This window comes from Oreochromis aureus, linkage group 14 (genome assembly GCF_013358895.1).
Source record: "Oreochromis aureus strain Israel breed Guangdong linkage group 14, ZZ_aureus, whole genome shotgun sequence".
NCBI lineage: Eukaryota > Metazoa > Chordata > Actinopteri > Cichliformes > Cichlidae > Oreochromis > Oreochromis aureus.
The window spans coordinates 13,524,894-13,813,251 of record NC_052955.1 but is presented as its reverse complement, the minus strand read 5'-3'; the positions used below and the strand labels follow the sequence as shown (position 1 = coordinate 13,813,251).

General features: G+C 39.3%; 7 protein-coding genes and 2 long non-coding RNA genes across 19 annotated transcripts in view; 5 read left to right on the top strand and 4 right to left on the bottom strand.

Annotated features, from left to right (window-relative positions):
• Positions 1 to 66,088, top strand: part of ncam1b (neural cell adhesion molecule 1b) — a 70,671-nt gene extending 4,583 nt beyond the window's left edge. Inside the window, exons 2-17 of one of the 4 annotated variants that reach the window (XM_039598074.1) lie at positions 26,467 to 26,541; positions 27,172 to 27,381; positions 28,439 to 28,582; positions 29,609 to 29,746; positions 30,108 to 30,225; positions 32,882 to 33,042; positions 37,069 to 37,211; positions 45,177 to 45,206; positions 48,773 to 48,923; positions 49,093 to 49,292; positions 49,636 to 49,720; positions 51,154 to 51,324; positions 52,843 to 52,971; positions 56,699 to 56,823; positions 57,391 to 57,571; positions 58,555 to 59,804. In XM_039598074.1, coding sequence (XP_039454008.1) covers positions 26,467 to 26,541; positions 27,172 to 27,381; positions 28,439 to 28,582; positions 29,609 to 29,746; positions 30,108 to 30,225; positions 32,882 to 33,042; positions 37,069 to 37,211; positions 45,177 to 45,206; positions 48,773 to 48,923; positions 49,093 to 49,292; positions 49,636 to 49,720; positions 51,154 to 51,324; positions 52,843 to 52,971; positions 56,699 to 56,823; positions 57,391 to 57,571; positions 58,555 to 58,634 — 2,141 coding nt within the window. In that variant the 3' untranslated portion in view covers positions 58,635 to 59,804. Of the gene's footprint in view, positions 1 to 26,466; positions 26,542 to 27,171; positions 27,382 to 28,438; positions 28,583 to 29,608; positions 29,747 to 30,107; positions 30,226 to 32,881; positions 33,043 to 37,068; positions 37,212 to 45,176; positions 45,207 to 48,772; positions 48,924 to 49,092; positions 49,293 to 49,624; positions 49,721 to 51,153; positions 51,325 to 52,842; positions 52,972 to 56,698; positions 56,824 to 57,390; positions 57,572 to 58,554; positions 59,805 to 59,835; positions 60,035 to 61,857; positions 61,975 to 62,736; positions 63,884 to 65,952 lie in introns of those variants that run through there. The other 3 variants (XR_005608115.1, XR_005608114.1, XR_005608116.1) reach the window with 3 other exon arrangements.
• On the bottom strand, positions 52,135 to 54,935 carry LOC120432836. The gene is made up of 4 exons (XR_005608118.1): positions 53,056 to 54,935; positions 52,788 to 52,965; positions 52,267 to 52,391; positions 52,135 to 52,193 (listed from the first exon to the last, which is right to left on the bottom strand). It is a non-coding gene; the product is annotated as an uncharacterized LOC120432836 (long non-coding RNA).
• Positions 66,089 to 70,365: 4,277 nt separating the features above from the next.
• zbtb16b (zinc finger and BTB domain containing 16b) lies at positions 70,366 to 90,699 on the top strand. Its single transcript, XM_031759900.2, has 7 exons — positions 70,366 to 70,490; positions 71,620 to 72,885; positions 76,117 to 76,214; positions 78,550 to 78,636; positions 85,046 to 85,216; positions 86,325 to 86,492; positions 87,524 to 90,699. Exons 2-7 carry the CDS (start codon positions 71,711 to 71,713, stop codon positions 87,751 to 87,753), a joined length of 1,929 nt encoding a protein of 642 aa, XP_031615760.1. The 5' UTR covers positions 70,366 to 70,490; positions 71,620 to 71,710; the 3' UTR covers positions 87,754 to 90,699.
• Positions 90,700 to 101,080: 10,381 nt separating this feature from the next.
• On the bottom strand, positions 101,081 to 111,091 carry LOC120432835. Its single transcript, XR_005608117.1, has 3 exons — positions 110,977 to 111,091; positions 109,773 to 109,917; positions 101,081 to 101,309 (listed from the first exon to the last, which is right to left on the bottom strand). It is a non-coding gene; the product is annotated as an uncharacterized LOC120432835 (long non-coding RNA).
• Positions 103,101 to 110,573, top strand: tmprss5 (transmembrane serine protease 5). Its single transcript, XM_039598078.1, has 13 exons — positions 103,101 to 103,170; positions 104,248 to 104,386; positions 104,721 to 104,801; positions 106,660 to 106,773; positions 107,147 to 107,282; positions 107,503 to 107,616; positions 107,724 to 107,767; positions 107,932 to 108,094; positions 108,229 to 108,413; positions 109,324 to 109,422; positions 109,555 to 109,697; positions 109,781 to 109,933; positions 110,445 to 110,573. Exons 1-13 carry the CDS (start codon positions 103,168 to 103,170, stop codon positions 110,451 to 110,453), a joined length of 1,383 nt encoding a protein of 460 aa, XP_039454012.1. The 5' UTR covers positions 103,101 to 103,167; the 3' UTR covers positions 110,454 to 110,573.
• Positions 110,724 to 114,131, top strand: pih1d2 (PIH1 domain containing 2). Its single transcript, XM_031759702.2, has 5 exons — positions 110,724 to 111,165; positions 112,782 to 112,908; positions 112,983 to 113,222; positions 113,358 to 113,629; positions 113,775 to 114,131. The coding sequence occupies exons 1-5, from the start codon at positions 110,983 to 110,985 to the stop codon at positions 113,907 to 113,909; spliced, it is 957 nt and encodes a 318-aa protein (XP_031615562.1). The 5' UTR covers positions 110,724 to 110,982; the 3' UTR covers positions 113,910 to 114,131.
• Positions 114,132 to 114,367: 236 nt separating this feature from the next.
• On the bottom strand, positions 114,368 to 132,215 carry dixdc1a (DIX domain containing 1a). 3 transcript variants are annotated; one of them, XM_039598076.1, is made up of 16 exons: positions 132,168 to 132,215; positions 125,935 to 126,113; positions 122,174 to 122,331; positions 121,931 to 122,076; positions 118,195 to 118,284; positions 117,889 to 117,942; positions 117,738 to 117,788; positions 117,369 to 117,473; positions 117,194 to 117,247; positions 117,008 to 117,100; positions 116,275 to 116,352; positions 116,000 to 116,161; positions 115,801 to 115,867; positions 115,503 to 115,611; positions 115,213 to 115,321; positions 114,368 to 114,949 (listed from the first exon to the last, which is right to left on the bottom strand). In XM_039598076.1, the coding sequence occupies exons 2-16, from the start codon at positions 125,955 to 125,957 to the stop codon at positions 114,866 to 114,868; spliced, it is 1,383 nt and encodes a 460-aa protein (XP_039454010.1). In that variant the 5' UTR covers positions 125,958 to 126,113; positions 132,168 to 132,215; the 3' UTR covers positions 114,368 to 114,865. The 3 variants fall into 3 exon arrangements, with proteins under 3 accessions (XP_039454010.1, XP_039454011.1, XP_039454009.1); XM_039598077.1 differs by lacking the exon at positions 132,168 to 132,215 and adding an exon at positions 126,227 to 126,600 and having other exon boundaries at positions 121,931 to 122,073; XM_039598075.1 differs by lacking the exon at positions 132,168 to 132,215 and adding an exon at positions 126,227 to 126,594.
• Positions 132,216 to 132,286: 71 nt separating this feature from the next.
• On the top strand, positions 132,287 to 136,958 carry nkapd1 (NKAP domain containing 1). 2 transcript variants are annotated; one of them, XM_031759879.2, is made up of 6 exons: positions 132,287 to 132,374; positions 132,636 to 132,712; positions 133,260 to 133,348; positions 133,479 to 133,619; positions 133,742 to 133,795; positions 135,399 to 136,957. In XM_031759879.2, the coding sequence occupies exons 2-6, from the start codon at positions 132,644 to 132,646 to the stop codon at positions 135,850 to 135,852; spliced, it is 807 nt and encodes a 268-aa protein (XP_031615739.2). In that variant the 5' UTR covers positions 132,287 to 132,374; positions 132,636 to 132,643; the 3' UTR covers positions 135,853 to 136,957. The 2 variants fall into 2 exon arrangements, with proteins under 2 accessions (XP_031615739.2, XP_039454317.1); XM_039598383.1 differs by lacking the exon at positions 132,287 to 132,374 and adding an exon at positions 132,383 to 132,552 and having other exon boundaries at positions 135,399 to 136,958.
• A 3,645-nt stretch (positions 136,959 to 140,603) lies between these two features.
• lrfn1 (leucine rich repeat and fibronectin type III domain containing 1) lies at positions 140,604 to 266,336 on the bottom strand. 5 transcript variants are annotated; one of them, XM_039622454.1, is made up of 7 exons: positions 266,034 to 266,336; positions 265,286 to 265,858; positions 238,490 to 238,523; positions 205,098 to 205,149; positions 170,399 to 170,504; positions 145,709 to 147,092; positions 140,604 to 142,327 (listed from the first exon to the last, which is right to left on the bottom strand). In XM_039622454.1, the coding sequence occupies exons 6-7, from the start codon at positions 147,070 to 147,072 to the stop codon at positions 141,427 to 141,429; spliced, it is 2,265 nt and encodes a 754-aa protein (XP_039478388.1). In that variant the 5' UTR covers positions 147,073 to 147,092; positions 170,399 to 170,504; positions 205,098 to 205,149; positions 238,490 to 238,523; positions 265,286 to 265,858; positions 266,034 to 266,336; the 3' UTR covers positions 140,604 to 141,426. The 5 variants fall into 5 exon arrangements, with proteins under 5 accessions (XP_039478388.1, XP_039478389.1, XP_039478387.1 ...); XM_039622455.1 differs by lacking the exon at positions 238,490 to 238,523 and having other exon boundaries at positions 265,286 to 265,464; positions 265,566 to 265,858; XM_039622453.1 differs by lacking the exon at positions 238,490 to 238,523 and having other exon boundaries at positions 266,006 to 266,336.
• Positions 266,337 to 288,358: the final 22,022 nt, after the last annotated feature.

Genomic DNA, 288,358 nt, shown 5'->3' with positions numbered 1-288,358 from the left:
CCTGTGTGATCTTGTGAATCCTGTAAGAATTTAATTATCATGCAATGTAAGGTTTATATTAACAGTGATGGGTTGATAGGCCCTAAAACGTGTTGTATGTGTGTATTATTAAAGTAAATAATTGTGATTCTGCTGCCTGAAATTTGATTTTATTTGGGAAATAAACTTGTCAGATTTGGACAAACTATGTAATATTGATATTGTTTCTAAAAACCTTCCCCTCAGACATCTTTGGCATTTTTCATGGCGTAAATATTTTGGCCTCATTTTAAGGTAATTTATGTCAGCCAAGCCAATTAATTGGTTAGATGGACAGTTTGGGGTTTGGTTTTGGTTCTGGTTCAGATCCTCATGCTAAGCTGGTAATTCACATCTCAACAGAGTTATGCACAACAGTGGATAATGTAGAGTTATTACAGCTACGTTAAATATGGATATAACAGTTACAGGGTGCATGCTTTTCACTTCTTATTTTCCACTTCATTGCACTGATAATCATGGTCTATATTCAGTGTATCTGAGTGTAAACTGTCATAATTTCATGATTTATGACTCATAAACTAGTCACATTCTCACATAACTCATATGGCATCACAGAAGCAAAAAATATTTTTTAAATTTCTTTCATTAAATGATAAAAAACGGAACTTTAAAATGGCACTTTTGAACTTCGAGCAGTTACATGTAAGTCAAAGAAAATCTTAATCTTTTTACAGATGATTATATGGTGTAGTTGCAGTATTAGTGACTGAACTGAGATTGGGGAAGGATTAACCCTCTTCTCTATCTCTTTCCCACTCCTGATGGCTGCATGCTCAATGGGCCCGTTGAGCTGCCTGACATGATTATTAATTGATCCTCTTTGAACTGATAACTGGGATATGGAATCATTTCAGAAAATGAAACATAGCCTCGGAACTTAAAGTGAGAGAATTTACGGAGAATTGGGCAAGATAAGAGATGACTTCCCAGTGTCCTCAATGTGTGAAACTGATGAATGAACTCCAAATCTGCAGTTTGACCCAGCAGTTTGGATCCTTTGACTATGCAAACATGCCCCTCTGGTTTACAGTAGGATTGTTTCACTTAGCTTGTGTTACATCATCAGTCAGATCATGTGGAAATTATGACGTCGCTCCATGCTGCACCATACAAAGCAAGATGGAACGATAGACGTCTCCAGGCTGATTACAAAAGCTCCAGACTTCTGACTTCGCTTCATGAGGGAAAAAGTCCAATAGTTCCATCTTAATAAAGCCAGTAGATTGTGGCACATTGTGTACTGGCAGCACTGTTTGCCATATTGAGATGTTATTTGGGACGTCCACTAAAATAGATTTCCCTCCCCCAAAACACACACTACAGTCACCTACATGACTACAACCAATCATTTTACCAAAATTATATAACCCCACTGAGAACAGAGGCCTTAACAGTTTGTCTCTGGCCTAATACAACCTTTTGTATCTTGGTTCAGCATAGGTATACCTTGCACAAAGACGATAGTTGCATACACTCAGGACTCCAGCTCTTTTTGTTATTGTGAAAGTTTCTTTTTTGATCTTGTCTGATATAATATTTAGAATTTCAAAATAATTGTCTTCAAATTGTTTGTGTTGCCAGCTAGCGTCAGTCATTTGCTGATGTTAAAAGACAGAAAAGGATGTTATTCAAGCTCAAATGAAAAAATATTTGACTTTTTTTTTTGGATAACTAAATTTAACAATTATCTAAATGTCTATTTTGATAAATTCATCTTTTTTGGGGACATTATATAGGGCTGCTTGACTGCCCTATGTAATGTCCCCAACATATTAAACCAAATGTCTTTGATTGGCTGTGACCAGACAAGATTAGAAATTAGTATTTCAGAGGGACAGCATGGGTTGAGCAGTTTGTAAACAAAGTTAAAGAGGCAAGTTTGAGATGGTTTGGACATGTGCAGAGGAGGGATAGTGGATATATTGGAGGAAGGATGTTGACTATGGAGCTGCCAGGGAAGAGAAGGAAGTGAAGGAGGACATGCAAGGCATTGGTGTGACAGAAGAAGATGCTAGGGATAGAGTGAGATGCAGGCATATGTCTGCTGTGGACCAGCCAAAAGACAAAGAAGATCAAAGCAAATGTATTTGTGTCCAGGGTTATCATTTATTAATTAAAACTGCAATAGGAATGCTAGTGTAATGTGTATCTGCAGACTTTACTAAACCTACTAAACTTTTGACTTCGAGTGTCAAGGCAATCTCTGCAAAATTGTGTTAAGTGTTGGATTTGAAGGAAATCTATCTGAGAAATCCAGCCAGCCACAGTGGATAAAAGGCTAAGCCCATATCTTATCACCTCTAGTTTCGGTTATTTTTGTTTTGTCTTATCAAATAACTTAACCTGCCATCATATGAGTGTCCACTGACAGTCTACTGCTAAGCTTTAGAGGATGTTTATTGAACCCGAATTTGTTTCGCTATGTAACAGATTATGGAGACAAACAGCTATTGCAGTGGGAACAGTTTCTGGGAGACAGTTGTCAGGTATTCATTTTTCAAGTGTTTTATTTGTTGAGACGTTCAATTTCGAAAATTTATTATATTATTTTAACTGTTAAACAGTCCATGATGCCCATTCCCTTACTCAGTAGCTCTGATACCTCTCACACATCATTTTTAACATTCTCATGGAATCTAAGGTTTTCATCCAGAATTAGGATGAAGCAGCAAGGGAGGGGGGGTGACTGTGTTTTTATTCAAGCCAGGACTGCTTGACTCTTTGGTGATGGGGACTGGATTAGACAGATCCGGGTCTGAGAGAGTTGAGGAGATTCAGTGCCTAAGGACGTTAAAAAAGATAGCATTACACGTGCATGTTACCCTGTGAGATACTGTAGGAGGAACATAAACATCCTTTCCTAAGGGTGTGCTCACAGAAGACTCACAGGCTGTGGGCTTAGTTTTTATTTATTTATTTTTCTTTTTGAGTGATTAGCTTCTGCTGGGGTACAGATCTTGTGGCATTCCTGGGAGGTTTGACTTAATATATCTGGGATTAATATTAATCAAATTTAATTTAAAAGTATGAAACAGGTTAAAGTAAACTGAACAGAGTGGCCTGGGAGGCAAGCTGGGTTTGCCTTCTTTTTAATGTATATGAGCAGTAAAAATCTGCTTCAGACACTGCTAAACATTAGAGTAACTTCAGACTGTTCCAGCTTCTCTCAGATATAGACATGCTAATATCTCAGCACTTGCATGAAATTAGGGCAATGTGTCCTTGTCATTCATTGAATTAACAGAACACAGTATCCCGGTGGACATGTAACCCTAAACTCGCAAACCTTTAGGCATTATTCTCTCTTCTTTGAAGTTTTCCCTTTGTGGAATTTTCAAAATTTGGAGTATCAGTTATCTACTTGGAGTAGGCAAGTCAATTTAATGCTCTAATTCCATCCAGTGTTTTAAGGAAGATATGTTATAATTAAATGTTTGCAAACAGTTAAGGTTGTCAGTGGGTATAATGGAACTGATGAAAACCGCTAGTACTGTTTTACCAAAGTTGACCAGTTCCCCTTATCTATTTAAATACTTGATGCACTTTCAAAATGTGTCACCTTTTCTCTCCAGGCTATTCACCCTTAAATAAAGACTTATTTCGCTTTGCTTAGGATGATATGAAGTGAGTACCTGCTGGCTCTGTTTGGCCTTTCTGTGCCCTATTTGGCAGTTAGAGAAGCCAGGAGAGACAGCACTCCTGTGACCCAAACTAAATCATCACAGCCTCGTCTGTGGCCCATGTGGCCCCCTGAAATAAGAGATGGGCTTACAATCATGTCATGTCTGTGCTGGGAGGAACTGTGTCCCACTTTACATGAGATGCAGATGAGCCTCCTCAGCTTGAGCTTACGGAGTCTTATCAAGCTTACAGTATGTCTGATTTAAGAAAATGGGTGTCTCATCTTTCCATAATAAAGTAACATGCTGTTGGCTAGGATTTGGCTCTCAACTTCTTTTGTGTAGCGTGAAGGGAAGCAGTGTGTGCGTCTTCTCGTGCATCCATGCACATCGTGGTGCATTCATTACCGAAACACTGTAGGATGCATCACCATGCATAAAGCCGGGAAAATTTGGATTGCTATGCCCTAGGCTTTCTTTTGATTCAGTCACTAAAGTGTGTCACCCTCTCTAACATTATACTCCTCTACAGGGTTAGTCATTGCCTGGCAACTTAAAGATACCTCTGTTTCTCCCAGTCTTGACATGTGGTAATATAATTATGGAAAAAATCCATCATAGTGGTACCACTAGAGGTTTCTACTAGTGCAGAAAGATGAAAAATGTAGTCTTAACATTTAAAATCTTTTAAATACTGTAAAATTGTGCATTTCGTGTTTTTGATGTTTGACCATTTATATATATTAAAAAATGTCAAAGAATCTGCTAGCTTAATCAGTGAAAGTTAGAGGGCTAATGGTCACCTCCTGCTTGAAGGACTTCTGGAAAATTGTAAAGTAAGTTATCCAAGCTAGAGCTGCCCTGCTCAAGACAGAAAATCAACTTGCAATTGCTTTTCTGGATGGCTGCTACACACAGTTAGCTGGAGACAATGCAAAATCGTAAATGAAAAAAGACAAATTCGAGAGTAGATACAAAGAAATCACCATATTATTAGAGAACCAGAAGGCTAACACTTTATTCTCCAACCTACCCTGTGTTTTAAAACTTTAATAGTAATAAAAAAAGCTAGTGAGCCATTACAACTAGATTTTGAATGTCAACCAAAAGAACAAGACGAGATTGACATTTATGTGAAACTAGGTTACATGGAATTCGATTCTACTCTGAACAGGGCACACGCCTACTTCATCAATGTAAGACACTTTTCTCCATTTTAAAGTTTTTCATCGACTTTTCTGTGCTAAAGATGAATCATGACCTGAAATGAGCCCCCTGTGTACCATGCAAAATAGAACCCAAATTTAGACTTTTTCAAAAACTTTTGACTCAAGGCCACTTTCCAGTTATTTACACTAATAGCAGTACTTCAAATAGCAGTTGAAGAACTAATCTTAGAACATATAGCTTAAGTTATGTATGTATAATAGCTAGATCACTAATTCTTCTAAAGTGGAAGGATGCAACACCACCCACCCATATTCAGCTGGATCAGAGATCAGTTGCAGAGTAACTCTAAAGGGGCTCCATTGACTCAAAAATCTGTTGCTATGAATATAGATTAAATGTGCTGTAATACAATTTACCTGTTATACCCAGTCATTTGTAGTAAAATATTGTATGTGGTGTTTTGTAATGAAATAATAAAGCAGATTTTCTTATCCCTCTGCATTTCATTATCAATAATAGTATACCTTCTGTATACCCTATTTTCAATCTTTATCTATATTTTTGTGCTTGTCTTAGTGTAGAAGCAAAATGCCTTAAAAAAATCTATCACTGAACTAGTGCAGTGACACTCATTCAGGAGAAAAAAAAAAGCTAATTAGATCACAGTAAGAAGGCTCTATCTCCAGGGGGGCATTAGCAGCTATAGCTATATCTGATCCATTCAACATGCAGGATCCACTTTGAAATAATGACAGTGAGTTCACAGACAAGCATTACTCCGTAAACCTACAGAAAATAAACAGTCACAAAACTATACAGTGTTAAAACCCCGTGTAATGGTTTTACATGTGGGAGGGGTTATGTGATGTAATCCATACATGTGGAAAACCGGGCATGTTGAGAATTTTTAATATAATGATAAACAAATGACCTTTAGAATTTGCATAAAAATCAATAACCTTGTATTTAAAATTACTTTATGCATTTTCATAATAATCACCTTTTTGTAGATTTATTAGCCTGTAGCCACAGGGATGAGTTAAATGTCATATTATTGTCAAGTTAATTATATTTTATGGGTAAATGTTTCAGTATTAGGATTTTAAGAGCATTAGAAGAGAGGAAAATTTAGAAAGTGATATCACTGGGGCTGGTAATTAACCTCATTTGATTCTCATTCATGCAGAGCAATCTTAAAATTATGTAATGGATATGCCCAAAGATAGAGAGAAACCTACATGGCAACATGGACCCTATTTTTAATTTTTAGCAGAACTTTTTTAGCTCCTAGAACTGTACTGACATGGTAAAAAAAAGTGTTCATTTTGATTCTAATATGTAATATTTACAGATAATTTCTGATCAGTTTACTTGATTACTTGATTCTGATTGTATTGTTGTGTGATAATTGGCTTTCTGCTTTATTTCTAGCTGTGGGAAAACCACTGTGGACTGTTTTGGCAATTCCTCCTATTGAAATTTGAGCGGGATGAAGATTTTACACTATACAGTCTGAGATCTTAACGTCCACTTCGACCTTTTGTTATTTTGACACTGGATGCAGGCCCGTGGTCGTTGATCTCAATGAATAACTGATGCTAAGAAAACTATACCATGTCTCTGTATTTGCTTTCTTACTGCTTGTGCTCTACTGCCATGCATTTTCATATTTTTCACCATTTGACAGACACTTCACTTCAAATTGAGGTGTTTAACTTCTAACTGAAATGCTTTCCGCTATGTTTCCTCTAACAGGGAGTCGCAACAACCCTTTTTCCCCAACAGAGTAGCTTCACTAGGAGTGTGTAGCACATGAAGAGGTTCACCCTATTTACCACAGACCCCAACCGTTTTCACTCACACTGTAACTAATCAAATGTAACCACAGAAGTTTGGGTGTGGAAGCAATTTTCTGAAGCTGTTAAAGGCCATTTTATTTTGTTTTTATTGGGAGCACTGGATTCCTGACATTAACTGGCAGTGTTATGGTCAGCTTAACAGAACGCTTTGTGGAATTCCTAAACCTGGCACCCACACCCATTGGTTAGGAGTTGCAGCTGGAAAACTCAGTTGTCCATCTGAGTCAGAGACCACTGGAGTGCTACAGTGACAGGGTGCAGGTGATGGATGGGAGGTGATCTGAAATGCTGAAGGCTGTTTAGATATTGTTGGGCTCTCTAGGACCAGTACACCATCACATCTCCATTTCTGGGTTGTTGTTAGTCCACCACGTTACTGGAGTTGAGTCTTTCCAAAACTGTGTTTTACCGTGCTGGAGATTGACATCACTTGCATTAAGAGGAACAACTCCTAATTAAGAACTCGCTGTTGAAGGCTGTAGTTATACTGATAGTCTGTTCCTGCAAAAAATAATAGTGTTTGTTTTTTTCCAGAAAGGTAGAGAGCTACATATAGTCATAGATTTTTTTTTTTTCCATTCATTGATCTTGCGTGCTGTGTTAAAACACTTACAATATAATGGTAGGGTAAACTCTGCCCACATAATGTTCTGCCAGTAATTCCACATCAGTCTTCTGGTTGTGGACATTGATATGGATGCTTCTGGATAGTGAGTCTGACATTTATTGACAAACCTAGGAGAAAACTAAGAACCTCTACATAGCTCTGGAAATTCCATCTTTATATTTTTTGCAATAAAATTATCAACCTAAAAGTTGAATCACACATTAATAGATAGACATGCAGCTCTTGTAAATATTTGGTGCCCTAAAATAGACAAGTGCTGATGACTCATAACTCATGAAATTTCACTTTAAATCTTGACAAATAGTTTTTTATGTTTTGAACATTACTGATCAAGCAGTGACATTAAACTGTCTGAGTACTAACCCATCAAGAAACACTTGGTAGTATTTGTTTAGTGCTGGTTCACTGATATCATATTAAAGTACCATTGCTCAAAAACTAAATGAAAAAAAAAGCCATTACACTTCATCATTTTCTTCATTTAATATAAATTAATCATAAAAAATGAGCTGCAGATAAAGAGTAGTTGACAAATTAGAAAACAGTTCTTCACCCAAGAGACAATTGATATGATAGATCCTATATAGAATTATTAAATAATTAAAATATGTCCTCTTTATTACTTTATTGATAGGCAATATTTTTATTGTTATTAGCAGTGCTTCTAAATATCCAAAATCCAAAAAATGATACCTAGTTACAGCAGAAAAGAGTAGTTAAAAAAATCAACCAGTAATCAATAAAGCTTACCACTTGATTTACCCAAGTAATGTTTGCTACTAAAATGCAGTATCCAAACAAAATTTGTATAATACAGAGCTTTCTTTGAACCTAACTTTTTTCTCTTTTTAATGCCGTGCTGTGAGCTTGGCATCTTGTCTTGCTTGTCTGTCTTGCTCTGTTTTACCCTGTCTCTCACACTGCTCCCTAAAGGATCCCCACTCAGTATGACTCATTGACTTCCACTGGCTGAAAGCTGTCTTGCTCTCTTTGCCAGCAGAAGCCGGATGTGTCATGAACCCCATCGTGCATCTTTTCCATAGATGCCACAGCAGATGAAAATTGCTCTGAAGCAAATAATCTCACAACACCAGTCACGGTGACCAAGCCAGAGTGGGGGCGGGTCATCTATGCATCCTTAATATGTTTGAAACTGGGAGTAAAACATGAAAACCGCCAATAAGAACCATTCCCATCTTCCCAAGTTTATCTTTATAGTTTTAGTATTGTATTAAATGCTACTGTGCTTTTGGTTGTGATTATAAAGCTGCAGTATAGACCAGCTCAAAACAACTGCTATTCAGGGTTGTGCTCAAATGTTAACAGTCCCTTAAAATGGTGTTTATTTATGCAACCCAAACCCTGTTAGATTTTTATGGTGGTGTATTCCTCAGAGCGTATTTTTGATATTTCGTCTTTGTCAAGCTAAATACATTTTGAAGCAATGGGAGACTGGCACAACAAACAAATCAGAACATGTTTTATTTTTCACATTTGCATTTCTTATTAATGACCATTATTGCAGTGAATAATAATCTAAAAAAAAGAAAAAAGAAAGCACATGTGTGATGAGGCTGCATGTATGCTGTTAGCAAACAGTAATCATCCCCTGTATCCTCAGTGGCATACTAGTGACTTGAGTGCATATTCCCAGTGGAGATTCCTTCACAACACCCACCATTAGTGGAAAGAGGAATATGCCCGTGAAGGACTGTTCTCTACCTTATGACAGCACATGGCTGCTTTCTCTGCATGAGTGGCTGCAATAACGGTTAAAACACATTTTGACTGAACAGGGTCAGGGCTCTGTTTCACTAGTAGTGCTGCCACCATGCTGAAACATTAAGTATTATTGACATCAGCTGCTGTGGCATTCTGAACACTGGTGTGAGTGAACCATATTGGTAAAGATGTGTATACAGTTGTTTGTGTGCATTAGGTTTATTGATGTGAAGAGGCTGAGTCAAATAAACAAGTACCCCTGTCATTTTTTTGTATTATGACCTTGAGTATTATGTTGCAATACTTAAACTATTCAGTCTTTCATTTCCATTTACTGGACCTTTAGGCACTGTGTTTGTTGGCATTCAGTATAAAAGTACTTTAAAAGGTTTATGCTGATCCACTGATCCAGCTGTCTAGCTATTCATATGAACAAAAAAGTGGTTTTAGTCATATATTCTGAGGATCTTTCTTAAACAATGATGTAACAGTTACATCAGTTAATGCCTATCACAGAACATAGCAATGGCTATGTACAGCATACAGTCAGTGTTTTTTTCCATACTTTCTCTTACAAATCAACAATTAATTAAAGAAATAACAGTTATTCTTTTAGTATTGCCTTGTGTGCAGCATTGAAATTCTTTTGCAACATGAGGCATCGTGATTGCAGGGCTCTATCACAGAGCTGTTGTGTTGCTTTAGGTTTTTTGGTGGTTTTTCAGTGATAGGTTGACAGATTTTCCCACAATTCCAGGATGCTGTGGGCTGAGGCAACTGTGGTTACTCTGCTAGTGTCTCGTTTGAATAGCCAGCGGACAGTGGCCACCATAAACAAGCTGGAGCTACACAGGGGTAAAAATGTATGCTGTTGTCACTTACATAATTATTGGTCTCAGGCTGATCTGTGTGTTGTGCAAATTATGAGAGCATACAGAAATAATCAGGAGGCTCAGAAGAGCAGTAAAAACCATGAATACATTTATTATTGACAATACGTGATAAGGTAAGTCATCATACTTCTAAAGGGTCCACCAAAACAGACTTATTTTTAGCCTTTCCAAACACTAAAATCTCACCATATGGATGAGTCAACAGAAAAATCCATTAAAATGTGCACTTTTAATGGGGTGTGACAGCATTACTGTGCCTTCAGTACACTAATACCTGCAGATTACACCCACAGAGTACTACAATAAACTTAAAAAAAAATGTGTCACCACTGCATTACACATGGAATCAGGGGTGATTTAGTTGTGTTCTTGCAGAATCTCACAGAGGTTGTGGGATTTTGCATCCTCTGTGTTGCAAATAAATGGTTTTGAAGCAATTACATGCAAACAGTTGCAGCTTTCATGCCTCTATTTAACTTGTTGAATAATATCTCACAGTGCTAGAGGAGGAGTAAAAGTAAGAGAGGTCTTAAATTAAGTAACTTGTAGAACCTCCTCCTTGATTTAAAAAAAAACCCCTATATTATTGTGTCTTTGGTACTATATTGTGAATATGTGGGGTCTCCTTACATGATTGTAATAAATTATTTCAGTCGGATTTTTTTTCTTTTGGAACATTTGTGTCTGAGACATTTTCAACATGACTTACATGAAAACTTTTATTTAATATATCCCCTCACTTGGGAATGACCTGAGTTTCTCAAAGGAAAAAAAAGAAGACTTAAACTGACTTCCTCAGATGACTTACATTTCCGACTTCTGAATTTCCCAGGCTTTTTACTGCTGACAAATGTATTCTGTTAGCGCAGCTCACAGGCTTTGTAACAGAACATTGAATGAACTACAGCTCGAACGTGCAGCGTATACTGCCTTCGTTCTACCTCGGGCTGAATTTAATGAATTGTAAGCTGGGAAACTGAATCTGTACCAATCAGGTAGCTTGACTGGTTTTTATAATTTGAAGGTCAACCAAATGAAATGCACCGGTAACTATCCATAACAAATCATGGCAAATATAGTGATTTTTCTTTTTTTATACATGTCATCAGCATAACTACCTTGAAATACATTTCCACTGATAATGAAATAAAAAGCATGATAATGAAAACACTCACGTATCAAGTGCCCTAGTACATGTATAATAACAAGGTATTAAAGGATATAAAAGGCATTGTGTTGCTAATAGTTGTAAAAAATTCTAGCGCCTAGATTAATGGCAGTGAAAGTGTTCCCTCTTTGTGGACGTCTCTGGAGATCCTAGCTCTTAGAAACAGGGAAGTTAACTCTCTGGAGGCTAGCCCTGTCCCAGTGTCTATTTTTATAGTCCAGTCTCTGATTGGCCAAGAAGGTGTGTATGTGTGGAAGCTAATGTTGTGTCATAAGGTGCCTCTGTGCCATCTGTCGCCCTCAGTGGAACCATCGTGTAGCCCGACCACGCCTTGTCAGTCTGTCTCAAAGAATGCAGAACACAACCTTGGGCTTTCCTTGCTCTCTTTTACTGACAGCTATACCGCAAAAATGATGGAGATGCTTCTAAAGAAGAAAACTCAGAGAAATAAAAACCTTTTTGAAGTGAAAAATAACCTTTTTTTTTGTTGTTCATTTGAGAAGATATATGTAGTGCGATGAAGTGAATTGAATGTTAATACAAATGTTTTTTTCAAATGTGTGTTAGCTCTTTGGATTTGTACAGAAAGGAATGCCTGATGTTAAATGCCAACAGTAACCATGGACAGATTTCTTAGCAGGTGTAGTAACAGGTTGTTCATGAGTCACTGCTTGTCTAGTCTATGTGTAGAATATGAACTTGTCTGACTATAAGTGTTAAATAACTGAATCACAACATTTGTGTTACAGACTTGGCGGACCGAAAGATAACACAAAACAGATGACTTTATCACGCTGCGTGATCGTCACTTGTCATAACTGTCTTTTCTGCCTAAACCTGAACCTTTCCATCAACTTGTTCAGCTTTTGCATGAACAAGCACACCTGTGTCTAAAAACTCTTAACTGGTGTTGCCTATCCTCATGCTGCATGACAACATCGCTAATTAGTCAGCCACTGGAAATATTTTGGAAGAGGATGGCAGTGTTGCTTAAGAATGCTAATGGCCTGCTGTTATGGCTTAGCACAATTAGATGTGGCATGGATTAATGAGGGACATCGGGAATGGCCTTGAATAACACATAGCATTCTACTGGAGTACAACCGTGTCCTTGTCACAAAGCACTTTACAACTTCAGAGAAGTCAGAATCTGCGATAAGAATTCTAACCATGACCCTGGGCAGGACTGGACAATTAAAATAATTTTATTTTCAATTACCATTCTGGCTTCCAACGATTATGAAAAGATAATTGAGATAAAGCGATTATTGTGCAGCATTCCTCTGGCAATGATGCTCTTGTATTGAATTATAAATATAGCTTTCCAGTTTTCTTTATAGTGGTGGATTTTGCCCAAACTAATAGGGTTCAGGTGCTATTGTTATTTTTATTTATTTCATTTTGGATTTTTGCTATACTCAAACAACCTCAAGAGCCCAAAATATAAAAGGTATGCTGATAAATGTCTTTTGTTGTTATATAAATATGTATTACTTTTAAGGTCAAGAATCTGTTTTGACTCTTCCTGTCACTGTATTTCCTGTGGCTGCTGTGTTTTTTAACCATATGAACATACATATTAGTTAACAGAAGAGCCCTGTTATTGTCCCTAACCAAGGTACCCACTTCAGCAATTGGTCCCAAGTGTCTTAGATCGGAGGACAAATTTTTTCAACAAAAACTATAAAGTCTATTGTTTTTAATTTGTTAAAAAAATGAGGGTCTTTGTCATCATTCTTGTGTTGTAATATACAGGGTTTTATTCAGATACTGCAACCAGGAGGCCATTTTTTCAGTTTTTTTATACACATCGGCCATGTGAACTGAACTGAAGACTGTGGAGGCTGATTAGTAAGATGGCGAGAGATCCTATGCATATGGATTGTATAAGAGGAGGAAACATGCTGCAAAAATCTGGTGTTGCAGGAAGCTGTTGACAGCTTGGTTTAGTATTTTGAGATAACACATTAAATGAAATCAAAATAGGGTTATTACACAGGGTTTCTAACTGCAGTAAATAAGTTGAAATTTAACATACAAAACAAGTATTTTAAACCCCATTTGACAGTATAAAATAAGCTTCTACTGTATGTAATATTTCTCTTTTCTTAAAATATTATTTCATCAGTTTAATTATGTTCGACTGATTATGGAACATTACTTTCTACTTTACTTTTCACTCTGCCGTGCTGCTGTTTCTTCTTTCCTTACAATCTTCACGCTTGGTGTGAGTGAGCCGTAACACAAACCCACTCATTTTGAGTGCTGCTTCATGTTCTGGAACAATTGAAGAACATGGTGAAAAAGTCAGTAATCTGTTGAACAGGTAAACGCTTTGATTTCAAGCTTGGTCACTTAGTTATGTATTCATCATGCAGTCTGTTTGGTCATCTTTAAAGTGGTGTTTGGCTGGTTAATCATATTGTCAAGTGGGAAATAACAGCTTAGCATTTTTTTTGTAGAGCCAGCATTTAAAACAGCTCATCAGAAACCTGTTTGATACACAGCCACTGTTTTGCTTTGGTTTGATTGGCTTAGAGTGGAGAAAGTGTTCACTGGTCAGCAGGGACATAATCTGAGGACAGGAGAAGGCAGCTGAGGCATCATCGTCTTGGCCACTGTGGTGGTTGACCCTTGTTTATTTACTGGCAAAGACAAATTTTACTGGCATTTGATACTTGGCAGGTGTTTGAGACTCTGTATAGAAGGCGGGACATTGCTATGTGATTGACTGCTGGTGGGTGATGTCCAAATGCTCAGCTGCAGCCAACTGTTTCCATGCCAGCAAGCGAAGCGAAAGAGGCGGCCACGATGAACATTGTCCAGTATTTGTCTGGTCGTGCGATAGGTTTGGACTCCTGGCGAGAGGTTTTTTCCACCTGCTATCAGCTAGCTCATGTGATTGTCCTCCTCAGCTCTGTAACCTTGATGGAGACATGCTCATGCCAGTTTTTATTTTCATTAGTGCTTTAATCCAATTACTGTGTGGTCTGCCCTAATCTCTGAGGGGTTTGCAACACCTCCCTCCGTTCATAGATAACTCCAGAAGTGGCTGCACACACTGTGTCATCCTACACAACATAATGAGCACTCAAGTGCTGCTCTGCCTCTCTGCCCTGCCCCTGGCTCTGTCTGGCTGTATCCGAAATGGTGCATTCCCTCCTATTGATCCTCTTCCTGGTGGAGTCACAGGCAGGCTTATCCGGCTCGTCCCAGCTTGTCTGCTTTCTCAATGGACACACAGAGGGAGCTGTGTGCATGTGCCAGGCTTCGGGGTTCTGTGTAGTCACAGGCATCTTGTGGCTGAGTGGTCATTTTGGCTCCCTCCGTCCAGTCCTCCTACCCTCCCAGTTAGCCCTTTTTTCCCCTCTTTGTTGTTACATTAATTATTAGAGATGTATGAAAATCTGCCCATTTAGCACAGCCTTAGAGTTTTTTATTCTGCTAAACCTTAATGGCTTTGACTCAAGTAGCAAGCAGAGTGGTTGCTTTGTGGGCTGTTTCAGGGGAGTATGTCGTGACTAGCACCATCAGGGAAGTCACAGGAGAAACACTGTAATGATTAATCTGTAAGGACGAGTGTTTCTTTTTTTCTTTTTTTTCAGTGACAGACAGTGATGGTTAACATTTCAGTCATTGTTCATGTTACACAGGCTCCCTATTCTTGCCACGGAGGATTCAAACTGTAAATAAAAATTCCTTGCAGAGTCTCCAGTATTCAGCCTCCAAGAATCTTTCCATTTCACTGATTATGCATGTCTGTTTTAGACATAGTGACAGACTGCTCTCTCTCAGTCCTTGCACAGGTTGTACAGCTCTGCTGGAGCTCTAAGCTGGATGAAAATCAAACTCGGATTTTGGGCATAATTATGTTTTTTTCACAGGATCATGTATCTGTTTGTTTGAGATGACAAAACATGTTTATTATGGATTGTTTTGGTTTGCTTTTCTAGAATTGTCTTTTTTTTTTTTTTGATAGGCCACAATTAATCTGTTTTTTTTAAAGCTTTTTCTCACCTAATTTTTAAGTGTCCCTGACAGCACAATGTCTACATTGTCTCCGTGGCCTTGTATCCAACCTTCTAAATACTGATTCATTACAGGAGCACGCAGTATGGCATGATGGGTCACAGGCGCTCAGCTCTCCGCCTCCCTGGGCTTTTGTTGTGTGGTGCACAGCTGAGGCAGATGCTGAGGGGCACTCACACTAAATTGCCTGAATGAGGGCAAATTTCTCTTGGCCACTGAAGTGGACTGCACCGTAGCTCACTGAGTCACAGCTTATCTTCAGCACAGAGAGGAAACGGGATGCAGCTCAGAGAGGCATATGGCCAGTACAGAAAGAGAGAGATCATTTAAACTCATATGTTGGCTTCCATTCGATGTTAAAGATCTCACAGCACCATGGCAATGTTTACCACAGCACAAATTATTATATGAGTTTTGTCCTTAATTTTTTTTCCGCAGACTGTAAAATGAATTTGAAAGTGTCATGTCTGGGAGCGTGTTACACTCAAGTGTAAACCTGGAAAAATAACTTCCCAAATTGAATTTTGCTCATGAATACAGTCGATGAAAATTGAAAAACTGAACCAGCGCACTGAAGCATCACATTATTCCACATTTGCCTAGATCTGTACTTGACACATTTTAATTTTGCAGAGATCAACACGAAAAAGGTCCGTGTTTTAGTTTTAAAAACTAAAAAAAATTGAATTGTCATATTTATATAGTTGACTTTAAAGCTGTATTTAAGGTAAATCCTTTTTCATAGTGAGGGACATATGCTACAGTACACAGATATTTTCAGCCTATGACAATATGATAAAGATGATATGAGATAAAATATGCATTATATTAGAATACTTCAATATCACAGCCAAAAACCTTTCAAGCAGCCACTCTTTAACAAGAGATAAAAATCTGAATCATCTCCTCTGTGGCAGCTCAGCTTCTGCTGCCTCAGCCTCTTATTTTAATGTGTTCTGCCCTATTATATAACACATAAATATGATGATTACGTCAGTATTCCAAGTGATATTTTCCACTTTCATTTTTTAACACCTAAGATTCACATAATATAAATCCTGTTTTCTGCAGGCTGTGATTGGAGAATATTTAAATTTTCTGATATAATTTATTATTTATAAATTATGAAAAAGAAATTAAGATGATTTGAAAGATAAGCCTTATTCTGTGTTATAGATGCTACAGAAAGATCTTGCATTAAAAGTTGAAAGCTTTGAAATGGATCCACATAATTAGGAACCAGTCATATTTCTGTGCTAGGGGTTCCTTTTGGGTTGACTCATAAACATTTCTTTTAGAGCTAATGAACAGTGACTGTAAGCTGCTAGCCATCTGTTATTCAGTCTTATAGTTGAAAAGTAATGCACAAATGAGAGGCCCCAACTGTCTAAAGCCTTGCAGATATCGATGCCTGAGACTGGAGATATAATAAGGCAAGCACCAGCTGAGCCTTTGCTCTTTAGACATCCAGTAGTTTTATTGAATGGTACTGTATAGAGTGTTGAATTTATAGCTCTGTACAGTATGTAGTTAGCTGGTAGAGACATTCAAGCCTACTACCACCAACAGCTCAACCACTGAAGGCAGCCACGGTGATCAGCTGAAATTGTGTGTTCGTTGTTTTGACAGCCTCTTCAATGTAAATAGTCACTCCTCTGAGGCTGCACTGCTGCCTCCAATCAGAGAAGGAGAGAGAGAGGGAGAGAGCGGCGGGCAAGCAGTGATGTCAAAGTAAGGGGAGAAGGGAGCGGGGAAACACGTTTCCATAGCAACTGGTAGAAATGAGTATAACTGTGGTTGAGAGGCATGAGCGGCAAGCAAATACTCACTATTTCCTTAAAACTAGTAAGTTCTGAAACTGAGCACTTAAAAAGCAACTCACAGATTGGTGACCTCAGTGAATAAATGTAGAGAAATATGAGGCAATAAGATTAACATAGCATTAAGCATTAGCAATAAGATTTAACAGAAAAAAATGTGTTTCTATGCATGAAAATGACAGTTATAGTTGTTTTTTTAACAATTGAATTAGCATCTTTTGACACAGTGTGAGATGGGGAGAGTATTACCTGAGTTTCTTTGTAGTTACTTATATGGTAAAGCTATTAGCAAACCAAAAGAACATTTATGTTTTACGAGATACTAATTTGTTTTCAAAGCACTATGTTACTGCTAGTTCACGTTAGGGTTGCTTCTTATTATTTAAATTGTGATATCAACTGATTGGAAAGTTATCAGGCATTAAAATGCAGACTTAAACCACAGTTTGTGTTTCTGTTAAGTCGAATCTCTGACCATTGCTCCCACCTGCACCTGTACAATAAGCTTCTCCTGAAAGTTAAAGTGAAGCAGCTGCTTGCACTCAAGGAACCATACCAAGCTATCAGCATCCCACAGTCCTGACTACAAAATCCCATCCAGAACTCCATCTTATCTGGAGGAATGTAAGCCTTCTCTCTAAAATGAGTGCTGCACTCAATTTTTTTTTTCCTGTGACAGACACAGCACAGGAGTCCTGCTGCTTGACCTGCACAAAACAACCATGTATGAAAAAAGCTCCATCCCGCTTCCTGTCAGGAAAGCTGTGGGCATGATATTCTGTACAAACAATAACTCATCATGATAAAATTTGCAAAAACAAATCAGTTAAAATAAAATGTCTTGCAAAATGTACAAAATGATGTATTGGCTATTTGAAGATGCCTTTCCGATAAATATTTTTTTTAATTAAAAGTTAAATTATTTTGGTGTTTAAGGCTTAGACTGTTCATTTAAAACTGGAATCCCAGTGCTACATTTTCTAAGATTAAATGTTTCCCATCCCTTTTTTTTGTAATTAGACGGTTTTCTTGATACCAGTATGAATTAGGAATCAAAATGTGTTTGGAAGTTTTGAGTCTGTGTCTGCTGCACTGTGAAACCGACCAATTCTCAAGTCAAATGTTGAAATGCATATATTATTGTCATTTCACAATGGCTTGCTAGCTGTAATTTGTGCATTGTAATAAATAAATCTGGTTATGGTTTGCTTAAGTGACAAATGCATTAGTTGAGTTTTGTACTTGTAATAACAAATCAACACCATAAATTGGCCTAAGTTTGTAAATCATTGGCAGCTTTTTTAGCTTGTTGGCATGGGACAAATCATCACTAAACATGGATGAGTCAGCCTCTTTCAATATATTATAAACACACTGGCACCATTACTGAGCAAGAGGCTCTTGATTTCTGGAGACAGCTGAATTATAGAATCATTTGCTTTCCGGTTATTTAGAAGCTGCCAATTAAATGCTCTTTGACAGTGAGGCAGTGGCGCACGCATTCTTATTTGTGTGTCCCTGCTGAAAAGCCAAATATGAATAATATAAATTTTAGTAATGTATTATGAGCTTCCTTGCCCTCATGGCAAGTACACCATTTATTTGAAGGGCACGTTCAATCTTTTGTTTGGTTTAGACCACAGATAGTAAGCTGATGTTTATTACTGTGACTGTCGGTTTGGCAGGCTTAAAGTTTAAGTGTTGGAATGTGTGTGCATTTTTTACGCTGGCAGAATAGATGATGAGCATAATCCCATATGGCAAGTGAGGCGAGTCACGGCTTGGGTCGAGGCTTACTACAACATCCGACAGCCTAGGCTTCAGCACCCGGAGTGTTCTAAGATAACTACAGAGGCCAGAAGAAAAAGGCCAGACTCTGCATAATTTTTTTTTTTTTTATCCATATGTTGTACTTGCCCTTCACATCTTACCAGCTACTTCCAAAATAACAGTGTATTCCTGTGGGAAATTTAGATTTAAGATACAAGCTATGCTAGAAAAGATAGGTTTAAGCTACATGAGGCTATTAAAGGTCCTCCAGCTGCAGCCACTGATTGCTGTAACCCCGGGACATCAATGTACATAATTTTCATTCATGAAATCCTACCCTTCCATTACCGTTGTTACATACAAACGCTTGTACACACGTGCGAGCACATGTGCATGAAAATGTGCATGTGCTTTAGTATAATACCCTATGGCTATTCTGAATAAATGGCAAACATGATCCTTAAATAGAAACTCATACACAGAAATGATAGCAGAGTGTCAAGAAGGATTTTTACTGCCATTTCTGGTCCCCAAACTACAGCTATACTCAGATAGATGGCAAAACATGTTTTGCATTTTCCAGCATCATGCTGTGATCTGCATTGAGAAGCAGCAAATAAATAAACTATGTAACTGATGATATATTACCAATAATAATTTCGTTTTTATACATGTTAGTATGAATTTAATGAGATTCCTCCAAGACTAAAACACTACTGTGTGGTTGATGACCTACAGAGTCATGAATTATTGACACTGCAAGCTGTCTCCTATAGTCATAATCAGCCTGCATCCAAATATGACATTGCCCAGAGCTACAGAAAATGTTACATCACAAATGAACTGCTAATGTCAGGAGCATTGTTATTGTTTGGATGCAGAAGAAACAGACAAACATTGCTAGTGTAATGTAATTTTGACTGTTTTTCACTCCTCATAATTTGTTTGTCGTTATTTCATTTAAGTAAGACTTTAATTTGCAGGTTAGATTTTGGGTGAGACAAGCAATCTTAAACCATTTGTTGGCAGCTGATTTTTAAATTCCAACCAGATTCTGTTTTAGTCACCAACAGCTATTATTTACAGTAATTATCCTTTTTTTTTAACAGTTTGTCTGTTTCTTGAGTCAGATTATAAATTGAATTTTCTTTGAATACTTCCTGACAACCTTGCATTGTAACTTAGTGTTCCTGGGTTGTTCATTGCATCATAGGCGGACACGTTCAGGTTGATTTGGATGAGGCCCTCCCCAGTGGGACTTTTTGTGTTCATTTTATGTAAAAGCAATTGAATGCCAAGTTGAACTGCAGGGAAATTACATGTTTCTTCAGAACTAGGTCATTCTTTTCTACTTGAATTGTTTATTTCTCTGTAGGTCTCTCATCCAGTCTATTGCTGGGTGCCTTAACGGCTAGGAAACATAGCACAGGTTTGTGTATGGTACTGCTATATGAATGCAAGTTTTATGAGCCTAAGGTAAGGTTTGGCAATTAGTAGTAAATAGCACCTTCTGATACTCTTCAGGCTATCTTCTGCTATCCTCATTTTTAGGTCATTGTTCCAGCATCAGTATTCAAGAGCCATACTCCCATACATTCCCTGTAGATTGTTAAAGTTTAATTCTTATTGTTTGTGTTTTATGATTAGCTGTTTACAGTTAAAACAGTGCAACTATATCTAATATGATAAGGAATAATAAGGAGGCAATGGATCTAAAAAGTTACTGTGCATTTACATTCTTTGATTTCGTGCATTAAATTTTGTTTTGAAACTGTACAAACATTTGTTGTCCCTTGGGCAAAGATGTTTGGGGGTAAACCAATTTAGTTTTGTTTTTGGATGCTTTATTATGGCTTAGTTTGAACAGAGGCTGTGCAGAGGGAATGAAGATTTTGGAAGATATCGGGGCCTTAACACACAAAAAAATAGGACGTCATTTATATGTCTCTGTTGAATCTATATGTAGAGCCTTCAATATAGTTATGTATTGGCTGCATTTATTCTTGGGCATGGTGTGCCTGTGTTGGTCTCCAATTTTGCTGCAAAACACGTGAGGGTTTCTCTCTTTGAATTGGTCTGTTCTCTTCCAGTCAGTTTGACAAGTGGCTGCAGGACAGTAGCAAATGGGTCAGTAACAGTCATTAGAGGCTTTGTTGAGACGATGTGTAGTCAAATTTATTGGCAGATGCATATGAGGTTATGTCTTAGGTTTCAGAAGGATTTGTGGATGTGATGCACCTGCAACTAAGAGTTACTGCAGAAGTATATGTATTGTTTTTGGCCTCATAGTTCACTCTCTTTGTACTGTGAATATGCTAAACTAATGAAGCTGGGTTTTTTTTTAAATACTGTGCTTGTGGTGTAACAGATGAAAGTATTTTCCCCACAGTTTTCTGTTTTCTTCTTTTTGTTTGATCTTGTCTTTACTAAAGCCCAAAAAATGTCCAAAGAACCCATACAGCATTTTTCTTGGAGACTCTAAAGTTGGGTAATCAGCTCAGTGTTTGGCTTTTCCTCCATCATGCTTCCTTGTTGCAGAGGGGTGTGGTGGAGTCACATGACAACACATGTGGCGGTATGTTTTAAAAGGTATATATACTCCCATATATACATGGGAGGCGTATTAACAGAATTTAGAACAATAAAACGAAATAACCAACATTGGCAAGATCACATTGATTAGAGGTGAATACCGTTTTGCTTTATTTTCAATTAATTGCCCAGATGTACTGGCAGTTACCTGATAGCAACATTAGCCATCTGTTATCATTAGCCATTAGTTATCATTAAGGTATCTGCTAGCATCTGTGGCAGATAATAAAATGACAGTAATGTGTGAGCTTGGAAGCAAACTTGGCAGCTCTGATAGTCTGTAACATTGAAAGACAGTGTTGATTTAACAGGACAACACACAATTATGTCTAAAAAGTGTTATGTTTCCCTTGAAGCTGAGAAAAATCTACTAGCAAGTAGACAACACCAGTGGCACTCTATCTTACCAAAGTCACAAGAAACACAGCCTCACATAACCTAAAAATTACCTATCTAAAAAAAATCTAAAAAAAAAAAGAAATCTGTGCTATGAAGTATTTTTCTGGTAATTGGTATTGAGTTTGAATTTCTAGTATGAAAACAACCTGTAATACAGTACATACAGAGAAGTTTCATCATCTGAAGGCTGTGACTGTTCAAAAAATTGTCTATCCAGCAGTTGAGTCATTTCAGTCTGGACCGTTTAGATTAGGTAGATTAACCAACTGGCAGACCATAACTGCCACTCCTGGAAATATGCTACAAGTAATGCTGTAAATACTCTTAAGGTAGGGAATTAAGAAATATCACAGTTATTGGTAAACCATGCTTGAAATGTATGCTACAGGCAAAAATAATTTTCCTGCTTACTCTTATCTACAGTTCTACTCCTTTAAGTTCTTTGATATGGCGATCCAGTCTAAGCTTACTTCAGTTGTTTACCAGGGATTCAGACAGTGTTTCGTATTAATTACCTATAGTGTGGCCGCTCGCTAATCTAATTTGCGCCACCATAGTTTCATAATGAAACAGAAAATATTTACACTCTTTTCATATTAATATGAAAAGCATATTTCACTCCCTGTAAGCTATTTACTGCAGCCAAGAGCCTGCATTCAAAATGTTTGCAATATTTGTTTTCCCATACAATCTGATAGTGTGGGAAATGCATGCATATTAAATTTCTAGACCACAAATTTGCTTCTCTTCAATTTTGCCACCCTCTGCTTTGAAAGAGTTTTTGCCCTTTAACAAGACGAACTACAGTAGCTTGTTAGCCTCACTAATATATGAAAAGTGAGCTGCTCGTTGGAGAGCAATTACCCTGTCTTCATAACTCTCAGCGAAGAAGAGCAACGGTTCTGCCTTCAATCTGAGAGAACCAATTAGTGCTTGGCCTACAGAACAATTCCATTTGGAAAACTCTCAGACGGTGCAGGTGTGTTGCTACTGTAGTTTAATACCCTACAGAACAAGGAAAAACAACGTTTGTTGAGTGGAAGGGAAGAGGATATGGGATCATGTGATAAAATTTCCCTTTGGGACTTGAATGTCAGCCTGCTCGGAGGATATGAAAGTGGTTTTGCATTGTTGATTTTAATAGGAAAAGCAGCATTGTGAAGTATACTAACAGGCTTTAGAGCCGGGCTCACTGCTTTGTGACTTCGTGACAATAATTCAGCCCATACAGTTGGGAGAGTTAGATGAAAAGTATACGTCATTTCTGTCACTACTCACCAAGTTTCTTTCTATTAGCAGTTTAACAGTTATCATTACTTAGCATGTTTTCAGTGATCCTGCAGCCTTTACATATCTATTTTATAATAGAGTACACTGTATATTCTGAGTTTGTTTTTTACTGTGCCACTTTTAACTCTCTCCTGAGCGAATTCTCAAAGTGGTCTTACTGTTAGATTTCAGGGGCAAGTAAATGCACAGAGAACATTGCCATTTTACTCAGTGTGCTTAGTGCTAGATGCTAATGATGTTAGTTACTGTGACATTCCTGCTTTGTAATGTAAAATCACCAGCTGCCCCACATCCTACCCCTCTGCATAATGGCCACTTCACCTCCCTAATCCTAATAGTAGATCTTCTCTCCTCTTATCTAAAGGAGCTTAGTCCACTCAACCTTTGCTGGACCATTTTCTGTATTAAGCGTCCTATAATGGACTTATCACATTAGTCCTTTAAAAACATTTTCCGCAGCCAAATTATGGTATAATTATTATATTTTGCTTTTCCTTATCCCCTCGTTTCATTATAGCTTCAGCCATTTTTATGTCATGGATGCATGCATGGATGTTTTTGCCTATGTTGTTTTGTCTGGGTTGAAAACTATTGTTTACGCAAAAAACGTTTCAGACACTGAATGTGATAATGGGCTGTACAAATAAACTTCTCTTGACTTGAATAATTATCACTGGCGTGCCTCCTCTGCAAATTAGTTGCCTGTTTGTTTGACTAAATAAATAAATAGAAACTGTTCTCATTCCTCAGTCCAATTAAAACTAAATTCATAAACCTTTTCCATAAAATTAGCATAACATTATTTTTATTAGACACTTGTATTTAAAAAGAATGACAAGAGTGTTGATGTCAGGATTTTATGTTCCATCACTTTGAATATCAAATCCTTCTGATAAAAGTGAAATAACAGGCACATTTAAAAATACAACTGTAAGACAACTGAATAATTGTATTTTCATTAATACGACATAGTACCAGTCACTGGAAAAAATAGCAAACATTTTCTTTCCTCATATCAGTAATTACATTGATTTTAAGTTTGGGTAAAGAGCTGAAGGGATTTATAGATCGACAGTTGATCTATTAAGCAAATATATCCAGAATTTCTGGCATCCTCCTCTCAAATAAAGCAAAAATATAAACACACATGTGTTAGCTTAGCATTGGAGTAGTTGCTTATATTTCACATATTTATTTACAGTTTATTGGGTAAGTTTAAAGGAAGGAATTGTGCAGATTTACTTAAAAAATTAGAATCTGATTTAAAGTCTTGTTAAATTAAAAACAAAAAACAAAATCTGCACTGTGCTTCTTTTTGTTGCTTTTTTAGAAACAAAACCTAACATGTATACCTTGCTGGTATGGCCAATGACAAGCACCAAAAAATGTACAACTTTAGAAGACATTTAAGGAAAATACTACATGTATTGATTTCTTTGGTCAATAATTTAGGTTCCCAATTGTAATACACATTGTAACCCCCTGGACTGAAGTCTTGGCTGCTGTTCTCAATTTACCTGAACAATGATTATTTAATTTCAAACTGCAGCCTTCTTAGAAATTTATATATTTAAATATCTATCTATCTTTCTGTGACTATATGAAGTTAAATATATATATGTATATGTAGGTGCATCTGATAAGCCAAATTTCTGTAATACTTAAGGACTTCTTCCTTCTGTATTTTATGGTGACTCAAACAGAATTCTGTTGCAGATGCAACGGCCGTTTGGTGACCGTCAAGTTACATAAATGAACATAATACAACAATGTTGTTGGGTTTTGTTTAATCCCTTTAACCCTGAACTCTTTCACCTTGAACTGTACTTCACATTTGAGGGGATGTGTCACTTTTGTGGAAAGACCTGAAACAAATAGACTAAAATAAAATCAATTATTACCTGTTTGCTCCACAAGTTGACAATATAGAAATAATTCTACCAGTTTGCTCCAGACATCTTTTTTTTTAACTGACTGTGCTATTTTCCCGTGTCAATCGATGCCCCTATGGAGACCTTCTTGCCTTGACCTTTAGTTTGGTACACAGCCACACAGTCTTGCTCATGCATGATATAGAGTGGGATTTCAGGTCAATCTCGACACCGTTCTTAATCATCCACTGGAACCCTGAGTGCCCCCTTGGGAGGTTCTGCAGGAAACAAGTCACACTTTGTTCTAATTAAGTACAAAATGTTTCAGGGCATCATTCTCTCTGTCAGATAATACAAATCTCTTTTTCATCCAATCTTTGATGAAGTGCAGGCTATCACTGAGAGACATTACATTCATCTTGCCAGACGACGTCATTTCTAAAAATTAAATAGTCTTTTAAAAATAATTCATCTCAAGGTACACTGGGAGCACAGCACTGGTTCCAGCTGCTGAATTTTAGCTGAATATTTGCATTGCCGTGTTGATGTTATTTCTCTTGATAGGACAGGAGGACTGGAGGCAACAGAGGAAAAGGAAATGTCCATATTTTTGGTGACATGGCTGCTAGGGCCAAAACTGGTGTTGTTGTTGTTTTCTGAATGTGCATGTTAATTGATTTTATTGTTTGTACTCCATTTTCAGTTTCGGTAAAAAATATGGATGAATGTACAAGGGTAATATCAGGTTTATGTGGCAGAAAACTGAAGCATATTCCTTAAAGTGCAGTAAAATGTAGATGGATGCTGGCTCCAGCAAGTCTTTGGATCCTTTCCAGCACAACCCCACCCTTGGGGTTAGCAGTATTTTCATTGTGGGCCTTTTTAAAAAAACAACAACATTCCTTTATTAATAACTTTATATTTAGTTATTGGGCTTTAAATAGAGGTACTGTATCCTTCTCCAATCAGGTTTGAAGTGCCCTCCACCACCCTAAGATGGCTGCAGACAAAATTTGAGGCTTAAAAACAGTGACAGTAAAAGCACAGTAAACAAACTGTTGAGTGACGTCATGATCGCTATATCCAATTTTCATGTGCAATTTTCTGATTTTTCTTCAATTTCTCTTGCTTCTTAGAGGCAAGAGACAACAAGAGACTGCTCCAGAAATGCATGCAAGGAACAAATACGAGCTTAAGGAATCTTAATGTTTTCTATTATTTTAAATCTTTAAATTTAAAGTTGTACCAGCTGTTAATCAACTAGAGTAAAACCATATAGAAAAAAAGTCCAGTTTAGCAGGAAATAAGATATACACTCAATTGTTGCTCTTAACATGAGCAAATCAAAGACCTTAAAATATATTTTTAAAGAACCCCACAGTCGTATTTCTGATTACCTGCAGGTGATTGCTTCTGCCTTTGCATATAGATGGAACACATTGATATGCAGACATTTGCGCGTCTAATTAGCCTGTTTCCTGTTTTAATAATTGTTCCATCTCAGTGTTGAAACATTGTTAAGCATTCTTAATCAGTGCTTCACTTAGTGAGTTGATTCTAATTTTGTATTGTATGTTTGTTTTATTGTTGCAGTTTCATTGGAAGTACAGATCACACCAACCCACGGTGAGATTAGTCTTGGAGAGTCCAAATTCTTTGTGTGTGAAGGTAAGTTTATCAAAATGTTCCAAGTTTTATATATATATATTTTAAACTTTTTTTTTAAAAAAACTGCACCTTAACAGTTCACCCACTTTTTAGACTGTTTTGCAAAAAATTGTATAAAGTGGTTAAACTAGACAAAACATAGCAGAGGTCTGTGTTTCTGTTGGAATCAGTTCTTAACAAAAAGTCTTCCCCATGTGTTAGGTGTATGGATAGATATGCATGGATATTTGTGGTATAAATACACAGTATCGCTTGATCAGCCACACTTCCTCTTCTGCAGGATTAAAGTGGACAACTACACCCCCCTTCATTTTGTATGTTAAGTGGTTTTCCGGTTACTTGAATGTGTATCATACATTCATCAATCAGTCATCAAGGAATGATGAGATTAAGTGTCCTTTTGTTTTTGGTTTGTTTGTTTAGCATCAAACCTTGAAAATATAAAATTTTCTGATGTCTTAGTTACTAGACACAGCTACAATGCATAAACCACACGCTTCATTCCTTGCAGGAGCATGAACCACCTACAATATACAGTCTGTGGGCAGTGGCTGACTGCTCTGATTTGAAATGTGTTACCCTATAGATAACTGTTTCTTATGTACTGCTCTGTTCTGTCTGTTGTCTTAGTTGTAGGCGTTGCCAAGCACATAGACTGGTTTGGACCAAGCGGGGACAGGATAGAGCCGAACAGACAAGACACAACAGTAACCCGTAACGATGAGTCATCTTCCACCCTCACGCTGTATAAAGCCGGGACGGAAAGTGCTGGGACATACAAGTGTGTCGCTACCAATGGAGACCAGCAAGCAGAGTCAACAGTCAAAGTGAAGATATTCCGTAAGTACCCCCCCCCCCCCCCGCCCCACCCCACGGTATACGGTACACACTCCAAATTACTGAGTGGTGTGAACACAGAAGAAAAAGAATCCTGCTCATTGAACTCATAGTATTTTATTGACTGCTCAAGGGCAACACATTATTCTTTCTTTTCAAGTGAGGATGGATTTTTCATCAGTTCAATAAACGGTCGGAAGACCATTAGAAGGCTGCTTAATGATCCTGTCTGTTGTGCAGTTCTTGTGAGTAATGGATTTTATTTTCCATGAATGCCAAGCATCAGCAATTGTCCGTCAGAGATGAAATTATTTTCCAAACAGAACTTTTCTGTTATTTCAGGGCCTGTTTCAGATTGTTATTAGAAGTGGTCACCCATATTAACAGCGATGCACAATGTTGTGCACAGAAGTATACAAAACAATCGCAACTTCCTGTGAATGAACATTTCTACAGTACAAGCAGCAGTTTGCATAGTTAGTTCAGTGCTACAGCTTGCAAACCATATAAGTGATAACTTATAACTGCTTTTGCCCCATGCAGATGGCCAGTTTCACAGGAGCAGACTTTACATTTAAACTTTTACCGACCATTTCAAGAAATGAGCTGCGCATTACAGCTAAATGGCTTCATATGTTAAGCCTTGATGAGACTTCTCTATAGCTTTCCAGTTCGGAATCCAATTCTGTCACGTGTGTCCTGCTGAAGTCTGTAAGGTAGCAGTTCTGCTTCTTTCTAAAAGGCTCCCAGCAAATTCCATTAGCCAGTCAGTTTTAGAAATGGCTTGGCTAGATATTGCTTCAGTTCTGGTAACTTGAGCCAGGGGAGCTTGTTTAAGGTGATAATAAAGTGAATTAGATTTTTGGTAAAAATGTTAAGCATTTCTTCATTTTATGATCATTTTCAGTTGTGATTTATTAACATAGCGAGCACTACTATTAAAGATAGTGTTTCACTAAAAACATAGTGCCATAACAGGGCAATCATAGAGAGTGAAAGAGCTTTAATGAACCTCGTTATATCACTGAGTGAAAAATGTGCTTGTTTTTTTTTATTCCAGAAAAAATCACCTTTCAAAACGCGCCCTCACCCCAAGAGTTTACTGAAGGAGACAATGCCAACATTGTTTGTGATGTTGTTAGTTCACCTCCACCCACTGTCCTCTGGAAATATAAAGGAGCAAAAATACAAATGGAAAAAGATGGTAAGTTTACGAACAATGCAGAATTTACATTTCAGTTTGCTTTCAGTTGATTATAACACAGAACATTTCTAGGTGAACAAGTTTCATAATTAATGAGGAGGGAATAAGATGATTTCAGCCATACTGACCATTAGATCTCAGCATGTTATAGCTTGCTTTTTTGTTTTTGTTTGTTTTGTTTGTTAGCCATGAGAGAATTTCGATGGCTGCAGTTTGGTGAATCAAAATGTGAGATGACCCCAACATTATCAAGATGTAGCTCAGAGTGATATTGTAGTGTTGCACTTGTGTTAACAGCCAAAATAAAACAAAAACAGATTATAAGGCAAAATGGAAACTGTAGTGAAAATGCACTACATAATCAAAACACACAACCAACGAAATACGAGCTACTTAATAATATATATATGCATATACAGATCCTGGTGTCGGAGTCATAAAATGACTCATCCACTGCTTTTGTTGCCATTCTTCTCCGGGATTTACCCTGTGCTTTGAAAGGGAAAAATTAATTTGATTTTGAATTTGAAAATACAATTGACTCTCTGTTGTTCACCCTTGACACTGAGCAGTATAATAATGTGTACGGCAGTGTTATTGCTCACTGAAAAATAATAACATGCGCTTATGTGTGGGTTGCAATAGTATTTTTGATTATTATGTGACTACATTTATACGGTTCACATTTTATCCCAGACTGAAGGAGTTCATGTGGGCTTTGCTTAGATTCTCTTCTCTTTTTCTGGAGCTCGTAAAATGATTGTTGGATATATGGCCTCAAATTTGATATTAAGGTAATATCAAATGAAGTTTTTGTCACCAAACATTTCAGTGACTAAGATGTTTGTGTTAAGATGTTTAAGTTAAACAAAGTCTTTATAGTGTAGTTGATTCAGATAGGAGTTTTCTTTTTTGATGCCTTACTCACTTCTTTGCCAACAGCTGTTTATCATCCAGCATTTACTGCTGTTATTAACTTGCCAAATATGCACACCTGAAGATGTATTAACTTTTGCTTCCTTCCAGTTCGGTTTAAAGTACTGAACAACAATCACCTTCAAATCCGTGGCATAAAGAAGACTGATGAGGGCTTGTATACCTGCGAGGGTCGCCTGATGGCGCGCGGCGAGATTGATCTGCGTGTCATCAAGGTCGTTGTGAATGGTTAGCGACCCTCTCTTCCCCGCACGCTTTTTCCTCTTCCTTTTTGTTCTTGTCTGAATATTTTGTGTGTGGCAGGTGTCCCGTGATGCTTAAATAAGCTGTAGATCCTTAGAGGCGACCAGGCTCAACATCAATGTGGAAACAGTTGCCCAGAGCAACCGTGTATCAAAGATGTTTCATGCTAATGAAGTCTGTTTCCTGTAACTTCTGAGCCTAGCAAATGAGTGTGCCTAAAATAAGTATTTTGAATTTGTCACTGCTTCTGTTTCTGGTTTTCCTCTCACTTGCTGTCTTTATATCTAGAGCTATACTATATTCTGCATATGTGTCTACCTATTTTATTTTTCCCTTTGTACCTTAGTGCTCCCGACAATCAGGATATGGCAGTCAGAGGTAAATGCTACAGCAGACGTTTTGCAGCCTGCCATCCTAAATTGTGCTGTTGATGGTTATCCTGAACCCATGGTGACCTGGACAAGGTAAACCTAATAATGTTGCATGTGCTCTAAGTACAGTAAATACCTTTTTGTTATTGTTATTGTTGTTTTCTGGCATTTGCATCTTTGTACATTGATGTGATTTATACTCGTAGATCACTTTTTGCCTTCAGAGCTGTCTTAATCCTTTGTGGAATAGTTTCAATAAACATTCCTCAGTTTTGGTCCATACTGACATGATGGGGGCACACAGTTGCTGCAGATTTGTCAGCTATACATTTATGATGTGACTCTCTCGTTCCATCACATCCTGAAGGTGTGAACTCATTGTCATTTTCAAAAAAAATTCAGGTAGTTTGTGGTTTTTAAATAATACTCATTTGGTACTAAGGAGCCAAGCGTGTGCAAAGTAAATATTCCCACATCTATTAGATCATCACCATCAGCCTAAACCGTTTATACATTTCAGGAAGGATACTTGTTTTTGTGTTGTTTACATCAATTTGTGGCTCTACAATCTAAATGCTGAAGCAATAAATGAGGCTCATCAGACCAATCGACATTTTGGCAATCTCCTATTCTAGTTTCCTGTTCTTAGCTGGCTGGAGTGACACCGGTGCGGCCTTCTGCTGCTGTGGCTCATCTACTTGAAGTTTTGATGTGTTCTGCATTTAATGCATGTGTCTTTTTATTTGGATTACTTACTTTTGTGTCAGCTTGAAGCAGTCTGACCATTCTCCTCTGGCGTCAACAAGGCATTTCACCCAACAAACTCCCACTCACTGGATATTTTCTCTTTTTTGGAGCATTGTTTGTAAACCCTAGAGTTGGTTGTGTGGGAAAATCCCAGATCAGCAGTTTCTGAAATAGTCACACCAGCCTGCTTAATACCAACAACCATGCCACATTTGGAGTCACTTAAATGACCTTTCTTCACCATTCTGAGCTCAGTTTGAGCTGCAGCAGGTCATCTTGTTGATGTCTGTATGCTTAAATGTAGTCGCTGGTGCCATGTGATTGACTATTTGGATATTTGTGCTAATGAAAAGTTGAACAGAAGTACCTAACAAAGTGGCAGGTGAGTGTAGGATGACTTGTAAAGATTAATTATTTTCTTATGTTAGTTAGTAATTTAAACCCTGTTAAAGTTTAATTAACTGATTTGTTTCATTTTATATAACTTACCTAATAGCATAAGCAGCTACATCAGATAAATGCGGACAAATGTCCACATCGGCAACCTTGGATGCTGTGCTAACATTAGCTAATAAACATTAAACAAAAAGCAAAGTTGATAATTATGGAAGTGTCATCGGTTTTACATGTAGCACGTTATGGGGTTACATACTTGCATGTAAAAAATTTTATGGTAATTCTTTTAATAATTATTGACACATTTCATTCTGAACAAAAGTACATTTTTATCTGCAATCAAATAGATATTTCTGTCTGAACTGCACTGAATGGGGGAATAACCAACTGCCAGACCAACATTTCAATTCATAGAACCATTTCGTTAAAATCATGGGTGTCGGCTCTGTAAAGGCAATTGTTGTAAACACCACAAATGACTTACACGTGGCGTCAGGAGAGATAAAAGCTGGCAGCAACAGACTAATGAGGCAGGGCTAATCAAAAATAATGAGTTGCATAGTTTGTATGTGTACTGACCAAATATCAGCTTGTATCATCTTGAAAATAAGTGAATATAATTTCTTCTTTTTGAGTTTTTTTTTCCATTGATCTTTTTTAACTAAAACGACTCATTTCCAATTAAATTTTTTCCTGCGTTAGAAGAGGCAATCGCACACTTTTCAACCCTTCCCCTATCACTAACCTGTAGTTCGAATAGCCCACTAAATATAGGCTGCTGGGTGCCTTGCTTTCAGAGAAAAGCTATATGATAATCCTTTATTGTATTGAATTTCCCATCCAGTACTTGTCTAAATAAAGACTTTAGCATGCAGTTTTCCCAACAGTCAAATTAAAACCCTGTCTCCATGAAAATATCCATACAGTAATGTGACAGGAATGCTACTGGCTCTACGCACTATCTCAGTCCAGCCTAGAGGTCCAAGTAACTATTATGTGCATGCAGGGCACTCTAGGTTATTTGGGATGCTCTACTAACTGATTTATTCATTGCAGTAGGATACTTAATCACAGGATATCAAAGGAGCATGTAAACAGTGAAACATGAAGACTAGCATGAGAACAATAGCCACATTATTCTGTGCCTATCAATGGCTCCATTCAGAGCCATTGATAGGCTTCTGCTTTGTTAAACTGTTCCTGTTCATCTGTTAACTCGGCACAAACTTAGATCCAGGGTCACAAAGAGCAGACAGTTCAGGAGCCAAAAGTTGGCCTTTTTATAATTTATACTCTACTAGGACAGAATAAAAATACATGAGACGTTTTTGTTGAATTGAATGTAGACAACAAATGTCAAAAGGACTGCCAAAGAAAAATATCATTATGCTTTTTTAACATTGTAATTTCACTTTGTAATTTGGTGATCATAAAACTACTATTGGTCTGTCTTTAGATGTACATAACTAGATTTTTTTTAGATGGAAGGATGATGAAATTTGAAATCCTGGTAAAAGTAAATCTCGGAACATGTTGCAGCTGAAGAAGAGTGCTTAAATTTGTGTGGATAAATGGATACAGGCTTTAACAGTCACCTTTTCTACAGGAACGAAGTGAACCTTGAGGCAGGAGAGAAGTACAGCTTTAATGAAGATGGCTCAGAAATGACGATAATGGATGTTACCAAACTGGATGAAGGAGAGTACACCTGCATTGCCAAGAACAAGGCTGGAGAAACTGAAAAGGAACTCAGTCTGAAAGTGTTTGGTAAGACAGATTGTTTTGTATATTTACATGAACGAAAGTGGAATTATAAAATGCTCCAAGTGTGTGGGAATGAGGTATATGTGTATGTAGGTGGGAGAAGAACAATAGTACGGTTTTGTGTCTGTTTTCTTAGGCATTCAAAATACGGTGTGTCGGTGTGGGTTGTGATTGTTTCATGTTGGGATGGAGCCTAAGGATTTAGAGAGCAAGCCAAGTGGGATGAGCTCAGCTGAAATCTCTAAAGTCCTTTTTTTCCCCTTTGTTTTTGCCCACTAGGTTTTCTTGTCACTTCAAAGTGACCATAATTTAAAGCCCAATTATAGTATCAGTGCCAGTCTTTTGGTACCATATCAGTGAAATAGCTGAGGGAGTTTATTTTTCAAATCAAGAGAAGTGGCAATTGCTCGAATCTTTAGAGTTGGTAAATGACTGTCGTATGTTGCCATCATTTAAGACATTATTTTGTGAAATATTTCCACAAAGCTCTGGTTTCTTTACTTCTGTGTAGCAAAAGCTACAATCCTGTGTTTTCTGGCACAGGATCTTTCTTAGAGCAAGTTGTATGTAGTAACCCCAAAAAGTTGATTTGTTTATCTGGACGTAGCATTTTCGGTGGGAGAAGGTCCAGGTAAACAGATTTCCTCACCTGGATGATCCATCGAAACATTGAATTTAGTAAAGTGTCTGGAACTGAAAACTCAGTTCAATCAGTTCTGAGTATATTCTAGAAAGCCATCGTCAGTGATGCTCCAATACCAAGATTTACCATTTACAGTGGGTCAATAAAGAGCAGAGCCTCCATGTTAATCCACTGGACCAAGAATTATGAATGTGTTTCAATGTAGACCATGCCATTCATCAAAAAACAAAAACAAAAACACATGTGGGGGAAAAAAAGAGTCATTTTAATTAGCTTGAACTTGAATAACTTGAATTTTTATTAGATGAAGCTGGAATCCAACCCAGTTTTTACATCAGAATTAATTATCTAGTAAATCTAATTATTCAGCCGTAACCTGACGGGGACAAAAGCAGGTGGCAGAAATTGAAGACAAACATATGAATCAAACAGATAAGAATTTGTTTACTTGCGGATCTGATATTAGTTAGACACACTAAGTATGCTTTTACTGATAAATTTGTCAGTTATGTTCAGACTTTGTACCCTTCAGTATGTTTCTTGATAGAATTTAATGACTGCATTTCAACATGTCAACATATTTCAACGTAAATTGTAATCAGAATACAATCAGTATGTCAGTAGCCTTTAAAATGTTCCTTTAAACTGCATTTAGTTCAGTGTTAAAGTCATTTCAGGCTCATTTTCACTCAAATATTCACATCAGCTCTATGACAGACATCTTTTCATCAGTGAGATAGATTACACTATGACAAATGATTGATGAATGATCAGTATATTATGTGTCTAAAGCTTTATACAAATATGGTTTATTTAAAGCATGATTGCTCCAGTAACATACCGTAAATGTTTTAGTGCAGGGGAATTGACTGACAACCTCACAGCTGCCTTAATGTCCACAGAGTCACAGAGTTAGAAAGATGTAACCATAGATTTTATTCTAAGCTGATAATAAATCACTGATCATAAATCTGGTCATTTTAAGCACAGAAAATAATGAACTGATGAACTGGGATTTAAATATTTGTAAAAACATAAATGCTCTAAATACTAAGGACAGACTACAGACCTGCAGTCTGCTCTGGTATGCTCTTTAAAAGTGACTTTAAGAATGAGGAAATGAGATTAAGTGTCAGTCAGCTGGTTCAGATGTAGTGGGAGGGAGAAATCAGAGAGAATCTCAAAGTTTGTTGAAGAAAACTTTTCAGTGAGCAGGTTAGATTCATGGTGTCCGTTACTGAGTCACATTTGAATTTGTTTTTTTTCTAGAACAGAAAACCCAGCGTTTCCCTCATCTCTTGGTTAACAGACTCAGTTTTTTCCAAACCTGGCTTCTGGAGTAGATCCCTGGAAATATGTGTATGTGTTAGCCAGAAGGAGGTCTAGTCAGGTTCTCTGAATACTAAGGACAGATGCTTCAGTGCTTAGCTGAAGATACAGTAGACCATCCTAAGTGAAAAGAAATGAGATCATGTTGAAACACTGAATGTTCACAAAAAACAACTTGCTTGATAAATGGCACAGATCATCAGACTGCGATTTCCATTTCATTCATGTCGTGCTAACATGTATAAAGATTTCTTTCGGTTCTTCAAAAAACGTGTGCACAGGCAAATTTACAACCTCCTTTTGGGCATTGCTGTATTCCCAGCTCTTAGGATTCTCATTTGTCAATTTCATTTAAAGTATGCAGCAATGATAATAAAGGTAAAAATTAAACGTGGCCCATCTCTTCACTAAGCGTAGAAAATAAGGGCTGAAAGCAGGTTATACAACATTTCTTGATACAACAATACATCTTTTTTATCTTTTATGTTGTTTTAGTGTAACACTAAGAGGCGTGGGAGCACTGCAGTTTCAAAGTCCTGTGTATGATCTGTACATATGGTTTTTGACAATAAGGCTAACTTTGGCTTTGGCTTGACATTTTTTGGTTCATTTCTTAGAGATAGTGTAATTTCATCCTAAATTCTCTATCGTATCTTTTCTCAACCTTGTGACATTTTCCATCTAGGTCAAGAAAAAGCAATTGCATAGAAATTAATTATTTTAACTATTCAACCACTGCGCTAGCCTACTGGGAGGTTGGGCTAGGTCATCAGCTAATACAGCTAATCTGGGTCTTACAGCCTATAAAAGTTGGCCTCTGTCTCTCTTTCATCCACCTGGATTCAGTCGTCCTTTTAAAATGCTAGACATGTTATTTGTAAAGCTGTAAATCCACAGATGAACACTAATACGTGTGCCAGAACAGGTGCAAGGGTGAAATACAAGCAATAGAGGGCAAGCTACCCAATCCAATTTACTAACTACTCTCAACATTAGTCTTCAGGCAGATACTGGTCATGGCTACTTATGCACTGATTCCACCAGAGCCCCAAGCCTTTCCTTTCACCCATGTTCTCCATCAAATTCACCCGAAAACAACACCCTTCTTGGTCTCCTTTTTATATCAGCTGTTTAACATAAAACTGAAGTGTACTTATACCAAGTTACCAAAACCAGTCTAACTTTATGGTATGCTTTTATGCAACATACAACCTTAATCTAAGAATATTAGAAAATCAGTTTTGTAAGCCTTTGGAAATTGGAATACATAGAATGATTTTAGCCAAGCAAATAGCATGACTCCTTAAAATTTCTGAACGTAAATGTTTTTATGATAAAATATTGGGATGGATCAGGCTTTAAATAGCTCATGCAGTCTGTTTAAAAAGCTATGATCTGAATCATGCTGACTGCCTTTTGACAGTCGTGGCTGTAAGTACAAGTTCTTAAATGCTGCTTCTTTGTTCATTTAATAATTATCAGTTGAGATCATAGCAGTTAAAACCAAGTCGCAGTTGTTTTCTTAGGCGGCAGGTTACAAATTATATTCACGATCCTGTCTGGGGCTGTGCTTTTTCAGCATATTGCATAATCCATGCATTCATCCTTTTTGGAGTGGAATAGAAAAGATGGGAGCACGAGGTAATGCTCAACTGATTCAGAAACAGCACTTCCGTTTGCTCTGCTCATGTCACCGTTGCGGCACCCTGCTGTGCTTTCAGGTTAACTCGAGTGTAGTGTAACTTGACAGTTGTCTCCAATGTAAACAAAAATGAAAGCCGGTTCCTTTGAGATAGGCTAAATAAGTTATTACACAAATTACGTTTGGAAGCACACATGGTTATCTCAGCGTAACTGCTGCTGGGACTGGGAAAGCTTAAATACAGTTTTACTGCCATAAAAATCCCCCTTACCTGTCAACTACTGATCCTCATCCCCTCTTTGAACTCATTTCAAATCTAGAGTTTCTCTTGTGCTTATAATACTCGTGCTGCTGTACCACCTGGCTGCCTTGTTTTATGGAGCAGGTGTGATGACGTTGGGTTTTTGTTTTACAGTCAAACCTAACATCACATACATCATAAACCAGACTGCTACCGAGATGGAAGAACAGGTAACCCTGACTTGCGAGGCATCAGGGGACCCAACTCCCACCATTACCTGGAGCTACGGAGGTCATGTCTTCACAGAAGGAGAGCAGGTAAAATGATAACAGGGAGGCGAGGGAACAGTAGTAGCAAAATACTTATGTATCCTAGGCACTCAATCCTGGTCCTTGAGTGCCAGTGTCCTGTATGCATTTTTCCTTCTGGAGTTAATGAACTGCACCTGGTGCAAAGTAGTCTGATATAGTCTGTGTCCCAGTTGCATACTATAAATATATTCTAACCCCTATGTTTTTAATTTTTTTCTATGTTATTAAGAGAAAATGACATAACAAAAAATTAGCAATGAATAAAACTAATAAGAAAAACGATAATGCCCAAAGACACCTATTTCCTTTACAGTTTGCAGTTTTATTCTATTTCTTTGTGCCTGAAGTTTGACTGATCTTTTTAATGCATCTGTTCCTCTGTGTACAAAATGGAAAAAGTACATTGTTTTTTACTATACCTTATTGTGGGTGATGTGAAATTGGGACACACTGGAGTTGTACCCACAAGGGAGAAACACAAACCTGCAGGACACCGGTGTCTCGAGGAGAAGAATTGAATATCTTTAACCTAAACTGAAGTGGTATATTGATTACTTGCATGTGGGGGAATCAGCTTGCAGTTTCATTGCAGAATGCCCCCAACAAGGTTTACGCACTGCTAATTATTTACCCTAAATTAGCAGTTCCTTTGAGATGGCCCAGTGGATCTCCTGTAATTAGCTCAATTATAGTCAGTCAGTAATATGGAGTACACTCAGATTTGACTTGAGATTTTTCAAATGTCACGAAAATCAGCAACAGAAACCTAATTATAACATTCCCAGAAAAGGCATGTTAATTAAGACAATAATTAAACTTTGCCCGCTTTCTATTGTATTTGCTTGAACGAGCACTTGAACGATCAAGTGTTTGTTTAGTACTTTCAATCACTATTTCCATTATTCTTCTCATGCCAGTGATTGAAAAGTTTTTTGATTTATATGAAATTGTTATTTGTCTATACTCTGCTGCCATCTTTTAAATTTGTTTTGGCTCTGCACTGGTCAAGAGCCAGCTTCTTACCCTCCATTACATCCTGATACTCCAGTTTGTTCTCTTGGATATATCTTCTGCATTACTCCATGTGCAAACCATCAAAAGCAGTGAATACTTGATTGGTATTCTCATACATCTATGTCCCACCTGGCCTGACTCTCCAAGGCCTTGGTGTGTTGCTACAGTTGGGAGGTAATGAGGAGGAAAATGCTTGAGCCTAATGCTTCTAGCTCATAGAGAAATTCTTGAGCCAGTCCATTACATGCGCTACATTTTTTTCCTACAGGCACATCTAAACAGGATCTATCAGGTAGGAAAAATCCGCGTGGCACAGAAATGTAGTGGAGTAGTGTTGTAAAATTTGCCTCCAGATATGACAAAAACTCCCACTGAAATCAAATCATCCCTTTTTATTGAAAATTTCCCAGCTGCTTCTTGAAAAACCCCAAGGAATGATCTCATCAGAGTTCATGAAATTGATTTGACTGCCGCATGCTTTCCAAATATTGCCTGGAAACCTCAACTGTTCTCGGGATAGCAAGTGCGCAGAGCTTATCTCACGAGATCAGTTGAAAATTTGGTTAATAAGATAATAAAAGGGAAATGCCATTTCTGTGTCGCTTTTTCCTGATCATTTCACACTTTCAATCACAGCATGAGGTCGCTTGGATTCAAGCCCGGTTCAGTCTGTCTGTCATCTCCATCAGATTGTAGATTGTCTAACACTTATGTCAGTGTCACTTCAAAGTTTGAGGGTAAAAGTGCTCCACCTAAAGTCTATCTTTTGGGTATCAAACATTTACACCCTGCAGGCAAAGGTAAAATATGACTGAAACTAGAGCTGGGCGATATAAGATTTTTTCATATCACAATATGTTTTTTTCATTTCAGGCGATAACGATATATATCACGATATAAGCCAAATAACTATATTTGAAATAATCAGCAGCTTGTTTGGATTTAAATATTTATTTCCCATAATAAGTTCAACAGGGCAGATGTACTTAAGGAACATGAGACTTTTTCAGATAAATAAAGGCAAATATTGCTAACTACACAAAGGGCAGCGGCTAAAGCGTTTAAGTTTCAAAATAGAACAAACAAAACAGACCACTAAATTGTCAATTCCACTTAGAAACAAAATATTAATTCTAAAAAAATAAATCTTAGGTCGTTTTACAGAAGAACAGACAAAATTGACTAACTTTTGTCAATATCAAATAAACTGAGAACTAAAAGGAAATTCTCAATCTCTCCTTGTTGTATAGCTTAGCTTTTCAAACAGTTTTAACAGTTACTTTAGACAAAAGCCGAATGACGAATTAGCGCTTTCAGTCAGAGATTGAGCATGCACCGCTTTATTGTATTTCCAGACTTGCTTTCGGCACAAGTCTTTTGTCAGACTTGAAATAGCCGAAATACCTTCACACTACGAAACTTGTATGGCCTTTCCGTTCGACAATCTCTCCGGCATTGGAACCATCATCTGTTTTCTCTTCGATAACCTTCGCTCACGCTCTCGGTTGATTTTTCTCTAGTCAGCAAACTCATTTCCTCCATTACCCGGGCGGCACGGCAGCTGGCTGCTTCCCAAACAAATACACATGTGCGGCTTGGCACTTGTGCTGTACATAACAAGTCACGTGACGTGACGCTGCGGCTGTGATTGGTTTGGTTCTGCGCTACTCAATTTGGATTGGCTGTTCTTTTTTTTTTTTTTTAAGAGAGCAAGAGAGATGAGGCCTATCGCAATAGTTTAATTTTTCTATCGAGAAAAAGTTATTTCGCAATACATATCGTTATCGTTCTATCGCCCAGCTCTAACTGAAACATAATAATCATAGAACTGCAGGAAGAGATTTAATGGGCATGTTTTCAACAGTGAAAACGGGTCACTTTTGGAGTCCCTTGCAACTGAGCAGACTGCAGCAGCTGCTCACTTTGAAAGTAGAAGATTTTACAGCCACCTGTCAAACCACCAGATTGTTTGATATTTAAAAATATACTTTCAGTGGAGCCTCACTCACAAGTGCAAAACACACTGTCACCATATGACGCACATCATGACCCCCTTTTTTTTTTTTGTACCTACACAGATTGACGTACATGAATGCACCATCAAGTAACGATTCTTACTTCTGTCCTATTACCCAATGTTGAGCAACATTTTGTTTTGTAGAACAAATTTCCACCCTGCTTTACATCAGCTTCCACTTTTGTCAGTGACAGGACAGCTTGTATTGTGGTCTTGAGGCTTACATCCCACAGTTTGACCACAGTCATGCTATACTGTAGCAGTGTAGATTGACTCTACAGGTGCAGGGCAGAATAAATAAATAACACACATAGGAAACAATGGGCTATAATAGGCATTACCCACAAATTTTGCACTGTGTAGACATGACACATGTCGTGATGGCCAGCTGCACAATGGTGGCAGTGTGTTTTGGGGTGCCGCCTATGGTATGCTTTTATATGTGGTGTCTGTTCACAGCCGTCTTCAAAGAAATGATTAGCAGCCTTACCGAATCACGTAGATGCATACTGGTTAGATTTTCCCTCGTAGTTGTGATTCTGAGCAGGGGAAATCATTTCTATGGTGGGCTTTCAATGAATGGGAAACGGCTGCTAATTGTTTAATTGTCTTGTTTTATTTGTTCATCTGATGTCCGTCCGCCATGCTATCTGTAATCATCACAACAGCTGCATTTCATCTAGGATGAGTGTGACAAATGACACGACATTCATTTGGGGTGAACATGGTGAATTGAAAAAGGACGTAAAGGGAAGCATTTTTCTGTTAATAATGTGAGATTTTTGTATTTGTCAGAAAACCGGTACAGATGTAGATTTGTGGTGGTGATGAAAGGACAGAATTAATTAGCAGTTTATTCTAATGTGTTTTCAGCTTCTCAGCTCCCTAGTTTATCTGCTGCTTTCATTTCTTTCTTTCTTTTTTAAAATCATTGCTCATATCAGATTTTTATGCAAAAGGAATGCAGTTTAGTTTATACAAATAAGGCTTCTGATCACCTTTGATTCACAGTATGACAATGACAATACACAACACAGCTAAACAATTAAGTGAGTAATCGGCTTTAGATAGTGCTTCAGTTTACTATTTTTCATCTGAGTGGAGCTATAACTGTTCATAGTTCAATGCTCAGATTGATTGTAATAAAAAAGCTACTTATTTTGAAGAAATAAAAACAGCCTCAGAAGCCAATTATGGGAAGACATTTCTAAATGTTTTCTTTAAAGTTTGAGTACATTGAAAACCCTTTAAAAGCATGTCTTACAGGGTTATTAAAGATGCAGATTAAACAGATGAGGTTTGTGTTTATATTGAATGGCACCTTCCAAATAATGTCTTACCCTGAGGTAACAGATATGTTAGAGAATCTTTGCAAAGCTCACATTCTTGAAAACATAAAAAACCATGTCCATGTTTATTCGTGTGGCATTTTTGCCTGCTAACTGCCACATCTGGATCACTGTGATAACATGGATCTTATTAAAACGATGTATGTATTACATGACCTGCATGCCCTACGAAACCAAGGTGGTCTATGTGAAGGCTGAAGTATTCTGAGCTAGATCAGTTATTCATTGTGTTCTCACAATCTTTGTCTGGCTTTGTTTGAATTTGTTCCCAGTCTACTCTGGTCTTGGGTTTTAAAGGTTAACCTTAAAGAGAGACTAATTCATTCTGAATAACCCCTTACTCAAAGTCTAAAGTGTTGGCACACAAAAGCATTGTTCGTTAACTGCGCGCGAGTAAGGGGGAACACAATGTGAGGATTGAGGAAGATTACTGTATCGCACAATAGAGAACTGTAGTATTGTACATGAAAAAGAGAGAATAAAAGGAGTATGTTCAAAAAGTCTTGTGGGTGTATTCCCGCTTAGTTGTGCTTCAAATTTAAATTGGAGCTCATCAGGGGATAGTTTTGTTTTTGTTTATACAGCTATTAAAGTTAAGTGTTTATATATTTATTTGAAAACTTTCATCAATTTTACATGTGGTATTTGTTTCCTTCAGCCCTTTGAATGCATTCGCTCAAGTCGCTGTAGATAAGTGTGTCGGTTTAATAACTGAAAATGTAAATGGACTATTTATCCATGCTTTGTACATTATCTACATAATGAATATTTTGCTTATTTGAATACATATTAAATGTTGTGCTCCATGCAGACTTTCAAGCAGAATTTATTGGAAAATATTCTGGACTATACAGAAGGAAGTTGCAGGGAAATATGAGTAATTATAAAACCTAAAAGCACATTAAAGTTTGTAGTTGATTGGGTATCAGCATTTTATAGTGTTTGAAGTGTTTCTCTTTTTTGTAAGGAGATAAATCTGTATTAAAAGACCTTCTCTGTCTAAAATTCGTAGTCTCAAATAGAGGTTTAAAACATTAAAAGCTAAAAAAAGGGTGTTAAATTAAAAACCAAAACAATGAGATGCTTTGTTATTTAATGTTTTGTGGCAGCAGTGCAGGCAGAGCATCTGAAACAGGCGTACTTCAAGTGTTGCATGCTAATGCAAAGAGAGCACTGTTTTCTCCAAACACAAAAGGCTACTCATTTACAGCATGCTGGCTGGCTCAGTAGTGATGTGATGCAAGAATGTCTTCACTAACTAAAATGCTTGTCAGTTTTCTGTGATGTACTGCAAAGGTTCTGAGGCTCAGCATTTAATGACAAGGAAGGAAACTAAACTGAGAATATGCATAATCATGACTTTTCATCCGGGGTTCAGTCAGTGAATGAAGCAGTTCTTTATATTTATGTGTTTGTGTTAGTATGTCTGCTTTTTTATCCTCTTCACACTGACATCCAATTCATGTCAGAACAAAGAGCGGGGATAATTCTCTATGGAAGGGAGGAACAATGGGCTGGAAAAATGATAAGTCCCAAGGGAGCCATCACCATATTGTTCTTCGCGTTTGCTCGGAGAAGTGATTCTGTTACGGCGTCTTCTGTTTTGCACGCATGCATCCGCCGCTGTTCATTGTCCTTTTGTCTTAAACAAACACCTGTCACAGATATGACAGCAATACTTGTCAGCTCACTTACTGCAGAGGCAGCGCCGCAGACGAGGATGTGAATGAGGTGGTTATGTTCCACACTGTTAGGTTGCTTGTTTTAATTGGGCTACTGCTCTTTCCCAGTACTGATGATATGCAGCCAACTGCTGCTTGTAATGATGTAGGGTGCACAGTGTATGTTATTGTGCCAGTAGGGGAGTTAAACTGCTCTTAAGAAAGGGCTGAATTTATATTCATGCAGTAAGCTTCGGACATGACTCTTCTAATAAGAATTTTATTGCCTCCTCTTTCTACCTTCGGTATTGGCTTTATTTTTCACCGCTAAGGAGGATTAACGTTCATCAGTGATATTACTACTTAACCATTATAAAACAAGATGAATTCAACCACACCATATGTCCTTTTGCAGTGATTGTGAGGGGACAATATAGGGGTGATTTTTAGATGTGAACATTGATGGTTTGAGTCACTTTTTTTGCCCTACAGTGATACCACCATTTGCTTTCATTTACTTGACTTTTCTTGCAATTGCGCCTGATGAAATGGCTGTTTCTCATTTTCCTTGTTAAGCTTCAAAATTGTTTCACTGCGTAGGCCATCACATCTCATTGTCATGCTTAACATTTTCCTCAGCATCATAAAATCCACACAGCATGCTGTCCAAAAAAGCTTTCTGTTTTGTAAAGTCGGGCTTTGCAGTCTCTTGTGATTTAATGTGGCATGATGTCAGCCATGTTACTTAGGTGTGACTTTTTATGTGCTTTGGTGTAAAATTAATTCTTTATTTCATTCGATGTGTTACTGACCAACATGTCGATGATAATCATTTGTTTATCTAGATGAAGATGATTTTTTTCTTCTTCCTTTATTAGACTATAAAGCGGTCGTTTTCTAAAATGTATGTGCATATATTTGGTATTATGCTGGGATAGCTAAAAAACAGTACTCTGAATATTTAAATGGTATTGTTTTGGTCAGTTCGTAAAGCTTCAGTGCATTTATTCTTATAACACAAAAAACTGAATATTTTAAAAGTCCACATCTAACAAGGAGAAAGCCATTATAGTTTTTATAGCTTAGAAAATTCAGTATTCATCATGCAAATCACATTTCCTGGCTGTTTTAAGGCTATTTTTGAGTAGAATCAAAGCATATCAGTGACAAAGGAGAAAAACAAGAACTTCATTTGAAAGCATAGTGTAAGTAACAATGAGCAGAACATTGGACTTTCAAAATTACTTAAAAAGGCCACCTGTAGGCCGAGATTTATTTCCAGGTCTCACATGGTGTGGAGGACGAGCTCGAGCAAATTGCTTATTTGAACCTCCTTCATTGCTTATTGAGATATCAAGCAAGTGTTGTTAGAGGGCTTGATTGACTAGCGTACTAACTTGCTTCTCGATGTTGGGAGGGCTTTTTTATATTCATAGATATAGATAAAATTCCATTCTTTTGCGCTCCCATTATTGCTTCAGCCTTCAGAAATGGATTGTGAGGCGATAATTGCTGTATTACCCAAGGAGACATTACTCTGTTGTTACAGCGTACCAGACTCACCTCTTCCTGATGAACCAATAACCTTATTATCACGAAGCATTTGTGCTATCACGATGCCAAAAGACTTACTTCACGTACAGGCAGGCACAGACTGTAAACATCCCCACAAAATTTCCCTTTCAAAAGAAACTCCTGTCCTCATAAAATAGGCTTCCCTTGAGAGAACATCTAAAGCATACATCTCATTATGTCTGCAGACTCTTAATTTAGTAAATTCAGACATTCAGCTCAGGTACTTTAGATGCATAAAAAATAAACTAGTCATTTAACTGGCATGCAGTGTGCAACATCCCAGCTTTGACAGGATGAGGATTGCTTTCTAAGAATTGCTCTGCCTTTTTGTTTGTTGTCTCTCTGTCTTCTACAGGCATCATGGACTCGGCCTGAGCAACACAAGGTATTCTAAATGCATGACTTTTTCCTACACCCATCCATCTTTCATGTCAGGGGAATCTAGTTCAATTCTGGATGGATGCAGATCAACATTCTTGATCAAATAAGGTTGGGGGAGAGCATAAGCTCTGAGAAGCAGTAGGAAAACAGGACAGTGCAAGTCTGTGTTTCTTTGCTCTCCGTGTTCCTTAAATTTCTTAACACATTGCAGCCTATTTCAGTCTTTTTTTCTTGTCTTTCTTCTGACCTTTTACCTGTCATGCCTGGACATCAGCAAAAGCGTTTTATTACGCGCATGACAGCTACAGTTATACCATGTGCTCAACTTGTCTTCTGCAGAAATAGATTTTGTTCCTCAGATCTCTCTGTCCCCCCACCCACACATCCTGTCCACCGCTAAATCTTAATTATAACTTCAAAGTATACTTTTGACATTAGTGTATACAGTAGTTTAATTTGAACATGGCTAAATATGTATGTAGGAGGAAATAAAAGCTGCCTTTGTGCAGCAACAGAGTATGAGAACAAGCGACTGTTTTTGAAAGAAAGCGAAAATTGGCAGTAAGTGAAAGAGCTGCCCACATAAGCTTTTCTCCAATATACAGCACTTCCCTATAGAATGTGTTTTACACACGAGAAAACTGGTGACAAAAAGAATGGATTCAGAATCTTGAAGAGAAGTGATCGCTCACACAAAGCAGTGCCTTGTTGATCAGCCCATCTCTGTTTTAGGAGCAAGATCAGATATTAGGGTTGCCATTTCTATTTTTACTTCAGTGCCATTTGACAAGATATGAATGTGTATTCTTAGACCATTCGGTTCCCTAAATAGCCATGCTGTTTTATTTTTACATTGCAGGAAGCACTGGACATCAAGAGAATTGGTCTTTTCCTTTTACTCCTTCTGCTAATAGGTTTAAGAAGGGGTGTTTCTAACAGTCGGCATTAATTATTCGGTCGTGACAGCTGTTGATATTTGATTACGATTGTCAGCTGATATGCATTCATTAATAGCACCTGCAGAAAGTGTGGAATAAAAAATCTCACCCACCTCACCACAGGAGGGGAGGAAGAGCCTTTCTCATCAGGCACATGCTGACAGTAATTGCTCAGTTTGTGTATAACTATGATTTACACATGGATGCACTTGGATTTTTGTGCATCTGCAATAATAAGCTGTTGAATTTGTGAATTGGAACACTTTTACCTTGAAAATCTGAGCAAAATGAATCATCTGAACATTTATATTAATGATCTGCTGATTATATTTAAATTAGGCAACCCAAAAAGCTCAAACAGCGTATCCTAGTTGCTCGAGTTTTCCATTTTTTTAAAAGACTGATGATCTCAGCAAGTTCCACTGCTGAACACATGCATTACTTAAAAGACAGAGTTACGCCTCCCTTTTTTAATATATATAAGAGGAGTATTTTAGTTAAATGTGGGCACTCATATCTGAGCAGCATATTTGTGGTTTCAGGTCACAAATGGAATGGTTTACATTAATGGAAAAGGCAATCACTTTGAATTACTCACTTCACATTTTCACTCACTTCACATAATTATATTGTTTTAAAAGTTCACCTGTGCTCTGAATTGATAAGTGCGCATCTCTCTCAAAGACATCCCTTTATAAATTGTACAGTGTGGGGGGGTGGGGTGAGGGTGAGGAGCCATGTTTGTTGCAAAGGCGTAGGAAGCTTAGTGTTCATTTGACAAGCCTCAGAAGGGAAGGTGATTTTGTACTGTGGGCTGTTTAATATTTGGTGAGACATGAGTTTAACATGTCTTCAATGCAATCTCAATTTTATGCCCTGATGCTCCCTCTGTGTCTCTTCTGTTGGTACAGCAGAGCAGAAGAATCTGTGGGAGAGCTCTGCTGTCAGTTTGGTTTTATTACAGGAGCGCACATGCGAAAGTCTTCATTTTCTCATAGACGTGCGAAATGGTTTTATGCCTTTTTATGCAAGGAGCACAAAATTCAGCACGGATGTTTCCAGTAGACAGCTACTCTGGTGCACTATGAATTTATACTGAAAATATATTGTCATAAAAAATGCATGAATCACAATATTAAGTTGCATGAAGGCATACATTTTCTTTGCTAAATAACAATATTCATGATGGGTTTCATATAGGAAAAAAGAGGCTGTAGCTCTGGAGAAACTGCTCATACTTTATCATAAAATAATGACACAAAAAAGGATTCCATATTGGAGTCACCTCACTTACTATGACACATAGCTGTGCATAGTGTGGCATGTTGCACAGACGCAGGAGTCAGAAACAGAACCACAGGGGTCGAGTGAGAATGCTTCCTGCACAGGGGTCACAATACAAGGGTAGCGTGTTATGTAAGTGTCTCCCTGGTCCTGCTACCCGCTATGCATAATGAATGCCCCAGACATGCTTTGTCTATTGAAATTGAATACAAACTAACAAGGGTTTCTCTTACATGGCTGCCCAGGCTGGGCCCTAATTCAATATGTGTAAAAGCATTCGGCTATTGTTTTGCCTGTAGCTTGGATCAAAGCCATGAAAGCAACCAAAAGGGAGGCTCAAATATTCAGCCCTGCAGCACCTTGTTAAAGGAATAATTCACAAAAATGCTGCAACATACTGTGTAAGAGCTTTGTACTAAAACATGTATAAGTACCAAATCCATAGAGTTTGTGAATAATCTTTAATTATGCTAGATATTATAGATAGGTTCAGTAAAAACATCTGTCAAAAGACAATAATGTCCAGAGTTTGTTCGAAATATTATAATAATAACAACATAACAGGGAAAATGGATCATTGAAAGGGGAAATTCAGCCTGTCTGAAACTTTACACTCTAGCAGTTAAGTGTCACATGGCAACAACAACCACAACAACACAAAGTTGTTGACCCTGTTTGGAAGCTACTCATGTTTGGATGCTGTAACACCGCATATCAAGTTAATGAAACCAGGTTTACAGAGGGAAGTGCATTTACACATCTCATTAGCCAGCTGTCTGTTATTATTTGAGTGGTTTCAGATGCTTTGTGACTTGGCGTGTGCTTCCTCTTCCTCACTGACACTGGAGCTGGATATAGGTTCAGAGAGTTCTGCAACCTAATACAGTCCACAACACCACAACATTTTATTTTTAAGTAATCAACTTAAAGAAATAAAATGTTGTGGAGTGACACTAAATCCAGTGTCTTTAGTGTAAAAGTGCAAGCACTGCACGTAAGGTAATGCTCTGTCTACCAGTATGCATCAGCATATTTCACAAGTTGGTAAGCCCTGTGTGTGAAAAGCCCTAGATGGTTTCTAATGCCTTCTGACATCAATTATTGAAAAGCTCCCCTGCACTGTCAACTGGGTCCTTATGTCTCCGCAGCTTTACAGAGCAGTCTGTGCCTGTTTCATTCTTTCAGTTGCTGTTCTTTTCTGTAAAAGTGGACTTTAAATACTTTTTTTCAAGGTCACATGTTTCTGCATAATTGTATTCTTTATGTAAATGTGCATTATATCTATTTATAAGAACTGATCTAACTAGTTTCTTTTTCCTAAACAAATCCATTTTTTACTTCCATTTAGAGCCCGGATGGAAATGTAGTGGTGAGGAGTCACGCTCGTGTGTCCTCCCTCACTCTGAAGTATGTCAAGTATACAGATGCTGGTCAGTACCTGTGCACAGCACACAGCGCCATCGGAGAGGATTATCAAACAGCATATATGGAGGTCCGCTGTAAGTGTTTCCCTCTGTCTCTATACAAGTGTTTAGCCCTACAAAATGAGTACACTCATGCTCTAGTCATTAAAAAAATAGCACTGCAAGTCACTATCACTATTTATAACTGGACTGTTAAATAACACCTGAAATGGATTGACAGGTTGAATCCGTTTTTATTTCCTAGATACTCCTAAGATAAATGGTACAGTGGCAGTGTATACCTGGGAGGGGAATCCTGCCAATATCAGCTGTGAGGTCAAGGCTCATCCCAGTGATGTCTCTATTGTGTGGCTGAGAGACGGGTTGCAGCTCCCCAACTCAAATACCACCAACATTAAGATCTTCAGAACTCCCTCAGCCAGCTACCTGCAGGTACGAACACCCGTGTCACACCATGACTTAATCCCTCTTTCTATCTCTCTAATGAATGTACATATACACACAGCGTGCACAAACACACACTCTGAACCCCATGTGTCATCAAGATTTCATGAGCACAGACTTGAAGTGTAGGGTTTTCTTTCAGCTTCATTGTTGGAAAAAAAAATCTCATGAATAATTCAGCAGCAGGAGAGCTCACAGCAACAAATAAAAATAGGCTACTCTAATGGACAAACAAAAAGGTCACCTTCAGTGTTTGACACACAAGTTAGTTCAGTTTTGGTACACTGCCCTTCATATATTTACTGCTTTATTTTTTTTTTTTCCCCCTCCAGATAACCCCGAGTCTGAAAATGACTTTGGAAGCTATAACTGCACTGCTTCAAATGAGATGGGCACAGAGTCCAAGGAGTTCCTGCTCATTCAGGCTGGTCAGTGGCAATGTCGTGATTCAAAATCCATTCTTACTTTGCATTTATAGTGTTTGTGCCAATATTTTCAGCATAATTAAAATTTGAAAATAAAAAACAAGCAGCCTTATGCGTGATCGTGATTCAGTAACAGCTTAAAAATGATCAGTAGGTAAATTTCATTAGATCACATAGTTCAGGTTTTTTAAGGCTTCGGGAACACATTTTTTTGTTATCCATGATCAAATCGCATTAGACCAAAACATCCACCACGACGTGAGATTACACAGATCAGTGTTTGTATCGATGGATGATAAATTGATTAAGATGAAAAGGATGTGTAACCTACATGATAATGTAATGTTCCCTCTGGTTATTCTACAACTAAACTTTACCTCTACCTCTTACCACTAACATTGCACTGTTTGCAATATAAAGTAAAAGACTTTTTTTATATTAAGGTATAGCATTTTATTGTAACATGGACCTATACCATAGACTTCCCAGACAAATGTACCATTAGGCAAATGGAACAGAGAGCAGAGAGATAATGCCACTCTTAAGCCACAATCAGAAGTGAATTAATTGAAAACACTACATTGTTCACTCAGAGCCGAACATGGGCAACCACAGTAATTACAGTGTGCCTTTTAATTTAGAAGATCAAAGTGATGCAATACAAAACTACTCACACGAGTTTGAGTTCAGAACAGCCACCATTATTCAGATGTGGACAATCACAGTAGGTTAAATACTTTTAAATAATGTAATTTTCTCTTAAATAAGCCTTTTATTGGTGGCTGAAGCAAAGTAAACCTTTTTTTAACAAAGGCGGACTGTAAATGAAGAACTAATTGTCTAATCATTGTGTACATCACAGGATGGATCCTTTTTTATTTTCTAAACTTTAATCAAAGTACAATTACAAAAGTCTTTGAACTAGTTTTTGCATATTCTTCAGTTTTAATATTTACTTTAAATTTAAAGATTAAGCTTTGCTTAACTCACTGCAAGGTCTTTGAATCCATGAAATCTCCTTTTTCAATTTAAAGTTTTATCAAACTCAACAGTCTCTCAAAACTTTTGGTCTTTTCAAACATCCAACCAGGCACTTACTGTTTTTTTAGTGGCTTTCTTTGTGGAGTTATCATCTTTAGGGCTGACTTGGGAACGGCTCGTTCTTGAATCTGTTGATCATAAAGAGCGTTTAAATGTTTTTTCCTGCCTTTTATTTTCTGAAACGATGTCAATAGTGTACAGAATTCAGTAGAAGAGAACCAGACTTACTGTCACGAAGATGTTGCGAAGATGAAGCGGTTTTTAGATGCATTGTGGGGCCATTAGGAGTCGTGGGCTCATTCTGTTACTCTAATGGAACAATGGAGTCTGACAATGCTGGTGTGTTGCAATCTTAGTTTTTATTGTAACTGCACTGATTTTTTTCCCCCTCACAGAGGTTCCGTCAGCTCCATCCATCGTGGAGGTGAGGCCATTCTCCACCACAGCACTGATCCAGTTTCAGGAGCCTGAATCCACTGGAGGCGTTCCTGTCCTCAAATATAGAGCTCAGTGGAGGATGCGTGGCAGAGGCAGCTGGGTGCAGAAAGTCTACGAAGTCCAAGATGGTAATAACACAGAAACATGATTGTGATGTTTGTTTGTTCTTTAATGTCTAACTACATTTTTTTAAATACTCAAGTACAATTCAAAATAGATAGATAGAAATGCATATTAATGTTAAAAATGTTAATTAGATTTTTCACATTTTGTTAAATCATATCAGAAAAGATGACCTGTATTAAAGGAAGGAAGGTTTGCATTCAGCAGCTTTTTGTTTTATAACCAAAGTGATTAAAAGGCTGTGTGAACGTAATTTCTTTTCTTTTTTGACAAATATCTCCATATATGCACTAAAATGTAATTTAGTTGAGTTGTTGATACCCTCGACACAGAAACACGGCTTGGTCATGATGTCACTAAAGGGAGAGCAGCCAAACTAGGTCATGTATGACAAAATAAATTTGGATCCCTACAGTTGTTTGGACACATACTGTAAGACGTTGAAAATATTTATTTAAATAAAAATGACAGCCTTATACGGCCTCATTATTATTTTGATATCACAGATCAGGATAAAACAGTCCAGCTCCGACTGGCATATTAGTGCCATAACAGAAACTGATGCACAAGAATCAACTGCTATCAGCCAAATCTATTAAATTTACAGCACATTTTAAGTGAAACAGTGGGAGAGAGGTAGGAGACAGTCTTGTAGTTCACACTTTGTCTGGCTTTGTGCTGACCACTGCCAGTAGAACCGAAGAAACTGCACCAGCTGTCAGTCTCACGCAGTCCTGGTTTAGACGTCTCATGTGAAACTCAATTATATCGTCTGGAACACCCTCATGTCTGCACTTACAGCCTTGTTTTTTGTTACAGATACAGCAGTGGGTCTTCACCTGCACGGTGAAGGCAGGAAAGTCTTTTGTGTTTCCTGTAGAAACATGATAATTCAAAATGATGAAATCATGAAATTAAGGTCAGACTAGGAAAACCGACCAACTCACCGTACAGACATAGCAAAGACTACACAGTGCACATCTCTGCCCTGTACAATGTGGTAGGACAGAGTTTTAAGAGCAGTGGTAATAATGGCTCCTTTCCTCTGGTTTTTGTTTCCCCTAAATGTCTCCTAGAAAGTAAAATACAAAGTTTAATGATTATTTATAAGAAATAAGGATGAATTTTGTTTATTGTTTTTTTAAAAAGTAACTTACAAGTCGCCCCTTATGAAATGAATTAACACGGAAGTGTACATAAAAGCAATATAATTTATATAAAAAGCATGATCAAAAGTAATCATCATCCCAAAAGGGATCATTACATTTAAGCTGACAGTGCAAGATATAAAACAGCTGTCACTTCCATTTCTGTGTTTGTCTGGTTTTAGACCAACTCTAAATATATTCATCAGTTTTTCAAACATTGTTGGAATGAAATGCGAATTGAGCTAATCGGTGTTTGCTTGGGCAGGAATTAATTATGCATATATTGTTGGAACAGGAGATGCGTTTGTTTTAGTGCTCACCAAAATGATCAAGGTGTTTTCAACTGGGATTGCACTGCATCTGCTGTTGTAACAGGCTCCATCGGTGAGGTAACGATCACAGGCCTGAAGCCAGACACGAGCTACGAAGTGAAGTTGTCAGCCGTCAACGGCAAGGGTGAAGGTGAAAGCTGCAACGCTGCGTTCTTGAAGACGGAGCCTGTTCGTAAGTGGCACATGTTACAGTTTACAGCACGCTGTAAAGCTTTTAGTATACCTCTCTGACCTCTTGTCTTCACAAACATATTACCTTCAGTCTCTCTATAAAAACTCGCTGAAGAGTCGGTCCTAAGACTGTTTGGAAGATGTCACAAAAGCTTTCACCTGTCTCCTTTCATTCCATGTTTGTCTTTTTAAAACAGCTTTTCCGTCTCTACGAAGCAGCTCTCTGACCTTCTTGGTTTTATTTGATTTTTCTAGTTTATGAAATACTTATGCCATAACCAAATCTTTAAAGCCAGATTGCTTGTTTTTACATATAGAATTAAATACTGATTTCATCACATAGGTATCATATAGAGCCATCTGCACAGTTGCTTCAGATATCCTGTTTTAAAGCCATGTTTCAAGCCCATCATGTCATTATATTGACTTGCAAACCCTGAAGTGTGATTTCATCCTTCTGTAGAAGCCAGCGATGCAGTGAAACCTCAACACATTATTTAGTTTTTAGCGCCCTCTGTTGTTTGGCAATGGATGTTTTTTGAGGGAGTGCTGGTATGATTAATAGATTGTCTGTGTACTGATCATCTCTCATCCTATTTTATCATTTTTAATCATTGATTTTTTTTCATCCATTTGCTCTTCTGTCTGTTGTATTCATCAGGCCACACTTACAAAAGTAAGTGATTCATTTAAAATGCATTAATAAAAACATTAAAAAGATAGCTTTATAGTTGTGTATATATATTGCTATTAAATTATGTTGTTATTGAATGGCAAAGGCAAAAGTTGGCCTTAAACCCCTCCTCTTTTTTTTTAGAACTAAGATCATAATTAAAGGCCAGATCATTAAAATTTTGTCCTATTTTGTCGTAGTAATTGATAAAACTGAACAAATGTCATATAAGTTTGCTGAAATATCAAATGTGATAGAGGTTTGCTGAAATATTTACATAAAATACCGTCAAAAAACATCACTTCAAGCTACCTTTTTAGACAGTAAAGTGGCCTTTCATTTTCATGGAGGCTGGCTCTGTCTCCCTACTTTAAATGTGGCAATCATTTCCTAAAATGATTTGTTTTTCTTCCTTTCTGGAGCCATCTGACAGAAATGTGTCTTCCTGAATTCTTCAGTGAAGTGTTATTAGAGATTCAGGTGGTCATTTGTGCAGACAAGTGATTCTGATTGCCTTTCTTCTCTTTTATGTCCCTAGACGGCATTTTTCATTTTTTCACTGAAGACACAGGTTTGTTCTGTAGTGGGGATAATAGAAGATTAGTTTTTACTGCTGTAGCCGTTTCTTACCCAACAGGATAACCCATCACCCCTACTGATTAGCAGTGTTTGTAATCCCGCTTAAGTATTTCAAAAGGTGTATCGTTTTAGAGAAACTGTGACCTATTATGTCATGGCCATCAATGCAAACTCCTCCGTCTGTTACATAGACCGATTAGGTTTTTAATTTTACTTGCATCCCATGAGTTTACAGCTGATTTATCCCATTAGTATTAATATAATTTTGATGTGCAGCATGTGAATTAATTGGCTTAATGCAAGTATGAGGAATCCGAGCCAAATCTCTGCATTTCAAAAGCTGCACATTTTCTCTCTGGCTTCAGCTGTTTGGTGTAGTTTGGGAATGTTTACACTCGGATTAGGCCCATCAGCAGTGATTAATCAGTTAGCTGCAAATTGTCGAGAGCATAAAGCCGCTAGATGTCTTCTGCACTTTTCTCATTTAGAACCCAAACAGAGGAATCCCTGTGCAGTTTGTCAGCATGTGTAGCTGTGATTTATTATCTTTCAGTATTGGTTTGTCTCTGGGTCACTTCAGTTTTCTATCCTCGACCTGTACCTGTGTTTTGTTGTCTGTTATGCCTTTCATGCTCTTCCTCCTCTTTCAACCACTCACATGTGTCATTTTATGTCTCTGCGACTGTTATTTGGCTTGCATGTTGCTGACGATTCCCTCCACTCTGCAGAAGGTAACTTTCTGTTGCAGATTCCTGACAGATTCCTGATTCCTAACTTGAACTAAAGAATTCAGCAAATAAAACAGCACATAGTTTGCTTCTGCTGTCGTGTAACACATTAATCAGTCATCTAGACATTTGCCTGAGCAAGATAAATGTAAACGTAGAGAATGAGAATGTATTTATTGTTTAAATAACAGTCAGCAGTGTTTACTGTTAGCTTCACTTACATAGTATTGATAGCCTGTCACCTGAGGGATGTTACCTCCTTACTTATAGGATGTGTTGCTATAAATCAAGTGTAATAAACATAGTCAGTATCTTCCAGCCATCCCACAAAATACTCCTCCTTGCAGCAGGCTTGCTGGTATATATTTTCTATATTTTTTTAAATCATATTTAACCTGAGGCTTGAACAGCTTAACATTAACTGACTTTATCTAATCCTGAATGCTAACCACTGTGCACATCTTTCTCGTTACCTGTTTGTAAGTGCATTAAACTTTAGAGCTTCAATAGTTTGTTGATTAATCAAATATCTGAGACAAAACAAATCAGCAGCCACGTTCAGTGTTCCAGCTCATCACATTTGAATGTCTTTTGAGATTTCTGTGACAGTAAACTGAAATTCAGAGTTTTGGACTGTTGTTTAGGCAAGATATTTGACTTTACCTTATACTTTGGGAACTTGTGAGAGACACTTTTCCTGAAATTTAGACTGCTTGTTGCCAGAAATACAGGATTAATTGTTTACTTCTCTCGTAGCTCATAGCTGATGATTTGGCTCCACTTAGTAACCCTGGATCAAACACTAGAATATTTTTAGGTCACTGAAATCAGTCTGTAGTTCTATTTTGAGAAATTGGAAAAATGATATATGGGTACTGTGGCAGAACTCAATAGTTTAAGTTGTAAAATAAACAAATGACGTCTAGTTTTCATTACATATCAGGTAGCCTATATGTGATGCTAATGCATAAAGTCAGTGGTCTCATTTGATGCAGAATATTTTATTTTTGTCATCTATCTGGAAAAATTTGGACCTTTTTGCACACAAAAAAGTCAGAGTTCAGCTGCCCCCCAGGACCTCCACCCTGTCAGCAATGGAGACAAAAAGATGTCAGAAAAATACATTTGAATAAATTAAAATTATATTGACTACATTTTTATTAGACTTAATTGGTGTTTGTTATGTAATCAATGTTTAATAGATAAATGATTACAGGTTTAAGACAGACAAGACATATGTTAGTATAATTCTGTGCAAGTTGCATGCCAGTAGGTACAACTATACAACAATTAAAGACAAACCCTGTTATTGTGCTGGAACTTGGCAATCTTGTATACGTATTCTTAGTTAATGATAAATAACTCTTTAGCCTGAAGCCTGGTGTGACACTGGTGCGATGTCCATCAGTAATTCTTTATGCCAATTGAATGTCACTCAGCAACAGCAGCAACGCACAGCAACTCTGATGAATCAGATAAGCATGTGGCTGTGTGTCATTCACGAATTAGTAACACAAACCACCCTGAGGCGAGCGTTTAAGGGCAGTTAAGTGACCTAAAAGGTCAACAGCAAGGAGAGCATCCAATATCAAATTTTGGACTCTAATGAAAGTTTTCTTTTTTCTTTATTTCAAAATGTAAAAGTGGACTGATAGAGCTGCCTCTTTCAAAGAAATAACCCTCTAGCTCGCTGCACCTCTTGAAATGAGCCATTAAATGACCTCCATCTTGCTCCTGTGTCCCTGTAGGGAATCCTAATCCTCCTAAACTTGAAGGAGCACTTCAACGTAAAGGCAACTCCCTCAGAGTCAGCTGGATCAAGCAGGATGATGGTGGCTCTCCCATCTTACATTATCTTATCCGTTATAAACCAGTGAGTATGGGGATTAAAGAGCAATTGCTCCTTCTCAGCTAAGGCACCTGCTTTGATAATTGATTTAATCATTTAAGTAAAACGATGAAATATTCTCTGAACATTTGCTGCTTTACATAGTCTTAAGATTGATTTTTTTTGTGGGTTTTAGAATGTCATGTGCGTTTTACGCCATTTTATATGCTAAAAATTTTATCAGTAACTCTTGATCAAGTACTTAATCATCAGTGAAAGCAATAATTTAGTTGCAGCGCTAATAATGATTCTACCAAATCCTTGTAGTTTCAAAAGCACTGCAAAAAAGTTTAATTCTGTGATTTTCAAGCTGTTTTTAGGGCTGAAATTGTTATTTAATACCTGATTTGTTGACAGAAAATGGAAAAACAGTAGCTATTCTCATAATGAATAAATTATTTTTTGGCCAAACAGACACAAATTTTGATTGCGCAGAGCTCTTACAGGTGTTTTTGGAGCAATTTGAAAACATGCTTAAAAATTTCACCTTCACAAGACCAAATAAAGTTCCAACCCTGAATGCATGCACTGTATTTATCTGTGTCTCCTTAGGTGCAGTCACCAGAGTGGAAACCAGAAATCCGGCTGCCCAGTGTCAGTGATCACATCGTTCTCAGTGGGTTAGACTGGGACACAGAGTACAACATCTATGTGGTGGCAGAGAATCAGAAGGGCAAGTCTCAGCCAGCAACCATTTCCTTCAGGACTTCTTCAGAGCCAGAGGCCATCCCAGGTACGGTACCTCCCCCCGGTCACTCACACTAAAGTGGAACTAAACAGCCAGAAAACTGAGGAGCCAAACTCAAACCTGAAAACCAGAGCAACTTGTTCTATTTTTAAATCTGGAGCGCTGACGGGTGAATGACAACTAAATAAATCTATAGAAAAAATAAATAGATTTCGTGGACGGCGGTGAGCCAAAAATGATTTTCCGGCTGAATTTTCTCACTTTAAAGTTTTGACAGCCCTCACTAAATGAGCTTGAGTTTGTGCTTGCAGATCTGGCACACACACAGAGGATAAAATGATCTCCTCTCAATGTCTGTAGTTTTGTTTACCATTAATGTGGATAGTTTGTCTCTGTCTGGTTGGAGCTTTTCAAATGACCCTCAGTAACCGCTGATTAACATGTATGTTGAAGTCTTAACTGCAGCTGAAGGTTCTTTACTAACCGTGCCGAAACCTACACAGCCTGTCAAATTCTCTTTAGGTGATAGACACACTTGAGTACCTCACTGAAACATCACAGCAGGCCATTATGTTTCCTCTCACTTTTTTCCTAATTCATTCTCCAAACTAAAGCATTTTCCACTCACCCACCACTGAGTCACCATCTAGTCGATGTGGTGTAGTTTTCCTCTTTTGTGCTGTGCTTTTGCTTTGATGTGTTGCTGTTTTTTCCCCTTTTTCAATACAAAAAATCAGTTTCTTCTTCTTTTTTTTTCCACTTTTGGTTTTCAGACCTGACACATTTTCACTTTCTCTCTTCCTCTGTTTTCCCCGCCCTTCTCTTTTTCTCCCCCTCTTTGTTATGTTTCATTTCTCCCCTTCTTCCTTTATTATCTTTCCCCCTTCTCTCTTTATCCCCTCTTTCTCTCTCAATGTTCCTGCTCTCTTGCCTGGTCCTGGACATTGGTGTGGTGGACCACGTGAACATTTTCGTCCCGACCTGTGTGCATTTTGGTGTGGTCTGGGTTGTGCTGTCCCCACCCACAGCCACTCAGGGCTGCTCATCTGTGACATACACTTTGGTATCACTCATCATGTCCCTCATCACTGTTCTCCTGCTCTCATAGTTTTCGTGGGGAAATTCACACCATTACTGTAGAGGAGAGCTTGCCTTCTCTCTGGCCTGGCTGTCTTTCTGGACACTTTCACTCACTTACAACAGACTTTGTCCATGACAGATGTGTCTCTGTTATGGGTGAGGAAAAGAGTGCTGTGTTGTTTCAGAACAGACCAGACAGACGTGTTGAACCAAAGGCAGTGGAAATCCTCCACCTCCCACAGTTTCATACTGCTCAGCATTAGCACTGCTAGTCATCAGCACTAGACAAGAGAGACAGAGAAGAGTGCCAGTTTACAGTGATGAACAATAGTAGATTTTTTCCAAGTAGCATTAGAACAGAGTGAAGGCTGACTGCTGGACCTGTGTGTTTACCTAAGCACTGTATTATATTGTTTAATAGCTCACAAAATTCTGCATAATGTAAAGGTTTGTAATATTAACGTTTACACAATTAAGGACATAAAATGGGGAAACAATTGTTTATATTGGCACAGACTGACAAGCCACCTAAAGAATGATCAAACAACAACTTATTTTTATGCAGACTACTAAGATAAATGTCCAGATATTCCTCCAGCATGTAATGTTTCGCAAGTGTCATCAGCAATAGTCATTTTTATACGTACGTAATTGGGATGATTTACTCAGATGTATAGATCTTGTTTACATGTTAATTACCTGTAGAGTTAAATGTATATTTTAGAGAAATTTCTGCTAAATCAAAGTGGATATTACCCAAACAATGAAAATACATCACTGCTTTTAAATCTGGGAAAAGCCTGACATTCATTTTCTGTGCACAGATTATTCCACATGTCTGGGTAACTAGCAGCACACTATATGCTTTGGTTTGCTCTTCTTTCTACTACCAAATAAATGGGTTGAATATATATTTATACTTTTCGTTTTTTTCGAGCACAGCTTCATGCATATAAAATCTTCAGTAAGCCTCATATTTAACAATGAAGTCATATAAATAATTAAAGTCTGACAGCACAGTCGATACAAACAACACACAGCATCTAAAGTCGTGCTGAGCCATCTAGAACCTATCAGTGCTCGTAGCAGGTGAGTTGTTTCTGTTTTATGGAAGTATTTGTGGTTACAGTAGCACGTCAGCACTATATTTAGTTGTTCGTAGTTTCTGTAAAAGTGTATCCTGCTACGTTAGTTCAGCGCCCTCCCTTTTCTCATCTCTTGTGTGGCAGATTTAAGTGAAGAGTCTCCGCTCTCCATGGGCATCATGCTCTGGGCAGGAATCCTCGTTGTAGTATTTGTACTCCTGCTCCTGGCTGTGGATGTCACCTGTTACTTTGTTAACAAATGTGGCCTCATCATGTGTCTCTGCGGCAAGTCAGCCACGGGGACCAAAGGACACAACTTAGAGGAAGGCAAGGCAGCCTTCATGTGAGTATCAGACTGTATATTTACATATATTTACATACATGTTGTCTGGCTCTTTTAAACTGATGTATTTTATGGCACACATATGATGTCTAATTTATGTTCAAAGTTAGAAATGTGGAACCAGAGAGATTGTTTCAACTCCGCTTATGAATATCTTCATTTTAAGACTGGATCAGATGATTGGATCTCTCACATGGGTAATGTGAGATGGTTATATACAGCTTACTCTGCACCAAACAACAACCGGACTGAGCAACTAGCTAGTGGAAAAGGTAGACTGTATATAAAAGACCGATGTAGCTTTTGGTTCTTAAAAGCAAAGCCAACATTGATTCAAGTGCTTTAAATCTGTGTTATTTTCAGTAGCCAGCAGGATAAGTGATCTGTTACTAAAAGAAGTCTTTGTAGAGGTAAATGGGAAAACTTTTGGCTCTTATTCTTTGTGACCTCAGTCAACAGTTCCTACTTTGAAGTTTTGTTACTTCATTTACAAAAGGGTGGTTTCAGGGTGACTGTGTCCACATTTTCTGTAATGTCTATGGGTGAGCATAGAGGAGCTAAAGACACATCAGGAGTTGGTGGAGAATAAAACGGCTAAACGCAGAGTTAATATCGGATATAACAGTCAGACAACCTGACACAAGCACTCTCACCATATCAGCTTTATAAAGTGATTATTAGGGCTGTGTCAGATCATATCATAATGCCATTGCTATAGCAACGCATGCTTATGTTCCCTAGTATGCTCAACAAAAAGACAAACCAAGTCATGTCAGACAGCCACAGCCACCTCTGCCTCCAATAAACATTTAGTTCAAAAGGAGCTACTTCAACATCCTCCAGCAAAGCACTTTGCAAAATGGTTAAGGTACACATAGCAACCTTGTTGTTTCATTACTTGAGGTAAAAATGCAGGAAATCATGCTAGGAGAAGATACAAGCAGCTGGTGATGTATGGCACAGTCACTATTTAAAGTCTGTATAACAGGAAGAGCAAATGGTGGATAAAAATGTCTGATGTGGTTACATGTTTGGCCAATTCAAACACTGGAAAAAGGAGGCTTTAAGCAACTGGTAAAAACCTCAACCTAACTTATAAAATCCCAGATAGAAAATAATTTTCAGTTTTGTTGTAAGCAGGTCTGTGTGTAATAAGAAAGACAAAATTAAGAAGATTCTTTGTAGAAATGTGATGTGTTTGAGGGTTTTATTTATCTTCCAATTAACCTTTTGTTTGCATTTTAAATAAGCCGACCTCAGCTTAGAATAACTGGCCTTCCCACATTTCCCATAAGGCCTTTCAGGAATGAACTCTGAAGATTATTAAGAATTTTAGCTGAAGGTTTTATTTTATTTTTGTGCTGCTATATCTAGATATATCAAGGGAAGCTTGTGTAATTAAACAATAACTGAGATTGCCTCTTGAGCAAAATAAACATGTATTACAATGTCTAACCAGTCAGTATCTGAAGTACAGCAAGAATACATGAATCAATAAAATGGCCCCATAGGTAAGATGAAATTTTCCTTCAATGAAACAGATGAGGATGTTCGATTTAAGCGCAGCACTGAATGGATGCTTTCATGTGTACAAAACGGCAGTCGTTTTGAATCATTCTGAGTAGGATGTTGCATTACGTATTGGATTGTTACATTTCATGAGTGCGATTCCACGAAAGCACAGCCAGATGGATGACTTGACATTACTTTGTAAGCTTGAAAATAGATGATCACTGTGGGCCGTCTGCTGCTTTTGAATCATCCTTTCTTACTGCCCGCTTGGCCAAAAACAACAGCTTAGCAAGATTGTCTGTGTCTTACAGGAAAGATGAGTCCAAAGAGCCAATAGTGGAAGTCAGAACAGAGGATGAGTGCTCAGCCAATCATAACGCAGCAGGACCCATAGAGCCGAATGAAACCACACCTCTCACAGAGCCAGAGTAAGTAAACGCTGACAGGCGGCACACAGCCTTTTTACCGCTCTGAGCTGTTGTACACTGCACTCCACTTTAAAGAATAATGAATTTATTCAACAGGATATAATTTGACGCTTTACATTATTTAAAAAGTTGAGGTCATTCTTGAGTGGAGTCCATTGGACTGTGTTGCTTTTCTGTTTTTATTCCCTAACCAGAGGGATTGCTGTATTTTGTGTTTCTTCTCCAGCCTTTGGAGATTTTCTGTCTCATTGTATGAAGGTTGAAGCAATACCAGTCAAATAAACACAAAGGCTTTAGTCCTCTCGAGTGTGGTCAACTCATGAAGCCATTTGACAATTTCAGCAAGCCATCTCATATCAGCAGTCTGGAAAAAAGTAGATTATGCAGTATGAGATTGCCACTGGTACTGTTTAACCCTAATAGGTGGTTCTTTGTGGTGCTGTAGTTTCCTGCAGGAAGGCTGGTGCCTTTTTTTACTACAGTAGTTTTCCTAGTCAGTGTACTCCATGTTGGTGTGTGTATGGGATGTATCCTTTGATGTCCACTCACAGCATGATGCCCTCTTTTTCTTCTTCTTTCTTTTTCTCACTAGGCTTAAAAGTTGCTGTATTTTGTGTTCCTTTTAGTTGCTTTGTCTATGTTTGTGTGAATTTCTAAAGCCAACTAATCCCTCTGCATGCTCTCGTCCGGGCCACCCCTCCTCTTGTCACAGTCACCCTGGTGTCTAGTCTGTGTGTCTCTGTTCTCTCCCTGCTCTCTCAGGAAGGCGGCTTACACTGCTGCTCTGGCACTGGACACCCTCTCCTCCGTAGCCACCAACTCTGACACAGCCACTGCAACAATTGATCCCGCTCAGGACAGCCCCTCTAGTGAGACCACTACCCTCACTTGTAGCCTGTCCACCCCGGCCAACGAACCCTCACCCACCCCAGTCCTGGCTCCGGCCCCGACTCCAGAATCGAACACGGCCCCGCCACCCCCCCTCGTCTCCACAGCTGCTGTTGAAGCTAAAATGGCCCCGCTAATAGAACAGAGAGGAAGAGACGCCCCAGAAGAACAGGAGAAATTAAACACTCCTCCTTGCACTCCTGAACAGATCAAACCTCAAAAATCTGGGACGCCAATACCACCGAAGCGTAGACACTCTCCTAAACTTGCTGCTCTGAATGCTAAAAGTAGTCCCCCTGTTTCTCCTCTGGCTGTCTCTCCTGTATCTTCCTCTCCCACTTTAGACAACAGGAAACCTGCTCCAAGCCCACCAGTCACTAAACCTCCCACACAGCCAAACACTGTAGCCTTAAATCCAGAGCCACCAGTACAAACTGCCTCATGTCTAGCAACTACTGCCCCTGCACCAGACCCAGATTCAAAACCTACAGCCCCAGATTCCAGTGGGCGTAGCCTTACTGCCTTCAACAAAGACAAAACTGTTGATCAAACTGCTGACAGTACCACGCCCACTGCCAGAGTTGCTACTACTAGTTCTCCTGCAGTGATCCACGGTGTTTTTGAAGACCTGGATGCTGTAAACCCTGGTTCTCTAGTTTCAGGCATTCCCTCACCTTTACCTGTTACTCCTATTCCTTCCAATCCTGTCCCTGTGAATCTTGAGGCGTTGCCATCGAACAACCTTCTTACATCAGCGTCAGACACATATGACTTACTGACCCCTGACATGGGGCCCAAAAATGCAGATTTAGACTTAGAGATGATAAACGGGACAGAAAGACCCTCCATGCCCCCGCAGACCTCATTAGCTTAGACAGCCCGCCAGCTGCCCCCTCTCTACCCAATGGAGACGAAGCAGACCCCCCCTCAGGCCCAGTTCTACAGCCATCAGAGACTCTGGCCAAGACTGCTCCTCCTGTCAACGATGAGTACGGCTCCCTCTAGAGGTTTATCTGTGTGTGTGAGTGTGTGCGTGTGTGTGTGTGTGTGTGTGTGTGTGTAACTTGTATACCCATTCATTCACCACCGCATCTTGCCATTGACCACACAATATATAAAATATTGTAATGGTAAATTGTGGTAATGATAATAAGATAGTTATTAGTACAATGTTGTGGATAGAGAAGTGATATGATGCTTTTGTTTTGTTTGTGACCGTTCTCCATTGTGGGGTCTCTATCTTTGCAACATTCACCACAAACGTAGTTAAACCATTTTCAAGACAAGAAGCTCGTTACATAAGTATGGAAATTTTACATGCCATTCATAAGTCTAGGTGTGTTCCTGGTGAGTGACTTAAACTGAGACAATAAGATCATTCTCACGTACAGGTCAGAAAACTAATAAATGAGGTTAAACACTCTGTACACGAAATACTGCGTATGTTTAAGTCATTTCAAACCATTATTCAAATTCTTCAGTGATTAGATTTGATCTTAAATGTCACTGAAAAGCCATTGTGTTACATCTTTGATTGCACACGTCATGCTAGTTTTCTCAGGTTAGTAGAGCTAGCACCGGCAGTTTTCTCACATTGCAGGTGAATGTCTACACACCACTTGTGGTGATCAAGTGGGTTTTACCCAGTTTACTCTAACACGGCTTACATACAGTCATTCACTGTCTAGATCACTGGGCTGAAGGGTGTCTTATGCCCAACTACATACCATTCTGGACACAACAGTTAACTGGCATTGTAAATTATTGAAATATAAATTATTAGTTCAGTGAGTTAGTATTGCTGGAGCCAACTAGCGAGGGCCACAGCTCTTAAACATCTGTTGAACTAGTTTTGCACACTGTTAGTTACCATGACAACATGACGTCCCTAACTCAAGCCTCATATGATTCCTGTAAAAAGAACCCAACTGGTTAGGCCAGTGTTGAGCTGTTGAGGTGAGTCTTCATGTATCAACATAATAGTTAAAATGAAATTTATAGTAAACTGAATATTTTTTAGGTTTTGAAGAATTTAGGAAGCGATGAAATAACCTTGAGTGTTAGGGAACTTTGACCTTTTACAGGAGGAATAAATAATCAAGAAAATAAATACAAGTGAATGGAGTGATGCAGCCTTTAAAATCCCGTAAACAGATCTGGTGTCTTCCTCAGTGTGCTTTCATTCGTGCCGTCTTATTGACGTCTCCGTGGTTTTTAAAACTTCTTCTGGCATGCTTCCCTTCAGAAGTGAAGAAAGCTCATGCCTCACATCCCACAATTTTTAGCAATCGCTGAAAATAAAATCAGCTTTAATTTGCAAAATAACGGCCAGTAAGTCATTATTGTTCTACAGCAATCGTATTAAGTTGCAGACAAAAGAAACACTTAAATCCAACTTATACGTTGTAAAATCAGTCACTGATTATGTCTGTCAGGAGAACAAAAAACATGACTTTCCATCTCTACGGCTCCACTACTCGAGTACCTGAGCGTTGCTCTCATGTCTGAATAAAGTCACAATAAGCAGTTAAGTAAAAGCCGTCAATTTAACAGCAGTGTTACATGTCTGCAATGGACCTTTGTTAATCACCACAATGTTTAGTCTCAGGCTGTTATTATATGCCTCTGAGTGTTACATAAGTTCTCACTAACTCTACAGCTTCTAACTGTGGTGTTTCTGTGCTCTGAGCAACTAGAAACTGTGCTAATTGCTTTAAAGATGAAAATGGACATCACATACCACAAGCCCAGGGCTAATTTCTCGTCCTACCATTGTCTCTCTGTAGTAGAACTAAAGCGATTAATAGCTGATATTTGCCGTTTCAGTTTAGGCATGCTAGTCGTTACAGGACGAGGTGTATGGGTATGCCATTATCTGTTTATTTTATCTGACTGTTGTCAAGGTGGTGAAGAGATATGTAAGAAGATATCTAAATATGGTGTCTTCTTACATATTGGGTGAAGATGTCATTGAGAATAAATGGTTTAAACTGTGTTCAAACAAAGTGTTTGTTTGCTCAGATATTTTCTGTTCTCTTGCCTGAGATGTCCCGATTTCTAATTTTGAACTTTGTCTCTTTCCCGCTGCAGGAAGATTTTTTCTGATGAGAAGGGCAAACTTGAGGAGGGAGGCTTACCAAACACCCTGATCTCTGCAGAACACAACAGTGTCATACAGACAAATACAGCCGAGAGCAAAGCATGATGGGCCGGGGACATCCCAGCCCTATCCAAAACATTTTGCAGCAGCAGCATCGAGCAAGAAACACTGCAGGAGTTTTGATTTCCAGTGCCCTTATCTCCACATTCAAAACAACACGCGTGTCGATTGGTTAGAACGCACTTTGACTGTGCTTTCATTTCTGCTCTCATTCATGAAATGTTTACTACACCCAAGGAGTTTATCTGTAGGTCATAAGAGATTTATTTTATTTTTTTATTATTATTTTATTTAACCAGTCAGGAAGATTAAGAACAATCTCTAATTATACAGATCACTTATACATATATATATATATATATATAAATATAAAAAATTAGACTCTACTTTCTATTGTGCTTATAGTTTGGACTGCAATTGCGCAAAAGTATTGGATTCTTATGAGAAATGTAAATGTAAAAGAACAACTGACTATAGAAATTATTTTTCTTATTTTTATGTTCTAATGTTCAAATGTAAAAGTTTTTTTTCAGCATTTTTTTAAGTTTGACTTCTTTTGTGGGCTAGTCTCATTAAATAGCTTGTTCTGCATGTCTGACCTGCAATCGGTTGTGAAGTTTTGTTTACAAGGTTTACTGTTTCACTTCGTCTGCTACGGGGATGTTTAATCACTCGCAGATATGCTGGCATTGATTAAACATACACTGGAGTTCGGCCTTTGGATTATAGCCATTTTTTATGGTTATATGAAATCCAGGATTAACCCACAGCCAGCTGCAGGGGGAAAAGAGGCTGAGAGAATCCCACAAGTACACGATGTGCATGATTTGATCTGATTTAGACTGTTTCTGGATCAAATTTATTCAGTCTGTCACTGCCTTACCAGATTGGTAGTTTAAAAATTCATTAATAAATGTATTTGATTTAGAGAAAAAAAAGGCGACTCCTTGAACACTAACAGTCACAGACCAAAAAAAAAAAAAAGGCAGCACAGCTGCTGATTCTCAGCCGCTGGTTGAAGAACTGTGGATCAAGCGAATGTCTTGTGATCTCGAGCTAAATTTATTTGTTTGGGGGACGACTATGAGAGCTGTAGTTCTTCCTCCCATTTACGCAGATCAAAGGTCTGGCTTCATAGTTTTGAGTTGTGCATTTGAAGCAAAAAAATAAAAAATTTAAAAAAGGAAATTTAAAAAAGCGTTTTTTGTACTATTTAAAAACTACAAAGATTTATTTTCTGTTCCTGCCTGCAAGCTTGTGCACTGTGCCTGTGTGTCAATAGATTGTCTTGTCATCAGTTTCTATGATAATCTGCATAGCTTCGTTGTGAGAGATTTAGCCTATTCTTTTTATTTGATGTATTATTAGAAGAAAAAGTACGATAAATGGACTAATGTGGTCATTATAACACGTGTAGTGTATGAAACTGTCCGTCTCTGGTCACAGCACCATATTATTGCCAGCTGTAGTGAAGGAAGGCATTTCGAGCCTCGGCATGAATTCAGTCAGTACATCATAACGTATAACTACAAGGCAGATAGACATGCCCGTGTTTGTATGGGGGCAAATAGTGCTCATATTGATTTAATGAGTGTTACCTTTGGGGCTTGTTCTGGCATAATTATACACATTGCTTTTATTTTTTTCCCCCCAGTTGTTATTCAAGTGTTCTGTAATGTGATCTCTGAAATTCTTTTTTTTAGTTTTTGTCTTTTTGTACAAAAATCACTCACCAAGAGCGACTGCTTGACGATACCATTGGCAGGAAGCAAGGTGGTCCACCTAAGACAGACGATCATACTTTTTTTCGTACCATCACAAAAATCAGATACAGTTTTAAAGTTGGACTAAAAGAAAAGCTTTACTCTCCTTGTACTCCAGTGCTGTCACCAGACCACCTTGCTCTCTCGCCTCTGGATGCTCCTTTTGGTTTTATTGGGTCAAACTCAGAAAATATCTGTTGTGTACAGTCTGAGTGCTAACCCATTTACAAAATAAAATGGTTTCCAAATCTAATTTAGTCCTGTCCCATTTTGTCATTGCTTTTATTCACTTTTCCGTTCTTATTTTTTCCAGCACAACTTGAATCCGGAGCGTGCAGTGACAGATTTCTAACAGTAGATGGCACAAAGCACCCACTTTTCGGAACCCCTCTTGGTTTCGCCATGTCATAGAAACACAGGACGATTTAGAAAGGTTACAGTGCAAACAGGTTATGTTAGCGCTGGAAGTCCCTCGGGCTAATGCTTCGGATGGATGGGGGAACAAGTAAACACGTGTTACGTAACGCACGCTTGTGCAGGAATAAAGTTAGTACTTCCAGTCTGGAGTGTTGGACAAAACTATGTACCAGTGAGGGCTTGATATTTTCGGCTCCCCTCAGTACCTCTGATGTGACATGAACCAGTGTTGTGTCAACAGAGTGTCAACAACCACAGCGACCCGGTATGGCATCCAGTTTCAGGAGCCATACCGACCCACTGTCCCCTCTTAGGCAGTTTCATCCCCCCTCCGCCTCCCCCGAGTGCCCTGTGCGCACGAATCAGGCTGATGCGTAAACGCACTGAATTAATCAGAGTGTGCTTCTTATTTCAGGACAACAAACTAGTCCTCCGCCTGTAGCCTGTCACTAGTTCCGAAACGCTGTAGATGTCTCTGACCGCAGCCTTGACGGAGAGCCGAGGAGCAGAGGGCGATCACACCGAGCCGTGACGTCGGCCCGGCGATGATTTGCAGCCGGTAAAGTCAGCAACGAGCAGCGTTGTGGAGACAGGAAGTTAGACGGTGGGATCTTCAAAGTTAAACTGCAAGAAAACAGGCGCGTACTCAGTGTGAAAGTGATTTTTATTTATTTTGTATAGAAAGATTTAATTATATTCATGCAGGGTTATGGAAATCACGTTGAGCGCCCTTTAGAGAGACCAAACCTCAACCTGCTGTCAAACAGATATTTTAATCAAGCTGTGCATACGGCAAAGACACACCGTTTACTTCTCACCGTGTATGAAGTAACCCATTTCTTTATTCATGCCACAAGCTGACATACTTTCAAACTTACATTATTTCCAGTGCCGCTGGCCAATAAAGATTCCGTTCATTTAACCTGTAATCTACGTCATCTGCATTTGTGTAAGCCACCAGCAGGACCATTTAAAAGTTGCAGCTGGTCCAGGTGAATAAAATCATATGTTAATATATGTAAATTAGGAGGTATATATATGCAGGGCCGTAAATAGAATGGCTTTTCCAACTCAAATGTATAGAAGTCCAGATATTTCTGAGACTTCCAAGGTAAAATCATTGATTAATTGGCTAATGGGATACACAGTTACTCTGGGATACTCTGTTCAGTACAGGGAATAAAAGAATCGGGTTTAATAATAGGCATTGGATGGATTTTTTACCCCCATCTATCGTTGTCTCATATTTTACCTTTAAAAGAGAGAGATGCACAGGAAAAGCACAAAAGGAGGGTAAAGGATGACTTAATCAAAACTCCTCAGTCAGATGCAAACTAGGAGCGCTGGGGAAACACGTTGCATATCTTAAAGCACTAAATCACCAGGATGCAACAGATTCAGTGGCCTAAACACAAGAGCATATTTGCAGGCCAGTTTTTCCATTTCATTTACTGAAATACTAAAAACTAAAGTACACCGGTTTACAAGTTGGGTAAAGTAACCTTGTGGCTGGCAAAAAAACGAAGAAGAAGCAAAGCCTCCATATAAGAATCGCATTCTTTCTTTGTCTTCAAATATAAAATTATATTCTCTAAGTTTGTTACAAAATATTTGGATTATCTGCATAAAGCGCTGATATACATAAGTGTAACCATTACTCAGTGTCTACCTTTGTTTCCACGTGAAGGCTTAGAGTTAAACCCAGGAATTTGAGTAAAATAGGCTAAATCATCTAATACTGATCAAAATATGTTGATGTATGTGTCAGTATTTAGGAATAAATGCACAGAATATTTGTGATATAATCAAATGAAACTAACCTTTATAATTTCCTTCATTTAGTGCCGTTTTTCCAGGAGTGTCATTCTGCAACGATCTACAAAGACATGAATACTAACGATTTTAACTCACACTAAGTGCTTTCTACACGCATTCAGATAACTTTGTCCCGCTTACTGCGATCATAGTGTTGGTTCTTAAAACAATTTATTTCTTAAGTTAGTTACAGCATGTTGGAAACAATGTATAAACGTCACACAGTCACTACTGTTGTAATTATAACCTGATAATAACAATAGTCAGATCAACAGTTATTAATCACATCGCTCTGGCCGTCGTTTTATTTTGAAAATTCTTCTCGGCAGTCTCGCTTTCCCCCTGCTGGTTTGACTGTCGTGGCTGGGTGATGATTTGCTTACTTAGAGCAGGACTGAGTTTGGAGCGGGTACTGTGAAATGTGTAAGCATGATACTGCCTGGATAATCAGCGGAGGACATTAGGAGACGGAGGTAAGAACAGCTCTGACAGCCGCCACTCTTTATTCTTTCCACTGTTGATTTCTGTCAGGTGATTCAGCTCCGATGAACTACTTTTGAGACCTCCTCATCTTAATTATTAACACTGAACAATAATGCCAGCTTTGTGGCTCCTTGATATAATTTCGATTCGCCGCAACCATGTGGAAATCCACTTAAGTTTAGTCCGCGCACTGCTTTAGGATTTTCCAAACTTGAATGAGCTCAGACTGTATCGCACGCTGTTCACTCCACTGTGATGCACTCTGGACTATTTTAGACTAATTGGGTCTTTTATTTTCGAACCCGTCGCGTCCCCTGAAATGAAAAGCGCGCAGGGAGGGTTAATTTCTCGCAATGTGTTTGGATAATCAGGTGGATTTGTGCGTCTGCACCTGATGCGCTCTGATGTTGCGGTTAGTTGAGGATGCAGCCCGTCAGCATCACTCGAGGTGCCGTTGAGTGGTCCGACTACACAAAACATCAAACAGGGATTATACAGACACTCATTCAGCCGTTTGGATGTATAGAAAAAAAATCCATGCATGCGCGGATTGCGCTTTATTTTCGTGCTTTGCCAGTTTGGTAACTTACTCAGGTTTTTGTTTTTCTTTTCTTTCTTTCTTTCTTTTTTTTAAGCAGAGCGCTTAATTGTAACACATCTAATCATGAACGTGCGCCGCCTAAATGAACTAATCAACCCTTGAAGGGCTTTGTTAATAGCAGGCCTACCTGTTGAAGGAATGGATGAATGTGTGAGGAGCTTGATAAATTGAACCGTCACCTCTCAGTATGCAGACGTTATTACAGCGACGTGACCGCTCTCAGTGAGACCTCAGACTAATCACCTGCAGTGGAAACTGTTGCTTTGCGCTCATCGACCTGTTGTCTCCCTTTGGTATTTTTTAAATGCATGTAGGGTGCATCAAATAAAATATTTAAAGAAATCACATAGGGGGGTCGAGGGTTTGCTTTTCACTTTATATAATATTCATTAATATCATTTTAAGTTGCTTTTAACTGGTGTGTTTCCTGGAGTATAATCATCTGCCTTTTGCATCACACTGTACATGAAATGGGCTCTAATAGTCTTCCATCTTCATTCTTCCACCCCAAAACGCAGACCTACAGCGAACTGAAAGCAAAGCAGGCAGGACAGCCACACCTCATGCGTGGGCTCAGCAAAGGTCCGAGTGGATAGGGGTCTGACAAACATGGGTGTTCTTCAACTCCACAATCCCACTCACTCCAGCACGCTCCTGCAGCGGGCTAATCAGATGCGTCTGACCGGCACCCTGTGTGATGTCATTATCACAGTGGATGGCCAAGAGTTTCCAGCGCACCGCACCGTCCTGGCCTGCACTAGCAAAATGTTCGAGATCTTGTTCCACCGCAGCAGCCTGCGCTACGCCCTGGACTTCCTGTCCCCCAAGACTTTTCAGCAGATCCTAGAGTACGCCTACACCGCCTCGCTCCAGGCCACAGCTGAGGACTTGGACGACTTGCTGTATGCTGCAGAGATTCTGGAGATCGAGTACCTGGAGGAGCAGTGCCTGAAGGTGCTGGAGACCATCCAGGCAGAGGAGAGTGAGGAAGTGGCCGTCAGGAATCACAGCTCCGGAGATCACAGTGACCATGGCCGGGCCAGGCACTGGAGGCAAATGCTGATGTCCAAGAAGCATTCCATACAGGATGGACCCAACCACACCAGTCCCACAGCTCTACACCACCTGGCACTGTACCACATGACTGAGAGGAGCTCTCCTGGCCCAGAGCCTGAAGCAGCTCCTGAATCGAGCCCCAAGCAGGACACAGTGGTAGACATGGAGAACTCCCAGAAGGCTCAGCACAGCGGTGTAGAGTTAGCCCAGGATTCATCTCACGAACCTCCCAGAAGTATAAAATCAGAGCGCATGCAGGTGGACGATGCCAACAGCTACGAGGGCAGATCCTCCAGTGCAGGGGAGGGAAGCTGCATGTCAGACCAGCCTAGAGACGAAGGCCCGGGGACGCCCCTGAGAGGTAGCGTCATCACCAGTGCTCGAGAGCTGCACACAGGCCCCGAGGATGGAGGACAAATGGCAGGAAACACTCTTGACTGTTTTCCCGGGATCTCTGAGAAACACCTGGCCTCCATATACTCTGTGCCATCCAACCACACAGGGGAGGGCATGCCAGTGTCTGTTTCTGTGGCCCCAACCCTGGGTGTGCCACTAGACCCGAGAACCTACAGCGGCCTGCTGCACCAAGGTTTGCTGCACAGGGAGCTCCTGAGCAGGCTTGGCCAGTTTGCAGCAGGGATGAGGCACGAGGCCCCAGCTCAAGGCCAGCAGTGTTGTGGCGAATGTGGGCTCCAGCTGCATAGCCGGCAGGCCGCGGAGCAGCACAGGTAACACGCACAAAACAACCATTAACACCAATTTGTGCTGTTTATTTTTAATCTGGCTTGTTTTAACTAATGTAAAATGAAATAATATATTTTAAAAACGCCAGGCTCAATAGCTAATAGTCACAAAATATTTTGTTGTATTATGTGCTGAAGAAACACTGCTACACTCTCCTGCGGCTCAACATTTTCACTGACAGTCGTGCGTTACCTTTAATAAAAGATGGAGGAGACGGGCGTGCAGGTGGATCTGTGCTTATTGTGATAATGAATGATTATGCTAGACACGTGTCTCTTAAATTTAACCTTTCTACGTCTTCGAGATTTTTTCCCCCTCTCTCAGTGAATATAATGTGAGTCAAAAGCTTGAAACAGCATCGGAGAATTTGTTCATTTATTCTCAGGGACACCTGCGCTCGTGTCTTAACAGTGAGACGTGTCGGCAACTTTTGAATCGGGTCTCTGTGAGGGGTTTGATATAAAGAGGCCTTGGTGTCGCAAAATGCTGTCATTTACAAAGCCTCATTTTCTAAATTCTGTTTGATTATCTGTGCAGAAGTGCGCTTCACACAACAGTCTGTCTCCCAGGCTATTTGATATGCATTCCTTTGCATCAGCAGACAGGATCCTCTCAGCAGGGACCGGGCTGGACGCTTCAGCAACATGATGGATAACTCCTGCTTCACGACTCGGCTCTGTTGTTTTGTTGTTGTTTTTTTTATTGTTCTTGTTTATTTTTACCCCAGTTATTAGCTTGTCCTTTTGTCATTGTACACAAAAAATTAACCAGATCGATGACAGCTCTCATTAACTTGATTGCAGATGCTTCCAATTGTGCATGCTCGTCAGCGTTTGATTCATCATCAGTCGGTAGAAACAAGACAGTTTGCAGTCCTAATGTGCAGCTAACCCATGATTAGGATCGCAGTGTTTCCCTGTTCATGCCCGTGGCTGACATTTCAGCCTCACTCCAGAACTCTGTTGAAACGATGCATCCTGTGGGATATTTAGTGATGCGCACAGCTTACTCACGGAGACAGGCTCATGTCCGCAGGTTCAAGGAGCTGCGGTGGTGGCACTGCTTGAGGATGTAATGAAGTTGCTGTAGGTCTGTAACCAGGTCACTGAGCATACACCTGGCCTGCAGATTGACATTTTCTGGTGTTGTTCAGGAGGCATCTCCTGGCACAGTTTTAGTATGAAACACTTCAGAAAAAGAAATCAATTTGGTTTGAATGATTAAAATAAATAAACAATTGGGAAATATATACCATTAAAAAAAAATCAGCAGCCTTGAGGCTGAAATTATAAAATGAACAGTTCAGTGTTCCAGTAACTTTTCAAGGTTACTAAACAGCCGCTAAAATCAAATTAAAAGCCTGTTTTGCATGTTTGAGGACAGCTCCTCTTTTCAATATTCCAAAATTAATTAACTTCAAATAATTTATTGGTTTTGTTTCAATGACAGTGAAATGAGGGCAGGAAGATGTGGAATGAATTCAAAATCAAACGCAACAGTTGTTCGCAGCTGGACACAGACTTTAAAACATTATGATTACACGGTCAGTGCCTTTAACCCCTGACCCCCCACCCCCACTCCCAGACCAGCAGGACACAAAGTCCACCCCTTTCATTGCATTTGGAGCCCAACAGTTACTTATTCTTTTAGGGCAGAAGCTGATATTGACATTTAACCATATATGGTATGATTTAAAACATAACAACGAATAAACTAAAAAGTCACAAAATCATTTTTTTAAAGTCTTGTAATTTGGTCTTCCAAGTATTTCAAACCCAGTCAGTGAATGTCGGCGACTCGTAGCAGTGACAGCTGAAAAAGCTAATAGTGATGCGAAGTGGGCGGGTGCCAAGCTAAAGTGAGTTCAGCTTTGAAGCGAGTGATTAAAGTGACGACCAGTGGGAATGCAGAACGCTGATGATTGGCATATGACATATGCAGAAGTGCAGGAGCCACACAAAAAAATGGGACTGCTGTGGAGGGCCGCACCAATAAGCTTTTAAAGAGATTCTTGTGTGGCCCCTTGGGAAAATTAATTACCCACCTCTGTAATTAAGGGGTCATCTATGCAACTAAATGACAAAAATGTCAGCTACATATTGATGCACAGTGAGTGAAGTTAGTTTCAAATGCGATTGGAACTTAAAATAATATTATACTTCCTATTATAAATGCAGAATGCCAGTTATTTTGAATTGGAAGATATTTTTCTATTAATGTACTTCTCTCTATTTAATATGAAAACCACTGATGCTACTCTGCAACATGTGCTGCAGACCTCGCTGTAAGCAATTGTATTGGACACTTTTTCTAAACTACCTCAAACATCTTTTTTTAAAGCATATTAACAAATATTAGGAAGCATCTGCCAAAAATCAAAGATTGTAATATAACTGCATATATCTCAGACTGCTTGAGCACCAGGATGTCCTAAATACAATCTAAAGGAATCTAGTATGAACAGAAGCTGGTCAGATTTGAAACTACATGGAGTATTTCTGGGCCTGCAGCTCTAAAAGGATTCCTTTTTGTTCCTGACGGCATTAATGTTGATTTCATCTAAATTAAATGACATCTTAAGTCTCATTTATTATGACCACAGTGTGTGTTTAACCACAGACTTTTTAGGCCATTTGCTCTGCTGTTGGCGGGGTGATCCAAGGATAACAGTACAGATGCCTTGCATGCTTGGATGTGTGTGATATGATATGATAGGTTTTGCTGCCGGCGGAGCTTTAGCGAATCATCTTCTTTTCTCCTTTTCATTGCAGTTACAGGAGGAGTGTATGCGTGTGCATATTATGTCGGGATGCGAGTTTGAGTGCATGTGCTCTGTCTGCGTCTGTGTGTGTGTGCGCGCGCCTTAGTCTGAGTGGGTTTGCGTGTGTGCCCAGTGTCTTGCAGTGCTGGCGGGTGGAGGCACGCGTATGTTTGCGCTCTGAAATTAGCCAGATATCCTATTGTCTGTGTTCTTTTAGCGTTCATGCGTTGTGATTCACAACTCCAAGGGCCTCTTACGCTAATGATGCTGCATTCAGCGAGGGATTCTTGCCGGAATTAAAACATGCTCCTCTTGTTACAATGATGCTTCTAGGTTTGGGAGACCTTAATAAAAGTGTCTCGAATCTGCGGCTTTTTTGCTTTATCAAAAGTGCATTCTCGCTCCGTTTCTTGTACCCGTTAACACGCTCACATTAGTGTTTGTCTTTCCACAGGAGGCTCCATAATGAGGAGAAGGGCAATGGCTGTGAATACTGTGGCAAACACTTCCAGGACAGCATGCGGCTCAGGATGCACATGCTGTCTCACACAGGTACTTAGTAACTCTCACACTCTCATCTCAGAGCATTCAGAGCTGATCAACCCTCTTGATACAGTAGTGCAGCTTTTCAAATGCACCTGTTCATGCTACAACCCCCCACCCCCCACCCCTCCCCATGCCGGTTAGTGCTGCTCCGAATACTTGGATCATGCTTTCTTTTCCATGCTTAGGTCTATGCACGTCTCCCTCCCTCTCTTCTCTCCGTCTCCCTCTCTAGTCTCTCTCAGTTTGAATCGTTTCTGTGTTTTTTCGGAGACTCTGGCAGCTCGCCAGCTCTGCCCCTTCTGAGTGATGACATCATCAGCTGCCGGCAGGCCTGGGTGTTCTGCCAGTGTTCCGAAGCGTGTGTGATGGCTCGCTCGCAGATGTGTGTCCAGGAACACACTGTACCCAAATGCAGACTTAATCAGACCTGACTGCTCTCCCAGCTACTTTATCCAAAATAGAGAGAGAGGAGGGGCGGGGAGTTTGGGGGGGGGGGGGGGATCAGGGACTAAAAATGAAACTAAAACAGAAACCTCAGTTGGAATATGTGTACAGACAAGGCAAAGTCCCTGTCCTCTCCGCCTGCTCTATGAGGATTGTTTTGGAATGACATCCTGCTGACGGATGAGAGAAAGAATCTGCTTCTTTAAACTTCACCTGATCCCCCTCCCTTTTTTTGTTCCTCCTCTTTTATACCCTCTGGATAACCCTAAACACACATATTGTCTTGCATTACCCCGACCACCACAACGCGCTTTGATTTTCAATTCGCAGCGACATCCGTAACAGCAGCACCTTTAACCTAATTTGAATTTTTTGCATAAACTCTCCCCATCCCAATGTGTCAACCTATAATACTACAGAAAAAAAAAAAAGAGAGAGAGATGTGGATCTCATTTCTTTGTCACTGTGTATTTCGGTATAGCAGCCTTAGATCCCGCTGGTTGCTAAGGAGCGAGTGCTCCACTGCTCTAATGGGCTGATTTGGTATTCAGCTCGATGCTGGCTCTTATTTTGGTATGCCAGACAAAGTGTTTTGATGGAGGACGATTGCAGCCGCGTCTGGAGACAGTTTGATGGTTTATGGATGAGAGCACACTCCGTGCCTTTGACTGCACAAGACAATGCACTATGTTCTCTTCTTCCCTTATCACACAATCTCACACAACACAACACACCACACTGGACAGCGTCACACAACATCAGGATCGCAAATGCTGCTTTAGTGTTACTACTAAACAACACTACTCTCAAGCAAGTTTTATTTTTATGCCGTGTAACAAAACGCACTATTCCAAAACAGTAACAGTTTGTTTTCAAAAATTGTTGTTTTTAGAAATGAACAGATTGGGGCTCTCTTTTTTTTTTTGGTATTTGTGTGCAGCACTGGGAACAGTGGCAGAGTGTCTCTGTATAGTGGCATCGTAAGAGTTGAAAGAGGACCACATTTAGGCTGTAGCGCTCAGAGTTCCCAAAGCTTGTGGGTGTTTTAATGAGTCATTTTAACTTCATTTAAAGCCAGCTGAGCAGAAAATAGATCAGTGAATGAGCCCTGGGCCAGTATGGATCTGCAACCGATTTACATCTCTGTGAGAGCCAACCCACATCCAAACAGCTGTGTGTGAGAGAAAGAGAAAGAGCGAGCGTGTGCATGTGTGCGTATGTGCATATCTGTCTTATTTGTCTGTCTGTGCAGGTGTGAGGTGAGTGCAGAACAAGGATTGAACGTTTCTGCTGGCAGCGTGCATACTTGTCTCTCTCATGTCTTCATCAGAATAGACAAGGGCATTCCAAAGGTGAACTGGGAACTGTAGTTACAGTGTATGCGGTGGGATTCGGGGTGTTGACTCTGAAGTGTTTTTTTTGATAAAGGGATGTGCCGCAGGCGGGAAGCGTCTGCTGTAGAGAGAACACCCAGTCCTTCTGTGGCCTCTCAGGCATACAGTCTGCTCACTGTTCAGAGACTGATAACAGGGCACGGTAAATAAAACTCTTCAGCTCTGCTCTTTTTTTTCTTTTTCTTTTTTTCGAGAAGAAGGGCCATTGCACCCTGTCTGGTGCTTTTGTTTGTCCCCAGTTGTGTTTTTACGGCGCTTTCCACTGCTCCATTGTACTCCGCGCATTTGCTTCCTTGTGTTAACACCTGAAAAGCACAAGTGTGTGACAAACAAGGCTCTTTGCTGACTTTTCAAACAGCGTCTCTTTGTTCCCCCCCTCTCGTTGCTTTTCTCCAAAGTCCTCTTTAAATGTGAAATTAACTGACTTAGTCTGCAATTACAAACACATGTTTGTGTTCAGGTCTGATCAAAATACGCTCTTTTGAATTTGATTTTGTCTACAGCTCCTGCAGAGGCGCTCGTGTGTGATCAGTGCGGAGCGACATTCTCCTCAGAGGATGCTCTGGAAGCCCACAGGCAAACACACACAGGTACTTTACAAACATGTGTGCATGCTTTCTCAACGCGCACGCATGCACACACGCACGCACACACAATGTTTAACCTGGACAGCATGCATTGAGCTGTTGAGTAAGCCGTGACTACGGGACTCGTGATCATGGTCTAAACTGGCTTGTCATGCTGGCTGGGTTAAACTGTTCCTGTCATGATGCTCCATAATTTATCAACAGGGAGGTGGGAGGCCCTCTCACATATCACCCACTAATATCTCCTGGCATCCAGACCCACTGCATGCCACTTTGCCACAGCAGTAGCTTTACAGCACCAGCATTACAGTTTCACAGACATACTATCCTCACCTCCCTCATGACAGCGGCTGTGAAATTATTTACCTCACGCCCACACACTCAACAGCAGGCCAGACACCTTTTTGTGATTTTTCAGTGATCTCAAACCAGGCAAAATGTTTGCATTACATACTCTTCTTGTTCAGCGAGTGTCTGGCATTAACATTTGGCACCAAGATGAGTCAAAGTATTTTTTTAAATAGTTATATTTCTGGCTGACTGGCTGCACAAACCTGGATGGTGATTTGCAATCTGGACTCTCGTAGTTTGGAAAAACATGCCCGGGGAGCCGAAGTCGTTATCAACGTTAGAAAGTGCTTCACAGAGGGGGGAAAAAAGGAAAAAGGAGGAGATAAAAATGACAAACAACACAAGTGTCCAACTGATTAAATAAAACGCAGTAAAAATCAAGCGAGAGATAAACCAGATGTTGTCTAAGTGCAGTACTTTTCTTAGTAAATTGGTATTTTTCTTTTTGATTAAGACAGTTCTAAAAGGTTTATCGGTTGTCGGTAATGAATGCATCATTTTTCCATCCGCCTAAATTCGACTTTATTGCCCAACAGTTTTGTTGTCAGATGGCACATACATGTATCCCTGACAGTGTCCGAATCCACACCTTTTCTGCTACTGTCAGAGAAAGGTGATAACCCTCTCAGGAGCACTGGCACGTAACTGTAACTCCAGGTGGCACACAGAGTATGAATAGTTAATGGATGTGGACATGGAGGGGTGTTAACGATGCCCAGAAGTTTCTACCCTCATCTCCCTGAGTTGTAAACATCCAGAGCTCGGTTTCAGCTTGGCACTGTATCCAGAGCAGGGTGCAGGAGGGCATTACTCTCTTATTTTGTCATGATCTCAGCTTGGTCCGCTGTGACGCATGACCCTTTTTACTGACTCTTATTGTGGCATTCGTCATGAGCTACAGGTAATTCAATCAGTTGTGCCGAGGTTATGCAAGGAAATTTTCCAAATCACTGCAGAGACTCGCATTTTGTAAATCACCTGGTTTTTATTTCTTCTTCTTCTAAAAAAAACCCCCCAAAACAAAACAAAAAAGATAGAGACACAGTGCCGAGCGTGCAGCCTCTGCTTTAATTTGCCATGTGGCATAACCAGTTAGCCAAATGAGTTTCCTCTTAGCAGATTAACACTTGTCAGACCTCAGCAGCTGCAGCACTGCCGTCCACCTCTTCTCCAGAGGGTAAATAATTCTGCTTTTGGGAGACCTTACTCTGTGGCAATTTGGCTGATTTGGCCGCAAGACTAGTTTACAGTGAAAGTCTTTAGCCACTTTTATATGTCAGAGGTGAATGGCCCTGGGTTGCTGAAGTTAGAGATCAAAGAGAGCAGGGGGTTGTGGTGGAGAGGGTTAGGGGTGGGTTGAACTGTGAGAAGGGAAGGGGGTAGGGGGTATGTGAGGACTTCCTGAGGGCAGGAGGATTGCTGCTGGTGTTGGATGCCAGGACACGGAGGAAAACAACATCATGTGCTGCTGTTTACTCCTCACCACAGCACTGTCATAGTCTCCTCTGACCTACTTGTCAGTGCCCAAAATAAAAGAATGGATCTGTCTCCGAATTGCTCTCACAACAAAGGGGTTTGTTTCATCATGGCAAGTAAGGGCTCTGGGGCACCTAGCTTTCCATTTTGGAAAACCCAAGACTCATAGCTTATCTCCACCATGCACAGAAATCGACTGTATGTCCTTCAAACTGTGCTGGCTGACCATTTTGCCACCTTGCCTTGCCTACAGAAAAAAGGCCATAAGAGTGCTGTCTTTGTGTACTCACAGCAGCTGCACTGTTTCCACACATTACAGGCTGCTTCATCAAGTGAATAATATTACCTTCTGTCCAAACCCTAATTAAACAGTCCTGTAGTCTGTTCAGATACAGCCCAGGCTTTCTAATGCATCCCTCTTAATGCAGACCTTTTAGCTCGCCTAATTGCGTGTCCGTCATCATACTGCACCCTCCTGTTAATACCCAGTTGTAATTCGCATAAGCCTTAAACTGAACTGAACTGCGCTCTGTTTGGCCATTATGTCCCCCCCCCAGTATTTATTTTCCCTGACTGTTACCACACACACACACACACACAAAAAAAAAACGCCCCGAGCTGCCCTGCCATTTCATGTAAAGTGAAATACAGTAGCTATAGATAATATAGCAAACGTTCTAGGAACAGAGGCGAATGAATCAGTGTGTGACCTCAATGAACCGGTCCGTGGAATGGTGGTTAAACACGAGCAACGTATCTCTTGTTGCATTAATTATTGAGTCGGTTGTTCCTCACTCGGGTAGATTAGCAGTCTACTGATGAGGGCCCGGGGTTGTTTAAGGTACTGTACTGTTGCTCTACATGGAGCTGTCCGCATGAACACGTACAGTAGCCTGAACGCACAGGGTCATGTGAGGTCCAGCACATAGCCCGCCTGGCTGTGTATGTTTAACAGGGTGATAGCAGTGTGCCGGCAGACGGCGAGCAGGGCCCGAGGACGTAGTTGAAAGTGCCTTTACACTGCATACTAGTGGACGTGAACAGCATTGATGTTAATATTGTAAACTGTGAAATCTGCTGTTGTTTTGATAGCAGCAGGTGATTTGTTCAGCTCTGACTCGGCTGTCATTCACAATTTGCCGAAACAAATGCCTTAATGGATCGAATTCTGAAAGCGTCTATTAAAATAATGCCGGTTATTTGTGACCGATGCTGTTAAAATGAAGTCTACGGCATATTTCAGCAAACAGAGAAAGGACATTTTTCACGGTTCGACCAGTGTAATCTGTAGGCTCAGGACACTGAAGTTAAGATTAACACAGAAGAAATTATACAGCTTTGCGGTCATCACTGATACAATCTCTTGTCCAATTTGCCGTGGGTTTACTCCCAGAATCTCAGGGTGGGAAAACTTTTGTTTGCTGCTTGAAAAGAAACAGGCTGCGCTTATTTGTGAATGAAGGGATTAGCTTGAACACTTCACCCCAACAAGGACCATGATCCTATCTGGTTGCCTAGACACATGGTTTTGTTTCTTAGGCAGCGTGAGAGAGTGGCTGGCTCCCACCTCAGTTGGACTGAATAAGTGGCAGATGCATGAAGGCAGACTATGTTAAATCACACGAGCATACACATCGGCTTCATGGAGATATGCTGAAATCGCATAACAACCCCAAACTGTCCTCAATTACTAACCTAATTGTGCATTAGATGAGCAGCTTAGTCACATAACGCACACAGTAAATGTTTAGATTTTCTGCCTCGTAGCAGAATTGCTTAAAAGTAAATCATTATTCCCACTGTTAAAGCTCCCGCCCACTAAACACAATGCTCAGTCAACGCTCCAGCCTTTGAGAAATGCTATTGATTACGTGGTCTTTAGCCCATTGAGGGCCATAGGTCAGGGGGTCATCCTGTGCCTTAAAGCCTAAAGTCCAAACCCATTGTCTGGTTAAGGGTGAGAAAGCAGGGGGCAGTGACGGCGAACTTTAGGGCTTATTCTCTCATAAAGAATCTCCCCTGCATTTATTACCAAAGCTTACTGGAAAACTCTACGACCGCAAAACCTTTTTCGTTTCAAAAGTTAACAGAGCGCAGTGAGGCAAAATGCCACCACTAACGCATACAAACACTTCCTCGCCTCCAAAGGTTTTTGTTTACACTTCAAGACATTATTTGGTATTTTTATTTTCAGCGTCGCTTGCGCAGAATAAAACCGAAAACGACTGCTGAGCTGTTGTCACTGCGTGTCAGCCCGAGATCAAGGGTTGAGATTCTTGTGACAGAAGAGTTGTCATATTCCTTTTCTCAAGTTTCAGTATTGTCGGTGACAGAAAGATCAGGATGTACATCTGTGAGTGTCTGCGAGTGTGTCAGGGAGTCACGGTTTACCTCCACAGAGAAACTAGGATGTAAAACTTCTGGAGCAGACAGGGGTGGGGAAAAAAGGAAAATATGCAAGCTGCACCGAAACAGGCGTTTAAAATATATGACGGTTAATAACGAGAGAGTAGAGGGAGGATAATTAAAGTAGCTTTGAAGTATCTACAAGGTGGATAATATGCTGCTCAGTTGGTTGAGGGCTCTGCTCTGCCTGCAGCTACAGTAACGCGGACACATTGGAACAGAAAGCGCTCCCCCTGCTGGTTGAAAGAATTTACTGCTAGCTGGTTAAAGTGGAGGAAGGCTTCACATCTCGGGGTCATTCAGAGACTGCATTTTCTGCTTCTTAAGTGTTTTTAACCATTTTGGATAGATCATTATCCAGACTATACTGTTACACAGCGCAGAGCAAAAGCAGCATTCGTTAGGTATGACTCAGGGAGAAAGTGAAGCTGGTTAGCCAGTGAAAGGATTTCCTGTATGGTCAGCGGATAAGGGGAGTGGGGAGGGCGCAGGGGCATTGAGACTGGAGGGTCTTTTGTCTACAACTAAAATATTGTGATCCATGTGTGAGAAAGGGCCTTGGTCATTAGGCGACAACATAAAGACAGGGATTGTAGGAGTTGCATGAGGAGCCTATGACTAATGGGCTTGGTCAATGAGGGCCTGAACCTCATTGTGTGCCCTTTGTGGAAAAGAGCACAGGCTAAAGCCTCTGAACAGGTGCAGCTCATTCCATCAGATCGGCTCCCTGCAGGACGTTTAAGATCGGGGAATGCCTTTCATCTCGTCTTATTTCCGTTAATGATTATGAACGATCGGTTCTATTAAGTTTTGTTTTGGGGTGAAATTTCAGAACATTTGAGAGAGAGAGAAAAAAAAAACCAGGAAGCTGAGGCTTTCTTTATTTAAGCTAAACTGCAGTCATCCATGAAATGTTAAAGTGTCTTTCATTGTTTGAGCAAACTGTGATACAGCGGATGAGCAAACAATACTCAGCCAACGTTTTTGATTTATCCCTGAAAAAATGTGAATATGCTTGATTTGTTTCTTTTTCTTTCTCCTTTGAACAGGCTTGTCTTTAACTTGATTGAACCTAAAGCAAGTGTCTGACACTCTTCCCTCTTAGTATGAGTGTGCTGTATCCCTTTCCCTGCGTTAATTCCAATTTAATTGCCAGTTGCCTCAAGGCACTTCAATAACAGTAACAAATGATTTGATTTAGTGGACCTCATCAGACTGCATTTTAAATGCGACACAGCAACCCCACTTGAATTCCAATGAAGTGCTGGCACAGTCCTCTGTTTACTAATGATCCTCCGCTGGAGATGTCTGATTGAATCTGAGTCAGGAGCAATGGGACCTGCTAGCATTGTAAATGATCTGCAACCTGTGCAGACAGAGAAATAAGGACCTCATAATCTCACATTAAAGCCTCACTCTCCAGGACATGCACATTACGTCCGATGCCACTGATTAACCAGTCCCTCACCGGTGCACATATGAATTTTGCATCAGTGTGAATGTCACAATGGAGCGTGCTGGCGTACACATCCTGTAGATCAAATGTTGACTGTATGACAGCCAATGGATCTTCTTCACATAGCCATTTTGACTTAAACTAGCCTGCCAGCGACTCCCTATCTGTATTCCTCTCCACACTCTGTGCAACAGGAAAGCAGCCCCAAAGAGATGCCAGGTCACACACAGGATTAAACTGGATTGTGTTTTTTCCTGCAGTCCTGCCTTTAATGGCTTGATATCACTACTTAACATTCTGCACAGAGCGCATAGTGTAGGCATCATTTAGGGTGGAGCTACTATCAGCTGCTCTTTGAGCACAGAGACAGAGGACTTCACAGGCTGTAGCTGACTCCTGATGGGGAATGAAGAGAATAATTACACATCTAACACACCAGGAAGGAGCCATTGATTGTGTGATTGGCATGCTCTGCATTGTGTGGGAAATTCTTAAAGAAAACAATGACTTTCATGGTTTAAAATAGAACGTATAAAGACTCACAGCTGAAAGTGCCTCTGGGCTTTTAGGGGAGTTAGTTTAGGTAGAGGCACTTGCTCTTTGAAAGAAGCTTTTCCCTCAGAGGACTCACACAAAGTTGAAGTGACCCAGTTTCCCCACTTAAGGCCCTGTCTGTGTATGGTACTGAAATAACTGTGCGTCTGTGTCTTGCGCGTTCTCCAGGGACTGACATGGCGGTGTTCTGTCTGCTGTGTGCAAAGCGCTTCCAGACCCAGAAGGCCCTGCAGCAGCACATGGAGGCCCATGCAGGCATGCACAGCTACATCTGTAGCCACTGCGAGCGCCCCTTTCCCAGCCACACTACCCTCAAAAGGCACTTGCGCTCACACACGGGTAAGAGACGGATCATTTGTACTATCCTCATTATTCACAGTGTCAGCTGCCGTCATAAAACGCGAACATGTCGGTGTCAGGCACATGCATACGTTAAGGAGGAGACGAGAGACAGCTGTATTTATTTTGGTATATGGGTTAATTTCCTGGGGTTATTGGCTTTAAGGTTTTAGTCAGTTTGCATGCATCCTCTCCCACCCTCCTTCCCTCTCTATAAGATGACTCACCTCGGCGATGACAGCACTGTACCGTTATGGCCGGTGCATATTTTGGGCAATTTCATCCTGTTTATATTTTGGGTTCTTAGACAGCCTTCGGGCCTCTGCAATTCACGGCTGTCAGTTCTAGTGTGGTTCACCCAAAATGATAGAGGAAACCCAAATAAATATTGAAGGAAAAGCAAATGGAAATGACTTGTCTGTGTGTTCTACCAAGGGTGAGTCTTAGTGCCGCAGGAGACGGAGAGATATTTACTGAAAAGATGTCCCCCTTTCTTCTTTTACCTTAAATAACACTCCCAGCTGTCAGGACGGCTTGATGTCTAGACAGGAGAAATACATAATTGATGTGAAGAGACAGAAGTGAAGGGAGTTTTGGCCATGGCAGCGTATCTTGTTTGTATGCCATTCTGCTTGGAAGTAACATTTTGTAAATGTCATCTGCTCCACAGTGGGGTGGGGGATTGGGGAGAATCGGCCTGTAATGAGGAGAGCAATGTATCCTCTGACTTGGCTGTTGCTGTGGACACTGAGATAATGAGGCACATAGGTCATTGGAGATGAGTCAAACCCTCAGCCTAGGAGAGAAATAGATTAACTACAGTATAGAGAACAGAGCAGCACATGCCTGGAGGACTTTTATTAGCTATTAGCCGACAGCCAAGAGGAGTGTCCTCGTGTCATAACATTAGCAACGTCTGAAAGAACATCATTTCCCATGTTTGCTATGCACGTGTGGAAAGGCCTCTGTGACTATTTGACCTATGCAGCTACATATGCGGCGTGCCGTGTCGAGCCAAGGATAAAGTTAGCCTTTAATGCTTCTCACGATAATGGGCTGTGTTGGTGTTGTGGCTGCTGCCGCTGTTGTGACACGATTGTGCTTTCAGGCGATCACCCGTTTGAGTGTGAATTCTGCGGGAGCTGTTTCAGAGATGACGGCACGCTGAGGGGCCATAAACGCATCCACACGGGAGAGAAGCCTTACGAGTGCAATGGCTGCGGGAAGAGGTTCAGCCTGAAACACCAGCTAGAGACACATTACCGCGTACACACAGGTAAGAGCTCAGAGAGGAGCGCATGTCCTTCAGGTGGATCCACAGAAAAGTCCAGCAATCACCTGTATTATCGACACACCAAAACTCTCTTACTAGACATGGATACACCGCAGTGTTGCACTTGGTGTTACAGTGACCAGGGCCAACATTTTCATTTATTGGGACATTTACCATGCTGCTGCTGCTGCCGTTTGTATAATTCATTGTGTAGAAATCGTCCCCCACAAAAGCAGTATTTTACTCCTTTATGAGTCACGCTTACTAAAATCTACAGTGCCCTGCTATCTGTATGCTGGAAAATCACTGTTAAGACTCTTTAGTGGGAATGCCTGCCATAGAAAGGGCAGGAACGTATTGATTTAGACTAATGCATTTAAGGTTTTGGCCTTAAAAATAAATAAAATACAGCATTTCTTCTACAGCTAACAATGTGCTCTGCCAAAATTTCATTTCTTTTAGGAAGGAAACAAGTTTAATCATTTGATCATTAGTTATCTTGTACTTTAAGGAATGGCCGCTTTTTATTTTTATGTGATTTTATATTAATCACATAAATTAATCACGTCCCTCTTTTAAGACAGAAAGAAAATTTCTTTTGGATGCTGACAGACTCATTTTAAAACCTTCAAAGCCAATTGTATCATATTTAATACATGAGTTTTGAGAGTTTTTGAGTACTAGATTATCAGTAAGTTTTTTTTCCTTCACCCATTTTTAAGCAACAAATTACAAAAAATACCAGATGTAGCAAATATAATACAAATTAAAACTAATATATGCAAATTAATATTTAATTTCTTTAAAAAAAATTATCAGAAGGTTTAATAACCAATTCATTAAAAAAAGAAAGATATTGCCAGTATTATTTCACGGCTCAGGGTTTGAAATGTTAATATCAAATTCAGGTCTAACCCTAGAGCACCGACATACAAACACACCTCTGAAAGTGCAGTGGCCTAAACTAGGAGGCGAGTCCCATCTCATCTGGCTGCAGGTCTACAAGGTTAATGCCGTATTGTTGAATTTTTCAGGTGAGAAGCCATTTGAGTGTAAGCTCTGTCACCAACGGTCAAGAGACTACTCGGCTATGATCAAGCACCTGCGCACTCACAACGGAGCGTCTCCGTACCAGTGCACCATCTGCCAGGACTTCTGCCCCAGCCTGGCTGCCATGCAGAAGCACATGAAGGGCCACAAACCCGAGGAGGTGCCGGCGGATTGGAGGATAGAAAAGACTTACCTGTATGTCTGTTATGTCTGAGCAGGACTTGGACTCCAAGCACAGTCTGACTGGCGCTCGCACACACTCACATGCACACAGTCACTGTTGGATGAAAACCTGTGTTGCTGGTTTGAAATGTTTCTGTAAGGGTTTTTGAAAGAGTTTGAATTCTTGTTGGGTGAACTGGGAAGTGTATTACGGAGAGATGTCGCTCAAAGAGATACTGAGTTGGTTTTATTTGTTTTTTCCTGACAATTAGATGTGCAAGCACGAAAACAGATGGGCGTACACGTTAGGGCTGCAACCAATGTTCATCATCAGTCAGGTTATTTTTACTCTAAAAGGAAAAAGAAAGGGCAGAAGAAGTCACATTTTGTTGACAAGCTGAATTCTTCAAAGATATTTGCCCAAAAAAAGTCCAATAAATATTGCAAGATTAATCGATTATCACATTTTTGACAGTTTCCTGATGACTTAACTGTTTTAGCCCTGACGTGCCCAAACATGCAGACACACACCGTCTCCCTCGCACACAAGTTTTGATAATCACTGTATCTCTAATGGATCCACTGTGGTTAAAATCAATGCCACAATGGCTGTGACTGCTGACCTGTATGTGTAGCAGGAGCATTTTGACTGATTGCTAAACCATCAGACAACCCGAGTTATTGTCTATGATTGTGCAGTAGATGTTGAAAATAATTCCACGAAGGCTTGATTGGCTGAACTTTGCAACATTTTCTCTCCTAATTTCCTGTGACTGCTTTGGGGGTTTTTGTTTTTTCTCCCGCTGTTGGATTTTTATTTGAGTTGTTTATTTTCTGCATGTTTTACTTGAATGGCTGCCACGTTTTGACCTCATAAGCTTGATCTCTTTAATTGCCTTGTCTTTCTTGCAGTGGGTGTTATTGTTTCAGGGGGGGGGGGCGAATAAACTCAACTCACAATTTGAGTTTCTCTTGTAATAAGGTTGTGCTATTTATACGTTGTTTATTTGTTACCAAATATGTGCTGGTTTTCATCAGACGGTCCGTGTCTCTTGGGATGATTTCTAGTAGAGCAAGCTCTACCTCTCCTCACTTTTCACTGTTTTAAATCCACTGCAAATTATTCATCCATCAGCCGTTTTCAGTTCGTTTGGGTTTTTTTTAGAATTCATCATAACTTACATGGTCAAAAAGTGTGTAAAAAATGCCTCAACACGGCTTTCTGTGTAGTTTTTTTATTAAAAAAATCCTTTAAGGAACAGTTTATCCAAAAATCAAATGTAGGTATTTTTCCTCTGGTCTGTAGTGCTGTTTATTCATCTGGTGCGAGTCGCCCAGTTTTTATAGAGATGCTTGTCTTCTCTTGATTATGATGGAATCAAATGGTACAGAGACTGACCCGGTTACTTTAAAAGAAACAAGACCCCAAAACTCTGTTGTGAGCAATTTCATGTAGGGACTATTTACTCTGTAGTTTCTGTAATCGCTAACCAAAAGAAGCATGCAGGTAGCTAACATTACAGCTCAGCCACAAGCATGAGCCTGTTGTGATGCCGTCTGATATGATTGCCGTGTGGAATAGTTGATATATGAAAAGATTTTGAGCTTTTTGTGTTTTGGTTGATTTTATTTGCATATTGAGATTATGATTTCTATTTACTTTGATGAATTTCAAGAGAAGGACGACATCTCCAAACAGCGTTGTCTTCTCAAACTGGGCGGCTCCCACTAAAACTAAACAAACAAGTGGCACTAACTGCCAGAAAATCTGATTTTTTGTTGTGAACTGTCCCTTAAACTATATATAGATGTCTTATAAAAATCACAGAATCAGAATTTTCTTGGAGAAAACTGAAGAAAACACGAAAAGTAGTTTTTTGTTTGTTTTTTAAACAAAACACAAAAAGAAAATTCTGACACTGAATTACTATGAGCAGGTTATTGTCAGTTGTAGTGTAGCTGTAATGTAAAATCTGTCATGGTATGTTATTCCCTTATGTGAGCCTAACACGGGCCTTATAGATTTAAACATGTTGTATTTTTGTATTACAGTAATTTGCTATCTGTTTACATTTGGTATGATTTGAGAAAAAAAGAAAACATCTTAATGTGTGTGTTTTATAAGTCTCTGATTTGATTAAGATCCCTCCCTTGTGCCTCTTTTATAAGTAGAGCATTGATGTGCTTGAGTACATGGGTCTGTGCTATTGGTAGTTGTTTCTGGGTGTTTGTTTATTGTTACTCAATTAAAGATAGACTGCCATGTAGATCCACTTTGTCTGAACATTGCAACTGGAAGCAACATACTGTGATAGTGGCTGATACTCTGATGCAAGTTCCAAGCAATTTTTGATGTAAAAAAAAGTACACGCTTGTCTCAAATTGTTCCCTTCAAAGTGACAATGGACTGACATCTTTGGATGAAAACAGTGTGTATAGCAAATCTTGGCATCTGTGGGCATTACCAATGCCTTCTTAAGTAGCCAACAACACTCAGTGCCATGAAAACACATTCACTGTATCTATTCTACATGAACATGCACTATAAATGGATTTTCCTCGGTGGACCAAAAGAAATAGAGCACTTTTGTTTGAAAAGGATTTTTTTTTCTTTGATCTTTCTATGTTGTGATAATACAGCTGTCTTTTATTTGATGTGTCCTAGAAGGATGTGATTAGCATTGTTTAGATTATGTCAATGTCTGTCTACCTCAGGGCCAGATCAAAGCTCGACCTGGTATCCAATCAGGGTTGTTCTTCTTGCCATGTGTGCAGTAAAATCCCTCTTCATTACAGCTTTGTAACACAGTGTGTGAAAGTGTTTTCTCCGTGTGGATTCAGGCACAACTCTGTATGCGTCAGTGTTCAGTGGCATGGTTAAAAAAAGAATAAAACAGTTTACTATTTTATGCATCACGTCTCATTTGCCTGTTGTTTCTGCCGTCTGTGTGCGCTCGTAAAGTCTGACTGGCAGCGGTTCCCAGCCTATTTGCTCTTTACAAAAAAAAAAAAAAAAATGGAAGAAAAAGAGGGGTGATTTGAATTCATTTTACACATTAACAGAATTGTTTTCTTTGAAGTTAAGAAGCAGTGTCTACACTGGTAACTGATGGACTACTCTATTTGAGTTTAGTTTAGGTTTTTATTGCAGATTCCACTATTTTGTAGCAGAAAGGACGGCATTTCACACACACACACACACACACACAAAGAAAGGATCAAATTGTTCATTTCATGCTTTGTTGATGCATATGTTTTAAGCACAGCAGTAGTGTTTCTCCGTAATGTAAAAAAACCTGACAAAATGTGGAAAAACTTGTGAATATGGACGTTTACAGAGTGAAATTTTACTTCTTTACTTTTCAGCTCAATCTTGTGCAGCAGTTTTAATATTCTGGCCCAGCGGGGCAGCATGTGGCTCATGAACAGACACGATTTAATACATTTATTTGACTACAACTTTTGGTTGGAACAAACTTTTGGTTGGGTTGGTTTGGCTTAAACATGGGTGACAAATTAAAGGAATAAACAGAGGTCATAAGCTGTTGGGCTGTTACACGCTGTCAGAAAGTCATAAGTGCATGCTATATTTCTGGTTTTCTGCTAGGGGGATCTTTCTTCATGCAAACACTTCTGCTTCGCCAGTTTAGGATCGTGGGAGCATTGGAGCCCAGCTGAGGTAGGGCGAGAAGCAGGGTACACCCTGGACAGACAACCATTTACTGTCACAGGCAACGAGGCTAATCACTACACCGCCGTGCGTCCCGGGATGAAACATCATCATTGCAAAATATGTTCCCTCACCTAGTTTTTAGTGCACAGTACTAGGGAGTGCTGTGTGTCAAACCAAAAATATCTCACAAGGTGTTCAAGTGAGTCAAGCTTGGGTAATATCAGCTGGGGCATTGTAATCCTAGAAACAACCAGTTTCATGAGTTTTATGAAAGTGTGAAGATCATCAAACAAATTTTCACCATTTAAGCGTACCCACAGCTAACCATTTTATTCATTTAACATTTCAAATGTTTGTTTATTATTTTTGCTAATTGGTTTCATGTTACATCACATGCAGCTAGTGGTGTTAAAATGCTACAGATCAGCTGAGCTTTAATTTTCAAGTACTCTCACATATCCCTTGGGAATTACTGCAGCATGGTCTCTCCTCTCTCTCTCTCTCTCTCTCCAGTCTCTGATGTCCTAATTCAACCCTCTGAACGTTTCAGTTTTCAGCACAGTTACAGAGCCCGGGCTACCATCTACGCTGAGACAATGCTGCTGATCCCTCTTAACGGTTTATTGGCTCCTGCCACAAACTTTCACAGTCTCAAGCTGTTTATAGAGTTTATATATCATCTGGACTACTTGCAAACAGCTGGAGTCACTCCAGGCCCTGTGGTGACCTCCGATGGCGCTCCGCCAGAGCCACAGCTGGCCTGTGTTTCATCCCAGATGTGAAAGACGTCCATATATCAGGTCTGCACAGCACGGTGAAAATGCGACCTCATAATTAAAGGTACTGGCAGAATTTACTGTACATTTCTCTGGGTTTTTTTTCTGCTCGCCTGATGGTTTGGGGCTTAACAGGTTACCGTGCCAATGTTCCTCAGTTTCTCATAAAGTTCCCTCTGAGTAGGCTGTGAATGTTTTATTGTGTAATCTATTTTAAAGCTATATGACTTCAATCCGGTCAGCTAAATTCCAGCTTGCAGTGTTTACTGTTCCACTCTATAATGATCACAACACTCTTATTTTCTAGTGCTCTGCGTTTTTTCAGCTCACTCAGGGATATTTTAAGTTTCATATAAGCTACAGTACATTGCGGTGTTCATTACTTTCCACTGACTAGAGGAAACCTTAGGATGTGTATGTATATTACTGATGAAATAAAGATACATGTTATACAGTGTTTCTTTGGTTTGTTTTTCTGGTGAAAGAATTTCATCTGATGGATATCTCAATCTTAATTCAGGCTAAAGAGTAATCATAACTCTCTTTAACTTAACTGCTCACTTATTGTAGACATACAGACCAGTTTATAAGTATTTGGGCTAACTATCTTGTTCTTTTTCTTGGGCTCTGATTGTCAGTGCATTCAGTTTGAAGGTACCATGTTCAAGCTTTAATCGGAGTTTATATCCATCTACAGTCATGTGAAAAGGACAGTCTTCACGTGACTCTGTGAAGTCTCTGTGAAGCACTCTCAATGATTTCATAGGAATTAAGACTGTAAGCAGCATCCAGGTGCTGATGACTGGTCACCAGCAAGTGTGACCACCTCTATAAAAGCAGACTTTTGACAGTTTGCTGGTCTGGAGCACCTAGGAGTGGGTTAACACAATGCATCAATATTCTCAGCAGTGGACATCTCAGCAAATTCTCTATAAAAATAACACAACGGCTCAGCCGAGGTTTGCAAAGTTACATCTGAACAAACCAGGAGACTTCTGGAACAATGTCCTTTAGACTGAGAAGACCAAAGTGGTGATCTTTGACCATAACGCACAGCAACACTTTGGCAAAAGCAAACACAGCATATCAGCACAAACACCTCAGATGTAAAGCAGAGCATTATTCAGGCTTGTTTTGCAGCCATGGCACCTTGCACGCATTAAGTCGACCATGAAGTCCTCTGTACACCAAAATATTCTAGAGTCAAATATGAAGCAGTCTGTCCAACAGCTAAAGCTTGTCCCAAGCGAGTCGCACAACAACACAATGAAAAAGAAAAGAATCAAGGTCTTGCAATGTCCCAGCCAAAGTTCAAACTTCAGCCTGATTGAAGCACTTTGGCTGCAAACTTCAAGGCTGTAAGAAGAGTGGCTCAAAATTCATCCACGGCAACGTGAGAAAATGATAAAGTCATACAGAAAACGATTACTTCAAGTTATTGCTGCTAAAGGTGGTTCTGCAAGCTACTGAATGATGTTGTGTGCTTAGTTTTTCACAGGACTGCAGACAGTCCTCTGTAAAAAGAACTGTGTGGGATAGCAAATTGAACGGTAGTGCAGTGGTTAGCCAGAGGCCTTTTCCAGAGAACTTTACATATTCTTCCTGTGCCTGTTTCCTCAGGCCAAAGACATGCATGTTAGGATAAATGATGATTCCAAATCGGTAGTGAGGGTGAGTGAATTATTGTGTCTCTCTTTGTGGTAGCCCTGTCATGGACTGGCAACCCGTCAACAAGAAATAGCTTTCAAACTGTAACCGTTTCAGCCTTTATCTTTTATGGCAGGAGATCTGGATATTGTGTTTTATGTAGTGTGATAGTTGCATTTGCGTCTTTGCCTATTAAAATCATTACATTGTCTGCTATTCTTTTGGTCAAGGCTCTCTTTTAAAAAAAAACAGATTTTTTATCTAATCACTAAGATAAATAAATCTTATGATATTAATAAACTGTTTTCTCTGGTGATGCTCTTCCAGGGTTTCTATTTTCATCTCGTGCTAACTGTTGGGTCTTTCTGCCTTTAGTGGAATACAGGAGAATACAGCTAAATCGGACTGAGATCAAGGCACTGACTTGGCTTGACCTCTTGACCTTGAAAACTTTTGATTGCTGAATTGTTGTTTAATGAGTTGTGGTACCTTTGACTGTGCCCGAGTACTCAGGACTATCCTGTAAAGACCTTTTATCTTTTGCTTGCATCAGCAGTGAACACATCAATAAATGCCAGTGTGGCAGTTCCACTACTAACCATACATGCCCAAACAATAGCAAACGTACAGCGTTTGATCGATGACATTTTTTTGTCATGAGCTGTTGCCATTTTTTCCCTCCAAACTTTTCACTTTCCATCATTCTGACAGGGGTTGATGATTTTCCAGGTCTGTGCTGGTTTCTTCGTGTGTTTTTGCCAACTCCATCTAGTTTTTCTGTTTTTCAGGCGTACACAGTGGTTTGCATCTTGTTGTGAATGCTCTGAGGTTAGGGTCTTTAAGTGATCTGTTAATCATTGTTAATCAAAAAAAGAAGGCAACTGGACTTGTTTAGGTTTGTAAAGACGTTTCACATCTCGCAAGGTTTCTTGCGTTCTACAAACAAATTGCGGAGAGTCCGAGGTATTTAACCCCTAGTCAAGGTCCACATGTGAGTCATCATATAATAATGATAATAATAATAATAATAATAAGAATAATGGATTGGATTTCATATAGCGCTTTTCAAGGCACCCAAAGCGCTTTACAATGCCACGATTCATTCACTCTCACATTCACACACTGGTGGAGGCAAGCTACTGTTGTAGCCACAGCTGCCCTGGGGCAGACTGACAGAGGCGAGGCTGCCATATTGCGCCATCGGCCCCTCTGGCCAACACCAGTAGGCGGTAGGGTAAAGTGTCTTGCCCAAGGACACAACGACCAGGACAGAGTGGAAGCCAAAGTGTGGAAAAAAAGCATGGTTCATTACCATCACCAGGGGCTGATGCCTGATTTGGACTTCTGTGAGGAGCCTTAGAGTCTACGATGTAACCTACATAAGGGCTCGCATCGTTGTCCACATTTATGCTCAAGTGTGCTCCAATTACCGTTACCGTAATTACTGTAAGTTTCACATGTGGTGCCAGCTGATAGAAAAATATTTTTTTCTATTAGCTTTTTTTTCAGGGCTAAAAGTATTTGTCCCTCTAGTTTTTCCACTTCTTTCAACATTCAATCGCATCCATTCGACTAGTTTCATCAGTCTCCCTCCAGGTATTTCCTGACATTTGTGAGTCCTTACATTAATGGTATTATTTCTTATACTGAGATGATGATGATTGTGATTCTCTTACTGATAAATTCAAAAACCAGAAATGAACAGGAGGAATCAACAGTGCTGAAACCACTGTGACTTTGCCCGATCCATCATGTGACCCATTGAGGTCACCTGAGGCAAGGTGTGAGTGGAAGCTGAAGCGCCTGGGAAGGGAACCATAAGCCATCACCTCTGTTCAATAATGGTCATTCACAGTGGACATAGATGGCCTTCTTTAGTAGTCTGTCATCATCAGTCCTCTTGGTCCAAATTTCAAGATTGCCATCTTCCAAAGACGTCTTTGTCCTTTAGGTCCAGGTGTACAGCTGACTGTTGCAGAGTCATCTATGCTGTCCCATGCTTTTGTGGAGTAACTGTTTAATTTCTCCTATGTATAAGTCCGAGGATTTCTCTCTACACGGCATATGATAAGCTGTTTAGATAGTGCTGGGTGTTTCGTCCTTGGGATGAGCCAGTTTTTTTCTGAGGGTGTTGGCTCCTTCTTTTTTTTTAAACATCCTCAAGACTGGTTATCCTCCATCTACCAGCTCATTTGTCATTTTTTAGTTTTCCTGCATACTCCTGCTTTCTTGACTGAAACCAGCTGCTGGAAAACCAGCTACCTTCGATATACCTCAGGTAAATTGCTTGATTTACTTTGTTATTTGGTTCACCGCTCCTAACTGACAGACAGCTCCACATGAATCAGCTCTGTGCCACGTGTGAACTCTGTTGTTCATGAATTAATGCAGAAACAACTGCACGAGAAACTTTTAGACTTTCTGTTGGATGTCCAGTTACTTATGAATGACATGCACATTAAAGTGGTACTATTAAAATACTGGAATAAATGTTTTTGAGAAGAAATTGAAAGTTGAGAGACACTAACGTAAACAAACCCTTTTCGAAATTTACAGCCAGGTGCATTATCAGAAAGTTCAGCTACCAATGGGCGATCAAATAACCTCAATTAGTAAATCAAACTGCAATTTTAGAAGAGACGACCATGTGTAATTTTATTAGTACTTAATCTTCTTTTATTAATTCAGGTACTGACTGGATTTAAATATTTAAAATGATTTTATTCCATTAAAAATGTCTGTATTATGTTTATAATATGCTTTATGGTTCATTCAGTGGTTATTAGTTTTGTTTTCCATTTCAGAAGAGCAGATGGGTCTGTCTGACTGCCTTGCTCATGGGTAACAGGTGGATGTTTTTATTTTTTCCTCTCTGAATCTGGTCTTTCTAACCTTATCTAACTTTAATTTCCTGGAAAATAATTTAGCTTTAAAAGCAAATGCACAAGTTTGCCTCGGAAAAAAAGAAAAAAAAAAAATGACAATCACCTCCCTAACCCCTCCACCTCCGTCGTCAGTCCAAGGCCACGCTCAGTGGAGGAGCAGATTGAGTGGGAGCAGTGTTAATGTAATCTCCTCTGTTTAATTAGAGTGAGCGTGGTGGGCAGCTAAAGCAAACCGCATTACCCGCCATCTGGTGAGGAGCATCTCTGCTTTTACCCACTCTCACTATCATTAGCCTCTACAAGACAAGATACAAACACATACATGACAGCTATTTATTCATCCTGCCACTTTCAATACAGACTGCACGCTGCATACCATTTAGAGAGCATGATGAGGCCATACTCATGCTTAGACCTGTCATAAATGCATTGTTCTGTAATTACAATATGTTGCACAACAAAACCTCAAATCTGAAATGTAACTATAAAAGCCACAGACACTGGAGCTTTATAAAGGAGCGTGTGGCATTCCTACTGTGACTTCCTACACATTTAATATACAGGAGAGGCCAAGGAATCAGACTGAGAAAGTAATCTCCTTGCATTTATTATCACTTCGCATACGGATATTACTTTACACAAGAATTAATCCAGCTTTTATGTTGATTTAACTGCAAGCTTATCCTCAGTGGATCCTAAATGGAGGTCTTCAACTCTATCACAAGAGGGCAGTGTGTTACTACAGTTCACATCCAGCTCTGGCTGCGGGAAGGGCTCAGAGCTCAGAGGATTTACTGCTCCACAGAAGGCAGAGCTCACTGGCAGCCAGTAGAGCAGTACAATTATCGAAGCACAGAGGGAGCGAAAAGCTGACAGTCAGAGTGAGTGTGTGTGTGTGTGGCCACTGGGGATTTAAAACCCTGCCCTCACCTCGTGCTGCCTCATTACCTGTGCGGCTTACAGTGGCAACATGTGATTGTGCTATGACACTGCAGACGCACAGAGCCAACAGGCATGCTTTAGCAAAGTTAAGGTTCAGTTCAGTAATTTCTGAATATATTCATTTGATGCCCCCGCAGAGCCCGATGCTTTGGACCTGTCTGCAGGAGGAGGATTTTTTGGCCCGTGTTTTTTAGGCCCTCTCAGATGCATGTGGCACACTTACTGATCCTACCCCTGCGACTGCCATGTTTAGCTGAGGCTTCTTCCACCCTACTTTGCTGTTCAAGTGGAAAAAGACTGCTCCATCATCTCAAATGCTGGCTGAATAACTGCATGAAGCTCCAGGCTTATAAGAAAACCTGTCTCCTTTTTTTCTTTTTACAAAATTGGAGAAATCTGAATTAATGTGCCTATTTTACCAGATAGTCCAATTTTCTTCTCTTTTCTGCCTTCTTATCATTCTGCCTCGATGCTACACATTTCTGCATACTGTAGATGCAAAATTTGTGTAAAGATCCATGTATTCTGTAAAATCAATGATTCATTCATGTTCTGTCTTTCTTTATTTCATCCTCATAGCAAGATTCTTAGTTATAAGATACCCAGGAAAAAACCTGACCCCAAATCAGTACAACACTGTTCTGAGTGATCACCTGAGTGACGACAATGTTCCCTGTCAAAGAATAAGAGGGGCAACTGAATGGTGTGGTGAGTATGAAACGATGTGAATGACGTGCTATGCTTTTCTCAGTCACCAGATCTTAATCCAGTTGAAGGAGACTTTGGACCAATTTGTCACCTTTCTGCACAACTAGATTATTACCGCATCTATAAAAGCTTTATATACTGCTTCCAAAAGTTTTAAAGATAAAACATGCTATTTTTGTAATGCACGGAGGAAGATTTTGGAAAGAAAGCCAGGTTTACAATTTCTCGCCGTTGTTTCCAGTCTTTATGTGGAGCCAATCTCACTGTCTCCTATTTTTAGCCTCCCATTTATCTGACAGACAGAGTGATATAAATTTTCTCATTTATCTCTGCTCCTTTAAATAAGTCTTACTTTAAGAACAAAACACAAAGGTACACACTGGAAATGTGGCAGGTGGTGTTAATCAGGAAGTGCCTGACAGATCTGTGGAGGTGTGTTTAATGCACACACACACACACACACACACACACACCACTGCATTTTGGATTGTGTCCTTAACAAGCTCCACACTTCCCTTCCTGGATCTGTGAGCACTCCAACCTTTAATGTCTGTCTCTGCTGAGGGGTCACAGCCAAAAGCATTATTGGCACAGCACTCTTGACAGCCCACATAAACAGTTTGTTTTTAAATGCCTTGGTAGGCTGGACTTCGGGGGGGGGAAGCAGTTGAGACAAAAGCTGCCCAAACCTTGAAAAACAAACAAAAAAAAGCAATCCCTCTCTTCTACTCAGTTAGAGCCTACTGTGGGATTTCCGAGTGGGGACCGAGGGACCGCATCTGATGTTCAAGGTCTGGACATTGGACAGAGGCACACATACTAATGGCTGAGATAAGAGTGGAGCTGATCAAATCTCAGTGCACCGAGCAGAAAGACAACCCCCACCCCTTCAGAGCGGAGAGAGAGATAGACGCAGCTCCAAACTGGGCAGCAGCCAGCGTCCTCACAGTGGAGCCTCACACTGTGATACATGAATAAATGAATGAATGTGGTCAACACTGGGACTACTGTTATTGTTGTGGGCGCATTGGTGGGGGTGAGGGGGTCTTAATAAATTTAAATTCCTGATGGAGAGATGCATGAGCCAGGTTCTACCCAGGTTGTCATGATCCGTTATTGATCTAGTTTTGTGGTGGTCGAGGTGTTTATATGACAACTGAGACATAAATCCAACCATTATGGTGTTTATTATTACTGTTATTATCATTATTTTTTAAATAGTTTTAAAAAGGAAAGTTGATTCAGCTTCATATCACTTTGAAGCTTTAATTTTTGGTGATTGAGATTATATTTTTATAATAACATATCTGTTTATCAGAGGCGTGTTTCCCATTTATTATCATGTCTTGACTAACTGTTACAAAAGTTTAACAAAAATGGATAAACTTGGACTTGCACTTTGTCTTTGTGGATCAAGAAAAAACATGATGAGGTGTCAAGAGAGGAAGTGTGGTACTACTGTGGAAATCAGGAGTAGCAGTGAAGTATTTGAAGTTGGTGCGGGACATTGGGACAATCCAGTTGGAGTGACAGATGGGTCCAAGGTGGTGGTGGGATTACATTAGGGAGCGTCTCTGAGTCCCTTCTTGTTTGTAGTGGTGATGGACAGGTTGACAGATGAGGTCAGGCGGACGCCTCTGTGGACTATGACATTTGGAGATGACACTGCGATCTATAGTGAGTGTAGAGAACAGGTGGAGCAAGCCTGAAGAGGTGGAGGTATGCACCGAAGAGAATAAAAATGAAAGTAAGTAGAAACAAGGCAGAATACGTGTGTGAATGAGAGGGAGTAGGTGGAAGGGCGAAGATGGAACGAGCAGAGGGAGTGAAGGTCCATCCGAAGTAACAGAAAGCACATAAGAGAGGTGAAGAAGAGAGTGCTGGCAGGGTGGAGTGGGTGGAGATGAATGTCAGAGGTGATTTGTGACAGAAGAGAGAAAGGGCAGGTTTCCAAGATGGTAGCGAGACCTGCTATGATGTATGGTTTGGAGACAATGGTGCTAACAAGTCGACAGGTGGCGGAGCTGAAGATGAGAGGGTTTTTGATGAGAGTGACCAGAATGGCCAGCTGAGGTGGAGCAGTTTAAAAAACACAAAGTTAGAGGAAAGGTTGAGATGGTTTGGACAGGAACAGAGGAGGGATAGTGGATATACTGGGTAAAGGATGTTGAATATGGATGCAAAAGGAAGATGGGATTCATGGATGAAGTGAAGAAGGACAGGTTGGTGTGACAAAGAGGATGAAAGGGATAAGGTAATATTCAGGCAGAAAACAGGGAGCAGCCGGAAGATGAAGAAGAATCTTTTGAGATTCGAGATAACAGAAGCAACTGTAACAGCAAAACCTCACAGTTAAAAGAAAAGAATTTAAAAAATGGAATAAAGTCATTTTAAAAAAAAATCTACATATCAACTTAATATATCCTGATGGCAAAGCATGCGTCTGGTGGCAGAACAATGGATTCTGGATAAAGAAAATGATCCCTCAGCATATTAGGAGGTTGGTTTGAAACATTTCTGTCAAGCATCAGATCAGATCGCATGTTCGCTTCACAAATGTTCTTAACGACTTTGCCATTATCAAAGTTAACGGCCACGCTTTTCCCTTCTTAACAACTACTGATACATTAGACACGACCAGCAAAAACAGAACACAGAGCTACAACAACACCTCAACTGGAATCTGACAGTTTGCTCTTTGTGCTCTTAACACGATCCATACAAGTAAAGAAACAAGAAAGCCGTCATACAGGTATTTCCAGACTGTTTTCCTTGTTGTTTAAATTATTATTATTATAACTTACAGTAGGTGGGTGAGAGGAGGATGTTAGCCAAGCTGAAGTCCATTATGGGCAACACTTCTCAGCCCCTGCATGAGACTGCGGAAACCCTGAGCAGCTCCTTCAGCAGCAGACTGTCACAGTCATGGTGCAGGACAGAGCGCTATCGCAGGTCCTTCATCCCGACGGCAGTCAGACTGTAAAAATATCCACACAGGATAAATACTAGCTAAAATACATGTGTATCATTATCACTCCCACTGCACTTTATGTACATATACAAATAATACTAATAACAATAATTACCTGGGTGTATACAGTAATTATCTGCACACAGCATAGTATTTTGGCTTTTTTGTACACTCATTTTTCTTATTTATTTATCTATTTTTTTTCTTTCTATTTTTATTTTTCCAATATAGCTCTAATCCACTTTTCTTACCATCCCTTGTGCTACTGAGTTTCCCCACTTTGGGATTAAATAAATTCTATGTCTATGTGTCTATTACTTTCAAACATGGAAAACCGGAACAATGGAAAACTTCCATTAAATGATATGTTATATTGTTATATTAGGTTAGAAGACAGTATAAAGAAAACCAGAAAACACATGGAGAATTTCTGCAAAGTATGAAAGCAGAAGCTATTTTCGTACTGCAGCTAGATCATAGACTGCATATTGTAGCACCAGGAGAAGCAAAAAAACAAAAAGGAGGATGCATGCAAGAAAACAGAACACATAAACAAATGCAGGTGCATATCCCTGACTGAAAATGGCTTCATTCATCTTCGCAAACAGTTTCTCACAAGTGAATGGCAGCTATATAAATCACTGTTTACTCGGCTGTCTGAGAAAACAAATTTCACCAGAAGAGGGAGACATGAAATCCCTGTGAAAATGACCAAACAGCAGCTACGCTCTCCTTGCTCTTGTTTGAGTCTGCAATAGAACAATTCAGCTCAACGCTAATATCATCAAATATTATTAACCTCACAGCCCTACCAATATGAATTTCAGCTGCGGTTCCATTACATGCAATTTACGGTGCTGCCGCTATGCTCATTTCTCTGTGTTTGATTTCCAAATAATTCCATATGACACCTGTTAGATGAGCCGAGTAGATGTGGGTCATCTTTTGGATTTGGCCTTGACAGTCAGACGAGGAGGAATTTTCTTCCTGGCAGTCGTTCGATTCACCTGGACTCTAATCCCACACCATCCAAATGATAGAAATAAATAACTCCTGTATCAAATGCTCTTTTAGCTACACAAGTCTAATTCACCGTATCCTCGGAATAGGAATTTAATGTCTCTTCAGGAAATGAATTAATGGCGGGCTCTGAGCTCCTCTCCGAGCGAGTTCGAGATATTTCCTCACCCTCTTCAAACAGTTCACGTCTTCTTCATCACCGCTGTTAATTATTTCATCTATTTTTGGAATAAACGAGTCATTGGGGCCACTTATAATCACCTAATAACACAAAGAAGATGCTTAAAATACAGAAAAACAAGAAAAAAAATTGACGGCGTGTCAGTTGAAAAGTGAAGAGAGAAGAGAAAGTCTAATCTGTCAGCAGGCAGACAGAACAGACTTCATTTTGTTCTTGAGTGCTGAGATGATAGCTTTGGATTTCAAATCATGCGGATTGACGTGATATGAGACTTTTCAACAATCTCCAATAATGACCTTTTCTCAGAACCTACAAACTGCCAGGTAATAACGTGTCTCGGGTGAAAATAGACAATCTTTTGGCACAGGTGAAAAGTGTTACCTCGCATCTCGCTGGAGATGCTCCCCTCCTACAAAGACCCGTTTCAGCTTGCTTCCACAGGCCCCACGACCCCCACCCGCCCCGGACAAACAACAGCTTCATTCTGTGCCACCGCTGCTGACCTCATTGTCTCTTTGTGAAGGGAAAATCCAGAGTTGCATTCTGTTAAATGGCAAATGGTGCATCGACTGCGAGCGGGACAGACCTTTGCACCACGAGCGCAGGCCTACAGATGAGCACGGACACTGCTGACTCTTCTTCAGGACTGTATGCAAGGAAAACATGGTAAGAAAAGGGGAACTCGATATTCACTACACCTTTCCTAATGTACGTCTAATGTATGCATGCCTGACAACAACATAACCGTTACCTCCTCTTTACACCTAGATCCAAACAGCTGTTTGTCCCCTTCTAATGCTTCCTCTCTTTCTAAATAATGTGCCTGTTAACCTGTCGTGTGAAATTTCTAATCGGGGACTGGTCTCACAAAGATACTTTCTGAAACCAGTCTTAAGTTTACTCATAGATTAGTCTAACTGAAATGACACCTTAGCCCCAGGTAAACGTAAGCCCAACACTAACACCATGGTATCAATCAGGGGCACCAAGGGTAAAACGTCTGTTTAATCCAAACATTTTCTGCCGGGGTAAATGGAGCTGATCGTTGCTTGATAAAAGTTTTAATTTAACCAGAATTCACTGTGCCACAGTCATGCTTAAAATAGACAACGCTTCTTTGCACAGTACAGGTTTATCTAAATCTATATTTCTGAAACCGCCCCCAGTCCTGGACTACAAAAACTACATATCCAAAATTACATGTTTAGCTTGCGTCAAACACCACAGTGTTACATGACAGCAGATGGTATGGGATTTATTTAGACTGACTGTGTGCTGTAATTGTATAATTCCAAGTCTGCATCTCACATTTATGGAGAGCTTTATTATAATTACTGCAGTGCTCTCAATATGTTGCTTTTAGAAGCAGATGCTACTTCCACAATCACACACAGACACACACAGACGCTCAGACATCAAAGTAATAAAAAAATTCTCTGAAAATACAAACAGAAAACGCAGCCTCATATTATGAAGTGTAGTTCAATGCTCATTATACTTTAATCACCCAGGAAGAAACGTGACACACACCAGTACAACTCTGACTTCACACATCTGGACCGGTCAGTGTTAAAAATGTCCTCTTAGATAAACCTGACAGACAGAGCGTGACAGGCAGACTCCTGCTGATGAGCAAATGGTCAGAACACAGTTTTTGTCCTGAGTAAGCAAACTTAGCAAAACTTTATAAAATAAGAATAAAATGGAAGTTGAGGTCTGACATGTCCACTGGGGTTCTTGCAGAGTCTTGATGGAGACACATTATCAGTGATTGAAAACCCAGTGGCTGTCAGTCATCCTTTTCACTCTGAGAAAACAGCAGGAGTTGCAGGGGCCAAAGGAGTGCAAGGCTGGTTAAAAGGATTTCAGTCTACTACTCAAGGTAAGCTCCAGCAGTGCACCGCCCGATGGGCATCAGACATCAGACTTCAATAACAATCTTGCTCCATTTGTGCAAAAAAAAAAAAAACACTAACACGTTGCTTTAAATGGAATAATGAGACTTTGTACTGTTGCACAACATCTGCAATGCAGTGCCGAGATGTACAGCAGCGCTTTCTTCTGAAAGCCTAGCCTGTAGATTTAGTGTTGAATAAATCTAACTGTGTCTGTGCTGTGCATCTGTGTGCAATATCTAACAGCTGACATTTAACAGTTTCTCTCGGCTCCCATCGGAGCTCAACAAGCATTAACTCCAGTATTAACTGTTGCTTTAGCTCACAGGCTGGTGAGGCTGCTGGCAGCGGTGTGTGCAGTCGGACTTCTCGGAGGATTAGTTGTAGGTGTCTGGTTTCTAGGTGAGTCATTGTGTCTGTGAAAGAATCTCTAAATGAGCTGAGTAAGAAACAGGAAGTGGAAATGAATGCGCAAACGGCCCAGTTTGAGATACTCAAACGCCTGTGAATCTTAAGGTCAATGTAAATTTAGACAGAGCTTATTGAATCCCATGTTAGCATTTGAAAGGTTCAATTATTTTCTTGATAAATATACAGCAGAAGCTGCTTATCAAAGCTTTGAAAAGCTCACAGAGACATCTTTAGTTGGAATGCTGTAAATGACACCAGAATGCAATACTCGCAAAAACAAATTAAACAGCAGTTTCAAATCCTACAAAAATTGAATATCTAATGTTGACACGGAGAAACTATTCGGGCATGTTTCAGAAAACTTGGGATCAGGCTGCATCATTTTCTTTTGTGTTAACAACACCGAGGAGACCAATAGCTTTAGTCCTGGTAGCTAAATGTTGATTTAATTGGCTGCTCTCTTATCACAGAGCCATAACGTTATAATATGTGTAGAATGTGGGTTGGCATTGTCTTGCTGAAACACGCATAAATCTGACCTGAAAACCACATTGTTGCATTGTTATGCTGCATGACAGCATATGCTACTCTAAAACCTCTAAGTCCTCTCTGCACGCAGCAATAACGGTGCCTTTTACGCACGTCATGTCCACTAATGGATCCCCATACCATTACAGATGCTGGCATTTTAGCTGTGCATTGATGTGCATTGGTCCCTCTCCTCTTTAGCTCAGAGGAAAATGGTTTTTAGAAACAATCTCAGATTTTTAATTAGTCAGACTACAAAAGAGTTTTCCACAGAATTTGCCTCAGTCCATCTCGAATGAGCTCGGGCCCAGAGAACCGTGAGGCATTCATCTTTTAACTTGTAGTTGCAGATACCCGAGTGTTACTGAGCCCATTCACTGATTTTTATTTTAACCAGCTTTTAATGCAGTTCAAGCAACTCAAGATTGTTTTTGTTTAACCCTTTTCCATACATTTATTTAGATTCTCTGAATTTTAATGATATTATGTGCAGCAGATACCTCATTCCTCAAGTCCTTAGCAGTTTTAGACTGAGAATCATTACACTGAAGCTGTTGTGAACCCGTCTCTCTTCTTCTGAAAGAGTCAGCCTCTCTGGAATGCTCTTTTATCCCCAATCATGTTACTCATTAAACTAATCAGCTGTGAGATCTTCCTCTCCAGTTTCTTTTTTCTTATCTAGTCTTCCACAACTTTTCCAGGGTTTTGTTGCTCTCATCAAAACTTTTAAAATCAAAGTGAGAATATATTTTAAGAAAATGTAAACTTTTCACGTCTTTGTACAGCTAGTAGTTAAACACACATTTTTATTGTTTGGCAAATCATTGCATTGAAATGATATTTCCCTAAATCAGGCTTCTGGTGTAAGCAAACTGATACTTTTAAAAATAAGGACCTCTTGGATTTAATGGACTGTCAAACAATTTTAATGGACAAATGTATTATTCATTGTTTGTGTTTTTGGAGCCTTACTTTAATCACCAGCTAAACATCAGGGCAATGTTGGGCTCAGCTGCCCCAATTTAGATTTTTTATTTACTGCATTGAAGTTTCCCAAATTTGATGGAAACACGCGACAACATTCAAGTTAAGATAGAGAAAATTTTGAAAAATGAATCTGTTTTTTAATTAGCTGTTTTCTAATTAGCTGGATTTGCAGATAGAAATGAACAATATTTAATGACATTTTATTGCTGTCTCAGACGCTGGTCCGTTTTGGGTTCTCATTCAGATAATCTGGTAATATTAGGAAAAATCAACAACGTTTTGCTGCCCATTTTGCAGCCTGATTAAAAGATTATCTCTTTTAATCCACTTTTAGTCAAACTTTTGCTGAGGCCATCGTCCTCCCAAAGCCCAGTGGGGCTTGGGGATACAAAGGAGACATCCTTCTGCAATGTGACGGAGGATATTTCCGCATCGGACTCGCGGAAAGGTCTGTGTTTACTCCCTCGTGGTAGCGTTTCTTTCACTGTTTTATGAATTATAATGCAGCACGTTAATGCGTGGCTGCTTAGCTTATTGTATGTACTTCATTATATCAGGTCATGGGTCACCTCTGAAGTGTTTCTTAATTGAATAGTAACAAAAATTAAAATTCAGCAGCTGCTACTTGTTGTCTTCTCTTCACTCCTGAGAGATGCCCATTGACCGACATGAAAACATCACACATAATGATCTGTTTCTACTGACTACATTAGCATAGATACTTGTGTTTTCCTAATCATTTCCCACTCATAGAAGAGGCTTGATCATTAACGTTGACTGAGAGCTTGTCTCTGGAGGGATTTTCAATCAATCAGGTTCAGTGTTTTACAGAATCAGTCCTGAGAACTCCCTCCTGGAGATCCAGCTGGGGAAGCTGCCCACCTGGCTTCCAGTATGCTATGAGAGGTGGAACTCTTCGCTGGGAACACTGGTCTGCAGACAGCTGGGTTATCTGAGGTGATGCTTTTTCGCAGTCCTGCGAGGATCACACACTGCTTCTTTATAGCACCATTTAAAAAAGCTGAGAGCCCATTCTCAAACTTGGTTTAATTTTAGGCTGAAGGCTCACCTTATTTATGATCTATTAATACCTCATTTATAATCTTGCTTCACACCTCATGAGACTAAATTATCTCAATACTCGCTCCCACCCATTTTTCAAATGTTCCCTTACCAGACTGACCAAGCATAAAGGAGTGAACCTTACTGATATCGGGCCAAACTACACTGACGGCTTCATACAAATTACCTCAGAACAAAAGAGCAGCCTGGAAAATATGTGGCAGTTCAGGTAAGGCAATCTGTCAGAGGACATCACACTCATAATGGTGCAGGGAAAATTGCGTCCGCTAATACATTAATTATGCATCATTAGTTACCCAATTTATTTTCATTTAGGAGGAGTTGTATCACAGGGAAGGTTATCGCTTTGCAGTGTTTTGGTGAGCAAATTAAACTTAACTTTTAATTTGAGTTTGCGCCTCGCACAGAGGCCAGTAGTGTTTTTGTACAAAAGCTTTATATCGGAGCAGGATGAATGATGGCGTCTGCTGCTGCTCTTTCTGACCAACCCAATTTCGTTTCGTTTTGATGAATGGATCTTTAGAGTGTGGCACACGAGCAAAGCTACCCAGGATAATCGGGGGCGTGGAGGCCACGCTGGGCAGGTGGCCCTGGCAGGTCAGCCTTTACTACAGCAACCGTCACACCTGCGGAGGCTCCATCATCACCAGTCAATGGGTAGTCACAGCTGCCCACTGTGTACACAAGTAAGACTGCTGACCTGACAAGTACTAAAGGTCAGAGGTTGCAGCCACGATGAAGGATAATAATCAGTCATTAACAGCTGTACCAGTGTAGCAGTATCAGTATCTACTCTCTCTTTTCTTTTCCCAAATGTCAGCTACAGGCTACCTCAGATATCCAGCTGGGTGGTCTATGCTGGCATTGTGACCCGCAGCTCTGCTAAAACGGCTCAGCATGCAGGCTACGCGGTGGAGAAGATCATCTACAACAAGAACTACAACCACAGGACCCACGACAGCGATATAGCACTGATGAAGCTGCGGACCCCGTTCAATTTCTCAGGTCAGTCTCATCGCAGCACTTAAAAAAAAAAAAAAAAAAAAAAAAGTACTTTGGCTTCAGTTTACCTTTTCATATGCTAATAACAATTTATCATAAACAATATAAGTGCTATTGCTATGCTAATTTTTCTAATCATAACAAGTGATATACACTTCAAATGAAAAGGCTCCCAATATCTTTAACATCTCACAGAATCAGCTGTTAAGATTCACACATAAGCTTACAGTCTCAGCAACAATTAAAGCACCGCCTCCAGATGTTTTGAGACATTGAAATTTATTCTCCTTCCTGGCTCCTGAGGGATCTTTGGGTCTGTCTTTGTAATTTTGTTTCTTCTTTACCTTACAACATAAGGAGCCTTGAAATGACTATTGTTTTGAATTCACATAAATAAAAATGAACCGAATTACAGATGTAGCTTCCAAAGGACAGAATACATGAATATGCAAATACTGTACAGTGTAAAAAAAACAAAACACAAAAAACCAGGCCATCATATAGAATCCAATGAGAGAGACACAGGGCTATTTTTGTACACAATGCATTTTATGTAGATTCGGTTATATTTAAGTTATTCTGTGAGTTTGTATGGCTGCTACCTTTTTGTTTGCTCTGATCTCAGTGGGAGACAACTTTCTTTATGTTGTATACAGGACCACAGTTGGCTTCTCTATCATAAAAGCTTCCTTGTTTTTCAGCTGTGATTTGATATGAGCGTAGAGACTAAAGAGAAAACAGCTTTCTCGTGACAAACACTGAAGTCTAAACGTGGTAAAACACGTCTCAGTGAAGGGTGGTTTTATAACACTTCTTAACATGACTTATGAATCCAACCATATTTGCAGTACAACTTAATGTCTCTTGTAACTATTTAAATGTATTAAGAGGCAAAATTCCTCCTTTTAACTAGACACAATCAGGCCCATCTGCCTGCCTCAGTACGACTATGACCTTCCAGGAGGAACACAGTGCTGGATTTCTGGATGGGGATACACACAACCCGACGGGGGTAAGATGTTACTACACTGCTCTGCTCTTAAACAAATGCATCTCTGCTACAAATCTAATCCATACTCAAATGGTGACAGAGTGAGCCAAGTGTGTTAGTGGAGCAGTCCTAAATTGAAACTTTCACCCGTAGTTCATTCACCCGACACCCTGAAAGAGGCGCCAGTCCCAATAATAAGCACAAAGAAATGTAACAGCTCCTGCATGTACAATGGAGAGATCACAGCACGGATGCTATGTGCCGGCTACACAGAGGGAAAAGTGGACGCATGTCAGGTCAGAGGCTTGTTTTGACCACTAGATTTAGCTTGTCTTTTATGAGTAGCTGTAGTGAGCAGTGTTTGGGCCTACCTCTCCAGGGGGACAGTGGGGGCCCTCTGGTTTGCCAGGATGACAACGTATGGAGGCTGGTGGGGGTCGTCAGCTGGGGAACAGGGTGTGCTGAGCCCAATCATCCTGGAGTTTACACCAAAGTGGCCAAATTCTTGGGATGGATCTACGAGATGATAGAGGTAAACAGCATCTTTTAATTCTACAGTGAACAATAACTAACTATTTACAGGACAGCACAGAGGTTTAGTATCATTCGATACTTCTTTATTGATCTCGATAGTTAAAAAATACACGCAAAACACATGATCAGCTTAATTATAATTTCATTATATATATATTTTTAAAAAGTTAGCTCCACTTTTGCCAGTTTTAAAACATTATGTTGAGAGAAATGCATCAAAGTAAGCCTGTGAAATAGGTCATTTGTTTTTATAGAAGTACCCTGCTGATAACAACTCTTTGAACGGAGGATATTTACATATCATGGAATACTTTTTTACAGGGATAATACTTTTACTTATCTAAAATATTACAATAAATTCTTATATCACTACACTGCAGAAAGCGCTAATTAGTTTCATCCATTTGAATTTTTTATTTTTTTTTATTTTGTATTTTCAGCCGGATAGAGATGGAAACTGTAAAACAGAACAGCGATTTCTAATATTAATTCTTTCCTTATTTTTGCAGAATTACTGAGGAGGGCTCATGACAACAAAAGGAAGGAAGCTTCTGATGAAACTGGTGGAAACGTTAGAAAACTACAGTTATACATGATACTTTTTATTTTACGTGTCAGTTATATAATGTACACATAAAGACAGACTGAAAACATCAACATGCATTTTTACGTTATGTTTTTCATGTATTGAAAATAAATTATGCTTCTTATTGTCATGTGTGGTTTCTGAGCCGCAGTTCCGCATCTCACCGCCTGGTGGCAACAGTGTTACGTTTCATATAGTTTCTATGGCAACTGACAACATTGGCCTAGCTAGTGTTAGCGATTACAACTAATGAGCTACAGAACGTAATTAGTTGTTTTGTTTTGTTTTGGTTTGGTTTTTTTAAATATTTGTGTGATACTGCTCCATATTTGTCGGATATTTAAGGTGTTTCTATAACACATGCTCCTCTATGACACTGCTGACCGGCTGGTTTTCTGACGCACAAACTTTTTCTGCTAACTAGCTAGAGTTGGTAATAAAAGTACGACAGTTACCTTAACATGTGCTCCACTGGCAGTACAGAGGATGTTTTGCAGCAGATGAGCAAACTGTGGTCCATGCTGGATGATCTCTCTGAAAATGACCCTGCAGCCTACCGTACGCTTATAGAGAAACAGTTGAAGGAAGGAGCTGAATTCAGAGCACCGCCCGAGCTGGACTCCTGCCTCTGCACTGAAATACTGGTGAGTTTCATTCGTGAAGGCTCCTTCCTGTGTAGGCCCCACTCCATACTGTGGTCCATACAGGTGTTACTCAGCACATTCTTTGGTTCAGCTAGAAAGGAAGCCCACCTTTATTCCTCCAAAACATAAATAAATACTCTAAATTCAAACACAAATTAGGGAAAGTTAACTGTAATAGCAGAAAATTTAGGATACAGCTCAGTACCCATCATCAAAAAAAAATTTTTAAAAAAAATGATTCAGTGTCTCAGGTCCTGTCATTGGTACAAGGAATTACATTACAGGAGAATTTGGATTGGGAACAGCACTTACTCTGCAAAAGGCTCACCCAAGTAATGCAGGCATCTGATGGTGGAGGAGAGGGACTGCCAGGAATCGACTCAATGTGCAACAGCAGTCCTCTAACCTTAACAAGGCTGCTGAATGATGTGGGAAGGCATAAAACGAAGAAAAATCAAATGTAGTGAGCTATGGAATATGAAAACAAAACAGCCCACATATGATGTTCTGCTCACTCCAGCAGTGTGTCCCTTGTATGCAACCCTCAAACACATCCGGGTGGGCTGCAAAAGCAGTCTAACACATGGAGGATATAGTTGGTGACATAACCAACTAACTTGTCTGTAGCTATTAGTCAGGAGAGTATAGACTAACTGCAACTCATTAGAAGTTAAAGCCACCTTTCTGCAACAAACAACCTTCATCTGGGAAGGTGAGAAACAGCATGTCAAGCCCTATCTTCCTGAAATATACCTTTACACTTGAAATCAACCTGCACCCAGGTCTGGTTCTCTGGTCCAGTTCCTGCCAGTCTGTCTTCACTGTAGAACTGATTGTCCCTTGGGAGGATGCAATCAATAAGGCATATGACAAGAAGAAAGCATGAGCAAGCTGAGAGAGAGGACCAAGGCTGGAAAGTGGAGGTCCATTCAGTGGAAGTGGGCTGTAGGGGCTTCGCAGCCAGCTCCACAGTAAGACTGACGAAGGAAGTAGGCATCAGGAAGGGCAGCCTAATACAAGTTAATCAAAAAGCTTGCCACTGTTGCCAAAAGAAAGTAGTCACAGGGGCTGGCTGAAGCAGAAGGAGACAGTGTGGCCTGCCAAATTACTGGTGGGTGCCATGTGAAATACACCCAGGTCTGATCAGCCTGTGGTGGGTCTGCTTTGGCTAAGGGCATCTTGTGAGAAATTATGGAAATGCACTATGAAGCTGGGGTACAAAGCTGATGATGTGTCGCGCTGATGGATACATACCCATATGGTCAGCAGCAAACACCCCATCTAGATGGCTTCTCCAACCCACTCAGTTCTGTGTTATACTGACAGGGATTATAACTTCTAGCCCTATTAATTAGTATAGTCCATTACAAGCTGTGAAAGCTTTGTCATCACATTTCTTGTTTTTATCCAACCAAGAGTAAAGTAATAACCTAAAAATATTTCTGCTGAGGAGCTGTAAGCTGTGCTTGCTTTATATATCCTAAAATACACAGGCTGCATGAGAAACACAGACTTTTACTTCACTCTGCAAAGATGCTAGACTTTTATCCACTTAGAACTTTGAAATTGAGTTTGTTTTGACAGATCCTTTTGATAGCACTGTGTTTCTGTGACAGAAACCAAAGAAAGGCCTGCTGTACATCAACATATGCAGCTGGAAATGTGTGCCTGCGCCTCAGGATCCCAGCAGGCTTTTACCAGTGTACACTGGAAAACTGGAAACAGGCACAAATGAAGATCAAGGTGTGTGTCAAGCTGCAGACCTGCCATTTGTATTACATGACACAAGCAAGAAAGTCATACTTTTTCCTTTACAGGCTGGTATACTGTGCTGGATGTGGCATTAAATCCTGTGTTGCTGCAGGAAAGTAGGGAGAACAAAGCAGAGATTAACCAGGTCTATATGCTGGCCCTGAGCTTTGCCCAGAAGCAGCTTGGGATGACGTTATCGCAGGAGTACAGAGTTGTCAACAGTAGCCCAAATAGTAGCCCAGATGAGTTGCACCGCCGGCTTGGATTTCAGAAGTTGTCCAGTGCCCCCAAACAACCCGACACAGGTAATGCAATAAGTCTGTCAACCCTGACAAGCTTTGATAAGCACTTTATGTTGAACCCGTGCTCTTTACCCACTCTCCTTTCACCTCCTAAAACAATTTTCCTGATAATCCATAGTCCTTTTTTTTTTTTTACAGCCGGTCAGACACCAGCTGCCCTCCTGCAGCACATCTCCTCCCTACAATCAGAAAACCAAGAGGACTCTGCTCCTCAAATTATCTGTAGGCCTGCAGAGAAAATAAAGAAGGATTTGATCCAGGTCATCTCCGCCGCTTCTGTGGGGCCTCAGAAGCCAGAGAATCGACTCGAGGTGAAGACTGATGCAGCAGGAGTTCCTGACAGCGTGGAACTGATGGTGGAGCTGCCAATGGTTTGCTCCATGTCAGAGTGCCAGCTGAGCGTGTCCAAGGTTAGTGGTTACACACTCCCTTGAACAGTTATAACGAAGCACTTTAGAATCCAGTGTGTGTCAGTGTGTAGCTGGATGTCATAAGAAATACATAATCGACCTGTAGCGAGCCTTAGTAGCACACTGGATGTATTTTTCTCTGCAGGATGACGTCTTACTGGAGGTGGAGGATCTTTACTATTTGCTTGTGGACTTCCCGAAAACTGTAAACGAAGACACCGCGTCTGCCATCTTTAATAAGAAGAAAAGAAGACTTACATTGAAAGTGAATGTGCTGTGACCATCATCCTTAATTAAGAAGCAAATGTGCAGTGTTTGTTAAGCTAGCTAAACACTGGCATTGAAAATGCCTCAAACAAAAACAACAAAACTCCTGTTGTGCAATGTACAAATAAAAAAAAAAGAAGAAAAAAGCACTGAGAGCGCATTGTGCTGTGGAGGGACCCGTATTCTGCCTCAGAATTCAAGTTAACTAACAATAAACAGCTTGCGTGTAAATTGATCCATTTCCAAGAGCAACATGTTTGTGAAACAAATATGTAACAGTGTCCCTTTGTGCTGTGTGGGCTGAGGCTCAGCAGCAAATTTAATTCTAACCCCCCTCCTCAAAATTAATTGACTTTAATGACAATCTGTGGATTTTGTTTATTAATGTGTGGGCGCGTGAGTGGAGGTGTATAATGGCTACGAGCTGGTGTCATTACCGTATGCAGGGGGGAATAATTGACAACAAAACGATCCATGCAATAATTTATGTTTATTAAAACATCAAAATTGATGCAGAACAACAACATCACTGTTTGGCAATCTGGAACACGTGGAAAATGTCAGTAAACACTTCTTTCTTTTTTTTGGAGGTTTGCATACTATGCACTGATTACAGCTTTTTAAAGCACAGCGTAGCTTGTTATTTCATGTAAAGCTAACATTATTTTATTATTCAAGTATGACTTTACTGACCATTACGTGGTAGTCCCACAAACTTATTTATGAGCTGCAAACAATGTGCGACATGCGGTCCATAAACGAAAAAAAATTGTATCCAAATGTTTAGATTCTTCATATGAAACATTCACTTTTAAAACATGGTTTTGTACCTTAATGGTGTTAGCTCCATTGGTCCCAGTTATGTATCGTAACACTATTCTTTCTTATGGCATCAGAAGTATTTTCAGTAGCTTCCTGGTCCAGTGGGAACAGCTGAGGTTTGTAGTGACAATCTCTAGTTTTTGGGCTCTATCTCCGCTCTCCGTGATCCTCCTCAACCCACGCTACAATCTTCCCCTCCCAGCCAGGGACAACGGCTCCATCCTGAAACACCTGAAAAGCCAGCATCCAGTGTTTACATATCTGAGAGACCCATATCTGTAATATACTATAAAAGGTTTGGATAGAGAGTAAAAATGAATACTTGAGGTTATCCAATTCTTTGGGATGGAAATAAGTCTCCCCATGGTGTTCTGAAGTGCACAGTAGGCACAGCTATTATTAGCATATCTTACTCTATAACTGCCGTTTTACATTTGCCAGCTGAAGCCCGATGTGAAGAGAAATAGGGGCTGTAATTTTACTCCCACGCCTACCTCCTCTTTCACTGTGCCAAACTCTGGGTCAAGGGCCTTGAAGTGGTATCTGAAACTGCCTTGTCTGTCTACAGCTGCCTTGAAGTCTCGCAGTGTCACCTCTCCCAGCCTGGAAGCACACATATATCCACACAGACATTATGCTTTGCTAGGATAAACCAGCCCAGGCATCCATATGCGGCTATGGTCAACCGAAACCCAACTAACAATTTGCTTAAAAAATAAAGAACGCTCCAGTGAAGCAACGCACAGCACTGTATCAAGCCACCATAAAGTGTTTATATACTCACCTTTTTGGGATGTTAATCAGAAATGGAGTGAGCGAGCGATCTGTGAAGTAGAGCACTTTAGTGGAGACGGCAGTATCCAATCCTGGACTGCTGTGTGAGTGCGCCATTTCTGGAAAAAAAAACCAGCAAACATTGTTTTTCCACAACCAAAGTCTGAAAGGGTTCTAGCCTCACACTCAGTCATGAACTCTCTTTGCAGTGCACTGTAATTGAATAGCACAATTTGATTTAACAGCCAGTAGAGATGTTGCGGGGGATGACAAATCCTAAACAAAAACGAGCATTTTGTTTGTCTCACTCGAGCTCGGCGGCCAGGAGTCACGGTCTGTCGAGTTGGCTCTGCGTCCTGGCGATTTGAATTCCTCCTAGAAGAAGAACCAATTACTCATAGCAAACAGTCGGATGTTATCAGTTGCTGAGTCATCATCTGGCAAGTGACAGACGAGCTACTACATTTTAAAATTTCCTCTTTGAGTTGTGAGAGCGAGAGTGTGTACCCCTCTGTCCTGTCTGCGCTGGGTGTCCAGAGAGTGCAGTCTGTCCATGAGACTGGCCACGCCCTGCTCCAGAGTGTCCAGGGTGTGATGTTGGGGGTCATGGCCGGAAAAACTGTCCCTCAAACTGCGAAGTGCTTCCCTGACAACCTGCAGCTCTTCACCCTGTGAAAACAGTCCTCTGATACTTAGAAAGAATTGGAAAAAAATCGAAATCATTTTGAACTCTGGACATTTATGGACAGCATGGGTTAATGAGAGAATTAAAGAGTGCATACTGGTGCGCTGTGCTGGAACACTGGAGGAGATGTCGAAGCCACTGAGTTACTGTAGCCGCTGCCCTCACTCCTGAACGCCTATCAGAGACAGAGACAGTATAGACCAAGGTGAAGCTGAGTGTTCTGAATGAAAAGTGTGATAATATTTACAAAATGTGCTCAGAAACTGCAATACAGAGAGCAAACACTTGGCTGTGTAGCTAAAAAACAGCCAGAAAGCTTATTCATCTGAATAAGAGCTTCACTTTTGTCCAAAAACTATAAAAAAAACATCACAACCATAGTGGGTGACATGTTTTTTTTCCTATCATGATGAACACGGTGCACGGTAGTCTATTTTGAGTTGATTTCACATACAGCATCCTGCTGCAAGAGATACTCACTGGTGCAAGAAATATGTATTAATCTGCCACTGAAAATAGTCTCCAACAAATGCACCATTTACTCTGATCTGAGTAACAATTTATAAAGATCACACCGCTGAGGTGTACTGGGAAATGTAATGTTTTCTTCAAGCACCCTGCTGCCTTAATATATTTATAGTTTTTGGTCTTATTGAGTAATGTTTCTAGTAAGAAGAAATATATGGGCTATCATGCGGCAAGTACAATGTAATCACAGTTAGACCGATGCGCGATAAAAACAAACAAACAAACATTGGTGTTATATATGAGTCCTGCATTCAAACATATGTTATTTAGCACGTATATGTGAAACCTGTCATGCTGCATACCCGTCCCAGGCTGACTTCATGTGCCTTGTGCTGAGCTTCATCGAGCTTTTGCTGCTGCTGCTGCAGTATTCTGTCCTTCCTCCCGAGCTGCTGCTATTGTGACAAGAGAGATGGATGGCACGAGGCTTTATTTGCATCTCTATGGCTAAAAGAATGCACTGACGTGTATATAATAAAAGACAATACCTCATATTCGCTAAGTAATTTGTTCCTTTCACTCAGCTTGCGTTTGAGCTCTGCCTGCAAACAGTTATATCAAGGTGATATATGAGTGCTATAGTTCTCTCACTTAAACCTGCAGCCACGAGTCAAAGAGGTCGAATATTTCATCGTGTCAAAGGGAAATCATCACTTGTCTCACATTTTCCCCCTCCAGCTGATCTTTGGCCATGTTGCACCTCAGTAGTTCCTGCTTTAGCTGCAGCACAGCATCCTCCTGCACTGCCAAGCGCTGCTGCAGAGCATCCTAATGAGAAGCAGGAGGGAGATCAAAGAATTGTCCAGAAAAGACCTGAATACTGATGAACTGCATCCACCTGCCTTATCGACAGGATCCACCCAGCTCTAAACTTTTTTTGATCTTTGTAAAGAAATGATAAATGTATAATGTATGTGATAAAACTTACAGAATCATCAGTTTGGGAGGGCGCAATAGTCAAAAAGGTTAAATATAATCCTTTAATCCATTTTACTTCACAGATAAAGCCCAAAACTAGAGTAAGAGGTTTACCTTGATGGCCTGAATGTGACGTGTCTCCTGTTTGTGCCTCAGAAGTTCCCTCTAAGAGCCACACAAAGGAACAACAAAAACATTAGAGAAAAGGACTCTGCCCCTAAGACAGCTCATCTATGTTAAACCTAATTACATTTACTCACTGTACCTTGAGATCAAGGGCTTCCTCCATGCTTTGGTCCAGACGACTGCGGATGAGAACCTTCAAAGGGAGAGGGTACGAGCAGGGTAATTAGAGAATGGAAAAATGTCAGAACATATGAGGAGGCATTGGGCCTCCATGACAGCGGGCTGGCAGATCAGAGAGATTCATTTGTGCTCTATAGTGGCCACTCGTGAGACGAGTAATGGCTACAAACATCATCAGAACAGAAGGGCTGACACGGACACTTCAAGCTCGGTGGCAAGCAAGTGTTGTTTATTTTCTCAAGTTAGCAGAGAGAGGGCACTGTACCAGCTGCTGCTCGGTGTTAGCCCGGTTATCTCCAAAGCTCACGGATCCATCCTGGTCTTCCTCAGGGAGGGAGCCATGGAGCAGCAGAGCCTAAAAACAAAAACACATATAGATCCAAAGAAAACTTGCAAGCAATGATAGTTGTGACACATGATAGAGAAACCAGGTTTCTGTGTTTGTAAATGCCTCAGTTTTTGCACTGCAGATAATAAAGTCAGTGAACTGAACCAAAATAAATTGAAATTACACTGACAAGTCTGTGTAAATATACAGACTGTAATGTAATACAGAGACTCTAAAAGTGAAAACATAAAGGCTATTACTATAAAAGTAACCAAAACATCTATTTTTAATTTATGAACAGTATGTGGACGTGCTGTCGCTGCACCGATATTTGTAGCTGAATACTAGAAATGACCCCAAACATACCAATTAAATACCATGCGCCAAACCTATTTATTTGCACAAATTAATGAAGCTGGCAAAGATTAGCAAATTTTGTAGGATTAGCTTTGTCTTTCATATTTTTATTCTTAATTATCTTAATAATCTGTGGCTCTCTTCCACACCGTGTCTTTGTTCTTTTTCCCTTACCTCACCCCCAAACGCTTGCAGCAGCCTGCCCCTCCCTGAGCCTGATTTTGACGGAGGTTTCTTCCAGTTGAAAAGGAGTTTTTGCTTCCCACTGTTGCCAAAGGGCTTGCTAATAGGGGGTTATCTCATGCTGGGTTTTCTCTGTTTTCTTTGTATTATTGTAGGGTCTTTATCTTACAATGTAAATCGCCTTGAGGCAACTGCTGTTGTGATTTGGCGCTATATAAATAAAACTGAATTGAACTGAATATATTGATGTCTGAATAAGATCCATTATACTGTAAGGATTATGCTCATGGAAGGTATGTTGTAACATGGCAAAGACTCAATGCTTTTCACAACCTTCTGAAATGCAAATCAAGCATCAGAATTGGAAGAGAAAGGTCCTTTTATTGACTTTGAAAGTGGCATGGTTGTTGGTGCCTTTCAGGCTAGTCTAAGTATTACAACAAAAGTATGCAGAAGAGCATTTATGAATGCTCAACATGTTGAACCTTGAAGCAGGTCAATTCATCATTCACAGAAGCACCAATGTTAGACAATAGAAGATCTCAATGTCTGCTGCGACATTCAGACGGTAAGCTCACAATTTGGCATAAACAACATGAAAGCATTGGTCTATATTGCCTTGTATCAACAGATCAGTCTGATGGTGGTGTATTGGTGTGAGGGATATTTTTGATGGCTGCACCCAGCTGTATAACGCGCCTCATCACAGAGCTCAAATCATCTCAAACTGGTTTCTTGAACATAACAGTGTATTCACTGTACTCAGACGACCTCCACAGTCACCAAATCTCACTCCAATGAAGCACGTTTGTGATGCGGTGGACCAGATTTAAATTGTGTGTGTGCAATTGACAAATCTGCAGCAACTGTGTTATGGTATCACATCAATGGACCAAAATCTCTGAGGAATGTTTCCAGCACCTTGTTGAATGTGTGCCATGAAGAACTAAGACAGTTCTGAATCTAAAAACCAGTACTACCAGGTATTAATGCCTAATAAAGTGGCTGGTGAGTTTATGTTTTATATGTGTTGTAAGCTTAACAAGCCTCATCTTATGATTTTCTTATAAAAGCGCTCCCTTTCACATTTTTTCATGCAACATAATTTTAATGATTTCATATAAATTATAATAGATCAGTGACCTATCCACAGTGCACTCTGCTATTCACCCTGTGACTACTGGGATAGGCTCCGACCCTTCTGCGACCCTGATTGGATTAACGGAAGTAACAGAAAGGACTGACAGTATAAATTAGGTAATACATTTTTTCATCTTTGTCTGTTTATCTGTCAAAACACATGTTATTCTTTCTAGTGGATGGCTTTATCATGCTTAGTGTGTTACATCTGGTCTATCTGTTTGAGTTTCTTTTTAATTACTTCATTTAAAAATATATTTCCATTTTTAGCATGTAGCATTTGGATCCTGTAATTTCTTTTGAAATTATTTTCTCACATGTCAGTCTAAGTCTTCCCAAAATCTTGCAATCTTACTGACTGCTAGTGACACTCTGGTACAATTTTATTTAGCAATTTAACTTGGAAAGTGCTGTATAATTGCAAATTAACTAAATATGTCTGTAATTAACTAAGATCAGGCATGTATTTATTTCCAATCCTCTGATGAGATTTCAGTTTTACAATCTTCATTACATGCACTTGGTTTACAATGTGAACTCCCTCATGAACAGAGTGTAAGCAGATTATAAAACGTTGATATGACGACCTTTCTTTAGCAGTCCTTTGTCATCGATACTTTAGTAGGAATCTGTGGGGATCTAGTGAGTAAATAATGTTGATGTGCTGCAGAAAATAACAGTGTTTTCCATTCAGATTAGATTCTTGCTTCAGTTCTTCAGAGCGCATAATAACACAACAGTTTGGATCTTTTGAACTCCTTGAGAAGCCCAAGTTCAAATGCACAATCTGCTGTGCCTGGTGAAAGCAAACCAGCTACCCCATACTGAGCTACAGTTAGCTTTGGATTCTAAAACAACCAAGGTGTGATTAAAGTGCAGACTTTGAGCTTTAATACATGGGGTTTAACAAAAGTATTCCTTTTGTTAGCCATTTTTATACAAACTAACATAGTATTAAATATACACATTGATTTTAAAAATTACAGAAAATGTTTGCAGTCAGTGGCTCCCTGAAATTTAGAACCCATGCACACCACCAAGTGTTTTGTTTCTTCCCTTGAGGTGCCCTGCAGACCCTTTCTGCAGCCACCTTCACCTGCTTGCTTGTGGGTCGCTCTGCTTCAGTGTTTGGTGTTGCCGTTCTAACCATGTGCATCCCCTTTTTTAAAGAATGTACCAGATTGTTGATTTGGCCACTGCTAGAATTTAGTTATCTCTGATAGTTTTATTTTGTTTTTGCATTTTTTACAACCTAATGATGGACTCCTTCACTTTTATCAGCTACTCTTTTGGACCCCACATTGAGAGTTCCAGTGAAAAGCTCTAAATCAGCTCCCAATGGTGAACGGCGACCTACCGAGCAACGGAACTCTGCTGAGCAGCAAACAGCCTGCAACAAGTGTTTGTCATTAAATAACGATGTTTTACAGAGTGTATATTAGTGAGTCACTGCTTACCAGTATCGGATTTTGTACTGTAGCAAGTACTCGGAACAGAACAGGTGTCACTTAACCATGGAGCTGCTTGTCAGTTAATTATCTAACTACTTTTGAGCATCTGATAAGGCAAGACTACATAGAAAAGTAGCTGTAGACATGCAAACATTTTTTTAAAAACTTTAAGCCTAAACAGTTTAGCAGCATTAGGACCAACTACATGGTGACTTTTGTTTTTCATTATGGCTCTAATTTAACAACCCTGTGCCCTGTTTTTACTGTAAGGTTTGATAATAAATAGCCTCCTTTTTAAAATGTTTCAGTGACTCAAAACAGAGAAACAATAAAGTCAGCAGACAGAGGTATGGTGGGTTTACCTGCTGATAAAAACTGAGCTGAAAACGTTTACATGCCCTGACCAAATTTTCATCCTTCTTTCTCAGAATCTATTTTTTTACTACTTGCTCCTTAGTGTGTGAATCTGTTGCAAATAGGGCAGCGACCCTGTCGCTTATATCCCTTGCCCCAGAGCAGCAGTTTGTTTTGAAGTGCATTACCTGTAACCGGAACACCATCCTTCTAGCTTCCTGCATCTCCTTTTCCAGCTGCTCCTGGTGGGCATCCAGCTGCTCCTCCCAGGACTTCTCTTCCTCCTGCCCATCATGCCCCAGGGAAGGACACAATCCACAGAGAGCCACCTCTTCTAAAAGCAGCAGAGGGACAGGGGAAATGAGGCAAGGCACCTTTTTTTTCACTGCATCATATCTGGCTCTACAAGAGTTGATGTGCAGCCAACCAACCTGTGACAGATTTCTTCTCTGTCAGCTCAGATTTGTCATCCTGAGGTTCCCCCTGGTTCTCAGAGTGATCATGGACTGTTTCTTCTTTAGGGGTGTCAGTGAACTGGGTGATAACATACTCCTCTTTGGGGGAGTGAGCTGGGCTGGCTGAGCTGAGACTGAAACAGATGGTGGGCACAGGCAGGAATGAATGTGCTTGTATGCTGCCAAATGAGCAGCAATAAATAAACCTAACTACATAAAATGGCGATTTGAAATTTTAAAAACTCCCAGAGGAGCACAATAATGTGAATTAATCCCATTTGGGATAGATATTTTTAACTAAATCCATTTTTGAACTCATAATGCCAATATGATGCATGATATTCCAAACAGCATTGTCTGCTTCACGGGTTCACAGATTATTTTGTAGATAAAAGAACTATTAGAAAAGGAGAGAAAAAAAGAAAAGACTGAATGAACAGATTTGCAACTCATTCAAAAAATACACAGCAGGAGCAGGAATGCCTGCAAGACTGTCATTTTCTAACAGGAAATTCTTTACATATTTTGCTCCCCCTTCGGCCATAATTTCATAACATAGTGCTGGCATGGTTTCTGAACAGCTTGTTTCCTTGCAGTTTCATGAATATATCTTTAGTGTTTTCTGAGAGCATCTCCAGCAGCCTGAGGTTCAGACCAGCTGTCATCTTCACTCTCCTGTGTTTGTAGAAATTGGATACAGCTACTGTGACCTGTGACCTATAGCATTATGCACGGTCCCTAACAGGGGAGTTTCCCTGTGTTTTTCCCTCTGAGTCTGCATGTGAAAACAAGCCTGCGACTGCATGAACAGATCTAAACTCTGTGCAAGCATGCCATAGAAAAGCATCACTACTCATCACCCTGCTCCCCAGGCTAACTAGCTAAGAATGAAGGAAAAAATAGTATTCAAAGAATGTTCTGCTGAATTTGCTTCATATGTATGGTGGTAAGATTTTCTTCTTTTGTAACAGTCAGCACAAGCTAATAGCACAGCAAAGTACTCTCTGAGGATTAAAGGTGGACATATTCCTGTTATTACTCGTAATTAAGGTCTGCTTATCAGCCATTGGTCAAATCAGAAACACACCTAAAAGACTCTATGGCAATGACATCCTAATGTTAAGCACACATAGTGAAGCATTTCCACCATTATAGCATGCAAGTTAGCATGCTAATATTTGCAAATGATGGGGCTAAGGGAAATGTCTTGCAGGTAAAGAGTCATGAACAAATGCACCAGACATTTAAAATCTGTCCTGATGATGGTGCTCGATCAGGAATCAGTGAATAGTAGAGTTGTTACAATCCAAATGTATAAGGACATACAATCTACAGCTGCTTTATTAGGTATTCCTGTTCAGCTGCTTGATAATATAAATACATAATCAACCAACCACATGGCAGCAGCTCAGTAAATTAGGCATGTATACAAGGTCATGCCTTGTATAAGGAGCATTAGGAAGGTGAGAAAAAAGATGATTTAAGTGATTGGTTTGTTAGTGCCAAATGTGCTGGTCTGACTGTCTCACAAACTGACGATCAACTGGGATTTTCCCACACATCTCTAGGGTTTATAGAGAATGGTCCAAAAAAGGGCAAATATCAGGTGAGCAGCAGTTCTCTGGGCAAAAATGCCCTGTTGGACATCTCCTCTGCCAGAGGTCAGAGGAGAATGGACAGACTGCTTCAAGCTGATAGGGGTGTCTGTAGCTCAGGAGGTAGAGCAGGTCGCCTACTAATGCTCCAGTCTGCAGGCCAAATATCCTTGGGCAAGATCCTAACCCAGAGTTGGTCTACAATGCATCCATCAGAGTATAAATGTGTGAGAATGTTAGATAACAAGCACTTACATAGAACGAGCACATATATTTAGCTGATAGGAAAGCAACAGTAACTCCTGTTAGAACCAAAGTATGCAGAAGAGCATCTTTGAATGCACAACATATCAAAACTTAAAGTAAATGCGCTGCAGCAGAACACCACACCGAATGTCACTTCTTTCAGGTTAGAACAGGAATCTGAGGCTGCTTTTTACATAGGGTTACCAAAATTAGACAACAGAAGATTGAAAAAATGTTTTCTGGTCTGATGAGTCTCGATTTCTGCTGTGACATTCAGATGGGTAGGGTCTCTTTGGTATAAATAACATGGAAGCATGGATCCAATCTGCTTTGTATAAACGGTTCAGACTGGTGGAAATATATTGGTGAGAGGGATGTTGGATCTCAATTCAATAGAGCGCCACAGGGATGCTAAAATGGTTTAAAATGGTTTAATGTATTATTCTTTTTATATATCAAACCATACTGAGAAACTTATGATTAGTTTTGTCTTCCCAACTTCCCAGAAAGAGTCTCTGCACTACTGTAGGTCACATAAAAACATGAACTAAGCCTCTTATCAGAAGCTGCTGTAATTATCCTTAAGTGTTTTTCAAAAAGGGATCAAAGAAGCACCTCCTACTAATCTAGTCACTGCAGATAATAACACTATTGGGATACCCTCTATCATTGTCTCTAAGAGTAGTTCAATAACACATTTATTGTAGATGCTCTTTGCTGATCTGTCGCTACAAGAGAACACGTACAAACCGACAGATTTGGAACATATGGGTTTAGCAAAGATTAAGCAGTGGGATTTGCAAAAGATGAGCTTCTGTGCAATAGATTAACATAATTTGATCAGCGGTGGTGGCCTGAGTGGGCCTCCATTTACTCCAATTTTTAGATACTTTGCTTTAGTATTTATACTTATTTTTGGCTACTTTGTATTCATAACTGCTACAAACTGCTACAACTTATTATTCCTCAGTATTTATCCGACTGTTGTGGTTGCTTGTCATATTAGCTTTCAGTAGATTAGTAGATTTAGTTGATAGCATTTTAATAGATTTTAGTCAGTGCAAGTACTTAGTCAATCCATCAAAGAAGGATTTTCTCTATATGTTTCTCTGATTTTTTAAAACTTGTAAAACCAAACCTTTCACAAAAATCATCAGATGAAAAAAAGCTGTTGTGTCTTCTTTCTTTTTTTCACGTTCACCACTTTTAAAAAACCCCTCAAATGCTGTGGTTCAACGGTCAAGTCCCAACACCCATTTTGGGAACCACTAAATTATAGATGACAGTCTATTAAATAATCCAAACTACTTTCACCTCATTTTTCTACAACAGTAAAGTGCAGCTTATTCATCTGTTATAACATATCAGTGACAGTTTGTGTCATCGTCAATCTTTTTGACTGATGTGTTCAGTACTGACCTTAAAGGACGGTTAAATAAAGTAGGTCATTGTAAACATGGTGCAAAGTGTGTGAAAAAGAAGATAATGTTATCTGATTAAAGCAAAGAATAATGTAAATCAGTCTAATCAATTACAACTTATATCTGAATCGTGGCACGGCATGAATCAGAAATAGCTGTTAGAGAGAGGTTGCTAGGCAATAGCAGCTCGGCTCACACAGACACACACAGGGACACACCCACACCTACTGCACTGTAAACACCGAACAATAACCTGCACAGCTTGGCTTTCAAGATCAAGCTGTTCGGATGAAATGCAATTCTATGACTAAGACTGAGATTCACGTGCGGATGAAGTGATAAATCTGTTTTATTGTGTTGTGATTGTAGACTTACTGGGCAATATATATATATATCTGCCACTGATGCACCCCTGCATTGTCAACAATAGCAGCAGCCTGAATTGCCGTACTGTTCATATTAAAATAGCACTTACCATTTCATCTGTTTGGCTCCCATGCTGGTGTTTACAGGCTTAACCTCCCATACAGTCGGCGCCCCACATCTGGGTGATGCCCTGCGTCTCAGTCAGGACCATAGCCCAAACACAGCCAGAGGCAGCAGGGAGGGGAACAGCCCTGAAAGCCGCAAGCAGAGGAGTCTCCACGTCGCACACTGTGTTCAATCAGAAATAACAGCACGTTTAAATCCTCTCCAACAGCATATTCCTAAAACATAAAGCTCAAAATCCTAATCAAAAGCCCCCAAACCCTTCCTCTAAATCATACCAAGGCTCAGTCGTTGCTGGCAAGGAGAGATAGGGAGAGACAGACAGAGAGAGGATTGGAGCTCAGCAGCACCAGTGACTGAAATCTGCCTGGTTTCTCATTGCACTCGCCTTGTGGTGGAGCTCACCAGCTCCCATTCACGAACACAATGTTTTTTGTTCCTTACGGACAAGAACTGATGCAGCTCTTGTGCATCTTTTTCACCCTTTTTGCATTCATTCTCCTGTTCCCTCCCTCCCTCCCTCTCCTTCCCCTCTTTTCTCTTCTGCTTGGCCGAACTGGCTTTGTATCACTCCTTCCTTCGTTCGGTGAGAGAGAGGATGTCAGACATGGCTCTGTCTGGGTGTGTTCACCCTCCCCCTCTCCCTTATTCCTCCTCCCTGCTTTCCCTACAGCTCTCTCCTTTCAGAAGGAGGAAGAGGTGGGAGTTTTTCTCCTTCTCCTTTTCTCTCCATGTACTGCATATACCTGCAGCTAAAATGAGAAATGACATACTGATTTTTAAAAACAGGAAAATTAGCAGACTTTTGTTTGTTGATAAAACCACAGGCTTGTATAACAACATACCACACAGGCCAAGCCATTACCAGAGAGTAATTATATATTTACAGAGTCAGAGGAAATAGGGAGGTACTTAAGGAGAAAATGGTATTTATAGAGTGGACGCATCAGCCTGCAATAACAGCTCTTCTCACTTCGGTGTCCTGTATGTACTGAAAAGCATTTCGATGGCAGTTGTAACAGAAGACGAGCTAATGCGCTAAAACATCAGAGGCATCAGATTAAACTCAAATTTTAAAAAAGTGTCAGCTTCATAATTTGAACACCAGGCAGCAGAAACAAAAGAATTTCTCTGACATGTACAGCCGGTGTTAAGTATTCCTTTGAAAGGCGTTTTGGCAGAGCACGCTGTCATTAAGCTGTTAGAAGTGTTGGCAGTGTCATCAGCAGGAAGAAAAAAAAGCAACCAAAAAATGTGAAGTAGGTCTCAACGTGGCAGCTTGCAGTTCTGCCCATAACAAAATGACAGTGTCTTAAATTCCCTATGAGCACCATCGATGCATGCTTCAATGAGCTACTTTACTGTAGAGCCATGAATATGTATGTAACCCACCAGACAAATGCCGCATTAGATTTATGCAGAGAAACAGCAGAGGCAAAAGCAAGCTGTCATGCCGACAGCTATTTGTGTTAAATCAAAATGAGAAAAATATTTAAATTTGTTGGGATACCTACAGTAAGTAGAAATGTTTCAATCACACACAAAATATATTTTTGTAATTTCAAAAATATAAAGTGTTATGAGTTCCACATTCCGTGTATTCCTTTATTACGACTGCCATGTGTGGTTATCTTTTTTTAGTGTACATTTGAAAAAACATTTTAATACTTTAGTGGCTTTTAAAAGAAGACCTATTATGCTCATTTTCCAGCTCCATACTTTTGTTCTACTAGAGTAGCTTGGCACAATTCAGAGTTCAGAATAATCCTTATTTATCTGATACTTGGCTTTAGGGCAGCCCTCTTACTTTAAGGCTCATTATTTGGCATTTTGGAAACCTAATCATTCCACGGTATATAACAGAAAGTAAGGAAATGCACAATAGGTCACCTTTTAGAAGAATGTGATGCTCATACAAACTAAAGTTTGTTACACTCTCCGTTCCTAAAAGCATCTGCATGCAAGGAATGAGCAGATAAGGTGTCAGAAGCTTATGAGAAACCACTTTATGGAGGTCACAAAAGGCCAAATTATGTATTTGTTCTTATTAAATATTGATGGGGTGGGGAGGTTAATATTTTCATATAAGCCCTTTCAAAAGAAAATGTATTTTTCAACTCAACCCTATGTCTTCAAAAATAACTCCAATATAAATTATTGAACAGTCCTTGACTCTTTCAAGTTTTACCCCTCCACGAACCATGAACACTGTTTACACATCCTCACAGCTCAAACATGACCACCAAGCCCTGCAAATCAAATTCTATCGTAATGACGCTCATAATAAGTCATCTGAACCTCACCTAATCGGCCAAAGCTACACAATCAAGCATCAAATGAGCTTCGTGCTACAGGTCAGAAGGAAGGTCAGCGTCCACTTATGGGCTAATCAGTGACTGTAATTTTGAATCTGCGCACGGTTTCCTTCACAGCAGCAATATGTGGACTAAGTGAGACATCTCACTGCATTTAAAATCAAGAGTCGGCAAAAACACCTAACGGCTGGATCATCTGGGATTTCATTCAAATCAATCGTAGGCTGACATCTGTTTGTCTGTCTTACAACAGTATTTGTTGTAAAACAGACAAACAGATGAATAAAATTCTGGTGAGCACTGTTTGGGTCTTTCAGGAATTTAAGATGCATTATTTGACCGTCCTCTACCTTGATTTTGCAAGCAGGAAGACTTCCTATCAGGTAAATAAAAAACACACTGAAAATCCACCCACACCCATCTATCCACAGGGATAAATAACTAAATTCAAAAGTAGCTTTGTCAACAAGGATGAAAAAATGGAATTGTTTACAAATAATAATAATAATAATAAGAGGCTCCAATATTATGCAGAAAGTGCACTGATTAGTTTGGCGACTTCAATAACTTCATGGAAACCTTGAAACAGCCTTTATAATGTTGTTTGTGTTCCATCATGAGCTGATTCCTTTTTTCTCGGCATTACTTTGAATATTTTTCTCCAATATTGAAAAAACAAGGACAAACTCAGGTGCCCTAAAGGCAGACAATGATGATTTGGCAGAGCAAGACGTGACTGAGGGAAGTGTTTTTATCAGGCACTGTTGGATTCATGTATGGATGATATATAAACAATGACTTTGCTGTTCAAAGTGTGGTGCCAAAGTCATTCCACCGCTGGGGATCCAAGCAATGAGAAGAAAGCCAGTTTGCCACAGAGAGAGCATGCAGTCAGCCTATTTGTAAATCAAATGAGTTGCTAAAATAGAGCGTGCTTGCATGGTCACTATGGGTTTATGTATCAAATTATTAACATACCTGAAACAAAAGTTATCTATGTTTTCCCCCCTTCATTTCAGTGACCTTCAAACAGATAAGCATGAAGTTGATAAGCGTTTTTCCCTAGGATGTTGATGCATTTTGTAGTCAATTACAATTTAGAAGGAAGTATTTTTGTTTGGGAGATAACATTGGAGAGCGAAAACAAAGCCAGCATCTTTTAGATTAAACCACTTGTGTACATATTGACTACATAACTGAAACCAATGTGAAAAATGATTTGCTCTTTAAACAAATAATTATTTAAAGAATATACACCAAGCATTCAAAACTCAGCCAAGGCTGGACCCTTAAAAGTTGTTATCCTTGTAAAAAGGAAAAGTTTGGAAGGGTTTAACCTTCAAGTAGTTTTTAATTTGTGTTGCATTCAGTCAAGTGCAACTTCTAAATCTAAAGTAAACACTGAACACTTGGTCTTGAGTCATCAGATGAACACAGATCTATAAATCAAACATTTCTATAAAATTTAATCATATAGGCAACAGATGTTGCCCATATCATACCAATCAGGCATTAACAAAGATGACTGAAAAGCATGACCTCAGTTTAATTAAAGCAGTGACAGAAAAGGTGTCCAGAAACCACAGATGTTTTATTTGTAGATGAGAAACACTAATATGTACTGTTTTTGATCAGTGTAGTGGGATAAAAAGTACCAGTTCAGTACTGTATCAATCTAAAGAAACATTTTGCATATTCATGCCTAAGTTCCAAAACTGATACTTGTACACTTGTAAGAGTTTGTGACTCAGGTAAATGTAGACTAGTTTTCAGCACCTTTTTTCTCCTTTCAAAGCTTCAGAGGTTGGATATTAAATTACTCTGACACAATTGTTTCAAATCTGGTTTGACTTGAACAAAGTCTAAAAGCCCTGCTTTTAGGTTTGAACAAGTGACTTTTTTTGTCAAAGTGGTATTAAAGTGCAAGGTGCTCATTCGTGTAAAAATGTAGCCTAGTTCATGTGCATTTCAGAGTTTGTCAGATATAGCGCACAAATTCACATAACACAATTCTACCTTTTATGAACAGTGTGTCATAATGATGATAGAATTTACTTTCTATCACCTTTATGGCCTTTATAGTAGGGAAATCTGTTCGATTTTTTGCACTATATCTTACAAACACCATAATTAGGTCTAATGAATATGCAAGAAATAGGTTAACACTTTGATTCCCAAAATTTACTATATCCACTATGCAATGAGAGCAGCTTAATACAAGCAGATAACTTGGTGCATCTACTAACTGAATGTGCCTTTGAAGTACTGGCTTGCACAACTGTGGCAGCATTTAAAATAGACATAAGGCTAATTTATTTGCAGAAAGTGATCCATCTTGTTTGAAAGTTGTGCAGGCCTTATATTGGTACAGAGACTTTAGGAAGATCCCAAGAGCCTAATGTACAACTTGGGGCTATGAGGTCTTCAGTGAAAACTGGGTTATGCAGAGTGTAGCTATTTTTATTCATTTATTTATTTGTTTATTTTTTTAATCAGATATAGGTCAGTACAAAACATTCATAGCCTGGCTATATGTATTTACATTTCTAAAAAATAAGATATACCCATCCTTAACATAAAATTGTCAGCTTTGTGCATAGAGAAGGAAATGCAGACTGGAAAAGAATGTGATTACAATGACCTAAATAGGTGAACTGGCTTTTGAAAGTTAAACCAGACAATATAACCTATAAATTCAGCTTTGTCACATATTCTTGTTGCTTTGCTTTGTTGTCTGCACAACAAAGAATAACTGGTAGGTTCTGCAGGAACAGTGGATGGTAACATCTTTCAGCTGCTCCCTTCAGGGGTCACGAGGGCTACCTCTATCTCATCTTTATCCCTAGCATCCTCTTCTGTCACACCAACACTCTGCATGTCCTCCATCACTACATCCATGAATCCTCTCCTCCACATGCCTGGCAGCCCCATCTTCAACTTCCTTTGTCCAATATAGCCACTATCACTCCTCTGCACATGTCCAAACTGTCTCAGCCTTGCCTCTAAAACTCCAAAGTGCTCAATATGAGCTGTCCCTCTGATTTACTCATTTCTAATCCTGTCCATCATTGTCACTACCAACAAAAATCTTAAAATCTTCAGCTCTCTCACTTCTTCCTCTTCTTCCTGTCTTTTTGTCAGGTCTCTTGTCTCCAAACCATACATCACAGCAGGTCTCTCTACGATCTTGTAAATCTTCACTCTGGCTGCTATCCTTCTGTCACAAATCACCCTGACACTCGTCTCCACCCAGTCCATTCTCGTTGCACTCTCTTTTTTACTTCTCTTGAAGATGGGGTGCACTGTCTGTTGCTTTGGATGCCTGACCCCAGGTATTTAAACTCATCCACCTTCACTACCTCTGCTCCTTACAAGTTCACCGTTACACCTGCAGCTATTCTGTCTCGCTTCTATTGACTTCCACTCTTATCCTCTTCAGTGCATACCTCCACCTTTTTCAGGCTGTCTTCCACCTGCTCCATACGCTCACCACAGATTACAATGTCATCTGTGAGCATCACAGTCCACAGAGACTCCTGCCTGACCTCATCTGTCTGCCTGTCTATCAAAATGACAAGCAAGAAGGAGCTCAGAGGCAGTCCCTGATGTAATCCCACACTAACCTGAACCCATCTGTCACTTCTACTGCACACCTCACCACTGTCTCGCTGTCCTCACAAATGACCTGCAACATGCTCACATACTTCCCTACTACAGTACCACTGTTCCTTTCTTGGCACCCAGTCATATGCTTTTTCTAGAGCCACAAAGACACAGAGCAACGCAACAAATCACAGATATGACATGGAAATATTTTAGGTACTGAAAGTATTCAGTGGGTGTGACCAGTCATACTCAGTACAGTAGATTAAAAATAACGTTTTATAAAGAAAATAATTCTTACTTTCAGTAATTTTGCCGTTAATAAGTTGCAGTTCTCACTGTTTAGCAGCAGCTACTGAGATGACTGACAAACAGTTGGACCAATCACGGTTCAGTTTCTCAAAGTGCAATGACGTAGATTGCGCGACGCCATTACGTAACTTGGTAGAGCGGAAACGCTAGTAGACGCTGTATTTTCTTCTTCTTGAATGGTGCTCTGTTTTGAGAGGTACAGTTTGGACATAATTAAAAAAAATAAATCACAGTAAACGTGTAGTAATGCAGAGACTTGTATACAGTTAAGCGAAGCCGAGGGGAGTGGATTTTAGAACAGGTTTTGCTGTTTAAACATTATTCTCATGCTATTAGCAACGAGCTAAGCTAATAGGGGAAATTGAGTGCTCGAGGTATAACAGTTATTCAGATTATTGGTAGCCCTTCTCTTGCTCTCGGTTTTTACTGCCCATCACTTACATGTTTCTTATGTCAGGTATCATCATGTCAAAGCAGCCGTTGGGAAAAACGCTGCTGAGGAATGTAATCCGACACACGGATGCCCACAACAAGGTGCGTTTGGACTCAACAAGTGTTTGTAAGATGAAGGTGGAGGGTTTTTTATGTGCACCAATCTACTGATTAATTACTTAAAGCTTAAAGTTGAGCTGAGTTGATGATTTGTTTAAATGAATGCATTGCTTCTGTTTGGTCCTTTAGGATTCCTTTCCACAACAATTTAGCAGGAAATGTTATAATTTTATGTATTTTATTCAGTTGTAGTCAGTTGTGTATAGAGGCTGTCACAGTCTGTATGAGGTCAGACAAAATAACTGACTGTAGACTGAAGCTATAGTCTATCTTTAACCTGTCTAGGAACAAAATTACAAAGCTTGTACGAGAGCAATACATCAAGCACAGTCTCTGCTTGCTCAGATTAAACTCTTATACAGCAGGTATAAAATACCAAAACAAACCAGCTATGTTGAAGTAGGTTCGCCCACTGATTGGCAGGATTTCTTCTTTACCCACGCACAGGAAGGATAACGTTTGTAAATATTTGAATCATGTGTACACTAATGCATCTCTGTGTTGTCTTTGCGTGCGTCTTGTTGTGCAGATCCAGGAGGAAATTGAAATGTGGAAAATGCGAGACTGGGAGATCCAGACATCCCAACGAAAAGATTTTTCAGATGCAGAGTTTGTGAGGTAAATACCTCAATTGAATTTGATCTACCTAAACACAAATGAGGCCACAGCACTTTTGAATCTTTGTAATGCAGCTGTCATTTTGATTATTCATTGACTTGATGATTTAAGGATAATGGTTGTATTTCAGAGGACATATGCACTGCGACCGAGTGTCAGATCAACGTAAAGACTTTAGCCGAAGCAGAGAGCGTGCCTCAGAACATGATGACAGAGAGGCTCGATACTGGACTCGAAAACTGTATGAATTTGAGTCCAATGATCCTGACAGGTACTGTACAAGAAAAACAAAACAAAACATAATGAAGTGGCAGTAATCATGTGTTTCCAGTGTGTAATGGAAATGCTGGAGTGCTACATCAGATGAACTAATATATGTGAGTTCCATCACAGATGGGGACATAGTGGGTTCAAGGAGCTGTATCCCGAGGAGTTTGAAAGTGATGGGTAAGCAGAAATTTCATACATACCAAATGAGTTATTATATATTCAAATAGATATTCAGACTTTAAAAGGGCACTCATGCAATTTACCACATTTCCATGGAGTTAACCTCCCAACCCTGAACCTTGTAGTAATGCAAGACCAACTGATACCAGGCTGAAGTCTGTTAACAATGAAATTATGTAACAAAGTAGCAGAAGTAAGAAGAGACTCCATTATGAGACTTGCCCCCTGCACTGAAAAAAGGGTACACCCATTAGTTAGTTCATGAACTATTTAGATTTTATTAAGTACCTCAACATTTGTCAAAATAATTGTAATTATGAGTTGTAAATAGTGTTAAAATCAGGTTCTGACTTTGATTCCAGCACTTTCCTATGCTACAGTATTGTTTAGTCTGTGATTTTTAGATGGTGATGATAATGTGTCATTCTTAATGAAAATTTGTGGATATGAATTACATGTTGTTGTCATGAAATTAAAGCGTTTTTATGTAGTGTTACAGGTGCATAAACACTACAAATGAGTCATTTTGTCTGTTTTTAAGCAGTTGCTAGGCCATTATGATGACATACCTCTGAAACAGATAATAGCCTTCGAGGACCTAAGCTGTAACTGTGCAAATTTTGATTGCTCCTGATTGGGTAAGAGGAGCTCACAAACAAAGATTTCATGTATTACGGTAAGATACTATATGCACCTGGTCAGACGGTATTAGCATCCCAGCATTATTAGCCAGCATTATTGTTTTGGGGTTAAAATATCCCATGTAGTCATTTAACAAAGCTTGATATTTCAGGGAGAAATACTGTGACCATAGCTGTGGTAGATTTACGATATGCAAGCTTCATTTCATTTGTATTTGTAAAGATTTTACACTGAACTGTCTGACTGCTTTAGTTTGGTGAAGTATGTTTCTAATATTTGTACACTGGCATCAAGCACTTAAACACTTGGTCTTCTAATTTTGTTGTTTAATAGTGGTTTCCAAACAACTCATGGTTTTGCTGATATTTGTAGGAGTATTACTGGTAAAAATGAGGAGAAATGTGTAAGAAATAGTCAGATAAAGTATTTTTAAAAAGTTGAGAATTTGAAAATTATGCAGATCCTTATAATTTACGCCCATGTTGATATAGCTGAGTGAGGGGGCCCAGTGTAAATAGCTGCTGTGTAACTGTTCTCACCTGGGTGCAAATAGTCACTCTAGTAATAATGGGTTATTATCCAGATTTAATGGATGATGAACACACAGTATTTTAATCTTCACACAGCCTCAAACATTCACACCTCCATGATGTTAACATTCTGAAGTTATTAACGAGCTTCCTTGTCAATGAATCTCTACCGTTCATATTTTCTTTTAAAAACATAGAGGTCTTCAAGTCGAAGCTGAAATAAACTCCAGGATTACATCGTAAACATTATGTTTTTAAGACGTTACTAAGAGCTTCTTTAGAGTAAGCCACAGAAGAGATGGTTGTCTTTGCTTGACTGATCTCCATGTCAAAATATCGGTGTATTGCCCTTTTAAGCCATTAGATCATACTTCTATTCATATTAGTGGTGTCTTTATATTTATTCTGCTGACTTTGTTTTACTTTAGTGAAGAAAACAGTGCCAAAAAGAAGACGAGCCATCACAAAATGAAAAAGTCCAAGTCTGACACAGAGGCATGCTTATCAAAACGGTCCAAAAAGTCCTCACGGAAGAAGAAGAAAAAAAAGAAGAAAGGTGAGGACGGAAAGCGTAAGAAAGTGGACAGCTCGAGCAGTGACTACAGCAGCGATGACAGCGGTGCTACAAAAGACAAGCAGAAGAGAAAAAGGACTAAAAGTCGACATAAAAACAAGAAAGCTTCAAAAGCCAGAGGAAAAGATGTGGACATGAGCACAGAGGACAGTAATGATGAGATAAAAAGGGAGAGGCTGTCACACAGTCGCAAAAAGCGAAAGCACGATTCGCACAAAGACTCCGACTCAGGGCCAAACTCAAAAAAGAAGAAGAGGAAAAACTGGAAAGCAGCGGGTGAGGAGAGCTCGGACAGCTCTGCCGACTGAGGCGCGCTGCTAAAAACTGATGCACAGTTCAGGTAACGAACGCTGAAACTGCTGCAGATTCCTTTGTTGTCCCTAACTGCGCTGAGGGCTTTTCACTGCAGGCATCTTCTAAATTGCACTTTGTTTAACATCAACAAACCTGTGCTTACGGGTCTCTCCGTGGGCGTCCTGCGTGGCAGAATCTCATCACCTCTGCAGAGACTCGAAGCACACTGTACAGCAGTACAGACAGCAGGGAGCATGAAGAAGGATGATAGGGTAGCAACCATCTGTCTCAATAGGTATCCTGTGAGCTGCAGGCACATTGATTGATCGACTTACCTCAGACTGTCTGCCTCACATAGTGACCTTCTGTCCTCAGACGACCAGTGTTTTTATTTTATTTATAAGGAAATGCGATTTGAATAATTAATTCTGATGGACTATGTATTTTATTTTTTTCATGTTTTGCAATTTTCACTCTTTTTATAAAGCATATTGTCATAAAATAAACATCTATTTTGCATTTTTTAAAATTATATTTAGTGTGTAAAATGGTGTATTATCTGTTTTTAAAAGAACAAGAAATGATCAACCCAGGTTTCTCTAAAACCTTTAATCCATTTAAACTAACAAGTACTGCCTATCCACTTAAAAGCTGACATGGTTCTGACAGTACAACGCCTAAAGGTTTATAGATCTGGGCAGAAAAGCGTGAGGGTATTTGTCTTCCTGTCTAACTTTTCTGGAAATGTTCACATTCTTTTCTTATTAGTTACAGCAAAAACTGTATCTGTGTGAATGACATTGTGGGGGGGGTCATAAATATGCCATCCGGAGAGCAGTTCTAACTCAGGGTTTTAATAACGTACACATTGATAGTCTTGCATCCACGAGGGTTTAAATGAGTTGTAACAGATAAATTATTTATAATGCCGTGAGTGGTTCCTGTTCTTTTTTTTCTTCTTTTTTTCAGGATAAGGACATAAACCTTACACTTAAAAACGCATCAAGTTGGCCTGCCTCCCCACCCCAGCAATTTCCATATAGCACTTTGTTTTCCTCTGTCACAGAGCTCCACTGTTATACTATTAAAAACACATCAGTGAGCCACACCGTCACTGGCAGACACCTCCTTTCATTCCACTGAACACTGGCATCGTCGTTTATTCTGAATCATTCCCACATGCACCATTTTGCTGCAATAAATACTCATTAGATAAACAATTCGCTGCTGAAAATAGTCCCCAACATATATACTGCTTCCTCTGGTTTCAGTAACATTAGCAAAAACTCCACCGATGAATTGTTCTCAGAAAATGATTTACCGTTTTTAAAAAATGAAAATAAATTTTCATTACAGATGAAAAATTACTACAGATAAAGCAATAGAGGTTGTTGCCATTGGATCTGTAACAACTGCCTTAAATTAGGAAATTTTAACCTTTTATTCTTTAACTTGAAGGCATGTGCATGCAAGTAGGTTGAATCTAAGCAGACTCTAGTATAAAGGTAAGCACAACCATTGCTCTGTAGATAATGTGCAACATGTTTGAAGCCCAAAACAGAAAAATAATGAGATGGCAGTGTAAAAGTAGATGGCTTCTGTTAATAATTCATACTTCAATACTTTGAAATAGCTGCTGGCGTATATATAAAAAAAAATTTATTGCATTTCCGATTAAGAGGTCTTGTGATTCTCTTGATTTGTTGAGTTGTTTGTCAGGAAAGAAACAGGGTGGCTTGGTCTCCATGGACTAACATGGATCAAAGACCTCGCCACAGTCCTGTTGTTTTTTCATGATACCAAAGACAGACTTTCATACACTACTGCTCATGATCAAAGTGAATAAGTCTAGTGTTTTGTAGAGATACTTTTTGACTGCTATAGAAGTCTTGTCTGTGATACTGTTGAACACAGATTGCTGTGTGGTCTTATTGTTTCTGTAACGTTAACACGGAACCTGAATGTAAAAGAAAAATGCAAAGATTTAAAAAAAAGGACGACTCACTAATGCCGTACACAGCTGATACCACTTTCATACATCACTCCTGAAAACCACCGTTCTACCCATATCAACACCAGCCTCTGTCCAGACTGGTAAGAAAGAGTAAGCCTGTGCCATCTGTGTATTTATAGATAATCTGATGCCAAGGGAAGTGTTGGTAAACCGTTTTGAAAGTGTGTGTACTGGAAAAGCCTGAAGCACTTCGCTGAGTCTGTGTCAATAGGCTAAGTGTTCTCTCTAAGCAGCAGAGAGTGAGCTGTGTTCGGCTTGGCTGCAACTGCCTGAATCTTGGAAATGGAAGAAAGCAAGTGAAATTCAGCAAGTCAAATCAGTTTTGACGGCGGGTTTTAAACACGTTGCCACGGTTTATAAGCATTTTGGCAAAAGGGCAGAATCCAAAAATGACTGTCTATTACAGCCGAACCTTTACATGATAGTTAAGACAACAATCTTTTTTTAGAAAGGGGGAAAAAAGCTTATTTTTGCTGTTATCATTGTAATAATTATAGAAATTAATGTCAACCCTACATTTCTTTTTTTTAAAGCCAAATTTGTGCTGCTGCATGATACTGCAGACCTCTGGATGGTTTAGTGTTTTGAAAATGATCAAAACCCTTATGAAAACCTTTTAATTCATGCAATTGGCGTAATTCTAGATAGGACAAAGCTATTCTGTTAGTCCACTCTGGTCCAGAGATATCTTTATTGCTGATCCCCTGAACATGTACAAACAGTGGAAGCATAGCACTGAAAAAAGGACAGGGGCGAAAATAAGCATTTAGTTAAAACCACAAGTAGAGTTTCACATAAGAACACAAAAGCGTGATTGCGGTCCTGAACAGAAATAGTGTAAATTAAAAAATATAAAAATATGTACTAAACTATGCTAAGATTGGACTTTTCAAAAACACTATTAGTATGGTTTGAAAACGGAATGGGGAAACTATTAAATAAAAATAAACCTGGATCAAGTCTTGGTCTTTTTTTGCAGTTATTCAGAACTGCTGATGAGAATCAACCCACCCCCTGGTGTTCACTAGTTTGACTGTCCAGGCCAAGTTTTTAAAGGCAGGGTGATGTATCAGCCTCATCCTCCTGCCTAGGCAGATTTTTGTGTGGAATAGTGGTTACAGATATGAGCACACACACAAACACTTCTCCTGTTTGGAGAGCCGGCCGGCCTCGCAGCTCCACACCGTTAAGCATCAGTAGTTACTGTAATAAGGAGATGGATTCAGCTCAAAAGGTTTGTGCACGACAAACTGACAGCTGAGCATTTACACCCCAAAAGTTAAATCCCCCTTCTTGAAGCTATGTAAAATGTGAATGTTTGCGCTGTAAATTGGTTAAGTGTGATGAGCAAGGATGAAGGGATGACCTCGTTCTCGGATTCAATCCTCTCCGTCACCGAGGATGCAAATAGGAGACTCGGGAGGATTGGAAAAACCCCCAGTGCGACTTATCTTTCTGCTCCATGTTTTATCTCTCTGCTGTCCACGCAGCTCGGTTTCATCTCAGCCTGTTCTGAGTAGCTGTAATCAGAGGGAGAGGGTGTTTACCATTTCAACAAGCAAATACCCCTCATCTGCTCTGATCATATCTTTTCCTGTTGTCCGATCTTTTTTTTTCTTTAAGCAACACTAGAGTTCGCCTGCTGTATCATGCATTTATATGCACTACATAAACAACTAGTTTAAAATACAATATATTGCCGTTGTAAGCAGATGTTTTGACATTTCAGGTGTTTGTATAAATTATTGGCTTATCTAAATTTTTAATGTAACAGTTAATTATTATTACATATTTCACAATGGCACTTGGGTAATAGAAAAATCAGCTGATGAATGAACATGTTTACCGGCAGTTTAAACCTGCCCGAGTGATTTTTTTAATGTGTATAAACACTTAATGAATTTTTAATAACTCAATTTGAGGATTTGTTAAACATATTTCATTAAATATGACTTTAGCCTTCTGCTGTCTTATTTTGTGTTACTGATTTTACACCAGCTATAGATGCTGATAATTACATTAATAAACACTTAAAAGCGTCCTGATAACTGCTCACAACTGCCTTATAATGATTTATTAAGTGATACATACAGTACTGCTTTTAAATGTTTGAAAGTAAATTCCCCTCCTGCTGTTTAATATATAAGTTAAAAACAGGATGCGACACAGGCCATGTTCAAATGGTTATTAATATATCCTCACTGCAGTATGCAGTTAATTAGGAACCTTGCAGAGCTTTGTTTCCCCCTAGTGGCTCACCTCAGATCTTACACCCTTGATAATAACAGCTGGCTGCATTTGAATTCAGCACCACGTCCAGTTATCGTGTCCCCTCCTCGTCCCACTACCACTCTGCTCCGTGGTCATAGAGGAGCTTTCACAGAAGCCTTATAAATAGCACAGAGAAATCAAATATTTATCATCTGAATTTGTGTGTCCCTTCCTGCAGTGGACAGACATGCACACTCACACAGACACACGCGCGCCCTCCTACTGCTGCAGCACAAGAAGGAAACGCCACTGATACAGTTAACCCACACAAAAAAAATTTAATACCCTTCGTGAGGGAATAGATGGTCCAAACCTTGACATACTAAATAGGGAGAGGTGCGATGACACAGGTTTTTAATGTAAAAACTTGCAGCCAACACCCAAATGCTTTGTAAAAAGTCATGTGACATATGACTTACTTACTTACATAGTTAGTACACATACACCAATGTTTTAATATACTTATATATGTCTTTTTTGTTTGTTGTCTTTTATCTAGACCAGCCAGATACAGTACCCATTAATATACAGTCACATCTGCAACAATACCGATTTTAATATCATACAGTCCGACCGTCAAAGAGGAATCCATGGCAGGTTTCCAGGTCCATCTTCTCTATGCAAACACATAAGAAATCAGCCTTTGTAAAATTCCGCTCTCTTTTAATAATCATTATTGTATAGACTGGTGGTGATACTTGTCCTTGTATCTCGTGTCTTCTGTGCAAAAGTTTTTTTTTTGTTGTTGTATTTTTAATTTTATGAACCCAAAACATGATTGACATAACAGGATACCTGGCTGTTCACTTTACAGTTATGATGAAGTTTTTTTTCTTTTTTCTTTCTTTTTTTTTTTTTTTTTTTTTTTTTTTTTTTACAATTAAACAGTCACATCCTAACGCCACACCCCCTTGGCATATCACAGAAAAAGGAGAAAATTAAAAATCCAACATAATGCTTCCCGTTCTCAGTATTGGAAAGCAGTGGTAGAGAGGACGGTTTATGACTACAGTGAGCAGCATCCTCCATTCGTACATTTTTTTTTTTTTTTAGAATAAGGCACTGCTGCATAAAGAAAGGACATGGCCAACAGACTTCTGTGGGAGCATGACGGGGAGGCAGGATGAACGAGACCGTGTTCTTCTCCAGCAACTCGCAGAAAGCTCGTCTCAGTATGTGTGCTTGTGTTTATCTCTTGCTGTGTGCTGGGAAAGTGTGTCATATGGCATGTAGACATATTCGTGTTTTTACATGTGTGTGTTTGTATGTGGCTGAGCCATTTCTTTTGGCTACACTACTTTACTCAGACTGTGCTCTCTAGCATCCACTCAGTGCTGCTGAATGTAACTCTCCTGTTGGCGAGCGGCGAGGACTCCATGTTGAGCTGGTTGGTGGATTTGTGCCACCTCGTCCTCGCTCTGCGTGGGTAACTATGACTCTGAAAAATGGAGTAATCCCCGCCGTCAAACGAGAATCTGTGCCTAGTTCGTGCTAGCTCATTAGGGAGCAACCCCATGTTGGCCAGGGCACTCTTCTTGTCCTTGAGCCTGGGAGCCTCCTTGGTGCCAGCATTGGGGCCTATGAGACACAGGGACATGGTGGAGCCCGTCAGGCTATTGTCCATCTGCGTGTCGTCAGATGGGGGACCAGAGCGCTCTCCATCCAGGCTGGTTCTTCTCTTCATCTTGTCTACAGTCATGGGAGGCAACTCCACCTCCAGTATGGCAGTTGTGGCTGTTGAATCCTCCTTTTTCTCACCGTCCACCCTCAGCACCAGTGCCATGCACTCTTTGGGTGCTAGGGCTTCATGCTGGCCTTCGTCAGAAGGTTGCTTGGAGGCAGAACGCTGGAGCCGGTGCTGGCTGCCATTGGTCTGGGAGTGCATGCTACAGCTGACCTTGGTCTTGCTGTCCTCCGGGCTGCTGTAGGCCTTGTAACGAATCATCAGGATGATGATGAACACTAACACCGAAGCAACAATTATACCACCAATAATGATGATCATAGTGCCTCCCAGGAACTGGCTGTGCATGAAACGGCACTGGCTGACCTCACTGGCTGTGTGGAACTGTACGCAGCCGACCACACGGGTAGCTGTTAATGAAGTGATGCCGTCATCGTAAACCGCCAGCACACAAAGGTCGTATTCCCGTCCTGCAGCTAGATCATTGATTAAGAAGTTCTTGCTGGTAGATGGGATCATTCTGCAGAGAAAAGAAACAGCGCAGTGGTGAAGATGTGGAGGAGTAATTTTAAGAATTACAACACCCACATGCAGTGATTTGCACAAGGCGTATTAAATCACACAGAGGTGTCAGTTCTGCGTCAGAATAAGGTAACAGTGCCATTACCACTAACTTTAAATATTACACTGGTAGACAAACAAAAAAACATCACACTTCATTACAGGTGACTTCTAAGTGCATATGTTGTATTATATTGTAAAAAGGCTATGAGAAGTTGCTCGATTTGGTTTGTGTCTAACAAAGTGACAGCGAAGGTGATAAAAAAGGCAGGAGAGGCTCACTGTCTCGAGTATATGCCACAACAGCTGCAGGCTGGAGGACAAGTGACACATGATGTGAAGACAGTTTGGATGTGTGAATACCTAAGGTCACAGTTTGTTGGCAACTGTAAGATTACACGACTCTAAGTACGAAGGAGAAAGGCATTGTCTTCAGGTCAACACTGGCGTTAATATAATTAGAAGCTTGTTCCTTTTCCCTAAGGGAAGACTTTGATGGTTATCATTTGTAGGTAATAATGTACCACCTAAAGACAAAACAACACTCAGCTCCATGCTAAAACGGGATGAGAAAATTATACAGGAGAGCAACTCATTATATCTGATAAAACTTAGAAAAAAAAGAAAGAAAGAAAGAAAGTCAACCACTATTATTAACTTACTCTGTGAATACATAAATCCTGGGATGCTTTTCATTAAAATAGATTCAGTTAATTTGTGTCACATTTTGCATAATAAACACGTGAAACTTCAGATTCTCATACTTTAACAGTGTTTGCAAATGGTAATTTTTAGCCATTATTCTAAAGAGGAAGCTCATCCAGTGTAACCATGCAAAATGTTTTAATTGCTGCAACTTTTTTATATTAATTTTTTAAACTAGTGGTATTTGGGAATTTTATCAGAATTCTGAAAAAATGATGAGTAGTCCAATAAATATTAATGCTACAATGCTGAAACGTGGAAAACTTCTCCATGTACTGGTGCTTTATGCTTGAAATAAAATCAAGACCATCTGTAAGCAATAGTGATTCTCAAACAACTATTTTCATAGTTTATTTCAAATTTCAAACACGTTGTTGGAAGATAATAAGGTAGATTTCCTTAAGTCCTGTTCTATCCTGGGATTCCTTACAAAAAAAGATAAGTAGAACTCCAAACTGAGTCTACGGAGCTTGGAAAGAAAAGTGTCTGGACTTCTCTAAGTTTCCTTGAAGATGTTTCACCTCTCATCTGAGAAGCTTCTTCAGTTGTAAGAGCAATTGGTGGAGGGTCCCAGGTTTTAAGCCCTACGGGAGTGTCCCCAAGGGGGTCATGGACCCTCTATCCTCTACCTCTATGATCCTCTACCTAATCACACAAGGCAAGGTGTGAAAATGGATGTGGGTCACAATCAGCCAAGGTTTCGGGTGAACCCATTGTGAAACCTAACCCCACCCTATCATGTGATTTACTGAGGTTAAATGGCCCAGGATGTGAGTGGGCGATAAGGCGTCTGGGAAGGGATCTTTCTGAGTTCCTTAGACTACAATGACCTGGATGACTGAGAACCTTCACAGACCTGTTGCCCATGAACATTATCCATATGTTCAATTTGAGATATCATGAATAATTTTTCTGTACATAGTAAAATCTTGTTTGCAAACTCCTATTGTTGCTAGACATACTCTTCCTGGTCTTTCACATAAGCTCTTCATAAAACAGGGGGCAGAGAGGATTTGTGACTTCATGCATAATTTTTCTTTTTGTGGATGGGTTCAAATCACCTCAAACTAGTAGACCAAAACAAACTCATTCATTGCAATTACTCCCCTGTACACAAAGCCATCTTGCTGATATCATGTATGATAATTGGCTACAATATCTCACAAACTGTCTGTGCTACAAAATAGAAACTTGGCAGAAAGCTGAATTTTTCACATTTTCAAAAAACTGCTTTGATGGCATCACCACATGGTTAGTTACAAAGGGTAATCCTGCATAACCTACATGTACACACAAGATTTCGATTCCAAGTTGCTCAGCTAGTTAAGTCTTAAGGCAGCTGCTAGTTTCAGCAGCTACAAACAAGCTGCAAAAGATTTTAGCAGTTACATTTCATTTCAGTATCATATATCTAACACTTGTCATCTTTACTCCAAACTCTGTAAAATTGTTACATATATAACTGAGAAGTGTTAAATAAGTATCCCCCCTGAAACCCACAGGTGGATTCTGGGGTGATGGATGGGTTGCAGGCGCTGTGGCACTGACATAATTGTAGCAGCAGCTGCAATTTATCTTATACTTTATAATGTAACTCACTGTTAACAATTTGCCTGCGCTGACAATGTTCTTTGTGTAACCAAGACACAACAAAAGCAAATGCAATAAAGTTTGAAATCATTTTCATATTTCATACACTCCACTTCATTCTGTTTACAGTTACCAGCTAATTATTTTTCACTTTAGATACAAAACAATATGAGTATCTAAAATATGATACACGGTTACAGACTTATGGATCTAAAAGTTTAGGCAGGGGTTATAACTAGCTCTATTTCAACTTTCTATAACATCTAAATATGCCATCACATGTTATCACATCAGCTATGAGGTCAATAATGATATGAATGATATATAAACCGCTGACTTCTCTCATTTTTGGCTCATAAAAACAGCATAAAATCCCAAACTGCTTACAATGTGTTGAGCAAAAGCATATTAATCCTCTCATGACACCTCAGATGTATGTTGTTACTGTGGGCAGCCCTGAGGACTTTCATCTGTAAACAAATATTTTTATAGTGCTCGTACTGGTACTTTTAACTTACAGTAAGTAAATGATCTGACTCCTTCTTCCACCGCTATAACCAAGCCTATCATTAGACAGCCACATGTAATCACACTCTGTGTTGCAACCAATTAATGCAGACACTTGCTAATGAAACAAACAGTTACATGCAGTGAAATAGTTAGCCTCAGTGTTATTGTTGTTGTCATATTATGTTTTAATGATGCTGAAAAGACTATTTAGTCCTTTAGGGTGCTGGACTCATAAGCGGTTCAGCTGCTTGAGTGCTCTGTCATAATGTAACAAGTAATTACTGAAAATATAAATATCTTAAGTGTACTGTACAATTTCGGCACAGTAAAATTTTCATTTATGTATAACTCTCTCTCCTGACTGCACTAGAGGAGTTGCTTGTTTTTGGACACACTTAATCATTTTGCTTCCCTGGGATATGTCAATCTCCCATAATGGACAGCTGTGTCATTCAGCAGATGGTCAATCCAGATGTCTCACCTTTCCTCATATCCCTATCTACCCTCGTTCATCCATCCCGGCTTCATGGCTTACCTGTACACCAAAGTATCATCTGCCGTGCTGTTGTACTGAATCTGGTACATTCTGATGCCGGGGATATGGCGCTCAGATGGCCAGCGGATCACAGCGGAGGAGGAGGTCAGTTCAGTGACCATCACCCTTCTGTCCTGCTTGTCATAGCCCTTGGTGTCATTGCCAGTGGTGATGTCTGAGAGTCCAGGGTCCTCACGCATGTGGCCTGTGTTGTTAACAAACAAGGGTAAGGGGATCATGTTGATCTCAACAGCAGCTGTAGCGATGCCTGCGGCATTGGATGCCACACAATTAAATGACCCACTGTCCTTCAGAGTGGTGATGAGAATATCAAGGGTGCCATTATCATACAAGACCGTGCGGGAATTGTTATGCACCAGCTTGCCGTCTGGTGACCGCCAGTGAATATCTGGTTCCGGATCACCCACAGCTTTGCATTTAAGAGTCACTCCTTGCCCTTCCATCACAAAAGGCTTACTGGTAAGATGTTTGGTGATTAGCGGTGGCTCACAGATAAACTCCTCCTCTTGAATGGACCAGAAGTATTTGTCCATGAGGTGCTCTGGGGAGGCACAGGTCTCCAAGTCATCCTCTCTTGTTAGCCTGCGCAGCCACAGCAGCTCACAGTTACAGTGTAGGGGGTTTCCCCCAAAACTCACGGTCAGAGTAGACGAGCTGGAGCCCTTGGCATCAGACAGGACCTGAGCATGCTGGAACAGGCTGTCTGGTGGCAACTTCTGCAGCCTGTTAGAGGTCATGTCCAGGCGGACTAGCTTAGTGAGCAGTGTAAAAGTCCCTGCTCCAATGTGGTCAATTAGGTTGTGGTCCAGTGTGAGGGTGTTAATGTTGGTCATTTTGGCTATAGCTTCCCAGGGAAGGGTGCGCAGGTTGTTATTGGAAAGATCCAAGTCCTCTATTGTGGAAACAAACTCATCAAACGAGGTGGGGGCCACCTGGTGGATCTGGTTGTTTCCAAGGATGAGGTGCCGCAGGTTGATGAGGCCTTTAAAGTGGTCACTTTTTATAGCACTGAGACGGTTTCCATCCATGTGGAGCGCCCGCAAGGCTCGCAGGCCGAGAAAGGCATGGGGTGTGATCTGACTGATGGTGTTGCGGGACAAAGTGAGGTGGACTAAACTAGTCATGTTGTAAAAGTCTTTCCTGCGGATGATGGTGATAAAGTTGTCAGTGAGTCGCAGCTCGACAGTCTTGCGGTCGATGGTGGGGGGCACGAACAACAGACCGGTTTTAGCACAGAGCAGAGTCAGAGTAGGGGAGAGGTGCTGGCAGATGCAGCGGCCGGGGCAGCTGTATCCCTTCACCAGGGCTGCAGACAGCAACATGCAAAGAACCAGCCGCTCCATTGTTGATCGGTTTCCAGATCCTGTGTGTGAGATAGACAAAGGGAAACAGGGAAACAGAGTCAAAAAAACAGAAATCTTTGAATGAATAAATAGTACCAGGCTTTATGAGAGCCTGCTGCAAAAACCCAGAGTCTGACCAAGGTTGCTGAGACTGCCAGCAAGGTATCAATCACAAAATGAAATGGAGCTTTTCTGAAATAATGGCACCTGGGATGATGAAAGGCTGCGCCAACCCTGTCAGAAGCCCATGTCTCTGGAGCTTTTTAATGGAAATAACAGAATGGGTTTTTTTGTGCCACCAGGCTGCATCACCACTGGGCCATATAATTTCCTGAATGATCACAGGGCAGTTTTCCTGTATTAGGTAACCATGCCATGTACATGCCCATCATGGAACAAGGCTTGTGTGTTTTTCTTGCTCTGAATTCCACATCAGGGAGGAGAATTAAAGGTAGAAAGGGCGCTTGTCAAGAGTACTCAATGATTTCTGTAACCTTTTCATACTCTCTGCCCTCACTATGCCTCTGAGATGTACAACAAAATTAGACAGAAACCTGCCATGTAAATTTTGGCAAGGAAAAATAAAAGTGGAAAAAGTAGAAATGCAGGCTGTTTTCAAGCTCATCCGATGGAAACATTATTGAGTGATTCCCAGGTTTTGAGGATGTTCAGATTCTCTGATTCCCATTTAGAAATATTGATTTCAGTCTCTGAGAGAACATGCCTGTGGTGACAGGAGTAAAAAGAAGTCCTTGGCAGTAATAACCATAAAAAATCCCACTGGAGCACACTAGCTACGTGCTGATGTTATATTGCCAGTGGTTTTACCCTTTTTGGCATTCATCTTGACTACTAATACCTTGTGTTTCACTGTTGATGAGAGCCTTTTAATGCTGCTAAAGTAGAGGGATGGCAACTCACTTTTCCCAGCAAGGTTTAGAGATTGACACAAGGGTTACTGCAACCCAGCGCTCTCCAAACCCACAGGGAAACGCTTCTTCCCAGCCAGATCTAGTGTGTCAATCAACAGCAATGTTTCTTTTTATTGGGTCCAGCATAATTATCTTAATTCACACTGAAAAAGCTGGCTGTGGATTTTAAACACAAATGATGTCTCTTTTTTCACAATTTGTGATGCTTTATCCAATTTGTCACAGCTAATTTTAGAGTCCCTTTTTCTACATTCCACTACGTTGAGGTGGTGCTGACGGCCTTAACACCACAGATTTTTGTTCCCCCATTGTGCCCAAAGCGAAAGCATCTAGTGCTTACAGAACAAACAACCCTAAATTAAATTTGATTCAAAATGCCTGCGGTGAAATTCATAGAATATTTTAAATGCCACATGTCAAATTTCATTAAAAAAAAAGAAAGCAGAGTGTTCTTTCTCTACCTTTCAAGCTTTCCCTTACGCTTTACACAAACACTCCCTTTTTCTTAAAACCGATCAAACCTGATCTGATGAGAGTTATGTTCTGATAGTTCTATGTAAATACTGATAGGAGTAAGAAATTGTGCGAGCAATGATGTCTTTTTACATCAACCTGTGGCACACTGGCCAGACAGCAGCGAACATTCTCAGTTGCTTTCCCTATTCGGTCTGTTGCACAAGCACACAGACACACGTGCACAGACGCGCACCGCTGGCCGGGTGGCTGGCAACCGTCTGACAGCGAACACGGCACCTCGTTAACTATGAGAAAGTGCTGTCCAATCAGAGCACTCATTAAAATCTGGGTTTGTGTGATGTCATTATCTGAGGGAAGTAGAACAGTTTGAAGCACAAGTTCAAACCAGTGGGATAGTTTATCAAAGATAAACTGTTGATCAAATTAACCCAGCAGTGACAGCTGTGCTGCTACTTTAGACTACATTTCAGTAGACCATTAGACTGTATTTAAGTGAGATACTAAACCAAGACCTTTGGTCCATTTGTGTTTACACCTCCTTTTCTCCTTGCTTCGACTCTGCAGGCGTAGCTGTTGCCTCTAATTCTAAGACAGAGTCACTAAAGTACAACACGCACACAGTTATTTTCTGCTATCTGTCACATTTATACTGAGGTTAGACCACATACCTGGAGAAAAAACACACATACTCTGTGTGGACATTTCCAAGCCTTCAAGAGAGAATTTATTTAGTAATGTTCTTTTGTGCGACTCCCTCGTCTAAATTAATTCTCCAAATTTTCTCTTTTTAAGCACAGTGGGGAAAGCCGAAACTATGCAGTAGGCTACAACAGCGAACACTGTGTAAATTCTTATGTGGGAGCTTGTCACACTCGTTTGTTAAATTTCAATATAGTGGTGACCTTGCCTGATTGTGTTAGTATTCAGATGCTAACTAGGCCACAAAGCTCACAGTTTCTCAGAGGACCATCTGTGTCTGAGCACTTCCTGCCACACCGTCGAGGATACTCTATTGATCTTTCAGCATCTCAGGGAGGGGGGAAAACTTTGTTGCCACGGCAACTCTGGTGTAGAATGTAGGTCTTTGAATTGCATTAAGATGATGTTAAGCTGCCCGATAAGCGAGGCTTCGATCTTAATGGTTGCCGCTAAGAAGGTTGGACGGGACGTGAACAGATGTATGAATGGCAACGTAAATTGAAAGAAAAGGGCAGCTCTGCCTCGCATTTCTATCTTTGGTTTATTGCTTAATAAAAGTGCCGGTCACCAAATCGATATGCAGACAGCAGCAGAGAGCACAAGGTGAACCGGAGTTTAGATTTGCTATGTCCAGCCATGATGCAATGCAACCTTTCACAAGGAATTAGCTAGCTGTGTTACTAACAAAAAGAAATTGAAGAGGCTATATTTTGAATTGGTAAAGGAAAATAAGGCTGCTGGACACCAAAACAAACAGAATAAAAAGAGAGAATGTTACGAGATAATATAAGCAGAAACACACACACACACACACACACAAAAACAGATTAAAATTATGAAGCTGTGAAGCTACTTAGGTACAGCAAGGTCATCCAGTGATTAGCAATGGGATAATTGAATAAGCAGTTAACAAAAAAGTGTATAGCTCTAAAAAAAAAAAAAAAAAAAAAAAGAAAAGAAAATATACTTCACAGTATAGATATAATCCACATTAAATACTACACGCTTTAAAAAAAGAAAAAATTAGATCACTCATTGCCTAAAATCCAGAAATTGTCTAAAATCCATAAAAAATGCCTTGACATTCACTGCCTTCGCCACAAATTTAAGCTACTACATGTCTAAATGGCAGGATTGTGGAAAACCAATCAGAGATCCTAACAGGGAAATACATGAAATACAGATGAAATTTTAGCCTGTGCTCACAAATAACAATTTAAATGTATATCGAACACAGGAACCACTCAGAGAGCTTGGACCTCCGCTAAGGCAGCTCACTCTCTGAGCAGTATTTACTTTTAGGGAAATAATGCTGTATTTTGTATACATTAATTGTTTTTCTTTGTTCTTTTTTCAAAAACATACCTTAAAAAGTTTAGTAATAAATATCAAGTTGAAAATTTCTAATGACAAGGTTGAATTTTTTTGTACAGGAACATTGTACATGTATTCAAAATGTTATGTAATTAAACAATTATAATCTGTTACTGTACTATACATACTAAAGTCATAATGAAATAAATGTTGCCAATACAAAGAGAGCAGAATGTTCAAAATAATAACGTGTGACCTTTTCTGACTTCCACTGATGGTGATGCGATGTTTAGAACCCCCATATATCAGCGGTCCCCAACCTTTTTTGCCTCACAGACCGGTTTATGCCCGACAATATTTTCACGGATCGGCCTTTAAGGTGTCGCGGATAAATACAACAAAATAAAACTAGTACCGGTACCAAAAAAAAGAAGATTTATTCATAACACACGTGAAAAGACCCAGGAAAATCGAGTTAACGATAAAAACGATAACAAAATAACGCTGAAAACCGATATAAACCCTGAAAACCATACATTTCACACCTGAGCCTCAACTCTCGCGGCCCGGTACCAAACGACTCACGGACCGGTACCGGTCCGAGGCCCGGGGGTTGGGGACTGCTGCCATATATTATTCCCTATAGGCCTATATGTTGTCAATACAAACAATGTCAGTGAGAAATCTCTACATAGCTTTATTATCACTTTGACCTTCAGATCTTTATATGGCACTTTCTATATGTTCACAATACACACCACACCAGCCTAGTTATAAGGCTTTTTGTCACTTTTTGACCAATAAGTTATTAAGTTAACCCTGAAGACCTTGGTGGATGTAAGTCAAATTTGACTGGATTGTTAACACGACCCCACTCTACACCCCTACATACCAGAATTCACTCAAAACTTGAGAATGGCACACGCTACTAAAAACACTACCTATAATAAATAAATAATTTTGTTCTAATTTACATATAAACATATAAAATGTACAAGTTTTGTTTTAATCATGACTGTGTTACATTTTACATCTTAAAATACAGTGCACACCAGTTTTGAAGAAAATTCAGTACAGCCCAGTGGCCCTCCACACGGAGACTAATGACTGATGAATCATCTGTATTAGAGGTGTATTTGAGTGGGTGGTAAAAACAGGCATAAAAACCCAACTTTATTTTAATGCTCGAGGATGTGTGAGATTACATTCTGCTTTGTTGATGACGCTCAAGCAGGAGGGACCTGTTTGCAACTCGTGTTGTTGCCAGCAGTGACAGCAGTTACCCAGGGAAGGCATTTCAGCATCAGGAAATCTGATGACTCCTCTAGGTGAAGATAAAGGGTTTTAATTTTATATCCTAAAATGCTTATGTAATGTTTTGGCAGTTAATTCTGGTATTTTCTGCTTCAGATTTCAATGTATATAAAGATCTCATTAAACTATGAGTTTATTCAGAAGCATTATCAAACCACCAGTTTTCGCTTTTCAAGTTGGTGGAGATGCTAATGACTGACCTTCAGTTAGGAATTACTGATGAGTGTTTTTAGGTTTCTTTTATCTTCTTGTATAAGCATATATTCTGGGTCTGGGGGTGGGTAACCTGTGTAGCAGTGAGAAATGTTCTTTGTGATGGTTGTTGCTTCTTCATCCTGATGTGCAGGATGAAGCAGCAACAACATAAATTAATTGTCTGTCTTGAATAAAGCATATTGAGGTTCTACAGAGTGCATGTGGGCTGATTTTTCTCTTGCCGGTGGCACTACATTAAAGCAGATGGCAGCTGGGGTCGAATGGATTTGTCAGTTAATTGATTAGTCATCAAGTTTTTTGATCACTAAATTCTTTTTCTAAATTCAGTTATCAAATGATAATTATGAAAACTCTTTCCATCTTTCAAAACTAAGCAAAATGCAGTATATTTAACAAACTTGTTACCGTTTCATGTGCATATGTAACTTTTTCCCTTGATTTTTTTTCTTCCTGTTGGCTGCAAACCATTTCACAACAATTTTATTGTCCCTATAAACCTTAATGTGTCATTTTGGACCTTTTATCAAATTCGTATGCAGACTAAGCGTGCATATGAATTATGTTTTTGCATTTATTCTTCACTCTCAGCCTGTTAAACACCACCAGGGCTACAGCTAAAAGACTAAAATCTGGTCATCAGTACATCTAAATATTAATGTCACTGAAAATTAATCGTAATCTGTCAGATCCCCTCGTGTCCTGATGATTGAATTATAATATTTATAATTCTGTGAACGGGTATAGCCAGTTTTCCTTCCTGGCTTCCAATAGGCAAGACTTTATAACTATAGTAGGTCTTTTACAGTTTTATTGACCAAAGCGCTTCAAGCGCACACACATTTATATAGCACATACACATTAACGCAGCACTTCTAATGCTATACTACTGCAGGGAGCTTTTTCTATTACCGACACTCAAACCACAGATTTGTCTGCGAAACTCTGCTGCTTTCAGCCTGTATTATATGTTGAACCTCTTCATATTTTTATAATATCATAGTTTAACCTTTCTTTGTAAAAGCAGTCACTCTACTGTCAGTCGACTTGTTCATGTTTCTGGCTGGTTATGTACTGTCACTGCCACCCCTTTCATGTGAACACGCTCATACCTAGATTGTGAAACCCTGAGTTAACTCACTGAATTGATAACAACCTCCGTGTGATGACTTAGCCTGAGTGCCAATGTTTGGCCGAGAGTAGGCAAATTATGGAAAGATATCCTGGGTATGTTGAACTTCCTTTGTAGTACAGGGTCATGTACGCATTGATAATCAGAAACACACTGAGAACACTGAATAACCAGCATGAAAACCCAGTGGCACAGAGAATTTTAAATTAAAGAATTAAATATATTAGAATTAAAGAAACCAAAGACAGACATTCAGATCTGCACGAAGAATTCTGCAAATTTTTAGTTGTTAGATTTATATTAGAAACATCCATCCATCCATTCGCTTCCACTTATCCTTTTCAGGGTCGCAGGGGGTGCTGGAGCCTAACCCAGCTGTCTTAGGGCGAGAGGCAGGGTATATCCTAGAAAGGTCGCCAGTCTGTTGCAGGGCTAACTCACAGACAGAGACAACCATTCACGCTCACATTCACTCCAGCATTCACACCTATGGGCCATTTAGTGTTTCCAATTAACCTAACCTCACTAACTGCATGTCTTTGGACTGTGGGAGGAAGCCGGAGTACCCGGAGAAAACCCACAAATTGAACTCAGGACCATCTTATATGTGATATATATATATATATATATATATATATATATATATATATATATATATATATATATATATATATATATATATTTTAGGAGCATGTGATCAAAATGTTATTATTTATGAATTGCAACAGCAGCATCTGTAGCAATGCTCTACACAACTTTGACAAAGGTTAATGTTATCTTGTTTAGGCTAACATAGCAAGAAAAAGAGTATTCTATAGATAGACTACATATCCCTATATAGCTTATGGTTTAAGACAGCCAGCCTACTGCAAACACAGTAGAAGCAGTGGTTAAGGGTTTTAACCACCTGTCCAGCCATTCATTAAAAACACTCTTGACCATATATTTAATACTATAGGGTTCATTGTTCTTCCAGCAATTACATGGGATTGTAGCAAACGTGAGATAAATAAAACCCTAACATTAACATTTATCCTGCATTGACAATGAAGTGCTCCAAAACAAAAGCAATTTACCAAGAATCAAAGCACCGCAATATACAAGCTACACACACTGTCACCATGTATTTGTTGAACAGAGCTGTACTTGAAAGTATAAAAGATCTCCAAGGATGTGACGTATGCTGTACCTGTACCTCTGTTCTGATCTGAGTAACTCATACCTCACCATAGCAAAAGTGAGCTATAAGGCTTTCGCCGCCACTTGGGAATCATGAAGCCGTCATACTGTCTTGTTGCTGACCTGTAAATCTTATTGGACGCATTTACAGTCTTATTGAGTTTGTTCTTATTAGCTAACAGACTAATAAAGACACCAGACAATAAAGCAGAAGGTCAGAATACATTCCACATATGAATGATAATAAGAACCAGTGGTGTATCTATCCACATCAAACTGTCACATCTTCTGTTTATTTGTTATAAAAGTGAGTATAATTTTTGTACTCTACGCCTGTAAATGACACGTTTGTTTGACTCCCCTGACAGTTTTTGATCAATGTTCCTAAATATTTATAATTATTTACAACCTCAACAGCTATTTTTTGGCGTGTCCTACTCGCTCTAAGATCAAAAATAATTCCCTTAATTTTCTTGGCTTTTAACTGAATAGCATGACACTAAGTAACAAACTCATCCAGATATGCACAATAATTAGTTTCATCTTCTGTATTCATGCAAACAATCACTGTAATCGCTATAAACATCAGACAACTTAGCCTTGCATACAATAACATACATCTGTTACTGCCACTAAACAAATACACCCATCATTATATATCATTTAGAAGCAAGCATAATTCTGCACAAGGCACGCACACGTGAGTACACTACAACACACAGCCACCCACGCACAGTTACAGGACACCGCATTCAAAAACACAACTACATGTCTTCACATCCATGCATTTACACATTAACACAAAGAGAAGCATACTGAACAACAACAACGAAAAGCAGTAAGTGCTCTAGAGGAATAAAGAAAGAGGAGAAAAGATTACCAACAAATGTGCCATTTTCAGCTTGGTTTTCTGGCTCAGACTAGTACTGGAGTAAATGTCGCTCTGTATGAACAACAGATAAAATCTGTTGCTTCTTAAAAATGCTCCAAATTCTTCACACATTCACAGCACAGATCTGTTAAAGCCCAAATGCTGACATTTTCTTAAACATTCAGATGCTTGCTTAAAAATGGCTAAAAATAAGAGTGCAGAGATTGCTGTAAAAATGAAGCAGAAATGAGGTAGAATCTTAAACAGCATCTCCTATTGATGACTGCGTAGCTCGTCCCCGCTGCTGCCTTCTTAATGCTTACACCCAGGTTTACATATTCAGTAAAACAGCTGCAAGGATCATAGTGCATCTTGGCAACTTTGAAGAAAGTCATAAAACTTGAAAACTGTGCTGTGAATCTTAATTTTAGCAGCCACGGGAGGAACAGTTTGCTTCTTCACCTGCTTGTATACACCCACATGTTGTATGTCCATGATAACACAGCTGGAATTTTTAATTAAGAACTTCCATGAATTCTCGTTACATTACATAAATTGCCAGGAAGAGGTACAGGCTTTAAGAACTCGGAGCTTTTAATAAATCACAGAACAGTCATATGAGGTGAACGCACCTTCTAGTTTCACGAAAATTTAATATACTGATCAAGTATAGCTCCATTAATACTTGTCCTCTGTGACTATAATGTAGGTTTTAACTACTAACATTAAATCTTGCAGAAACACGCTATTGCCTATTGGTTATATAGAATGTTCTGATGTTTAATAGCCGAAAAGATAAGAAAAATTGTATTAATCATCATTAAATTTGTTACTAAACCATTTAAATCTTTTTACGATGTTTATGGGCAATTATGGTTGTAATTTTTCAGCATTTTGAAACATTTCCTAAAGGGCAAATCGGCTGTTAAGGTTGTATTTATGGCAGCAGTGCATTTCAATAACAATAGTAGTTAGTTGTAGCATTTATTTCAATGTGACATTGAAGCAACGGTATACAAACAATGCATTAGTGTGTCCTTACCTCAGAAAAACATCTGCCCAGAGACAGTGCATTGTAAGGACATTTCCTGGACATGACTTTGTCAGGAAACCGTAAATGCCAATTAGACGATACAGACAGTGAACTACTGGCTGACCTAGTGTGACTCTTGTCAAGATGCAGGCATAATTATTGACAGCCAGAGTTCATTGGTGCCAGCTCCGTCTCCACCAGTGGACGCCTAAACCGAGGCTGCATAGCCCCGGGGATTTCTGGTCACATCTCATCAATGGGGGTGGGGGGTGTTGTGGGTGTTGTCGCAAACAGGAGGAGCATTTGCATATTATAATTACGTCTGCACGCAGAGGCAGTTTTCTCAATTACATCCCATTTAAAACTTTCAATGAAGAAGAACTGAGAAGCACAAGCTACTGCAGCTCCATGAACTAATTGTAACCGCCTCCCTAAACAAGACAGCGAACATGATTATTACACCAGGAGTGAACAAGTATAGTCATAGATGCCACTTACTGATGGAACGCTTGGGTGATTGATTGTTACCCTTTATCTGCTACCTGTTCTTTTCAATTTGAATACCTCCCCTCAGAGATATAATCAACTCTCAATAGCTGCTCCTGTAATTACAACATACTTTATTTATAATAAATATGCTTTAAAACATTAAACTTTCAAAGTTAAAAAGCAAAACAAAAAACAACTAATTATGAAAGTTGGCGGGGCATTATTTTTGACTGCAAAATGATAATAGCCTATATTTACATGTGAAAAGAGTAATCTAATGTATTGGAGGGGACACCTTTTAATTATTGTTAATTAGTGTTTTAATTAATGTTTTCACATAAAATGTACTTAAGTAATTTGTGGACAATCTCAGTGTAGCAGTAAACACTGAAAATCATTCTCAGGTTGGCAAAATTGTATTTTTTATCAGTAGTCTGTTAAAAAAAAAGAGTAGAGTACAAAAGGGAAAAATGTTCATATTTACATTTCAGAAATGGAAATCAGTTTTTCATTTGACCATTTTGAAATAACTGATTGATTCAAATAGTTGATTAATTGCGAATTGGTATTATCCACAAATAAACTCAAAGTCCTCTTTAAGCATTTCTTTACATTAGAGAATCTCTCGAACAACCAAAGAGTAAGTAATCTCCAGTGACACGTTCCTGTAGACCTTTACCACAGCAGACATTTGATATTTCGACATTTGACCAGTCAAAGTACAGAAAGTACAGGCTGTAATATTGAACCAGCATGCAAAAAAAGCAGGACCAGAGGAATGCAAAGAATCATTAACATGCTTGGGGTTATATTCTTTCACAGACCCACTAGTTGAAGCGGGTCGTCCATTTATCGAAGCTGGAGGTTCGATCCCCAGCTCCTTCAGTTTGCATGACATGCTTGACATGCATCTTGGGCAATACCCTGCAAAACTACAGTTCATCCCTCATGCCTCCAGGATTGTATAAGTGTGTGTGAGACAGATAAAACCTTTAAAGTGCACAGAATAATGGCATGGGTGAATTGGTGAACCTGGCTTTTAAAAGTGCATGATCATTAATGAGAGAAAAGCACTACATAAATACTAAACAGTCAATTTACCATAATAGATTTCTTTACAGAATGCTTAAATACATAGTCGCTAATTATTTGACTACATGATACATAATGAAATGATTAAATATGCTGCTGTTCTAGTCAATTCACTTTTTGTATGAAATGCCTTTTTGTACAAATTGACCCCACCAGCCCCCACAAAACAAAAAGAAAAAAACCCTGTGATTGCATCTGTTAGCTGTCATGACTAATAGAATAAACAGCGACAACTGATTGCCCTCTGATATAGAATGGCCACTTGCCTACTTTAGATGTAATGAGAGAGATCTCACAGATCTTCACACCCAGATAAGAAGCCACGCTTTCTGTTCACGCTTTAGATTAGGAAAAAGATGAACTGTTTGAAGCAGAAATACTAAGATACAAAAAAAATACTGTATTAAATAAAAGCCAAAATCCCAAGTACAAGTGCATGAACGCAAACTATGTCATCAGTAAGTTATATATAGTACATTTGGTGCTTTAATTTAGTTTTGTTTGGTGTACCAAAAGTAATATAAAAAATCTAAGAACATACAAGCACGTTGTCACTATAGGGGCTCAGCCTACATTTGTTTTGGGTTTTTTTTAGGAGATAGCATGTCCTGACATCCACAAACAGCTTGACAATACACAGAGTGGCTGTTACTCTTTTCTCCATGATGCAGTTTCACTGACACCTTCCAAGAGATTTCTAAAGTACAGTCGACATATTTGTCAAGAAAAAGGTGGAGAAAAAAAAGAGCACAGAGAAACATGCCATTATAAAAGCAGAAGCTGCTAGCAAACAATAAGAGGACCGACTGAGAATCTGAATGACATCCATCTTATGGGATTTCTATATCTAGGCTTAGTTATTTTGAAATCCAACGTGGGTCAATGACAAGCATTGGTGATATACAAAAGCTCTACCAGCAAGGCTGTCTCTCTGATATGCATTTTCTGCATGTGGTGACAGGTTTATTTCCTCATTCGTGCATGTTTGTTCTCTGCACTTGATTTTATTCCTATCTTGTTGTTCTTTAGCATAGAAGCTCCATACCTTCTTCCTGCTGTGCAGAAGAGCTGAGCAGACCCTCTGAATTGGCCCCTTATGATGCCACTTTGTGCTCGGGTGATGCAGAGGAATCCACACTTGATTTGAAATCCTCCTCCCAAGGCTGCTATACTGCATTGATCCTGCTCTGTATGTACCCTCGCAAGGTATTATGTATGCCTGTTATGTGCTTTACTGCCACAGCAGACTCTTGCAAAGAGCCGATTTACACTCCGCAGAGAAAATGTACCAAATGGCTGAACTTAAACCTTTCGTGGTAGAAATAAACTCTATTCGTTTTGCAAAAAGGTAGCCGTGCACAGATCTATCATTACATAAGCTATTTCACATATCGAAGCTGGATGTTCTATACTAAAAGAACCATTTCCGAATGAAATAATGGAAACCATCATTTAAACACATGCTAGAATCACAGAGAATTCCCTTAAATCAAATGTGTAGAGATCTGAACATTGTTAAAATACAAAAGTAACTCACATACACTGTCACAGCAGAGTGCCACTAAGGATAAAACTACTTCATTTTACATTACAGACAGCTTGGGTCTTTGGGGGATGGAATTTTCAGTGTGTGGCTTTATCTGAACCTCTTTCTCCCAATTTGAAATATTCCAACAACTACTGGGTGGATTACCAAGAAGTTTTGTACTGACATTCATGGACAGGGGATGTTAATGATTTTGGGTCCTTGACTCCTCCCACAGAGACACCATAAGTTTGACATTTGTGGTCTTGAGTGACATGTTTCAAAAACGATAAGATGAATAACCATGAAATTCGCTACAGACATTAGTATACCCTTCTGGAGGGACTGTAATAACTCTGGAGATGCTTTAATTCGACCCTGGTGAACTCATTTCAAATTTAGCATGACATTTCCATTAGCCTCTGCATTGCTTTGTGTTTTGTGTTAATTAGCAAATTGTGAGCATGCTAACATTAGCGCAATGCAGCCCAGTTCACACTGCAAGTCTCAGAGAGATTTTTGTTGCTTCTCAATTAGACTCCAGTAGATTCGCAATGTAGATGACCCCATTCATCATTTTTGCAAGTTGAATATTAAGTAAATTTCCACCGTGTACATTCCCCTTTCTGACTACAGTATAATTCAATTAACAAAAACAATTGAGATTTATTACCAACAGGATCCACCTGAATAAATCTACTGTAATAACTGGACGCAATAATCGAAAATTCATGCAGCTCTAATTGATATAGAGGACAGTGTCCCAAAATCACTCAGGGCTGTAATGAGTGCGTGCTAGCCTTCGGCTGAGGCAGCTATGACTGCATGTCCCCACAAATAACGGATTGCGCATCTTCAGTTTGACACACTTCCTAGAAAAGCCCGAGCAAAGCAGGTTTAGGCAGAACTTTTGTCAAATATATTGAAGGTATCACTAATCCTGTCTGTGTCAAATAAAACACCTTGCAGTGTCAATACACAGAGAGTGGCAGTTCACACAAGATGTGGATTTATCTGCTGTTGGCTTTGTGCCAAGAAAATAAGTTTAAGTGAACAATTGCTGCACTTACTACTGACCAGTCAATATGTCCTGTTCACATTATAGGTTTGCTGAGACTCAGAGAAACGAAACAAAGCAAAAGCAACCAACACCTGAATTCCACATATCAGCTCCTTTTTGCACTAGTATCACACTGCCATATGCACATTTGTGTATTTGCAAGCTTTTCATTCTCCATATCTTTTCTGACTTTGTTTGGGGTTGGGTGCAGTGTGACAAAGTAGCGAAATGTTAATGGTTTTCTCTTATGTATTCCTCAAACTGAACAGCCATTTGTCCTCTCCGTTAACTAAAGCTAGAGGTTAACACAGTGCCACGCTCTGTGTAAAGACTTCCAAGTAAAGTTTAGATTTTCAAATGTAAACAGTTAAGTAACTGCCACATAGACAACCTCAGAGTTTTTTGTGCTCACCCCCTGGGGCAGTTTAACATGTTATGCCTGGTTGCTGATACATCCTTTCTTTAATTATACAATCAAGTAAAAGAGACCTCTGGGAGTTTTTTTTGTAAACTGTGTACACTCTAACACTTAGTTCACTTCCTTCCTACATAAAAAATGTGCAAAGATGAAGCAGAAAACTCAAAAAACTTGCAACTCCCATACTGTATACAAGGATGGAGTGCATATAAAATATGCATGAATTCATCTTTTATATACAGTCCATGCATGTAAGCCACAGAACGTACATGAATAGGCCAAACAGGTAAGAAACAGGTGGGGAGCTATACATTTTTTTCTGTTGCAGTTTCCTGCCAGTTCACCGCATTGTTTAATGCAACCAACAAATTCACAGAGAGTGCTTTGACTTATGGGTTTGTCACAGAACACCACACTTCTTTAATGTTGCAAAAGCATTATTTCTGTCTTCAACATAAAGGCTGATTTAAACCTACAGTATGAGCTCCAGCAGGTAATATTTAACAGAACAAGGAACAAGGTAATTTTTCTATTATTGATTCTGCACATTTAGATAAACATTTTTAGCTACAGAATGGCAACAGCTTTCCTTTACTGGTATGCAGAACAGAACTGTGCCATAAATCATAGCCAACCTTCAATATGGACACAAGAAGGAGAGTTCTGAATGTAAATCAAGCATACTCACTCGCTCAATGCATGAAGCGTTTTCAGGACTCAGTGATGTTTTATAAAGTGATAAAATGCAGACATAGAAATGTGCATTTCTTACTCTGTGATTACCGTGTTATAAGTAAATTTCTATATAAATAAAACTCTGTTATTTATTCATTATTTTGTGAAGTAACTATAGCAAACCATTAATGATACAACCTGAAGTTACAGAATAAAAATTGAATGAGCGATGCAGTTTGGAAATTAATGTTAATACAGTGTGTAAATTTTACCCATTGGCGGTTTAAGGTATACAGCAATCCCCGAACAAATGAGTTCATATGACAGTGACACAATGACAATAAATTATTTGCATTTTAATGCATTAGTAAAAGAATGAAAATAATTATGATCCATGCCAATCCTGTAAGTGTAGCCATTGATTTAAATAGGGGCAACTCTGATGTGTATTCTCCGAGCAAATCCTTGTTTGACTTTTTCCTCCAATTACATTTGTTTGAGTTAAATCAGGTCACTGTGTTTCATTCGTGACATATTAGAATAATTAGTAATAATATGAGTGAAATGTTTAGTATGATTGCAGACAAACTCATGCTTCACTTTCTGAGTCCCTAATCAAAAGCCTTTCGGGCCTGTTATTCGAGACTGAAAGGCATATTTAGCTCTTTCCTATCACTTACGTAATTATTTTTTATCTATATTCTTTTTCATGGAAGTTCACAAAGTTAATGCGACTGAATCCCCATATAACTGTCATTTACATTCTCTATAATGAAAAGCCACTGTTACATAAAACTGATTACCTGCTGTGTAAAATTGCCAATTTTTATAGACCTCCCAAAGGCAATTAAACTGTTCTTAAATTTGAACTTTAATTTTTACATTTTTTTACAATGCAATTCACAATTAGCCACTAACCTATACGTTCAATTTAACTTGTATAATTTTTTTAACCTTCAAAATACACTCACAGCATTGGGTGCACTGTGCTAGTACCGGTTTAAACCTCCTTTTGCCTTGAGAACTGACTCAATTCTTTGCGGCATAGATTCAACAGGGTGGCATCAAACAGTTGCTGCAGATTTGTCAGCTGCACAGCACCGATGTGAATATCACGTTCCAACACATCCCAAAGACGCTCTATTGGACTGAGACCGTGGTGACTGTGAAGACCATCTGAGTACATCGTCATGTTCAAGAAACCAATATGAGATGATTTGAGGTTTTCAATGTGGCAGTTATCCTGCTGGAAGCAGCCATCAGAAGATGGGTACACTGTGGTCATAAAGGGCTGGACATGGTCAGCAATAACACTCAGGTAGGCTGTAGCATTTAAACGATGTTCAACTGCCACTAAGGGGCCCCAAGTGAGCCAAGAAAATATCCCCCACACTATTACACCACCAGCAGTAACTACCCGAATTGCTGATACAAGCCAGAATGGATCCATTCTTTCATGTTATTTATGGCATATTCTGACCCTTTCGTCTAAATGTTGCAGTAGAAATGGAGACCCATCAGACCGGGCAATGTTTTTCTAGTCTTCTAGATTTTGGTGTGTCCCGGTTTCCTGTTTTTACCTGTTTAGAGTCATCTTTGTGTTACTGTATCCCATCTGATGCATTCAGAGTTGCTCTTGTGCAAACCTTGGTTGTAATGAGTGGTTATTTGAGTTACTGTTGCCTTTGTATCAGCTCAAACCAGTCTGGCCAATCTCCTATGACCTTTGGCATTAACAGAGCGTTTTCTCTGTCTGATTAGATATGTGCAGCTGAACAGTTGTTCCTAATGAAGTAGGGATGATTGTTGATTTTTCCTGTTAATATTACAAAATAGACTGACTGATGGAAATAATTGTAAGGTACAGGAAGCATTACATACTGTACATGTAGTAACTTTGCCACCAGCTACAGTCAGTTCATTACTGGTCATTGCGGTTGTGGCTGGACCATAAGTAATTAGCTCACAACCTATTTGATGAAAGAGGAAATTGCCCTTTATTTTCTGTCTCTAGTTAATTAGTAAAATTGATAAATTAGGTGGTGAACCAAATTACAGTCCAAAAACTATCACATTAGGCACAAATTAAGGCTGAGAAAGCAGGACATTGGGATGCATGGATTTTTTTTTTTGTTCCATTTTATCAGAAAAAATGTGCATTTACGATCCCACCGTAAGAAATTTTTACACATGAAAAAGCCACTCTCCCAAATGGATGCTGAATAAACACCAATTTATTCTGAAAACCACAGCAAAACAAATGTAACAAAGAAGAAGAAAAAGCAAAAGGAAATTATGTAAACAAAGCAGCTGCCTTACATTTATATTCTCAGACGAATTTATGATCACATCTCAGGTTTGATGCATGATCTCAAAGAAGACAGGGCACTGCAAGAGTTTGTATTTTTGATTTAGTCCTTTGCGCTGGTAGACTTGCTTGTGTAGACTTTGCTAATTCTTTACTCCTGGTGTGATCTTTCATCTGAATGAATTACAGGGGGGGAAAAAATCACCTGCTAACTAGCGGAATATATAACAAAGAGGTATAGTCAGAACGACATACCTTTAATTTGTTTGTTATATTGTGACTGATAATTCTCATATGCTGCTGGAGCCAGGCACAAAGATTAAATATGTGTAGCTGTAAAAAATACGACACCATTAGCGAACGCGACTGAGGTAGTTTCCAACACTGCATTTCTATAATTTACTTCATGCACTAACACAGACTATAATCTTGGACAGCAGAGGCAACCTGCTCAATCCCATTATTGAACTTTAATATAGCTCCATCCATGCCAGTTGTCCATAATACTACACCCAAGCAAGCTTATTGTGCTGCCAGGTCCACTTATAACATCCCTGCCTCATGTGCAGCTCCTCCTCCTCCTTCTCACTCTCCTCTGCCTATGAGCCAATGCAAATTACAGTAACAGCTTGGACGTGAGTATAATCTCAAGTGGTGTGAGCTGGGCTCCATGGCAAGGCATGCAGGCAGATGGAAGCAGAGACTCTGCCAGGCCTCTTTAGGGGCTCCCACTCTCTCTCCAGCATGGTAGACAATGGAGGAGCTGTGGCTCGCAACCAGCTTCTCGTCTGCCACTATCACGCAACCTCCTCCCATCCGCTGTATTTGGTAAATGATATGAAACGAAGGGGGACGCCTTGTTTAGACCAATGTGCAGATGGACAGCAATACTGGCAACATTATATCACAAGCCACTTGCGGTATGTAGCAGAGGGTAAAACTTAAGGAAAGACGTTCACATTTATGATGACAGAGAGGGAAAGGAGAGCATTAGGGTTTGTATCTTTATCTGTTTCTGCACAGGAGGTGGCAGAGATCTTTCCCTTGAGCTGTTGTAGATATTTATAGATAGCACTTTAGATAAACAGCCTTATCCATTTGCATAAAAGATGTAACCAAAACAAAAAATTTAAAGAAAAGGCATTATTTTCCAATCAGCGCAGCATATTATGTATTAAAGCAGTTCCAGTGAGAATGCCACGACTTCCCAAAGTTTCCTGGTGTGTAAATATACATCTGTATAATAATATTTATATCATATATATACACACACACACACACACACACTCTAAAGCATAATTAACTTGAGATGTGTTTTGAGACCGAGTTCCCTCAAAGAAACCAATTTAACTTCAAAAAGGTTTTCCTAATACTTGAGCATGCCTCTGTCTGCATTACTGAACTTTTATCCACTGTTTCTAATTTCAGCATCTTCTGCCAAGAATGAACAGAAGAGTTTGTCTTGCTCCGTTATTTGTGATGCTCTGCTGATTTCCGCAACAGTGAAAGAAAAACCTTTCTTTTTTTCATGAAAGAGAACCATGAAGAGAGAAATTTTCTGTAGTTACAGATACCTTTTTGGGTTAAGAGCCTGCCTGTTTGGATGCAGGCACTGCAAAAAGAGTTCCATCAAAGTGTAATGCACCTTTTATTTTGAATGAATGAGCTCCAGGGTTTACACTTGCATGACAACAGAGATCAGAGTTTCTCTTGTTTTGCTGCTCTGGGAGACAGGCTTGTTTATGCTCACAAACACTGATTGTGCTATTCTTGGCCATTAATGTAAATTGATTCTTCTACTCAGTTACGCTCCTTGTAATGAGTACGTTTATATGATGGGGTTGTACTTCCATGTCTCATTTCAAGATGCTTCTTGTTTTCTGATCACATAATAGCGCAAAGGAGGAAGCTTTAAGACAGACATATGTGCCTGCAGAAGCTCACAGAATGCCCTCTCTGCTGTATGCATGCATAACAACAAACAAAAGAACAAAAGAATCTGATGTATGAAGAAATCAATAGACTATGAATCAGCCGTGTGCCAAAATGAGGATGTTTAAGTGACTCAGTCTTCAGTGTGTTTGCCAACCCTGACTGCATCTGCACTAACAAAAAGAGAAAGCGAAACACAGAGAAAACACCAAGACGCTGAGCACAACTCCCCTGGAGCGACGCGTCTATTTTATCTGCCTTGTGCTCACACGCATGCAGGTGTGTTTGATTTTTACTGTATTTTCTCTATTATTTTTTAAAAGAACAACAACAAAAAAAGCTTCAGCTGCACCAGCTCAAATTTCCCTTATAATTTCAAGATGTGCTTGACACAGGGTGTATGGCTTAATTTGTGCAAATGATTACAGATGCAGTAACAAGAATCAGGTGCAGAGGAGGATATCTCAGCATGGTAATATGTGCTGTAAACATTCAGAATACCCTGAGCTGCTACTTGACACTGCCTGTCACTGCTTTGAATGCTCGATATTCCAGGAAACACTCACTGCAAGCCTCACATTTCCTTGACAAGAGAAACAGACCACCAGACACAAGACAGGGAAGACGTGCACTGGAATTTTGAATATGGGAAGGCAACAACTTGACCTACTACTCAGTCTTCCCTCGATCCCCGATTTAAAAAAATAAAATAAAATTATTATTCGCTACCTACTTACAGAACACTCAGTTTGTAGTGCCATAATTTTGTGCAAGCAGAGATGAGCTGGTGGGGAATCCTGTTGTTCCGCCTCTTAATGGCCTCAAACTTGACAACCGGGATTAAACTGCACTCAAAAGAGCAGCTGGGAGAAGATGTCAAAAGAAAACATACGGGCCAAATTACTGTACTTTTACAACACAAATTGCTTTTATTTGACAGGAAAGGAGTGAATTCAAATCTCTCAAAAAGGATTAATTAAACTATGGGAATTATTTTCTTTTTTTGGGACACAAAACAGAACAGGATGTCTGGCGGTGCACAAAATATGCAGAGTTATGCAGGGTGTATGCTGTAGATGCTGCTTGTTAGGAGTACAACGCAGGGTGGGGGGGTGGGGGCACTGAAGGGAACAGCACTTATGTTCAATTCTGTAACACAAGCTGGCTAATTGGCATTGCCATGCCATTCCCTTTGAACCCACGGAGGACAAGTGGGAGCCATTATATTTCTTTGTTCTCAGCACTGTGCGATACCCCCTGACCACTGAAACCACAGGAGTTCTGACCACAGAGGGTCAAAGGCAGGCAGTATAATTCCACCTCCCACTCCTCACCTTAATGAATTCCCCCAGGATCATAAACCAGACTTTCACCTAAAACTAGGCCCTCAGCAGAGTTCACTTACCGGCAGCAAGCCGGATCAGATATCATATGCCTTGACGTAGTGCTATGACATTTTCAGGCTGAACACCTACTTGAGTCTACCAAACAGATGCTAAGGGGATACTGGTAGCTTCTGCACTTCAGATGCACGCGATTATTCTCAAATGACTGCCCTCTGAACATGGAGCACACACCATTAACTCTATCCTCTTGTGTGTTCGCTTTTAATTAATAGTTTCATGCTATATAATGCACAGCCGTAACATGAAACTGTGTTCATGTCCTGCTGCAGCATTTTGAAGAGTTAGTTAGAGCTGCAGTCAATTACACTACGACTCCAGACAGAGCCTTCTTTTGTACTACACATGGGTCACATTATTTGAAATATTGGGCAGAGTTATATAAAGACCACAGAAACTGCTAGGTTGGTGGGGTTTGCTTTTAAGTCTCTGAGAGAATAATGATAATCGGCACAGCCCCACCCAATTTCAATTTTATTTTCTTTCTAAACTAAATTTATACTATCATTATTCCTTTCTGGCTAGACATATAGAATGTTTCTATCATATTCAGCACTGGTTGTTTCAGTGTATAGCTAAAGCTGAAAACGGTACTTTGGCCATTAACCTCTTAAAACCTGTCAATTACCAGGTTTCTATTCAGGTTTTATTTGCAGTTTTCTAACTGCCATTAGCATGGAAAGACTGAATTACTTCCTAACTCGTAAATCTTTGCACTTCTTTGTATTCCAAGTCCAGACTTGTGAACAGTTAAAACACCCACTGTGCTTATCAGTTACATGTGTCAGTTTAGCATTCAGACTCTGCGCTAACATGTATATTATATCCATTAATGTCAAATGTAGATCAATGCAAGCTCTACAGACTGTCCATAAACCTCCTACTGTGTGAAAAGGTTACTCACCAATTAGTAACTTTAACGCTCAGCCTACTGTGCAGACCCCAGAGGTATACTTTTTTCATCTCCCACAGTTGTTTTATGCTATCATTTCAGGTTGTGTGACTTTTGTGACTTCTGTGACTTTTTTCAATACATTTTTGCCATGAGCCCTGAATTAAAGTATCATACAATATCAAGAGGAATAGTGGTGCTCTGTCGGTCAATTTAAAGAAGAATGACTCCATTGCTGCATTCATCATCTGGACGATAACTCGCCAAAGTGGAAGTTATTAGAACATTGGTAGAACAGATCAGGGCCGTGCCCTGGTCATGCCACACATGAAAAAGGAGAGCTGATTCTGCTAGATTGTCAACCCCTTAATCCAAGCAGAAATGACCCTCCTGGGAGTGAGGGGAACTCCACCCGCTGATGCAACTGTTTAATGCTTGAAAATGGTGTTACCTTTGCTCATGAACCACAGACAGGAAGGGCGCAACTGTTTGCTGCTCCTGTCATAAGCCAGCATGCCCTGAGAATAGCATGAGGGAAATTGTGTGCTAGAACTGCCTTTAGTGTGTGTTTAGCTTTAATTGGTTTTAGTTGTTTCCTGTCCCTATACAACCACATTGAGAGCTTGGTTTGCACTGCCAACAATAATCTTCGCCAGGGCTGCCCTTAGTCACTGATACTTTTCAGAACATTTATGGACAAATTTTCTAGCTACAGCAAATGGGTGGAGAGTATCTGGTAAGGTGGTCTCAGGATCTGGTCCCTGATTTCTGTGGATTTTATTATTAACCCTTCATTTATCCAGGTTTAAATCTCATTTCCAAGAGAGACCTGGCATCACTGCATCAGATGATGAGGTTTTCTTAGCTTCATCAGGTGGTGATCTCCAGCTTGCACTGAGTGTGAAGCATCTGGGATGAGTCTGGTCAGAATCTGGGTCGGAGATGAGTTGCTGCCCAAAGTGGAGGACTTTAAGTGTCTCGGGATCTTGTTCACGTGTAAGTAGAGTAGAGTAGAGTAGAATGGGAGAATGACAGACAGATTGGTGCCTCATCTGTAGTGATTTAGAAGCTGTTCTGGTCTGATTTGGTGAACAGAGAGCTGGGCATGAAAGCAAAGCTGTCGATTTACGGGTCGATCAGTGTTTCAGTCGTCATTTTTGGTCACGAGCTGAGCTGTGGGCAGTGGCCAAAAGAATAAGATCGTGGATACCAGCAGCGGAAATGAGTTTCCTCCAACGCGTGTCTGGGCTCAGCCTTAGAGATAGGGTGTGGAGCTCAGTTATTCAGGAGGAGCTCAGATTAGAGCCACTATTGTTCTTCTTCAATAGGAGCCAGCTGAGGTGTTACGGTCATGTGACCAAGATGCCTCCTGGGTGAGGTGTTTTGGGCTTGCAAGACAGGTCCCTGAGCAGACCCAGGACACACTGGAGAGATTGCATCCCAGGGCTGCCTGGCGTTTTTTGTATTTATTTCGATATTTTGTATTGGGGTCAAAATGACTCCAATTGGCTTCATCAGAAAAATACAATAAGAGCTGAGACTACAATCAAAGTATGGTAAATAGGCTTTCAGATAATAATGTGGCTTGTAGTTAAGATAAAAACTGTAAGTCGTATTAAAGAAAAACATACATTTCGATTACAAATACACAAAATATTGTTAACTTTGCAAAAATAATGCTAGACATTTTTAGATGACATTACATAACTAATAACAAATATTTTTCTATTATTATTATTTATTATTATAGCTGCTATATTTACATGCATGTTGAATATGCTGGATAAGAGCTTCTTGACTAAGCAATATTTACCCAGCAATCTTTATACTTTCTCTCACACATTTCTACACTGATGGCAACCCTGTAGACACTGCACTTGCTGTGTAAAGTGCAAAACCTACGTATATCTGTTTCTTTATCATCATCACCTTTTTATCATCATTATCGAGTCCTCCAGCTAACCGACTGTACCGGCCATTTGTTAGCCATGTTATTTCAAAAATGACCAGTCTGACCATTTTCTGGGAGAAGACAATTTTGTGTCGTTGCCCAGGTACACTGGAAATAGACAAATAAGATAAAGCCAGAAAAGAAGATTCAGAGTCAACAGACTCCATGGTTGTTGCCTAACTGTGTAAATCAAATGCTGCCAAACAGTAGGAGACAAGAGGAGAATAAATATGAATATTTTACTCAGTTATCCTCTGGACCCTGTAGTTTCACTGAATTTTCTGACATAGCACTCCCTTTAAATCTGCTGATGTATTACTGCTAACAACATTTTTCAGCATAGTTAAAGCTGCTCCTACTAAGCAGGGAGCTGCTTACAGCCAATATGCAGTGAATTGGAAAACATGGCAAACTCACCAGATATCAAGCCCTGGTCTCCATTACAGGTTCCACATCAGCATCCTGATCAGCTAACAGTCAGAGACTCAGGGCTGAGGCAGGCGACTCCCACGGGAAAACACCGCTGGGGAATAAGGAACATGCTTTAGCATTTTGTTAGAATTAGGACATAATACAGCTGTAGGTGAGTTAGAAAGCTTTAGTAAAAAGCCTGCCAGAGAAGTGGTTGTTTTAACACATTTTGGGATGTTTATCATGTACTTCTAGACAATATTCCAGTGAAGGAGGCAACGTTTCTCAACACACTAGAGAGGCAGTCATACATTCATAATCTCATTGACTGAGCTTGCTCCTTTTTCCACTTGGCAGCTTTGGGTGCGATATGAACGCTGATCTGATTATGAAACAACAGGAAAGAAACATAAGCAGCAGCAAAAGGCACCAGAAAAACAGAGTTGGAGATACCATGACTATGAATGTGTGTCCTGTCATTAATATTTCACTGCATCATTGTAGCTCAAGGAGAACAAAGTGTAAAGGGGAGCATAATGAAAAATTTATTCTATTTTGACACAACTTTGGAATTTATCTGTACTAAACAAAGACTGGGCTCAGGATGAAAAAAATAAGGTGATAAATGCCTCCAAAAAAATTACTGGATGCTTAAACGCAAGGTTATTGCTGCACTCTGCAATATCTGATGAAGACGCATGGGGGTTTGTAACTCACTTAAGAAGCTATTTTTACCGAAACATTCACTTTTTTTTTTCACACTGGAGAGAGATGAATACCAAGGTCACAGGCCTTCAGTTTCTCACTTGTCCCAAAAATTCAAAACAAGCTACGTGACATGTCACAGCTCTGCTTGCAGTACAGCAGCACGCAATCCAAGAGAGATTACCGTATCGCTCGCATTTGTCTGCAGCGAGCATTCATGCATGAAAATACAGGACTCTCCACTCAGGATTTTCTTCCAGCTTTACTGTACATCAATTTGTATTCAGGGGAGGACTTTAGACTTGTCACCTTCAGCTATTCATCCAGCCAATGAAGTATTTATGACGCAAGCTTTTGCTTTTTGATACGTAATTTCAATCCTCTTCCAGCTTCAGTCCACATAAGGCTGGATGTGTACTGTCATGTCAGAGTTTAAGAAATGAAGAAAAGAAATAAAGTAAGAGCGTAGGTGTCACACATTTCACGGCCTATCATTCCAAGCATATTAATGGCTTCCAGTTCTGTGCAGGGCGGTAACGCGGGCCACTCCTCCCCCTCTTCACAGCCAGTGTGTCAGAGAGTAATATCACTGCAGTGACAGCGAGAAACCAATGGGACTCGTAAATTTGCTTTAAAAAATGTCTTTCATCAATGACTTTTCAATTTTATCTTCACTTTCAAGTATACCATCACCTGGCCCAGAATGAGAAGTCTAGTGTTGGAACACCCCAGTCTCACATTATCTCCAACATGGCTCTTCTTCACTGTATCAAACACTCCACTCCACTGATCCATTTTCCTTTCACAGCTGCAACACTTTACCTCTCTGTTCCACTTTCTTTTTGGCCCCAGGCCTTTATTTGGTGCAAAAAGACAAGAAGAAAAAAAAATCCACAGTGCCGGGCAACTTTGTCCAATGGGCATTCTCAGTCAAGTCATTATCCATCACTGTGATTCCTTCCTATCTGTGCAAGACAAAGACAGTTGTTAGGGTGACCGACGTCCTCCTGTGTTGCCAGCTTTACTACTTACAATACTCGAAATGACAACAGGGGTGACTTAGACTTCCCTTTTGACCTCTTTGTAGTTATACTGTGCCGCTCACTCACTCACACAGAGATGACCCGATGTGAGTGGCATCAAAAACAAACTAAAAACCCCCCCAAAATAGGACAGTCAGATACAAGAATGACTGAAAAACCAACACTGAACCGCAAAACATTATTTAAAAAGAACAGGCCTAATATGTACTGATGTGGAAGCATTAGTAAATATCAATAAGCTTGCTAAGAAAATCTCAAAGGCAGGGCAGTAATATTTTATCAGACTATAAGCATGCATTATTTGGACCAAGATTTCAACTAAATAACAATTTTGCTTGGAGATTTCCCTGGAAAACTCTACTTACAGCACTGAGGAAAAGCAGATCAAAGCCCACATTTTTTTAAGGTTTTAAGATTGAAATAAAACAGAACTGTCATTTCATACTCTTTTCATTATATATTTACAAGACAATGCCAGAATTATCTCTCTACTGGCTTAGGGATAATGCTTTTCTTCCCTCCTTTCCCAGACATCTGACCTGCAAAAGCAACAAAAAGAAATCTCTGCAAAAAGCTGCAGGCATCTCCTTCCCTCAGATCCTGCTGACCATCCAGGGAGACAAAAACAAGCCTTATAGCTTCAATCAATTATACATTTGAGTGAATGCATTCATACTGAAGCTATTCACCTTTCCGTGGATATAAACCGAAGTGAAGACAATTTCAGAGCTTGCTGCCAGGTAAGCAAGGACCCACAGCAATTAATAGACCACAGCAGTATGGGGAATTAATTCCGCCATAGCCTTGCAAGGAGTTTTTGTGTGTGTGTGTGTGTATTTAGTACAAGCTTTAATTATTTCTAAATTGCCTGATGTTGGTTAGAATTTAATTTTTCACCTCCTTTCACTAAATGCAGGAATCACAGTGCCCAAGAAAAAGACAAGCAGTACAGCAGCTGTAGCTTTAACATGCTTATTAAAGGACATTCTCAATGTCATCATGACTCAGCAGTGGGCTGACAAAACCACTCGTGCAGGAAACAACAATACTGTTTGGAGGTGTAGTGTAGCCCGATTGCTGTCATAACTGTGAGGTCAAACTTATCCTCAGCAGATCCATGAAACTGAATCCCATTAGACCATTTTCATTTTCCCCTGACTTTACAGTCATTTACTCCTCCTCATGTCAGCATTTTGATTAATGACTTGATTTACACACAGGATCGTGTACACTATATGACAAGGTATCAATCACAGAGCTATATGTATTCATGGATTTTCAACAGCTGTTTTGCTGCAGTCAAAGCCTAATTACATCTAACTAATGGGTGTGCATGAACAGCAATGCCCTGAAACTGAACATATTGAACATGTGTCACTATGTGTAGACTTAATGTGTTTAAATACATCAGATATATTCTGTTTATTCACTGGGTGCAAAATACCCAGAGTCATCTAGGGGAGAAACCACAAAAGCGAGGTGATTATTAAGGATGAACACCTGTTTTTATCTGAGTCATATCCGCTAATCTAAAACACCATCAGACTTTAATGAATTTTACCGTCCCACTTGCCTGACTCAAACTGAGCTGAGCTCTTTACTTGAAATAAGACAAAATAGTTGCCAGGAAAATTGCTTTAAGGAGCAGTTTGATTGAATAATTAGCTTTTCATTAGCTTCTACAAACCTTTGCCATAGGAGGTCAAGAAAAGATGAATTGCGTGTATGTGTGTGCATTTCACAGCCAATCAATACCCCTGAACCTGAATAATGTTGGAGGGCAAGGTTACCAAAGAAGGTCAGCGGCTAAAAGTGCAGGTGGTGATCACAAAAAAATGCTTTCTCAGTGATAATTAAGGCTGGTTGTGTTATGGTTAGACTCCATCAGACAAGGCTCATGGATCACATAGTGAGGTCATCTGTAATGCAATAGCTCAAAATGGACAAACTTTTCAATGATGGGATCAAAGACTTTATCCCATCATGTCCACTGGTAAAAGCTCTACATTTATATGTATAAAATAAATGCCATCATTTACAGCTCTACATATACACATATAGCACCTTTAACCTTAGCTTTGTTATATAAAATGCTTTACAAGATTACAGCACTGCCATGCAAGGTGCTTACCTGCCATCAGGGGTAACATGGAGTTCAATATCTTTCTCAAGGACACAACCCTGCAATTAGCAGACAACCTGCTCCAGTGCCTAAGCAACGGACCCCCATAAATTACAGGTCAGAACAAACTGTATGAGTCAATTTATATTTCTATCTAACCGGAAATATAAAGGCTTAGATAATAAAATGCAGCTGGGGTTGTGACTGTGTATACAGGATACATGTGACATGACCCATTTTGGACTTGCATTTTGAAGGTCAGCATTAGTGTTTTGGCACTTTAATGTTCAATCCTTGTAGCTAGAACTGACTGTATTTGGAGGACAGTTTGGACTGCTACTTTATCAGAAAATGCTAGCAAGATGCATCTATAAATTGTAAGGGTGCCAAACACAAACACATGCAACTGGTGTTAAAAACAGACCAATAAAACAGTATTTCATTCACCAAAACTGGAGAACTAACTTCTAGAATGGTTATACCACAGAGCAGGCCATAACATTTGTCAAACAATTCTATTAAAATGCTCTAAAATACTTGGCCAGTCACAAAAAAGCACTAAAAGGTGTGTGTTTGTGTGCGTAATATTTTTTTCCACCACGAATATGTGAAAGCAATTGTGCAATGTTGTTTTATTTTCTCTTCTTATCTTTTCAGTTGAAATTTCTCATTCCTATTTCTGTTTATGAACATTCATGCATAAAAATAACAAAATGCTCTAAAATATACCAACTCCACAAAAACAAAAGAGAAGTCAAGTTCAGTGACTTTGCGTTGAAATGAGGACTAGCAGACCAACCAATCAGCTACAGCTGCCAATCAAAGGGACCACACCCCTAACTCCAGTATCCAGACGGATTAGTTGTGAAAAAAGTACAGTTGTGATGAAGGTGGAAACAGTATATAAAAGCCAAACAGCAAAATGTTTTTTCATTTTTTGTTTTTACAAATGCATAAACATCCCATTTAATGCTGTATAACTGGATATTTCAACATGGACACACAGCCTCAACTGCCTACTAGAAAGAACTCCAGTTTATTCCACCTGGTCTAATTTTTCAAACCTGGAAATTGCCACTTGGCAGTGTGTAATGATAATTTTTGTCATTAATTAATTGCTTGAGTAATGTCTGTCAGGAAACTGCTCACAATTTGTGTCTAAGATCACACCTTCTAATTGCTCGTTTGGCCATGAACACAGCTGAAAACTGGAACATATTTAATTTTCAAAGATATAACAAATAGTGACAATTAACACCAAACTTAGCATTAAATAATTAAATATTTTGTATAGTCAAATCAGATGAATGTGTATTATCTATTATCAGATATATATCAACTGTTTCCCTTTAAGTTTAATCTTTTAATTCAAGGATTGGGAAAGACATAATAAAAGGGTAGAGTACAAATAGACGTGCATAATGTATCGCCAAGTGCGGCACCTGTAAGAAAAACAAACATACAACACCTGGAACCCAAACATCCGAAAATGCACAGGTTCATAAATCAACAATCTTCTTGTGGTGTGTGTTTGTATGTGAGTGTGAGTGAGAGAAAGAGAGGAGTGTTGAGTGTGTGCGTGTGTGTCTTTGTCACGAAATGTACTTGAAAATGAGGATGGGAAGTCCTAATAACGCCCCCCAGGAGCCAGAGGCAGACAGAGATGGATTCAGGAAAACCAGGCCGTCCACAGCCCCCAAGAGTACTGAAGACCGAAGGCCATGCATCTCAGTGATATCTGTACACCCAACCCAGCAGGAGTACAAGGGAGGAAGGCCTTAGATGACCAGGGGCGATGTGCAGCTGACCCCGCTAGAGGCCGGCCATTCAAGAACCACTGGTACCCAGTAGAACCCCCCCCCCGACACAGAAGAGGTCCAGGCTACCCAGACCACCAAGGGAGTGGGTCAATGAACATTTTAGCTTTTATGGATATCTTCTAGCCTTCTTTATTGTATTGAGCAGAGTCTGTTATTACAAATTCATCATCCTAATACCTAAACAACTAAATACATGACTGACTACCAAAAAAACCCCAAGATGAATGAGTGTTTGCAGAAATAACACGAGTGGTTCATTTTGCAATATCATAATGTGTCACTCACAGTGAGGCAATATAAAGACTTACAGATATAAAGACTGTGTGGAAACACTGGGTTTGCAGTGCTTACAGTATTTATTTTGATATTTATTTATGGTTTTATTTAAAAACACATAGAAATGTGTTTTTAAATGTGTTTTTTTTTTCAGGGCTCTATGCTAAAACTTTGTTCAACAACCCAGGTTATCTTTCTCTTATCCTGATTCACTTCCTCTAACACTGTCCATCAGAATAAACGGTCACACGAAGCTGGTTATCAACTAGCTAAGTGTCCCCGGGGTTTCCCCTGCACTAGAGATGACCGTTAATCGTTACCTGGTGATTAAGTAACATAAACATTTTAATTCCAGTTAATTATTTTATCACTGATTCTGCTCTCAGTGATAAAATGTGATGCAATAAGTCTATTTCTAAGGGGACAGCTGCACATTAGAGCTCTGAAACTTTAACCTGGATCCATTTAAACATTAAAGCTTTCTGTCCCACAGCCAAAAAAGAAAATTACTGAAAATCACCTCAGTTTGACGCAGAACAAAGTGAAATTCATTTGATTGATTGAAAAGGTGTCCTTGGTATGTGTTCTGTGTTCTAGTAGCTCAATACCAACGGAGTAAAAGAGTCTTTGTAGCAGATTAGAACGACATAAAAGAACATTTTATACCCTTTCTAAAGATTAAATATAAAAACTGAATTAAGAATTAATTAATCAGCAAGTCCAGTGCAAGTCTTCTGTTTTAGGATCAAATATTGCTAATAGAATGCTAATAGAACAATAAAATTGTATAACTGTTTGCTGCCAACAGAAAAAAAAAGTAGAAATAGAAAATAAAGGAATATGTCAAAAAATAAGGAAGTTGTGTCTAAAAATCTATATTATTTATTACTGATGCTCATTAGGGAAACAAAGACATTAGATCCTATTAAAAAAACTTTAGACCCTCTTATTACGTCTGGGGGAACAACTCTTTTTTCTGGAAAATTGATTGGTCAGTAGGCGGGTATTTCATAGCTGTTGATCTCTAATCCGGATCTTAACCTGCTCCTAAACAGGTTAGGTTCACAACATAACATACCATGACAACATACCCCAGTAAGAAGTGAACCACCTTCGTAATACAGAAAACCAGGGTTAACCCTGAAATTACCTGGATACGCCACAATCCTGCTTCTTAGTATAGGCCTCTGATCTGATTGACTTTCTTCTAGGTCTCCGTTAGGTCTTATCTCCCGTTTTATTTTGAAGTTTTACATCTTATGTGGTGTCTCTTTTTTCACTTTGCTCCTTTATTACTTTTCTTCCTGTGACTATTGTCTTGATTGAGTTCGCCTGTGTCCCATTAGCCTTTGTAACCAGTGTATGGCCCTCAGATCTACTAGTTACAGGTTAGTGGACGAGTGTTTAGGTTTGACACATAGGAGCTAAAATGTTTGAGATTACAAGGAAATGGCTATAGGCTTTGACAGTGTTTGTAACCATCACTGTATTTGACGATACAGGAGCACAATGAACTACTTAAAAGGTTAGATTTACTGTATGTTTAAATAAAACATTATCATTATTAGTGGTAGACTTTGCATACCTTACACGGGGGTAGAAATGATTGGTATTACAAAATTAACATTTCTTTCAACAGCTTTAAAACCAGTAATTATGATTACCTACTTATTTTGTAAATTAAATCATGTACTAAACTAAAACCCAAGTGCTTGTTTGCTGGCTTCACTGTGACATAATCAAATGCGGCCTTTGAAGGATGCGGCCCCCGAATTTGGACTCTGACCCTGCTCTATGTCAGGAGATTTACAATCAATACATAATTAATCCAAACTTGTTATACAAACATTAAAGAAAGGAAAATCAAATAAAACATAGCGCTCTTGGTTTGTTTCCACTGCGCTACACCTTCTTCTCCCACATTTGTATTTATCTCTGTCTCTTTCCCTGGTTTTTTATCTGCACATCAAGTCTTTTGCCTTCTGTTCCCCTTTATTCCCTCCTGTCATCCACACTGGTTCCCTCTCTTTGTTCTCCTGGTTTGTTCTTTTGTTTAACACTTTTTTTCCTTTTTTAAATCATCCATTTATTTTATTACTTTTTCCATCTTCCTTCTGTCTCCTGTGGTGTCAGTAACAGGATCCATTAAAAACGTTGCTACCTGCGTGACATTGCATGGGCAGGTTTAGGAAAACATAATGGTTTGTTAAAAAAAAAAAAGACCTTTTCACAACATTAACCACATGTTGGAAGGAAAACCTTTCCCATCTGCAACAACCTTCTTCTCCAATTTCTTTGTTGCCTCGGTGACGAGTCCTGCCCTAGGTGGTGATGACACTACTGCCTTTCTGAAAAGGTCAGAATATTTAACATGCACTTACTCATGCGACCGCAAGAGGTGGTCCATGTTGTCTATGGACATTTTATGGCCTTTCAAAAATCAACCTCTATTGTCCTACAGTGTCATTTTTATTTTCTATTATAGCAAGACTGATGTGTTAAGCTGTGTTATCAATCATGTGATTCACAGGAGAGGTTACAGCTGCTGGCAAAAAATAAACAATTGCCAGGTATCCACTTACAGAAGAACTTTGTATTTATTGAGTCTTTTTAAAAATGGGAAGTAGATTGTGGCAAACAGAAAAGAAAATCCCCACAGCTGTATATCTTGCTGCTCGAAATATACTCATTTTGTAAGTAAAGCTACAACAACTGATTATGAAATCATGACATGGATTCATTTCTTGTTCGTTTTATTCTTCTTGTTCATAGATTTCAGTTGATAGATTTATAAAGTGTGACTGTACTGAGTCATTTCTCTTATGCCTAGCTGCATAAGAGATAAAAACTAAAGGCACGCTGACATCTCAGATCAAAACTACAGCCACACAGGATGTAAAACAGTAATATTAAGACCACATACAGATCTTATAATTGTGTTGAAAGGCTTTCTTTGAGATAATTTTGGCTGCAGAAACAGTAGAGCACCCTCGGGAAGGATTGGACAAGTGATGGAGATAAGATCAGCCAAAACTTGTAAAACCTCGTAGTAGGTCATCGCTTGCTAAACATCAAACATCCTCATATGATATTAATCCAAAGAAACTGGCAAATGATTAATCATTAAAGCTAAAGAATACAGCAAGCCAACTTAAATAATGAACCTTTGTATTTTGGTGTGGCTCCATTTTTACAGTAAAAGCCATTTTCAGCTACATGTAGCGCAATAGTAACTTCAATTTCTGACCTTTTATTATAGAAAAATAATTGATCCTGTGGGAGACAAAGTCTTTGCTGTACCTTTATCCACATCACACACACAAACACTCAGTAGCTGCTTAGATTTGTTCTCATTTTGTTTATGTACAATGTTAAAGGGGACTCCACTGACTTGGTTTTGGCTACAAAGTGCCATTTATAGAAATGATCAGAGTTCTTCATGTTCATGTCAAATCAACTAAACACAATATTCCGACAGTATAAGGAGATGCGATCAATATAAATAGCATGAAAGACTCTCTTCAAACAGGTCTTCTCAAAGTAAAATCAACACTTTATTCTACATTTTTCACTCTGTTGTGTTTTAGACTGACACTTTTTCTGTGAATATTCTAATCCCTAATATCAAGTCATTCACCCGAGCCGAATGCAGTGAGGAAAAACCAGCTCATGATTGAAGGATGATGCAAAATCCTTGTGTGATTGTCCAAAAAGCAGCAGCAGTCTCATGCCATTAGCATGCAGTGTCATTTCAGGAATAGTGACACTTTGATCATTTTGTGCAGCCATAATAAGAAAGGACAGGTCTGATATACTAAATGAAGGTTTTACAACTACCTCTGGCCCATTGAGCTTTTACCTGAGAATGCAAATTGGCTTCATGAAAACCAAGTGATTTCATGGTTCACTGACTGCTATATAAGCATATGGTCTGCAGTCTCCAGGAAAATGTATTATAGAGAAGGAGGGGAATTACGTTAATCTGTAACTGTTCATTTTGTAATCATGCAGTTATAGTTCATGTACTTGTGCATCCACATTGCAACGTCACAATTTCCCATTTTATAGTCTTTGGGGTCACTGAAAAAAGGGGGAAATTCATGCCACTTTTTCCCACACAGCCACACTGTGCCATCAGTATTTACAGTTTGTGGAAAAGGCGAGGTTTTCTGCTCACAAATTCAAGCATGAAGATTACAACGGCTTAGCACGACAAGTATTAGCATATCCTGTTACATACAAGGCTCTAAGCGGGGTTACGAGAAAGTAATGGAGCCGCCTGTAGAAGGTGGAAATTTTGTACATATTAGTGCATAAGAAACGTGCATTAGAAACACTGGCATCTGTGGAGCATAATCCCTCTGCAGAGATTGATAATTCTGACGGATTCAGAGTCAGGAGATTTGAAGACTGAAGTAGAAAAAGAAGAGATTTGATTCTTTTTAATATCCTCTCTCCTCCAATAAAGTGGGAGGGCAAAAGCATGTTACAGAGCCCTAAGTATGAATGTAATTTGCTAAATGAATGTGACAACCTGTCTGTAAACAAGAGCTGGGACTAACTATGAATCATACTACCGCACCAGATTTTTTTTTTCCTTATTTACCATCTGCAAATAATGTCAGAGTTGTGCCCAAGCGCTGTCAGAGCTGTCACTTTGTCAGGTTGTGGAGGTGGTGGTGCAGCAGTCACCAACAAAACAGGTTAAAAAAAAAAAATCAAGTGCTCTTCATTTCCTTCCCCTCACGAAAACATCCCAATTCTCTCTGCGGGGCTGGTAAACACTTGGACGTCTGTAATTTGTGTTACATTCTTGAATTCATTTCTTACTGTAACAGGATTTGTCTGTCAAGACAAATGTCAGGATGAAGAGACTAAATAGGCGAGGAGATATTTGATAAGATCATTTCCAATATGTCAAAGGAAGGGAACTTATCTGATTTCCTCAGCTGGCTCTCATTTCACCGCTGCTGAATCACAAAAATTCAGTTATTTCATTTGTCTTATTGGTTATCCGACAATGCAAATTAAATTAACCAAGGAGCACAAGAAGAATACTGTGCAGGCTTATATTAGGAGCAGAGGTTCAGTTGAGCTTCTGCTAAACGTTTCCCTGTGTGGCACATTCATATCCTTCTGCTTTTATTAGCAGTGATCTTCCTGTGTGTCCTTGTTCTGTTTGACGCCTACAACCTGACACTGAATTACAGGAGCCAAAGAGAAAGCTCAAAACTTACCTTTAGAAAAACATTATATAGTCAAAGCTATCACATCCAAATTCACGTGGGCACTCAAACTTTAATCCACGATGTCATGTGTTATTAAATATAAATTTTGTTTTTAGCAATATGAACAGAATTAGTCGAGGCGATCAATGTCAGTTTGCTGGTTCAGCATTCGTCCAGTACTCTGAGTCAACGCTGCATCTCAACCAGTATTAAATTGACTGAAGTCAAGATTAAAGCCTTAAAATTTCAAGTACACCTCTCACAGGATAAACGTTAAAAATTATTTTGTTAATTTCTAAAACGCATACAAATCAGTATAGTTTCCATCACCTGTAGCTGAACTCTGTGTATTGATGTTAATTACTGGATGTTAATAGGCTCACCTTTTCTTGTTAAAACAGTAAAGAACAGCCTCACGGGTATGCTCTGCTGCTCTCGTAGTACTACAAAATCTGCAGCCCAGATAGGACTACTGATGTTTCTTTACAAGGCCAATGCCTTGCTTTGTCATTTTTTTCCTATATAATACTATTTTACTTCACATAAGGTTAGAAGGAGCTTCATCTCTTTTAACAGGGTTCATATTCAAGTTAATGTAGGTTATTCATCAAGAAAACTCCATTCTGGGTAAATAAAATCCTGCCTGGCGTGCTGCGTCTCTTTCAAATCTATGGGCACGTACTCTTGATGAATTAGTGACACAGAACTTAAAATAAACTACTTCTTGGAAGATCTACAAAGTCTCAAAGAACGTCTTGGAAAAGGAAAAATTCTCCCCGGCTCCTTAAAACAATTACTGAGCCTAGATACTGCCAGCTTCAAAACATCAACTTTTAATCATATCTGAAGGTATGTACTCAAAGTGAAATACCCATGGCACCCCACTCCCTTCCACAATCTTGAACTACACAATCAAAGGAAGGGATTGCACCAAAATAGAGTTTAACTGCAGTACAACTTTCATGTACCTCACTGTAAGTTTAAATTTTAAACCATTTATCAACGGTATTTACTGAGGAGGGAAAAATGCATTTTAAGGGCAACAGTCTTTTAAAAATAACTCATTTAACCTCTCGAACATGAAAGGAACTTGGAATTTCTCATCCTTCAAAACAAGAAAACCGTCTCATCTCTACATCTCTAATTTGAACCGAACTGAAATGAGCCAAAATGAATTACCACTGCATTTAAGATCATGGATTTTCATTCTGTGCTTTAAATATTTAAACAAGAAACAGTGCTTAATTTTTGCATGTGGAAGTAAAAAAGTAAATGTTAAAGATTATTTTAAAGAAAAGATCTATGAAAAATGCATTCAGTGTGGATGTCAGCAGCCCCGTCAACATGCTGCATGATATTCTGGCTGCTTTGCTTTTGATTCTGTGCACTTGGGCGCATTTATTTCTGTATGTATTATTGATATGCTCGAAAGATAATGTTACAACAAGGTCTTCAGGATCCATCCAGCTCAGATGGATAGCTGTTTTTTTAAGATTCTTAGTGGCTCCTCTTGGTGCATTTTGACAGCTGTAAACATATGTATACTGCTGGCATGGCTGGGCTAGCCATCTATAATGGATATGGAGCCATCCGGCATGGAACAAGTCATTTCTAGTGTGATACTGGGACTCTATAAAATGTTAAAACGGCCTCTCCAAATATGCTCGGCAATTCCATGAACTCCATGAAAATGTCAATCGCTCTTCGCCTGGCTTTCACAGATTGCACAATGCAATGAGAAAAGAAATATCCTCCTTAAAGGTGTGTCACTTTGGACATCTTCTCCACCTTCATCTGCTGCAATCAGTCAGTATTTAATAGCCTGGACTAAGTCCTCTTCAAAACTTTGAAACTTGCAGCACACCACTGATCACAATACACCGGATTTTATATATCTTACACAAATGACATATTTCTTTTAAGAAAAAGCCGTTTCCACAAGCTGCTGCTTTCTATGAATAATAATAACCAGGGAAGTTTAAACTGGGTTTTAAGATGCTTTCCATGAGGTGCCCTGGTTGCAGTTTGCTTTTGACTGCTCCGTTTGAGTCCTTTTTTGATCTCACTGAGGCAGTTGACACCACAGACCAGGCCATCCTGCTTGAAAGCCTCGAAAAGGTGTTTATGTTGCAGTTACTGCCCTTCAAACAGATCAGACCACGACATGCTGATAGATTATTCCCTGCTGCTGATCTCAACTGTATATCTCCTGCTTGGCGTTTCCCATGGATTGAATTAAGCCCTTTTTATCATTTCCCATTAATCAGTAATCAGTAAGTTTTTGCAATATGGCACTGACTATAATTATATTATTTAGAGGAAATCTTCCATCAGTATATAATAAAAGCCAATACTGAATCCACTCGAACATAATTACTCAATTAAACTGTTGCAAATGAAGAAATGTGAAATAACTCTAACCCCTGACATGGCGCCTATTTTTCAAGCCAAACTGAATTTGCACTGTACTTGGTACTAAACTGCAAGAAACACTGCATGGTGATAATACTGCACAATATATAATATTTGCACATCGTCTGCAAACGGGATATCCATCTCCCCAGGTGAAACACCCACTACTTCCACCTATTAAAATCTCCATTTATTAGTAATAATAATAACAATACAAATGTCCATATCCAGTCTGGGCTAAATTCTCTGTCAAATCATACCTGCAGATTCATTTACATGATTGGCTTGCAGTGACCAAACTTTCAGCGAGTCAGTGATATGAATATGAGATTGCTTAATTCCACCCACCAACAGAAAACCCCCCAAAACCTGTCACTTGGAAGTTCAGGTCTGTCCATCAGAATCTAGTTGGTTTTTCTTACCCAAATCTTTTTTACATTTTGATGTCAAAGAGAAAAACTTTCCTGTCTTGCTTCCTCCAATATGACATTCTTAATAAACTGTCGCCTTCTCCAACCCTAAGCAAAATTATCCTGGCTTTTATTCCATCTCATTTCCACCTACATGACTTTTATTTCCAGCTGAAAATCTGCAGTCATGCTAAAATCCAGAATCTTATTACAAATAATTTGTGTCCCTGCAGGTTTTTATACTAGAAATGGATAAATTACCTTCAGTCTTGAAGTTTTCAACTAATTTGACCCAGGGTGACACCGGCCCTCGTGGACTTTTGCTCTAAACGATTGTCTGACAATGAAACTTTGTATGAGACTTTATGTGGGAGAAATTAACCTCTGCAACACATTTTTTTTCCAGCCTGGTTATCTGTAAATACTTCTCACTTATCTTGACTTGCTTTGACCTCATTTGAAATTATTTCTGCCATTTTACTTTTGCATATTAAGTTTTACGGTCTCTGACTACTTAATTGACTTAACTTAATTCCCATAATGATTTTTAGTATTAATTATACTGTGTTAGGGTTGTGCTCCAAAGCACTGACGCGCAAACAATGACACTGTAAATATTAATACTGGATAAATCCTCGTGGAACAACTATTTGTTGTGTTCATTACTGTTTTTTCCCATTCATTATAGTGAAGAAATGCAAAGCATGATTTCACACAGCCTGTGCAGATATTTTTTTGTTTGTTTGGTGTAACTGTCAAATCTGAAACGCTAAAGTAAAGGACATTTTTTCTACTGCCTAACCAAACTATTCTGTTCTTTTTTTTGTCATTTATTTATAAGTTAAACTTTTTTCTGAATTATATCACCTGCTCACATTACATGTGCATCACATGCTCAAACCTTCATATACTGTGGTGCAAAGATGGAAAATTGGACATGCCCCCTGTTTCTTCAGTGGTGTGCAAAAATCTTTAGCTATTCCTCATTTTTATAGATTTTGCTAAGAAAATGGGAAATGTATCCAGTGAGAGATGGTCCAGACATACATGGACATAAAGTAAAGCAAAAACAGAGTTTGCACAGCTTTAATGAGCTTGAAAGTCAATATTTGGACTTCCTTTATTCCTCAACACAGACTGACAAAGGCAAGCGCTCTTGTAATTTCTTTAAGCAGTCTTCAGGAATAGTTCTCCAGGCTTTTAAAGCTCTTCTTTGGACTTTTGCTGCTGTTTGTTCTATTCTCTGTCAAGATTATCCCACACTGCTTTAATAACGTTGAGGTCCGGGCTCTGGGAAAGTCAATCCATGACTGATAGTGTTCCATTGTGTGTTTTTCTATCCAGGTATGCTTTTACTCTACTGGCAGTGTGTTTGGGAAAATGAAGCTATTGCTCATCTGAAGCTTTCCAGATGGTGTTGCATGGTGGATCAAAATCTGTCTGTACTTACTGTACTTTAACAAGATCCCCATTTCTGAAAACTAGACCCAAACTACGACACAGCATCCACACTGTCTGTAAAAACTCTCTCCAGACCTCCTCCGGACAAGTTGTCAATGATTTGAACCAAAAATGTAAAAATTTGGATTCATCATTCGTTAAGAGCTGTTGCCACTGATCTTCAGCCTTTTCTCCCTGCTTTCCTTGAACTACATGAATCAACTGAAGGACGAGAGCTATCTCTTACTTCTGTCAGGTGTTTGCTTGCTTTTTTATTTCCTGTTTCTTAAGGACATGACTTTCAGATACTGTTCAGATACTGTCCTCTACGTGTGTGACTTCCTATATATTTTATATTTTAAGGACACACTGCACACCATGCCAAGATAAGCCAAGTGTTCAAATTATAGCGCCATAAGCATCACCTTGTTGATGCACTTGGTGTTAGTGGATTTAATGATTCACATGTCAGTGTTAAGTGGTTTAAGAAACAAACAAATAAACCAAACCAAAAACCCAATTCCTCTAAAAATATAAGAAAGTCTGGCTCCCTGCAAGTAAAATTTAGAGGTGTAGCTCAAGACTTGTACAGGGAGTGCAGAATTATTAGGCAAGTTGTATTTTTGAGGAATAATTTTATTATTGAACAACAACCATGTTCTCAATGAACCCAAAAACACATTAATATCAAAGCTGAATGTTTTTGGAAGTAGTTTTAGTTTGTTTTAGTTTTAGCTATTTTAGGGGATATCTGTGTGTGCAGGTGACTATTACTGTGCATAATTATTAGGCAACTTAACAAAAACAAATATATACCCATTTCAATTATTTATTTTTACCAGTGAAACCAATATAACATCTCCACATTCACAAATATACATTTCTGACATTCAAAACAAAACAAAAACAAATCAGCGACCAATATAGCCACCTTTCTTTGCAAGGACACTCAAAAGCCTGCCATCCATGGATTCTGTCAGTGTTTTGATCTGTTCACCATCAACATTGCGTGCAGCAGCAACCACAGCCTCCCAGACACTGTTCAGAGAGGTGTACTGTTTTCCCTCCTTGTAAATCTCACATTTGATGATGGACCACAGGTTCTCAATGGGGTTCAGATCAGGTGAACAAGGAGGCCATGTCATTAGTTTTTCTTCTTTTATACCCTTTCTTGCCAGCCACGCTGTGGAGTACTTGGACGCGTGTGATGGAGCATTGTCCTGCATGAAAATCATGTTTTTCTTGAAGGATGCAGACTTCTTCCTGTACCACTGCTTGAAGAAGGTGTCTTCCAGAAACTGGCAGTAGGACTGGGAGTTGAGCTTGACTCCATCCTCAACCCGAAAAGGCCCCACAAGCTCATCTTTGATGATACCAGCCCAAACCAGTACTCCACCTCCACCTTGCTGGCGCCTGAGTCGGACTGGGAGCTCTGCTGCCTTTACCAATCCAGCCACGGGCCCATCCATCTGGCCCATCAAGACTCACTCTCATTTCATCAGTCCATAAAACCTTAGAAAAATCAGTCTTGAGATATTTCTTGGCCCAGTCTTGACGTTTCAGCTTGTGTGTCTTGTTCAGTGGTGGTCGTCTTTCAGCCTTTCTTACCTTGGCCATGTCTCTGAGTATTGCACACCTTGTGCTTTTGGGCACTCCAGTGATGTTGCAGCTCTGAAATATGGCCAAACTGGTGGCAAGTGGCATCTTGGCAGCTGCACGCTTGACTTTTCTCAGTTCATGGGCAGTTATTTTGCGCCTTGGTTTTTCCACACGCTTCTTGCGACCCTGTTGACTATTTTGAATGAAACGCTTGATTGTTCGATGATCACGCTTCAGAAGCTTTGCAATTTTAAGACTGCTGCATCCCTCTGCAAGATATCTCACTATTTTTGACTTTTCTGAGCCTGTCAAGTCCTTCTTTTGACACATTTTGCCAAATGAAAGGAAGTTGCCTAATAATTATGCACACCTGATATAGGGTGTTGATGTCATTAGACCACACCCCTTCTCATTACAGAGATGCACATCACCTAATATGCTTAATTGGTAGTAGGCTTTCGAGCCTATACAGCTTGGAGTAAGACAACATGCATGAAGAGGATGATGTGGACATTTGCCTAATAATTCTGCACTCCCTGTACTTTGGCAATTAAGAAATGGAACAGTAAAAAAAGAAGGCAGAATAGAGGATACATTTTCTATTCATATAACAAACACCTTTGTAATGATGTAGACACTTATAAATTGAACATGCTCTTATTTTGAAACTTTATAATTAGAAATGTATACACAGGACTCCAAATCTGGCATTTATGAATATCTGATGCCTTATGAGAGCATAATTATATTAAAGTGGATCTTTTTTCCCTCATTTTCAGACCTTTTTTTAAATTATTATATCATTTCATGATTCACACTTCCTTATATAGCTCATACTGGGTCAGGGTGCTTCTTTAGATTTGAACAAGTTGTTTTACCTTCTTTCACTTTAAGGCCACCTTCCTTCAACCCAACCTTCTTCAGACTGGGTGCCCTTCACAAACATAAACTTTAAATAACAGGTGAGCGACTCTTGCCTCACTGGAATTATGTGCATATACACCGACCTCATTATTTGAATCACTGGCGATGTTTAAATTAATATGTAAGTGCATAGAAATGACAGAAAATATAAAAGGTATATTAAATCCACTTTAATCACACAATACTATAAAAGTTGCCTACTCATTCTTTGGTTCAATGACTTTTTTTTTCATATCTTAATACTCACAGACGCAACTATATAATACTAGGCTGACAGAGAGGTCGACACATAGATGAGAATGGCAAAGCTAACAATCATCCCCCTCCACTGGGACAAAGTCAGAAAGTAATCATCATCGTCACGAGTAAAATACGTGCATGGTGCAGTGAAGCATCCCGTACCTGCAGGTCACCTGCTGTAATAGTTTTCAGGGTTTTCATGGCTAACTGAAGTTAACATTTCTGATACTGGTGAAGCTTTAATGCTCAAGTTTGCTGTGCATCTCTGACGAAAGGTCAGCTCACTCCAATTTATTTGCCAAAAGGAGAAGGCACGGAGCAACAAGCAGAGGCTAGGAATATAATCTGCGCTCCACCCTGATGCTGAAACCTGGTTCTGCTCTGTAAGCAGCTTCACAATAAGCATGGGCAGCAGCGCGTGACTAATGATCAACGACAGTGACAAGGAAACTGCAATCATTACATAGAGACAAGTTTTGTGGACAAATATTTGGTTAGCACCGACAATGCTTATTGGGGTCATTTCAATTTCATCGTATTTCCAAAACACCTTTGGGTATTAATATGAAACCAATTCTCTTGTGGTGGTGGTGGAGATGGGGGATCTTGAAGAAATTCAGGGTGACCATTTCTCATTTTGGATTCAAGAAAAAGAAAATTGCAGCCAGCCAGAATCAAAGTGGGAAAAGTGGTTAAAGGATTATTGATCGATTTATTTGGGCGAACATCTCCGTTTAAAGAGAGTGGACTTCACCTCAGTCTGTGTCTTTAAGTCCCCAGATGACTGCATGCACTCAGTGAACTATTAAATCGACAACCAACATTTAAAAACTGCTGGCCAGAATGCAGCCTGCCTTTTCATCGGTATATACACTTGTAATTCTCCTGTGTAGATGCGAGCAACTAAATGACAAATACTGCGGCATATTATGTCTGAAGTAGAAGGGCCATAGTGTTTGTTTCATTACAGATGCAATTTTTCAGACTCTGAGCTGCTATTATGTTGTAATTCTGGTAAAAATTCATGAATTCAAATGAGGACTATTTTGTATTTAAAATCAAATTTATCACCCAGTATGCTTGGCACTTCACAGAGATTTATTGCCTTTAGACCATACACACAGCAATTTTAAGCTTTGTAATCCATAGAAGATTTGGTTTATGATTTAATTTAAGTTTTAACTAAAGCTGTAATCCCACGGATTTCTTTCATGGTTGATTTTGCTTGTGCTATGTATTGAGATGCAAATGCACATTAATAAAACAGCAGAACTGATAAGGCAGAAAACTGACCGATTAAGGAAATATGGAGCCCCTAAAGCCCCGGCATAAGGTAACGTAACAGTTTTTTTTTCTTTCACACAAGTTGTTATCCTGTGCAAACAGCTTGTTTATCACGTGTGTGCATGTTATTTATCTTTTCCATCTATTCCTATGTATTTTATAATTTACTATGAAATCACGTGTCTCAGAAAGGGGTATAAAAATTCTGACACTGAGACTCAAATTGCACCATGCTGCAGTTTCATCGTTCCAGTTCTGCAATACCCACTGTTAAAGATGTAATGCTTAAAGACTGTTTAAGAGCCATGTAAACAGGAAATACATTTTTTTTTATTCATGATCCAATGATCCTGTTGTCACATTGTTTTTGTATTCATCCATGCTAAAGATGCATTACATTGTACCTTTAAATGTAATACAGCGTGTACTGAACTGTCATTTTGGAGAACTGTTATACAGCTAGTCTCTAATAACATCAGATGCATATAGCAACATAGAAAAAAATTCATCTAATCAAGTTTTATTTTCCTCTCCGAATGTCAAACTACTAAATCACTTGCTTCATACACGGCAGGACTATATGAAGGACCGTGTAGTCTACAGCCTGCACAACCAATTATTCCAGCCACTAGCTGGAATAATTGGTTGTAACATCAAGAGTTTCATTGTATCATATTTCCCAGGTGAAACTATGAGTTGATAATGTGATAAACTGAGTTATTTCTATATAGTGGCCCTATAGAGTTTTTTGATAAAGTCTTGCGGTTACTTGTGGGACTTTGTGGTCTCCTTATATGCAAATTTGGGGGTTATAATAAGCACTGAGGGATTTTTTAATTTTTAAAATAACAAACATATCTTTAAGATTTTGTCATGTAAAAGGGGACACATGAACAATTTTCAGCTTTGAATTTTGGTCTTAGTTTGGATCTAACTCTAAATGGTTTTATAACTTTGGTCTCCACTGGCCATTGTTATGTCATTTTGTTGAATATTTAATTCAGCAAGATTCAGCCTAGACTTCTGATGTTGTGCCTGGAATCATCTGGGAGTTACAGCTCCTAACACTCCTATTGGGACTACTTTGGACTTTCCCTTCCAGATCTTGTCCAGTTGTTCATGCAATCCCTGATATTTTTCAGTTTTCTCTTGCTCCTTCTTTCTAATGTTGCTGCACATTCTGCTCCGTGTAAAGCACCATGATGTCTGGTTAGTTGGCCAGCAGTTGCTTGTCTGTCTGGAACTGGAAGTCCCATTGGACCTTAGCCCCATTATTCTCAAATGCCTTCAAAGATGTCCCATTGGGAATTCTAATCCATATGAGGCACAGATATTCACATATATTGTTCTAGCCAGTTGGCCATGCCTTTTAATGTACACAGTCCCAGCTTGCAGCTTACATCCTGCTACTATGTGCTGTACTGCCTTGGGGGCACCTTTGGACAGTCTTCAGCCTGGGTCCTGTCAGGTGAGAAAGAGACTACTCACTCTATGCTGTTGTATAGGGCCTAGTCCTGTGCTGCCATGTCTGTAGCCAGGTCCACGTCAAATGTTGGGGAACCAGAAAGACAGTGAAATAAAATGTACTCTCCAGTATTAAAGCGTGTGTTTTGCTGATAGGTCCATCCACCCATTAACATCTCCCAATGCAAACTGTCACTCTATTATAACATCACCTCAATCTCTCCCATTGCTCCCATTATAATTACTACAGTCTCAAGAGGAATTTGTAGCTTGAACGTAAACATATGTCTATTGAGTCACTTGCTGAAATGAGTGATGCCGTCTTTCTTCAGGAGAAGACAGCCTGGATGGATTACATGCATGCATTGTTTTCCTGTGAATCATTTGTGCGTATGAATACAATCTGTATTCAGCAAGGGGAATAGCAGCCTCTACTATTACTAATAAAAATTACTATACAGGGAGTAATTATTGTATAGAAGAAGAATAAATGACTACTACTGGGGGAAAATGGAGTGTGATTACATATTTTACCTAAAGTATCAAAGTATGTCATAAGTGTCACAAAGTCTGCAGGATAGCCTCCATTTTTTGGGCCAGAACTGATTGTGTGATAGGCCATTTTCCAGTGTTGTGAACATACATCTGCAGAAAGTGAGAGAGCCCTCAAACAGTGCAGACAGCTAGTCATGGAGATGTGAGCGTTAAGACCCAAAGAAATGCTTCACAGAGAGAGCATTCAACCATCCTCCCTTTTCCTGGCAGTCACTACAGCAAACCTCACATCAGCATGAATGAAGGAACGGTAGTGAAGAAAAATGACATGCTGAGCTTTCTGGAAGGAGATGTCCTTCATGGGCTACAATACAGCAAATAGTGTTATTATCTATGACCACTGCATTCTGTTATTCCTCTCTCATCCCCTTTCCTTTTTGCTAACACTGTGACGAAGAAGGAGCCATACTTCACCTTGTTATTTACATGTAGCTGTAATAATCCTGCGTGCTCCTTCCCCTTCACATTCATTTTGATATTCTACAATATTTACGATTAGGGGCTTAGCAGCGCGTACACAGTGCAGGCAGAGAGTAATGAATAAATTAAGCATTAGAGCGAAGGAACAGATCTACTCAGAGGTCACATGTATTTTGCTGCCATTTTAAAACAGGCAGATCGCTGAGGAGCACGGAGGAAGAATACGTCCAGTCAGTTGCAGGTGAGCGGCTGTAAATGGGCGGGCGTCAAGGGAGCGCCTGAATAATTTATAGCTCCTCTTGTGCTGCACAAACAGAGGCGGCTTATTTCAAACAAAGAGAACATGATGTCTGTTATGAATTTTTGTTATGCTTTGTTTCGCTCTGTCAGGTTTGTACATTGCATTTTCATCTGCATCTGATTTCCTTTCATTCGATCTATCAAACTGCTGACATGCACTTGTAATCGATGCAGCTGCACATGCTTCCTAAGCAAAAAAAAGCTCGGTCAGGGTTTGGGTCGGAGAGCAAGAAAGCCGCATGTCAGGGTGCTCTTAATCTTTGATCCAATCTATCTCTCATTTTCCTGCAGCCTGAGACGTCAGTCTCCGGAGATGCCAGGTCTCACTGACACAATTCTCCTGAGAAACTCACAGCATGAACCGTTAAACATGGCGCTCTCGTAAGAAATCATACTGAGAGGCTGATTGCCATTTCTTACCAACTCCACCAGCATAGTTTAACACATTTATTAACTCTTCTGCATTCTCTGGGAAATCCTAAAAAATAAAGTCAAACAATTGAGATATTTGCACAATGAAAGAAAAGTTCAAAATAATTTCTTTTCCCCACATCTTGCACTGAGTTTACCAACATATTGTGTTTCTCTGTGGCTTTCATCCCCCAATCCAAATTCTCTTAATGGCAACAATCTCAAGTTACTATCTGACTTATTCTTGTTAGACAGTAAAGAGACAGATTGAAAGTAAGAAATGGGATTTATAAACAGCATTATACAAACAACAGCCTGCAAGCTAAAACTGCTTTTCTATGTTGCTGCTATAACTATTGTTGTTGTTGTGACTGTAGTGCCACTCACAAACAGCTATAATTCCTAAGTGCTTTGTGATGTCAAGTCTTGACTCACTGGATGTGTGCGCGCGCGTGCGTGTGTGTATAATTTCTTTAGTTGTTGTTTTTAGCTTCAGCTGTGCCTTCCTTTCAATGCTTTGACACTGTTTTGGCTTCTTGTTGTATTTGTGCTTGCTGCTTTCAAGGAAGAGCATCAGCCTGCAAAGACTGCAAGTGATGATAATGTCACTGGCAGCAACTTATCCATTTACATTATATCGATTTCAATTTTAAAGAAAAAGATCAGACCTGTTATGCAGATTTGCCTTCTGCGTTTGAGGGCGAGCTTTGCTTTTCTCCCCTCCTTTCCATTCTGCAACTCCAAACAAACCCACGTCTCCCTTGTCGCATGCATAAGGCTTCGCCATTATAGGGCATATCCCTCAACAGAAGGTACCCTCAATCTGTATTCCTGGTTTGTCCTTTACTGTTGAATTTTGTGACAAACGGTTTGGATTGTTTTGTATAATTTGCAAAAACAACTGAGAGATCACCACTTTTGCAAGGATAGGAAAGGTCAGCAGAAATAATAAACATCTCTTTAATTGATTTGCTAATTAGTTGCCAATTAAAGTGACCACATGCCTAATCATGTAAAACACTCTGTGGCCAATAAATACTTACTCAGCATCTGTTCTAGTTTTCCTGCTGCAACTTGCTGCTTCTTTTGAGCCTATTTTTAAAGGGAACATTTTAAAGGGGGCATGTAGTGTGTATTTCTAGGTCTACGATTTTATTCTGGGGCTCTAACGGCATATTTTTGCATGATTCACAGTTCATAAACTCCGGATTTGTATTATGTCTGTCTCTTTATTGAGCCCTTCAGGTCAGTTTCTATCTGAAAAATTATGTTTAAGGTCCTGTCTCTTAAATCCTTCCTCTCCATGAGCCCACTCTGTTCTGATTGGCAGGCTAAGAGAGGATGGCAATGGAAAGCTCACAAGACAAACAATAGTAGCTGGATTTTCTTTTCTTTTTTTAAATACTCTTTACTCAAAATCTGAATGTCTTATATACATTCATATATGTTTGAGCTGGAAAATGAGACACCAACAATGCACAGAGATATGGATAGAGACAGAAAGATACAAACAGCTACTTGTGGGCATGTACCAAAAATCTGACGTTGGATTGGTTGAGGTAGAGGTAATGTTGCAACAAGGGCACCCTGAGCAGGCATGGCTTTTCATTCAAGAAAGGTTTTGAAACAATGTTGCAGTATAACATAGAACTGACTTTGCAACACTCTATAAATCATAGAAATAGTGTCCCTATGTATCCCTGCTCTGAGAGTACATATTGTCACACACAGCTGCACTATCAGACTAGCAAAGCCTGCAGCAGAAACAACCAGTGCCACCAGGAATACAATTATCATTTGAATATAAAGAGTGTCAGTGATTATGTTTTTTAGCCCTGATGACCTAACTACATGATTTCTGTTAAAACAATTATAGTAAACACACTGCTTTATTAGCCTTGCCAGTATCGGGTTAGATCTCTTTTTGCCTTCAGAACTGCCTGAAGTCTGTGTGGCAAAGATTCAACAAGGTGAAAGAAGCATTCCTGGGAGAATTTGTTCCATATTGACATGATAGCATCACGCAGTTATTGCATATTTGTTGGCTTTACATCCAGGATGCAAATCTCCCTTTCAATTAATCCCATAGGCGCTCTATTGGACTGAGATCTGATGATCATCGGAGGCCATCTGAGTATCTTTTGTGCCAAGAAAATATTCCCCACACCATTACACCACCACCACCAACCTGAACTGGTGATATAAGGCACGATGGATCCATGCTTTCGTATCGCTTATAGTAAATTCTGACGTACTACCTAAAGGTTGCAGCAGAATGCAAGACTCATTGAACCAAGCCATTTCAATCGCCTTTCTTCTCCATTCTGATGCTCAGTTTGTCTTATGCTCTGCATGCTTAAACGGGGTTATTAGATATTTGTATTAATGAGCATTTGAACAGATGTACGTAATAAAGTTGAAATGGCTGGTTGCAAACTAAACATTTTGTTTGTTTGTTTTGTTTGTTTTATGAAGATGTATTTTTGATATAGTCAGTGCCTTGTTACCACATGTTTATATCTTACTGGCATCTGAAGTCTTACATTTGCAGAGAGTTTCCTACAACTTTTAAATTGATACTAATTACATAAATAGATAATAGGGGCACTGGCCCATGCGACAGACTTGAGGGTGTACTGACATTAGGCTCCAAATGAAAAGGACATTAATGGATGGATGGATGGATGGACATATGATAATAACTAATAATTTTAAAAACTAGAAATCTCCATTTTTTATTTGATATCTAGAGAAAAACAGTTATTACATCATTATTAAGTGTGTCCTTCCGCTTACTAATATCACTAGTAATTCAAAGTGTTTCACAGGTAGTAGAACTTACCAGAAATCTTCTCTGGATTAAGGTTACCTCAGTGTCTTTTGTGTCTTTGTATAATCTCAGACTGCATGTTGCTGACATCAGGTCACTGTGGGAGCTGTACCATCTGCTGCAGGACTCCTTGTTCTTCTTGTCGCTAAAGATAGCTCTTTATGACTTTGTTTGGTTCTGTGTTTTGGCTCTTTGTCATGTTACACAATGAATCTGGGATGTTGAGAAGTCTCCTTGATGGGTGTTTCATGATGAATAAGAGACTAAACAGCTCAAGTGCCTGAAAACTTTTGCACAATAGAGTAAAAAGATAATTACTGTCGTAGCTCCCTTTGCACTACAAAGCACGCTACACTGTATGTTTCACTGAAAACTGTTTAAACTATCAAGTCTAAACTATCAATAGGCCCCGATATTCCACTCTCAGTCTCTTTTTGCAGTGTGCTCAGGCATCTGTAAGCCAGTGCCTGTTCTCACACTTGAGAGTTAACATGTTGTCAGAAAGGTTTCTATATTTAGAGGCACCTCCCTGAGAGGTTGGCTAACTAAAGTTGAGGAAACACACTTCAGTTGGAAGAGAATCAGCTGGGGCAAGTTCTCAAGTCACAGAACTCTGTTGGAATTTTTAAGTCAGATATTCACTTGTCACATTAAAACAATCAGACTCGGGCTGTGAGCAGCTGCTGATCCTCTGATAATACAGGCACGCAAGACAGTGAGAGAAAGCTTGTGTTTGGAAAGTAAATATATAGAGATAGCTTATAAATACTTGATATAGTCATGCAATAAATAATGAATATATTGAAAATATAAAAAAAGTGACACCAAATTAGCCCAGCTATAAACTTTATGTAGTCTTTTTATGTTGTATTTGAAATGAAAAGAGAGATTTCTCTGTAGTTTTTAATCAAAGATCCAGGAGGATTACATCCCATTTGTGGCTTGTCTTTGGGATCAGACATCAATTTGCCTCTGTGTATGATAGCAAGTCTTGCCACACCGCATATGTGGGCAGGCAATGAGAGGAATGTTTGCTCACCTCTCCATCATAATCTGTTGTTCATCAAAGAGATCTATTTTCTGCCCTCTTTGTACCTTTTCACTGGACGGCAAAGTCTGACAAAGTGCCTGGGTCTGTGCTTTCTAATGATGATATATGAGAGTTATCCTGAGGATGTTGTCAGATCAGGGACTGTGTTGTGGGTGTAAACCTACGGGGTGACATGAGGTACTTTAAAAAAAAAAAAAAGTCTTTCTTCTGTGATTCAAAAAGATTATCTGGTGATGGAGTGCTACTCTTGAGAACCTTGAGGTTCTTTAACTCTGTTAAATAGACCTTAACGTTGACTATTATTAACCCCATTTTCTAATGTGTTTATCTATAATTGAAACTATCACGACTTAAGTCATTTCCAGAGGAAGGGATCTAAGCTGTTCAATAAGACACTAGCTCCTTCAAGGGTCTTGATTCACAGATAGCAGTATATATATATACACCTTTCTGTGATAAGAAGAATATGTGGTGTAATGCTGTTTAGAAAAATTGCCAGAACCTGGGTTTTTGGTGAATTTTCAAATATCTATGTGGTGGCAGAAATGAAGATTACTTTACAAATCTTTAAATACACACTCCTTAAAAAGGATTCCACTGCGTGTGAAATCTCGCTGTTGTTCAGCTTGTACTGCTTTGACACAGTGCGTTTTACAACAACGATTTCTCAAACTGACACAGAATAAAGAAGGGTCGCAGCCTCCTTCTGTTTAATTATAGCAACTTGAGAAAAGCAGCAGAAGCCATCAAAACAGCTATTTGCAAGGAGGGAGCCCAATTTCAAAATGAGGCAGAAATCTATATTTTGGTGCATTGATATTTGGCGTGTTGAATGTGTTCTCATTTTGCAAAGCACTAGACTCATGGCAGCGGTTTAGCTTTTTTTTCCTGCTGTATGCTAACATGAGAAAAACACACAAACCAACTGCAAAGCAAAGTGAGGTCTGAAATCTTGCATAGCTTAATAAAATAGTGCAAAAGTGTTCTATTTACAGTACTGTGCAGAAGTCTCAAGCCACCCCTCATTTCTTTATATTTTGCTTTCAAATAACCAGACATACCTATAATTATTTTAAAGTTGTTCTTTGGAAAATTGCTAGGTTTTTACTCGGTTTAATCCAGTTCTTCTACCTGATTATTGTCAAAGGAATGGCTTTTGTTTGTTAAGCCACTTTACACTGGCCTATGAATCACTCAACCTTAAAAAAAGCACCTAACTCAAGCGATGATTCATTGTTGTGTCTCCACACAATAAAACTTAGGAGAGAACTAGTTTTAAATTGTATCTTTAGATAATTTACTAGGTTGTTACTAGCAGCCTGTCACTAAACAAGTTCTCTTTAGAACACTTTGTGAAAAATAAAAACACAGTCTGATTGGATGTTTTTTTAGAAAAGCCATCAAGGTGTTTTTCAAAAAAACTTTTACCTGAAAACTTGGGATATCTTGGCATGGTCTGCAGTGTGGAAACTGGAGAAATGAAGGAAAAAGGAGGAAGTGACAGGCCTGAAAAATGGACCACAGCAGATGAATAGTATCTGAAAGTCATGTTCTTACAAAATACAAAACAAATCCAAAAACTGCCTGACTTAGGACTTAGAAGATACTGCATATCTGGTCCTTCATTCATCTAGTATTCACTGTATTCTTGTCAGAAACGGTTTCAGTGGAGGGATGGCTGTGAAGAAGCCATTTTTAAGAAAGAGAAACAGGGAGAAAAGGCTGAGGTTTGCCACGTACTGGACTGAAAATCAGTGGTAACAGGATGTATTGAGTGATGAATCAATTTTGTAAATTTTTGGCGCAAATTGTCACCAGTATATATGAAGGATGTCAGGAGAGAAGCACAACAGTGTACAACCATCTGTAAAACACTGAAGACTCGGTCATGGTTTGGGGATTTGTCTAATCTGATGGAATTAGGAGGATAGAGAACTGCAGTCAGATCCACAATGTAATATCATCTGGAAAATTTTTGAGCACCAGCTTTATTTTTTAATATGACCATAAATCAAACACACTGCCAATGCAGTAAAATCATACCTGGAAAGATAAATACTTAATGGATTGCTATCAGCCATGGATTGGCCTCCCCAGAGCCCAGACCTCAATATTATTGAAGCAGTGTGTGACCATCTTGATGGAGAATGGCACAAAAAGGCAGCCAACATCCAAAGAACAGCTTTGAATGTCCTTCAAGAAGTCCGGAGAACGATTCCTGAAGACTACTTAGAGAAATTACAAGAAAACTTGCCTAAGAGAGATCAGGCTGTGTTGAGGAATAAAGGTGATCATACATTAGAGTTGTTCTCTGTTTTTGAAATTTGAATAAATCATTACACCTATTTCCCATTTTCCAAGGAAAATAGACAGAAATGAGGAGTGGATGAAGACTTTTGCACACCATTGTATATACATACCAAAACGTCTACATTGTTGATTTTAGTCTTGCTTAGGGCAGATAATTAAATAAAGCACTATGGAAATTATTTTATTCTTAATAGAAAACTCTGCGAATTTTTATAACCTGAAGTAATGCTTATGAAGCTTTTGTCAACTTAAGGGAAGGAGAACTGTTAAATAAGCATTTTAACAGCATCCCAAAGTATCAGCACTAATTAAAGTGCACAATGATTATTTATTTACACGCTCATTTCGTTTTCTGCAAACTTACATTTACAACTAATGTGTTCTTCACCAATAGTGCCCTTAAACTGTCAGCAAGCAGCTCAGTATCAGTGATTGCAGCGTGCACAGATAAACCTGATTTGTTTTGAATGTTGAATCGGCAAATCTGACGGATTTGATTCAGTATTGTACAAATGCATTCGCTTTGCTCTTTTAGGACTGAGCAGAAAGAAAGCTAATCAATATATATGTCTTCGCAATCTTCACTTCACTCTTTAAACACAAGTGTTTTTTCTTTGCTTTTTTCTTTAAATAAACACAAAAAAACATTACATCCGGTTTTCAACTTTTCAGAAATAATGGCTTTCAACACTATCATTATCCTCCATAGTTTGACTTGCTTTACCGTGCTTCTTGAAAGATTTGTGAAAAGAAGAAGAGTGCTGCTGATGTTTGTAATCTTCTTTTTTCAATTTCTAAAAGAAACAAAAAAAAAACCCCAACTAGATAAATCAAACACATTTGCACTAACAATGACATATAGACCAATCAGACATAACATTATGATCACTGACAGGTGAAATGAATAACACTGATTATCTCTTCTTTATAGCACATGTGATTAGGGAACAAGAATCTCCAAAGCTGGAGCTCTTGTGGGGTGTTCCTGGTCTGCAGTGGTCAGTATCTATCAAAAGCGCTCCAAAGAAGCAACAGTGGTGAACCAACGCCAGGGTTATGGGCGGCCATGTCGTCCGAGCCAACAGGTTTTAATTGTTTCCATTGCTGAAAAAGTTAATGCTGGCTCTGATAGAAAGGTGTTAGAATAGACAGTGCATTGCAGTTTATAGTATATGGGGCTGCATAGTCACAGCAGCCATCTTGACCCTGTCCACCACCAAAAGCAGCAATAAAGAGCAAGGGAGCATCAGAACTGGACCACAAAGCAATGGAAGAGGTTAGCCTGGTGTAATGAATTACGTGGATGGCTGGGGACGAGTGCAACTCTTAAATTGGGAGCACAAGGCACCCAGATGTACTATGTGAAGACGGCAAGCTGATGGAGGCAGTGTGATGTTTGAGCAATAATTGTCTATGGAAACCTTGGGTCCTGCCATCCATGTGGATGTTATGTTAACATGTTGCAGAACAACAACACCCTTTCATGAAAACAATATTACCTGATGGCTCTGGCCTCTTTCAGTAGGATAATTAGCCCTGCCACAAAGGAAAAATGGTTCAGGAATGTCAATTTCAAAAATGATTCAGTTCTCAATTCAATCGAGCATCTGTGGGATGTGATGGACAAACAAGCCCAATCCATGTATTGGCACATCTATCTATCTATCTATCTATAAATAACACCAAATACATGAAGGACACTATCTACAGTAATGAACTGGCCTTACTCTGTGCTGAGCTCTGTTCTTTTCAGTCTTCCTGTATAACAGCTTTTAGAGGGAAAATGAACCAAAGTACTGTAACCTGGATTGCACATGTAATAACATGTCAAAGGTGTCAAACTCATTTCCTGCACTCAGCTCGCTGCCAAAGGAGACCAAAATCACCTCCCTGAGAAAATAAATCATAATCCCGAGACCGTGTCGTCCACGTTTTTTTAATTTACACCACTGAGTTAAATCTTCTCTTTGCTAAACTAATTCGAAGAACTCGATCAACTCAACACAGAATCGCAGATGTTCTGCTCATTTTAGAAAGTCCATAAGAAGCTCTACATCTCGTTTTATGTATTTCTAGGTGAATTCAATTGCTAATGCAAGTGTTTTGCCTTTAAAAGACTTTCTATTTCTATCCAAGTGCCAAATAAACTGATAGCTGCTTTCCTGTGCAGCGCTCCAACGAGACACTCCCTTTGTGCAGAATGTATCCTGCAGAACTGCCAGTTCAAAGGAAGAAAAAAATCAATGTCCTCTCAAAGTGCCACATTATATAAACCCCAGCAATCAGAAACATGATCAGATTCGATATTTGCACTGTTTTGTGGCCATGTTCACTGACATATCATGATATGGTGCATTTGCAGTGTTGTTGTTAATCTTCTTCTTTTTTTTTTGCACTGTTACATTACAGTATATGTGAAGCTTTTAGATTTTTTTTCCTTTTTGTATGAAAATTTTAAATGTATTAAGTGATTAAGAAATAAGATTTCTAAATCACTTAATACATAATAATAATAATGTGCTTTGTATATCTAGAAAGACACTAAGTATGATGAAAGTCCATCCTCCCATTCTTTCCCAACACACCAGAAAGTCTGCCTCTAAACCAACCAGCGAAGTTTGCAGCAGGCTGTGACGTCAAAACCACATAAGCATAACCCCCACTAGAAGAGATCTGCCTGAGTAGGCACAGACCCTCTGCTTTTTGACTGAGCAGCCACAGTCCAACACTGCTATTTCCTCGCCAGAGTCGCTTTTTCAAACTAAAATATCTCAATCAGGAGCATAGAACACCAAATCTGTTGTTGGCTGTAAGATTGAACACACGAGTCTTCATGTACTCCCAGCATCTGGGGAACTAAATACAAGTGGATTACTTTTATTTTTATGGCAATGTGGTCTGCACCACAGTGGCAAAATCCTTATCTCACAGCCAAGAGATATTTCGAAATTGTAATGCTGAGGCACAGATAGAAATGCTGGAAGCCTGGAAACCAAAAATTGTGTTTTTATCGTAGTGTTTTTTGTTTGTTTCTCTCTGACTCTCTGCGCTTACACATAACTTATTTAAACACAGGCAAATTCCTAATAAAGCCTTCCTCGTTTTTCCTTCCTGTGGCCAGACAACGGAATTAGTGAAAAGAAAAACATGACTGACATGCTGCATGTGTACTACATGTTAATCAGCAGTCACTACAAGCCATTTCCAAAGACATTTTTTGGCAAAGTTACCCTGGACATATTGTTTATCTACTGTAAAATGAAAAAGTTAGAAACAACAAAATGTCTCAAACAGCTGCCATATCAGGTGAATGTGCTGCTGCTACCATTGGCTTATCCACTGTGTCACTGGCAGACCTGTGTGTGGCGGGTCTGCTGGATTTAAAGCTACAGACACTGAAACATCTCTTAGATCCTGACACTCTGTTTAGATTTAATAATATTCTGTATGACAACCGGAGCTGAAACTTGAAATACACGATCGTTGGACATAACTTGTTAAAAAGGGTTACAGTCTGAAAACTAAAGCTGTTTTCACACGTGTGCTGAAGTCTTGAACTTCGCAAGACATCACCCAGAAGAGCTGCATGTGAGAACAAAAAATGTCAGAATCAATCTGTATAAGGTCCATGTGATGTCAGATGGAGCCCAAGTGTGAACAGAGCGAGTAATTGCCCAGAGATTTCACAAAGGTGAGTGTGCATTCTGATGACATTTCTATCATGTCACCTGCACGCTCTATCCTGGTGTCCCCCCTCCCCAAGCCCCTGCCTAAACCAAAGAGTATCTCCAGTAGTGTCAAACACACATGCTATGTGTGAAAGAGCAACACTGGAAAGTGCGCGTCCCTGATCATTCAGACAGTTACGTGTGACATTTATGTGTGAAAACAGCTAAAAGCTGGGGCAGAAAACATGTTTTGTAATAATAACCTTTTCGCATCTTATGACTCAGGTGGACTGCAAAGAAACAAAAAACTCTGCGCCTCCTCTTTCTTTACAGGTTAAAGCCTGATACAGCAGCTTTTGCCCAAACATAGATCTTTTTAGACCAAACTGGGTGAGTAATACAAAGTGGAATGAAGAACAACATTCAGGGAAATAAGATGTATGGGTGCAACGGGGTGAACAGATGACTTTCACCTAGGAGAGTGAGGTTCAATTTGAGTGAAGCTAAAAGTCAGCAGTGACTTGTTTTTGGTGGTATGTGCGCGTGCTCATCTGGAGGGGGGGCTTAGACGAGAGACATATTTAAATTCTGCTGTGTGTTTTCTTTTTTTTTGCCCCTTCAAATTTCAACTTACTGAAAGGATCTGAAAACTCTCTCCACCACTGGTTAAAACCTCCTACAAGCTGAGAAGATCATGAAAATTTGATGACTGTAATAAATTACTGTAGAAGCTTTAGACCACAGATAAGACAGCACCACTCTCCTTAAGTACAGACCTACCAGGTGATTACTGTAAACACAGGAAAACTAATTTAGCAAGGGTGTATCAAGTCATTTTACTTCTTTGTTCTCAAATAATAACTTTTGTTTCAGGTTATGGGAATGTTGACACACAATTACCACTGTAGTGGCTTTCATGACATTGATGAAGCTATAAGTAAAGAGCTTGAAAAGCCACAGCATGTCCATTCTTACTGGAGCAAGAAATACATTTTTACACTTGTCGCAAATAAAGCAAACGTGAAAACAATAGAAGAAAAAAATCTAAAGCGACGTCACAGTAAGAAGCTTGTATCCTTTGTTTTTTTGGGGTTTTTTTGCACAAAGGCATTTAGGAAAACTTGTCATTAGAAACATCCAGCTGCTCTATTTTCTGAGCGGTGATAATGTGCTCTCGTAAGACTTTTGACAAGAGGAAGCACACATGAGGCATGAGTTCATGCTGAGTTTATGTCATGTGAGAGTACAGCAGCTGAAAAGCAGCTTCTATCTATCTGCAAACAGAAACACGAGGGCAACTTAGAATAACAGCGGCACATTATAGGTGTTCATCTACCAAGGATCCTGTTTAAGGTGTGATATATGCTTCATTGGAGGCTCATAAATAATTACCTCATTACATAATGGTGAAGACAACCTTCCTTCCCTTAGTCATTATTTACTGTATAAAGAAAATTCCTTTGAATGTATATGACAAACCGCCAATTCCTGAGGAATATCAATGTTGCACACATTCATAAGTTTATCAAACCATCTATTGTATGTATTCTCAATCCGTGTTCGCAGCAGCCCAGGGTGTTTTCTGCCGTTCATCAGAGAGGCTGTTTTCCCTATTGAGATAAGAAATTAAATCTGCAGGAGCAGAGGATGCTGGGTTTGCTGCAGGGTGGTGAAGCAGCAGCTCTGATAATGGAGCCGACTCCCATTGCGCAGGCTATGAGGCAAACAGCCGTGGCGCCAGCCCAACCCTGCCTATGTGAGAGGATAGTTAACAGAGTCACTCAGCTGAGGATCTCTCTCTCGTTCTCTCTCTGCCGCTCTCTCCTTTCTGTATGTGAACATGTGGTTAAAGCTGTATGTGACAAAGCAAAGGAAAAGTATGAGACGCTGTGCTTTTGAATTGCTCCGTTTCTCAATTCGAGCTAGTGTGTGGGAGAAAAAAGGAAATGAAAGAGTAAAACTGCAAGCTTCGCCTTTGTGAAGGGAATATGCTCGCATGATGAGTCAAACATATTGACCCTGAGCGATCGATCGTGTCAAAGGGTGACAATATTCCTTTAGCATATTGTTATCAAAGCCTCTTCCTTTCTGTCCGACTGCCGCCATCACTTTCCTCTCACATTAACAGTCTGGATGTTTTGTAGAGTGTTATGCAAATGTAAAGAGGGTTTTAATTTCAATTTGGGAACTCACCAGAATACTGGGCTGTTTTGGATGCTCCTCACAGGGTTCAGTTCAAAGCAGCCTGCGGAGAGAAATAAACGGTCACACCTTAATGTGCAGGCACAAATAACATTGGGGGCCATACGGCAGCAGTTGTAATAGTGTCAGAATTGTAAAAAGGTTCAATTTATAGTTCAATCTTTGATTCCATCCCAGACTTAATACAAATGATTTGATATTTTTGTATTGGTGGAACAAAACATTTTCTGCCTACAGAGCCTCTTACCCAGGTAGAATTTTCAAGAAGAAATATCGCTCTTCTTGCCTCCTACTCTAAAGAAGATTTCCAGCTTTATATAGATAATTAATAATTTTCTCAAGTCTATATAATAATTAACCTTGGATTGTCATTACAGCTATTAAATAGGATGAATGGATTCAATGAATGCCAACTGCTGAATGCTGAACATGTAGTTTCTGGAGGTTTTGCGACCTTCTTTTGTGCCATGCGCTAAGTAACACACCGCATTATCGCTGCAAATTTTATTATTAAGATGTCAGCCATAGAAAAATCGAGAGGTTCAGTAAAGGTAATAACTTTAATAGAATGATAAAGAAATACCGTAAGGTATTTTAATCCCATACAGCCTCCACACTGACCAAGCGATTAAAGATTATATTGCGGGCACAGAAACAATCTATCCCAGCTCATTAATTACACCCGCCTTTTCAGTTAAACAGTTATTTAATGAATTAAATTAATCATCTAACTAATCATTTCATTAATGAACAACATCTGCACTGATTCTTCTGCACTGTCTCAAAGCTGTGAACCAACCTTAAACCTCTTATTAGCAATACCAAAACCTTTTACCACCTTTATGCTAAAAAGTCAAAGCAGGAAACAGGTTTTACAGATAGATGGCTTTAGCTTTCGCTCTCCAAATTTTTAATAAAAGACATTTTATGAATTCATGAAGATATTAGCTCATTTGGAATTTGATGGCAACACAAGGCTGGAAAAGTAATTGGTACTAAACAGAAAAGACTTGAAAATCATTTAGCAAAGAATTAGGTTAATTGGCAACAGGTCAGTAACACCACTGGGTCTAAAATAGCATCTTAGAGAGGAAGAGTTTCTCAGAAGATGCACAAGATACCCGAATTTGCAAAAGACTGCATCTACAAGTTACAGAATCATGTTTCTCAACAGAAAATTGCAAAGGCTGGGAACATCTCTTATACCTCTCTATGGTACATAACATCATCAAACAATTCAGATTATCTGGAGAAATCTCTGTGTGAAACAGGCAAGGCCAAAACTCAATATTAGAGGCCTGTGATCTTCAGGCCCTTAAGAGCTCCTGCATTAAAATCACTGCATGGGGTCAGGAACACTTCCAGAAGTGCAAGCTGAAGCTCTTTCACACAAAGAAGAAGCCATATGTGAACATGACACAGAAATGCCACCATCGTCTTCAGGCCATTTGAAATATAACGAGGCAATTGAAAAACTATGAACATCTCTGATCTGCATCCTCCAGATAAAAGAGAAGAGGGACCATCTGACTTGTTATCAGCATTTAGTTCAAAAGCCCAAGTTTCTGATGGTATGGGGATGCATTACTGCTTATAGGACTGGCAGCTTCACATCTGGAAAGGCACCATTAATGCTAGAAGGTATATACAGGTTATAGGGCAACATATACAATGTCTTGCATATTTCAGCAAGTCAATGCTAAAGAACATACTGCAGCTATTGAAACAGCATGGCTTCATAACAGAAGACTCCCTGAACTGCTGACCTGGCCTGCCTGTAGTCGAGACCTTTCACAGAGTAAAAACATTTGGACCACCAGGAAGTGAAAAATACAGCAAAGAAGGCCCAGGGCTGTTGAGCAGCTCGAATCCTTTATCAGACAAGAATGAGACAACATTGCTCTTCCAAAAGTCCAGCAGCTGCTCTCCTCAGTTCCCAGATGTTTACAGACTGTTGTTAGAAGAAGAGGGGATGCTACACAATCATAAACACAGCCCATTAAACACAAAGATGTGTTGCTGCTATTAAATTCAGAATGAGAAATTGTCCAATTTCTCAGCTTAAACATTTCATATGTTTTTGTGGTTAATTGCAAAAAAAGTTATTTCATTCTGATTTTCTTCAGATTTTACATAGTGACCCAACTCGAGTTCAAAGTACTGCATGCCAAAAATATTCCACCAGATATTTTTGATCCGTCAACTTGTATTCAAGTGAGTAAAAATTTGTTGTTGTTTTTTTTTAACTTACAACAACTAACTCACATCACCCACCATTAAAAACCCAGTGGTAGTATCTGGCAGACAGATCATCTGTTGTTAATACGTTTTTGGATGTAAATAGGAAAAGTTTCAAGCTAAATTATGAACTGATTCTTTGCCTCTTGATTTGACAGCATACGTGACAAATGATCCTTTACTTCCTCCCTTCTACATTAAAGCACTGACTGGTTATAAACCCAGCATGTACCATCTAAGTTTGGTGTAAATACTTTCCCAAATACACAAAGAAAATGTTAAACCTCATTTAAGCCACTGCAGAAATGTAAATACGTTAAAATTGTTCAAGGCAGCTTTCTTCCTGTCTCTCCCCAGTTCACTAAATGTGCACATGGAGCTATCATTTTCAATTGAAGCTTTAGGAGATGAAGGAAAAGAGGAACAGTTTTTCAGGAGTAATGACAACATAGGAATAGCTCTGATTCTCCTCTGTCAAATTTAATTGCCAAAACAGCCATCTTGATTAAAATCTCAACAGCCCTTTTTATCAGTCCCAGCCATGGCAGAGAAAGCGTGTTTGTCCAAGCAATAAATATTTACCAACCCAAACTCTCCATTCTACCGAGTGTAAACAAGGTAAGTCTCTACAAAAGACCCTGACATTGAGAGCAACCTTTAGAGGTTGTTCAGTAGCAATCAATTACATCAGATAGAGACATGCCCCCACTTCTTCTTCTGTGTCAAGTTTGCAGCTCACCTCCTGCCTACACGGGCTCTCTTAATGTGCACTGTGGGTGATATTCCAAACATTAGCTAAATCCAAAATCATCAAGTTTAATCTAATACAGCTTATTTTCTTTTCCATTACATAATGTCAAAGAGCCAGCATTCCCTGACCTAAACAGCGATGTGAAAAGTACAATTTCATGGTTGCTGCTCTTCCCTGAGATCCCTATTCTATCTCTGTGTTCTTAAAGGACTAAAGATTTGACTAATACATACTGTACACACTGGAGCTGCAAATATCACCAGTGCTTTTCAAGACGGTTTAAGCCGTCATAGTACATATTGTAAATGCATGCTACCTGCCCCTCCATCGACTCATCAAACTCCCACTCAGACACATCAAACACATCCAGCGCGGGCGCATCGGCAGCCGTTTGAGTGACATGCCGATTGGTTTTGTGAGAGGATTTTCTACTCTGCATATGGCTGATTGCTGCTATTTTTCTAATTAAAAACACTGTAGAGGGATGTGTGACTTCCAGTGGCGAGGAGAAAGGTCGGATGCTCGAAAACAAAAGCAGTTTTGCTTCAAAACATCTTTCAGAGATCAGATGTCATTAGACTCATATACCGCCTCTAGCCAGTTCTTCAGTTGTGCCAAAACAGATGGTGTGTGTAGCTTTTAAAGCTCGACTCCTGTGGCTAAAAATATATAGGGCTCGGAGCTTGTTAATTCCCTTCAATCAATATATTTGCCCTTATTTTCTCTATCGTTACAAAGAAAAGTAACTCATATTGATTATTATTTCCCAGACTGAAATTTTTAATGATTTAATTCACCCAAATCTACATATCTTAAGTATTTTCTATCATACAGTGAGAAGTAACGTTTCATATGCTGACATTCACAATGCAGAAGCACAAAAGATTTTTGCTACAATGAATAATTTAGCTAAATACCAGCTAATTCTATACATTTAAAGTCTTATATAATTGTTATACTGGTGATTTCTATTTGACTGATGATTCATTAGATACTGCAGCAGTGAGTGTGGAGGTTTGCTTCTCCCTGCTTTTGTTAACCCAGCGTAGCAACCCAGGCTTTTCATCTGCAGAACATCCTCAAGGACAAACAGCTTTTTGTTCACCACTCTTTGAGAACCTCAGCCGTTCAGTACACAGGGTGAGGCAGCCGTTTGGACAGAGGTAAGCTGGGATTTTAATCACGCCCTGCATATTGACAAAATGGAAGCTTTTAGATGACTACTCTAGTTTTATCCCCCCAAAATGATGTCACGTTACTGATGCCCATAGAAACTTTATCAGTCGAAGCACTCTGTAGAATTCCTAATGTGTTTTTCATTAGTAATAATCATGACTCAGCAGACTCAAACTGATGGCAGTAATAGCACCAGGACCACCTTTAGCAGCAATAACTTTAAGTAATCATTTTCTCTATGCCTTTATCAGTCTCTCACATCACTGTGCAGAAATTCTGGTCCACTCTTCTTTACAGCGTTGCTTGAGTTCAGTGGAGGATTGCAGAAAGGTCGCTTATATACAGAGTTCACGGTCAATTCACGATATCTTCTGTGGCTACAAATAACACCCAAATCATCGCCCCTCCACCACCATGCCTTCCAGTTAATGTGAGACATCTCCATTTTGGTCTCATCTTTCTAAGGACGCTGTTTTGTGGTTTGTTCAAATGCAACTTTATGTTTCAAATGCAACATGCTGCCATGTTTTTTTGTTGTTTTGCTTTTTTTAGAGAAAAGAGGTTTTCTCCTGGAACCTCCAAGCTAGACTTGTTCAGTCATCTCTTTAATTCTGCTGTTATTAGCTTTAACATTTAACATGCTAACTGAGGTCTGTAGTGTAACGGGGTCCCCAATTAACATGCAGGTTTTAGATCTCACCCTGGGTCAACACACCTGAATCATGATTGCTCATTACCAGGCCTCTGGAGAACTTCAAGACATGTTGTAATTTATCCATTTAAATCAGCTGTGATGGATAGGACACATCTTGCAGGGACACCGGCCTCGTGGACTTTGGGGACCCTGATGTAGCGCTTTGGGTTTCCCCAATTTTTCTGACCATTAGATGGTCTGACCTACGGAATTGTGTTATGGTGTTACCACACATGCTCCCAACCAGCAAACTGCCAAAATTTCTGCTTGTGGTCACACAAAGTGGATTTGATAAGCAGTACATTGAAAGACCCTGGAATATTAAATCTCTATACCTCTGTCTAAAATATGTTTAAAAATAGCAAGCACATAGAATACACACTTCTCTATCACTCTGCTTGACTTGCCAGAAGGTTAATGTAAATATTTTAAGGCCATGGCCCAGGTTGCGATCACAAAAGCAAATCTAAAAACAAATATTTAAACTGGGGTTATGAACCTAACCAGTCAGATGAATTGTAAATAGTAAGAGGCATATGGGGGCCTAGGGAGTCTAAGCAAGACCTGTGTTTTCTCCCTGCTTGATACCTTATCTTGAAGCAATCAGTGTTGAATACACAACAAGAAGCGACATGGTGAGAAGAAAAAGGATGCAAAGATGCAAATACCCACGCCATTACAATGCATGTTAAAGTGATGGTTTGACTGCAGTGTTTTTCCTCTCTTGAGGATGTTAAATATGCTGTGATTTTTATCAGACACCAAATAGCCATATTACACTGTTGCCTCCGCTGAGCGCGATTTAGCAGACAGCATATGGCTCTCTTAGCATGCCCACAGTTGGCATACTGTCCATTACCAGTACCTCCAGGGCAGCCAATGTGACCTCTAGAGAGGAGAGCGCTCCCAGACAAAGGCAACAACCTAAGGCAAAGGCCAGCTGAGGGCTGAACTGCAAAGAGCGGGGACACATGAATGCACAAATGCAAAAATGTGCTTATGTTTTACGATAACATTTATCATGACTAGGATGTTGTGACTCCTTTGTTAGGAAGGAAATCTCTTTGTGGTGCAGACAGTGACCACTGAGACACTGAGCAATAATACAAGATGCCTGAGAGAATCACATCAAATAAGATACGCTCTAATAATTGCCATGGTTATGCAGCTATTTTTAATAAAAAAGCACACAGTTACATTTGCAAGTCTGTGTTATCCTAAACTGTGTACTACATATATAAGTCAGTGAACCACAGAGAGCAAGGTGACTGAGTAGTACCCTTTAGTCATCTCATATGATAAACTATAAACAGAACACGGCTGTGCACAACTTGGCCAAAGAGGTCAGCAGCGTCAGCGGCGTGTCTTGGACATGCAAACTAAGAGCATGTGAAGAATCAGAGTTTCCCCTCAAATCTTGATGAGTCAGGATGGATCGTCTCCGTGGCTCATCATCTGATGCTACGGTAGTAAGCTCTTTCCCCCTCCCCTTTCCCCCTTGCGAACAGAAGCCTCTGATGATGTCCGTAATGCTATTTATACACTTAGGCACACTCAGCACATTTACCAGCATCACATAAATAATCAGCAGGTATGAAAGACAGCGTGAAAGAAGAATAGGTTTGCTTTAAAACAACAACTTCTGGCTTCCTAATTTCACAGAGAAATGTACCAAGTGTGGAACAACACAGTTCTGGCTGCATCTCCCGGGTTATTTCATTCTGTGCTGATGTACTCGGCTCAAAACTGAAACTGAGGTTTTACTGCAGACATAAACAAGCAACTGTCTGTAATAATGGGCATTTTTAATGCAAAATCTTTAATGGGCATATAGATTCTTCTGAGCAGTATATTACGGTGCCAGAGAGCTTAAACTCCATATCAGAAACATTTCACGTTTCTTACTAATAGGACACTGCACAACTTTAAATTCTCTGCAGAGGTGTGCTGTAGCAACTGGCCACTTAGTTTTCTAAATAAAAAACAAGAATACATCATTCATAAGCTAAAATAATTACCACACCATACCACTGCAAAACATTTTTGGTACACTAGCTGATGAGCATGTTACAACACAAAAAATAAAATATTGCTGTTATATATATATATATATATAATATATATATATATATATATATATAGTATATATATATATATATATATATATATATGTATGTATAATATATATATATATATATATATATATATATATATATATATAAGCATGCATGTTATATGCACATGACAGTAATAGAGATAAAAAAAGAAGCATGTTGTACCCAAAGTATTGCTTTTTTTCTCCTTTTTTGCTGTTATTGGTATTATTATTCAGCCCTAGACTTTGCATTAGTGGAACTGTTTTTTGTTTTTCTCTCTTTTTTTTTTACCCTTAATTTGAAGGCAGACTGTGTACAGAGTCCAGAAATGAAACCCCACGATTTTATTTCTGCAAAAATGGCTGCAAATTTGAACACAACTGCAAACAAATGATGTAAACACACATCGTGTCCAAAAATGCTATTGAATTTTTGGCCCCGCAGTTAATTTGGCATTCTGGAATACAGTCTCTCTCGTTAGACTGCTTGCACTGACTGTCTAGTCGCCAGTACTACATAATCACGCCCTTCATTTACATCTCCTACTAATGTTTACAGAAAAATAAACATGGAAACATACAGATACAGAGTATTATGAGCAGCTTCGGTAACAGAAGCTAATGTCTGCTGTGTTCATTCCATTTAAGGCAGCAGACTATTTACTCAAGGGGTTCAAGGAGAATCCAGACCAGCTTCCCTGTGAGAAAACTGTTCCGGTGCAGGAGGGGCCAAGCCCCAAAGCACTAAAATACTGCACCCCAAACACGATTATCCAGCACTTCAAATATTCTTCCAAGGGTACATCATGTCCCTGTTTAAATTTGTGTGACACAAAAATCCTTCCAGGCTTATATTGTGTTAGATGTGATTTTTCAAATTTAGACACACAGTAAGAATTGACATGACAATAAAATATACATTTACTGCTTTCATATGTTATCCAATTTAAAATGTTTGTAAATGAATTAAACGCCACTCGCTTGCCACTCTTTCGGTGTCTGCATTAATTTAAAAAATAACAGGAGTGTGTAAGTACAATACAGATATGAGTATGCACTGCTTTTGCCTGTTTCATAAAACTGCACATTCTGTTTTGCAGACTTTAATTAGACCTTTAGTACTGCAGGGTTTGCTAGAAAAGTTGTTTTAAGAGATTAACACAGAAGCAAAAACTCAAACAGAAAGAAGGTACGTGACAAAACCAGCCATCAAAGCAAACAGGTAATAACCAAAAGACAAATATGAACACAGAGAAAAGAAGAAGCACTAACACTAAACATGATAAGAGTGACGGGGGGAAACAGAATGAGGAGACAAAACAGAGGAAGGAAAAGAAAGACTGGGGATACTGGGAATAAAAAGAACACAAGGAATATCAAAAAAATCAAAACAGGAACAAAAACTCAATAATTACTAAACAGAAAGCTGGGACCATGATATGACCAAGCAGAGGGACTTGCTTAAGGTAACAATATCCACCCCCCACAATGCATACTAAGTGAAATGAATGGAAAAGTCAAGCTGCATAGGTGCAACTCTCATTGTGAGGACAAAGGGAGCATTGTGGGACAGCAAAGTCCCCAAAACACATAAGGGGAGATTTTCTTTTTAAATCTCTAGTTTCTTTATTGTTGCACTGACATATGTCTATAAAACAGCTAATGGGAGGAGCAGACTGATAAAAACCCATAAGTTAACTAAATGAGCACAATGAGCTATGCAGAAGTTGAGCAGTGGCTTCGTTGAAGAGTTGGCTTGAACAGGAAAGGGAAAAACCACAGCACGGTTTGGCTGCAGTGGACAGTTTTTCTTTATTTATTTTATTACTTGATTTCCTTGCACTACAAAGAAGCTTTTGTGTGTCATGACTTCTTTTTTTCCTACCACAGTAGAGGATAAGTTAAAGCAACAACAAGAGCACAAACATCAGAACGTTACCAGTTGTTTCACATATTTCTGACACTGCCCCCCAGTAACACTAGACAGCTACAGTATGTAGACGTGTGTCTGCAAGGCTCTGCAAACACAGCTAGCACCAAGCTTATAGCACCAGTGCTGAGACTCCACAGCATCATGCTGGAGGCTTGATGCACTGGCACTCCCAAAGTGACGCTCCTCAACAACACCAGAGAAGCAGTGCTTATACTGTATGCAGCTGAGGATATTTACAGTATAAAACCACCAATTCATCACATATACACGTAAACCCACATTATTACTCTGATTATTAAATGTCATAAGGATGGTGATTGATTCATTTACAAAGCTCATGTTAAAACAAAGAATAAAACCAAAAAATCAATAATAAAGATAAATCATTGTTGAAATACAATTTAAAAAATTATCATTTTTCAATGACTTGTTGATAATTTAACATTAAGCTTATAAATGTCACTTTGACTAATAAGTTACAGACTTATTAGTGAAGAATTGACCAGCAAAACAATGTTTTCCTACAGTATACCATGACACCTCGCTTTAGATTCAATCACGATCATAGCACTAACAGTTCGTACTAATGAACTGCATTTATGTCTAGTTTGGTGTGTGTGTGTGTGCGAGATACATGTTTTTTTAATCCATGCGTATCGCTTGCAGCTGCTCAGTTTGTGTACTTTCTGGTAGAGCCTGGTGCCATGTCAGGTGGCTTGGTTTATTTATAAAGACAGCCACACAGATTTGACAGACTGTTTAAATTTACTTTGAAACAGTGCAGCACATATGTTAAAGTAGTGACTACAGCCGTTACGCATGCATCACATTATGGCTACAGCTATTTAATCAGCTGAAAGGGAAGATATTCACACATTTGATATGTCACTTTGCATGATGTTACAGGTAAAATGAATCCATGATGTGTGTGTTTTCTACCGGTACTCAAATTAAAATTTCAAAGTGTTAGTGATGGAATGCATTTGCACTTTCATACAAGCTGAATAACAAACAGGTTTCACCTCATGAGCTTTATTAACACATCTTCAGCCTGTATGTATAATTTAAGACATGAACATATCAAAACATGGGATGTGGAAGCCACAAAATGACCCCAACAAATATATGTCTGGTAGAAGTGTTAAACTATCATTTAATCATCTCCATTTCTACCTATAAGGAAACAAAACTGTTACTTACGTTGTTATTTACAAGGTGCCAGTAAAGAAAGAAGCAAAACAAAACAAAACAAAAGTTGGAAATCTTGCTAGGCAGAGGCCGCCAGTTTGGTTGTCATTTTAAGGTTGTGCCCATTCAGTAAAAGAAAATACTAATGCAGTACTGTGCAAACGTCTTGAGCCATCATTCGTTTTACCCTTTTGTTTCCAATGAGCTGACCCTCCAGTAAGTTTTTAAAGTGGTCTTCAGTGAAGGTCTTTTAAAGTTTTGACTGTTTTTTTAGAGGAATATTTTTTGTGTGTGTTAAGCCACTTAACACTGACCTATGAATATTCAAGCATTAAAAAAAGCACCTAATTTACGGGATGAACCAGTGTTGTATCTGCACATAACAGACAATTTAGCAAAGAACCAATTCTGAATTGTATCTTTAGCCACTTTGTTACTAGCAGTCTGTCAGAAAACATATAATTTGTTCCCGTTTCTTTAGTTGAATCTCTGTGAAATACCAAAGACAACACACTTTTACAGGCATAAAAACAGTATTTTTGTACCAAGTTGATTCCCAAAGAGCTAATTTCTGAAAATCTGGCACACCTTAGCATGCTGTGCAGTGTGTCCTTTGAAAATTGAGGACAATGGACATGTGTGGAACAAAAGAAGGGGCGACAGGGCTAAAAAAAAAAAAAAAACTATCTATAGCAGATGCACAGTATCTGAAAGTCATGAAAAAACAAAATGGAAATACAGCAGAGACCTGACACAGGAACTGAGAGATGCAACTTGCCCTTCACTTGAGCTGCTTTCAGAAATTACAAGAAAGAACCAAAAGCGTTTTAGCTCTGCTGACATATAAAGGCAATCATAATAAATATTTAAAGCTTTTTAAAATTGTACAAACTCATTTTTTTGCCTTATATACTTATATTTCTATGTGTGTTTTCATATGTATCAATAAATAACTGCAAGTATTTCCCATTTTCTATATATAAATAAATATAAATAAATGAGGGTTGGCCCAAGACTTTTGCACTGTACTGTAAGGATGCAAGTCTGATGACTCTTATAGCTTTGCCTGTGCAGAAAATGGAAAGTGAAAAGATTTCCTTTTGTAGTTTGATCTTAATTTTTTTTATTTGTTCTAATATAGTGGGATGTATCATACTTTACTCACATTTTAACATGCTTTTGCAAGAATACAGACATACTAAGCTTCAGGAATAATCGCATGGAGAAATGGATATTTAGTTTATACTTTCCATATGTCTTATGTTCCAACATTCAACCTTCCCCTGATGACTAAACCTCTTTAAATCTTCAGATTCTGGCAATGAAATCTGAAGTCCATGTTAATGCAATGTAACATGAGATGACACAATGAAACTTTAATGAGTTCCACGAAAAACTGGCCTGCTGCCGCAGCAAATATTGACAGGATATTATAAGAATATCCAAAAATATTTTTTGTTCAGCACAGAGTGTCATTTCTGATATGTTAGTCATGGGATTTAAAATTCTTGGCAATAAAATAAAGAAGCAAAAACAATGCCATTTCCAACATTTAGCAACATCTGAATGTGTAAGAATTTGCCTCAACCTGCTTGTTTTGAAAAGTGATTGTTTTCATACCTCTCCCAGGCTGTCATGGTTAGCTGGACATGGACAGCCTTGCTTAGTCACTATGACAGAACATTGCTCCCATAAAGCATCAGAAGTGCTCCGCTTTGATCCACAGTTACAGTCTTATCTGAACTCAGACATCAAGTGTGCAAAGAGCATCATTGTTTGTTCGGCTCCTGTGATGTACTTGAGTGCTAGCTTTGCATGTCCCGTTATTTACTTCAGTATCTAAGGGCTCCATAAATGCCACAGCACTGGGCTGCAAAGAATAGGATGCAGCCTGAAATAGTATTTCATCAATAGTTTAGATTTGCTCTGCCATTACAGTGTCAGTGGATTTACAATTGGTAATAATAGCAAACTGACAACTACACTGCAAACACTATGATCAGAAACAACAGTAAGCCTGAAAAACCATGGTACCCTATCCATTTATGTCAGGGTATTGACATCCTTGCAGATATTGAAAGGGATTATGTGACTTAAGTCTGCATGTTTTGCATGCCTGAAGAAGTGTTCTACTTGGATGGAAGCTGATCTTGCTGTGCCAGTCAGCTCTGTCTGACTACTGACTTCCTCCTTCGCAGATAATCCCATGAAAAAGACAACTCTTTAATGCTTAACATCCTTAACACAGCTCTCTCAATTCCTTGAATCAGAATTAGCCACCATGCACACACAATCCATTTTGTGCCTCAACACAGACCTTTCCCACATGCCACTGAAGATGTGCCATGAACATGAATAAGGTTCAAAGTGACTGGTGTAAAAAGGCGTCACTGATAAAGGCATGTGGCGATTTTGGGCATACATGACGCATGGAGACTCAGTTTGGAGCTGATATCAAATTCATTCATCTTGAATTCAGCATTGGCATGTTATAAAAATGAATTTATTGGCTATTTGTTTTGTGTTAGATTCAATACAAATTCAGCCCAGGCTTCTCTTGGTCTTTGCTATAAAGAACTGCAGATTTCCATTAAGATTAAATGGACAATACTGTGGTGGGAAACCCACAAAAACCATGTTTACTGTAGGGTTTTATAAAAAGACAATAGCCAATTGATAGTAATGCTGTTTCTATGGTACTATATGTACAACCAGACCTCGTGCTTTTACATACAGCGAATTATATTGAGTGAAGTCAATACAGAATTTAGCCTGATCCAGTTCTTTGATATAACATTATTACATGGTAAAGGGCAAACTCATGCTCTCAGTTATATTTTAAGTCCAGCATAAAATGTAAAGCTGGGTTTTTCTCTGGACATCTGCGGCTGACAAAAATGAAAAAAAGAAGAGAAAGAAATATGGGCATGCATCTGCATGAATAAATGACATTACTGGCCAAATGCTCTCAACACCTCCCAACAGATTCTGAGAAGGAGCAGTGAAAGGCGGAGAAATATGACTGCAGTCAAACAGATTGTTTGCTAAGAAATTGCTAAGAAATGTCAATCAAAATACCCTCGAGTGCAGGTTGAGTCAGTGCGCCTACACACAGAACAAACTTCAAGAATGAAGAGAAACCCCAAAATATACCCTGTGCATGTCCACCTCTTAATTCTTCACTAAAGAAAATGATTTTTTGCCTGTTGTTTATGAGTTAACATTTATCAACATGACAACACAAAAAAATATGTTATAAATAAATTATTTATAATAACATAAGGAGAAAATGCATATGAAAAAAACAGAGACATACGAAGATATACAAATTGTAGAGAAATGAAGACAGATTTGCAAATGTTTCGAATTTGCTAATACATAAAGGACAGATACAGGTTAAAACTAAAAGTCAAAATGAACAAGTTCACATCATTTTGTTCCACATTTGACACTTTCCCCTGCATGCTAATGGGGGATGCTCAGGCTGACATACTTTAACTATGCAATCACTGTGCCAGGCATGTGTGTGTCTTTGTATGGTCACTGTGGAAGATTACAATGACATTGCCTCTCAGAGAGCCTTACTGTTATCTGAAGTCAGGGTTAAGCTTCATTTTTGGCTCAAGTCAGCGTCCAGGCTACAGAGACACATTTGCATGTATTTATTCAAAAAGCTAACTAAATATTGCAGTTCAGTTGTGCAGTTAGCAGTTTGCAGTTATTGATTTGTTGAAAAGTTGCTGGAACTGCAAAAAGGAATGACCACAAAACATTTCGCCACCAAAGAGAAGAAAAAGTACAACAAACAAAGATCAAGGAAGCATGAAGGAAAAGCAGTGGACAACTGATGGGTTTTAATCACTCAGTTTCACTCTACTAAAAGTAAATTCTTTGCACATTGTGACTTCTGACTCCTCTATTGTAGGGGGAAAAGACCAATGACAACACTATCAGCTGTTCCACGTATTTTTGCCACCAAGTGGCAACTTGGACATGCAGTGGCGTTCCCTCAGGACAAAGCAAGGCAACCGCTGCTTGCCTAGTCAAATCCAAAAATAGACCTCTAATATTGTATACTAAAGTAGAAGCAGTCTATCTCCTTTAAACTCAAATAGCGTTCTGTCACAAAGCTTCTTGCCTTGGCCGCAGCTGGCCATTGTCCCTGGAATCTCCGCTTGCTTTCGATCCCATTGGAGACTGTAGCATGTCTCTTTTTCATGGGTGTGTTCATCTGCCGTTAACAATACCTTGAGAATATCCAGCTGAGAGACCAGTAGCTTTTACTGGTATTTATGCAAGCACATTGTAGATAACAGCTTTGAGATCAGGTACCATCTGGGCTTTGGGTGGCAACAGAGCTAGCAAGTAAACGGGCTTCTGTGATTTATCATCATAACAGATAATTTTCTTCTTGTTAACCACCTTGTCCAGCCTGCATGATGTAGTGAAGATAGAGTGCAGTGTGAAAAAGTTTTTAATAACTCCTTTAGCACATTTGTAAAAAAAACCCTTGATGATGGAGAGTACACGTCAAATCCAGTTTAATAAAACAAGCAAGTGAACCAGTTGTAGACTGCACTTTCAGATTAGCATCTATGAGAAATCATTTGTGGACCAAATGTACACAGTTCAACGAGCAGTTTTTCCCAACATTCCACCCTCATTTTTCATTCATATTTTTAATCCCTCTGTAGATATTGATAGTTAACCATAAGCTAATATTAAATAATTTGTGGTAATATAGTGCTTGCCTTTCTGCATAAATCATTGAATGCCACCTTGTAGATAACATGTACCCCACCTTTACCAATCCCCAAGTTTCTAACTGAAGATTGAAAATATGTTCTTTACTCTTCATGGTTAGATGATTGCTGGTGCTAATGTTTCCACTGTGTTACCACTGGAATTTACTGGAATGACTTTGGGGACAATGAGCCCATCACAGAGAGACAGATCAATTCTGAAGCAGTCAGGCAACAATAAAAGAAAAAAAACACAAAGCACAAAACAAATGAGAATTATTAAGAAATGTTCCACAGATTCAAGTTAGATGTAAGAACTGTGTCAGAGCCACAGTGGTCAGACGAAACATGCGGGGATTAAATATGCAAGTCTGTACACACGATGTTCCTGCACTAAAGCAAATATAAACATATTGCCTTCTTTCAAGTATTAAAAAAAGGATCTTACTTAAAAAAGAAAAGGTATACATAGTGATAAAATTGTACAATCACATAAGGAAAACCTGATGTACTGAGCAGCAGTGTTTAGTACTATCCATCTGGCTGTGGAGAAGGAAGACCACATGGACACTATCCTCAACTCTCACAAAATTTATGTAGATAATATTACAGTTCATCTTGTCTGATATATAGACTGGCTACAGATTACAGTGAAACACAGGGTCCTCTGCAACTTAATGGGTTGAATTTCTTTCATGTACAGGGTTTTCTTAAATGTTAGAACTGATACAAAAATAAGAACTGCATATTTTTAGTTACAGTTTAAAAACTTGAAGTCTGGAGTTCAAAGCTGAAACAACCCCAGTGCACTCGATCACACAGTTTCTTTTGATGTTAACAACGTTTCTAAAGTAGGTTAGCAAACATCTGAAAGTGGCTAGCTAACTGTTCACCTGGGAGCATAATCACTCATGTAAAGAGAAATAAAACATAATCACAAGCAAATAATATCATTTATCTTCACGTGTAAATTCAACAACTTGAGTGTGTAGAAGTCATTGTCCAATCGCACAAAGAAGCCATCACAAATGCAAGAGCATGGTGAGCGCTAGAGTAAAAGTTCAAAGCTGAATTTGGTTTGCCTGAGTCCATCTGAGGCTTCAGAACTTACTTTTGAATTCTCAGGTTCTGCGCAATTAATGACAATGACAGTCACTATTTCTACTACTGCAAAGCAAAAAATTACTGTTCATAATTCATTTGGCAAACTTAATTTGTTTCCTCTGGTTTTCAGTTTTGATGGATAATAGGGCATATAATGGACATAAGTGTGAATGGCTGTTTCTCACTGTTTGCCTTGTGAGGGGCTGCCAATCTGACCAGGTTTATGCTCTACCGCTCACCCAGTGTCTCTGTGATCCTTAAGTGAGTAAACAGTGAAAAAACAGGTAGGCTGATAGCAGTTTAAAAATATGAGCGCTAATAGTTGTCTGACTGTGTGTTGGCCTTGTGATTGACAGCTACTATGACCCTGGTTGGACAAACGGTTAACGAAATAGTTGGATGGAGAGGTATACAGATTGATGGATCAGTGTAATAACAGAACTCAAGTGACTTAAAGCAACAATCGTGATTAAATAATGTAATTGCACATTAAAATAGCAGCAATGAATTCATAATTTAGAATGCCTTAATATTTAAAAGTGCAGAAATAGCCACAATGCTTTAAAATGTAATGCATAGTTTAAAAAATCCCACTTGTATATTTTATATAAAAACTGGAAACTGTGTGTTGGAAAAGGAGGAAACATTGATCAGAACACAGATGGTTAAATTGAACATCTGTCTGTCTTAACCCAAATTAGCAGCAACTGTTCCCCCTGCATTGCTGGAGGAGGCAGGCAATGCACTGTGGAAGGCAGCGATGACATGGAAAGTAATGCATGTCTGTGCTGAATGCTGGTGACCTCCAAATGTCATTCAACTGCAGTGGATTTAGTACTCGTCTTAGGCTACTAGCAAGTTCCCTGAAAAATAAGGTTCTTCACTTCAGAACAAATCTCTAAGCACCACGTTAGATTGATAATTCAGACTTTTGTTTTGATTTGCAGCTGTAACTTATGTATCCTGTTGTGAAATTGATTGAATAGAGTCATATTGTTACAAATTATCTGATATAGTGCCTTAGAGAAAGAAATACCTCTACTTACATTCAGAATGCTCTAAGAATGAAGCATTTAGATTTAGAGAAGATTTTGATTGTCATAAGCTTTTCTAAGATTAAACATTTTAAGATAACATGCTAACACAAAAGTAGTTACTTGCTGCTATTTACAATTAATCTTAATTTGTATTTCACAGCCACTGTTAATGTACCAGGTTAGCTATTCTGCATATATTAAATTCAAAATAATAAAAAACTGAATTAATTAATACATGTAATACTAGCAGACATGCCTAAAATAGCCATGCTTGTATTCGAAAAGGGAGTTGACTTTACGTTGAAATATGACTCTTGAAGAGCATGCTTCCCAGCAGCTCTTTTGTCTTACCTGAAATAATGTAAACTCACAACATAGTCAAATAAAATAATCTTTGCTCTATTATTTTTTACCTAAAGCAATATAGTGACTGTTATTGCAGTAACATATTTTGGCATGATGCCTCGGGTTCCTGTTGTGTTTTAGTTATAGGTTGCATTTATTATATTTATTAGTCCCCTGAGTATTTTCCTCTGTTTCATCCTCCTGTTTTAAACTCTGTTAAGATCACTCATGTTCAGTGTCTCTGTTTTGGTTGTTTGGTTGCCTCTACATATTTATATTGACCATTCTTTGTCCTGTACTCGTTAGACCTGCTTTGCCTAAAATTAGATTCATATCTGCAAATAAAAATCTATAAATAACATAAAAAATACTGTGTTTGTATTGCATCCGCGCACCCACAAATTATGCAATACTGCTTTTCACTGCATATCTCCTGATACCAGCTAAATAAACAAACAATACTTGGTTTGATGCTTGACCCACATACACGTGACCACTTAAGGGAAAAATGTGTACAGTATATGGCAACGCCACATATTTTTCCCTTTCAAAAGCTCTTGTGAAATTTCTTTGGTTTCAATGGTGTCACAATGTAAGCTAAGACTGATGCCACATGGCAACGGATTATCTCTCAATTTAGCTATGGTGTTGACATCTTTAGAGCTGGTTTTTGCATCATTTCTTTTTTTATGCAAATGTGATGTTAGCATATGGAAGTGGTGACTAAAATACAGTATGTCTGTATTGTAGCAGTGGGGGGAAAAAGCCCATTCAAACACCCAGCAAAATATGTGCTAAGATAATGCAAATGTAAATGTAAATTCTCAAGCTGAGATGAATTTTCAGAATCAGTATGTTTGTGCGAAAAAGTGTATGAGTCAGTTTAAATCACAGTTCAAAAGAGAAAGAAATGAGCTGCATATTTAGCAAGAAAAAAAATTGATTTAAATCCTCAGGATAGTAAATGGCAATTAAGTTCACTTTGACTATAACAGCATTTGTCCTTACATAAATCATATCTCCTTCTAAAAAAGGACTAAACTACTCCTGAAAAAGCTTCAGGCATATTATTATAGAGGTCAAATGTGGTTAGTAACAGTTCACTGCTTTCCCACAAGTAATTCCCAACAACCATATGTTTTTTTTGCCTATTTTACTCGCACACATTTCAAACTATGCCCTTGTATTATGCAGCATTTGACCACAAAGAACGTGACAAAAGGGCGGTGAAAAAAAAAACATTGTTGAACGTTAATGTCTCTGGGAGCAATGAAAGACAGAGCAATGAAACAGCTTACTAATGTCTTGTTGCACCATGAGAATGAGAAAGAGAAGAATGAAAGGGTTTTGTTCCGCCAAGGTCAATTATTCCACGTTGATTTTATTATGAAGTGGAAAAGAGCGTCATAATAGGATTGCTTAATAGCTGTATTTCAAAAGTTACTGGTGGGTACAACAATAATAACTGAGAACACATTGTATTGTAAGCGTAGGCATGGTCTAAACGTATTTTCTCTTTATTACCAAAATAAATAATTGTTGGACAAAGCATTACTTGCAGCATAGAACCAAAGTCATTGACAAAGCGTTAGGTTGCAATGAACTTGAGCCATGCCTGACAGCATCCATTATTTATGACACCATCCTACATACTATAACAGACACATTAATTAATATGGTGTGTCATTTGTGCTTTATTTTGCTGAAGGCATCTTGACCGTGCCAGCAGAAAACAAGAAGTGCATGCACCAAGCTATTTATCATTAATTTCTTATCATTTACATTTAGGTTAGAGAGAGGAATCTAATTATGTAACTCAAGCAATATTTTATCCCTTAAGGGAATAACCAGTGAAATAAGACTCAGGCTTTAAAGCGAGATTTCAGATTGGTGTCACTCGAGTTAATCCCATTATAGGGGCAAACAGGAGCCAGGGTGAAGGGATATGTATACAGAGAAAATGGGATCAGTGCAGAGATTCACTCAACGCAGCTATGTAGGGGTGAACTCATGGTTTAATGGATTAAACTCAGTCGAGCCATGATGATTAACCTGACCCCCCTTGCTGGAGATCCCTCCCCCCTTACAACTCAAAGCTTGAGAAATACATTTCAACACATTTCTCTATCTGCGGGTTTGGGGTCGGGATGGGGGGCTTGAATCGAAACTGTCCTGCAATCATGGGTACCAGACAAGGCCCTTGGACACCCATCTGTGAAAGGCAGATGACGGGGGAGTTTGACTCGTACAACACACCACGCCATGACTCACAGATGGGAGCCAGCTCAGGCAGGATTTGTCACCATAATGGGAATGTGTCTGTATATGTGTGCTAAATGTGTGCGTCTGTGTTTGTGTGTATGCAAGCCTTGTGAGGGTGCCTGTGAGCACGTAAGTATATGTGTGGTGAGACCATGGTGTTGACTTTCAGCGGAAAGGGGGTGAGTGGAGGAGAGGCGCTTTGACAAGTGTGTGATGCATGCTCCTGTGACGGCAGCAGCCATCAGAGAGCACTGGGCTGTCAGAGACTGATAACCCAGACAGGAGGAGTTTAGCAAGACCCTTGTCACTGGGCCTTATCCAGAGTTCAGCAAGACCCTCAATACATCGCCTTCTAAATGTGCTCCTGAACACGATACTGCCTTTCTTTCTGCTTGTTTAGAGCTGAAATAATGTCTGAGCGAGGTTGTACTTTTGACAAAATACAACTGTCGACGTCAGTAGAAGTTGAATACAACACTTTGTGAATGCATAAGTTAATTGAAAGAAGCATTGTACTGGGAAAGTTACAGGCTCTTCCTGTCTCATTTCAAATGTACTGCATAGAACAGCTTAGTTAGTGAGCTCTAAAGTAGCTACTCCACACTATCTGGATGAATAAATCATTGTTGTGTGATTATACCTTATTTTCAGTTTCAATTTAGTGTTTATGAGGTAAAACAGAGTTGCACACAGATGGATGTTCTTCTGGATGAGTTGAATTCTAGTACTAACAGTTATCCCTCTGCTGTGACCACTGATGCTCATTACTGAGCAGGACCAGGTATAATCTACTGTGTCAATCTTTTCCTTCATAACATATTTGCATATGTGTAGGAAGAATACTTTTTTACAAGTTTCATAAAAGCCCATTACTTACATTGTGTTTCCGTTTTAGGAATACCTGTATAAGGAATGGTTTTTATGTTACTGAGATAGTTACTTATTTTAAAAAAATAATAGAAATCACACATTCCAAACATTATTTTCCAGTTTTTATCAGTGATTTATTCAGATCTTCTATTCACTGACTTACTCCTACAGAAAAACCACAAACTTGCAGTCAAGTAGAAGAGCGCCGCACAGCTTTTAGTCTAATCCAGAGAGCACTGCTCGCTGCTCATGGGAATAGTAAAGATAAACAGTTAAATCTTCATATAATCATCATTATTAGTGCACAAAAGCAGTTCTGTGCAAGCATGGGCGATATTGTATCTTTACTGAATATTGTATCATGACAGTAACCTGTAATGCATTTCAAAGAATATTAGGCTGAATACAATTTCACAGAATATTTTAGCTTTGTTTGCACTACGGAGAATATTTTCCAATTCTTAGTAAATTATATGTATAAAAGTACTGGGACAGCTGCACATTACACCTACAAGAGCTGCTCAGTAATGGAACCATGAAGTTCCCAGTACACAGTTTTTGTGCTGATGTTAACACCAAAGAAGGAACTCTGCAGTTATTAACTGACTTAGTTACATTTCAACACTCCACTCTAAAACTCTATGAGGCCTGTCACTTTGTGGCTGAGTTGCTGTGGTTCTTAATACCACTTATAGGTGATTACTGAATAACCAGGAGGGAAGAAGTTAAAAAATTGACTTGTTTCAAATGTGGCATCCTGTTACGTACCACACTCGAATTCAGAGGCCTCTTTAAAATGACCAACATTCTTTCCAAAGAGCTTTTAAAGGCAGAAGATATGGTGAGGCAATGTGGCAATGGCACTGAAAACACCAAATTCAGAGAATAAGAAGTGTGGCCCAATACTTTTGTCCTGTATCTTGGCGCTACACTGGTAGCGCATTCAAGACTTGGTAAGCTGAAAATGTATTTCCTTTACAAAATACTATAAGATCTAACTTTGAAGATGAATGATTGAAGGGGAATGCTGATAGCTTTATGAATCTAAATGAAGCTCAGTGTTGAATGGCTGTGCATCCCACACGAACACAATGCATGACACAATCATTGTGCTCAGACTAAACCTCTCATTTAACGGCATTAGCAATTCAACAACACAATGACTGAGAAAAATGAAATTATGAATTTGATTTCCATTGCTCACAAATGAGCCTGTGTAAGAAGTTGGTTTTACACTGAAAAAAAAAATGTGAGGTTGAAAAAGATGGAGAAACACATAGCATGCATGTAACGCCAAATACTGTAGATGTGATTTAAAGTAAATTGGCTAAAACATGCAGAAACAGCAATCTGGCCCTTTACACGCTCAATTAGTCAAACCCTGCTAGGGCATATGAAAGCCAGTAAGTAAAGCCTGAAAGGCCATTACCTTACCTTACCTTTCCTAAGAGGGACTGCCAGTCCCCCATGAAGGTCTGTGGGTGCAGATGGGGAGATGAGATCCCCAGGCAGCAGTGGGCTTGTGGGCCTCAGGAGGCCCTCACAGAAGCGATAGGGAAGCAGCAAAGGTAGATTTTGCTGACTCGGTGTAGGAAGGAAGTACACTGATTTAAAGGAAAAACGAAAAGAACAGAAAAAAGGCGGTGTCTTGGCTTTGTCTCGCCATATAATCAATTATTATTTAGTTTCACCAAAGAAAATCTAGACTGATGAAAATAATACCTATTCTTCAACTGGATCTATCCCGATTAAAGTGGATGTAATGAAAGTGCTGCTACTGACACAGGTGAAATAGTGGTTAGATACCTGTCACTAAAAACCAGGTCAGGGTGAACAATGACACTTCTGATCTGCTCACACTCAAAGCCTCAAACACAAATGTTGGCAAAAACAGTTGGCTTTCCATTTACTGATTTTTTTTTTGGCCATCCAATTGAAACAAAAGACAGCAAAACCAACGATCTCTTTGTCATGTTGTTATATAGTTTGAAATTGAATCCAAAGCTGATTTTAAATCTGCGAGAATTTAAAATAAATATGCGAGAATTCAGATATGTTATAAACTTTTCAGTAAAAACAAAAAATCTATGTGCCCGCAGGGCATGGTGATAATGCTGCAGGAGTGCATCAAAGTAGAAAATGTCTGAGGACTTTTTCCACAGTGAAAATTAATACTGGAATCCATAATTCCAACCGTCAGGAAAACCACAGCTTTTGTTGCCTGTGAGGAGGCAAACCACAAACTTTTCAAGTCTACAGAGTGTATTTCCTATTGAAAGGCATAAGTTGTCAAATCACTTCAAACTGATGTGCTGAGCAGGAATTAATTTAGAGCTTACAATGCAGGTATCATATCTAGAAACAAGGATTCTGAAATGTTATTCTGACTCTGTTACTAATCTATTATTAACACAGTAAAACTTATTCCACTGAAAGTCATATACCAAAGGATCCTAGCAATGCCTTTCTACAGATTGTCTTATGAATTTCTTTTTATTACAATGCAGCGAGTTGCCTCCTAATAATGCCAAGTCTAAAAATATGAGATCTAAGGAAAACTTTAAATAAGCCTGGATACACAGCAGTGAAAACAGCTAGGGAAACACTCAAACCTAGCTTTAAGTAAATGAAAAGCTTGTGTCAGATAATTACCAACCTACTTGCTACTCGCTAACAAACAAGTGTGCTCTGGAAAATACACTGCCATCATAAATGACAGTGTATTTTAAAGAGAGACACATTTTTCTTTACATAAAAGAATACCGCAACAAGCACTCGACATCAGAGTTGGATATCAGAAAATATCTCACTGACTGATAGTTTTTTAAAGAACTGCTGAGAGCTTTATTCTACAAATCAACAAAATATAGTATTACAATATACACTCACCAGCCACTTCATTAGGATACATGCTTTTAAATACAAATATCTAATAAGCCAATGGAAGCAACTCAATGCAATTAGGCATGTATACTGCTGAAGTTCAAATCAAAGATCAGGATGGAGAAGAAAGGAGAATTTTGAACATGATGGGGTGATCTGACAATTTCAAAAACTGCTGATCTACTGCACAGTCATCTCCAGGGTTTACAGAGAATGGTCAGAAAAAAGAAGAGAAAATATCCCATGCGTGGCGGTCCCCTGGGTGAAAATACCTTGTTGATGCCAGACACCAGAGAATGACCAGACTGCTTCCAAGTGATAAGAAGCTCAAAAAACTACTCGTTGCAACCAAGGTATCCAGAAGACCATCTCTGAATGAACAACAATGAACCTTGAAGTAAATGGGCTACACCAGCAGAAAACCACATGGGGTGCTGCTCCTGTCAGCTTAGGACAGGAAAATTAGGCTACAATTCTCACCAGAATTGGAAAACAGAGGATTGTGAAAACATTACTGTTGCTGATGAGTGTACATTTCTGCTCTGACGGAGCATGGATCCATCCTGCCTTGTATCAACAGTTCAGGCGGTGGTATAATGGGGTGGGTGGTACTTTTTTGGCACACTTTGGGCCCCTCAGTACCAATTGAGCATTGTTTAAAACACCACAGATTACCTAACTATTGTTGCTGATCTTGTCCATCCCGTTATGCGCATCTTCTGATGAGTCCTTCCAGCAGAATAACATGTCATGTTACAAAGGTCAAATCATCTCAAACTGGTTTCTTGATCATGACAATGACTTCAGTGTGCTCAAATGCCATCGACAGTGATCAGATCTCAATCTAATAGAGCATCTTTGGGATGTGGTGAGACAGGAGATTCACATCAAGGAAATGCAGCCGATAAATCTGCCATATGGACCAAATTCTTTAAGAACTGTTTCCAGCATGTTGTTGAAACTGTATCGTGAAGAGTTGAGGCAGCTGTGGGGGCAAAATGGGGTCAAACCTATTACCTGGAACATAAACCTAACAAAGTGGCCATATGATTTTTTGGATCTCACTACACACTTTTTTTTTTTTTGGACAGTTTGGAATTTATTGCTATAGGCACATTTGTCAACCAGGCACTCGACTGCCACGACCTCTGCCCCTGACCGCACCAAAGCCCTAGTGTAACGTAGCTCCTAGGATGATGTGGACATGCAAACCCTTCCACCAAGATAAGGTGGGCAAGTGGCAGAGGGACAGGCTCTCCTTTAGAAGACAGGGTGAGGAGCTTGGTCATTCACAGCTCAGAGTAGAGTCACTACTCGTCCACGTTAAAGGGGTCAGATGACGTGTTTAAGGCATGTGACTAGCCTCCTGGATGAGAGGCGAGGTTTTTCAGGCTTGTCCTGCTGGGATGCGGCCCCGTCACGCTGGACACACTGGACAGATCACATCTCTGCTCAAGATGAGCTAGAAGAGGTGGCTTGGGAGAAGGAGGTCAAAGCATCTCCCGTCCCATTACCCATGCTGGAGGAGCAACAGAAATGGGATGGATTGATAGATGAATGGAATTTATTCTATAGACAAATAATTTATTTAACCTGGTAATTCATACACGCCTGTGTAATTTAATGAATTTCTTAGTGAGATTTGCACGTTAACTTAGATCACATGCTACAAATAAGCTCAAGTTCATTTTAAGTTTATTTTAAATGATGATACAGTAGCAGCATTCTCAAAACATCACTACAGTTATTTTACGTAGGAGAAAATTCACCCTAAAATTGAAAAACATATATCACGTATTAGAGAGGGTATTGAATTGAAGTCAGATGACTAGGTAAAGCCAAAGCTCTGAAAACATGCTGTTGTCTGACCCATGAGATGACCTGAACAGCATACAGAGTGAATTTTGTTGTTTTATTTACTCCACAGTCGAGCTGCTGCTGCTGTGATAAGTTCTCATGCCTGATAAATGACTGCATAGTTTGAATGGACTCAACACTTAATAAATCTTAACCATTTCCTTGAAATCCAGGCAGTTTCACCAGACCATAAACATATTTTCACACAATGCCCTCCAAACTTCTGGAGAATGGCCAGCTTTGAGTATATTGTGTGTTTTGTTTGATGACTTTAATGCTCACCCTGAGTGCACACATCCCCTCCCACAACAACGCTGCACCTACATGCGCTGGATAAATGCCTAACTCTTTCAGCCCAGCTTCTCTGCATGTAGCTTTAATTCTGTACACTTATAAAAATTAGAATAACTCATTAGGCGAGTGTAGGGAAAACGTCAATTTGGTACAAATCCACTAAGCTGATCAAAAAGAGGTATATGTGGTTTGTCAAATCCCCATGATATTGACTTTCAGATTCGCTTCAATGTATGTTCTCAGTCAACACAGGGCCTCTGTGACGGGAACTAAAAAAGGATGAAAGTTGGCATCTGTCTGCCATGGAATCGAGATTCTCTGCCACACTCCAACAGCAGTGTTAAAAAACACGCTGCACGCCGAAAAATCAAACGAGCCCCATCTTTGACAATTTCTGCAGCAGATTCCACAGGAGCTGCTGCATATGCAAACAATGGCAGAATCCATAAATGATACACCTTGTATGTCTGAGAAAAGAGCAGTGTGGGTGTATCACTAATGGAGCACTCTTCTGACAGGGAGCTCTTTACAGTTGTCTTATGAAAGCAGGCTGCATTTTCAGGTGAGGCGAGTAGAGTATTCTGGTTGCAGAAACATGAAAAGATGTATGATTTTTATTCCAAGAATCACTCCTGTTAGTGTTAAGTACAGTGTGTCTGGTCTTTTGCTGTAGCTCCTACACAAAATTTTCAGTTTTCTTCCGTAGCAAAACAGTTACATGTTGGGCTAATCTGCATAATTCAGCAGCGGCCACTTACCCAATTTCTTGAGGAAGTGTTATTTTGTCATCCCTTGTTTAACACCACACGCTGTCAGAAACAGATACTGCTCAGCTCAGCATAGTAAATCACACTTTCCATGAGCTTAGTGGCTATAGTGCTGACTATTGGTGTTGAATACAACCTAAACAAGAATCATAACATGGGAAAATTAGTCCCTTTTAACTGCCACTAAATAGATGCAAGTTATGTGCTGATGAAGTAGCTGTGCTGTCCAAAGTCAAACTGAAAGAACTGCACTACACTGTGACACACTGGCACACATCACAGACTGAGAAAGACAGCAAGCCGAACAAAACGAGACGGGCCACAAACAGCCCATTGGGAAAATTAGTCTACATATTTTTAAGAGAGCTGTGAGTTGAAATTTGCTACATGCTTTTAATTAATGACAAGGAGGAAGTGGAAGGGAGAGGACAGGGGAAGAGCGAGTACAGACAATCAACATAAATATCCTACAACGGGGTCTGAAGGGAACATAGCAGAAGGCATTGGACTGTCAGCTAAGGGCCTGATTAATGACAGCTCTGTAGTCTGGAGGTGGTTGTATTCGCAGTAATACAGCTTTCCCATCAGCCCCGAGCGTCTGAAAAGCAGATTACTCTTCTACAAATTCACTCATTATAAATCAAACAGGACACAGTATCTCCAGGAATATCTGCGCTTTGTCTAAAACTCATGAACACTTTTTAAAGAAATATGTTAACCTGTATGAAAAATGTAACTGATGAATTTGCCCCTCAGTGCATATATTCAAGGCCAGAGGAACTGAAGCCCTGTACTTTGTAATACCACAGTATAAAAATGGCTATATTAGTGTTATGTTAACTGATTATTACTTCATATAGAACACATAAACAACTCATCAGTGCCTTACTTAGTAATTGTAATATTTTTTGCTACTTCATTTTTGCAACAACTCAGCATCATATAGAAAAAGCATAACCAGCATAATATATTTTAGATATATAAAAAATTGCTTCAGAGTAACTAGAAACTCTAGCTGTCAGTTTAAAATAGTGGAGCTAAAATTGGATTATACAATATACATCAAATTCGGATATTTATCTGAAGCACCTAAATGCTTGTCTTTTGTTAAATCGCACAACTGTCAACATCAGTTAGTTTAAAGGGTTTACAATGATAGAAAAAGAACTATGAGCATAAAAATAGTAACACAGACGGCAGAATGCATACAGAGCATTCATCAGTTTTTTCTTCTTTCGAAAAACAAGCCTAGACTAACGTCTGTGCATCTAGAAACATTAAATTCCACAATATGGAAAACGCTTGCTGTGACAGAATCTTGGACGCCGGGGCACATTTTTAATCTCAGAACCGCCGCCTGTAGTATTAAATGAATGTCATATGAATGCTGAAATTGTAGAGACTGCTAAATGACCGCCCCCCAAGCTATGCATCAGTGTGAGATGACATCTGCAACAGAATCATTTGTTTTTCAGCCGTGCAGCTGTCTGTGTTGATGGTAGTATGTGAGATTTGATTTGAAAGGGTTGTCTAAAATTTGGTTGAGACACACTAACGGAAGACAAAATGAATAAGACATTCATACATTTTTTGATGCATTTAACATTTACTTTAATTTTTCACACTTTGTCTTTTAGTTATAGATGTTTGAACATCATTTACTACATGCTGTGTGTCACACTGGAAAATGTAAATGTACGCATGTGACACAAAATCCTTTCATTCTTAATCCCAACACACACCTCCTCCTTGTTATCCTGTGCAGATATATGTCATGCACTTGGAAGTAAGGTGCCCACTGTAGGTGCACAGGTATATATTTGCATAAGTTTGAGGTCTGGACAAAGATCCTAAAGTGTTTCATCTCACCACATCACTTGCAAATGATAAACTAAAATCAAACTCCTGCATATTTTTATTTTCATTTCATACTTTTTCATCGCTCTTAAGATAACATTCATCCTTGCTGTTTTCTAAAGAGATCCAAAAGTCAACACAACTTTAGCACATCTCGCTGGCATTGTTCTGATGTGGTTTCACAATAAAGGCTTCCAACTGTCTTCTAACATTCATTGTGAGAATCAAATGGAGGAAACGTTAAACTGACAATGGTTGCTTATAAATGAAAATTAGCTTACTGCAACAAATGGAGAGAAACGATGCCAAGGGCAATGTTACTTGTGTGAGAAAATGACACAACACGCAGCGGGATGGATGAATATAGAAATTTAGCACTGAACTGTCGAGAATCAGTGGATATAAATGAAGTTTTTACTTCATCACGCAAAATCTCACAAGTCCAAATCTGAAGTTGGAATGCTGCGTAAAATGTAAATAATAACAGAAATTTGCAGATCTTATAAATCCTTATTTTATTCACAATAGAACATATTTAAACTTATTAAAGCTTCAAATTGAGAAAATGCATGATTTAAAAGCTAAACAAAACAAAGCAAAAGCATAGGCCAATTCTATAAGCACTAATCCAACCCCATACAATCAAAGATACAGGCTTTTGAATTCAGCGCTGATCACCGGATAATCCCTTTCTTCAGGAAGAAGCATAATTTGAAATTATTCCAAAAATAATTGCAAATTTTACTTTGTCTGACGGCAGAAAAGTCTATATCTTATCCACATTTACCTTCTTTTGTGCATTTGATGATAGCATGGCGAATTGTGTTTACAAACAATGATTTCTGGAAGTGTTCCTGAGCCTGTACTGTAGATGAGAAAATATTCAAAGTCTTTGCAATTTTATGTTTATGAATATATTTCTGAAAATTTTCCATAGTTTATGTAGAAGCAGATTTTTTTTTTTTTGCAGATTGGTGAACCTAAAAAGATGCTCTTTTTATACCCAATCATATTACTGACCAGTTGCCAATTAACCCGATTAGTTGCAAAAAGCTGATTTGTTTTAGCACCACTTACTGTTCCAGCCCTTCTTTGCCCCCGTCCCAACTTTTTTTTTCCAGATGTGCTGTTGCCATCAAATGTTCAAAACCTCATGTTCTAATCACAAAAAAAAAGCACAGAATTCAGCAGTTTCCTTTTTTTTTTTTTTTTAAGCGTACTGTACTTAGAGTTGGTCTCTGACAGAAAATCCTGATTAGCTGCTTTTGGAAAATCAAGTGAAGCAAAAAATGCAGAACAAAAAGTCAAAGGGGTGAATATATTTTTATATGCAACACATGCTGTGCTCACAGCACCGACTTTGACGTGGTTTTCCGAGGCGCTGACAGTTTTCTTCTCTCATGTTAAGTCACAAAACTTTTAGTTTATGTTTATTGTGAGCCAGATTTTTTTAAAATAGGGATTGTTGTTTTTGCCAATGCACAGGGGTGTCTGGTACATTTCCTCTCCATTAACAGTTGGTTCCTGTGCATGCATAAAGGATTTCTTCCTTTTTCTTTATGGTTTATTTCCTCATCTTTATACCTTCTTTTTGTGTTATTCATGCAAAATTTCACTTTTTTGGTATCATTCGTGTTTATTGGATTCATGGGACACAATTCAACAATTAACTTGAATAAATGGTTTGCTGCTCTAATTAAGGAACAACAAATACCAGTATAACAACTGCAGTGTTTTGCAGATGCATGAAATTTCTTATAAAACGGCATATTTCGAAATTTTTACAACAAATTTGGTAAATAAGCCATTTTTGCAACATAAGAGTGAGATCTTGTGTCAAAAAATAAAATATAACAATGCTGTGAGCGGTTTATTCAGTGCTTAATTTTTGATTATGTGTTGAAATAGTTAACACCAGTGTGTCTATGATAGATGCCTGTAGGGTCTTGTAGGATCTGAAAATAGGTGCTACACATAAAGTGTGTGAAACAGTGTGAGACTACAAACAGGTGTAGACTTTCCCTAGTTAGACATTGATTGCAGCCTAATTTAAATATTGCATCCCAGCGTGCTCCCGCTTTGAACTTTCTCCACATGTTTGCTCACATCTCGCAGTCACCAGGCACTGAAATGCGCTATTGTGTTTTGACACATTTCTCATGAGCAGCAGGTCCATATAATATTAAGTGGAAAATGGCGTCTTTATGCCAGTGGCTTCTTGTGGGAAAACGTCATGCATCTGGCCAGATGTGCTGTACATCATTCATTCATGTGGGACTAAATCATTTGAAAGCGACCTAATTGCTTGGAAACGCAACTCTCGGTGTATTTTTATTGTGTTTATTCAGTGATTTTGAAAAAGAACTGTGCGTAGAAAAATGCTCAGTAATCGCATGTATTTAAAGGTCTTTTCAGCATCCGCAAATTAGTGCAATTATTCAGTGTGAGTGGCGTGTTCAAATAAATGTTTTCATTGATTTTCTTATAAATACCTATAAAACAAATGCTGTTAATTAATTGGTAGGTTTACTAACATATTAGGTAATGTTTGGGGAAAATAATTTGTCAGCACAACTAAAAACACAGCCGTTACTAAAGCCATCAAGTTCATGTTCTCATAGCTTTTGCTTCTGGTTTGTACTCCTCTTACAATCTAGAAAATGAGAAAATCCCTGCCATACCTAGTGCATTTTTTTTTAGTTTTGGGGGCTATTTTTATGATAAATACTGAGAAGATCAAAGTCACGTCAAACACCTAACGCACACATGGAATAGAGAAAGGAAACAGCAGCCCACTCATACAAAACTGCGCAAGTACTTGGGATCAAGAAATATGTAAAAGAGTCTTTACATAAATTGTGTTTGTGTATCACTAATACATCTGACTTCCAATAAATCACTAATAGCTAATTAAGTTTTTACTTTTGCAGCTTTACTGTGAACAAACAATGACTTTCTGACATGGCACAGGCTTCAATTAAATTTGAGTATGGGTTCACAATCAGAAATAAAACCTTCATCACAAAGTGCAATAACATTTGTTAGTCATTAAGATTTCTATAATAAATACATAAAATTTTATATGTGGCAGGCTCATCTCTTATCAGCTTTAATAACACATAGAAAATCATTCATGATTAGTAAATATTACCAGTATTTCATCGCATGTTAACAGTAAGAAAAACACTTGGAAACACTGGTTACTATAAAGTGCTTTTATGTAATTATTTCAACAAAAAAAAACCCTAATTGAAAAATTTAACCTTTATTTATGCTTATTTTTTATTACTAAACAGAAGAAGAGTTGTTAGCTGCCATTGTAATTATTATCATTTTTTCCATTTCTCATTGTGAATATTTGAGTAAATCACAGCAGCATAAGTTGGCCATTTGTGGACATGAATGATGATAACAAAAACATTTTCATCCTTTTTCTTTCTTTTTTTTAAATCCCAGCAGAAAACTGACAAAAGATGCTGACTTGAAAGGTCAGAAGGCTGTGTCACCAGATAAGTGAAGTCTGTTACATCTTTGACTGCTATAAGTTTCTCCTTCTCTGTGCATCATCTCCTTCTGAAAAAAAAAGGTAAAGAATTTATGACAAGAACCCTCCTCAAGCTGAGAGATTTTGCTTGACGGCGATGGGAGATGTTGCCCCACTTCTTTGCTCAGCCCCTTTGGGAACGGTCCTCACTCTTCCCTCCTCGCCTGGTTGAAAACAGAGAGCTGGGCGCACTAAAACAACTGCACTAAATACAGCCCTCCAGTTACCATAGAAACCAGCACTGGTGCATCCCTGACTAGTCCTACTGTATTTCATTTTGCACTTGACCCAGAAAAACACTAGGAGGTTGATGTTTAGTTTCTTCCCAGTCAAAATTTCAAGAGCTTTGGTGATATAACAGGCGTGAACAAAGAGCTGTACTGGTAATGAGGAATAAACAGAAACCAAATTCTGAAGGAGACAGAAGGGAAAGATGCAGGGGTGTGAAAAGGATAGAGAGGTAAAAAAAACGTGCGTGCAAGTCATGACGCCAAAGATGCTTCAGGGAGAGTGAATTTACAGTGACAACAAACTTGGGTACTGCTGCAAGGCTCACCATAGCTAAACTGAACTGGACAGCAGATGATCATTTGAAATATATCAAGTCCTGCTTGTGCTGGCATCTTTCCTGAGATAAAGGATGACGCGACACAGATTTCTTTTTAAAGCAATAGCGTAGCAATGCTGTTCTTAAAGTTATATAATGCAAGGTGCTGCATTGCATCAAACACCATTGTTTTAAATATAGAACTACCCATCACTCTTTAAAAATTCAGGCGTGTATATAACTATAAAATTTAACACATCTTAGAGTAGACTAAATCAGTTTTCAGGAGACAAGAGTCAAATATCACAAAGCTCACTTCTTAATTAAATAGTTAATGATTCGCTCTCCTACTATAGGCCACTATAACATCCAGGCATTTCACAGAGTTAAGTCATTTTTACTGTGCTCTCAGCTCCACTGGGACATTATTATATTGCCAAATAGGTCAGTTGCAACACATTTTACTGCAGCCAGGCTTTTACCTTTGAAACATGATAAAGCACATATATCATTACCACCATTTTAACAATACCCACAAGCGCCTTTAATCTATACACCAAGCACACATGGTTTCAAACTCAGCAACATTATAATAGGAGTAAGTGCTTTAGGAAGCAGATTTTTTTTTTTTTTTTTAAACAGGAACAATTAAAATGCACGATTCACCTACATATCACTTACAGAACGACAGCATTTCAGCTATGGCACCCTAAACACGTGCCGCCTCCCGCATCTATCGAGGCAACAAGTCACAACTGATCTGTAAAGTCTTTACACTTCAAAGGAATTACTGCTGCTACAATCCAATTTTGTGGGTTGTGGTTCGGGCTTTGTACAGAAAAATGATATCAGTGAGGGCTTTCTATACAAAAAGAACTTTTGCAGTCAGCAGATAAAATAAAAACAAAATTTCAATAGGGCAATAAAGGGGAGACAAATGAGGAGGGGGAAAGGGGTAGGGGCTGCTGAATACATTTTCCACGAGAAATCTTTGAAAGCGAAAAACAATGGCTACATTTTAAATAACAACGAGATGGTAAAGCCTCCATTTCATATGCATGCTGAAGTGCTGTGCTTCTCAAAGTGTGTGGCAGAGAGCCAAGGCAGGTGGGGCGAGGATAACAAAGGGGAAACATACTAGCTGAAAAACTAGTTCAATGAATAAAGTATTTTTAGGTAAGACAAACAATTATACTGACCTTTATTTTCACTGATATTCAATGCTTCTGCCTGCTTCTGAGGGAGGAAACACCGGAGTGAATGTGTGGTAATTGCAATGTCATGCTGCACGCGAGACTTTATTTGGATTGACCAAAAAACAGAAAGGAAGAAGAAACACCACAAAAATCATCATCAGTCTAAAGACTGTGCAATAAAATCACCCAGGAGATCACTGCTACTCATCTGAGGTTCTAAAACAGAAGTGGCACTCAGGTTTCATCTTACACTACTAATGTAATGTAACACTAAAAGGAAGGTGGGATTAAAACTTCATAAGAATGCATTTGCCTCAGGGGTGTAAACAAAATAAAAATTACCTGCAAAATAACTTTAAGTGACATTACACATGCATATCTGTTATACATCATAATTAAAGAAATATGCAAATATTCACAACTATAACTACAATTTGTACTTCTGTTTGTGAAAAGCACTTACAAGCAATTTGTACGTGATTAGACTTCAATGGAAGATTGTTACAATGCTGATGCAATATGAAATATAAAAAGGAGATAAAACTATATAATGCTAATAATGTAAGTCTACAACTATTTTTATTAATTGTTCAACTGCTTTATAATAATTGCTAATAAAAAATAACAGATTGGAGGGAAAAAAAAGGCCCAACCACAGGATGGAACCAGGTTATGCCACTTTTGCTTGCATGCCTTAAATTATTAATGACAATAGATTTTCCTTTGGTCAAATAACAAATCACTTTGTCCCCACATGACTCCATGGAGGCGTTGCATAGTCTCATTCTCCCCTCTTTAGGAACGGCAGAACAAAAGGGCAGCTACACAGAAGCAGCCATGTAACTGATACATATTCAGTGGACTCTCTTTGTGCTGTGCTGCCCTGCTGCCATTCTTGCTCAACAGCACCTTTAGTCACTGCTGAAGGAGAGGAGAGTGCTTCTTATTCACCCACATGTTCATAGATATTCAGGTATTTGACCCTCTGGTGCTCTAACCTTTAGCTTCCCACCACCTTGTTTTCATTTATGGGAAAAGGGAGAAAATAACTATTATTATACAAAGAATAGCATACATCATAGGTTTTTGCACTCCTAGTCCATTTTATTTTTAAATAGTCCTCTCCTCTGTTATTGTAATAGCCAACCCGACATTCAGCAGCATTAAAAGGAAGGCCAAACAAGCTAATGATTGAACAAATGCACTGGCAAATTGGACTAATTTTCTTATTGTATTTTTTTTCATTGAACAACGGTGCTCCATAATGATTGCCTGACACTGGGTAAGCACAGGGATGCACGCTCCTCTTTTTGCCTAAAACGGTAATTTGAATGGCACTGGCGTATAAGCCAATGCTGCTGGATGGGGCTGGAGAAGTCCTCTGCAGTAAAGGCCTGACGGCATCATGTTACGCTCCTGGAAATCTTCTATTAAGTGTGAGTAGTATAGCACAAGACAACTGTGGGTTTTCTAAATGGTTTTCATGAGCATTGTAAAACAGAAAGCATACGAGTCATTGAGATGTTAAAAGGTGGTCACAGCGTGGGAGGGGCGTAGAAACAAAATTATAGGAGACAAGTGTACTTACACAATGGATGAATTGTCCTAAACCATTTTTAAAAAAAATCACCACCTGCCAACTAAATGCCACAGAAAACGTAAGCACAACGAGGACCTTGATAGTATGTCAACCGGGAGAATGAAAACATGACTGCACTACAAATGTGAAGTGCCTTAAAGCAGAGTGGAGTAGAGGGAAAACTGAAATGGCTTCTCACACTTAATACGAAAGGCGAAAAATACACAAGAAAGTAAACAGACAATCCCAATACACATGTGGAAATATGGCAATTTGCATATTTTGTATTAAAGGATAACAACTGCATTAAACTTAGATCTGATTATACGACAAGCTTCTTATTTCAGGTTTCGATTCAGTCAAAATCGTTCACAAATCACGTAATAAGAGAGCAGACAAGACACAGATTAAGTGAGGATTTTTAATCTAAACTCTGTAATGACAGGTCTTCAGAGATTGCTCGTAGTGATTCTCTGAGCTGATCAGATAGTTAAAAGGATTTCATATAAGACTTGATCAACTTGGCAAACAATGCAATGATTTAGAGATACACTAATGACTGCCTTTGAAATGACTTTGTAGAAATCCAATTAAAACTAAAAAAGGATTCCCTCAGCTTTGAATGAGGTCAGATTTTTATTACCTGGAATCAATAATTATCTGCAATGCAAATTCCACTTTTCACATCCGCTAGTATATGCAGCTACTACAGTATTTTTTTGGCCTGTTTATGCTGTTCGAAAGCTGATATACTTAATCACATTGAGACATGTAAACATAGGCCAGTCATATGTTAAATATGGGTAATTTCAGCCCATTGCTAATTGGTTGCTAGGCATGTATAATTCAGCTTTTGTTGATATAAACAAGATGTAATTGTTATTAAATTAAAATGATAGGATGCTTTCATAAGGTGCAGTGAGTGCATGAAAGCTAAAAACAGGTCACTTTAGCCAATTGGTAGGTGGTTGCCAGGCAACATGACAACATCAAAATATATCGTGCATAATATAAATTTCGCAGATATACATTAGATGTTATTGCTGTGAATTTTAAATTATACTATGCTTTCATAAAAAGTGATAACTGCTAGAAATAAGCCATTATAGTCGATTGCTAAGTGATGATAATATCTGATATGGATACAAACATGGGCATACGAGGCGGTTGTGTGCCAAACTTGGCTACTCAGCTCGCTCGCAGACAAATTTGAGAGGTACATAAAAAAACTGATATTTATTCAGTATCCAACCAAATGTGAAATTTGGTCACTACATGAGTCATCGCGTCATTATTTCACACTCCTATCTGAATCCATTCTGTCACTATCAAGGCAATGAAATCATAATTGGTGACTGAAGAAATCACACCATCCATCCATCCATCCATCCAATTCTAGTTATGCAAATCAGCCCAAGAAATCACTTAAAAAACATAATACAATAAAAGTATTCTAATCAAATTAGATCAAATCTTTCTCGATTGGCTTGTAAAATCAGGGTTTAAAACAATCAATTTAACAACCAAAGACACATTTTTTTTTATTCTTCCAAGTCAAAAGGTAAAGCTCATTAACTAACAGTAAGCCACCTGATCTGACAAGACACATACAGCGATTATACAGTACACATTAATCTGTGGTTTAGATGAAAGCTGTTCATTGTTGGCTGCTCATGCAAAGCATATGGACTCGCAGCAGACACCATTAGCATGGGTGATTAACTGGCCAGGTTAAGCGCCTTGCACCAGAGGCACAGAAGAAACGATCCACCTCTTGGGATCGCGTTGCCTGTACCACAAATTACGTTATCTCCAAAATCAGTGGAGGAGGAGGATGGCAAATTTGGTGCTGGTGGCACATCGTGCATATTAGGCGATTGTGTTTGTGGCTACATGAATGAATGAGAGGGGGGAAAAAAATGAGGACACGATCAAACCTCACTGGGGAGTACAATGGAGGGAAATGTGTCACATCAGAGCGACGGAGAGATGCTGTGATGATTCCTTTCAGACTGAAACACACCCAACTCACATTCAAATTTAATGAGCACATGTTGGGAAAAAAGTCATGGAGAGATTGGGGTGATGGTAATAGGGTTGCAGCCCCAACCAATTAATGCTACTTAAAGAAAATCAATTTGAATCACAAGTTCAAAGACATCTCAGTCAGTAGCTGACTGTGATCCTAAGTGAGTTGGCACTGGGGATTTCTCTTTTTGCATTGCGCATTTTTTTCTTGTGAGTCTTTGAAACACGCTTACACACTGTCAGGTGACAGATGGCAGCTTCCTCGAGTTACCACAGAGTGTGTATTCGACTTTTAGACTAATGACGTGTAATGTGCTATATTTTTGACTTTTCTCTTCCAAAACTGCATCAATGCCAAATATGGAGATCGCCCATTTTCAAGGGTAGATTGGTCAGCAGAGAGCACTGCATTTATAGGTGACAGGGTTACAGTGCTGGTAGAGTCCCGTCTCATCTTTAAGGGCGTAGAAACAATTTGGTGGAGCAATCCTGGGCAGATAGTTTCACCAGTAGATGGTCTTGTTCTTGCGTAGGTCCAGTCAGTAACTTTTAGTGCCACAAAGGTTTTGAGGACGGTGAAGTTTCCCTGGAAAGCGAACTTCAGGCTACTACTTTCACCTACTTGAACTTATGAAATCCCTTCCTTCCTCTTGAAGAAGTCGATTCTCATTTTCACTGAGGGAGTGAAAATGAGAATTCACTTCTACTGTATGCCACACTGCTGTTGATGTAAAGGTGGCAGAGTTGTAAGCCTGTTGCCTCTGAACAATGGCATGACCAGCCCCTTCTCGCTCATGTTGTTCACCCGCTGATACACTGAAAATGATGAATCCCTCTGCAACCAAATCCAACCTGTTCTCAGAAACAGCAGGGGGATGAATATATTACAGCATGGCGATTCATTAGCTGAATGTCAACCACTATGTGTGCGCAGACAGGGCCTTGCCTTTTAACCATAGTTCACCACATGAAAGAGGACCCAGAGTTATACTTGAGTCATCCAGAAGATAATTTAATAACTTGCTACAATAGTGCTGAAACTTAATCTGAGACCCTTTGACCTCTATAAAGTGATGGGTTTTTTGGTTTGTATTTTTTTTTACTGTGATAGAATCTTTTTCATTTTCTTATCTGAATATGAGTGAGTATGGGTTTATGAGCAGCCACCCTCTCATATTAGCTGGCCCAAGAATCAACAGACACCACAGATCCACAAGGATCTTTGCCAGTTTATTATGGACTGCAACCAGGAAAAAGGATTTTATGTGTTAAACAACTTAGAACACAACAAAGAACTATCATAAATAGCTACAGTATATGGCTAACAGTCTTAACTTGATATCTATTGAGCAGCTGCTCCACAGATTTTAATTATATCACCTAGATTGGGTTGTACAGTCTATTTTTAATGTTGCCAAAGTTCTTAGGAAATACTTCCTTGTCATGTGATGTGTAAAATCTTTAAGGCTTGTTGATTGTTTTGTGCTAAAACTTTAAATTGAAAAAAAGACCAAAAACTGTATATATGTACTGCTCATTGATCTAAAACAAGAATCAAGAGCACAAACGGACTAGAAAGACCAGATGATGTTTTCTCCAATATTTGCTTCCTTTAGTTGGATACCAGATTTGAATTTAAAATCATTCTTCTCACATAGAAAGTCCTGAATGATCAGTCTCCATCATATCTTAAAGACCTTATGGTGTCATTTAATCCTGAAAGAGCACTTTGCTCTTAGACTGCTGGCTTATTTCTGGTTCCATAAAGTAGAATGGGAGGTAGAGTATTCATCTATCAGGACCCTCTCTTTTAGAACCAGCTCCCAGTTTGGATTCAGGACACAGACATCCTGCCTACTTCTAAGATTAGGCTTAAAACTTAAAGTTTACATTTAGGGCTGGATCAGGTGACCTTGAAGTATCCTTTAGTTATGCAGCAGGACTTCTAATGATGCACTGAGCATTTCTCTCCACTCTCCTTGCATGTTTATGCCATTACAGCACATCATTAACGTTTGTCTTCTCTTTCCTAGGGTTTGTGTTTTGTCCTCATGCCTGATGATGTCTTTCTGTTTGGTTTGCCAAAAGTCTCTTGCTGTTAAAAGAGAGTTCTTCCTCCCTACCATCACCGAGTACTTAGTCATGGGGATTCTCAGCTTGTTGAGCTTCTCTCTCTAATATTGTAAGGTTTTTAAATTTCAATACCCCGAGGTGACTGTTGTTATAAACTGGCACTATATAAAGAAAATCGAACTGAATTCAATTTACAAGGGCATGTTATCCTCCGCATGTGTTCATTTGAAAGCTCTGAGCAGAGGCGTCAATGATCTGACAGTTTTGTTTAGGTCTTTGGCTTCACATTTATCATAGATTTAAAATCAAATAGATAATTTTATATTCTCTTTCCCAGCATGCCAAGCTCTTTTATACCTGTATTTGCTTAAAATTAGGTAAGGGAAGTGTCAGCTCTCTTCCACTGTTGTCTGCAAGACCACCTCCTTTGGACTTTCAGTGTCCAGTTACAAAATTCACACATTGCCGAACTGCTACAAACTCCTATGACGCTACTTTAAAGTTAAGTGTCGAGTGAGATGAATTTCTTCATTCGTTACAATATTTAACAAGCTAGCAGGAGGAAATGGAGTTTGCCCGATTGTCATGATAAATTTTACAAAATTAAAAATTCAGTTTATTGTTCAAAGCACTTCAAGTACTTTGCATCTATCCAAGATTAAAGGACCTAACACTTTCTGCTATGCAGGTCAGGCTGCTTCTTTTATTCAAACCCATTCTAAATTTTTTAAGGTTGCCAGATGTGATTTTTTTTAAACCCGCCTAGTAACATCAGCATTTACCCACTGATATAAGATTATTATTCACTCTCTAACTCACAGCATTGATCAAGGACTTTGTAAATGTTTAGCCCTGGCATTGTGGTTGGGAATGAGAGTCTGATGTCTCAAATTTAATCCATAGAGCTAGATTTTGTACTTTTAGGCCTTGCAGTTGTGTAGGCTAAACCGTGTGACATTTATTTCAGGTGAAAATAGCTGTAGATAAAATAATGAAAGGAAATTTTTCTCTATACAAACTCCTGGTAATAAAGATCATGCCACATGATCAAAAGCTCCAGAAGAACCATACAAGAAGGTTTTAAGGTAAGATTGTTGTATCAGCTGGTGATTCCAAGTATTATTTCATATGCTCCCATTAACACAGCTACCCTTTGTAATATCAGTGTAAATTTTTTTAATAAAACCTGTTAGCAAGGATCATAATACAGCTGCTCGTCTATTGCAATGAAAGCGTTCAGTGAGGGATTTTTCCTGGGCCCTTCAAGAGGATGAAGGTAAAAATATTAATGTCACAGTATTATCTTTATCTGTCATGCACAGAATATTTCACTGCAAACTTGGTACAGCCTGAAATTTTTGAGAAAAATCCCCAAGGCCAATTCATGCAGTAGAAAGATATGACCTCGGCATAGAAAAAGAAAGGCCAGAATTCAGTTTTTAATACTTAATTTTGAAGTCACTGCTGGTAAGTGATCTTCACGCTCTCTGCATACTAATTTGCACAGATGTCGTCCTTGAGAACCGTGTGATTAATAATGGATACAGTGTGACTATATGCCAATGGCTGGGCAGATCTGTGGAGCAGTGAACTGCAACACCGGGTTTGAAAATGTGCCTCTTTCCATCTCCACATCTCAAATAGAGTGTGTTTAAATTAACCAGGATAAATAAGAGTTAAATTCTCCACATTCAAAACTGATCCTTTCTCGTGCTTCTGCAGCAAGAGAATATGGGAAATCAGAGAAATTTGAACATGTAGTCAGAGCCTGCATCACAAATATCTGCAGCATGTTTTTCTGAAACTGTTCCTAAGAATATGCACGGCATCTGTGAAATCCATTCATAAAAATATGGGCACCCTCAGTAAAATAAAATAAATGAAAAATCTTACTGTGTTTACGCAGGGATATTTTCAGAAGGAATACAGTGGATTAACGCCACAGTAGATTTTCAGAGCATCAAAGCTCAGCTTAAAGGACTCCTTACCTTACTCTCATCCTATTTTAATAAAATGTAAATAAATAAATAAAAAAATTAAAGACCAGTCAAATTACTATTCAAATTCAGTCAAAAGCTCCCCTTCAGATGATGTGATATGCATGTGTTGCTAGACTATTATTACAACACTCAGCTCTCAATTCAGATACGTGCAGAAGAAAAATTTGCATACCAAGCCAGTAACATCTGCGTCATTCCACCTTTCGATGCATCTTCATTGGTGGGTAAGACTGCACTCAAAAAACATTTTATTTTAGCCCGAGTGCAATGCAAGAGAAGTCAAGCCTGCAGAACACTGTTATTTAACACTATGTGTAAAACAAATACATTAACCAACTGTACTCATTTGCTAGAGGCCCCTTTCACATCTCTTCAAAAGTTTAAACAGAAAGCAAGCAAGTTAAACATTCATTATTAAACAAAACTGAACCGCTCTATTAAAATTTAGCAAAGAGACACCATATCTGGGCCAAAGAAGACACCAAAGTAGTCTTGTTAACTAACGGTTTAGTGCTGATGAAGGCACACTTTGCATTAAAATGTTAGCAATTTAATAAACCCAGGGTTTTAAATGAATATGAGTGGTCCAGTTCTTTCTTTGAGTTCAGTCTTTATGAAATGACCCAGGGATACACTTCTCTTTCTCTGCTACACTGTGAGGTGTCTGAAGAGCACCTCTTTATATTTCCTCCAAATCTTTTTCAGCCCTGTCATTAAACGAAGGCTCGAGTTTCTTTTTTGTTGTACTGTATGAACTACTTTGAAAATGGAAGAACAGATGGAGTTTTATTGCAATCCTAAAAAAAAAAACATATCAAGGGGAAATGGTGGATGAAGAAGTCTTTGCCTGAATTACAAAAGAGTCCATTTATTGGCACTTGCTTTACGAAGTACACTATAGTGACATGCACCATTTGCCCTAATGGTGGTAAAGTCTTAATTCTACATCTCCTGGAAATAGAAAGTTTGCTATTCTTGATCCGTTTAATAGGTAGTTGCGGACAAATTAGATCTGCAATAACATTAGAAATTCAAAATGTAGCTATTGCACAAGGTGGCTTTCATGGACAGTAACTAGGCCTCTGCTGCAGCACCTTGCAGGTCTGTGATTCTCCGGGTAACCATTGGAAACAGTCCTCTATACACAGGACAAAGGAAAACCTGAAGGATGGGACCTGCCAATGATTCTCCCTTGTGCGCAGCCACAAGACTCGCAGGCCATGTTGATTTACTGACAAAAACAAGGTCCCCCTCTGAGTGAGCCAATGTTGGTGTGGAACACACCACTCAAACAGGATATTTCACTCTTTACTGGAGCTCATCTCTAAAAGGTAATGGCTTGGAAAATCTGAACTCTTTAAAAGGCAACAGGGACTATAAGACTATTATACATTTCTTATCCTACTGACATTGCCATCAGAGCTTAGACAAGCTGATACAGGGTCACTAGATTATTACTTTCTCATAAGCAGTACAGTCAAAAACAGAGGTTTCATGTAGTGATGTCTGCCAGTGAGCATGGCAGGCTGATACAATGTTAATCCCAATCACTACTCCTACAGGACCAGAATAATTTCAGGCTCTTATAGGATGTGGAAGTTGGAATCATTCCAGGAGTAGTGGGTGACAGTTCAGCCCTTTTGAATGGTCCCTGGTATGTCTGTGGAATTTTAAATTTCAGAAAGCACCTCAATCCAATGTGTGAACAGGCCACAGAAAACCACCTATTAAAGTCTGAAAATGTATCTGTGTACCACAAGAACATATGGTCAATAGTTAGTGTACAAGACTTACCTCGCTAAGCCGGCTTATACTTTAGCTCATAGCACGCCTAAGCTCCTTAACGAGTAAGCTCAAACTGAGCTAATTATTCAGAGACAACCTCCGTCTCATGGAACGCAGCCAGGGATGAGAACCTAGCACCATAAATTTGGCAATTTGGCACTGCAACACATGGAAGCTGTGTAATTACCTAGTAAAAAAAACAAACAAAAAAACCTGCAGGAACATATTGTATGTACTCTATGGATTGCTCCCAACAAAAGTGTCAATATGCTTATTAGTCTACAGGTTGTCTCACATAGGGCTTTTGTCAATCACAATATTTTGTGTGCTTAAACTGTGTTGTAACTATATCTTGATACTTCAGTGATTTCTTGTATGTCTTCTAATTCAGAGCTGGCTTCTGTCCGCAAAGAGCTGACTCACACTGTTAATTGTTATTCATCTTAATATGGCTTTCCCGAGTGCTTTTGTCATTTTAATTTAGTTACTTCAAAGTCAAAACCTTCTTTGATTGTGCTGTTCAGTTATGTTGCTCACTCAAACCAGAAAATGGGTACGCTGTGCAAATCATTTTAGAGTTATTACGAGTTTGTGAAGACTGTAAATATGTTAGATAAAACAGTAGTACACTATAAAGAGCAAAACATGTTACTGGATTTTTTTTCTCAAAGTTTCGCATGTGTTGTGTTTATAATAAAATAAATAGTTGATTGAAATTCTCCTCGTCAGCTGAAATACACTTGCATCTAAGCTTCAAAATAACAAATGGCTCTGTAACAGCATACCATCAGCAAAGATACCTCATTGCATTTATATTCTAAAGCCTGCTTGAGCTTCTTTTCCTGGTACATCTGCATTGATTTTCCCATGTATGAAAAATGCTCGCTGAGCCACTTCATCACCTGCCATACTGACAACTTTATAATTTCATTTTGGTTATTAGCATATTACCTAAAAACTAATTTATGAAAGACTATTGGAGCACCTTTGAGGTTCACTGTTGCGCAGAGTAAACATAATTGTCTGTGTAAAATTCTACAGTAATCTAATGCAACACAACTGACAGAGTTACTAACAAAGACAAAATAATACAGGGAAGATAATCATGGATTTGAATAACAGTCAGGTAGACCTTTCTATTGGAATCATAATGAACTTCATCTGTACTCGCATTCTAACGTCAGGGGCAGTAGGAAAGTGGTGAAAGCCGCAGTGCATGGGGTGTTTTTTAAAGCTCAAACTAAATTAGGTATGAGTAAGATACCACTTTGTATGAATATATATAATATGTATAAAAATTATGGTGATGCCAGCCAAATTAGATGTAAATACTATGCAAAATACCAAAGAGTGAAAAAAAAATCACCTTTCTCTGCTGTGCATCAGAACAGTGCATGCATTATATGCATTGTGTAAGATGATTCAGTTTTCTGAAGGCAAATGATGGTAATAATGTCTGAGCTGAGCTAAATTATGTACGACTCAAAACCGAAAAAAATTATTTCAAACATGATTTTGAAAGCTCTCCATCATTTCCTTCGTTTTTGCAGCTTTGAATTAGGCCTGAATATTACGAGACTTGCATTCCTTTGGTTTAGTTTACATGTTTTTACACACACCTGCCTTCTTACAGTAACAACATAAACATGAGGCAGATTTTACATCAACAAAATCACATTACATTACAAAGATATTTCAGACACTTTGGCTATTTAGATTCATATCCATCACACAACACCATCTGATCAGGCTCAAATTCATACTGCAGCACGGTAGCGACCCCAGATATAGACCCGGAGTCATATTCGGTAACAAGACGAACAAGGGGTCCCGCAGCAGATGGCATGGGCCTCGTGGAGCCCTGATATCGACAGCATGGAGACGGAACTGAGACAGATTTAATCCAGACAACTGTCACAATCTGTCGAAGATGCTTGGAACAACCTACCTGTCAAGTACGGGCGGGACGGAATAGCCACGCGGCAATTGATCATATGGTTTCCTCTTGATACACATCATTAATACACTGGCACCAAATATTGAAAATAATTATATTTTTATTAAAACATGCAGACTTTCTGACACCAGTTTGACTTAAAAGAGCCACTACTTAATGCCCCATGGTGGTGCCGCTTATAAAACGAATGCAGGAAGAAAATGGCAGACAGGTTATTAAATGCATTGTATTCTATTAAAATGTATTGATAATAAGACCAATACACAAATACACAGACATAGTGCAGTGACAACTCTTGGATGTTTTTTTTTTCATGGCATCTGCACTTAAGTTCTGGTGCCTAAAATTTTGCCTAGCTGTTGAGGCTGTCCCACTCAACTGCTGAATTTCCAATATAGCTCAGTCTTAGTTTAACATTAACCAGTTCATTAATCTATTCACAGTTCTTGAATTTTAAAAAATATCAAGTTACCTAAATGAACAGTAAGGATGATGCAAGTGTTCACTGACTAAGCAGAAACATTATAGTGCGAGGCTGTGGGAGGGACCGTCAGTGCCACAGTAGAACTCTGTTTGTATCAAGTGATCTACAGCATAATAGGCCTCACTACCACACAAGGTATTTTACCTAGAGCCAAATCATTTGGAACCTATTAAGTGTGCTTGGATCAGAATGTGCTGTAGGCTCATCAGCCATATGTTAGGCCACCGATTAGACGAGAACCATGCTGAGAGAAACACTACCCCTCAAGTCAAACACAAGGGTGCATCTGTTTTGAGAAGACTTTTTTTATATCTTCAAGTCTCTTTATTGCATATTTAATTGAAAAGGATGGCTGATTTAAAGTGTCATGGTTTGCCAACGCATTACCTGCTTTGAAAGGCCTTACAGCGTTTGCTACAATAAGCCTTTTTCCCATATTTGGTCAACTTCCACTTGCAACATTTTATGTTTAAAATATAGTGGAAAAGAATGGACAGAAAGAAAAGATTAAAAGATATGTGTATCGCAGTGACTTTGCTGCACTCCAGCACGCTATATGATGATTACATGACACACACTTTATCCAGCTGAGCCACCAGGATGCCACGAATACCTAATAGGTTTGAGAGATGTTTGCAGCCATGGCAACACAACAAATAAGACCAACGTGTCTTATCAACAAGCTTACAAAGGAAGGGAAACGGAGAAGATGAGCCACAATGCAACACAAGTGAAAAAGCAAATGGCATTGTCAACAAGCTCAAGTGATTGGGGAGTTTCAGGAAGGAAATCTGCTCAAAGCTCTGGCTTCTCACAATATTCCAATAGGAGTTTTGTAGTTTTTCAAGCAGACTAAAAAATATCTTTATCAGGTCAGACTATAAGTGAAATCTGTGGACATCAGCATTATAACCTCTACAATTTCTTTAATGTATGATTTCAAACTGAACGATCTGGTGCTTATTTGTTAAGATTACATGGAAAGTCACTGAAGGCTGTAAAATGCAAGCAGATTTCACCGTCGAATATAATGAAGTCAGTTCCAACAGAGCTACACAAGTGACAGCCAGCTGCCAATCATCTCACTTGTTCGGCTGTCTAATCTCAAAATTACTGACATGTCAAAATTCAAAGACTTTCACAGCAATAAAGATATTCATGAGGAATTCTATAATTTCATGATTGAACCTGACTGTTAAAGGTTGTAACGTACTCCACATTCCAGATGAAGACACGGTCCTCTCAAATCTTCTCGGTAATGTGATACATGCGATTCATGTTTTCACACAATTAAACTCAAGAGTATCTGCTAAAATTCAAACCAGCATTAGAATAGCGGTGAAAAAAAGCTGTAAGTGACTTTGACTGTGCACTAAGTGGTTTTTCCCATTTCGGAAACTGCTGCTCAGATGGGATTTTCACACACAACCGTCACAAGGTGTTGAGGGAACGGTGTAAAAAAGGGAAAAAATTGGTAAAAAATGCAGTGTTGATGGCACAGGACATAAAAGAATGGCTAGGCTGTTTGGAGACAGAAAACCAACAGTAACTCAAATAACCAGCCAAGGTATCCAGAGGAGCCTCTGTGTGAATGCACAACACATCAAACCTTCAGGCAGATGGTCTTCAGCTGCAGGAAACTACACTGGGTACCATAACCGTCAGCTTAACACTGAGATTATGCTGTGTATAAGCAAAACAAAATTGGACAGTGGACAAAAAACTAAACAAATGTGATTCAGTATTCAGATGGTAAAGTCGGAATTTAGCATAACATCTACCCTTTTGGCACACTTTGGGCCTCTTAGTGCAAACTAAGGATTGCTACCAAAGCCCCACATTAAACAGGAACAGAGCTAAATTATATAAAACCAGAGTAATGATAAGTTCTCCCACTATCTGCTCTTCTCTTAATACCAGAAATATTAAGGCAATCGTTTTCCTATTTCGTACTGCTAAGAAAATGGTATCTCACAGATTAGGACATTTAAGGGGAAACATTTTCTAATCGGTACTTTTAGCAGGATGGCACTCCTGTCACAAAGCTCACATTATCTCAGACTCCTCAATTTCAGTGTGTTCTTTGAGAAGTGCTTCTCCAGCACCTTGCTGAATCTATAAAACAATAATTTGAGACATTTCTAAAGAGAAAAAAAGAGTAGAGAAACTTCAAATAAAAACTGGACAATGAGTATATATGTACTTTACGTTGTAATTCCATTTTGATCCCCTATTTAAACAAGAGTGTTAGAAAAATGCCCGTGTACTCTAAATACAGTCAAGTCAAGATACAATAGAAGTGCTTAACTGCTGAAAGTCTTATCACAGTCACTCAATCGACTTTTCCTCCCTAACCGTGGATCAAAGGGGTATCCATCTGCTATTACTGAGCGAATGCCATGAGCTCTTTCAGTTTGAGGATTTCTTAGACGTTATCTCCTTTTCATCCTGAAATGGAGCTTTATTTCCTCTGAGACATGCACTAAGCACAAAGCAGCACCCAATCATCCAGCAAAATAAACAAAGTATGAAACAAAGGAATGGGCATTTTAGCTTTCTCCTTCTGTCATATTAACATGCAGCATTTCAGCAATTAGAAAATGCACTGTATTTGTGTCATATACAGAAGCTTTACCTGAGGAAGGGAACGTTACAGAGGCCAAGCTGAGACGACAGTTGTTGCTGACATTGACTTTTTTTAGCTTAACCACTAAATATTCCCAAATTGAATTTTATTATTTTATTTTTTGTGTGTGTGATGTTGTTGCCTGTGTTTAATTGTATAATTTTTGTAACTGTGAGATACTTGCTGCTGCCTATCTTGGCCAGGTCTCCCTTTAAAAAGAGGTTTTTCATCTCAATGTGATCTTCCTGGTTAAAAAAGGTTAAATTAAAAAAAAAAAAGTTCCTGTTGCCCAGGATGATGAATAAATAGATATACCAACAGCAACATACTCCTTAAATTCATGTGATATTACCTCGGTAAGACAATCTTTTTCTCAAGATTCATGATCTTTCCGAAGCTATTAAAGCTAGAGAGACAGATGTCTCAGTGTCTACTTTCCAAAGTTACAGCTATGATAATTAAGACTATACTGAAAAAGGAACTGAGCCGTTCCTTGGTTTGGCGTAAGAACAAAGATTTCAAACCTATTTGCCGTTAACAATAGATATTTGTATAACTTCTTGATATAAAAGAAAAAGAGTTTTTCAATAATCAGTAAAATAATTTTCAGCACCACATATGCAACTTCTTATTATTACAAGATCTGGTTAATTTCTTTTGTGTTAGTAACTTCATTTAGAGCCAAAATGATTGACAAAGTTGATCAACTGGAGAAACAAGCTGACTAGAGCCTGAGTGTGATTTTTCCATGCACATTTTATAAGAACAAAGCAGCCTTCAGTCACTGACTGATCAATCAGCAATTGCTTTCAATATAGGGGAGGGACAAAAGGCCTCAAGTTTTGCTGAACAATGCATGATAAGAAGCATGCAAATACTCCACTCATATGTAAAAGGCTAAACAGTTATTTGCAATTTTTCTAACAAAGACAGTGAAAAAACCCTGCTGCAAACATTCGAAAGGACTGTTTGTCTTTACAGTATATCATGTTAAGCCAAGTGCCTTGGAGAAAAGTCTCATTACTGTAGACTCCTGGAAGCTGATAAGTTATATTTTCTTTTCTTTATTTCGTCTTTCATGTTGGGTGTTTTTTTTGTTCGTTTGTTTGTTTTTGCTGTCCAGCTCGGAAAGACATTATTGTCTTGCAAGACAATAAATATCATATAAACCTATCGGCAGAAGAAAAGGATGATTTCGATGCTGCATCTTTTTTGACCAAACAAAAGCCCTGCATCCTTAGATGATTGTACCAACAAACTGTGAGACAAATCGACACAGTGTTCAGATCAGAGTGAAGAAATGACAACATAAGTTATTGAATAAAGTTTTCACTACCACTGAGGTCGCCTAAGCAAAACCACTCACTCTGCAGAAACTCTGAAGCGTGCATTCACACAGAATGGTGAACCTGAGGTGAAGTCTTTACAGTACAGTTCAAATATGGAGGATATGACTGCAGTCTTTAACCATTCATCCATTCAAACATCCAGAAGAAGGCTGACACACTTTATAAATGTCCTACAGCACTGATCTTGGCCACCATAAATGGAGTCCTTTTAGTCAATAGACACCCAGCTAACAAAGACTACATCCAGTCATCATCTATCAAGTCCCACAACGGATAAAGTAGTTTGTCAAACCAATCTAATCAACTGATCTTGGTGAAGCCCGTCTAAGGGCATCATCAATAACTGCAAGCACGGATGGCTCCGAAAGACCTAAAGCACACAGCTACTGCCAGATGGAAGATAATCACTCTTGAACATTATCACTTTCCATTACTGGGCTGGTTTGTTTGGTATTTTTGCTACATAGTATATTGATGTCGTTATCAAACCATAAAGCTTTCATCGTGTTTCACGTCTCAGTGCCGCTCATATGAACATGATATACAGCTGACCTTCTACCGGGCACTGTTTTCTCTGACACGAGTTCGGTTGGCATGTCTCCATGCATCTTGACAGACAGACAGGCTGAGGGTTGAGACTGTGATTCAACTGCTGTTTTTCGCCCAACAGTGAAGTTTGAGTTGGTGTAGCTTTTGTTTTTCCACTTCACATCTCATGTAAGTCAATGTCACCCACCTGCCCTGAGTGCAGGCCCTTACAAATGATTCCCTGCATCACAAAACACTGAATTGAGAAAATGGCATGCAAATGACCCATCCTTCAGCTGATACATCTTATGTAAGCATGAAAAAAAACACACTACTAGTCCACTGGTAGTGCTATGATTTATCATGACTCCAGAAATATATTTATATTTTAAGAAAGCAGGATTTGCGTGGAATATTGCCATTGATAAAAATCAGTCCCTGCACATATTTAGTGAAAGAAAAGCCTTTCTCTGAGTACATCATTCATATTTATGACAACATCATCAGGTCAGATAAAGACAAGTGGCAGAGCCTGATCATCCCAGCACTGAGGTGACTACAAGTGTCCAAGCGATGTGCTGGATTAGCTAGATTCAACTCATTACCTTGAACAAATTTGAAGTTATATAGGCCACAACAGACATTCACACTTCATAGTTAAAAAAACAGCAAGTCAACTGGGGCTTTCCTAAAACAACTTTATGGACTCTGGAAATTTTAATTAAAGTCATTAATCCTGATCATGTTTTTATAACCACAACATCTTTGGACAAAATTACAATACAACTATTTTTTTTCTGTCAAACAATGCAGTCTCCATGTTAGTAACAATCCCAACAACAATACTGCACATGTGCAAACACCCCCCGCTGCTTGCCACTCAATGAACGGGGTAGACCAACAACACCTCCAACTAAGCCATCAAATCGATGTTGTTTGTCCCTGACGCATGAAACAACCCAAGTGTTCCTGAAGTGTTTCCCCCAGTAGCAGGTAGATGGGAAGAGGTGGCACAAGCATGCCACAATTTTAGCCAAAAAGACTATATTTTGAGTCTTGTCTGTTAATGTTTCCTTTGACTGGCTCTCTACTATTAGTTAAGTTTTGTTGTCAAATGTTCTGATAACAGTTTTCCCCCAAAACACACTAGATTTACTGTTAAGAGCTTTAATGAAAAAAAGAGAGACAAAAATAAGGTGAGCAAAGGTTAATAATAAAAGTTATTATATCCAGAGGTTATTTGAGCTGGGTGTTGTAGCTAGGGTTGATGATTTCAAGGATCAAAAATAGTGAGAGTGATTGCCCTTATCGTCCCTCGTTTGGCCATTATTGTTAATATAGTGAATATTGTTGTTATTTTTACATTCATAAATGTAATCAGCCTCACTCTGGTCTCATGTCAGTATCTCCACATTTAATCAACACTCATGTGTGGGAACTTGCACACGCGCACTAATTCATGCAACACTGCAATCTTTGAAATGAATGTGCACGTGCAGAGGCACTACTTTATCTCCTCTCCTAAACCGTTTTTTTTTCGATGGGCGTCTGTCTTTGTCAGTGAAAGACTGCACTCGGTGTGTGAACGGTGAGGAATGGGGAGAAGCAGGTGAGCCATTTTACACATAAAAAAAATAAAGGGAGAAGTTCCCACAACTACAGGCCAGAGGAAAACAAGTTTTAAAACAACAACAACACAGCAACTGTTATGACTTGTTAGCTGTTCAGCTGATATCCCTCCACATATGGCCACTAATTACGATTTAATTACAGCTAAATAAGTCATTGCATGTGAACAAGGTTCTCCTGCTGATATGGCCTACCTTCTTTCTCTACATGAAAGTGGGAAAATATTCCTCAGTGTATGTGTGGGTTTCTCTCTCACCGGCATTAGTGAGAGAGCACTGTTGTTGGGGTTTTTTATATTTGCTCCATATAGCATGTACGGAGGGCAGTCAACACTACCTTAATGGGGTGCACATTTATCCTTCCCCTATTTGGCCCCAAAGACAGTGGTATTGGTTATTGCCAGTAGGACAGGGTGATCGAATCTTTCAGATCTTATTCCTCCCAATAAGATATTGATAAATGGATGACAAGGCAGGGAGAGAAATAGGGCAGGGACAGAGACCTCTTTTTGTTTCATAACTCAATATCAAAAGGTCACATATTCTTCCGGAACAGCATAAATGTTGATTTTTACTATTTTTCAAACAATTGTTGGCCTACTTGAAATAAGCTAGCAAAATATTAGCTTCATGTCAGTCTCAAATTCATGTCAAAATTGTAGAATGCGAAAGCAATTAATATCAGTCAGTTTGATCATTTCCAATAAATAACATCATTAATATCTGAGTGTATTTAAAACAACACTGAATTTAAATGAATTTCCTTTAGATGTTTGTTTTTTTTAATGACTGGACTCCACTATTCTTACTGTCACACTCAGAGGATTATTCTTTAAAGCATAGATACTCTTTGATTCAACGGGAGGCCTTTTTATGAGCAAATATTTTGCCTGTCACTGCTGCTTATTGGTCTTACACCAAAGAGCATTCGGGCATAAATTCCACTTTAACCCCTGACACCTATAATAAGTTGTCCTCCCACAAACCTTAAACACAAAGATTGTGCTGTTATAGGATGTTCTATACTATATTTGGCTGAGCTGCATTTTGTTTAGCAGTAACTATGCAAAGGAAGTGTACACTTGAGCCACTTAAGATGAGGCTTTGTTCCAAAAGAAATAAAATTCTTTGAGGTACTCTTAGTGCCCTACTAAAGGACAGAAATGTCCTCGAAAAGGTTTTGACAGAAATACTCTTTGTTATTTTGTTTTACTTTTCCATGAATGCAAGTTTTGGTTTTCAGAAGGATTACTCATCACTGTCTGGAAAATGGTGGATGGGATAAATATGACTATGGGATGAGTAAAACTTACTACTGTTGTGTTTATAGTCTCAAGAATCACTATCAAAGTTAGTCATGCCAATATGTACAAATAAACAAAAGCAGGCTAATACACTAGAGTGGCAGAGACACCAAGGATAAATGGAAGAGTATCTAGACAACAGGCACATACATTTATAAACATTTTGGTGCATTTAGAGGAATTACTAAGCTTTATACAATCATCATATGATTTAAATTCAAAGTAAAATAGTAGGACCAAATAAATGGTCAAAGACGTCCCAAATTATACTCGGAAATGTGACAGAATGAGGTAAACTCACAAGAATCTGAATGCCTACTAAAAAATGTTTGATTTTTGAGTGCAGTGTTGAGCCCTTTTCTGAAAATGAAATGATCAAAGAAAAAGGAGGTAGAGGATCTGTTCTCAGCTGCATAAAACAAAAATGAATTGTGAATGATGGTGGAACCGCTTCAGAAATATCTTGGAAAACAACCGGGGAAAAAAGGCTTTTCAGAAAAAAACTGTTTTGCATACTGTTTGTAAAATTTTAAATCGCACTAGTGGGACTCTAAAGTCACAGTTTGATACAAAGAGAACAAAAACATGTCGTCTCCTATTATTAAACAGAGTTAGGGTCAGCTGATATTGTTTCTGTATAAAATAATGGACGTTATTAATGTTAATCCATCAATTCTCAGTCACAGGTTTATGTTTCTTTAGCCTACATATATAACTTGCTTGAGGATTGCTTTAGTTTTACCTTGTTAGGCATGCCTAACATCTGCCTCTGACAAATAGCAGATAGACGTAACCACAGAAAGACAGAATTGGTGCTGATTCACCCAACAAGAAAAAAAACCCTAGCGCTATACCATGTAAATTACAATATGCTACTCTGCGCTACACACAGCAGGATCAATCATTCAGTACATGCAACACATGAATGCATGTGACACGTGAAGATTTAATGCTCTGCAGGCTTTAAATGGCCCACTAAACAATCAGTTGGTTTCATGGGAAAAATTGGGTATCTTCCAGAAATAGAAAATCAGTCACAAGAAAGAAGCACATGAGGATTACCAAAATTAAGTTGCTGAAAATAACTCTCTGTTGGAATCAGTACAGTAGCAAATGCTCTTGTAATTAACAGGTGAACTTCAGTGAATAATTTGGAAAGGATGGAAAGATCCCATAATGTTGGTTTGAGCAATAGATGTCCTCGGCTAGAGTTCGCATTCGGTGTCAGCAAGAAATCCTCCCTATTTAACTGTCCTTCTGCTCATGTATGTGCAATAATGTGATGATCAAAGTGCTATACTGCTTACTTGAAGAAAAGTAGGGCCAAATAAATTGACCACACTGCACAGAAACTTTAGAAAGCAGACTATGATAAATCTTTCTTTTGCACATTCTTGACAGTTCTTTTTTAAAGGCACATGAATTTTTCGAAAGTCAAACATAAAAGCAGGTATTGTAAATATTTAACCTGCAAACAACATAAGGGATGTTTTCTACAACCATTACTCTCAGAAACCAATGATCAATAATTATTTGCGCAGCAATTCTGCCTTGCTGTACATTCAATCTATTCTGCTGGGAATGCTCTCTGTATTTCAGAGTTATAAAGCTTTCAAGGGTCTCAAAGATTTAAACGGCAATAAGCTGCAGTTTTACACAAATATAGTGCACCACACCTTGAAAGAAACCTGCTACGTTGATTTTTTGTTTCACAAAAAAAGCCCAAGGCAGTAAATTATCAGTTTGTGGATCTTGTGTGCATATTAAATAAATATCAAATAAAACATTCACCAAAGAGTGCAGCAAAGTAAAACTTATTTCATGGAGTCAGGCCAAATGCGTGATTTTCTGCTGCTGCTGTTTCTTTGAGCTAATATAGTTTCCATCTCATTTAAGCAGTGCTTTTGTGTGATGATCTCTCCTAGTTAGATGCAGCAATAGTCCTGTGAATTTCTGCTTGCAGACATCAAGACTAAGAAGAGATTTAGTCAAGGTGAGCTGGATTTTTCTGCTGTTGTTTGTCAGCTATTAAAGCATGAAATCAAGATGTGTGACCGTAAATCTCTCAAAACTCAGAAAACACTTTGATTAAGTATTAAAAAAGGGGGAAAAATGAAAGAAACAACTAGATTTATGCTATTTCTTATTTTGCACATCATCAAAGCGCATGAAGAAAACCTTATTCAGCACCCACATCTGTCCTGGAACAGCATGCAAAGAAACTTGGAAAAGACAACTAGATGAAAATATGGTCAGTGACAAGATATTTTTCACAGAATCCTTGTTTTGTTGCACTGGGGTGCTGGATTATGCATGTGTCTCTATTAAAGCCAGATATTCTACCAAACTGAGGAAACAGAATGTGACGGTCGAGGCTCTTAACCGATCACTTCACTAGAACAGTTAATGCTTTTGTAGTGTTCCAGCCTTTAATAGGCAGCACAGCCACACATCTCCAGTGAGGCTGGTGCAGGCTGATGAAGAGCATGCCATACGACTTTCTGACAAACAAATCAATAAGTAAGGAGCGAATGATCTCTCATCACAGTGGCGTATTCGGGAGGAGTAATTCATCTTTTTCCTAATGCATCATCGGTCAAGATTGAATAGTGCATTAAAGGCACTAAATTTTGGCCAGTGTTCAGAGTTCAGAGGAGAAAGTCTTAACAGGACCAGCAAGACCTGTGGTAGTAGGCACAGCACAATAATATATTGTCCTTATGCATTATTTAATGGCACTGTGGGGATGATAGTGTTTGTGCACATTTCAAATTCTGTATGAGAGCATGTAGCTCCCTTAATTGGCTTGCTCAAGAGAGCCAAAGTGAAATGCTGTTCTAGTAGAAGATATTGATCAATACGACCAGATGCAGCTGCTGAAAGCATTATCTAAATCAATGTCACCTTCAGGTAAACAGCAAAATACTAGAAGCTGGAGGTTTGCTATTATTCTACACTAGTGCTTTTTTCTGGTTTACACAATGATATCACATTTCTTCATCTAAATGACCATTTAGAGGCTCTGACACGCAGTGTCGAGAGCAACAGTTTAAGGCTGCCACATGTGGCAGGACGACTGCACAGCACTGTTTCTTGAGGGAGATAGATGTCACCAATAATATTCTGAGTCATCAGAAGGAACGGGCAACTGGCTGGTACTATGCAGTGATGCGCCTCTGCAGTTTAGATGCCATGTGCTCCATAGCAGGTTATAAGCATTTTCCCAATTGAATATTTGTGTCAGGATTTGGCTGCTCCAGACAGGTGGAATATGCTATGCTTGGATTATAACTGCTGCATACCACTGGGATCAGCTTGACCATATTCATCCACAATATTCCTGAAAGAATTGGCTCTCTCACCACCTTATGAATTCTTTTATGAATCTGTATGCCTCTGCTAGACAGTTAGCCGCCCTCAAAATGACTATCCACTGCTTCCCTCTATATCACAACCCACAGTATCTTCTCCCTTACACCCTGTTACTACATTTTACATGTTACAGAGCACAAAGCAGGTCAGTCTTTAACAACCAGAGCTTCTTGTACTTAACCGTTTCATCACTTATTTGTCAGAAAAAAACAACGGCAATGTTAACAAGTGCACTGCAGAAACAGATTCACACTCCTTGACAATAAATGACAGCTCTTCTTATTGAGACTTACTACCCAGATGCGAGAGGCTAAAAGCCTTCAGGGTAAAACGAGAATTGCCGCAATCATGACTTCCAAAGGTTACCAAGTCAGAATACAAATGCTCTTAAGAGATATCAAAAATGACCAAGTGCAAAAGCTACAAAGTCTTGCTACTCTGACTTCTGCACCTTTAAATTGTGCTTTTGAAATGCTTTAGCCAGTTTTCACCTGCTCTGCTTTTAAAGGACTTTTTTTTTTCAAATTCAATCTATTAAGTTTTGATTGTGACGTATTTTTAGTGACACAACTAAAGTAAAAAAAATCATTTAGCAAATAAGAGACTATATGTGCTTGTCCTTTTCACAATCACATGGGACAGTAGCACATCCCAGCATGCAACAGCAGAGTCACAGAGTACACTTTGGACAGGTCAAACGTCTAAGCTACTAAAGTCACATTCACCTTCAAACAGGCAGTGTTTAAATCTTGCTTCTAGCATGCAGACAAACCCAGGAGTTAGGACCTTCTTGTAGTGAAGGAACATCAGCTTTCTGCGCAAAAACCTGTTTTGTGCCCTCAACACACTGCAACATAATACTCCGTGTGCTGATGAGCAAAAAGAAGTAATGTCTATGGAATAAATTATACATCTAACATAAGCACCAAAAGTTGTTTAACAACTTACTGCAGTGGGCATTAAGTTTAATATTTTTTTGCTCTTGTATTTTCTCCCTGTTGAAATCCATCATGCCGCAAAGTTCAAAAGTGTTTTATGCCTCTCAAGGCCTGTATGTTATTTACCTGCGTTTCCTCCTTTGAGAGCCCCACTGCTTTTTTTGTCACTTTGTTACTGCTCAAATATAAAATCCAAGAGCAGCTCTAGTTTAATTGCTTCAGTGCTTTGGTGGCTACTCCTTTGATCTTTGTGGCTAGTTGTAATTATGCCATTTCTCGAACCTTTTTCATGCATCTCGAGTGCTAAGTAACTTGACTTGCCTTGGGAGAAACATCTATCTCATTCTTTTGACCAATAACAACTTAATTGGTACTTTTCACTTTTCTTTACTGGTTCTTTTCTGCATGCAAAATCCAAACTTCAAGAAAAATTAACAAGAGGGTAGAGGAGTTTTTTTCTAACTCCCTGACACCATTTATTTCTCTCGCGATATGCATAATATTATCCCCAAAAACTTTGCTCTTTGTTTCCTTAAATAAAATGTTATGATACCGCCATTTTTTAAATCAAAAAACATGTTAGTTGATCCTGGAATCAGCCCACAATATCATATGTCACCATGATACGGTACATAACTGTGGAAAGAAATGACTAAAAATCATGCCAAAAGTCACTACTTACACCACTATTTTAACTCTTAGATTGATAGCTTAGAGTGTCTTGGAAAAAAGTAATCTTTTCAGCAAATGTGTGCATTTTGAAAATGTCAAGCTGAGAACATGACTCACTGTAAAGGGCTATTTTAATATACCTTGTATAGAGAACAAATACATGTCTGCCCTATACAGTCTTTTATACTCCTGAATACAGATCAATAGCTTGTGTTTGCTCTCATTCCTGCAGTGGCTGATAACCCACCACTGGTCCTGATTTCATAATGCTAACACATGACACCAGCACCATGAGCAGCTGCTGTAACACAATGCAACAGAATGGCAAGGCAGAGAGACCTCATTAATCTAACCTCTCAGCCTGCATATAGCAACCTAGAAAGCAAAATAGTCATAAAAAAAACCTCAGCACACATGTCACTGTAACTTTCTTTTTATGGCATTACCTGCTGAGATATTAATTTGTTCTGCAGCAGTTTACTGCCTGCATTAGCATTGCTGAACATGGAAGTGTTGGCAATAATGCATGATAATGATAATGACCATCCTGTCTGATTTCATTAGGCAAACACATGACAGCAAATGCTCTGAGCTTCTGCTGTAACATCCTGCAACACACTTACAAGTAAACTGACAAGACATGATCATCACCACTTACTGCAACGCACACAGCTAGTAAAAAAGGCATTTAAATACATAAGAACCCTGCTTCATGCACTGCTAATTCAAATCACAAATCCTATCCTACTCAAGGGTATCAACCCTCCAAAGGAGAAACCTCAATAACCTCTGATGAAGGAGACTTCTCAAGTCTCTTATGTCAAAACTTGTATGATGCACAGTTTTAACCAAACATCATTTCAATTTGCTTTTTGCCAAGAACACAGGGTTAAATCTTTACTTCAAACCCTAAACAATAAGAGTGAGTCAAGCCCTTGAGACAGCTGTTTGTGCTCTTCTTACAATAAAAGCCTTACATGACAAATACAGTATAGTATTTTATCGCCTTTAGTCATCTGTCAGACTATGGTATAATTCCTTTATGACAACTGTTATTTTTTCACTTTACTGCAGCTGACAGCCGTGAAAAAGGTGGGTGCTCTGTCATGTAGGTAGGAACATACATGCTAAAGGAGGGTGTATACCATAGATACAGCTGGCAGTCAGTGTTTTCCAATAGCACTGCAAGGTGCAGTAACACTCACTGCCTGCCCTAATGCAGCCACACAGCTGTCCAATGTCTACATGTATCCCAGGGGATGTCTTAGAAGGTATTGTGTGGATTAAGCGGGGCTATACGAGGGATGTTCACTTGACTTTAGTGAAAGATATTGACAATTTAACCCCACCTCAATCTAACTGATTTACAACCTCTATACCTCCATGCAGACATCGTGAGTTCTCATTTTTCCTGCAAGCTGTAACTGATGTCCTCTGAGTGATAAATAGATATTTCAGGGACAAATGCTGACCTCTGAAGCACTGTGCAAAAATTGGGATAGCCACTCCATTGAGTCTAACGAGTCAGTGATTATAAAGTAACTGGAAAATGATGAGAGGGGCTGAAAATTCCAGCTGCAACCATTATAGGCAGAATTCACTCACAGTGCCCATGAGATCATTAGAATGCTGCATCAGTGCTTCTGTATCCCTTCATCATTTCTAAACCTGATTAGCTGATTTGCCAAAACAAAGGTCAGGAGTAGAATAATATACAGTGCACACATCCTGAAAAGGCCTCTACTCATACGAATTTATCATCTGGTCGAATGTTTTTTAAACTTGCAAGTTAACAATACAGTAATAAGTTTCCTGATGGTTCAGGCTCTGTGGCTCCAGTGTAAGACAGTCCACTCTCTGAGCAATCAGTGCAATTTACCCTGATGGGAGGATTCCAGCAGCTGCTGCTAATTTATGAAAACTCTTGGTCTCTGAGTGGTGCTGATGCAGACACACCCGGGCCATTTCCACACGCGCTTCTGTCTGTGGGAATTCAACTCTTGTGTCACTGTTTAAGCGTCTTCATTGCAGTTAGGAGCTCTGTCAGCCCTATGACAGAGCTGTTGTGAGCCCATCGGACTCAGTCTATCAGACTGTATAACAGCACTAACAACCACGTGAGAACTGGATATCTCAAGTAACATGAAGACATCTCTGCCAGACAGGTTTATACCATATTATCCAGCAGACTACTGTGAATAGCCTTGAAAGACTTGCACATTATGCATCAAGATACATAAATGATTTGCTTGATAGATAGATAGATAGATAGATAGATAGATAGATAGATAGATAGATAGATAGATAGATAGATAGATAGATAGATACCGGAGGCCTATTATTCTATATTTAGTTTGCACAATCCATGCCGCACATCAGAGATCTGGACACCATTTAGCTCATCACATTGCACCCACGTATGTGTCACAGCTGCAAAAGTCTAATTTACATTTCTCACCAAGTCTGAGAGACTTACCAGAAGTGGAACTGGGACTAATATAGCAGAAGCCAAAGGCTTGATCCCAATGCACATGATTTCGCTGTCCACACACTTGTCTCAGCGGATAAATTCACAACGAAACTCGGATGGTGACGAGAGTTCATTTATTCCAAATGCAGGTGTAAAACCTTCTTGTTACGCTGGTCAGGCTTGTGCTGAAAAAATCCAAGGGACCCAATGAGCGACAATCTGCTGCTTAAGTGTCATCAACAAGAGACAGTCCTTCCCAGTTACCTGCATCGGGATAAAACCCCACCTAAAATCCCAGTACGATCCGATTAGGGCTCGAAGGCAGGCAGAATATAATTAGGTTGAAATCTCTAAATCCAGAAGCTCAGGAGGGTCCGAGTGTTGCGTCCGAGCCGTCTTCAAATGTGTTAAAGCGTGAGTACGTGGTCGTAGCAGGTCCCCCGCATACGGGTTTGTAACGCGGAGGAACGATGGATTAAATTTCCAATAAATCTCACGCCTGTGATGAATTGCAGTACAGATGGTGTCGGGATGGAGAACTGCAGCATGGGGCTCTTTTTGAAGCGATAGGTTGCACTCCTGAAAAAAAAAGAAAAAAAAAAGAAGCCTCACACGGTTGAAGGTTGGCGTCAAATTCAGGCTTCAAGTCAATCAAAAACAGCAAAGGTCGGAAAAGTCTCCACCAACACCGGGTTTCTGTTAATTACAGCACTACAGCGCACTTACCGTGCCTAATTTCTTGACATTTATTTACCTTCACTGTAGACGTTTGTTGCCATAACTTCCCCTATCTGAAGCGCAATGAAGGAATCCCACCCATGCACTGATACTGTTTTTTCTCGCTCTCTCTCTTTCTCCTCTAACACTATGCGTACCCATGCGAGCAATTAGTTTTCATACACGACTTGGTCCGTCCGCTCTTTCTACAAAGCAATGCGGTCGATTTCTTCGGGCGGGATGTGGCAGGAAATCTTGCTGTGTCCCAGAGAACAGGCAACCTTTGAAAATGCGCCTCTACTCTTCATGCAGGCGTCCACCTGCGTAACACGAGCCCGCTATAAAAGAATACATTTGGTCACGCCATGATGTCTGGAGCAGAGCAGAGCCAAGTGGCCAGTGGACAAATTCTTGGTATCAGAGGAAACGACTGACACCTTTCATGGACAGTGCAGCACTGCAGCAATGTGATGTCATTTGGGCTCCATTTAAAGCAAATACACGAAACACTGGAGGCTTTTCTTTTTCTGTGGTGGTGAGGAGAAGCAAATGTTTCAACATGAAGGTGGCTTGAAATAGAGAGGGGGTGCTGTGGGCTGTTTGTGATACTCCGGGATGGGCTGGTATCTCATGGTCCAGCACAACAAGAGACTGCAACAGTGGACCGGAGGAGAGAGCCCTGAGGGAGGGGATTGAGGAGGTGTTGGATCATTGCTGCACTTTAAAAAAAAAAATCACACTTACTCTCCTTATAGGCAGTAGGAGGTGTTCAGTGTTGTGTACTCGGGCTCTAAAGAATACTTCTAACCCTCTATACCTTTATTTTATTTTATTTTTTATTCTTATCCTTCTCAGTCTTGAACGGGCAATGATAACAAGTAAAAACATGAATTCATTGACCACCCACACACGTCCCAGACAGCACCTACTGATTTGCTTTCCAGTTGGGACAAACACCCCTCTTAGCCCAGATCAGCAGAAATTGGATATCCAGCCTATAGAAAAATAACATGAACATCCTCCCACCAGTAAAAAAAACAATAGTTAATCCTCTCAGAGTTGCAAAAGAAAGCCAAAGACAGCCCATTCAACATAAAGCCATCATGTTTTCCAGTGTTCTTTTTTGTCCATATTCATCCCCCAAGAGCATTGTCTGCTTGCATGGAGGCTGCATGACATCATGAAACAAGGAATTACTGTAAGATGGACTTGGCAGTTCCTGTAAAATCCTATTGATTTAGCTGCAGGAGCATCACACGTGCTGCACAGACTTGGACACATTATACATTAAATGTTGGCTGTTAAATACCTGGCATTCAAGACCTCAGAGGAGGAGGTTCACCTTTAAAACAGATTTAAGTGTCTTCTGCAGGCTGAATTGATTAGCCAAATAAAACTATCCCATCACATAAGAAAATTTAAGATACAATGAAAGTATCTCACATAACAGGCCCCAAATGTACAACTATAATAATGTGGAAATGACAAGAAATAAAAGTATGAGAAAGAAAAGTACAATAAATAACAAGGTTAATTCTCACAGAGTACTGAAGACACCTGGAATGTCTTGAGCATTAGAACAGTGAATCTCCACACTTATTCTTTTTCTTGGCTTCAGCTGCACGTTTCGTATCATCTTTGTTTGGGTACTGCAACATGACAGGTGTCACAATTATGTGACACAAAACAAGAGCATCAGCCTGTTTTAATTAAAGGGCAGTTCAAAATGGGTGGGACACCTCCAGGGTGTTTTATATGGAAGAGTGAGATGTAATATAAGCTCATTTTGGAAGACACTATACTTACAGGGTTGCTGTATTTGCTGCCTTCCCGATTTCTTTTTCTCTTTTTCTTTTTTTTATATTTCTCATGTAAATGTTTCAGATATTTTAATATTACACTAAGATAACCTGAGTAAATATAAAATGCAGTTTTTAAATGATGATTTCATTTATTAAGGAAAAAAAATACCTTTCCAAACCTACCTGGCCCTATGTGAAAAAGTAACAGCTCTCCCTTTTTAAATCATGAATGAACTGCAATTAACCACATTAGTTGAAAAGCTGAGTTCAGTTTCACTAACCGCTCATAGGCCTGATTTCTTTCACACCTGCGGAACAAAGAAATCACTTAAATAGACAAAGTGTCTGTCAAAGTGAATTAGGCTAAAATATCTCAAAAAGCAACACATTATGAAACAATCAATTAGAATAATTGACTTCTATGAGTCTGGTAAGGGTTACAAAACTCCAGTGAACTACGGGCATTATCCACAATTGGAGAAAACATGGAACAGGAGTGAACCTTCTCAAGAGGGGCTGGCCTACCAAAATTACTGAAGAAAATCTTGAAAATATCTTCCACAAGACTGGGAAAATATTCTATAGAGTGATGAGACAGAAGCTGAACTTCTTGGGAGGTTTGAGTCCAGTTACAGCTAGCATAATATTAACACAGAATCATCATGTACACAGTCAGACATGGTGGTGGTAGTGTGATGGTCCGGGGCTGGCTGCTTTGATGCTTAAGGAGCTGCGTGACTTACTGTAACTAATGGTACCGTGAATTCGGCTTAAGCGTAGAATTGGTAACACTAAAGTATATTTGATGATCTGAAATATCTAAAAGTCTGACAAATATGAAAAAAAAAAAAAAAACATTTGTCACAGTGCTGCATATAAGTGTACTTCAGTTAGTATCAATAAAACCGTTATTTTTGAAAGGTTGGAAACAATATAAACTCAGATTCTCACACATCTTTAAACTAATTTTGTGCCCCCTGAACAGATGCCAGTCTTTCAGAGTATCATTGTGTTTTAGTATGCGCTGGAGCATTTTGGTTTTATGATATGATTTCTCTCAGCTCTGTCTGAACAAGGTGGGTGAGTACATAAGACACAAGCAGCAAATACTGATGGAAACTGAAAAAGAGCCACGAAGGAAGACAATCTGCTATTTATATCAGGCTGCACTCCATGGGGCAAAGCTCCCTCTTGCAGTAATGCACTCTAAAAGTGATTGATTAGTGTGTTATTGAGATATTGTCCATCTTAACGGTCCTCTCTTGCCAAAGTGATGAAATTACCGCACACTAGTCTGTGAAAGCCTAATAGCAGATTAGGTCAGTGTGAGCCATCCACTCTAATCAGGAAACTTGACATTCCCTAAAATGGTAAACATGAGTGGGGGGTCTTCACTTAGATCCCGAATGTACCACCCAGCCACTAATACCCTTAGACAGCGTGCTTAATGACTTGGGATATTTTACTGAGGGTCTTTAATTTAGATTCAACCATACATGGTCTCTGTACGTGCACATCTGAAAATGTCATTTCCAACACAACACAGTTGCCCTTTGTTTGAACAAATTGTGCAGATCACTTTCCATATGGACAGTAAAACTGCTCATTTCTTCTCACTAGCTGAGCCCAGAAAATCTAAAGTGTGATGCACCATCAGTTTAGCATGTCAGTGAAATGTCGCGCGTGTATGTGTATGTGTATGTGAAATTGGGAATAAAATTGGTGCATTGACAGAGACAATAAAACGCTATCCTCTGGAACAGCAACATCATTACAGAGCAGTACATCCAGTGTAGATTAGAGCAGTCTTGTTTATACCACTGAATCACCCTGTACATTAGTGCCCTCGCTCACAGTGCAAAAAGTTCCTCTTAATGTGCTTTAAACCCTCCATCACATCATCAAAAGCGGAAACACTGTAGATGTGATTTCCACTATAAGGTCTCTAACAAGAGCAGTGCTTTGTTAGCATGGTATTTTAAAAAAGGAAAAAGAAAGAGAATAAAAACCAGACATCAGCAGGAGGCTGACTGTTTCAGCAGATGTCACCCTGCTAGAATTACATAGATAATAGACACGAACAGGTGACAAATTAAAGGCAAAGCCAACATAGTCTGGCCAAGATATTCTCACAATCCGTGCTTTAATGATTATAGTGGCGAGCGTTGCAACACATCCGTCTACAGTCTCTTGGTGTTCAACTGGGTTGTGATATGGTGACTGTGAAGGCCATAGTATGTGATTTACATTATTTTCACACTAATCAAACCATTCAGTGAGCCCTCGTGCCCTGTGGGTGGTGAAACTGTCATCCTAGAAAAGAGTTCTCTTGTCAAGATGATCCATTATGGCATAAAAGCGATCCCCCAGAACAACCTTGTACTGCAGTGACTCTTCCCTCACAGATCCCTTCACTGTAGGGGTCAAGGGTTCAGGTTTTTCTTTCAGAATTGCATGTATGTGGAGCTCTCAGTGCTCCTTTGTTTTATTCAAGCATGTTTATCCTCTGATCCACACACACACACACACACACAAAGAAAGAAAATGATGCTTTAAAATACTGCTCTTCAGTAAAATTTTATGTATAGTGTATGTTACATAGAATATGTAGCACAAACATCAGGGATCATCTGCATTTGCTGTTTGATCAGCGTGTAAATAACGGGTCAATCTCATAGCATCTGTGTCACAAATGACATAAACATTATACATTATTCAGGTTGCATAGCAAGTACAATCATGCTTTCATGTTTCATACTGTACTGCATGTCAGCCTTGGCTTGCTCTACTTTAAATTAAACAAGTGCTGCTTTTGGCAGAAATGTTGAGGACTCTTAAGTGTGTTCATGTGTGAGAAATCTTAAAGATAGACGTAGGCCATCTGGATAAGTGTGAGGTGCAGTTCACTCAGAAGCGGTCCTTGGGGTGGGTCTTTATGGCTGAAAATCTTAAAAGAATCCTGCTGCTCTTTAGAAACAGAAGACAAAGCTTTAAGATGAAAGAGTTTCACTTGTGAAGGCTTTCATCAGTGTTATATATAATTAATTCCCAGGGACATGTAGAACAGCCACTTAGATGCCAGTATTCGAAAACATTAAAAATCATATCACCAAGTGTAATTAAGGATCTGACACAGTACCATATCAAAACAGCTAGAGGATATGCTTAAAAATCAGGTCCCCCCACTTATTCATCTCAGGTTAAGACTTTTTAAAAAGGAAAGATCCAGGAGGTCATCCTCTTTCTTTTCTGATGAAATTTAAATCACTTCTTCCTAGACCAAGAGACACCTTCTCAGTGGCGAAAAATAAAGCAGACATAGGATGTCTGGCCTCTTTAAAGTGGCTTTCTACATGATTTTTGACACGCTCTTCCCTAATGGAGCTACTGCACTCAGTAATTCAGTTTTTTCAAAGAGCACTCTGTTTCTCTTTCCACAAGGATATGAAATCATCCATCACGCATGTTGTTTTAGAGTTAATGAATCTCAGCACGCTTGCAGTCTCAGAAATGTTTTCCATATATTTTTTGTATATGGTCATTTTAAGGTGATAGACCTTTTGGATGTTGCTGAATATCAAATGTCTGTTATGATCCAGATGGTCTGTTTTTTTTCTCTCTCGCTTTTTCTCCCCGTCTCCAGCTCGTCTCCTTTGCTGCTCCGAGGGGGAGTTTGGGCCCTGCACCTGTAGAGCCTGTCTGGAGTCCGGTTTTCCACTCTTCAGCCGGTGCACCTATTTGCTATTAATTCATTACCTCCCTGTATTTAAGGACCAATTTGAGCCTTCACTCACTGCCAGATTGCCATTTTCTTAGTTCTGGTAATCTCTGTTGTTTGTTCCAATTCCTAGTTAAATATTTTTTCTGTCTTTCCCTCTCAAAAATTCTCCAAGCCAGCTGAAGCTCTCACCCAAAAGAAATAGTCACCTGCAATCCTACAGTGATCTGTTCCTGCAGAAAGAAAATTTGTTTTCACTTACCTGAAACTCACCTGACTTCACTGCTTCCTTTACTTTCTGGAAAAACTCCAGCCTGCTACTTTCCTTGAAAAGGAATCAGGTAAGAACTCATATCAAAATCACAGCACAATATCCCTCACTAAAACAAATCTGTTTCTTCTCTCTGGCAGAAGATGGTTCTTGTTTAGTGAATGGACATTCACCTTACAGTCTCCTGTCTCCAGACCCTTCCCCAATTGATCTGAATTTCTGAAGAGCCCTGTGGTCTCTATCCTGTTTCTGAGGCCTTTGAAAACAGTTACCAGTATTTGTAATGACAGAACAATCTGGCCAAATGGACTCTTTAGACCCAGCAGCTATCCATGCAGCATTATTTAATCAAGACTTGTTACTCGGCCAACATGATCAAGCCCTCCACTCTTTTGTAGAGCAGAAACAAGTTACCTATGAATGCCTTGATCAGATGTGTAGCATGATTCAGTCAATTCACACAGAGTTACCTCAGGCTTCTGTAACAGAACTAGCTGCATCACCCTGGTCATCAAGTCCAAAGACTCCTGTAATGTCCCCGACATTCTCCGATGCAGTCTCCCACTCACAGAAAAAGGAAACTTCATGCTCCAGTGCTCGCTAGTCTTTAGTCCCTCTATTCCATTCCTTTCCTGATGACTCCTCACAAACATCTTGCCTACTGGGTCTAATCAAGGATAGAACTGTTTCTTCAAAAATCTCAAGACTTATATATTTGCTAAGTTTATTGAGGAGTTTAAAAGAATTTGTGACCACCCCCTCTGTGAGGAGGACACTGCCCATTGTCTCCTGAATTTAAAGCAAAGCAATAAAAGCGTTGCAGAATTTGTAACAGAATTCCAAACTTTGTTAAGGAGACTGGGTGGAATTCCAAAGCCATACAAGGGGTCTTCCTTCACTTATTAAATGATTAAATGAACAGTAAGTTGGTTTCCTGTGATGAGCCAAAGTAGTTTTAAGTCTTTGTGTCCCTAGCTATTGAAGTTGATAACTGGTTTTGTTAATTTAATACAGAAAAGAATTAGAAGATCTGACAAATTTCTACACACAACTTTCCATCCTCTTCTGCAGCTTGCTCTGTCCTGCGCTTCAGGATCTGCTACTTCATGATTTTTTGAGAAAAGTCCAGGTGAGTTGATTCAGCTGAGCACTCAATGGTCAACTCTTGTTTTCATTACTGAACAAACAGAATGGAAACAAGTACCTTGAGTTTTATATATTTTCTGCACCAAAGACTCCCATTATCTTAGGCTATCTGTGGCTAGAAAAATACTTTCTTCACGTCAACTATGAGAAACAAATAGAGCTGGAGTTTGTTCTGCTTATCTGTATTATTGTAGGATCTTTACTTTACAGTATAAAGCATTTTGAGCCAACTGCTGTTGTGATTTGGTGGTATCTAAAAAAAATAATTGAATTGTATTGTTTGCAATCATCCATAATACCTGCTAATATTTCACCTGAAAACCTCGGTCCCAAAGAATATCAAGATCTGCAACGAACTTCCAGCAAGGACAAAGCCCTCTCTCCCCCTCCTCATTGACCTTATGACTGCAAGGCATCGGCCTTCATCCTGGAGCTTTGCTACCTACCAGCCATCTTTATAACCTGTCTCATCCAAAAAGAGAAGCAATGGAAAAATACATCTATGAGTCTTTGGCAGCTTGAATTATGTGTCTATCCTTTAGTAGGAAGTGGTTTCTTCTTTGTTGATAAGAGAAATAAAACTCTCATACACTGCATTGATTACCATGACTTTAATAAAATAAATGCTGAACTGATCAGCTCAGCATTTTAACCACTCTGTGGAGTCACTATTTTAATGAAGTTAGAGCTACATAATGCTTACAATGCATTCAATAGTGGGCAGATAAAAATCGATCTGTAGAAGATAAAAGCAGAAGAATGACCAACTCCTACCTCCAAACAACAACTGTAACAGAATTTGTTCATTTTTACTGATGATTAATCAGGAACTAGAGTCACATTGATAATCACCAGCAGATGCAGCTTTCTTGGAATTAAAACACAGATTCACCCCAGCACCTGTTCAACTGGATCCTAAACTACAGTTCAGTGTGGAGGTGGAGGCCTCTGACTAAGAAGTGGAGCAGTCCTCTCTCAGCGGTCAAATTGTAAGTTACATCCCTGTGCTTTTTCTAGCGTCTAACTACCACTGAGCAGAAGTACCATGAGCTGCTGGCAGTGAGTTAGCCTTAGAGGAGTGGAAGCATTGATTGGAGGAAGCTGAGCAGCTGTTTAATGTGTGGACTAATCATAAAAATCTTTCCTACCTGCAATCAACCAGATGATATCATTCTATACAGAAAATATAATCTTTTTTTCTCCGAGACAATCCTACTACCTTTCTGTGTTGTTGGTAACCTGGTGTTGGAAATAAAAGTATGTTGTTCGTCAAGCCCTGCAAAATAAACCAGACCCTGACAATGGCATCCCTAACCAACTGCATGACCTTCCTCTAAAAACACGGGTAATCCACTGGGCCCACACCACCAAGTTTACCCGCCACCCCGGGGTAAGTCAGACAATCTCTTTTCCAAGATGTTTCTTTTGATGACCCATATTAGATAATGATATTAAGGAACATATGGCTGGATGCTCCATCTGTGCCAGAAATAACAGTAGAATCCAGTCCCTGCCATGGTTTCTCCAACCTTTACCTGTACCTAATAGAAAAAATATTGCTTTAGATTTCATCACTGGCCTCCCCTCTTCTGAGGGAAAAGACAGTCATTCTCACAATCATCAACATACTCTCTAAGTCAGCTTCTTTTGTCGCTTCAGAAATGCCAGCCTCCTGGTTCAGCGTGTTTGTTGCATGGTATTGCAGAAGATCTAGGTTCTGATAGAGGAACATAATCATAAAGGAATTTTAGACTCCAGATTCCTTTCTCAAACTGTATTATTGCCTTAAATCCTACTTTTGGAGTTCAGTGACCTCCTCTGCCACCAGACTTTCATCGTTTAAAGCCTGCCTGGGCCGCGGGTCTCCTCTGTTCCCTGCCCTGGAAGCAGAAATGGTTGAGCCCTCTGAGCAACATGGCCTAAAGCGCTGCTACAGAATATGGAAACAGACCAAGGCTGCCCTGCAGGACACAATCACTGCCTAACAGACCAGAGGACTCCAGCCTGATGCTATTCTCCAGGTCAGAAAGTCTGGTTATCTTCTATAGATATTCCTTTGAAATAAGTTTCCAAGAAATTGGCTCCTAGATACACTGATCTCTATGAAATTGGCCCGATCACCTCCACCTGCTTAGTACAGGTGTGTCAATGAGAGGGAGGGCATGGGTGGCTTGCTCCTTCATCCCAAATCCCTCGGTCACCTCTAGCTTTCATAGATCTCGAGTGGAAAGGTGTGGTGTGCTGCCTGGGGCCCCGACTAGGGTATTGGTTAGTTTCTTCTTCGTGGAGTTTGGACCAGTGATGCCTGGACTCCACCCTGTTTTGTTTTCTTTACTCCTTGCCAGATTTTCATATTATTAGTAATTGTAATCATGCTCTCTGGCATTTCCTCAATTTCCAGTGAAACCTTTTTTTTCCTTGCCACATTTCTCTCTTTGTCTCTCAGTAAGTCTCTGAGTCAGCTGAAGCTCTCTCCCAGAAGAAATACTCCACTGAATTCCTGATCTGCTCTGTTCCTGTGGAAAGAAGAATTATTTTCACTTACCTGAAACTCACCTGACTGCCCACCCTCCGCTGCTCTCTTTACTTCCTACACAAATTACTCCCTGATATTTCTTCCTCCCTCCTCCATCTGTTCTGAAAAGACTCAAATATGAACTCACAGAGCAATATTGGTTTCAACTCTGGCCAAAACCAATCTTTCTCCTCTCTGGCAGAAGACTGCTTCTGTTCAGTGAACAGACACTCGCCTGAGATTCTCCTAACTCCAGGCTCTGCCCCTGCTGATCTGAATTCCTGTAAAATAAACATTTTAAAAACTAAGCACTGTGGGTTGTGCTTCAGAGTCCTTTGAAAAAAATTATCATTATTGGTTATGACAGTGTCAAATTACAACATAACTGAAAGCTGAAAATGAGCAGTTTAGACATTAAAGCCTTGTCTTTTGTTATTCAGCAGCAGCTGCAATGTCTTCTTCTTCTTCTTCTTCTTCTTTTGATCTTGAGCGTAGGAGGGGCTGCAAGATTGGGACGAGTGGGATTGTTTAGGGTTTTTTGAACATAAAGATAAACACAAGTTCATACTGATTGTTTAGAGCAAACAAAACTTGTAAAAGTAAAGTTATACACAGACAAACAAAACCCACACTTTCAGTAACAACAATCTGAATACTTAGTATCAGTCTGTACCACTGAGATTTGCGTCAGTGACCTGTGACCCTCAGGATCTAACAACATGATACATTTTCTTCTATCCCTTTGGATAATAAGTGCATAAAAGTGTTTCAATTTAAAGCACCAGACATTTAATAATCACTCTTTTGGGAAAGGCAGAAACAGCTGAAATCACAACACAGGTATATTATTGGTTGTCATGATGTTCATAAGCAGATGCTTATTGACACATCCAGGTGTCAAATTAGCATTTATTATGACCATTAACCCATTCTCGGAGAATATAATAGATATATTTCACTCTGAAGTTGCAAACTGTTGTGCTGCTATTCACAGGGTGGTTACTAGATCTTCCATTTGTTTCGGAGCAGATGTTTTATAATGGGGTTTTCAAAGCTTTCTTTTTTTTTGCTCAAAAACATGATGCCTCCTGCTGTATCCAGAAACAAAGCTGACGAGAAAGATGACAGCAAACCACAACATTAAAGTTATGGGCAGCAAAACCAAAACAATGAGCAGAGGGAAACTTCAAAGTGGGGTGACAGTTCTCTGTGGGTTTCACATTAACAAGAATCACTGGGAAATAAAACTACTGGTTAATGCTGTTTTAAGTGCTTATTTTGAAACATATCTACTCAAAACAAATCAGGCCAGAAAGTCAAAACTATAAAACACTGGATTTTTGATGAATAATCTAGTTGTTCAGGACAAACTGACTGTGTATATAGGAAAGATTAGTTTGTAAACTTTTTTTTAAATGTAAAAATCACTATATTTGGTAAAAAGGGTAGTGTCCTACATTACCACCCAAGGCCCCAGTCAGACAGGACAAGAGACTATTCATTGCCCCCAGTGGTTGCTAGAGGTGGCTTAACGCTGCTGGAATCTACTGGTTGTTGCTGGGTGAAATCGGTTGCATAGAGAATGCTGCACCAACAACCTCTGTGTGATTGCTAACCACTCCGGCAGTGGATAGCTCAGCAGTAGAGTGCTTGCCCCATGATTTGAAGGTTGGTGGTTCAAATTGACTGAACAACTACCCTGAGGTACCCTTGAGCAAGGTACTGTCTCTGCACTGGATTAGTAGCTGCCCACATCTTCACTGAGTGAATGGGTTAAATGCAAAGGACTAAACAATTTCCTATGGGATTAAAACAGTATACATTATTATTATGTCTTCTACAGCATTGGACCCTCCTCAGACTCAACATGAACAGTTTATTAAAGACTCCACAAAGCTGGGGGGACAGGCCCTGAGGACATGGGGACTGACCCTGTCTGGGCCAGCAGACTTGCCTGAGTCGAGTCTTCTCATTTGTCTTTGAACCTGGTCATGAGTGAAAGTGATAGGTGAGGGAGAGGTGTCAGGACTTTTAAAGGAGGCAATGGTGCAATGTGAAGAGGGAGGGAGAGAGAGTGGTGTGGTTGTGGATCGCAGGTTGACAACAGGTAAGTCAATATGGGGGTGAGCATTCACTGCAGTTCAGATTAGTTGAAAAACACATTTAATTCATTAGCTCTGTCCTCACCACCACCAGGTCCTCTGCTGCTGGATGGCCGGAATCCAGGGATTGTCTTGATACCACTTCACACCTCTTTCATGCTGTTCTGCTGGAGTTTCCATACTAGCTTTCTCCTGTAATTGTCCTTAGCCTATCAGATCTTGCCCTTCAATAACACTGGAACCATTCTCACTTCCTGAAGAAGAGGCCTTCTTCCACTCTGAAGGCCCTTTTCTTGTCATTGAGGAGTGCTTTGATGTTCTTGTTCACCCACGGCTTGTTATTTGGGTAACAATGGACAGTCCAAGCTGGGACACTGGAGTCACGCAGTAAGCCCATCGATGGCCTTGCCGTGAGGTTCACAGAGTGTCTCCCAGTCTGTGATCTTAAAACAGCCCTATAATTCCGCTAAGGCCTCCTCCAACCACAGACTCCCTCTTCAGGGAGGAGGAACTGTATGGGCCCTTGACGTTAGCATAGACTAAGTCTAAAATTCTCTCCCCCCTTGTGGGACAGACCAGATAATGTGTGAAAGTTGGCAGTGTAGTAGCAATGAAGTCACCCCAATGCTGAGTCTGTAATTGGGCTGTGGCAGAGTAGATAATGTCATAGCTGTGGCGTTAGCAGAGGTAGGAACTTAAACAGCCACCAAGATTACATTGGTAAATTCCCTGGACAAATAATACAGCCTGAGTCCAACAGCACACAGTTCAATGTCCGGGCAACAAACCCGCTCTATGATTGTAATGTGAGCAGGGTTACACCACCAGTTGTTACCAAGAACAGCAAGCCCCCCTCCTTTCTGCTTACCGCTCGCGCTATCCCTGTCGGTCTGAACAGTGTGGAAGCCTTCCACAGATGCATTGTCTTTGGGAATATCCTGGTGGATCCATGATTCGGTGAAGCAGATCAAGCTACACTCCCGATATTCCCTCTGACTTCGTGCTAGCGCTGTTTGCGTCCATCTTGTTTGCTAGTGACCAAAAGGTCACCATTATAATAGATGGGAGACACACTTTGTGCCGCCTTCTCTCTCAAACCCTCCGCTGTCTCGCAGTCTCCTTCCTTCTCCTCTTGTGCCCTCCTCCTCTGCACCCACGGCGTGTTTTTCTTCAGATTTCAGCCGGTATGTCAGTGGGTCTGATCTCTAAGTGACCTTAGTGAGTAAATCATGTAATAGTGTGGTGTGTAGTTGTACAATGAGATACAAACCATGGGCAACTCTGGACTGCCAGCAACCAAAGCAATTGTAAGTAGGCTTCCAGAGCAGCACCATATAATTGCAAAACCTTCTTGCAACAACTTGCCAATCGGTCAAAGAACACACATTTTCCCCTAGTAACCGGTGGCTGCCAAGTGATGACCAACTGGTCATATGTGATGGGGGCTTAGCAATTGATTTCACATTGATGATCTTTTGTGCTGTCTTGACCACACTCTGAAGCAACTGCCGTACCAAACCGTGATAAGTGACCTTAGTGACTGGTGGTTGCCAGGTCTCTAGGCCTGTGTGACTGCGTGTAAACTTGGTTAGGAAAGTAATTGCACAGACTCTTTGGGTGAAGCACACAACCAAACAACTACTAATTAGCGCTAAGTAAGAAATAAATAAGATAAGAAAAGTTCACTGATCAAGACCAAAGCATGGATATCTTAGATTCGCTTTTATAAAGCTCAACAAGAGGTTAATTGTATTAACTCTAATACATGAACATGAACAAAACCACAATGATAATCAACAGGTCCAATTCACTGACCCTGCCACCTGTGTCAACATCCACATCACTCAAAGCAGCCATGCTATGCATAATTTTAATTTCCAGCTCCATTTTGCCAAACCTTGACTCTTTTGAGTACCTTTGTATGATTCACTGTCAAAAAAAAACTTTTAAGGTAACTTTCTTTTGGATGCCTGACCTTCACAAAAACCTGAACAACAGGTGGGGAGCTACTGCCCTCACAATGTAGTCATCTCAGACAGAGTAATGAACAGAAACTAAAGCGAAGTGTTTAGCCCAGTCTGAGTTTTAATATGCCATATTAAGCTTGCCATATAAATATATATATGCCATATAAATGTATACAGAAAAAAGCATTAAGAGGACTGACTTGCTCTTGGAGACAGCCTCAAGTGGCCATTCAAGGAACCGCAGATTTCCCATTTTCAGGCTGGCTTTATTTTTCAGCCCTGGGGGAGCTAAAACCTGTAATATTTGTACCTTATATAGATACTTCACCATAAGATGTGTGTACATGCTGTGGGTAAGGTGACCATAATTTTTAACTGTTACCCCTGATGGAGTTTCCCCAGCCCTGCCGAGAGCAATTTGAAAACCCATATTTCTTAGTGTTTGTATATGCATTCAGACAGAATTAATTCAACAAAAATCCAGACGGGCACACAGCAAAACATTTCTTGCTTTATACTCTGTGTATGTTTTTTCTTCTTTTTTTCTAAACAATCTATTTTTACATTATGTACTAATTTTGTCTCAAATTGATCCAAAGTGATTTTGTCTGTGAGGTAAGCAGCGAGAAAAATGAGAATTGCTATCTCAGGAAGACAAAAAAAAAATCTTAGCAGCAGATTTTTCAAGGTGCCATGGCAACAGAACATTCAAAGAATTTTGATGAGAACAGCAGGCAAAGAGAGGCTGATTACAAGGGAGACAATTTATTACTTCAACAGCAAGGGCAACACAGTCTGATTGCGCACACATACACAATCACTGTGTTGTTTTCTTCATCTGAACCACAGTGAAAAAAAATACTGCTTTTCTGCCCCATCGTGACCCTTCAGTCAGAGGATGAGAGAGTGCGGTCGTAGTGCTTTGGCATGGAGATGAAGGGCTCAGGCTAGAGCCTGGTAGGCAGAGACTCTTTTAACCTGAAAAAAGTCCATTTTAAATCACACAAGGGGAAGTGGCAATCAACACAGCACTGCAGCTGTCTATCTTAGGAGGCTATTCTCACTTCCCAATCTCACTCTCCGGTGCTCAGCAAACAGACCGTCATCCTGACAAACATAATCACTCAGCACAGATTCGGTGAGCATCTGTCAGTGGGAAATAATGTGGAAAAAACTCCAGGTGAACACCCTTTTGTGCTGAATACACAACTCAGAGCCACAAATAACCTTAGGTTATGACTATTATGTAAAAGTCCCAGTCATCAGGAACTTTGACAGAAAGCTCTGCATAGACACATTATTCCACAAATATGTGCTCGTACACTTAATTTGCAAACTAGCAAACTCAAAGGGAATCACTGATGCCACATGGATTGAATGAATATTTATGTTGGATGTTTTACATGAAAATATGGAGTGGGATAAAGATTTAATGTCACTCAAGTTTGAACTGGTAATTGAAAATCCTTAAAAGTCGTATTCTGACACTCAGCCTGCCGAAACCTGCAAAGGCATCACAAGTTTACTTAATGTGTTTTCTTTATCCAAGTGACATTTGGTGCCATTTTGGAAATGTGCACATTGTCTGAGAATTTTAATAATGTCTGACATCTTAATTAGGTTTTAAAAGATATAATCACAAAGTCAGCTTTGGGTGCTGTAAGCGCTGCTGACAAGTTGCAGAGTACATCAAGGTCTGTAATATAAAGCACCTATTACTGTGCTGAACTGCAGACAGGACTTACTAAGAAATTAGTCATAAGCATTGTGTCATTGTTGCTAGAGTTATAGTTGCCATCAATGTAAAGTCTAGTGTATGTCTGAAGCATTCAAGCATTTCTTCTCTAAATCAAGAAGTAATCTCATCAAAATACCAGCATCCAATCACATTGAAATCTCCCCGCAGCTGAAATGAATTGAGCTTTGTGAAAGGACATCTGACTAGATGGCTCTGGAGGTTGCCATTGTGTGATTTCATGTAAGTGAGTTTCAAGGCTCCACACTGTGGTTTTGTGCTGTAGAACAGACGAGTGTTGGGGTTCAGTGGGCGTATGGAATAGAGGCTACCAAGGTTAAGATAAAAGGAGGATGCTGGCTAACACACGGAGGATGGGTGGCAGTGACTAAAGGCCCTACCTGAGCATAACGTCGCCTCAGAGCAACACTCATCTCCTCTTCTCAGGCCAGCTCTGATAGAGTGCGTTATCAGTGCAGACAGGCAGGCTAAATCAGTGGTTGAGAAAAGGTTGAAGCTACTGGTCTGTTTCTTTTCCCATGAAGGCAGGCAGGTGAATGTCAAAGCTTCCTGAATCACAGGGGAACGCTCCGGGGCGGAGGGCGAGTCAACCCCCAGGTAAGGCTGTGATTTATGCATTACTTGTGTTCAATGGTGCAACACTGTATTATATCGAGCAGTTTATTGATGAGCAGTGTGTCATCTACGGAGGCCACTTGGGTTCCTTGTGCTTTTACGCTCTGGTTATAAAAGCAGAGAATTATTTTTCCAAGCTGGATATTTGATTAAGTTAGGATTAGTTAGGATTCAGGAGACAGACACCCTCTCTACTTTTAAGATAAGGATTAAAACTTTTGATAAAGCATATAGTTAAGCTTGGATCAGGTTACTCTGAATCCTCCCTTAGTTATGCTGCAATGGGCCTAGGCTGCTGGAAGCTTCTCATGATGCTTTTCTTCACCATTCACAGTTTTTCACTGTCTTTGTGTTTGCACACCACTTTGCATTTAATCATTAGTTATTAGTAATCGCTGGCTCTCTTCCACAGTGTGTCTTTTATCCTATCTTCCTCCCCTCAGCCCCGGCTGGCAGATGGCTGCCCCTCCCTGAACCTGGTTCTACCTGAGGTTTCTTCCTGTTAAAAGGGGGTTTTTCCTTCACACTGTTACCAAGTGCTTGCTCACAGGGGGTCATCTGATTGTTGGGGTTTTCTCTGTATTCTTTTAGGGTCTTTAACTTACAATATAAACCCCATGGAGGCGACTGTTGTCATGTTTTGGCATAATCTACCTACACTCACAGTGCATTCTGTCATTCAGTGCAGGCAAAATGAGGGCTGTGACACTTGACTCCCATCTCACCACACTAACAGGCTGTCTAACTAAATAGTAAGATAGGGTCTGGAGAGCAAATATTTTCTCTCTTTTTCTAAGAGTTGACATGTGTTGATGCTAGGAAACAAGACAGTAGTGCATTGTGACATGTCAAGAAGGTGTTGTGTGCAGGTTTACAGTGAAGACCCACCGGACACTAAAAAAACATCACTTTCACCACTTGCTTACTTTGTCTCTGTGGGGCTGTCAGCAATTGCAAGACAGCAAGTAGCTTCTTTGTTAGAAAAAAAAAAAACTATGTAACTATGCCATCAACAACTTTTTGTAACACCTTGTAAAGACTGAACTATCTGACTCACCTTCACATCACTTTCTCTTTGATGTTTTTTCAGCAAATCACTGCAGAGCCCCCAGTGATTAAGTCTCAGGTTACCTGCTTCCTTACACTGGATGGATGAGAAGAGCTAAAATTCACTTACTTTGGTTTTGAATTCGAAATGCCTTCAAGAATACACAGAAAACAGAGTCAGTATTTTTGATTCAGTATGTTCTTTCAAAGACACAAAATGCCCACTACTATGAAGATTTTGCAACCAAGATTTTGCATCTAAATGCACTGCTCACCTCTCTGGCAGCCTAGAATTCATACTGTAGGATTTTGTTACTGAGCTCATTTGACTTGGCTCTAGTATGTTTTTCCCGTACTGACAGAGTCTTATAAGCTACAATATTTGCCTTTAGGCTCTTTACTCATTTCTCCTCACATGTTTTCTATAGGCTCAATAGAGCAATAGAGTTGTAAATACACAATGTCTTGTCTCTACTGGGGGTAAATCTGGGACTATGCAAGATTCCATTAGTGCCCAGGACTCCTCCACCTCCACTGTAATGATTTTACCCTTCTCCCCTCAGTCCCCTGTGGCAAACCGTGAGGACATGACCCTTTGAAAAGCACTCTTCCCCACCTGACCGTCCAGGTTAGTAGATGTTGGAGAGACTCCACTAAGGCGAGGCTTTAGACTTTGGCAGTATCAGCCCCTGGGGTTTGGGGGACTAGTGCCAGCCAGCTGTCTGCTATCTGGAGTCACCTTTAGAACTTGAGCTTGAATAAGATAATGCTGTCGTGGAAGACGTCCTGCATGGTTCATCTTCCCAAGAAGCCAGGCCAATTTGACTATTGAGAAGCTGCTCCCAATTTGAACCTAAAGTAATCACATTCAAAACGTGGGGCAAAGAGTATGTTGTTGTGTGGGACAGTTGGGGACATGTTACCCCTGCAGAGACATTGTATATCCAACTTAAAAATAAGCTGTAGAGGTTACAAGTTTGGCATTTAGCGGGTAAAAGACAAGTCTTTTTATTTTCAAGAAACCTTTCTCCAACTCCCTCGCTACATAAATACAAAGGGCATTAAGAGAAACTAAAGTTTATTGTTATGGTCCCAAGCAATATTCTTCTTATTCCCATAACTGTTAAAACTAATATTAACTTATTTCAGCTGCTGTGATCTTTGATGCACCTCTTTTGAGTCACACGTTTCCTTATATATCACATGTTTGTTGCCACTTTCCCTCAGCTTCACACAGTAGTTTCACAGTATTTTCCCTTCCTTCTTGGTGGTTTCCATCATATTCCATCAACATCTGCATATCTTGTGACACTGTGGTGACTCACAGTTTTCTGTGTTACATGTAGCGTAGGCGGTAATACAGGTCACAAGTTAACCTGACCCATGATGACAGGCTTCCCCACTTTCTTCACGGCTACTGGTGACAGCAAGACTTTAGAAAAGTGGGATACTACATTTCTCCCATATTAGCTTCTATTTGTTGGCTTCATGTTAAATCCAGAATGGGATTTAATTCAATTCAATTCAATTTTATTTATATAGCGCCAAATCACAACAACAGTCGCCTCAAGGTGCTTTATATTGTAAGGTAGACCTTACATTAATACACACAGAGAAAAAAAACACAACAATCATATGACCCCGTATGAGCAAGCACTTTGGCGACAGTGGGAATGAAAAACTCCCTTTTAACAGGAATAAACCTGCGGCAGAACCAGGCTCAGGGAGGGGCGGGGCCATCTGCTGTGACCGGTTGGGGTGAGAGAAGGAAGACAGGATGAAAGACATGCTGTGGAAGAGAGACAGAGACTAATAACAAGTGTGATTCAGCAGAGAGGTCTATTAACACGTGTTGAGTGAGAAAGGTGACGGAAAAGGAAATACTCAATGCATCATGGGAATCCCCCAGCAGTCTCCTCCTATTGCAGCATAACTAAGGAAGGATTCAGGGTCACCTATCCAGCCCTAACTATATGCTTTAGCAAAAAAGGAAAGTTTTAAGCCTAATCAACGTGAAGCAGAACCTTCATGTTTCAGGCTCCTGTTCTGTGGAACCAGCTCCCAGTTTGAATTCAGGAGACAGACACCTTCTCTACTTTTAAGATTAGACTTAGGGCTGGATCAGGTGACCCTGAACCGTCTCCTAGTTACGTTGCAATAGACTAGGCTGCTTGGAGCTTCCTATAATGCTCGGACCTTTTCTTCTAATGTACCTCTTTTTCCTCACTTCGTGTTCATACACCACTCTGCATCTAATCATTAATCATTATTAAACTGTACTTTTTGTGTTATCTGTTTTCTGTTTCTTGCCTCCTATCCCCCTGTGACCCATTAAGATGATTAGGGGCTGCAGAGGGACGTAACACCTCCTCCTCAAAAGGGTTCCTCTAGGACCCCTAAATTTATTAAAAGCCCCTCTGAAGCCTTCAGGTCCTTGACCCACAAACCTGAATAAACCACAAAAGCTAACAGAAGCACAGTGTTCACACTATAGTTGGCCTAGTTTTGCTGTAGGTTTCTTCTTCTAAAAGGGAGTTTTTCCTTCCCACTGTTGCCAAGTGGTTGCTTATAGGGGTCGTCTGTTCGTTGGGTTTTCTATCTAATATTGTAGTGTCTTTACAAGACGATATAAAGCACCTCGGGGTGACTGTTGTGATTTAGTACCATATAAGTAAAACCAAATTGATCTGAAGAACTGAAGTCCACTGATAACCCTACTTGGACCTCAGGTGAGACAGACACTTCTTTTTGAATAAGAACACGTCAGACACGTCCACCTGTATACCTCAGACTTCCAGTAAAGCTGGGTCAAGCCCACATGCAGAAGTCCTCTCTGCATTCACTGGATGTATAAGTGATGGACTGGAGGAAGAAAACAGATCAACAGATCAGTGAATATGATGCTGAATGTGACAAAGGCCAGGGAGATGGTGGTGATTTCACAAGGAAGGAATAAGATTGCTACACCACTCTTTTGTATTCTGTGCATCAAGCAGAAGTACAAGTACCTGGGCACCCACACTGAAAAAACATACTGAACTGGAAGACCAATACTGAGGATGTCAGAAGGAGATGAGCTGGGTTTTTTTCCCCGAGGAAGCTGGGATACTTGTGCAGTAGGATGTTGAAAATATTTTACTAGTCTGTTGTGGTAGTCTGCTGGGGGAGCAGCATCACAGATGGAATAAAGTGATCGAGAGGGCTGGCTCTGTAATTGGCTGCAAAGCATACACCTTTGAAGCTGCGGTACAGGGGAGGATACCGAACATACTGTTGTCCATTATGGATAATTCTAAACACCCTCTCCACTCCCTCCTAGACAGGAAGCAAAACGCTTTGTCTGACAGACTGATCCAGTGTTGCTGTCACAAGGACTGCTACAAGAAATCTCTCCTGCCTACAGCAGTTACGCTTTACAACTTCGCACCTCTATCTGACAGAGAACTCTTGGCTTTATAGACTTCTGTATCAAACAAACTCTGCTCTATTTGCTCAACTTGGAGCTTTTTTATTTTGTTATTGACTGTTTATTTTTCTATTCTGTACAATGAGCTGTTTTATTTTGTGGGCTTTTTATTGAGCGGTTTTACTATATTGAGATGTTTTATTTTATTTTATTAGTGAGCATTTTGTTTGTTTTGTTTTCGAGCTAACACAAAAATGTATTTTTAGTTATGGAGGATATACATGATCTAGAACAGCAGCCTAATAAGGAGACATCAAAACCCTCAACAGGACACCTATGCTATTCACTTGATAGAGCATGTGCCCCTTGTACTGAAGGCTCAAGTCTTTACTGTAGAGCTCTGGGTTTGAGGTCACTCCAGGACACTTATGTCATTCACTCTCTCTTCCCTCTCTTCCCTGTCCGATCAAATGAAGGCTTAAAAAGCCAAAATCCCTGAGCACACGAACTCTTTTTAATATTATTACTTTCAAACTCACTCTTCCTCCTCACAGGGCATGCTTTTGTTTGGTATCTTGCAACTTATGCAAAATGTAAGTTTGAGAGCAGCTGTTCGGGCTCCATACTTGTCATTTTATATTGGAATATCAAACGTTGTGAGCGAAGCACCTCTCTTTGTTCCACCTTTATCCATAAACCCCTCAGTTGGACAATAATGCTTCAGGTTAAACAGCTGTTGTTGCTCTTTCCACAGAGGAATCAAGTATGTAAACAGGAAGAGAGAGTGAGAGTAAGTGAGAGAGAAAGAGAGAGAGACAGAGGGGTGGAGTCGAGCCTTGGGCACCCACAGCACTGCAACTTCAATAGATAACACTAAGTATGCTCAGCATTTTCACCCCCCAAAGCACTTTTTCTTCCTCTTTCCTGCCACTGTCATTTTAACCACACTTGTGATAGAGCCCGTTTGCTGTGATACCCCATTAATTTCCCCAGTGGCTGATCATTCAATATTCAGTGCCTAGTGTTATGCAGCTCCTGCTGTGGATCAAGCTACTAAGGCTGTTTTTCCCCTGACCAATATCATCAGAGCTCAAAACAATCTCTGTGAGGGGATCATGAGATCAAACTAAGGCCAGCAAAAGAACCTTGTTTCCAAAAAAAAAAAAAAAAAAAAAAAAATGTATCTCTTTGAGTTGTCAGTCTGGTTGTAAATATGTCTGTTCTACATTAATATACACTGAGAAAAATGTGACAGCGTTACTGGATAAAATATAGACAGGCTGCGATCCATTTTAATGAGCTGATCTTTCTCATTGTGTGTTTAGCTAAGACATCTTTATGATGCACAAAATGTTCTTTCAAAATGCTCCTTATGCAAGAGAAAGCACATGCAGACACTGGTGTATCAATCCAAATACCAAAAATGAAGTGCATAAGTGATATTAAAATTCAATTTTAATTTTAATTAAATAAAAACAAAAAAAACCAGTCAAATAAAGTACAGGCACAAATAGCAAGGTTTTAAACAGAAGGTGAGTTTAAGTTACAGTGGCTGCACATGTCCTGTTGGGCTGCATTCAGAAAATAAAGAAAATAAATATTAGCCAAACTGTAGCTCCGTAGAACACAGAGTGAATAACAACAAGGACTCATGCTTGTTAGTGCCTTTATTCTATACATTCATTGGTAATGGAGTCAGTCTAAAGCATGAGGGGGAAGATCAGTTGGTGTTTAATCCTGTTTTGGTATAACTGCGTAAATGCAATGGGACTCTTTTGAGCAAATAACTCTGGCAATGATGGTTGAGAGACTGAAATCTCTTTATGCACCATGACAGCGTTAGAAATGTTTAAAATGTTCACAAATGCATTGATATGAAAAAAAACCCTAAAAGCTACGTGTGATCTGATATATGTCATGTATATATGCTGCCATGCTTCTGTGGGAAATATGATCACAGTGTGGAGTGTTATTATTCTAGTCCATGAAGTGCTGTGTCCTTAGTGTTTATATGTGG

Excerpts from the sequence above, each read along its gene's own strand:
- lrfn1 (XM_039622453.1), bottom strand. The coding sequence starts at position 147,072 with ATGGAGCGGCTGGTTCTTTGCATGTTGCTGTCTGCAGCCCTGGTGAAG. Across the intron at positions 142,328-145,708 it reads GATGATACTTTGGTGTACAG|AATGATCCCATCTACCAGCA; the intron begins GTAAGCCATGAA and ends TTTTCTCTGCAG.
- nkapd1 (XM_039598383.1), top strand. The coding sequence starts at position 132,644 with ATGTCAAAGCAGCCGTTGGGAAAAACGCTGCTGAGGAATGTAATCCGA. Across the intron at positions 133,349-133,478 it reads TCAGATGCAGAGTTTGTGAG|AGGACATATGCACTGCGACC; the intron begins GTAAATACCTCA and ends GTTGTATTTCAG. Across the intron at positions 133,620-133,741 it reads GAGTCCAATGATCCTGACAG|ATGGGGACATAGTGGGTTCA; the intron begins GTACTGTACAAG and ends GTTCCATCACAG.
- dixdc1a (XM_039598076.1), bottom strand. The coding sequence starts at position 125,957 with ATGGGAGCCAAACAGATGAAATG. Across the intron at positions 117,101-117,193 it reads AATTACTTAGCGAATATGAG|CAGCAGCTCGGGAGGAAGGA; the intron begins GTATTGTCTTTT and ends TTGTCACAATAG. Across the intron at positions 116,353-117,007 it reads ATGAAGTCAGCCTGGGACGG|GCGTTCAGGAGTGAGGGCAG; the intron begins GTATGCAGCATG and ends TGTCTCTGATAG.
- pih1d2 (XM_031759702.2), top strand. The coding sequence starts at position 110,983 with ATGTGCTCCACTGGCAGTACAGAGGATGTTTTGCAGCAGATGAGCAAA. Across the intron at positions 111,166-112,781 it reads GCCTCTGCACTGAAATACTG|AAACCAAAGAAAGGCCTGCT; the intron begins GTGAGTTTCATT and ends TTTCTGTGACAG. Across the intron at positions 112,909-112,982 it reads AGGCACAAATGAAGATCAAG|GCTGGTATACTGTGCTGGAT; the intron begins GTGTGTGTCAAG and ends TTTCCTTTACAG.
- tmprss5 (XM_039598078.1), top strand. Across the intron at positions 104,802-106,659 it reads TGTAGGTGTCTGGTTTCTAG|TCAAACTTTTGCTGAGGCCA; the intron begins GTGAGTCATTGT and ends ATCCACTTTTAG. Across the intron at positions 108,095-108,228 it reads GCTGCCCACTGTGTACACAA|CTACAGGCTACCTCAGATAT; the intron begins GTAAGACTGCTG and ends CCCAAATGTCAG.
- zbtb16b (XM_031759900.2), top strand. The coding sequence starts at position 71,711 with ATGGGTGTTCTTCAACTCCACAATCCCACTCACTCCAGCACGCTCCTG. Across the intron at positions 76,215-78,549 it reads GCACATGCTGTCTCACACAG|CTCCTGCAGAGGCGCTCGTG; the intron begins GTACTTAGTAAC and ends TTTTGTCTACAG. Across the intron at positions 85,217-86,324 it reads GCACTTGCGCTCACACACGG|GCGATCACCCGTTTGAGTGT; the intron begins GTAAGAGACGGA and ends TTGTGCTTTCAG.